The sequence below is a fragment of the Canis lupus genome, chromosome 14 (assembly GCF_048164855.1).
Source record: "Canis lupus baileyi chromosome 14, mCanLup2.hap1, whole genome shotgun sequence".
Classification (NCBI taxonomy): domain Eukaryota; kingdom Metazoa; phylum Chordata; class Mammalia; order Carnivora; family Canidae; genus Canis; species Canis lupus.
The window spans coordinates 51,123,951-51,412,308 of NC_132851.1; the positions used below are offsets into that span (position 1 = coordinate 51,123,951).

Here is a 288,358-nt window from a genome sequence, read left to right on the forward strand (position 1 = left end):
TCTACAACCAATGTGGGACTCGAACTCACAGCCTCAAGATTAAGGGTCATATGTTCTATCAACTGAACCAGCCAAGCAGCCCCTGATGGCTGTATACTATTGCATTGTATACATGTACTATTATTTATTCAACTAGCCCTCTTGACTTTTAGGTCGTTTCCATCCTTTAGTCTTTGTATAAACTATGGTGCAGAATAACCATATACATACACTAGTACATATGCAAGTGTATCTATAATATAAATTCCTGAATATGGTATATCTGAGTCAAAAATATGTAATTTTGTACTGCAATTTTGATAAATGTTGCCAATGTACACTTCATCAAGATTCCACAGAGATTGTACCAATTTACAGGGAATGGGTCTTAGCACAGTTGTTCCTTTATGCAATAGCTGTAAGAAAGGAAATTTGAAAATGGTATCAATCCAAGAAGATTGTAAAGGAGTGGCTTTTCCAAAAATGATACATACATTCCATTTTGCAAAATATAATTCTTAGGATTCAAAAAACTTACTTTATAGATAAGGCTGGAATTTAAGCTTAATTCATATACTTGTAAAAATTGTTGTTTCTCCCAATCCGAAGATTTGCTATTTAGCCTAATTTTTTACTTTAATGATGTATATATTTCCAAGTCTGCTTTAAACAATTGAGTACAAACTCAGGAAGGTAGCAAATAGTTCAGCTGTTTTACAGACATGAGCCTGGCAAAGGGGAAGAGGAAAAAGGGCTCTCAACTGAACCTCTCCTGCAGGCTTTTACTGTCCCTCAGGCATTTTCCTTGCCCAAATAAGAAGGAAAATTATTTTCCAGTCTTAAATTGAATGCCAAAATTATTCTTGGAATTGTTCCCTTAATCTGTCAGTTTCATTTTTCCCATGGAGGCGTGATCAGGGTGGCCAACCCTTCCCAGTCAGAATCAGGGTGGGAATTTGATTGCTCCCACAGACAGCTACTTTGGAAAAACTCCTTGCGAGGTGATTTTAAGAAGTGACTACAAACATCAGAGAGCTAGTCCTGGGATCTGAAGCACTAACTGTACAGGTGACTTATGTCTTTCTACAGTGTAGTGGCTAATAGAGACAAAAAGGAATTAATCATTTCCAGGAGAGGAAAGACTGAGAAATCAAATTCCAGGTGCTTCAGTGTTTATCTCTAGCTCATTTCTTAAATTCTTCATTTTCTTTTCTATTTTTTCTTTAAAGATTTTATTTATTTATGCATGAGAGACAGAGAGAGGCAGAGACAGAGGCAGAGGGAGAAGTAGGCTTCCTGCGGGAACCTGATGCAGAACTTGATCCCAGGATGCCGCAATCACCACCTGAGGAAGACACTCAACCACTGAGCCACCCAGATGCCCCAATTTCTTCATTTTCATTCTCTTTCCCAGTTTGGTTGAGTCAAGAATCTGGGCTTTGGAGCCAGACCCACCTCAGCTCACAACTCATATCCAAGCTTTGTCTTTTGTTGTCCATGGGACCACAGGTGAGTTAGTTAGCTTCCCAGAGACAAAGGGTCCTCAACAATAAATCTGGAGTCTTACTACCTTCCTTGCAAAGTCAACGTGAGGATTACTGGAAGTCAAGTGCATGGGCACAGTGCCTAGCACAGTCCTGACAAACAACTCTGCATAGATGTTTATTTCTTTCCTATTATCCCCTTTCTAACCTCTCTGACCAGTGACCTGAAACTCATTCTTTCAGAGCTTATAGTCTTGACCAGTACTAAATTAGAAGAGAAACATTATAGTAAGGCAATTGGTAGAAACACCAGGCTTCGCCTGGGCCAAAATAGAATTTGAAAAATAAAAAATAAAAAAATCCATTTCTTTCTAGATGATAAGATTTTGAATTCTTGGGAATGTATTTGGGACTGTTGACAGCCACGTTTTTAGAAAATCCATACCTTTCGGGGCAACCCTGGCAGGTTTTATAATCAAGTCAAAACTATAGCTTAGGGATTCCTGAGTGACTCAGTGGTTGGGAGTCTGCCTTCAGCTCAGGGCATGATCCCGGGGTCCAGGGATCAAGTCCCACATCGGGCTCCCTGCATGGAGCCTTCTTCTCCCTCTGCCTATGTCTCTGCCTCTCTCTCTCTCTCTCTGTGTGTCTCATGAATAAATAAATAAAACCTTTTAAAAAATTTTTCATCTCAAAGTCTTTAAAATGTCTTTATACCAGTTTCCTTCTCTCCCTCCCCTCCCTCCCTTCCTTCTTTTCTCTCTTACCTTCTCCTTCCTTCCTTCCTTCCTTCCTTCCTTCCTTCCTTCCTTCCTTCCTTCCTTCCCGCCTTCCTTCCCTCCTTCCTTCCCTCCTTCCATTTCTCCTTCCCCAGTGAGTATCCAGTATACTCTAGCTCTATTCTAGGCACTGGAGATGTTGGGTAAACAAGACAACAAATCTTTACCCTTGTGAAGCTCACATTATAATGGAGAAAACAAGCAATAAGCAAGTAAATAATATGGTTTCAAGTATTGATAATTGCTTAGAAGAAAACTAAATAATAATAAGAGGAGTGGGAGAGTGGGAAGCAGGATCTTTAGACAAGGCTAGGGAAGGCTTTCTGGGGAAGTGGAATTGAGCAGAGACCTGAATGATACAAAGAAGCTAATCATACAAAGATCCAAAGGGACAAAGATCTTAATTATTTCTCTAAAAGCAGTGATTTGTAGGAGGGGAAAAAAACACAGTGCAAAAAGAAAAACTCAAATGACTCAACTTAGTCAACCCCCAGATTCATGTGTTCCTAACCTGATCTTGCCCTTGACCAAGAATCTTTAACATCTTCAGGAAGCTCTTTCTTCCATTCTTGGCTGACTAGTTTCATACTTCACAGTTCTTCAATTTGAAGTCTGTCCATATATTCAGGCAACTCAGAAAATAAAGTAATATGTCAGGCTGTATCTTTCGACATTTCTTTTTCTTTCTTTCTTTCTTCTTTTTTTTAGAGTGGGGAGGGGCAGAGAGAGACTGAAGCAGGCTCCACGCCCAGCATGGAGCTGATGTGGGGCTTGATCTCAAGACCCTGAGATCATGACCTGAGCCAAAATTGAGTCAGTTGCTTAACTGCCTAAGCCACCCAGACACCCCAATCCTCAGACATTTCCAACCCAGCTAAGTGAGCTCAACTGTGGAAACCCCAGCAGGTTATGTAACTCTCCAGTTCTTAATTGCCTCATCTCTCAAAATGGAGAGAGTCCTAGTACTTAAGTTACTTCATAGATTTTTTCTGATAATAAATGAGACTGTACATGTAAAATGCTAGCACAGAGTAAGTGCTAAAGAAATATTTTTAAGGGGGCACCTGGTTGGCTCAGTCAGTAGAGCATATGACTCTTGATAACAGGGTCCTGAGTTCAAACCTCTGTTGGGCATAGAGCTTGCAAAAGAAAGGAAGAAAGAAAGGAAGAAAGGAAGAAAGGAAGGAAGAAAAGAAAGAAAGAAAGAAAGAAAATAAATTTTTAAGGTTAAATTAACCACTGCTTGTCATTCAAAGCCTATCAAATCCCCAAGTCCATGTTCTTAAAACACCAAGATATTTCTGTCTTTTTTAGGGTCATACCCCAAATTCAATCATAATCTGAAGGGAAAGAATAATATTCCCCACAGCCTTCATAGGCAGGAACAGCCTATGCAGTTGGCTCTGATATTCAGGAGGCTTTGTGTTGGCAACATTTAGTTATGAACCCAAGATACTCATCTGGCTGAGACAAGATCACCACCAGTCGCTGTCCCATATATCTCCATAGGCCACCATTTACATAGAACTGTGAGTTGTAATCTGTGGGTTGGGAAATGAATTTGTAGGTCATGGCCAGCATCTTTAAAATTTTTTATTGAAGTATAACCTATAAGCAGAAAAGTGAATACATCAAAAGAATAGAGCTCAACAAAATTTTTACAGAATGAACACACCCATGTAGCCAGCCTTACTTGAAGAAACAGAATATTGCTGGCATCACAGAAATGTTCTCAAATGCTTTCCTAGTCACTACCTCCCTCCAAAGCTAACCAGTAGCCTGATTTCTAGCACTAGAGATAAGTTTTGCCTTAAAAAAAAAAAAAAAGATTTTATTTTTAGGTAATCTCCACACCCAATATAGGGCTCAAACTCAAAACCCTAAGCTCAGGAGTCACTCTACTGACTAAGCCAGTCAAGCACTCCCAAGTTTTGTCTTTTTTGAAGTTTCATACAGATAAAATCATATGGTATGTATTATTTTGTATTTGACTTCTTTTGCTCAACATTATTATTTGTGAAATTCATCGATTTTGTTGTATGTATCAAAAGTTCTCATTGCCCTAGAATATTCTATTATAATGAATATACTGCAATTTATCCATTCTGCTCTTAATAGACATTTGGGTTGTTTTCAGGTTTTGGCCATTATGGATAGTGGTATAAAAGAATGGCTATTTATCATGCTCACAGATTCTGTGAGTCAAGAATTTGGAAAAGGTATGGGGGGGATGGCTTATCTCTGCTCCAGTGAGGTCTGAGGCTCTGGCTGAAAAGCTCAGTGGTTGGAGGTGAATTGACAGTGGGGTGGACCTATGTCTGGCACCTGGGTTGAGAGAACCCTTAAGACTAAGTAGGTCAGTTAGGTCATCTTAGTGGATTCTTCTAGTTGGTTGGCTTCCTTACAGGAAGGTGACCTCAAGGCAGTTGGACCTCTTACAAGATAGCTCAGAGTTCCAAGCATGAGTGTCCCTGGGAACAAGGTTTTTTCTGATAGAGCAGAGGAAAAACTCTTTTTCCTCCACCCATCTTAGTTGATTGGCTGGGTCCTATAAATTAGATTGACAAAAAACTATATTAACAAGAGAAAAACAGTTTACTAACATGTGCATTGCACATGTACACAAGGGACACTCTGTGATGAGTGACACAGAGGGCGGTTAGAACTTGGGCTTGTATAGCATCTTAACCAAACAATAACAAAGTTTTATAGAAATGATAAGGCAGATGAATAGGACTTCAAGTTTTTAGGATGGGAATTATATGTGGGAAGGGAACTATATGGCAGAACTAATGGGAGATAAGCCTCCGTTAGAAGGTTTGTTACAGGAATGCCTGGCTGGCTCAGTGCTTATGAGTCTGCCTTTGACTCAGGGTGTGATCCTGGAGACCCAGGATCAAGTCCCACATCAGACTCCCTGTATGGAGCCTGCTTCTCCCTCTGCCTATGTCTCTGCCTCTCTCTGTGTCTCTCTCTCATGAATAAAATAAAATCTTAAAAAAATAATAAAATTTTTTTAAAAAAAGGTTTGTTATGTAGATTCCTCTGGTGCCATCTCTAGGCTGATAAGATCTACAGTTGTGTCTGGCGATTAACTTCTGTCCTTCCTGGTAGAGAGGAGAGGGGGGACACCTTTACAAACTATACCCTGCATTTAGGCACACAGGGGGAGGCAGAGAGCTTTTCTTACATATGTTTTTTCTCAATTGCCTTCAGCTCAAAAGAATCCTAGTGCCCAAATGGCATATTTTTGGGTGGTGTTTTCTTCTACCCTCTGACTTAACTTTGCATGTGACTTAACACAGCATTACTTCTGCACCATTTTATTTGTTGCAAGTGAGTCACAAGCTTAGTTTCAAAGGATAGAAACACAGATCCTACTCTTCCTAGTGAAGAATCTCTAGGTTACATTGTAGGAAAGGATAGGAGATAGGAGATACTGTTTGCAGTCTTTTTGGAATATACAAATATGCCCTGGCTGGGCATAAGACCATTCTTGGACATTTTTCATGGCCATATGAACATTTCTGTGGGATAGGTACTTTGGAGTGCAATTGCTAAGTTGAAATCTGTAGAGATGCCTAACTTTATTAGACAATGCCAAATAGTTGTGGGGTTTTTTGCATGTGCCAATTTATAGTCCCATAAATGATTTATGAAAGTTCCAGTTACTCCATTAGCTTACTAACAATTGGCATTGTTTTTCTCAGTTTAGCCATTTGACTGGGTTTACAGTAGCATTGCATTGTGGTTTAAATTTGCATTTCTCTGATGACTAATGAAGTTAAGGACCTTTTCATAAGGCTATTTCTTTATGGGCTAGTTGAGTATCTTCTTTTGTGAAGTGCCTGTTCAGAGGGCCAGTATATTTTTTCAAATGGAACAGAATAGAAAATATCAGAGTAGATTGTACATAGCATAAGGAGGTATTTTTTCCTGAAACATTTGCTTAGTTTTATATATTGTAGTGGATGCTTTGGTATACTACCCCAATGACCTGCTACAGGAGTAAGACACATAATCCCCAGCTCCCAGGTATGTTGCTTACTGCTGACCAAGGACTCAAAATGAGTCTCTCCCCAGAAATTGCCCTTAGTTTGAGGGAACTGAATTACCCAGAGTTAAGATCCTTCCCCAGGGAAAGCCCACATCCAATGGCTGGTCAACTTGGAAGGTGAATACAAAGGTCTAGCCCTCCTAGCGATACCAATTTATCCTGGTTTGCCTAGAACTTTCCTAACTTTAGAACTGAAAGTCTTGTATTCTGGGAACCTGCTCAGACCTAGACAAAATGGGATGGTTGGCCACCATACTTTTGCCACAATTTGGAACACCACTGATGAGCCTACTTCAGAACCCTCCGTAGAATCAAATGAAGCTTCACCCAGGTGGCAAGGGCATCACAATTCAACTTCTCCCTCTGCCCAGTCCTGAATCCTTTGTTCTTTCACAGGTGCTGATTCCAGAGTACATAAACAAGTTTTCCAGAGTCCGATAAACAAGTTACTTGCAGTTCTCTATCCAGAATCTGCTTTCCTGGTAACCCAAAGTACTGTATACGTGTAGTAGGTCCTAATAATAAAATTCCTTTTCTTTCAGGTCATTGAGGTAAAAAAGATATGGAAGCCACTGTTAGAATAGACATCATTACCATTGTCTACTCAATACTCCTCTCTTCCATTAGTGATTGCATTCTGGTTCTTTTGGGGAAGTACAACTCCTCTGACTCAAGTCAGGAGTTCTTGTGGGCACCTCTAATTTAAATACCCCATCCTTTGCCAACGCTTAACCACCATCACAGGATTGGCCCTAGGCCTCAATCCAGAATCCTCTCCTAGAATCTCTCTTCAGCATTAGAGAAAAAGATTCCATTCCGGGGTCAGTCTCTTCCACTACAATACCAAACCAGAGGCCATCTAGCTCATTCACAGGCAGAGGAGTAGGGAAGATATGGAGAAAGGGATTCCTGTGACATTATAGTCTGGTTCAGGAGAGCCCTGAGACCCATTTGCGCCTCTACACCTCCCTGGTTCTCCTCCATCTGGGTTTCTGCCATTTGCAGCCAGAAAGATCCTGACTAGTCCATAGGCTTTTGAGAAGAGCAGATTATGATCACTCATCAGACAGATAATCAATAGCTGTACTGCTATCTAATTATTTTTCAATCTTCTATTTCTCTGTCTTCCCTTCTTTTGCCATGTCTTCTCTGCTTAATCAAGTCAAAACCATCCTTCAAGATGTTTGAAAGCCCCTTGCCCAGTGAAGTCAAACTTTCCTGCCACTCCCAGTTTACATGTAAGCAGAACCCATACATTATGGAGCTCTTGCAACTATTAAGCAGAAAGCTGTTGCTGTGCTAAATGAAAGTCCAAAGATGGAACAGGTGCTTGAGTACTGCAGTGGGAGAGGCTCACCCATGGACAGATAGTAACCAAATTGAGATGGCAAGTGCAATGATAGAGATATTAGCCTCTAGGAGGGGAAGTGTGTGGCAGCTGGCCTCCAGGATGGTCCCCAGGGATGCCAACCTCATGGTATACATAATCTGTGTAGTCCCCTTCTGCTCTAGATCAGGGTTTATCTCTGTAATCAATAGAATATATCAGAGTAATGGTGTGTGAAGTTGGCAATTTTTTTAAAGGCCAGATAGTAAATATTTTAAGTCTGCAGGCCATGTGGTTTCTATTTTAACTACTCAATACTGTCACGGAACCATTAAAGCAACCAGTAAGTAAATACATGAGTATAGCTGTAGTCCAATAAAACTTTATTTATAAAAACAGGTGGCAGCTGGCTTTATTGGCCACTTGTAGCTTGCCAACTCCTGGTCTAGGTCATAAAGGACATTGCAGCTTTTGACTTGCTGTTTTGGGTCACTTGCTTTGGGGGAAGTTGATTTGCATGTCTTAAGGACATTTGGGTCCAACAGAAAGCTCCACCTGATGAGGAATGAAGGCCTCTGCCAAAAGCTGGCACCAAGCAGGCCAGTCATATGAGTGGGCCATCTTCTAAGTGGATCCTTTAGCCCCATCAAGCCTTCAGATGAGTCTATAGCCCCAGCTACATCGCTACATCTTGACCACAACTTCATGAAAGACCTTAAGACAGAAGCAGCCAGCAAAGGTGCTCCAAATTTTCTGAAATTATCTGAGCTAATTAGTGTTTGCTATTGTTTTAAAACCACTAAGTTTTAGGGTGCCTGGGTGGCTCAGTAGTTGAACATCTGCCTTCCACTCAGGTGGTGATCCTAGGGTCCTGGGATCGAGTCCCGCATCAGGCTCCCTGCAGGGAGTCTGCTTCTTCCTCTGCCTGCGTCTCTGGCTCTGTGTCTCTCATGGATAAGTAAATAAAATCTTAAAAAAAAAAAAAACACTAAGTTTTGATTTAGTGCAGAAATAGAGAATACTGAGATTTGTCTCCCTCTGACTCCTGAAATAAGTATTAAGAAACAAGAAGCTAGGGCCACCTGGCTGGCTCGGTTGGTGGAGCATGCAATGCTTGATCTCAGTCTTGTCAACGTTGGGTGTGGAGATTACTTAATAATAAAACAATCTTAAAAAGAAAGAAAGAAACCATAAGCTATAGTATAGGTTCTTTGTTAAGTCATTTGCTGAAGTTACAAATACATAAATAAAAACTCATTGTAAAAGATTTCAGACAATGTAGCAGTACAGAGACTAAACAAGAAAACCGCCCTGTATTGGGGCAACTGGGTGACTCAGTCACTTAAGCTTCTGTCTTTGGCTCAGGTCATGATCTCAGAGTCCTGGGTCGAGCCCCACATCCAGTCCGGCTCCCTGCTCAGCAGGGGAGTCTGCTTCTCCCTCTCCCTCTGCCCCTCCCCCTTACTTGTTCTCTCTCTCACAAATGAAAGAATGAAATCTTTAAAAAAAAAAAAAAAAGAAAGAAAAAAAGAAAATCTCCCTGTATCAACTCCCTACCCTCCTCAGCCTCACATCCACTGCCCTTAGAGGAAGTATTGATGTTTTTTGTATAATCTTTTGGCCCCTTTCTTTTTTCCTTTCCCCACCCTCCTTTTAGCTCCTTTCTTATAGCAAGAATACCTAATGGCTTTTTCCTTTTTTATTTCCTCAGTGCCTTGTGTATCCTCTAGGGTTTGTTTCATTCTCCTTGGCCTTAATGGTTTGTTGTTTTCCACAAGGACTGCTTCATGGGTGTGTAATTTGTGCAGTGAATGGGACCCTGCAATTAGAAAGGCTCTGTGTTTGATTTAATGCTCTGTTGTCACTTTCTAAAAGTCCTAAAAAAATTTTTTTAAGAAGGGGCCCCCGCATTTTCATTTTATCCTGGGCCTGGTTTTTATTAATTAATTAATTAATTTATTTATTTATTTATTTAAAATTTTTTTTCTTAATTTTATTTATTCATGAGAGACACACACACACACAGAGGCAGAGACACAGGCAGAGGGAGAAGCAGGCTCCGTGCAGGGAGCCCGACGTGGGACTCGAACCGGGGTCTCCAGGATCAGGCCCTGGGCTGAAAGCAGGCGCTAAACTTCTGAGCCACCAGGGCTGCCCTGGGCCTGGTTTTTAGATTTATCTTCCCCAAGATTATGAAGACAGGGGCCGAGGGCTGCAATCCTGTTACGGACATCTTTGAATTTCCCATCATAGCACCTTGAGAATGCCTACAGTAAACATTTGTTAATATGAAGGAGAAATTTCTTATCTCTAAAGGGCTTTTTTTTTTCTTGTTTTTGTTTTGTTTGGAGAAACAAGTCATACACAGATATCTTTAATAATGATCAACAAACACAGAATAATCCAGAACTTTTATTATTATGGTTCAGTCTCATTTTCCCTCTGATTTTTGCATGTTACTCTGAGCTTCATTTGTCCCGTGCAAGGAACAAAGGAAGAATACTGTTCTCTGTTTCTCATTCAGAGAGATCTGTAAACACATTCTTAAGTGACAATTTTAGCCCCTTGTAGCTTGCAAGTTCTGTGTTTCAAAAATATCTGTTCTCAAAGAAGGACTGTGAAACCAGGCATAAAGGAATGCATATTTTCAAGCACGCTCAGTAGGAGCAAATGAATATATATAATGGAGCATATGACTCTGACATTTTACAATTTTCATCTGCCCATGCTTCAGTCAATTATTCTTCTGGTCATTTCAGGTGTTCAGTGTTCCTCAAATTTCAGTCTTGGAAAGATTTAGCATGACTTCTTCAAAAGGATGTATTAGATTTCTGGTTATTCTGGTTACCTTTTTCAAACAGGTTATTTTTTTTTAATATTTTATTTATTTATTTATTCATGAGAGACACAGGCAGAGGGAGAAGCAGGCTCCATGCAGGGAGCCTGACGTGGGACTCGATCCCAGGACTCCAGGATTGCGCCCTGGGCCAAAGGCAGGTGCCAAACCACTGAGCCACCAAGGGATCCCTCAAACAAGTTATTTAAAATCAAATTCCCTACTTTTACTGATTTATATTTGGAGGTAGTTCAGGCCTTTCTTTAAGCATGTTCCCCAAATATTAAGAGAAAATTTCCCTTGATTTTTATATTACTACTTAAAGTTTTTTATGCTTTTAAGAGTGTATGTTCCATGATTTTTTGAAGTTTTTATTTAAATTCCAGTTAGGGGGCAGCCCTGGTGGCACAGCGGTTTAGTGCCACCTGCAGCCTGGGGTGTGATCCTGGAGACCTGGGATCGAGTCCCACATCGGGCTCCCTGCATGGGACCTGCTTCTCCCTCTGCCTGTGTCTCTGCCTCTCTCTCTCTCGCTCTGTGTCTCTCATGAATAAATAAAAAATAAAATCTTAAAAAAAAAAAAACCTTAAAAAAATAAAATAAATTCCAGTTAGGTAACATGAAGTGTAACATTAGTTTCAGGTGTACAATTCAATGGTTTCCATGATTATTTTTAAGTGGAGTAAATAAGTTCAGAAAAGTAAAATAGTAAAAATTAATAAAATAATAGTTACATCTTAACGTTTAAAGTAAAATATTTTTTAATCATTCATTTATCAAATATCTATGAAGTTTCTACTATGTGCCTGGCATTCAGTTAGAGAATACAGCAGACAAGTTCTCTGCATTCTGAAGGTTGCATTATGGTGTGAGAACAAAACAATCAATAGAAATAAGTTGAGATAACTAATAACAGAATGTTTAATTTTAGCTACTAATGTGTAGTAAGAAGAAAAATACAAATCCGGGGAGGGGGGCACCTGGCTGGCTCAATCAGAGGAGCATGTGACTCTTGATCTCAGGGTCATAAGATCAAGCCCCACATTGGGTGTAGGGCTTACTAAAAAAAAAATTGTAATAAAAAAAAATTAAAAATTAAACTTAATTTTTAAAAAATTATTTTTTAAGCTTTAAAAAAATACAAATTTGGGTATTTATTGATATGTAAGGATCTTTAGAGTATATTGGTTTTTTTTGTTTTGTTTTGTTTTTTAATTTTTTTTTATTTATTTATGATAGTCACACAGAGAGAGAGAGAGAGGCAAACATAGGCAGAGGGAGAAGCAGGCTCCATGCACCGGGAGCCCAACGTGGGATTCGATCCCGGGTCCCCAGGACCGCGCCCTGGGCCAAAGGCAGGGGCTAAACCGCTGCGCCACCCAGGGTTCCCTAGAGTATATTGTTAAGTGAAAAATGGAAATTGCAAAATATTACAGTATAGGAATCTCAATTTTAGGGATATATAGGTATATTACCAAAAATAAATAATAATAATAACAAAATTGAGATGTATATACAGTAAAATATAAGTGTGTAAAATATTTTTTGAAATGGGAGAGGGCAGCCTGGGTGGCTCAGTGGTTTAGTGCCACCTTTGTCCAGGGGCATGATCCTGGAGACCCGGCTTCGAGTCCCACATTGGGCTCCCTGCAAGGAGCCTGCTTCTCCCTCTGCCTGTGTCTCTGCCTCTCTCTCTTTTCTCTCTGTTTCTCATGAATAAACAAATAAAATCTTTAAAAAATAAAAAATAATAATAATAAAAATGGGAGAGAGAGAGAGATCATTTGAATTTGGGATCTATTTCCCAATGTTAAGAACAAGAAAAATGCGGGAAGCTTAATTCTCTGGGACCTCAAAAACATTGGCTCTATCAGATTTTATGGCCAACTGGAGAGGAATTTTTCCTGATGGCCTGGAGCCAATACTGACAAATATAATTGACAGGGTGATAACTATTTTAAGATGGCTGGTTTGTGTTAATGTGCTCCCCTGCCCATCTCTATGAACAGATTTTCATACAACCCAAAGCAATGCTTTGCACGTAGTAGGTGCTGCAAGGCTATTTGCTGCAAGTGGGCAGGAAGGAATGTAGGACCATTACTGCACAATGGAAAACAGATGTGACTACTTCGGAAATGTAATTAAACAGCTTTTGAGGTACTGGGAAGGAGTATATTTGCAAACCAGGAAACACCCAACCCCAGGAAGCAGATGCTGGTATGGTTTTGGTCAAAACATCTTTTTCATAGAAAGCTTCTGTGTCTCATTTTAACTTTGGTGATGATCAGAATTTTTAATCTGCCTGGGGAGTTCAGTTCCAAAATGAGATTCTGAGTGACTGCCTCCATTCACAGCAAGCTGGATTTTGTGATAATTGCCTTTGATGTCTGTTCTTTGGCCTTTCTACCTCTCCTAACCCCTGTCGCTGTCAATTACCCGGGGAGGCTGCCCACAACAATGGAGACTATTGCCTCAGTGACAGTGGTATCAGCAGTGGTGGAGGCTGGAGGCAGTGCTGAAGGCTACATTGAGAGCCAAGGAAATTTCTAAGGGTTTGCTCACACTGAAATCCATGATTTTCCTTCCTTCAATGTATGTTCACCATCATAATTTGGGGTGGCAGCTCCAATCTCCACTAGATCCCCCAACTGCCTCTGCTGTCGTCACAGTGATTCTTAATACTGCAAGGCTGCAACTGAGGCTGAGGACAGGTAGGGAGAAGAGATCCTGCTCTAAGGAACTATCTTCCATAAACCATAAACCATTTTTGCCTTCTACACTCAGCAATCTTTTTTGAAGGATTAAGATATTTTAGGCATGCCAGAGTAAGGAACTAATATTTATTGAGTAGTGACTGTGGGCCACAGGCTCTACAGATTTGCCTTAATCTTACCACATTTAAGAGGTACTATCAGTGGGGTGCATGGTTGGGTTGGTTGGTTGAGTGTCCAACTCTTTTTTTTTTTTTTTTTTTTTTTTTTAAATTTTATTTATTTATGATAGTCACATAGAGAGAGAGAGAGAGAGAGAGAGGCAGAGACATAGGCAGAGGGAGAAGCAGGCTCCATGCACCGGGAGCCTGACGTGGGATTCGATCCGGGGTCTCCAGGATCGCGCCCTGGGCCAAAGGCAGGCGCCAAACCGCTGCGCCACCCAGGGATCCCGAGTGTCCAACTCTTGATTGCAGCTCAGCTCCTGATCTCAGGGTCATGAGATCAAGTCCTGCATCAAGCTCCATGCTCAGTGGGGAGTCTGCTGGAGATTTAATATAGATATATTAAAAAAAAAAGAGAGAGATACCGTCAGTCCTGCTTTACAGATGAGAAAAATGAGTTTCTCTTGGGGTTTAAACTTAGATCTGTTGAATCTAAAATTATGTTGTTCTAGGGCACCTGGCTGGCTCAGTTGGTAGAGCATGCAGCACTTGATTTTGGGGTCATGAGTTCAAGCCCCACACTGGATGTAGAGATTGCTTAAATAAACTTAAAATAAATAAACAAATTAAATAATGTTCTTTCTTCTATAAGGAACTTTGAGGGAATGGGAAAATGGGATTCAAGATAACTGGCTTGGGGCAGCCCGGGTGGCTCAGCAGTTTAGCACTGCCTTCCATCTAGGGTGTGATCCTGGAGACCCAGGATCAAGTCCCACGTCGGGCTCCCTGCATGGAGCCTGCTTCTCTCTCTGCCTGTGTCTCTGCCTCTCTCTCTCTCTCTCTCTCTGTGTCTCTCATGAATAAATAAATAAAATTTTAAAGAAAAAAAAAAGATAACTGGCTTGTTTGGAGCAGTATGCTCAGTAAATGGCACCAGGACAGTGCTTCACAGGGATTGGCATAAAAATACCTAATCCGACTTAGTAGTTTATTTTATTTTATTTGTATTTGTATTTGTATTTATTTATTATTATTATTCAGTAGGCTCCACAAACCTGATCAAGACTTGAGCTGAAAACCATTTAAAAAAAAAAAAAAAAAAAAGGGATCCCTGGGTGGCACAGCGGTTTGGCGCCTGCCTTTGGCCCAGGGCGCGATCCTGGAGACCCGGGATCGAATCCCACGTCGGGTTCCCGGTGCATGGAGCCTGCTTCTCCCTCTACCAGTGTCTCTGCCTCTCTCTCTCTCTCTGTGTGACTATCATAAATAAATAAAAATTAAAAAAAAAAAAAAAGACTTGAGCTGAGCTGAGAGTCAGATGTTTAACCAACTGAGCTATGCAGGTGCCCCCCAACATATTAGTTTAATTACATTAGAGGAAAATGCTCACCTTTAAAGGATCCTGATTTAGGGGATAGAACTGAAATTTTAAGACTATTGAAAGTATTTCATTATGAATCTTTTTAAAAAATTATTTTATTTTTAAGTAATCTCTCCACCCAATGTGGGGCTCAAACTTACAACCCCAAGACCAAGAATCCTATGTTCCACCCATTGAGTCAGTCAGGTGCCCCCATTATGAACTTTTAAAAGAGTTTAATAGCTGTCTTGATTCTCAGACCACCACACTTCGAGGATTAGTCAAGGACCAGAGGCTCCTTTTTCCATTCCTTTCTTTCCAGGTTTCCACTGTTGGCCATTTCCTTGTATGGTAAACTAAGGATGCCAGCCATACTGGATAAAGTTGTACTTTGGGCTCCCAAGATCTATCCTAAATAGAAAAGAAGAAGAATAAAAAAGAAGAATAGAAATAGCAAAAGAAGATTTTTTTTTAAGTGGCTACACTTGATTCTGGAAGGGAAAGAAAAAAGATATGGCAAAAGAAGCCATTTCATGTCTTCTATATGACCCATGTTCTTAAGATGACTTTGTCTCAGGACTGTGTCTAAAATAAGAAATTTGTCTTTTTTTATAGAGAAGTTCTACTTATCAATACAAAATTCCAGCTCTCTGAAAAAGTTGAGTACTTACGAAGAGGTTTAAACTCTGTAGCAATTCACTTGAATGGGTATACTAAATGTCACAACATTTATTTTGAACTTACAAATCTGATTTTGGAAAAAAAAATCTGATTTTAGAAAACATTTCTATGTTAGATTTAGTTTTAACTTGTCCTGCTTCTGTGCAAAAATCTCTTGGTTCCCTGAAATTTTCCTAAGTTCCTTTTACCTATTTTATAATAGTGCTTCTTAAATTTTAACGTGCATGGACAGCTTGTCAGAATGCAATTTCTGATTCAGTAGGTCTGGGATTCTGCATTTTTAACTAGCTCTCACGTGATGACATGTTATTGGTCCAGGGACTATACTCTGTGCAGCAAGATATTCGATCACAGAATTCTTAAACCCCAGTGCAAGCAGGTCTCAAAAGTAGGGAGTAAATGTATTAATAAAGGAAGAGTTTCCAATCTTAAACCAGGACTTGCTGAGAGCTTGACCATGGAGAAATATGGTTGGGTTTTAAACAAAAGGGACTTGGTCAGATTGATTTACTATCACTCCTTTCTTATTAATTAAGCACTAAATTTTAGTCCCAGAGTCAATAATGAAGGATAGTTGGAAGAAAGGCAGGCAGGAGCCAGGGAGCCTGCCCTAAGCAGAAACCACCCTTAAAACGATTTTACACTACCTGGAAGAAACCCACCCCCCTTTCCCAGTGATGGGTAGATGACAAAAATCTGATTCGATGACAAGTGCATGGAGGGTTAATCAGATTAAAACAGCCTGCCCACAAGCCCATAAAAACCCCTAGACTTAGTTAGAAACTGCGGTGGCAACCCTCTCAGATTCTCTCCCTCTCTGGGAGCTTTGTACTGTCACTCAATAAACTTTGCTTTACTATCATTTAATAAACTTTGCTTTGCTGCCCACCACTCTTCATCTGGTCTACCTCTTCATTCTTCAAAGCTTGTGACCAAGAACCGTGGGCACTAAAGGAAAAGAAATCCCATGACCTCAATATTAACACACAAGTCACCACTGGGGAAGGAAACCAAGTAATAGGACAACAAAGCCCTGGCCTAGTCTTTAGCTCTTCCTGTCTCCCACTCTCCCTCAAAGCAATTTAAATGCAAGTTGAGAAATGTCATAAAGCATAGGATGAGAGATACAGTCTTTGTTCAAGATATATATGGTCTCAAAGTTACAGACTCCCAGGCCTTTATAGTTTTGCAGAATACCTAAATCAATCAATCAATCTTTAAAGAAGCTTTCTAGATTCTTCATCAACTGTTCTCTGATACTTTCTAAGCTACAATTTCTTTGTAAAATTCAGTACATCCTCTTTATAGGGTCATCATGAGAAAAAAAGTGATATAGTCCAGGTGGTTTATACCTCAGCTCAATGAGACTCCTTCCTGGGCTCCTATTAGGCCAAGCAATGCCTCTGGGCTTCCACAACCCCAATGCATGCTTTGATCATGACACTTTATACCTTGGATTTGTAAGTCTCTTTATTTTCTAACTTAAACTAGCTCCTTGAAAAAGATAATGAAAGTAACTTTTATTGAGCACTTACTATATATGCCAGGCATATTCTAATCACTTTGCATCTCTACAACAGCCTTATCATATAGGTACTCTCCAGTGTACAGATGAAGAAACCGAGATTCATGTTATGGTAATTGCTGAAATTCATGAAGCTAGTTAGTGACAGGACTGGGATGTAAGCCTAGGCAATTGGGCTCTAGAACTCATATTCCACTCAAGTGGAAGCTTCCTGGGGTATTCCTCTCAATAATTCTATTTTATTTAAGTTTATTTATTTATTTGAGGGAGAGACAAAGAGCATGAGTGGGGGGGAGGGGCAGAGGGGAAGGGAGAAGCAGACTCCCTATTGAGCAGGGAGCCTGACATAGGGCTTGATCCCAGGACCCTGAGATCATGACCTAAGCTGAAGGCAGATACTTAACCAACTGAGCCACCCAGGCGCCCCTCCTCTCAATAATTCTAACATAACACAGTGTGGTGTGTAGTAGGCATCCAATCTTGTTGGATTTCATACTGATGAAATCATTAGGATCCTGTTAGAACTGTAATTGTCGGACACCTGCGTAGGTCAGTCAGTTAAGCATCTGGTTCTTGAGGGTTGTGGGATTGAGCCCCATGAATGGGCTTCGAGCTCAGGGGGAAGTCTGCTTGAAGACACTCACCCTCTGTTTCTCCCCAGAATCATGCTCACATATTCTCTCTCTCTCTCTCTCTCAAATCAATCGATCAATCAATCAATCAATCTTAAAAAGGGAAATGTAATAAATGGTTGTAGAGTCTGGATCTCTGCCAGAAGTCTCAGGTTGATCTGTATTACAAGTTTTCCATTTGTGCTGTCTCCACAGCTTCAACTTCAGTTCATGCTTCAATTCATTTGAATCTAGCTAGCTAGGCCTCTGTCTCATCCCTCCACACAGAGTGACCTTCTCAAGTCACTGCCATCTTCCATGTTACCATATCTAATATATGCACTCTAGTCCCTGCTAACATCACTACTTAGCATTTTACCCTGATCAGCCCTCTGGTTTCTCTGACCCTAAGCTGTTTTTTCTCTCATGTCCTCCTTTCCCTCTCCAGCGTCCTTTGCTACTTCTTCATCTTCCATGGGTCTCTAAATATCCCAGTTCCAAGCTGATATTGCCTCAGGTGAACTGTCTTCATTTCTTTTCTCACTCCTTCTCCTCCTTCCTCAGCCCTCCCCATTTAGCCTCATGACTTTAAATACCTTCCTGAGGATGTTAATGACTTCCAAACTTATATTGTCAGCCTAGGCTCTTCCCTCAACTCTGAGCTCAGAACTTCCTTGACATCTCTACTGGCATGTGTCATGGACATTTCAAACCTCATGTGTTCAAAACTAAACTTGGTAGTACGGTAGATGCAGAAAAAATAAACCCTACAAGCTATGGAGATGAGGTGAGTCTCTCACCGAAAGGTCTTGTCACCGTGACATTAACTACAAGGACGAAACTAAGTGGTAAGGAAAATATCTACTAGTAACTTGCCCCAAAATTAATATGGCTCCCAAACGTGTGTGTGTGTGTGTGTGTGTGTGTGTGTGTGTGTGATTTAACTTATCAGTGAGGGAAACTAGGGAACTGGCAATGGTGAAGCTAGCTCAAAAACCCTTTGAAGAATAGAGATTCAAAAAAAAACAACAAAAAAATTTTTTTAAATGCTTGGGGTGCCTGGGTGGCTCAGTCAGTTAAGCATCTGCCTTCAGCTCAGGTCATGATCTCAGGGTCTTGGGATGAGTCCCAATTGGGACAATAAAGTCTGCCAAGAAAGACATTCTGAAATAAGTTTGCAAGTTGAGAGATAAAACTAGTTCATTTCCTACAGGGCAATAAGATTGGAGGTATCTTTTCTCCTGGGGAGAAATTATTTGCTTCTCTATCAGAGAATCTGCAAGTTAATCATGTAACTTAATTTTAACTCTTCACCAAGTCTGGGCCTAATCAGTTGTAAATAGCATAGCAAAAGTGGTCATTTCCCTAGAGAATTAAATCATCCTTGGGCAGACTGGTTAAGATAGAACTCAAGTATGACACTAAAAGGATACACAGCCTTCTTTTTTGCCTATTTCCAAATTTCAGATCCTTTTTCTTAACAAATGTCAGAATCCTAACACACTTTTTTCCTTAAGCACACAGTTTATAATGGACAGAGCCGGGGTGTTGACTTTAGAATTCATATTCCTTCCACCATACTCCACTGACACATGATATATTTTATTTGGGAGGAGTGCTATAGAGATTTCCAGGCTCTAGGGCTTACAACTGAATATCCATTACCAGGACCAAGTGTTCTTATAACTTGGAAGGTGCAATCTTATTTCTAGATTTCCTCAAAGCCTAGTCTGTTAGTCCCAATGAGTTCTCTGTCCCGAGAGACCTAGAAAGTACTTCAGGGTGATATTATTCATTTGCCAATGTATCTAATGTTTTCTTTTTTTTTTATACCTAATGTTTTCTTAATGTTATTTATATTTATGTACATGTCCAGTCTCCTCAGGTAGATTATAAACCACTCAAAAGTAGGTATGTTTTCTAAAAAAAATTTTTTTTAAAAATGCTTGGAGTGCCTGGGTGGCTCAGTCAGTTAAGCATCTGCCTTCGGCTCAGGTCATGATCTTCAGGGTCTTGGGATGAGTCCCACATCGGGCTCCCTGCTCGGCAGCGAGTCTGCATCTTCCTCTCCCTCTCCCTCTCCCTCTCCCTCTCCCTCTGCCGTCCACCAACTGCCACTCCCCCCCCCCCCCCCCCCCCGCCCCCGTGCTCTCTCTCTTTAAAAAAAGAAGAAAAAGAAAGGAGACTTGTTTTCTTAATACATTGCTGTAGTAACAGCTCCTTTGATATGCTCTCTAATGCTCAGTAAGGGTTAGTGAGTAATAAAGCCATATGTAGGTGACAAAATGAATGCTAAAAAAAAAAAGTTAAGGAAAAAGAGAAATATTGTAAAGTAAAATAATTTGGAAAAACTTAATGAAAAAAAGGAATCTAGAATTCAACCAGAAGGAGGAATAGGATTTGTATTGATATACTAAGGCTATACTTAGCCCCAAGGAGAATTCCTACAAATGGGAATTTCCAGCGATGAGTACTGCACAAATTGTTGTTTCATGAGCAAATAATTTATTCATCCAGCAGTTTATATTGAGTGTCTGCTCTGTGTTAATCTGTGTTATCACTTTGCATAAATCAGACATGACCCTGACCTTCCTGGAGATTATAATATACTGAGAAAAATTAATACTAATTGCACCACAGAGAATTAAATTACTACTGGGATGTTATACTTAAATAGAAGGTTTACTTGAAAAAAATAACATCCAACAATGTACCTCACCAGAACTCCTCAAAACTCAAAGTTATCAAAAATAAGGAAAGTCTGAGAAACTGTCATAGCCTAAGGAGATATGATGACTAAATATAATGTGGTATTCTGCATAGGTTGCTAGAACAGAAAAGGATGTTAGGTAAAAACTAAAAAAAATCTAAATAAACTATGGACTTTATTTTTTTTTAAGATTTTATTTATTTATTCATGAGAGATACAGAGAGAGGGGCAGAGACAGGCAGAGGGAGAAGCAGGCTCCATGCAGGGAGCCCCCCCGATGTAGGACTCAATCCCGGGACTCCGGGATCACGACCTGGGCCAAAAGCAGATGCTCAACCGCTGAGCCACCCAGGCATCCCATAAACTATGGACTTTAATTAATAATAATGTATTGAGAGTAATGAACACATATTGGTTCATTAACTATAACAAATGTGTCATTTTATTTATTTTTTTAAGATTTTATTTTATTTTATTTGAGAGGAAGAAAGTAAGCATGAGAGAGAGAGCAGGAGCAGGTGGGAGAGGGAGAGGGAGAAGGAGGCTCCCCGGTGAGCAGGGAGTCCAATGTGGGATTCGATCCCAGGACCCTGGGATCATGACCTGAGCCAATGGCAGACACTTAACCAACTGAAGCAACCAGGTGCCCCAGAAATGCACCATTTTAATATAATATTGTCAAAAGCACACTATGATGGCACACATGAGTTGTGTCTTTCCATACTATCAGCTTTATTTAATTGTAAAGCAAGCTTAATATAGTTGTAAAGCAGGTTTAGGATTGTAAACTCAAATGACATTTCACTACGCGTTTAACTTGGCTTCAGTGGCGCCTGGCTGACTCAGCCATTAGAGCATGCGACTCTTGATCTTGGGGTTGTAAGTTCAAGCCCCATGTTGGGTATGGAGATTACTTAAAAATTTTTAAAATAATTTTTAAAAAAAATCTTAAACTTGCCTTCATACATGTCACACAAAGCAAAGCACAGTCCAAAGTTCCACAACAAAGATACAACAAGGAATAGGAAGTTAGCCAATGCAAAATCGGTCTGTGAGCACATAGTTAAGATGAAGACTCAGTCCGGTTCGGGTCAGCTCTGGGCACATGCTGATTATTATAGTCAAGTCATGTAGAATCTGTGATGTTCAGAGATCAGTTGGGTGGAGACTTTGGTGGCAGTTGCTTTTTTGATGTGGTCAAACCTGAGGGAGGTCAGTGCCTGAAGAGTCTGAAAGTTTGCTACAGAAGTCCTCCCACTGAAAGGAGTTTAATCAGTCTTGGGCCTTTGCAGGCCTCTTTCTGGTTCTGCTAGTTTATCAGTTCTGAATATCGTTGGCCTTTGCTGTTTCCAGCAATATCTGGTCTTAGCTGCATTGTCCTTGGCTGCTTACCTCACTACTTGATGTGTGTGACTCCATCTTTTCTCCACATAGATGTTAACAACAGGGAAAACTGTGTGTTGGGGATGTTAAAAAAAAGACAACAAAAAAACAAAAAACAATATTCAACCAAGTAAATTTGAAGATCTAATTGGCTTTATTAAGGGATTCACAAATTGGGCAGCATCCCATCTGGCAAGTAGAAAGGAGTTCTGAGGGGGGTTGTGCAAAATAGAAAGTTTTTATAGGAAGGAGGGTAGGGAAAGAAAACTATTAGTAAAAGAAAAGAAAGAATTGTTCCAGGCAAGATTACCTTCCCTTTCAGGGTGGTGGGGGAGATGGCAGGGGATCTTGGATTACCTCATTGTTCCTTTCGGGGGCAAAAATGGCCCCCATATGACAGATTACCTCACTGGTACTTATCAGAAAATTTCTGATTGACAGGTTAAGACTATATTTTTTCCAGAGGAAGTTGAAATTGCAATTAGGTTAGGATTAAGCCCCAGTTTGGCGATTTGGCCTGGCCCAAGTGATGCCATTTGGGCCTGTGGTTTTCTTTTTAGCAGGAGAGAAAGTCTATAGGAACTGTGTACTATCTGCTCAATTTTTTGGTAAATCTAAAACAGTTCTAAAAAGATAAGATCTAGAAGTTAAAAAAAAAAAAAAAAAGGTTTTCACCGTAAATAAAAACAAAAATTATTTGTGATAAACACCAAGAAGGCAAAGAACTGAGTATTTGTTGTTAGAGTTCCTAAAGGTCACAAGAAAATGTTTTTCTGAAGAAATCACATACAAGCTGAGACTTGAAGTTCGAAAAGGAGTCGGCTAAGAAAAGAGGAAGTCAGGATCCTTCTAGGCAGAGGCCACAGGGAATTCTAAGACTGTGAGAAAGTTAAAAGCGAGGTCAGTGTGGCTGCAGCAAAAGCCCTAGACATTAATGATAAGATGGGGCTGTGACTACCCTAAATAAACCTTGGATACTAAGTCAAGAATTTAAAAATTTATTCTAAAGCCAAAGGAGAACCATGCACTCGATAACCAACATTATCAGCACTAGTATGTGAAGCTCTGCTAAGCATTGGCCCTCTAGCAATGAAGAAAACAAAACCCCTGCCCTCATGAAGCCCCCAATAGTGGTGGTGGGGGTGTAGGGGGGTTGGCATGATATGCAAGGGAAGAAGATAGGGAAGGGGACAGAACACCAAAAGGCTTTTGGTTTTACTTTGGGATGAAGGGTTTTGAGCCAAGGAATGACTTGACCCTTGTGCATTATTTATAGGACCTCACTTAGGCTGCTACACATCCCTACAATCCATTCCTCCACCAGCCAAAGTGACCTTTTGTAAACATAATCAGATCTGCTCCTTCTCCTGCTTTAAATCCCCTATTGTGTCTGTTTGCACAGAGACAAAAATCCAAACTCCTAGAACACTTAAAGAAGCTAGATACTTAAACACCAAAGAAATTTCAGCAAAAAAAGGTATCAATCTGAAAAGAAAATACGATTTTTTTCTACAGTGATGGGGGCAGGGGAGGAATTCCCTCTCCAGATCCTAGAGGAACTTTAGACATCAGTCTGCAATGACCTGAATATGCAAACCAATGTTATCTATTCTACTGAAACCCTTATCTCTAAAGACTTCCCTTTTGTAAAAAATGAGGAAACAAATTTTTCATTATATCTTGAAACTGTGTATCACAAATGCACAAATACACAGGTTTGTGAAACACCCTCTTTATTTCTTCCATACTGACTTCTTCTACCCTTCTATCCACCCAGGCCCTGCTTTTGAGGAGATTTTCTCCAACAAATTCAATTTGACCTTTCAATTTGATTTGGTGGGTTTTATATCTGGAGCAAATTTTGCTGTGATCTTTCTAGGGTACACAATCCAGTGAAAATGATAGGTAAGTATATTTCATTGGTACAATCTAGTACAGACTTAATTTCAGTAGGCAAATATTTAATTTTGGTTTTGGAATGCTTTAAAATTTTTAAGTAATAGAATTCTGGGAAGTTATTAAAAAGAACTAGATAAGAGTGGCTGGGTGGCTCAGTCAGTTAAGTGTCCAACTCTTGACTTCAGCTCAGGTCATGATCTCAGGGACCTCAGATTGAGCCCCATGTTGGGCTCATGCTCAGTGCAGAGTCTGCTTGGGATTCTCTTTCTCCCTTTTCCTCTCTCTCTGCCCCTTCCTCCTCTCCCTCTCTCTGGCAAAAATAAATACATAAATAAAATCTCATTTAAAAAAAAAAGAACCAAGGGTGCCTAGGTGGCTCAGTCAATTAAACATCTGCTTTCAGCTCAGGTCATGATCCCAGGGTCCTGGGATCCAGCCCCATTCTCCCTCTGCTCTTTGCTTGTGCTCTTTCTTCCTATCTCTGTCATTATCCCTATTTCTTTCTCTCAAATAAATGAAATTTAAAAAAAGAGAACCAGATAGATCTGCATAAAATAACAAGTTCAAGATATATTATTAAAAGAAAAAAGTTAAAATAAAATTAAATTAAATTAAAAAGTTCAGGACAATACAAAATAATTTTAGTTAAAAATGTTTATTTTATATGTATATTTTCATATAGTTAGAAAAAAATCCTATGTAACTAAATGTGTAATTCTTGATACTTAGTTATTCTTGAGCAGGAGTGTTAAGTGTCTCCCAATATACACAATTCTAGTTTTCAGATGCACATTTCTGAAATGTTTGATATTTTCTACAATCCTGTTTCTTAAAAAAAAAAAAAAAGATTTTATTTATTTATTTGAGAAAGAGAGAGAGTGAGCACATACATGAGCAGGGGGAGGGACATAGGAGAAGGGAAAGGAAGAGAATCCTGAGGAGCCTGTCCTGAATGTAGAACCAGACATGGGACTTGGACATGGGGCTCAACCTCAAGACCCTAAGATTGTGATCTGAACAGAAATCAAGAGTCGGCCTCTTAACTGACTGAGCCACCAAGACACCCTTGGACTTTCAGTTCAAGATGACCTTATACTTGCTGATAAGTTATTGGTGATTATTATTAAAAAAAAAAAGTTATGTTTGCAGCTTAAATTAAGGAAAAGTCTACCTTCTTAACTGTAATTCCCACTCCCTTCTTTGGGAAAAAAAGGACTTACCCCATTATTACTCATTTACTAACCAAGCTCAACTGAGTACTGATGAATACTTATTCTGCTTCCAATCCTCTAAGTGAGAAAGGATAGATGGCACCTAACCATAGGCCAAATAAGTCTGGAGGACTATCACATGGGCATGTCAGCATCTGAACATTCTTTTTTTTTTTTTTTTTTTTTTTAGGATTTTATTTATTTATTCATGAGAGACACATACAGAGAGAGAGAGAGAGAGAGAGAGGTAGAGACACAGGCAGAGAGAGAAGCAGGCTCCATGCAGGGAGCCTGATGTGGGACTCGATCCCGAGACTCCAGGATCATGCCCCGGGCCGAAGGCAGGCACTAAACCACTGAGCCATCCAGGGATTCCCGCATCTGAACATTCTTTTTTTTTTTTTTTTTTTTAAGATTTTATTTATTTATGATAGACCAGAGAGAGACAGAGGCGGAGGCAGAGACACAGGCGGAGGGAGAAGCAGGCTCCATGCAGGGAGCCCGATGCGGGACTCGATCCCGGGACCGCGGGATCGCGCCCTGGGCCAAAGGCAGGCGCCAAACCGCTGAGCCACCCAGGGATCCCGCATCTGAACATTCTTAAAAGGTCACTGAGACTGTCTCCCTCCCTCACTGCACCCCTGCCCGCATAGAGACTGTATCCAGGCCTGTTGAATGGATTTCCTCCATGATGTCACTGACTCCCCTGCTAAGCCTATCCTGGCCAAGACTGTGTTAGGTGTCTCCCAAGACTGTTAGGTGCAAGCCACCTTGCATCTGTTCCTTCATCCTAGCACTTCTATGAATGCATTGTCTTTTTTCTATCACTTCTCAATCTGTCCTCCCCACTAAATTATGAGTTTCTTTTTAATCCCTAAGACCTAGCAGGGAACGAGTCATTTGTCCACAAATATGTATTTGAACACCCATTCTGTACCAGGCCCTGTGCTAGGTGCTGGAATTACAGTGATGGCCAAAGCAGTAAAGACAACATTGTGGAATTTATAGTCTGGTGAGGGAAATTAGTTGTTAAGTAAATACACAAATGATTCATTAAGTAAAATGGTGTTTAACGCCCCTACATCCCAGTGCTAACAGAGCATATACAGACTTATTAGGACCTGGTCCGGTTCAGGTGAAGGCATTCTGAAGGATGTTATACGTAAACAGATTTCTAAGAACGAGAACATGTAGCCCAAGCAGAATGTGTCTGTGTCGGGTTGGAGGTAGGTGGAGTGCCGAGGCCCAGAGGAACCCTCCAGGGAGTTGGAACAGCCCAGAGAGAGAGCCTGAGCTGGAAATGGCCAGTGAGGTAGAGTCAGTGAAAGGAGAGGTAGCAGCCCAGGAGTAGGCCAGATGTGGCACCTCATGGGTCTTGTTGAGTAGCTTGAACATCATCCTACAAGAAACGTGAAGGTGCTGGGGCACCTGGGTGGCTCAGTGGTTGAGTGTCTGCCTTTGGCTCAGGTCATGATCCTGGGGTACTGGGATGGAGTCCCGCATTAGGCTCCCAGCAGGGAACCTACTTCTCCCTCTGCCTGTGTCTCTACCTCTCTCTATATCTCTCATGAATAAACAAAATCTTAAAAGGGATGCCTGGGTGGCTCAGCAGTTAAGCATCTGCCTTTGGCTCAGGGCATGATCCTGGGGTCCCAGGTTCAAGAACCACATCAGGCTCCCCACATGGAGCCTGCTTCTCCCTCTGCCTGTGTCTCTGTCTCTCTCTCTGTGTGTGTGTCTCTCATGAATAAATAAATAAACTCTTTTAAAACAAATCTTTAAAAAATAAATAAAGAAATAAAGAAATGTGAAGGCACTAAGGGGATTTTAGCAGAGGAATGACCCAATCGGCTGATCAGATCTGCATTTTTAAAAGTTGACTTTTTTAGGCCAGCAGATAGAAAATGGAATGTAGAGGAGCAGGAACGGGCAAGGAGAGATTAGTCAAGGCAAAAGGTAATAGTGACTTAATGAGTGGACATTGAGTGAATGAACTTTAGGATCAAAGTATAGGATATAAGCCTGGAAAGTCCCCCAAATCCCATCCAAGTTTTATTATCTCAGTTAATGAGAAAACCGAGTCCCAGGGTGGCACCACGAAGAACTCAATGCTGTACAGTTTATCTATAGCAGAGCTAGGACTGCAAACTGGTTATGCATCTTGTCTCTTTCTATGGACCTCTTTATGTGACTCAACAAGTTTTTTAATGAAAAAAAAAAATTCAGTGCTTCCCTAAGTGATGGGTATGTGGAGTTCATTGCACTATTCTTTTTTTTTTTTTTTTTTTTTTTTTTTTTTTTTTTTTTTAGAGAGACAGTGCATGAGCAGGGGACAGGAGGGCAGAGGGAGAGGGAGACTTAAGCAGACTCCACACCCAGTGGGGAGCCCAACTCGGGGCTGGATCTCACAACCCTGAAATCATGACCTGAGCCAAAATCAAGAGTCAGATGTTCAACCAACTGAGCCACTCAGGCACCCTCATTGCACTATTCTTTTACTTCGATGTTTGAAAATGTTGATGATAAGCAGTTTTATAAGAAGTAATACTTTAAAATTGTTGGGGCATAGGTCAAATTCAAAGCCTTCGAAATAGTTTGGCAAAGGAAACCAGTCTAGGGCTTCCTGGTGCTATTGTACTTATATAGTACCCTCTGGTTCCCAGCCTGGTAAACTCAGCTGGATGATATTAGAACTGATTGTCATGTCACAGATAATGCCAGATTGCTGGACTTGCCTAGAGACACCCACCCTTTCCTTGGCTCCTCTGTAAAATTGGGAGTCCATGCTATCAAATGACTAAAATAATACAATCTCAGAACAAGTTTGATGTCCTTTGTTCAAGGTAAAACTATCCATGGATTGGGGAAATACAGTGCTAACAAGCAGTGAGTACTCTTACCAAGGGATTTTGGACAAGAGTAAGTCCTACAGAGTGTTAGAAGAGGGAACATAGAAATAGGGCGTGATTGGCTAGGAGGTTGGGGGTTTCCTTATAAGACTAGCAAGTCCTTAGGGTGGGGACCAAAAAAAAAAAAAAAAAAACCCAAATAAACAAAACTAGCAGGTCCTATTTTGTAGGGTAAACTAGCTTAGATGGAGGATTGTGATTGGTTTATGTTAGGTTTCCTTGACAGTGAGGCATTTCTTATAAATTCAGGCTCTCAACCTGAATAAGGAGGTAAACTGGAAAATTTTGAATTACCTGGAATTGAATTTATTTGGAAATCACAGAAGAATTGAAATTCGAGAGGCACATGCTGTAGCAAGCTAGGGTGTGTTGAGGGTTTGGGATTGGCTGTATTAACGCCTAGAGAGTGTAAGGAAGGGGAAGTCCAGCCAGAGTTCCAGGAGTAAGTTAGGGCTTGAAGATGAGAAGAAACTCTTGGCAGATGTCCCTCAGTCTTTCAGAAATCAGGCATTTAATGGAAATCAGTCTCTTATTCTTAGATTTCATTCTTCTGAAAGCCTATTCATGAGTTTCTCCATTTCATATCCTCTGGTTCCATTTTAGATTGAAATCCTTCCACAAAGATTTACTTAGGTTTGTGACCTGGGCTGGGCCACTGAGGCAGCCTCCATTTAGTGGGTCCCCATATACAAATTGACTTTATCAGTACCTCTTTTTTTCCTTTTTAAAGATTTTATTTATTTATTCACGACAGACACAAAAACGGAGTGGCAGAAACATAGGCAGAGTGAGAAGCAGGCTCCCCACGGGGAGCCCGATGCGGGACTTGATCCTGGGATTGTAGGATCACACCTTGAACCAAAGGCAGACGCTGAACTGCTAAGCCACCCAGACGTCCTTCGAACCTTTTTATAGAGTGGGTGTTGTGAAACTAAAGTGAGTCCATATATGTTCCATATTTCCTGATCAATGAATGCTATTTTTTTTCTTAACTTTTCCTTGAAACTGAGTAATCAGTATCACCACAACTGTTTGCATAAACCACTGAGAGTGACCAAATAGTTGTTTATTTATAATTTATATTGCATGTTAAAAATAAACTTGAAGGTCTATTTTTTTTCTTTTTCATTTAAGCTGGGGGATTGCTACTCATTTAATAGCTTCAGAATATAGAAAGTAAAGATAATGGTTTTTATTCACTAAGACAGTTTCATGGAAGATGGGTGAGTGGGTGGGCCAGGTAATCCTATTTGCTTTCAATCTGAAATGTCTGCGTTTTGGAGGATGGTGGCTGACACTTGAAGGGATTAGTTAGCTTTAGCATCAGTTTCCTTTCTAAAGCAACTGGTGGGGTGGGCCTTCCTTAGAAGATGTGATCAAGAACCCTTCAGATAGCACCCTCTATTTTATCTTCTTCCCAGTCTTTCTGTGCCTCATAGATTCTCCAGTATCCAAAAAAAAACAAACAAAAAAAACAAAACAGTTAATCACCTCCCTATTTTGTCTCCTTTTAAAATTATTTTTTTCAGGGACGCCTGGGTGGCTCAGTGGTTGAGCGTCTGCCTTTCACTCAGGGCATGATCCTGGGACCCTGAGATTGAGTCCCACATTGGGCTCCCTGCAGGGAGCCTGCTTCTCCCTCTGCCTGTGCCTCTGCCTTTCTCTCTGTGTCTCGCATGAATAAATAAATAAAATCTTTAAAAAGAAAAAAATAAAATAAAAATACAATTATTTTTTCATCCCAGTCTTATATTGGTGAAGGCAGATTCAGAGGGGGAAGCCTGGTGGCTTATTGTAAGTGCCAAATATTGTCCAGTGAATGAAGCAATTCATAAGCAAGAGTCCTAGAATTTAAATATAACATTAAAAGATGCATTTTATAGAAATGCATATTTTAGTAAGTGAAAGTCTGTTCCACAAAATAATCCTGGCTAATATTTTGACTTGTAACTTTCTAAAAACACTGGATTGAACATTCTTGTATATCTCTGTGCACTGTGGAAGGTTATGTTGGGTCAAAAGCTGTGTCTGTCTGTGTGTATGTGTATGTGTGTGTGTGTTTTGGCAATGCCATCTTATTCTCCAAAAGAGTTGCACAATTTATACTCCCCAAACATAGTGTTGTGAGATGGCCCATGATTGTTTTATTTTACTTTAAAAATCCTTGATTTCTGGGGATCCCTGGGTGGCGCAGCGGTTTGGCGCCTGCCTTTGGCCCAGGGCGCGATCCTGGAGACCCGGGATCGAATCCCACATCGGGCTCCCGGTGCATGGAGCCTGCTTCTCCCTCTGCCTGTGTCTCTGCCTCTCTCTCTCTCACTGTGTGCCTATCATAAATAAATAAATAAATAAAATTAAAATAAATAAATAAATAAATAAAAATAAAAATCCTTGATTTCTATATTATAAAAGTGATACATTCATTCAAAAAGAGTTGGAACAATTTGGGAGCATACAAAGTAAAAATTAAATTTTGCTACATCCAATTTTTGAGATTATTTTAGAATAAGACAACAATATAGTAAATATAGTCACTTCCCAAAATCAATTTTATTCTATCTTTTCTTCTTTTATCCCCCAGCATAAGTAAACAATGTATGTCTTTGCTAAAAAATTCTGGGAGAGACATGCCTCAAACTTCTAGGCTCTGAGTACCCTCACATTTCAGGGCTCTACTTTGCATCATACCAATCATCTTCAGATGTCCCCCATCAAATATTGTGTGTGTGTGTGTGTGTGTGTGTGTGTGTAAAATATGTAAAAGGACAATAAGTTGGGGTGCCTGGGCGGCTGGCTCAGCTGGTTGAGCATCTGCCTTTGGCTCAGGTCATGGACTCAGGGACCTGCAATTGATTGATAGAGCCTCATCAGACTCTGCTCAATGGGTAGCCTTCTTCTCCCTCTCCCTCTGCCCCCTCTATTCCCCTACCTCCCTCTCCCTCTGCCTGTGGCTCCCCCTGCTCATGCTCTGTCAAATAAATAATAAAATATTTTTTAAAAAGGGTAATAGGGATCCCTGGGTGGCGCAGCGGTTTGGCGCCTGCCTTTGGCCCAGGGCGCGATTCTGGAGACCCAGAATTGAATCCCACATCGGGCTCCCAGTGCATGGAGCCTGCTTCTCCCTCTGCCTATGTCTCTGCCTCTCTCTCTCTCTCTGTGACTATCATAAATAAATAAAAAAATTTTTTTAAAAATAAAGAAAATAAAGAGGGTAATAAGTTAACTTAAAAAAAAATACTTGGCCATAATAAACTAATTTATCAGCTATAATTTCTTGATAATTTTTCTACATACTCAGGATTTCTTAGGAAGTAAGAAAATCTAGCCTATAAGCTTTTTAAAAAATGACATTTTAATAAATGCTAAGTTTATTACGTTATGTCAACTGAATATATCCATAAATATTTCATTAAACCTTTATCGATGTCTGTCTTACAATTTATTTTCAAAGTTTTGAGTATAAACCTTTATAGGCATAGCTGATCTGGCTTAAATAGGATCGTACCAGGCACCTGGGTGGCTCAGTCAGTTAAGTGCCTGCCTTTGGCTCAGGTCATGGTCCCTGGGTCCCGTGATTGAGCCTCATGTCAGGCTCTCTGCTCAGTGGGAAGTCTGCTTCTTTCCCTCCCTCTCCCACTGCCTCCTCCCCTTCTTGTGTGCTCTCTCTCAAGTAAATAAATAATCTTAAAAAAAAAAAAAGGATCATACCAGAGCCAAACAGAAGGACATGATGTATATTTTCTACACAAAATTGTCTGGCCCAATAGATTCATTTAAAACATTGCAAGGGCTTAGTTCGGGTGAGAGAATTTTCTGGAAGATACTATTGATTGTTTGGTGGCAGATAGTACAAGAGAATAGAGCGGGAAAATAACTTGGTGCTTTACAGGTTTCCAATCAGCCTTCTGGCCATGTCTGTTTCATGGTGAATAAAGGGACAAACAGATTTTCCATGCAAAGATTGCTGCTCAGAAAAGCGATGAAGCAGCATAATACCCTGGCTAGTGGGTCTCAACCAGGGCTATTTGCTCCCAAGTTAGGATTGCCAGATTTAACAAATAAAAACATAGGATGCAACACAAATATTACATGGGACATACTTATAAAAAACTATTTGTTGGGGGATCCCTGGGTGGCACAGCGGTTTGGCGCCTGCCTTTGGCCCAGGGCGCGATCCTGGAGACCCAGGATCGAATCCCACGTCGGGCTCCCGGTGCGTGGAGCCTGCTTCTCCCTCTGCCTGTGTCTCTGCCTCTCTCTCTCTCTGTGTGTGACTATCATAAATAAATAAAAATTAAAAAAAAAAAAAAACTATTTGTTGGGATGCCTGGGTGGCTCAGTGGTTGAGTGTCTGCCTTTGGCTCGGGTCATGATCCCTGGGTCCTGGGATCCAGTTCTGCATCAGGCTTCCCCCAGGGAGCCTGCTTCTCCCTCTGTGTCTCTGCCTCTGTGTCTCTCATGAATAAATAAAATCTTTAAAAACAAAAACAGAATAAAACAAAAAAGCTATTTATCATTTATCCAAAATTCAAATTTAACTGGATCACTGTGTGGGAAGCAACCATATCCATAGGAGGTATTTGTCCATCTCTGCAGTTAAGATTCAGGGTAGGGGTGTGTGCTACTGGCATCTAGTGGGGAGAGGCCACGATGCTGCTAACACTCTACAGTACAAGGACAGTGCTTCCACAATGAGGAATTATCCAGCCCAAAATGTCAGTACTGAATTTGAGAAACTGATCAAGGCTAACTGATATGGAAGGTATTTGCTGGATTGAATGTGTTTCACGTTTTGTTTTTTTTTTAAGATTTTATTCATGAGAGACACAGAGAGAGACAGAGACAGAGACAGAGAGAGACACAGGCAGAGGGAGAAGCAGGCTCCATGCAGGGAGCCTGACGTGGGACTTGATCGGGTCTCCAGGATCACCCCCTGGGCGGAAGGCAGGTGCTCAACTGCTGAGCCACCCAGGCCTCCCATGTGTTTCATGTTATAAAATAACAAAATCCATTATGTTTAAAATCTCAAACAGCAAGAAAAGTATTATTTGAAAGCAGAAGTCTCCTGTAAGCCTACTTCTCAAATCACCACAAATAGTTTGAAATGCTATTCCAGATATTTTTTTCACATTAATTTTTAAAAAATTAAAAAGGGGGGCTCCCTGGGTGGCTCAGTCTCCCTCTCCCTCTGCCTGTTGCTCTGCCTACTTGTGCGCTCCCTCTGTCAAAAAAATAAATAACTTTAAAAAGTGGCTCATGCTCTATGTTCTGTTCTGAAACTTGTTTTTTAAAAATGGTACAATGCACCTAAGGTATCTTTTTATATCAATATACACTTCTATTTTGTCCCTTTTATTTTTATTTTTTTTAAGATTTTATTTATTCATGAGAGACACAGAGAGAGGGGTAGAGCCATAGGCAGAGGGAGAAGCACGCTCCTTGCAGGGAACCCAATGTGGGACTCGATCCCAGAACCCTGGGATCATGCCCTGAGCCAAAGGCAGATGCTCAACCACTGAGCCACCCAGGCATCCTTATTTTGTCCCTTTTAGATACTATTCCTATAACTATATCTAAAACCAACTTCTTAATGATGGACACTTCAGCATTTCTAGTTTTTTTGCAATTGCAAATAGTGCTACAATTACCATCCATATATATGTGTGTGTGTATATATATTGTGTGTATATCTATCATCTATCTATTTGCAGATATTTGCAAATATTTCTGTTGAGTAAAATCTTAGAGTTGGGGGATCTCTGGGTGGCTCAGCAGTTTAGCCCTGCCTTCTGCCCAGGGCATGATCCTGGAGTCCTGGGATCCAGTCCCACGTCGGTGTCCGTGCATGGAGCCTGCTTCTCCTTCTGCCTGTGTCTTTGCCTCGCTCTCGTTCTCTCTCTCTCTGTGTCTCTCATGAATAAATAAATAAAATCTTTAAAAAAAATCTTAGAGATGGAATTGCAGGGACAAAGGATAAGTACAATGAGATCTTTGAGCGCAGTAGCCAAGTTACCCTCCCAAGAAGTGATACCTATTTACACAGCAACTTACAGTGTAAGAGACTGCTTAGAATTTTCTTTCTGAGAATAATTAATATACTTTTTTTTTTTTTTTTTTTACATCTCCTCTCCCTCCTCCACTGGAATTGAAAAAGCAGTAAAACACCAGCAATTACATATATCTGAAAGCAAAGGAAAAACTCTAATTGTGGCCTCAGATCTATTTCTCCTGGCTCCTCTGTGTTCCTCTGCATCTGCAGGAGGCTGGCCTTTGCAGCTGCAGTTCCTAGGCTTCCCGTAAGCTGGTATCTGACCGGGTTTGGCTAATGAGAAGCACTGGCAAGGGACTGTAGCCGAGAGGAAGTGAGAAGTCTGGCAGTTTCTCTCTCTCTCTGTCCTGAGAAGTGTCTTTGCAGAGGCAGTGATCTCTCCCTTTGCTCCACCTCTGACTCCGCCTCCTGCTAAACAGGCCCACAGTGGAGGTTCTAGCACCTGTCGCATACCCCTAGCTCTTTGGCTGCCCTCTTTGGCTTCTGGGCTCTTCTAACGCTTCAGTAAACAAGCCCTTGCCTCAAATTGCCTCTATTTTAAATACTTAGAAATGGATTCTGTGTCCTGATGGGGCCCTGATCGATTCACTCATCACCTCACCACCTTTGCATCCTTTTCTTAGCACATTTTCTTCCAAATCCTGACATATTTTGACATTGTCATAACCATGTAACTTAAGATTTTGTCTTCTGTTTCCTTCATTTAACATTATATCATCAACATACAATATAAACACTTTTTCAAGTACTTTTAATCATTACATTTAATGGCTGCAGAGTACCTTTTCTTGTTGCCGTACCATGAACCATTAATCATTTTTTGTGTTTGTACTCTAAAATTGTTAGCCATGAGAGCTGAAACTAACTTACTTTCTTGTTCCTGGGCTAAACAATTCTGGGATTAGACAGAAATAACTTAGCTATTTACTCTATGACATTCTTGTTCTTGAAAGGTACTACTAGGAACCAACTAAAAGAAGTTACTAATCAAGATTAACAACTTGCTCATTAATACTTGTTTTAATACCCTCATCTTGCTATCCTCACTAATCCTAAACTATTATATTATAAATTCTGCTCATTCCCAACCGGTTTCCTGTCTTCCCAGACCTGCATAAGTCATATAACCATCTAAACCGTATAAATATCCTCCTCTGACTACCAAGATTCTGTTAAGGTGAGGTGCTGCTCCCCCTCCCTGTGTTCTGATAAACTTAGCTTTGCTTCCTCAGCAACTCTTTCTGATGGTCTTCTGGGACATTGATGATTGAGAGCAATAATCTCTATCTCAGGATTATCATGAGCAGTGAATGAAATCAAGGACCTGAAAGCAATAATGTACTTTCCCATGCATGATAGACAGCCTCTAAGATGGCCCTAATTATCACTTCCCTCTTCTTCCCTTTTCTGGAAACATCCAAGATCGAATGTGACGTGAGAAACTTGTAACAGAAAGGCAACAAACTGACATTTAATGAACACTCAATTTGTGTCAGGTACTTCCGTGATCTCATTTTGTCCTCACAGGAGTCCTGCTGAAAAAATGGCATTATTATTCTGATTGTCCAGGCTAAGAGAGGTAGGCCTGGGGGAGGTTAAAGAATTGGCTTGAAGTCTGACTCTAAATGGCAAAGCCAGGATTCCACCCAGGTCTGTCTGACTCAGCTTGTACTTTCCCTCCTCTTATGACTTTACTTCCCGGGCTTGTATTGTTTTTACTGCAATTATAGAAGGTGAGGCTGAGATTTCAGGGCAGGAGACTGTTCAGCTTTACAGAGCCCTACAGGGGAAAATAACATTCTAGAGCAGCCCTGATCAAATAGAAATATAATGCAAGCCACGAATGTCATTTAAAGTTTTCTAGTGGCTGCAACTGAAAATAGTAAGAAAGAAGTGAAATTACTTCTTTCAACTTTTTGTTTTAAAGTAATTACAGGGGCACCTGAGTGGCTCAGTTGTTTAACCAACTACCTTTGGCTCAGGTCATGATCCCAGGGTCCTGGGATCTAGTCCCAAATCAAGCTCCCTGCTCAGTGGGGAGCCTACGTCTCTCTTGCCCTCTGTCCCTTCTTCCACCCCACGCTCCCGTGTATGTGTGTGCAAGTACATGTGTTATCTCTCTCAAATAAAATCTTTAAAAATTAAATGAAAAAAATAATTACAGATTCACAGGAAGTTGCAAAAATAGTACAGAAGGGTCCTGTATTCTCTTCCTTCTCACTTTTCTCTAATGAGAAGATCTTATATAATTATAATATGAAATCGAAGCAAGGAGATTGACATTGGTATAATCCACAGAGAAGGAAATCCTTATTCGGATATCTGCAGATTTACATGCAGACAGAAGTTCCATCTCCACAAAGATCTCCTTTGTGGTGCTCCCCCCCCTTTTTAAAGATTTTATTTATTTATTCATGAGAGACACAGAGAGAGAGGCAGAGACCTAGGCAGAGGGAGAAACAGGCTCCATGCAGGGAACCCCAAGTGGGACCCCTGGGACCTCCAGGATCATGCCCTGAGCCAAAGGCAGATGCTCAACCGCCAAGCCACCCAGGCGTCCCTGTGGTACCCCTTTGTACTCAGCAAGCCACCACCCTTCATCCCATTCTTAACACTTGGCCACATCTAATCTATTCTCTGTGTCTATAATTTTGTCAGTTTGCTATGTTACATAGATGGAATGGTGCAGTGCAGTAGTTTCCCAGGGCTGCTGTAACAAACTGCTACAAACTGGGTGGTTTAAAACAATAGAAATTTATTTTCTCACAGTTCTGTAATCGAGAGGTCCAAAATCAAGCTGTCAGTAGGGCCAGGCTCCCTCTAAAAGACCTCTAGGGAAAGCTCCATTCCAGGTCTCTTAGCCTCTGGTGATTGCCAGCCTCTTTGGCTTGCGGCCATATCTCTCCAATCCCTGCCTCAGTCTTCACATTGCCTTCTCCTCTGTGTGTCTTTTATAAGGACACAAGTCAATGGATTTAGAACACACCCAGATAATCCAGGTTAATCTTCTCATTTCAAGATCCTTAATTTAATTACATCTACAAAGGCCTTGAGGCAGGAGTATGCCTGCCATGTGTGGGGAGCTCAGCGAATGCCAGCCAGTGAGAAAAAGAGATGTAGTAGATGTTAGGGGGGAATAATAGGAGAAAATTCAAAAATTAGAATACCAGTTAATAATTGTGTCTTGACAGAACATGAGAGACTCCTAACTCTGGGAAACGAACAAGGGGTGGTGGAAAGGGAGGTGTGTGTGTGTGTGTGTGTGTGTGTGTGTGTGTGTGTGAGACTGGGTGACGGGCACTGAGGGAGGCACTTGATGGGATGAGCACTGGGTGTTATGCTATATGTTGGCAAATTGAACTCCAATTAAAAAAAATAAAAAAATAAACATAAATAAAAAAATAATTGTGTCTTGAGAGGTTTCTGGGTGACTTAATAGGTTAAGTGTCAAACTTTGGCTCAAGTCATGATCCTAGGGTCCTAGGATCAAGTCCCACATCAGTCTCCCAGCTCCCCTCAGGGAGTCTGCTTCTCCCTCTGCCTCTGACACTCCCCCTGTTTATGCTCTTGCTCTCTCTCTCTGTCAAGTAAACAAATAAAATCTTAATTGAAAAAATGTGTCTTGAAGTCAAAGTGTGGAGCGAATATTATGACTATTATATTGTTTTGTGAGCCTGGACTCAATGTCAGGAAAGATTAAATAATTTTGACATCTATTCTAAGTCATGGAAAATCCAAGTGAATTTGTCCTTTGTCCTAAATCTAGAATATGGGTTTTTCTAACTGCCACATTCAGCCTTTCAATCCTCTCCTGAAAGTGTGAGGTAAAGTCAATTTTTTCCCCTTCATTTTCCTTCTTTCTAGATTACAGGCAGACTAAGCTTCTTAATAGAAACACATTCTTTCTTCTGAGCACCCTGCAGGAATTTACAGTTTATCTTCATCCAAATCAATATACTTACTTGGTTAGGCTTTGATTGTGTGACAATCACAAGTGTAATTAGATTGCAGTGCTGATTCTGTTTGAATTTTTATTTGTTTTTCTGAGAGAATTCATCACTACTTATTTAAGATATTGTTAGTAGAAAGCCAAGCCCCTACTTAAAAGGGTACCAGTCTTGGGACGCCTGGGTGGCTCAGTGGTTGACTGTCTGCCTTTGGCTCAGGTCGTGATCCCAGGGTCCTGGGATCGAGTTCCGCATCAGGCTCCCCCCAGGAAGCCTGTTTCTCCCTCTGCCTATGTCTCTCTCTGTTTCTGTCTCTCTCTCTCTCTCTGTCTCTCATGAATAAATAAATAAAATCTTAAAAAAAAAAGAGGGGTGCCAGGCTTAAAAAAAGGGGGTGGGGGGTATCTCTGGATGGCTCAGTGGTTTGGCACCTGCCTTCGGCCTAGGGTGTGATCCTGGAGACCCGGAATCAAGCTCCACATCAGGCTCCTGCATGGGGCCTGCTTCTCCCTCTGCCTGTGTCTCTGCCTCTCTCTCTCTCTCTCAGTGTCTCTCATGAATAAATAAATGAAATCTTAAAAAAAAAAAAAAAAAAGAGTGTCAGTCCTAGACTGGTGCCATATACTTCCCATTCAACCCTGTTTTGCTTCAGCTCCCAGCTGGTTTGCAATTCTGGTTTACCTGACTTTCTTTCCTGCATCTCTGCTCATGCTTCATGTTTCAGCAGAAAACCAGTCTCTCCTCCTCCTGAAATGACACATTAGGAATGACCTAAAGGTAACTAATCTCCAGACTTTGAACTCTTTCCTTATGAACCAAATCCATGAGCAGCTTCTTTTCCTGCAAGACATCCTGTTCTGCATTGTTGAAGCTTTGCCCTAGCTGGAAGCGATTTCTCTTCCAAACTCAAGAAGCTCTTACTGTCTGTTCTTCTACTGAGCTAAATTGTAAGCTCGTGAAGGTCAACACCTAGTTTATATTTCTTTACTGTCTCCTACCTTGCATCCCCATCCTTGTGTCCTAAACAAAGGAGGTGCTTAGTAAATATTGGTGGAATAAAATAACTTTAGGGATGGTAAGTGTCTTTTAAGTATAAATTGGTAGTAGAGACTCTATTAGAAAAATCATTATTCTCAGATGTAATGTTTTGTGAAAGGATTTCAAACATTTTCCAAAATAACTCAAATAAACACCTAGACAAAGAAAAACTCATTTCTATTCTTTACAGCTATATTTTTTAAAAGTCAGGCTTATTTTTTTTTAAAGATTTTATTTATTTATTCATGAGAGACACACAGAGAGAGGCAGAGACATAGAGCAAGAAGCAGATGCCCTGCGGGGAGCCCGATGCAGGACTCAATCCCAGGACCTCAGGATCATGACCTGAGCTAAAGGCATGTGCTCAACCACTGATCCATGCAGGGGCCCCTAAAAGTCAGGCTTATTAAGGTATACTTTGCATTCAGTAAAATTTGCCCTTTTAAGTTGTTCATTTTTATGGATTTTGAGTTTATACAGTTGTGTAGCCATCACCATAGCCAAGATATAATCATTGACATCACTCCCAAAATTCCCTTATGCCATCTTGTAGTCAATTCCCTTCCTTAACCACCAGCCCCTGGCAACCACAGATCTGATTTGTGTCTCTATTGGCTTGCCTTTCCTGGAATGTTATACAAATGGAATCATATGGTAAGTGGCCTTTTGTATCTGGCTTCTTTCACTTGGCATAAAACTCTCAAGATTCATCAATGCAGTTGCTTTATAGCCTAGTTCTTATTGCTATTGAAGGGTCCAGAATATGCCACTCACTGTGGCATAAATATTTTAGAAGGGGTCCCTAGTTGGCTCAGCAAGTGGAGCATATGACTCTTGGTCCCAAGGTCATGAGTTTGAGCCCCACATTGGGTGTACAGATTACTTAAAAATAAAATCTTTTTTTTTTAAAGAGAATTTATGTATTTATTCATGAGAGACACAGAGAGAGAGGCAGAGACATAGGCAGAAAGAGAAGCAGGCTCCCTGCAAGGAGCCTGATGCGGAACTTGATCCCAGGACCCCAGGATCACGACCTGAGCCAAAGGCAGAACTCAACCACGGAGCCACCCAGGTGCCTCCTTAAAAATGAAATCCTAGGGGCACCTGGGTGGCTCAGTCAGTTAAGTGTCTGACTCTTGGTTTCAGCTCAGGTCGTGATCTCATGGGCCTTGGGATCAACTCTGCATAGGCTCCACGCTCAGTGCAGAACCTGCTTGAAATTTCTTTCTCTCTCCCTCTCCCTTTGCCCTGTGCTTGCTCTTTCTCTAAAATAAAAAAAATTGGGATCCCTGGGTGGCGCAGCAGTTTGGCGCCTGCCTTTGGCCCAGGGCGTGATCCTGGAGACCCAGGATCGAGTCTCACATCAGGCTCCCGGTGCATGGAGCCTGCTTCTCCCTCTGCCTGTGTCTCTGCCTCTCTCTCTCTCTCTCTCTCTCTGTGACTATCATAAATAAATAAAAAATTAAAAAAATTCTAAAATTTATTTAAAAAAATAAAATAAAATAAATCTTTTTTAAAAATTAAAAAAAAATGAAATCTTAAAAAACATTTTGGAAGGGGCATTTATTTTGAGTTCCTGAAATCTCTCATCTTCCTAAAAGTAGAGCCTATCAAAAGAACTAAAAAACCAATTGTCATAAATCCTCTTCCTAGGATCAACAAGGACCAAAGACTCTTATCACTTATCCCAGAAGATGAGAGGTCTCCATATTATATCACACAGACATTGTCACAAAATTGTTACATCTCTCATCTCTTCTGAGGCCCATTTATCTTTCCAAAAGCTCATTTGTGTTCCCATAAGTGCTCTTTCTTCCCCACTTTTCCTTAATAAGAAGCCATTAGTTTTTCTGTAAGTGTCCTTCTCTTCCTCCCCTGCCTCTACTAGGATGGTGTATAAGCCCCAAATCTTAACAGCCCCTTTGTGTCACATTTTACTGTGTACCCTTCTATTTACCATAACAAAAACAATGATTAAATTTTATCTTTTGCTAATTTGTCTTTGTTAGTCAATTCTCAGGGCCCCAATCACTTAAACTAAGAGAGTACAGGGAAAGTTTTAGTTCCCTGACACAATTATTCCATTGTATGGGTGTATTAGAATTTATCCATTCACCAGTTGGACTTTTGGGTTGTTCCCATTTTTTGGACACTTTCCTATAGGGTCCTTGCGTGGATAGCATACATTTTCAGTTCTCTTGTATTAGTACTGTTAAACAAAATTCAACCAAGTGTATTTGAAAATCTAATTTGCTTTATTAATCAATTCATGAAGTGAGCAGCATCCCCTCTAGCAGGTAGAGGGGAGCTCTGAGGAGTTGTACAAAATGGAATGTTCTTATAGGAAGGAGGGTGGGGCAAGGAAGTTATTAACAAAAGGAAAGAAAAGATTGTTTCAGACAAGGTCACCTTCCCTTAGGGGGAAGAACAGGAATCTTATCATGCAGATTACCTCATCTTTTTTTGGAAGGGGGGGGAGATGAAGAGAGCCCATGTGACAGATTACCTCATTGATGTCGATCAGAAGATTCCTGACTGACCAGGTAAGACTATATTTAGGGGGGAGGTTGAAACTTGGCTTCAGTGACGCCATTTTGGGCCTGTGGTTTTCTTTTTAACAATAGGATCCCTAGATTATATGCTAAGTGTCTCTATAGAAAACTACATAGACCAAAAAAAAAAAAAAAAAAGAAAGAAAACTACATAGACCAATTCCAATGTGCATTATCAGTAATATATGAGAGTTTCAGTTGCTTAGCATTCTTATCAATACTTATATTGCCAGCTCTTTTACTTTTAGCCATTCTAGTATATTAAGTGATTATTTAAAAACAAATAAGGAAAAGGTATGGTTTTACTCCTCTAAGAAACATTTATTGATAAAACCAGTGATACACTTTGTCAGATGTTTGATTTTTTGACTTGCGGAAGGAATATTATATTGAGAACATACAAACATTTCCTTATCTCCAGGTTCTCATAGTCAGGTGAGAAAGACACAGGAAAGAAAACATGTACAAGTAAACTTTTTTTTATGGCACTTTGGGAGCACATACTGGGAGCTTTTTGCTTCTTTGTGGGAGGAAGGAAAAGGCTGCCAGATTCTGTCTTTTAAGTTAAGTCCTCTTTTTCCTAAATTGATGTACAGTTTTGTAGGTTCAAATGTCAGTGTTAGGTCTTGAGTATTTGTAGATTTATTTGTTTATTTTGAGAGGGAGAGAGAGAGTAGGAAGGGCAGAGGGAGAGGGAGAGAGAATCTTAAGTAGACTCTTCACTGAGCTCGAAGCCTGCCATGGGGCTTGATCTCAAGACCCTAAGAACTCTGAGATCATGACCTGAGCTGAAACCTGGAGTCAGATGCTTAACAGACTGAGCCACCCAGTCACCATGGGTCTTGAGGGTTTTTTGTTTTGTTTTGTTTTAAGATTTTATTTATTTATTCATGAGAGACACACAGAGAGACAGAGACAGAGACACAGGCAGAGGGAGAAGCAGGCCCCATGCAGGGAGCCCAACTCGGGATCCAGGTCATCCAGGATTAGGCCCTGGGCCAAAGGCGGCACTAAACCGCTGAGCCACCCAGGCTGCTCCAGGTCTTGAGTATTTTATTTTATTTTATTTATTTATTTTTTTTAAAGATTTTATTTATTTATTCATGATAGTCACAGAGAGAGAGAGAGGGGCAGAGACACAGGCAGAGAGAGAAGCAGGCTCCATGCATCGGAAGCCCGACGTGGGATTCGATCCCGGGTCTCCAGGATCGCGCCCTGGGCCAAAGGCAGGCGCCAAACCGCTGCGCCACCCAGGGATCCCGGTCTTGAGTATTTTAAATGCAATAGAATACAGTAAGGGCTTTCCTAGCCAGAGTAATTAATCTTAATATGAAAATAGGCTTAAAAATAAGGAAAATGAATCTGAAAAGACTTCTTACCTGAAATATACATTGTTTGTACAGCCATTGAATAAATTGTCAGGTCCAGAGAAGTAAAAGATGGTTTTGGGAAGGAGGCCACTGGGCCAGGGAAAAACCAAGGGAAGACTGGAGATTTTGAGAGAGGTGGAAGGAGGACCAGACTGGCTGGAAATCTGAGCCTCTGGATCCTAGTTCCAGCTGTACCCTAACTTGAGTGCAAACCTGCACAAGCCAAATACTTGCAGGCCTATCTTCTTTCATCTATAAAATAAGAGCTTGGACCCCTAAGAGCTCTTTCATTTGTGAGATTTTGTGGTCTGCATACCATCCAGAAGGATAATTCAACAATGACAAAGGCCAGAGTGAAGAGACAGAATGCAGGGGAGGGGAGGGCAGGGCAATACAGATGACAGTTCTGCAGGGAGGGGGATGTGGCTTATATTTAAACTACAGGCAAACAGAGGGACACTGGAGACTCAGCAGACTATTAGGGGCACCAAGGAAAATCCAACTAGAGGCTGGCATGTGAAAGTAGTGATGTGCTAGGAATACACTATGCAGAAGAGCAAGAAGGAAGATTTCCAATAAGAGGACAAACCACAGGGACCAGGGATCCAGGAGCATTTCTTTATTCCTTCCACAAATGATTATTAAAAAGGGGATATTGTAGGGGAGAGTCAAAGAGGCAGGCTAGCATTTAGCATGAGGGAGGTCTGTGATGGGTACTGAAATGGGGATGCCGATATGGGTAAGGGGTGTCCCCACTTTGAAAGACTGCCAAAACCAAGCTGAGATCCCCTAACCATTCATTTCACAAACTCTTGTTGAGTAACTACCATGTTATAGGCATTGGAGATAAAGAACAATTTCTCGGGGATCCCTGGGTGGTTCAGTGGTTTAGCGCCTGCCTTAGGCCCAGGGCGTGATCCTGGAGTCCCAGGATCAAGTCCCACATCGGGCTCCCTGCATGGAGCCTGCCTCTCTCTCTCTCTCTCTCTCTCTCTCTCTCTGTCTCTCATGAATAAATAAAATCTTTAAAAAATAAAAACAAAAACAATTTCTTTTCTGGAGCTTAAGTTCTCGTAAGGAAAGAAAGTAAAAATAAGGTAAATAAAACGCATAGCACGTGATAAATGCTATGCTATAACTATGTTATAGTTAGTGATAAAAGCTAATAAAAACAGTGAGGAAGGATGACAGGATCGGATGCAAAGGGGAAGAGGTAATTCTAACAGCTTGGTGAATGAGACGAGGACATCTTTTTTTTTTTTTTAATTTTTATTTATTTATGATAGTCACACAGAGAGAAAGAGAGAGAGAGAGAGAGAGGCAGAGGGAGAAGCAGGCTCCATGCACCGGGAGCCCGACGTGGGATTCGATCCTGGGTCTCCAGGATCGCACCCTGGGCCAAAGGCAGGCGCTAAACCGCTGCGCCACCCAGGGATCCTGAGACGAGGACATCTGAATCAGAAGGGGCAGGACCGAGCAGCATTGACAGAGGGTACTGGACAGTCTCTCCAAAGAGGAACAGCAAGCGGAACAAGGAACCACAATGGAGAGAGGAACCAGGCTTCAGGGAGGCCAGTGGTGCTGAAGGGAAGAGGAACAAGGGGAGAGTAGTTCAAAGTATATTCTAGGCTCTTGCAGAGGGCAGGAAGGAGCCCAGCTCATTCTGGAATTCCCTAATTCACCTCCCTCCCTCCTCTCAGCATTTAGGGAACATCTCCTGTGCCTACATAGCTGCAGATACGGATACTGTACTGGATAAGACTGCGTTGCAATTGTCAGAACCAGAACAAAGGGTCAGGGTTCAACTGGAAGCAAGGCTAGATTATCCCGCACTTAATAAAGCCAGACCAGGCCTTAGATCCCTGTCTTCAGAAGACACACAGATCTTTAAACCAGTATGGCTCAAGGCTACTGGTGGTTCTCCAAGGGGGCAGAAGAGAGCCATAGAGAAGACACTAGGGTCCCCAGTACACTGAACTTAAATATATATAATTATACCAGGAACAACTACACATGATTTGAAATTTCAAACAGAATAAAAAGCACCTTAGATTTCTAAGCTGCTGATAATTTTAGACATCACTAGCCCAACCTCTTCATTTTATAGGCAAAACACAAGAGAAGTGACTTCTTTCTTTCTTTGTTTCTCTTTCGTTGTTTCTTTGTTTTCTTTCTTCCTTTCTTTCTCTTTCTTTCTTTCTTTCTTTCTTTCTTTCTTTCTTTCTTTCTTTCTTTCTTTCTTTCTTTCTTTCTTTCTTTCTTTCTTTTTCTTTCTTTCCTTTCTAAGATTTTATTTGTGAGAGAGAGTGAGAGCATGAAGAGAGAGAAGCAGATTCCCTGTTGAGCCAGAAGCCTGCAGAGAGCTGGGGCTCCATCCCAGCATCCTGGGATCATGACCTGAGCCCAAGGAAGAGACTTAACCCCCTAACCAACTAAATTACCCAGGTGCTACGAGAAGTGATTTCTTAAAATGACAGAGGGAAGGAGAAACAGTTCTCTGGCCTATCTGGCCAGTGTTCACTCACTCTTTTCCTTCTTTTCTTTTCTTTCTTTTCTTTTCTTTCTTTTCTTTCTTTTCTTTTTTTCTTTTCTTTTCTTTTCTTTTCTTTTCTTTTCTTTTCTTTTCTTTTCTTTTCTTTTCTTTCCTTCCTTTCTCTCTTTTTTTTCTTTGTAAACTTTACTGAAACAAGGACCCAAAAAATCTACTTAAGACTCAAAGTTGTTCCTCTCCATGGAAATCTTTAGTAAAAGGCAAAACATTTATATGATCTGAAGAGAAACCAGAGTATCCAGTGCACTCTTTTTTTATTCTCAATGAAAGTTTCAGAATAAGAAAAGCTATCTATCTAATCTATTTATCTAAACAGAGTACCTGGAATCAAATGGCCTGGGTTTGAATCTTTCTTTTTTTTTTTTTAAGATTTTATTTATTTATTCATGAGAGACACAGTGAGAGGGAGAGACATAGAGGGAGAAGCAGGTTCCCTGCAAGGAACCTGATGCAGGACTTGATCCCAGGACCCTGGGATCACAACCTGAGTCAAAGGTAGAGGCTCAACCACTAAGCCACCCAGGTGCACCACAAAGAAGTATTTTTTAAGTTGTCTTTTAAAATCACTGTGATCTAAATGCAAAGTGAAACTGTGCTAACTCACAGAGCACAAAGTTTAGGGCCAGACCTCAGGCCCTGCAGGATCAATTGCTTTGCGGGGAAGATTCCTGGAGAGGAGAACAGTGGCAGATACTACTGAAAATGCAGAGAAAGTGGGAGAAACACCCAAAACAGTAGTCCTTGACGCACTGATGTCTTCCATTTGGCTGGTGACAGCAAGAGTGGAAGCAAAAGCTTTCGACATCAGAATGGAGATGTACCCCAGTTTTCATTCACAAACCTTGAGTTATGTAACATGTAAAGCAAGTAGTTGAACTTCAGTGAAACATTTAATGTGAGTTCAGTCAAACTAAACTCTTTTCCAGAGAAAACAAAATGAAACATGGTTAAGAATAAAAAGCACACGGAAGCACAAAAACATTCTACCAAACTTTTGAAATAAATCTCCAGAGGAAATGTTATTAAGAACATACGATAATTAAAATAAAAAAACTGATCAATTAAATATATAGGAAAGAATCCATATTCTCAAAATAAGAAAACCAGAACTCATTCACGTTTCAAAGTCCTATCTTGCAGATCTTAAATTTTGGATGCAGCAAATTATACAGTCTCTTGACAAACAATTAAGAATTCAAGTTCGTAGCACCAGCTTCCTCTGAAGGAAATTTTCTATTGATTTGTAACTTGGCCTTGAATTTGACCTGTGGCCTTCATGTCATGATAATTTGGGTCACTCTGAATATGCCATCTCTTGAACAAGAGCCTCTGCTAATTTTAAATGAATGCAGCTGCCAATTTGTCATTCTTCTTTTTGCATCACAGTATGTGGGAGTAAATTTGCAATTAATAAAACATTTCCAGCAGTCAGACTGAGGAAATGAAGGACATTTATCTAGTTAGTTTAAAAAGAGATGTTTCATTTTTGCCTTTTTGGACATAAAAAAGGGAAAACACTGTATGTCTTTGAGAGCTATGAAAGAGGCCAGAATTATTTTCTGGGCTACAACATCTAAAAAAGCCATGCAACTTGAATTAGGTTTAAGTTAAAAAGGAGAAAAAAGGAAAAAAAAATTAAAAAAGGAAAAGGTAGACAAGTTTATAGCAGACTAAAAGTTTTCTTTCTCCCTTTCCTTTCTTCTTCCCTTCTTTCCTCCTTTCCTTCCCTCTCTCCCTCTCTTCTGTCTCTCTCCTTTCCTCCTTTCTGCATATCTTTCTCTTTTGGGTTCAATGAAAATGAATACTTCTCAAATTTGATTCATGGGGGAGTGCTTGCATGTGGTATTAAGTAACTGAACTCTTAGGGCCTCTAGTCTATCCTGCATTAATTAATCATTTACTGTCCTAATATAGGGAAACAAGGGTCCTACTAGGGTGTAGACTAGGAAAGTGAGGAGTGTGGAAGCTGGGTCTTAAGAGAAACATGAAGGAACTTGACAGAAAAACTGGGAGAGCTGGAGGAGGAGTTAGGTCTCAGTTGATGGGTTTCTGAGTTTGCTGTTTTCACTGTGTAGATTGTTCCCTCCCTTACTTTCCACCTGTTGAAATTCTCTTAATTCTCTAAGGCCAGATTGGATAATCATGTACTGTGAGAAGTTTCTAGGTTCTCTTCACTAGGGACCATCTCCCTACTCTGAACCCCCATAGCACTTGCTGCTACCTCTTATTTTTTTTTTTTTTAAAGATTTTATTTATTTGTTCATGAGAGACACACACAGAGAGAGAGAGAGAGAGAGAGGCAGAGACACAGGCAGAGGGAGAAGCAGGCTCTCTCCAGGGACCCGGATGGGGGACTCATCCCAAGACCCTGGGATCAGGACCTGAGCTGAAGGCAGAGGCTTCACCACTGAGCCACCCAGGTGCCCCTGCTACCGGTATTTTAATATTAGTGACGGTCCAAGTTATCTAGGTGAGGTTGGTCCGGGCCTTGAATGCTAAACTAAGGAGTTTAAGGAAGCCATTAAATTTTGGAGGATGGGCATGATTTATCTATCAAAGGCAGACTAAGAAGGCATTTCTGGTGTAAACAGGAGGTAAGGGGCACATGAGACTACGGTCTCTGTCTCTTTTAAAAGCATATTGCTATGCACCAGCTATTGTGCATGGTTACCCCAGCTTAGAAACGGGGAAGCCGGGCTTACTCTCCCACACGATAACTGCGCCCCTGAAACCGTGTCTTGAACGCTCAGGAAGGACCTGCTACCTGCCACGTCTATGGACTTGTTCCCCTCAGTTGTGTTTTGAGGCCACGACCTTCCCGGGACAGTTTCTTCTCGCAACTCAAGAGCTGCCTGCATTTTCCCTGCTTATTGTTTCACATTTGGGATGCATTTTTTTTTTTTTTTACCGCGTGAGCTTAAGGAACCTTAATGAGCTAAAGGGTGGCCACGGGTGGAGATTTCAAGAGCTTCTAAAAGGGCATTTTTCGAGCGCTTTAGACTTGAAAGGCGGGTGACAATAGTTGTAAAGAGAACGGTCAGAGCCTGCAGATTTTTCCTTTTAACAGCTCTTTTCTCATCCTCGCGCGCCAGGGCTAGGGGGCAACTTTTCTGTTGTTTGTTTATGAAAGAAGTCGAGAAAGGGAGCGCGGCTCGCCTCCGCGCGACCCCGGGGCAAGAGCGAGGGGCGCGCGGATTAGGTGCGGCTCCCCCTCGGCGCGCCCACGGCCGGCCGGGCCCGGCGCAACCCCCTCGGCCGAGGGGCGGGGCGTGCTGGGCGGCCACGCGCGCGGGCGGCGGGGTGGGCGTGTCCCGCGGGCGCGCGCGGGCGGTGGAGGGGGCGTGTCCCGCGGGCGGCGGCGGCGGCGGCGGCGGCAGCGGCGGCGGCGGCGCGGGCTGGGTGCGCGGCGCAGCCTCCTGTGCTGGAATGTGCGGCTCCCGCGAGCTCGCGGCGCAGCAGCAGAGCGAGCGCCGCCGAGGCCCCGGGCCACAGACCCCGGCGGCGGCGGCGGCGGCGGCGGCCGGGACGGCGGGGCGGGAGCCGGCGGCCTGAGCGCTCTCTGCGAGCCCCAGTCCTGGGCCTTCGCGGGCCTCGACGTCCCCAGCGCCCAACTTTTCCATCCTCCCCCTCCCCTCCCCCCGAAACTCCGGCAACAAAGAAAAGTAGTCGGCGGAGGAGCGGCGACGGCGGGTCGCCCGCGCCTCCTCGCCGGGGAAGGCCGGTAAGCGCGGCGCAGGGCCGGGGGCTCGGCCGGGTGGGGGAGGGCCGGGCGGCGGCGGCGGCGGCGGCGGCGGCGGCAGGGGGAGGGCGCGGAAGGACGCGGAGCGAGGCGCTGTCCAGGGCTGATTTGCAGATACTGTGGCTCCGGCGGCGGCCGCGGCGCGGGGCGGGGGCGGGCGGCCGGGCGGGATCGGGTTACACCGGCGCGGCCCGGGGGCTGGGCCGGGGGCGTCCCCGGGGAGCGGCGTGGAGCCAGGACCCCCTCCCCAGTCGCGGGCCCGGGCGCCCTCGGAGCGGGGTCCCGAGGAGCCGCGCCGCCTGCGGCCCCGGCCCCGGCCCCGGCCCCGGCCCCGGAGCTGCCTCCCCGCGCCCCCGGCCCCCAGGTCCCGCCGCAGCCCCTCGCCGGCCCGCGGCCCTGTCGGCCCCGCCGGCCCCGCCGGCCCCCTCCCTCCGCGGCCTCTCCCTTGCGCCGGAAGGCGCCGTTGAGTGCGGCCGGGCGGGTTGAGTCAGCCCCGCGGCCCGGGCGGCTCCGCCAATGGGGCTGGACAGCGATTTCTGCTCCCGGGCCGCCCCGCCGCCGCGGCCCCCCGCGCCCGGCCGCCTCCGCGCGCGAGCTGGCGGGACCGGGGCGCGCGGCCCGCGGGGCGCCGTGGGGCAGTGAGTTCTCAGACTTCCGGGGCGCGCGTGGGGGCCCCTCCGGCGCTTGGGGCCCGACGCCTCCGGAGGGCGCCCGCGGAGCCTCCCGGGCCCGCCGCGGAGGGTGAGCCCGGGGCGCCGGCGACGCGGTAACTTTGCCTTCCCCTTCCCGGACTCGGGCCCGCGGGGCCGGGGAGGGGGCGGCGGCGGCGGCGGCGGCGACGAGCGGGGAGGCCCGGGTCTGGCCCAACGGCGCCCCGGGCTTGCCCCGCCGGCCCCGCTCGGCGTGGGGGGGGGGGGCACCCGGGGAAAGGGCTCCGGGACGAGGGTCGGGGCGAGTCGCGCGAGCCGGGGTGGGAGCGCGTGCAGTGAGCGCGCCCGGCCGGGAGGAAGCGAGAGCGCCCGAGTTTTGCAAAGAGCTGCTTTGTGTTTGGTATTTTGAGAAAATGGCCGAATGCCTATTGGAGTGAGGAATGCCGCGGCCGAGGCCGGCGCTGCTGGCGGCCGCACGGAGGAATCCGTGCAGCACGTTGGGCTTTGGGGCTCTGCTCAGACGGCCTCCCCCGACCAGCGTGAAAATTCCTTTAGGGACCGTAGTTAGGGCTGGGGCGGGGGGGGGGTTGCAATTAGAAAAGGCGACGATCGGGCCAACTGCGAGGAGCCCGGGCTGCTCAGCCCTGGGACCGCCGGGGCCCTGGGTTTGCGTCCTGTGATGGCATTCGGCCCCAGCTCCGGGGACCTCGCAGACCCCGCTCGGTTTGTGTTTATGCACCTGGGTGAAAACCGACTGCTTTTCGTCTTTGGGGTTTGATTGCATTCTTTTTTTTTTTTTTTTTTTTTTTTTTTGAGGGCTTGCAGCATAACTTTGCTTGCTTTTTTTTTTTTTTTTTTTTCCTTTTTCTAACTTGCAAGACAGCGCTCAGTTTGAGAATAGCACCCTGTAGATGGGAAAGTAACGTGGTTTAAGGCGACTTTAAAAGCCCAGCATGTTTTCAAGAAGGTGATCTTGTAATGGCTTCCCCCAAGCAAGTAGGCCAAGTCCAGCACAATGCAAGAAAGTTGCCGGTCGTCGGGTCGAGCTGTACGATTATTAGCGGGTTTGAAAGTTTCTTTATTTTCATTAGTGAAGTTTTGAATGCATGGAGCTTCCCTTTTTTTTTTTTTTTTTTAACAGGAAGAAAGGTTCGCTTTTTTTTCTTTTTTTTTTTTTTTGCCTCCCTTTAAAAAGGTCGAGTCATTAAGAAAATAAATAAATAAACCGAGGGGTACTTTTTCTCAGTTTATTCTTCTGGAGTTACTTGAGTTCATACGAAATTCAATTCACTTGACCAATTAATACAGGCTTCTACTTTCCAGACGTGTTTGTACTTAACAAATGCACAGTATGGTTTTTGGATTTCTCCGCTTTCTGACCAGTAAACTGCTGAAGGGGGCCAGTTGGGAGGACAGCAAGTTTACTCTTCACGTATTGAATTTAAAAATGATTTTAACTAACATTAAAAATGAAGTTCCTTAATTTTTTTTTTTTTACAAGAAAGATTTAAAACTGCTTGAGGGAAGGCATGCCAGGCGTAGGCCTAGTGGATGCATGAGTTACGTCCAACAATTGATAGAAATTTTCGTAGGGATAGTAGAAGTTTTTTTGGCGACTGCAATAAAGAAAATTTGGAAGTACAAAAATGTATCAAAGCCTTAATTTTAGCAGTTAACAGCATATATTGAATTTAAAGATTACATTGGAGAACTTTTTTTTAGATACGAGGAATTACAGCAACGTTTTGGATGTTGTATTTAAACCGGTACTTTTGTGTTTTTTTCTTTCTTTCTTTCTTTCATTCATTCATTCTTTCTTTCTTTCTTTCTTTTTTTTTTTTTTTTTTTTTTGTCTTATTTTGAATTCAGAATACAGTCATGGCCACCCAGGTAATGGGGCAGTCTTCTGGAGGAGGAGGGCTGTTCACAGGCAGTGGCAACATTGGCATGGCCTTGCCTAACGACATGTATGACTTGCATGACCTCTCCAAAGCTGAACTGGCGGCGCCCCAGCTTATCATGTTGGCAAATGTGGCCTTAACTGGGGAAGTAAATGGCAGCTGCTGTGATTACCTGGTTGGTGAAGAAAGACAGATGGCAGAATTGATGCCTGTTGGAGATAACAACTTTTCAGATAGTGACGGAGAAGGACTTGAGGAGTCTCCTGAAATAAAAGGTGAACCCAGTGGACTGGAAAACATGGAACTGGAAAGTTTGGAGCTCAGTGTTGTCGAACCACAGCCTGTGTTTGAGGTATCAGCTGCCCCAGAAATTTACAACTCAAATAAAGATCTTCCTCCTGAAACACCTGGAGCAGAGGACAAATGCAAGAACTTGAAGAGCAAACCTTTTCGCTGTAAGCCATGCCAGTATGAAGCGGAATCAGAAGAACAGTTTGTGCATCACATCAGAGTTCATAGTGCCAAGAAGTTTTTTGTGGAAGAAAGTGCAGAGAAGCAAGCAAAAGCCAGAGAATCTGGGTCTTCCACTGCAGAGGAGGGCGATTTCTCCAAGGGCCCCATTCGCTGTGACCGCTGCGGCTACAATACCAATCGATATGATCACTATACCGCTCACCTGAAACACCACACCAGAGCTGGGGATAATGAGCGAGTCTACAAGTGCATCATTTGCACATACACCACAATCAGCGAGTATCACTGGAGGAAACACTTGAGAAACCATTTTCCAAGGAAAGTATACACATGTGGAAAATGCAACTATTTTTCCGACAGAAAAAATAATTATGTTCAACATGTTCGAACTCATACAGGTAAGAGTACCTTGTAGTCCTTAAGTTCAGTTCTCTTCTGATCATTAATTCAGTAGGCAGTTTAAAGTAGTACTAAAGATGGGGGGATTCTGGTTCTTTTTGCTGTCTTTGTGACCTTGGATAAATGATTTAACCCCTTTTGTGCTTCAGTTTCTCTCCATGGTGGTAATAACAATAGGGATTGGAGAGTACATGAAGAAGACTTGCTTCAAAGAATGGCCAAGAGAAATATTATCAATGTTCTTGTTAAAATTCATATTCTGACAAGTTGGGATAGATCATTTAGCCAAATTAGACTTTTTTTTTTCTTCGAAGATATATTTAGTTGATAGTGAATACATCGAAGACGCAATGTAGTTTCCCAAAGAAATCGAGGATTTAGACAGGAAGGAAAACTCAGCGATTAACCCTTGCATAGAGCCATTTCACAGAAGCCTTAAACTTTTTAAAAAACTTGTCTGGGTATTGAGTTCCTAAGTGGAACAACTTGTCTCCAAAACATAGGAATGTGAGAAGTAGTTTTTAAAAGATTGGTGGGGGGCAGCCCGGTGGCGCAGCGGTTTAGCGCCGCCTGCAGCCCGCGGTGTGATCCTGGAGACCCGGGATGGAGTCCCACGGCCGGCTCCCTGCGTGGAGCCTGCTTCTCCCTCTGCCTGTGTCTCTACCTCTCTCTGTGTGTCTCTCCTGAATAAATAAATAAAGTCTTTAAAAAAAATTAAAAGATTGGTGGGATTGCCACACTTGCAGTCATTTTCCTGAGAAAGCAAACACACAGGTGGAAAATGAAGCTATTTTTCAGACCAAAACCAATGCCGTTCAGCATGTTTGAACTCATGCTTTCTCATTTGTAAGTGTACTCTATGAAAAAAATAGAACAATGTTAAAAATTTCAAACATCTCAAATACCAACATGTATGTCCATTACCTATATTTAATAGTTACTGATATTTTATCACATTTAGCAGTTTGGGTTTTTTTTGGGGGGGTGGGGTGGATAACTATTTGCTTTATTGAGATACAGTCCGCTACCACAGAATTCATCCATTTAAAGTTAAAATTCACTGGTTTTTGTATATTCACAAAAGTTGTGTAACTATGACCACAATCAGTTTCTAGGACATCTTCAACACACACGCACAAAATGCTATTAGTGTTTGCACCCCATTTCTCCTCAATACCCCTTAATAATTCATTTTAAAAAATAAGCTCTCGACCCATTGTGGGACTAGAACTCAAGACCCTGAGGTCAAGACTTGCATGCCCCACTGACTGAGCCAGCCAGGCACCCCAAGGAATCTCATTTTTTAAGGAAATGTTTGCAACTTAATGGTAGTTAATTTTCTTATATTTTTTTCTGCTAAGAATTGGTACCTTTGAGGACTGAGTAGTGGTCTGAACAAAATGGATAGGGTAATCTAGTACAGTACTCTGGATCAGAAGTGAAAAGGGGTTGTAGGGATGCTGTTTGCATCAAGTCACTTTTGCAAGAGTCATCACTTAGTAGGGCTGAACCCCACAGGTAAAGTAGGGTACAGTGGGGAGGGGATTCCATTGTGCTTACTGAAGTGATGGATTTAATAAAACTTGCAGATGAACTTATTACAAGAAAGAGGGCACCCGGGTGGCTTCAGTTGGTTGAGTACTTGACTCTTGATTTCAGCTCAGGTCACAATCTTTGGCAGTGGGATCAAGCCCCACTTGGGTGGAGTCTGCTTGTGGCACCTCCCCTCTCCCCTGTGTTTTCTCTCTCTCAAACTAAAAAAAAAAAAAAAAAAAGATGTCTGAAGCAAGATTTCTAAGCCTCTAAGAGATGGTTCCTGTATTTAAAACTTTAAAATCTAGTCAAGTAAAAAAAATGTGTAGATCCTTTGGAATTTGTTGTAACCTGTGATTTTCTCCATGCTTTGAAACCATTTTAATTTCAAAAGTCAAGAAGTTCAAACATTACAAAATTACATGGCATAGGAAATGAAAGTTATTTGGAAATTCTACCCCATTAATCACTTAATAGTTTGAATTAAACAGACTAACCTTATATACAATATCTTAAAATAAATCCCAGCTACTGTATATACTTCAGCCATAAGTACTTCTTATTTATTTAACAGGTTTTTGAAAACCTTGGGGCTTAATTTAGATTGGCTGTGATCTGTACGGCTTTCAAGGAATAGCCAGGGCATGACTTTGATCTGTACATTTTATGAATTGTTTTAATGGAAGTATAATCGATGACTTTTACAAATATATGTACTCATAACCACCATGCAAGTCAATATAGAGAATATTATCAGCACCCCAGTGCTTTTGTCTTAATACATTTTGATTTTTGACAGTTCGTATTTTGAGTAATTCATATTCCCCCAAAAAGCTAAAAATGTTTTCAACAGTAAATCTAAATTTGTCAATTTAAGAATATTTTTAGAACCAAAAAGAAAATGGAGAGTACTGGAAAAGCTTTTTAGTATTTTATGTGTATTTCTAATTTTTTTTCTTTTTTTTTTTATGTAAAGCTTTTTTTGTTGTTTGTTTGTTTGTTTGTTTTTTTAAAGAACTCTTGGGATGCCTGGCTGGCTCAGTCGTTAGTTAAACCTCTGACTCTTGCTTTAGGCTCAGGTCATGATCTCAGAGTTCTGGGATAAAATCCCAGAGTCGTCCTCCATGCTTGGAGAGTTAGCTTCTCTCCTTCCTCTGCCCCTACCTCTTTCTGTGGGTTCAAGTAGAATACTCTCTCTAAAATAAATAATACTTCAAGGAAAAAAACAACAACAGCAAAACAACAACAAACTCTTGGCATTTAAAAATTCTTTTGTACAGTGGTTTAATCTAATTGAAGTTTAGTTGACTGCTTTTTAATGGGTATATTTTATGTCCTTAACTATACCATCCATGAGTTTTTCTTGCCATTAATTTAAGGTTGGTATTTTCACAGTAAGCTAACAGTGGTTGTATGTATCTCATTTCACATTTATGTGTGCGTGTGTGTGTTTCCCCCCACATTTTAGTGTTAAACTTGAGTGATCTTAATACTTTTTTGAAAAGATTTTTTTTCTTCCTAATGTTAATCTTCTTTGTAATTTTGAAATTTTTGGTAGGCATTTTAAAACCATTTGGTAGTGTATACTACATCAGGAGGATAATATTTTGATTATCTGAATTCTGAGTATTTCTGATGTTAAATGCATGGTTCTGAAAATTGTGTTTATGGAAAAATGAATTTATTTAATGCTGAAGAGTAGAGATAAGAAATGATAGAATCACTTCTCATTTAAGTACCCTAGTTTCAGATTCACTTAATGGGTCTCTTCTGTTCTTTAGTGCCCAGTGTTGGGTACTTCTATGCAAATTTGCAGAACAATCTATTGAGGAACATAAGGTAAGTTACAATAGCCCATGTTTACTGAGAAGAAACCCTGAAGTGATGTGTCCAAGGTCATATATAACCAAGAGTCAAAGTTCAGTTCTCTTTTTATGGGTAATTATCATGGTGTGGGCTGAGTATTATTTTCATTTGAGTTTTGAGTCCAAAGATTTTTAATTTTGTGGGTTTGATATTTAACCAGTTCACAAGTTCTACTTGAAAGATGACATTTTTGCCTCTATGTGTGACTGAAAAATCACTTAAGTTTTCTGAAGTATCTATGCTCATTTTGTAGAATTGCAGATAGAAGCAATCTATTCTGTTATAAAGAATTTTTTTTATTTTTTCTGTTATAAAGAATTTAAATGTAAATTATCCTTAGTTGATCCTTTTTGTTAATCTATAATGGTATTTAGTTTATCTTCCATTTCTTTCTGTAACTGCTTAATTGAGATAGGTTTTACATACCATACAGTTCACTGTGGATTGGCTTGTTCTAGACAGTTCATATAAATAAAGTCATACAATAATATATGGTCCTTTGTGACTGCCTTCTTTCACTTAGCATAATGTCTTCAGGGTTTATCCATGTCCTGTATACAGTACTTGTTTTCCTTTTGTTGCCAAATAATCTTTTGTAGGGATAGACCACATTTTGTTTATTTAATAAATCACAGTATTTGGATTGGTTCCATTTTTGGCTATTGTGAATAATTATGCTATGAACATTCATATACAAGTTTTTGTGTGGACATACGTTTGTTTTTCTTGGGAATATACAGTTGACCCTTGAACAATGCAGAGATTAGGGGCAGTCGAAAATGAGCACATAACCTTTTGACTCCCCCAGAACTTAACCACTAGTAGCCTAGCCTACTGTTGACTGGAAGCCTTACCAATAACATAGTTGATTAACATACTTTGTATGTTGTATGTATTATATATTGTATTCTTAAGATAACATAAGCTAGAAAAAAGAAAATGTTATGAAGAAAATCCATGAGGGGGCTCCTGGGTGGCTCAGTCGGTGATGAAGCATCTGACTCTTGATTTGGGCTAAGATCCTGATTTCAGGGCCTTAGGCTCTGCTCAGTGGGGAGTCTGCTTGGCATTCTCTTCTGCTCCGCCCCTCACTCTATCTCTCTCAAATAAATAACTTTTAAAAATTATTTATTTGAGAGAGAATGAGGCAGAAGCAGGGTCCGCTGTGCAGGGAGCTAGATGCAGGGCTCAATCCCAGAACCCTTTGGCTCATGACCTGAGCCAAAGGCAGATGCTTATCTGACTCAGCCACCCAGGCGCCCCAATAGATAAATGTTTTTTTAAAAAGAAAAAAACTCAATGGAAAGAGAAATAAATGTACTGTATGTAGTGTATTTATTGGAAAAAAGCATCTATATGTGGAGGTCCATATAGTTCAAACAGTTCAAACTCCTGTTGTTCAAGGGTCAACTGTTTATCCCTAGTAGTGGAATTGCTAGACCATATGGTAACTATGTTTAGTCATTTGAGGAACTGCTAAACTGTTTTCCAAAGTGGCTGCACTATTTTACAGCCTCACATTGTATGACTTCCAATTTTTCCATATCCTAACCAATACTTGTTAACATCTGTCATTTTGATTATAGCCATCCTCATGGGTGTGAAGCCTTCATCTCATTATGGTTTTGTTTTGCATTTCCATCATGGGTAAAGATACTGTGAATCTTTTCATGTGCTTATCTGTCATTTATATATCCTTATAAGAACACATGCAACATTTTTAAAGCTAAATTCTTGGAGATTGAAGTTAAGAATTCTTTTGGTATGACCTATATCGCTAATCTGTAGCTACCAACTAGTAACAGCTGTACAGCTACTAGGAACACATTTCCTACTCCTTATCATATTCTTCCTCTTTTCACTTTTTTGTCTTTTCCTTGTCCATTTTATTAGACATATTTGTTACTGGAAGTTTTACCATATAGACAAAATAATAACTGGTATTTATTGAGGGCTTTATGTGCCAGGCACAATGTCAAATGCTCTGTATTACCTTAAATTTAAATTCTCACAATTCTAGGAAATAAAGGCGCTTTTACTTTTAGGGAGGAAACTTGCCCAAGGTCGTAATTATTATCTTGTGGCCAAAGACTGGATGAAAACAAATTACAAATTGTCGACCTTTTTTTTTTAATTGTCAAGGTTTTTAAAAAACCTGTTTTGTGGTTGACAACCCATATCCCAAAAATAAACGTTTCCTGCCATTAAGTCTTAAATTGCTTAGTACTGAAATCACGGTCTTCTCATCTGCAATTGCTATCAGTTCTATGGCTTTATGAGCATGATTTGCTTTAACACTGATCTAATTTATGAAAGGTTTATCTACCTTTCATAGTATTTTTAGCTTAATTACCCCCACTCAAGTGTTCTTGCTTTAAGCTAACAATTTCAAATGATAGGTTTATTTTTCACAAGAATAAAAAAAAAATACTCCAAGTCACAGCAGGAGAAAATTTGGGTAGATTTTTTTTTTTCTAAGGGTAATTCTAATTTAAAGAAAAAGATGCTCCTTGATATCTTATCAAGATAAGTATTCAGTTCTTAATATTTAATGTGATAGTATGTAGCATTCTGGGAAAATTAAGAGGGCTATGAGAATTCAGAAAGCCAGTGATCTTTTTTGTCAGCAAAGCTGAAATGTAGGTAATGTGAATTCTGAGTTAAATCATTGATGTGTCTAATACATGATAAAAAATTGACCATTTTGCCAGGAATAGGAAAAAAGAATCCTTATCAAAAAAAAAAAATGCTCAGTGTTGAACATTGTGTGTATTGTTAGAATTGTATTTCCCTTATTTTATCATGTTTAAACCCTAATCATTATATTCTTGCAGGGGAACGCCCATACAAATGTGAGCTTTGTCCTTACTCAAGTTCTCAGAAGACTCATCTAACTAGACATATGCGTACTCATTCAGGTTGGTAAGAAATGGAAACTCTTCTTTGATTTTTAGTATTCAATACCTCATTATAAGGAAGTTCTTCTAGACCTGGAACTGGGTCATTATTTATGATTTATTTATTTTAAAAATCAAATTATTTATTTTTAATATAATTTAGAAATTAAGAGTTAAAAAATCAGTGTTGTATTTAAATGTAGGTTCTTAACAAGGAATCCATACGTGGAACTCTTGAAACTGAATGTGAATGCATGCATGCACGGTTTCTGGCTGAAGGGTCCATAATTTTCACCAGATCTTCAAATTCCATGATTAATAAAACTGGAAGTGCTATTGTAGACCAATGCTGGTTCATACTTTTGAACAACCCCTACCTTTTCACCCTCTCCCCTACTCCCAACACAGTATAACACCAAGTTTCATAGTATGTGATTTCCAGTTATAGGGATTCCTTCTTAACTTTTCAGGTCCTAAAGTGTGAATTTGTCCTCTTTTTGAGAGCTGATAGGGCTTCTGTGGACTAATTTACAAAAGCCAGACTTTAAAGAATAATCGGTAATTCTAGGATCTCAATTTATTAACATATAATAGATAAAATGCAGGACTATAAATGCAGTGGAAGATTTGTCCATTCTGGTGACTGAAATAATGTGATCACCAACCAGAATTGGCCCCCATTATCAAGGTAGATAGATGGCAGAGTTAAAAAGTAAATATTAGCATAGGTGGTTTTTTTTTTTTTTTTTTTTTTTTTTTTTTGCCTAGGTGGTCTTTAAAGGATAATTCATTTTGGCTATAATTGACTCTTGGTGAACCACCACAACTGGTCAGAATACTTTCAAACTATGCCAAAATTTTGGTGATAACCGAAGTCTGTGTAGACTTAACCTCCTTTAAGTTAATAATTAATTGCCTGAAATTTGTGCAGTTTGCTTGGGTAGCCACTAGCCTCATGTGGTTATTGAACTTGTGAAATGTAGCTAGTTTGAATTGAAATGTATCAAATTCATAGTAGAACTCAAACAGTATAAATAAAAGCACATAAAATATCTACTTTGGGGCACCTGGCTGGCTCAGTTGGAGGAGCATGTGACTTGATCTCGGGGTTGTGAGTTTGAGCTCCACATTGGGTCTAGAGTTCTTAAATAAAACCTAAAAATTTTTTTTGAATATTGGTTACATATTGACATAACATTGGTTATATTGAGTTAAATGAGTAGTAAAATTTAATTTTACCTTTGTAAATGTGACTACTGAAAATTTAAAATTACATATTGTATTTTATTTCTATTGGATATTGCAATTTTAAGTCAATAAGTAACATTTGATTATAGTACAGGTTGTGATTTGAGCACTATAAAGGGGTCACATAATATGCTTACTAGCTTTTCTTCACCCTACATTCTTGTCATGTTAATATACTTTGAATGTTCTTTCTAAATCTCCTAAGCTATTGAATTGAGTCACTTAACCAGAAACCTGAATTTATTGCTTAGGGGTACTTCCTGGTTTCATTTTTCTGAGGGTAATTTGGATGTTGTCTCAAGTTTTGTTGAGGGTAGGCATCATGTTCTATTGATAATTGTGCTTTAGCCCTTAAATGAAACGTATAAAAGTTTTATGTGAGTTAACTAATTTTAGTCCTTATAACTATGCTATAATGTATAGGTTCTATTATTGTCCCCATTTTACCAATGCGGAAACTTAAGGCATTGAAGAAATGTGGCCATTTTTTCTGTAGAGTGTCCTCCTTTCTAGATTTGTCTTACTTGCTTTCTCATGGTGTCATTTGGTTTTTCCTCTTTACCTGTGACTTTGTATTACTTGTACACTGGAAATTAAATTGGAATGCTTGGATTCTACTTCATGTGTCTCATTTGAAAGTACTATCTGGTTGGCTCACTAGTACTCTTGCTGGGTTACTGGATTAGAATGATGACATTCTTGTATCTTTTTCATTGAATAGATAATATTTTTGTCACTGTATAAGTGTCGGTTTTACACCAGTCAGTAACTTCTGCCTGAATAATTTTGTGTTTGCTTAAAAAAAAAAAAATTGTGTTTGCTAACTGTTGTCTTTTGACTCTCTTTGCTGTATTAAAAAGATGATATTCAGTAGTTGGCTGTTACAGTACAGCAAGTATTTAAAAAATTTCTTAATGAGTAGTAGTTACTATTTTCTTTTTCTTTTTTTTGTTTTTTACTATTTTCTTTTTAAAGATTTTATTTTGGGTCCCTGGGTGGCTCAGTTGGTTAAATGTCTGCCTTCCGCTCGGGTCATGATCCCAGGGTCCAGGGATGGAAACCTACATCAGGCTTCCTGCCAAGCGGGGAGCCTGCTTCTTCCTTTCCCTCTGTCTGCTGCTTCTACTGCTTGTGCGTGCTCTCTGTCAAATAAAATATTTTTTAAAAAATAAAAAAATAAGGATTTTATTTTTCTAAGTAATCTCTATACCCAGTGTGGATCTCAAACTTAACCCCACGATCAAGAGTCACATGCTCTATCTACTGAGCCAGCCAGGCACCCTAATAGTAGCTACTATTTATTGTATGTATGTCAGGTACTGAGAAATTGGGATTTGTTATCTCTAATCTTAGTATTCCTTAAATGGTTTATCTTACTTTATGGATTAGATTTAGAGAGGCTAAATGTTTTACCTATGGTTAATTGTCATTCCTTTAGATCAGAAGAGCTAGGATTTGGCCTTAAACTCCTTACCCTCACATTTTCAGTTAAGCAGAGTTAAAAGAACATTATGGCTCAGAAAATGGCTTAAGAGACTATAGCATAATGACATTGGAACCACAGCGTACGGAGAGAGCGGGGATCTGTGTTTTATTGGATGCCAATAGTTTGAGTGGCAGACAGGAAACAAACATGGTTAGTTTGTTTTGTGTATGAGTGTGCAATTATAAAAAGTGAGGCTAAGTTAGGTCAAATTAGATAGGTAGTCTTTTTTTAAAGATTGCATGGAGTCTTGCATGGAATGAATCTCTTGGGTGCCTTCTCTGTGGTCTGGAGTCTTTTAAGGTCTCCATGGGTTGGTTGGTTCTTGTTCATGTGAGTGTGTTTTAGAGAAGAAAAAGTATGTGCTTATTATTAGTCTCTTATTTTTGGAAAAGATGAGGCTCTATGGAGTTGATACATTTTAGCTTAATTGACAGCTTATAACACTGGTTGTTTACTTGGAGCAGTTTCATCCATAAAATGAGTCTTTTAAATTAGGAAGGGATCAGAATGTTGATGAGGTGAAAAATTGACACACTAAACCAATCTGACATATCTGGTCTTATTCTCTGTTTTATTGGTGTTTCTACCTAATGGTATTAAAGTATCCTTCACTTGGCTAGTCCTAGAATCTACACTGACATCCACAGCTCTCCCTTTCTTATTCTCAATGGAGATGCTACCATTTGATGAAATACATCCAGTTGGTATTTGCTGTTAATGATATTTTTGTATATATCACACTGGCTAGTTCCCTATTCTGCTAGCATAGGAATTCATTTTGAGTATTTTTCCATAATGAGTGTAATGGATGCTTTTTTTTTTTAGTAACTTTTTTTTTTTTTTTTTTTTACTTTGATTTGCCTGGATGCTTTTGTGTTTTGGTGTTGTTTTGTTTTGTTGGATGCTTTTGTTAAAGGAGATCAACAACTTGCCAAGTTCTATCTCCATTTACTACTCTTTTTAAGATGGAAAAATATTTTATTCAACAATAAGTTTATTTTCCTTTAACCAAGGATTTCATAATTATTATGGCGGCACTATTTTAATAGCTGGGTTTATTTGAAAGGCGTTATGGTTTAAAAGTCTTCATGAATTCCAGAATATGTTTTTTTCCTGGGTCTTTGCTATTTTATTTTATTCCCATTTTAATATGCCATGTCAAATTCAACTTACTATGCAGTTTGGGCTTTTTGTCAGTAAACATTTTTTACTGAAGTATAGTTAATATGCAATGTTACATTAGTTGCAGGTATGTAGAATAAATTTTTAAACAGTATTCTGTTGAGGTTCATTAACACATGAAAATGCAGACATGCATCTGAAGTGTAGTTACTTCACAGGATTTCTCCTGTTTGACTGCCCCCTAGAGGAAGGAATCTTACACCCTCAGAAAAGTTCTGTCCTTGCCCTTGCCAATCAGTACTTCCCCGCAACTGATACTGATTTCTAGCAAGAAAGACTATTCCAACATTGTTCTATAAGATGTTTTTGACATTCATCCCATGCTGCTTTATCAGAACTTTGTTCTTATTGCTAAGTAGTAATCAATTGTATGCCCTGTTCTTTATAAAAAGTTCCCTTTTCTTTTTGGATTCTTGATAAGAACATATAAATTGTATAAAAAGCTTTGCCTTTTGAATTTGTAATGTACCTGTAAGTTACTTTGGGAAGAAGAAAATAGATATCTGACACATTTATAAAGATTAAAAATATAGATAAATATTACTAGAATTGGAAAAGAATTAAGTTAAAATCATTGATACAAGGCAAAAATATATATATATTCAACTAGGCGCTAATAACATACAGTTTTGATGACTAGATATCCTAATACAAGTAATATTTATTTATTTATTTATTTATTTTAATTTTTATTTATTTATGATAGTCACACACAGAGTGAGAGAGAGAGAGGCAGAGACATGGGCAGAGGGAGAAGCAGGCTCCATGCACCGGCAGCCCGATGTGGGATTCGATCCCAGGTCTCCAGGATCGTGCCCTGGGCCAAAGGCAGGTGCCAAACCGCTGTGCCACCCAGGGATCCCACAAGTAATATTTAATGGCAAGAAAATAAAATTGAGGGGGAGAATGAATGGAGCAAGTAAATTTTGCCATCAAAATTTAAATAGGTTTTTATGAACTCCCATTCTCTGAACATTTCATAGGTGGAGGCTTGCATTTTGTTTTTGTTTTTTTTTGGAGGCTTGCATTTTGATGCTTGCTATGTAAATATCCTCATTTGTTAGGGGTTATACAATGGTGATACTCCATTATAATTCTTTTATTAGCATAAATATTTTCCTAAAGAGAGAAAATTCATCAGCCATTTGTTTACTCAGAGGTAAGGTTTAAATGGACAGGCAGGATAAACCCATGAATCTTGCATTTTATTAACCTATTCTAAAAGTACCAGTCCCAAAAGTGATGATGTATAGGGAATGTATATGAATTGCTTGCCTCTCTGTTCATCCTAAATGCTTTATGTAGAATAAATTATAGCTCAGAACACTTAAGAGTATTTTACAGATGAAGAAATTGAGCCTTACAGTTTTCAGTACTTTGCTCAAGATTTCACAGTGAGTTGGAGAAGAAGAGCCCATATTTGATCCCCCAAATTGTCTCATTTTAGAAAAGGTTTTAAACATTATGCCACCTATTTTCCCCTATTCTATGTCTATATATGTTATGCAAACGATTGTCCCCACTGAGGTCATTCATTGGAGAGGACAAGATAGAGCCAAATATAGAGTAATGCAGCATGTTGTAGAAACCTCTATTTATGAATCTATTAGTAGTCTAACATGGGAAAGAGTTGTCCAGTTAGCTACATAACCAATCTGATATACCTGGTAAGTTTTTGTTTCTGTGATTATTTTATCATCAGACATTTTCAAATCATGTAAAGCTTACCATGGTTTTACCTAATGTCTGAGAAATTTACTTTGTGAAAAAAAATTAGATTTGATAATAAATTTGAGAATGTTTGAGAGATGAATTTTCATAAATGTCAATTTCCATTTTTCTACTATGCATTCCATTGGACCAGTGGGGTATGGATACCATTTGGTAATATTTACTAGAGTGTGATCTAGATGGGTATGTATTCAGGTAGAATGTTAATCTTATACCTTTAATTTGGGGGTGGGGGTGGTTTTGGTTTTGTATGTACCTGTGATCTGTGATCATGACTTTGTTCAATTATTTTACATACCATATCTATTTGTATGCTGTTTCTCATTGATATAATTTCTTTGCCCATATGTTAGAAGAAGGTAGGGAAAAATCAAAAGGTTTCTGGTTTGATTATATTTTTGCCTTAAAATAGCAATTCTGGCATCTGGAAGAGTTTGCTGAATGAAACTTTACTCTTGCTGGGATGAATAAAATGGTTAAATTTAAAGAAAAGGCCTTTTGCTCCTTGAGGCCAAAAACTTTGTTTTATAACTTCTACATCTAAGGTCTGAGAATATAGCCTGGAGTATAAGATACTCCTTTTGAAGTCTCAAGATTTATCTTAAAAATGTATGGGAATTATATATTCTATTCTATTCCATTATATATTTGTTTTGACTAAATGTAGAACATTTAAAATTAATCTTTTCTCAAAAGAAAAAAATTATCTTTCCTCTTTGAGTGCCCTTGCCCCAAAATTCACATCCACAGCCCAACCAACTTTGCCAATAATTGTTGTGTACTTCTTGATGAATCATTGTTCTCTTATACAGTGTTTGAGAGTTCTAGCTTGACAACTTTTTAGAAGATGATGGTTAAATGAGGTAATTGTTCCTCCATTTGGTATGAGAATCCATGTCAAGGGGTAGAGAAAAGATCTACAAATAAATATGGTAAATGTAAAGTGCATGATACAGTCTTTTCAATGAATAGTTTGTGTTGTGTGTATGTTTTAACATCCAATTCCTTATATTTTAATAGAAGCGTGAGTTCATTTCTTAACCTATGTTCTAACATCTCTTAATTTACCTTCAGGTGAGAAGCCATTTAAATGTGATCAGTGCAGTTATGTGGCCTCTAATCAACATGAAGTAACCCGCCACGCAAGACAGGTTCATAATGGGCCTAAACCTCTCAACTGTCCACATTGTGACTACAAAACAGCAGATAGAAGTAATTTCAAAAAACACGTAGAGCTACATGTTAATCCACGGCAGTTCAATTGCCCTGTATGCGACTATGCAGCTTCTAAGAAGTGTAATTTGCAGTATCATTTCAAGTCTAAGCATCCTACTTGTCCTAATAAAACAATGGATGTCTCAAAAGTGAAACTAAAGAAAACCAAAAAGCGAGAGGCTGACCTGCCTGATAACAATATTACCAATGAAAAAACAGAGACAGAACAGACAAAAGTAAAGGGGGATGTGGCTGGAAAGAAGAATGAGAGGTCTGTAAAAGTGGAGAAAAAAGATAATGTTTCAAAAGAGAAAAAGTCTTGTAGTAATGCTTCCACCCAAGTGACTACTAGAACTCGCAAATCAGCAATGGAAACTAAAGAAATGGATGTGCATACAGGAAATAATTCAGAAGCTACCGGTAAAACCAAGAAAAGCAAAAGGAGGATGGAAGCTGAAGCCCATTCCTTAAAAGACCCTGTAAATGATGAGGAACCTGTGACAAAAAAGAAAAAGAAGGCAGAAAGCAAATCCAAAAATAGTCAGGAAGTGCCAAAAGGTGATAGCAAAGTAGAGGAGAATAAAAAGCAAAATACCTGCGTGAAAAAAAGTACAAAGAAGAAAAGTCTGAAAAATAAGTCAAGTAAAAAAAGCAGCAAGCCTGCTCAGAAAGAGGTTGCTCAGAAGGAGCCTGCTCAGAAGGGGCTTGCTCTGATGGAGCCTTCTCCTCCCAAGGGGCCTGCTCAATTGGAGCCTTCTCCCAGGGGGCCTGCTCAGTTGGAGACTTCTCCTCCCAGGGGGCCTGCTCAGATGGAGCCGCCCCCGGCCCTAGAGTCTACTCAGATGGATGTTGGTCAAATGGAGCCGCCTCCCCCAGTGGAGTCTGCTCAGATAGGGTCTTCTCAGATGGAGCCACCTCCTCCCATGGGCCCTGTTCAGATGGAGGTTGTTCAGATGGAGCCTCCTCCCACAGAGCCTTCTCTTCACATGGAACCAAGTCCCAAAAAGTCTCCTCGAAAAGATAAAAAGGAAAAGTCCAACATACAGAGTGAAATGGCACGGAAGGAGCAAGTCCTTATTGAAGTGGGCTTAGTGCCTGTTAAAGATAGCCAGCTTCTAAAGGAAAGTGCAAGTGCACAGGATCACTTACCACCACCACCACCACCACCACCACTGCCGCCACCAAAGGAAAACTCAAAAGAAGAGGAGTCAAAAGACCAAAAATTATTCACTGAAAACGAAGGAAGTAAAGAAGCCCCTCTTCAAAAAGTAGAAGTAGAAGAGGCAGAGAAAGGTCTAGCTGGTCTTGCTGCTATTAAGGAATCTGCCAATATTTCATCCTCTGAACAAAACTTGACTATACCAGAGGGTGAAATTTTAGATGCTAAGTGTCAGGCTGACACTGTGCTTTGTGAAATGGAAATGGACACTGATGAGAACAAAACAGAGAATCCCCCTGGCAAAGGCCCAGCAGTTGAAGAACCTGTTTCACCAGTGCTGCATCCCCTACCAATAGAAAACCATGAAGCAGTGTCTAAAACTGCTGTGACATCACCTCCTGTCACCATGGCAGTAAATGAGTCTCAGGAAATGGATGAAGATGAAGGCATCCACAGTCATGATGGAAGTGATCTAAGTGACAACATGTCAGAGGGTAGTGATGACTCTGGATTGAATGGGGCCCGGCCAGTTCCACAAGAAACCAGCAGGAAAAATGCAAAGGAAGCCTTAGCAGTCAAAGTGGGAGAGGGAGATTTTGTTTGTATCTTCTGTGATCGCTCTTTTAGAAAGGAAAAAGATTACAGCAAGCACCTCAATCGTCATTTGGTTAACGTATACTTCCTTGAAAAAGCAGCTAAAGGGCAGGAGTAATTAATCTTAGGATAAGGCTTCAGTTCTTAGTTTATGCGATCTATTACATTTAATATTCATTTATAGCTGTAGACAACCTTTTGTTTTTTTAAATTGCTTTAATTAGTGTCCAATGTTGATTTTTAAGTGGCACTCTTTTCCTTAGGACTCTGTATATCTATTGATGGATAAATTTTAGCAAATCCAAGGAAGTTAGTGTACTAAACCAGCAGATACCTAAATCTGTTAGTTTATACATTTAATTGAAATGAGAAGGCCAAGGTGGTATTGTAGCATTCTGTTGCTTTGTCTGGCTGTAACTTGTCACTTTTCTTGCCATGTCTGTCTTCTTGTTTCGCTTTAGTTTTTTCTTAGTTCTTTGTTTAGTTCTATAAAAATTGGCATACTTAAATAGCAAATTACTTGAATTTGCCTGCTTTATATAAAGTTAGCACTTTAAAATTTTTTTAGAGATGAGAAGAGACATTTAAATTGAAGAAAAATTCTCCCAACAGTGGACATTGTATCAGTCCAGGTATTTACTTACTGAGTTTTGATCAATATTTCTTATTTGTGTATGTTAATCGTCATAAAAACAATGATTTTGGTGTGTTTTTTTTTTCTTTCAAGTTTTTTTTTTTTTTTTTTTTTTTGGTGCTTTAATGGCTTAAGATGTTGCACATTGTTTTGTTTTTTTTTTAACCTATGCAGTTCAATTTTTTTCTAGAAATAGTATTCGTGTTGAACAGTAACACTTTATACATATATATGCATGTTTATTTTGTCCTCTTTCGAGGGATGCTTTTAGTCTTGTTTGCAAAAGGGCAGTTTTCTTTTTCCTTTGCTGCAATTGTCTTTTTTGCAGAATATTAGTGTGTGCAAATTTGTGAGCAAATGAAACATGCAGGTTCAATCCATTGATTTTGAATTTCACATCTTATATCTATGCCAGAATCTGTATTTCACATAAGTTATTTATTTTAAATGGATGTAGTGAATTCACAGCTCTCATTTTGACCTTTACAATAAACCACTAGACTCTATATTAGACAGATTTTTATCTCAGATACCAACCATGAGTAAAAATTTTTGGCTTGTTTTAGTAGAACTACTTCCTTAAATGTGCAGTGTTAAGTCATATCTTTGAGGAAAACCTTTCTGCATAGATGGTTGGTGTCCATATGGCTACTCAGCTGAATAAAGAACTGTAAGTGATATTTGGAAACTGCAAACCTGGAATTAGGAGGCATAATTACTCCTTTAAGTTATACAGAATATCGGTTGTGAGATTCCAAAGCCATAGCAATTACACAGAAAACCTAGGTTGAGAGAGGTAGTAGTATGAGTGCTGGTAGACCAGCTGCTACTTCCTTCCTATGAATACAATGAAAAAGGCAGGTGAAACTCAAGTACAGTCCAGATTTTTAAAATCATACTTTCTCAGGGATCTCCACAAACTAGTGGGTGTCCTGGCTGTCCCTGTGACAGCCTCTTTCTACAGGTGAGGCCTCAGATGAATTGCAGCTATCCTGGTGTTCCTGTGGGGGCACTTTGTATTAAGAAAGAGTGTACTTCTAAACTTTCTTGGTAGGTTCTTTGGCCAGTTGCCAAAGACTGAAAGAATCCAACAGGATTTTTCTTGCTGATAGCAGTTAATTCATTGCAGTCAAAGTATGATCCCAGTAGGGAATCTTGAACAATTCTGATCCTCCCATGTTCTATTCTGAAATAACCACTTTATATTTCATTTATTTTCTTTTATCTGGTGATCTCTTTGAGGCAGGCTTCAGAGTTTGGCAATGCAACATGAAAAGAATAGGAAAAGCATTGATGAAGTGTGGTTGGAAACTTGTTAAATATCTGAGAGTGAAGTTTGAGTTAAAAGACATTTGAACTTGGGATTGACTGGGAGGCCAAAGATTTAAAGAAGAGAAGATTCTCTCAAGACACGAGGAGTAAGTTGTGTGTTAATGGTGTGTGTTTTGTGTGCATGAATGGGAATTATAAATGATGTTGAATTCTAGGTGAATTCACGGCTCCGACAATCATTGTCAACAGAAGATCAAGCTGCAAATATTTATGTTTTAAAACTTAAATTATAAAGCTAGTTAAATCTTTCTAACAACTAGTTTTAATGTTCATGGGTACATTTTATGTAAGTTACCTTTTACATTCTATATGAAAAGACTCATGTTAAGTACAGATTGGAGATTGGGAATCAGTTTGGGGAAGAGATTTTGTGGATTCTTTCATCCTACAAAAGAGAAAAATTAGATGTCTGGGGAATTGGACTAATTTTCTTATCTAGTTTTTAAGACTAGAATGCTAAAAAACAAAAATATGAAGGAAATTAAAACCCCTTATTATTAAATTGATCTGTGAAAACATTGTTACTGGAAATTGAGTGGGACTTGAGGCCTTTCTTCCAGAAAACAAGGACTTGATTGTCAGGCCTATATTAGGTTCTGAACCTTAATGCCATGTATTTGTACTTGTTAAAAATTGTTTCAATGAAAAATATATTAGTAATATGAACTTCTGGTTTAGTTGGGAGTTCTTCCATTTGAAAAATGTGATATTTGCATGGAACTGTTTGAATCTTTGTTTTCTCAGTTTCCCCTCCACTGGATAGAATTGAAACTAGAATTTTCCCTTTTGTTAAAGGAATAAAAAGTGAATATGTTATTTGTAAATTGATGTTTAGTAACTAGAGATAAACTTGAAATACTAGAATACACTATAAGCCTAATCCTAGGTAGTCTTATGAAAATGTATCTCTTTTTATCTTCTGAACCTATCTATATTCACATTGCTCTTCAAGATATCTTAAGTTATATTTTTTCCTCTTTTCAGAGCTGCTTCTTTGGGGGCTACTTTTTTTTTTATTGAGGTGTAATTCATAAGGGGCTACTTTTCTGATAAGGCTTCTTATAACTATGGCTGGATGTTTTGTTCTAGTCTTCCAAGAAGGGCCATTTTATTTTTTAGAGTCACTTCTAAAGTCATGTGGTCTTTAACTTTGGGGACTATTTTGCATATAAGTGCTAATGCAAATAAATTTAAACCCAAGTAGACCTCATCACATGTCACCCCATGAATGTTGACAATGGAAGGAATACCTTGCCTGTAGTATAATATCAGTTCTGGACTGAAAAGCTGGGGAAGAAAATTTTCTTTTTTGCATAAACCAGAAAAACCGCTAGTGTGCAGTTTCCTTGTTGACCTCAGCAGATGAACTGAGCTGATAGTGTTATTTCAGATTCGCGAAATTATCTGAATCTCGGTTTGTGTAGACTTGCAATCTACATGCAATTTTAACTAAATCAGATAGCTTTTACATTTTCACTTTGTACATAGGCTCTCCCCACCCTTTTCAACATCCATTAGTTAATTGATCTTTGTAAACTGGCATTGAAACATTACAACAATGTTTTGTTGCACCAATTTTATAAACTTTTACAGTGCAATACGTGTTATTTTTCCGAGACAAACCAAAGGTTAACTTCTCAAGGTTCTTGCTGCCTGCTTTAGCAGCATTTGATGGGAGGATCTTTTATATACATTTGTAATAGATGAAAAACCAGATTGCAAATCCTTTTTTTTTTTTTTTTTTTTTTTTTAAAGCTTAAACCATGTACCAAGTTTTTGGTCCAAATTGTGTAGGATAAGTTAAACTTAAATTGCATTCTATTAACCAATATGAGTGTATTTCTGTAAGCATAGTTATGTTGAAATAAAGTTTTAAAAAGCATTTATGCCTTTGTTTATTATTTGGTAGGTCAAATATCAAACCGAATTATTTTGCTAGAATTGCAAGTATATTAATTCCAAAATTATTACCTCTGATAAACCATGGTAGGTAGAAAGGTCATCACAATCCATTGTTTGGGGTAACAGTCTAGTGGGTAGTCGTCCAAAGTAGATCTTCCTCTACTTTTTAGGAGGTTGAGGTCAGGGAGAAACAACCTGAAGACAAATCACAGGATGCTTTACATAGTAATTACTTCCCAACCCCAGGTTCCCTTAACAGCTTTTTCTTTTTTTTTTCTTTTCTTTTTTTTGTTTTTTTTTAAATTTTTTTATTTATTTATGATAGTCACACAGAGAGAGAGAGAGAGAGAGAGAGGCAGAGACATAGGCAGAGGGAGAAGCAGGCTCCATGCACCGGGAGCCTGATGTGGGATTCGATCCCGGGTTTCCAGGATTGCGCCCTGGGCCAAAGGCAGGTGCCAAACCGCTGCGCCACCCAGGGATCCCCCTTAACAGCTTTTTAAAAAAATGTATTTTATTTATTCATGAAAGACACAGAGAGACAGACATAGGCAGAGGGGGAAGCAGGCTCCTCGCAGGGAGCCCAATGAGGGACTCGATCCCAGGACCCCAGGATCACACCCTGAGCCTAAAACAGATGCTCAACCACTGAGCCACCCAGACGTCCTTCCCTTAATAGCTTTAATATAAATATCCTTTCTCAATAGCAGGCCTGGTGTTAGTACATTTTGACTCATGATTGGAAAAAGATGCATTGAAGGGGAAATAAGTTATACTAAGTGTTGACTGCCAGGCTACTGTCTTAAGGATCTTACCGTAATGGACCTCTGAGAAGAAAATAAGAGTCTGCTTCTTTTGTTAATGGAGAAACATGTTTTTTAAAGTGTTTTTGTTGACAAAAAGAGAAGAAGGTGATGGAGAAACCTCTGGCTTTGCAAAGCATCAAAATAATTGGATTGCATTGTGGTCTGATAACAACAAGTGACCTGTAACCTCCTGAGTCATAAAGAATGGATATTTCATATTGATGAGAGTGATTCTTCGTTTGATGTCTTTTGTAAGACTTTATCAGCAAAAAGCAAAATGAATTTCCAAGCATTTACTTTATTGAGATAGTAGAATCAGTGACAAAGAGCATGAAAGTTTGACCGACCAAGGATATATGGGGAATTTATCTTGAATACATAAATGCTATTGATGTCTGATTTGGTTTGTTATCTTTAATGAATGAAGGAATGGTTACAAGTGTCTTCAGTTCCTTTCTACTTCTTTCCCAGGGGCTTACCCTTGTTAGGATGTTTACATATATCCTGCCTTTACACTTAAACCAGTTGGCCATCTTTTTTTTCTGCCCAGGTCTCAGTGAGGGCTTGATTCATTTGTAGGTAGAGTTGCTGTATAATCCTGTGACCTCCCACCTAGGGTACTCCACAGCACTCATCCTCAGCTCCATAAAGGCGGATTGGTGAAGGTGCTAAGAACAAGGCAGTAGTGTTTGGTAATAAGGGAAAGTTTCAGAGTTAAGAAATTGCCTTTTCAAAGAGCACTGCATCAAGTGTTCTGTGGGCCTTTGAGTTACAGCTGGGTTCACAATGGGCCTCTTTTCCTTACCAGTATAAAATGGGCAAACTATTTTAACTTTACTGAACCTATTCATCTATAAAAGGAGACATGGAATTTCTATCCATAGAGTGGCTTTGAGTGTTAAATGCTTATTAAGCATTTAGCCTACTGCTTGATATATACTTTTACTAGGACCTCTTTCACTACATGACAAACCAAGTAAGTATCCTTAAATACTTGAAGTTCTTCCTCTATTTGGGCATGATTAAGTTGTGTAATTGACTTGCTTGTCTTGGAAAACAGCTTTTAATGTTAAAGAAGTACATGGGCTTTTGTGTCAAACTACATTATAATATCGTAGGAGTCAGAATGCTTTCATGTTCACTACTTTATTAAGCAGCTAACATAGTATCTGGTCCTTAGTAGGGTAAATAGTTGCCCAGGCCAAGAATTGTGTGTGAGGTGTTTCTGTGTTTCTCCTTGATTTCAGCTAATTAATTTACAATGGTAGGTTTACTGTAATTTTTAAATTCTGATAATGCAGAAATCTCTTGTTTCACAGACCGAGGATATTGGGAGTCAACCCAAGTTACAGGAAATAGCAAATCTTGAGAAAGAGACTTTGTTAAATTTTATTTTGAAAAAGATTCAAACTTAGAGAAATTGCAGCAATGGTATCTTGAAATTTTGTGTACCCTCATTTGGATTCACTCATACTTGCTTTCTGTATAATATGTGTGCTTTGTAGAACCACCAGAAATTAAGTAGCGTACCTCTTTATCTCAATATTTCAGTTCTTGCCTCCTAAGGATAAGGGCATTCTTTTGCACAACCAGGCTCTAGTTAAAAAATGTAGGACTTTTAAATTGATAAAATGTATTACAATATATGTTCAAATTGTCTCAAATGTCTTAATAGTAACCTTTTAATAGTCCCCCTGTTCCTAACACCCATTGCATTCAATTGTCTCATCTCTTCAGTTTCCTCTAATTTGGAACAATTCCCTAGCTTGTTCTTCACAATAATGAGTTTTAAGAGTTCATCCCAGTGGTTTAAAGAGTGTTCCTTAATTTAGAATATTCTAAATACTGTTTATTCATGCCTCAGTTCAGGTTATACATTTTGGCAGGAATACTAAATATTGGTGTATTACTCCAGATGGCATACATCGTGTCAGTTTATCCCATTATTGGTGTTAACTCATTTGATTAAGGTGTGGTTCACCAGATTTCTCTATTAAGTTATTTTTTCCCTTTGTAATCTGTGGGAAGATATATTGAAACAATCTTTTTAAGAAACCCAATGATTTTAGCATGTAATTATTTTTGCTTGAATACATTATACCTTCTATGTTCTATGTATTCTCATCAGGAAGAGCTTTTCCTTCTGGTAGATCCCAGTTCTTGTTTCATGTATTACCTGGCAGTCATTCACTTCACCCCAATTTTGTTGGGGGTGGGGAGTGCGGAGTGCCCTTTCTTTCTGGCTCCTTTCATAAGAATTGACTTAGTCCTAATACACTGAAGATTCTTACTTATGACCGAATACTTTGAAACTCAGATATATCGAATATCCCTCTGCTTAAGTCATAACAGTGCTATAAAATTATGGAAGCTTGCTGGAATGTCTTTAAGGGATGAACTGCAGGTGGAAATTTACCAGTGGTCAAGATTCTACTACCAGAAGGGGCAATTTTAGAGATCAGTATCCTCATTCTTATATTGATTTTGAAATACCATACCTTTTATTTCTTTGTGTGTGTGCCCTGATTGCTTTGTAAAAATCACAATGTAGGGACCTGTGTCTGGCTCCCTACATGGAGCTTGCTTCTCCTTCTACCTATGTCTCTGCCTCTCTCTGTCTCTTATGAATAAATAAAAAATATTTTAATAAAAATCACAATGCATGTGTAACTAAATTCTCATTAAAAAAGTCTATCTTGACTAGCCCTCTTCTTGTTAACCCTGTTACTCTCATGTTCTTTAGATTTAACTACTTTTAATGGTTTACTGTTAACTCTTTATCTCTGTATCTGTATACATATTGTTTGGTTTCTATGCTTTTGATATAAATAGGATTATTGATATTTTGCAGCTTGCAGAATTTGGGGATTGATGTCAGTAGTTAGGAACTTCCTCATTCTTTGTAGCTATTGCATAATGTTCCAAAGGGTGGATGTGTCATGGTCTAATCACTTTAATGCCTATTTCTCTGATATCTTTATCACCAAAATTGGTTGACAATCTTGGAAGTATTCTCATGAAGTGAGGTTCAGAGGACCCATAATCTCTTATAATCTTAAAAATTATGTTTGTGCTTGTGTTCTTTTTTTTAATAGTTATATTTTTTTAAAGATTTTATTTATTCATGAGAGACAAAGACAGAGAGAGAGAGACAGGCTCCATGCAGGGAGCCCGACGTGGGACTCAATCCTGAGAATCCAGGATCACGCCCTGGGCTGAAAGCAGATGCTCAACCGCTGAGCCAGCCAGGTGTCCCTATGCTTGTGTTCTTAATAGAACTTCTTTCAGGTTTTCTAACAGTAATGAAGTCTTTTTTTTTTTTTTTTCAAAGATTTTTAAAAATTTATTCATAGAGAGAGAGGCAGAGACAGAAGCAGGCTCCATGCAGGGAGCCCGACGTGGGACTCGATCCCAGGTCTCCAGGATCACGCCCTGGGCTGAAGGCGGTGCTAAACCACTGAGCCACCCAGGCTGCCCAGTAATCAAGTCCTAAACTTTGTGTGTGAAAGCTTTTTTTTTTTTTTAAACACAGAAGATGTATATATTTGGAGTGTTTAATTTAGTGTTGCTTAAAATAGAATGATGAATAACATGTCCAGCATTTAATGTTCAGCATAGATGTGGGTAGGTAATAACACCTCACACTAAGCTACCATTACTGGGGTGAATGAATTACCCATATAATGATATATGAAAGAATTACAGTTTTTAAGCTCCCTATTTGAGCATAAGATACAACTAGCTAGGCCATGTCTATTTGACCCGTGTGGGGAGCCCAACGGGAGTCTTACTGGCATAAAAGAACAAAGATTTTTCTGATGAGATGTTCTGTGCCCTGTGCACAGAAGTATGAAATTCCATTAAAGGAAGCTGTTGTTGGAGAGAAATAAAATGGCTAATTTCATGTAAGAGTAGGTAGTATTTACTCGTGATCCATGTAAGACAACTCCTAAGTCTTTGGGAACAAAGGTGGCATGGGCTTGGTGATCCTGCATTAACATCTAGTAGTATAAGTACTTTTTATAAGTATCAAGCACATCCCCTTAACCGAATCCCCTTAACATAACCAAGAAGTAAGTTGTTATTCAAACATTGCAACCTACAGACAAGTAAATTGTGATATTAGAGTAGGAAGTGGCAGGTCTGTGTTAACACTGCCTTTTTGATTAAGTGAATATTTTTTTTAATTTTTATTTATTTATAATAGTCACAGAAGAAAGAGAGGCAGAGACATAGGCAGAGGGAGAAGCAGGCTCCATGCACCGGGAGCCCGATGTGGGATTCGATCCCAGGTCTCCAGGATCGCGCCTTGGACCAAAGGCAGGCGCCAAACCGCTGCGCCACCAAGGGATCCCCTGATTAAGTGAATATTATGTGGGAAATGGATGTTACAAAAATAAAAGGAGCAATTAGTGATCAAAGGGATATCAGCCTAATCTGAATGTTCTCAATTTACAGTGCCCTATTAACATGATAAAAAGGGCGCTCTTTAAATAGGCATCCCTCTATCAATTTCTAGTCAGTTTATATTTAGTAAAGATCACATCAGAAGCTTACCATCAGTAGATTAATTTCACCTTTTTTTTTTTTTAATTTATTTATGATAGTCACAGAGAGAGAGAGAGGCAGAGACATAGGCAGAGGGAGAAGCAGGCTCCATGCACCGGGAGCCCGACGTGGGATTCGATCCCGGGTCTCCAGGATCGCGCCCTGGGCCAAAGGCAGGCGCTAAACCGCTGCGCCACCCAAGGATCCCTAATATCACCTTTTTAAAACAAAAGTAGGATAAAAGAATTGTGCCCTAATCCTACTTAAGCCTAGTTCTGAGATGGTTTATGTTAATTTTTTTAAGCTGGCATTTTTAGATACTACTATAATGTGTTAGCTATATATTTAAAATTTTATTTAGAGAGTGAGCATGAGCTGGGAAAGAAGCAGAGGGGGAGGGGGAAAGAATTTTTTGGAGACTCGCATGCTGAGTGCAGTCTGACACAAGGCTTGACCCCACAACCTCGAGATCATGACCTGAGCCAAACTCAAAAGCCAGATACTTAACCCACTGAGCTACCCATGTACCCTTGTGGGGTAGCTATTTGAAAGCATAAGAATATGTCATAATTTAAAGTTGAGAGCTGGATTTTTTTTTCTTTTTTAAAGATCCTGTTAGAGCGAGAGAGATTACAGAGGGAGAGGGAAAGGGAGAAGCAGACTCACCACTGAGCGGAGAGGCCCATGCAGGGTTCAGTTCCAGGACCTCAAGATTATGACCTGATTGAGTCATGAAGGCAGACACCTAACTGAGCCACCCAGTCACCCTGAGAGCTGTATTTATTTGAAAATGCCCTTGGTTCTTGGGCCCTGTGAGCCTGCTGTATTACAGGCCTTGACATTTGTCCCATCTGACCCATTGATTAGAATATCACAAGTTGGGATCCCTGGGTGGCGCAGCGGTTTGGCGCCTGCCTTTGGCCCAGGGCGTGATCCTGGAGACCCGGGATCGAATCCCACGTCGGGCTCCCGGTGCATGGAGCCTGCTTCTCCCTCTGCCTATGTCTCTCTCTCTCTCTCTCTGTGACTATCATGAATAAATAAATAAAATCTTTAAAAAAAAAAAAAAAAGAATATCACAAGTTGTAGATAACTTGGCTGTGCGTGGGTGTCTCCCAGTCTCCCAGAATTGATTGGGAGTAGTGGAGACATAACAGTAATAGGCTGTCCATTCTACACAGCAGGAAGGAGGAAGAGCAGCAGAGTCCCTGACCAAGGTTTCTACCTATAGTCTTGAGGTCCTCTGGACACCAGGTGTTTTCAGTTAAAAACAACAACAACAACAATGTAAGCTTCTCTCTGTGCTGTCTTCCCATGTTTTATTTATTGTTGACCAGTCAGCAGTTATAACCCTGATAGCAGTAATAGTAGCAGGCATTTCTCTCTCCATCTTGTGCCTTTTTGGTGGTCTTCAGCATGAGCATGCACGTACAGGAATGCACACATTAACGCTGGCTGGAGTTCTGATCAGCAGATGGCTTGCCAGGAAGCAGGCCCAGGTCAGTCTACCCCATGCAGGTGAAGGTGGATGGTCCAGATTTATTTCAGGGCCTCAGTTTCAGGTCAGTGGGTTCCAGAGGTAAGGACCCTTGAGACTCTTTGGGCTACTCACATACATGGGAAATGTGCTTTCCAATAGGGCCTGAAAAATGGTAGATGATAATCCTGAGACCTTTGCAGATCTCTGGATCCCCAGTCTTGCTAGAACACTGATCACTTTGAGTAAATATCAATAAAGTGTCCTTTTCAAGCTTTGGGCAGTTCTGTAAATATACAATACAGCTTTAAAAGTCTTCAGTGTGGGATGCTTGGGGGGCTCAGTGGTTTAGCACTTGCCTTCAGCCTAGGGCATGATCCTGGAGACCTGGAATCAATACCCACATCGGGCTCCCTGCATGGAGCCTGCTTCTCCCTCTGTCTGTCTCTGCCTCTCTGTGTGTGTCTCTCATGAATAAATAAAATCTTAAAAAAAAAAAAAAAGTCTTCAATGTTACAACTTTTTGCCTATTTTTTTTCCACTTTCATTTTTTAAAAATTTTTATTTATTTATGATAGTCACAGAGAGAGAGAGAGAGAGGCAGAGACATAGGCAGAGGAAGAAGCAGGCTCCATGCAGGGAGCCCGATGTGGGACTCCATCCCGGGTCTCCAGGATCAGGCCCTGGGCCAAAAGCAGGCGCTAAACCGCTGCGCCACCCAGGGATCCCATCTTTCATAATTTTGACATCAACTGGTGGGGAAAGTTCACATGGTTTCTTTTGAGATGTTAACCATTTTTAGCCTGTGCTATTTGTTGAGTATAATCCCATTGTACTTCCACCACCCCCAAGGCTAAGATATGTAGTAGTGCGGTTATTTTCCCTTTGGAAAATATTGGTTATTTAAAAGTTGAAGTGTCTTTTTTTTTTTCTTTTGCACATCTCCTTAGAGTTTTCAGGTTGAGAGGTTTTACTGGTTGGGGGACTGAAGCCAGGGAGCTAGAAATGCCCAAATTTTGCCCTGGCAGTAACACTGCCATTTGGGTTCCTTTGTTGTTGGAGGGGGGCGGGCAGGGTGGAGCTCTAGTGGGATAGAAAATAAGCTAATCTGTTATCAAATTTCTAGATACCCCAGTGTACAGTTCTAAACATTGATTTGAAGACTGGAGCAAGTGGGACTGCCTATAGGATTCCTTCTGCTTCCCATCCCCCACTCCGTCTAAGCCAGGACCCAGTGTCCATCCACAGGACTAAAAGGGGAGGGGATTGCAGAGATCAAGAAGTGCTGGTAGAAAAAAGTGCTAGTAGGTGGTCAGGGTTAAAAGAGGGGTTCCAACCCCATGTCACTCCATCCTTCACCCTGGTTGTAGAGCCAGGAAAAGAAGAGTTTCTAGGGTCTGAGGATCCTCAGCTTGGATTCTGCCTCAAATCTCTTTATTCCTTCTTGAAGAGCAGTAGGATACTGTTTTGAGCGTCCTTAAATTCTGTGTTCTCATTACCTTACCCCCCCAGAGAGATTTCTGTAGATAGCTCACTTCCTGAGATAGTTTTCTGCTACTGTAAGTACTTCATGGGGGTGGAGGTAGGCTGTATTTGAATCTGAATGGATTGTTTTTTCTTTTTAAAAAGATTTTACTTATTTATTCCTGAGAGACACAGAGAGAGGCAGAGACACAGGCAGAGGGAGAAGCAGGCTCCCTGCAGGGAGCCTGATCCCAGCTTGATCCCAGAACCCCGGGACATGTCCCGAGACAAAGGCAGACGCTCAACGCTCAACCACCAACCACCGAGCCACCCAGCCATCCCTGAATGGATTTTTTTTCATTTTAAGTTATGAAAGTTATACATGCATGGGTAAAAACAATGTTCCTAAAAGATTTATGATGGCATCAACATTCCATAACATTTTCCTCTCTCCTCTCCTAAGTTGCATCACTGCTGTATGTACCTCACTCCTGAGATAAATTTAAACTAGCATCAAATTTCTTATTTTGCAGATTTACAGTGGATTCTCTTCATAAGGTTGTTAAAACGGATAGCATGTTACACTACATTTTCCTCAAGGTGGTCAACATGCCAGATATTTGGTGGATAAAATCTGGTGCACAGATTCTTTGTAGCCTTTCCAGTCAGCTTGAGTCCCTGTCTGTGCTGCTGCCATCATGACTTTCTCTGACCAGCAAAATGCAGCAGTGACATGTGTAGCTTCTGAGCTTCAGCCCCTGGAGGCCTTGCCCCTTGGTCTCATGCTCTTTCTAAACACTGTTCCCTTGTGAACAAGCTTGAGGGTGAGACCTTGGGTAGGAGTGACCGCTGGAAAAAGGCCTGGGTTTCCCAGTTATTAATGACCATCCCAGATGGAGCTCCTGATACAGAGTGAGCTCTGCAAGTGTATGTCTCTATAGAGCAGAAGAGCCACTTAGCTGAGCCTAGATTAAACTGCCAAACTAAGGAATGGGAGCAAATAAATGCTTGTGTAAAGTCACTTAGTTTGAGTTTGTCACTTAGTTTGTTACCCAGCAATAGACAAGGATACAAATCTAATAATGCCCCGAATCTAGTTAATGAAAAAGCATTTCCTTTTTTAAATATTTGAGAGAGTGTGCTCATGCACGTGCACACACACAGAAACGGGCAGAGGGAGAAGCAGGCTCCCTGCTTGGCAGGGAGCCTGAGGCTCAATCCCAGGAAGGTCACAACCTGAGCCAAAGGTAGATGCCCAACCAACTAAGCCACCCAACAGGCGCCCCAATAAAAAAGCATTTCCAATTAACAAATGAGCAACTTCCTAGAAGTGACTTAGCTTATGCCTAATGGGGGAATTAGTGGGTAAATGGGACCATTAGGCATAGTTTTCCTTTGTTGAACAGTCTCATCCAAGTTTCCATGCTGAAAATTTTCACATTTCTCAGAATTAGCTTTACACGATCACTTTATTTGTCCAGTGAAAAAGACATTTTCTTTAGCTAGTGTTTCACCAAAATATATCTTTTATCTGGCATTTTAGAGAAAAGTAGTTTCTATTTTTCCTTCCTATTGAGTAATTTAACCATGGAGTTTAAAAGAAAAAACCAACAAACAAAAAAAACACCAAAAACCCCCACAACTTTTTAAGCCTGATGTTAAATGTTGAGAAAAACTGGAGATAATAGAAAGTTTTTAGTTCGGCAACCAGGATTCCCTTTTAGTAAAACATGTAAAAATGAACAGGAAGAGGATGAGTGCCATACAAATAGAAAAGGCAATTCCATTTAAACAAGTTCAAGACCAAATCAGTTTGGCACTTGAGGCTATTTGGCTTTGTGAATAGAGTTCTTCTGGTCTAATACAGTTCTATGTCACTAGTAGAGTCAGAACTAAACATCAATTTCTTTTCTGTGATAGTTTAGTGGTATAATTCTTTGGATGTTTGCATTCCAGATTTCCTGTGTATTTAATTTACTATTTTCTTAATCAGAACTGTGGGTCAGGATCTCCACTCATGCTGTGATCTGTCCGTGGTACTTGGCAAAGCTCACTAGCAATGTGAAAAGATTCCCAGCCAGCCATGAAAGCACAGTTGATTTAAAGCTATCTGAGATGGTAAGAGAGCAAGGAAATCACACTGGGACACTTGACGTTGGTTCAGCACTGCTGAAGTAAGACAGCAAGAGTATAGCACATCACACACACACACACACACACACACACACACACACACACACTGCCCTAACCCTGAGAAATACCTTTGTCACAGTAGAATTGTTTATAGTGGCATTCAAGAAAGCTAGAAAGAATTATGTGGCATTTAGAGTTTCCATGGAAATTGTGTCATTTCCTTTGGAGGTCTTCAAAGTGGCCTTTCTGAGATAACATGTTTCCCCCCTGAGATTGAAAAGTTCCCTCTTTTAGACTTGTGATGGGTTCCCATATACAGAGGAAGTATTGTGTAGGGGTTAGAAACCTGGGTGCTGTCGAATGGGACTGTTGTGTATTGTGATTATGGAGGTCATTACACAAACATAGATATATTGAAATCCATGGAACCGTATGATGAAAGGGACTAAAGTTAGTTTTACTGTACAATTAAACCCACAGGGGTGCTGAACCTAGAGTGCTTGGGTTTTGTGTCAATCACAGCTCCATTGTTCATTGATTGTGTGACTCTGGGCAAGTTACTTGTGCTTTAGTTTTCCCATCTGTAAATGCAGGTAATAGTAATATCTCCTTCATGGTGTTTGCTGTAGAGATTCAGCTAATATATATACAACACTTAAAACTGTGTGTGGCTCATTGCATGTGCTTTATAAGAGATAGCTATTATTATTATAATGTAATATATGATCCTAGCAACCATTAGCAGTCTGAAATACAACTACCATGAGGTGGTGCCCTTATGCAGGAAAGAAAGAAACCCTAGGAGAATGCAAATGCTTCTAAGCAAATTGTTTTATTTTGTTTTGAAGAGGGAGCATGGGTGTGTGTGCATGGACACACGGTGGGAGGGCAGGGACAGAGAGAATCTTAAGCCCATTGTGGTGCTCCATCTCACAATCCTGAGATCATGACCTGAACTGATCTCATGACTCTGAGATCATGACCTGAGCCGAAATCAAGAGTCATATGCTTAACTGAGCCATGCTGGCGCCCCTCTACTATGCAAATTTAAGTCTGCTCTGTTGCTATTTTCCAGGGAATGGAAAGCCCAACCAAACAAGAAAATCCCCTCATTCTCCTAATTCATTCAAGTATGGATTGAATGCCTGCTATTTTCACAGACTTACTGAAAAGTTAGAAAGGACCTTGGCATTCTTCCCTTCTAAAATCACCTGATGATGTGTTCTCTAGCACATGTGTGTCTTTTTTGTTTGTTTGTTTGTTTTGGTGTGTCCTGTGTTTTTTCAGATTTGCCACAGCTACTGGCTAGAGGTACTGATAACGTCTGCCATTAAGCATCATATCTATTGCATCTACCAATGAGAACATTAAGACCAGAGAAATTCTTCTACTAGGTTGATTACCTACAAGGTAAATTCTGTGAATTATCCGGGAGAGAAAAGGAAGCTTTTGAAACACAAGAACCTGGCGGGTCCAAGCCACAGGTATCTTCAGGATGCTCTAGATAGACTTAGTAATATTCAGATCATGAAACTCTTGTACTAAATGAGAGAATAACAATGCTCTTTGACATGAAGGGAAAAAGTGAGGCATCATTCCTATATGGTGTTAAAATATTAACCTTGAACCGTTCCCCTCTCACTACTGGACATTAAGGGGGGGCAGACAACATGACACAGTGACTTTCAGAGCAGGCAAATGTGCTATCTATTCGATTCACATGAGTGTGAGGTCTTGTTTTTAATGTTTAAGCATTACTCTTTGACAGTTGAGAAAACAATCCCCCTGGGAGGAGGAAAGCAGCCAAGAGAAAATGGAACAGTCTGAGAAAGAATGGAAATGATTCTATTGCTCCGCAAGACAGAGCCAAGTGGGAGGGGAGCCAGGATAAATGATCAGAGGCTGTCTACGAAACAGCTCGCCTCAGCTTGAGCGCTGGGTGCCTACTCAGTGAAGCAATAACAACTCTGCCACGGCTGGCACAGCTGGAGCTCCACGTTAGTCATCTGCAGGGAACTGGCCTTCATCTCCATTTTGTAGGAAGTGTCTGATCAAGAAACACAAGCATCCAAGATTGCATCTGTGCTGCACTTCTCCCTGGTTGTCATGGGAAGTGAGTGTTGCAAGCAACATAAACAAATTTAGACTCTGGGGAACTACGTGGTAAAGTTCTAATCGCCATTTATGGTGATTAAAAATACAAGATGTGTTAAACTTTGTTTCAGTAACTTTGAAGAAAATGCTGCTGTTTCGAGGGGGAAAGGAGAGAGAAAGTATAACAACAACAACAACAACAACAAACCTTTGAGTTTAATGTTAAATAGAAGTCAAGAACCTTTGATGACACATATTTTACTTGTTTTAGACATGATACAAAAGAGGTGACATGCAGACCACCACAAAGCTGAACTTGTAAATGATCTAGTATAAACTTGCTTAATTGTTTTCTGGCCACTCAAAACAGTCTGTTCTTTTCTTTTCTTTTTTTTTTTTTTTAAATATTTTATTTATTTATTTATTCATAGAGAAAATGAGAGAGAGAGAGAGAGAGAGAGAGAGAGGCAGAGACATAGAGGCAGAGGGAGAAGCAGGCTCCATGCAGGGAGCCCGATGTGGGACTCGATCCTGGGACTCCAGGATCACACCCCGGGCTGCAGGCGGTGCCAAACTGCTGCGCCACTGGGGTTGCCCCAGTCTCTGTTCTGTGGAAAAGTGAGCGGGTTGTCCTGACACTTGGCCATTAATTTTACTTATTCCTGCATGCTGCCGTAGTGTAAATGATTACTGATTCAAGGGAGGTCTTCATACTTAGATTACTGGATTAAGAAGTATCAGTAAAGGGGTGCCTGGGTGGCTCAGTTGGTTAAGTGTCTGCCTTTGGCTCAGGTCATGATCTCAGGATCATGGGATCAAGCCCTGCATCAGGCTCCCTTACTCAGTGGGGAGCCTGCTTCTCTCTGCCTCTACTGTTGCTCATGCTCTAAATCTCTCAAATAAAATCTCAAATAAATAAAATCTCTAAAGAAAAATAAAAACTATCAATAAACTAAATAAAGCTCAGAAACCAATACAGTAACAACTTAAAGTAAAATCTACCATGGAATTGAATATACCAGTAGTGATCCTGGGCTGCATTTTTCTTTTTAATGATTTTTTATTTTATTTATTTATTCATGAGAGACACAGAAAGAGAGAGAGGCAGAGAGAGAAGCTTAGGCTCCATGCAGGGTTGCGGGACTCCATCCCGGGTCTCCAGGATCACGCCCTGGGCCGAAGGTGGCGCCAAACCGCTGAGCCACCCGGGGTTGCCCTGGGCTGTATTATGTTGACAGCGTATGGAGTAAACATAGATCCTAGCTGAAGGCCTCAACTGTCTGGGCATGGGGCATCTTTTTTGTCTGTGGTATAGGAAACACTCTTTCTTGGCTTTCCTGCCTGTTTTTCCTGAGAATTATACAAGGACCAAGAGAAATCCAACATCTTTCCCTCCTTTTGTAGGTGAGAAAATGAAGACTTGAAGACATTAACTAATATAACCAGGGAAACTAAATTTGCCTAGTAAACTGTACTGTTTGAAACTTCTAGCAAGATACCCTGAAACACCTGTTTCAGTCAAGCTTTATAAAACAAAACCATTGAATTTCAGAGGTAAAAATCTGAGAGTATAAATTATGAACACTTAAAAACTGGATCTTTATTAGTCAAGAGGTCTAAAAGAGACATTAAGGAGGAATGCTTTGCTTTCTAAAATAATTCAGAAGTTATTAGAGTGATAGCATTAGTTCTTAGGTTCTATATTTCTTTTAATTTTTAAGATTTTTTATTTATTCATGAGACATAGGCAGAGGAAGAAGCAGGCTCCTCCCAGGGAGCCTGATGTGGATTCGATCCCAGGACCCCAGGATCACATCCTGAGCCAAAGGCAGACACTCAACCACTGAGCCACCCTGGCATTCCTCTATATTTCTATGTAAATGCCAGGTTTTGACTTGTAAAATTAATGGCGTTTTATTTTCTCCAAAATAAAAACTGGAAATTAAATTTCTCAACTTGGGAAGCTACTGCCCTCTAGAGGAAAATATATAAAATATATAAATATAAGTACTTTTCATTTGTCACCAGGACTAATGGGGCAGGGGGAGCTGTTAGTGGCATTTAGTATCTGGGGAGGGATGCTGGCATCCTGAAATGCAGTTTTACACATAAGGGGCTCCCTTCCCCAAGATGCCAATAGTATTTACTTTGAAACATGATGAAAGCAAGATCTACAGTTCTTACAAGTTACATCTTAAAATGCTAGCCATTTATTCTAAGTTGTCTTAGTGAGATGGGGGGCTAGGGGATGGATGCCTGTTGACTGAAGACATAGGTATGTCTATTAATTCTATGGTAAATCTTAGTCTACAAGGAAGTTCATGGATCTGACTGCATTTCAGGCCAGCTAATCCCACTAGCATTTATCTAACATTGGGATCTGGGACTTGACTTGCCAGTTATTCACTGTACACAGCTACAGTGCTATTTACTCAGCTAGGAATAATAAAAGGTAGACTTCTGATTGATGTAGACCTACAGATGAAGCCATGGAGTGTTCCACCAGTTGGATACTTGATAACTATATGGAGCAGAGGCACTATTCACTTCTATTTTACTTAAGCCAATGTATTTTGGAGACTCATTTCTTACCATTTTTTTCATATGCCAGCTGCGATGTTCCTCTCCCAACTAGGCTGTAAATAAGAAATGACATCTGGTTTGTTTATTTATTTGTTTATTTATTTATTTATTATTTATTTATTTATTTATTTAAAGTTTTGTTTTGTAATCTCTATGCCCAATGTGGACTTGAACTCATGACCCTAAGACGAAGAGTTGCACGCTTCTCTGACTGAGCCAACTAGGGACCCCAGTATATGGTCTTAATAATGCAAGAAACTTGAATGTAGCTTAACTACTTTTTAAGTATATTAGGGTCACATACATACATATATACACCTTACAAAAAAAACCTTGTATATACAAATTCAATACATTACAAACAGGTACAGTCCTGGGTGGTTCAAGAAGAGTAGGAGCAAAGACAGCTTTATTATGGTTATATTTATGTATGTAGTTATGTTAATATTCAGTGAACAAGGTCAACTTCATCTGTTTTTTCTTCTGCAGATTGTACACAAGGGAAGGAGGCTTCTTGGTTTTATAGGCCACACTTCTCTTGAGGCGCTCTCCTTTGATGTTAACGATGTGTGGCAAGAGAGGGGGCCGGACGGTCAGAACTGTTCCTTGAGGTGTATAGCCTCGGAGATGCAGTCTGTCCTTAAACTGAGGTGTTACTGCAACCCAACCTATGCAGGCATGGGACAGAACACAAAATGGTGTTAGCAAATATCTTCTTAAAAACACCTACCCCAAGCTCAAAACGGAACACCAAAGGAGGCTGCTGCTCCTTCACTCGATTTTTAAAGAAGGCATGCATTTGTGAAAAGGTACAAATTTATTTTTAGAGTAGGTTTCATTTAATGAATAAACTAGTATGTATTTCCTAAAATCCTCAGTTTATGTCAATTAAATGCACATTTCTAAAAAAATCTACTGTAAGTCAGTAAAGGCTACTTTATTCACCTTTTAAAAAGTGCTTGGTGTAAAATTACCTGCAGATGAAAATTTGATGTCAGCCACTGCTTTAGATTCCCCAAGTCCTTCTTTTAATGTAATGTCTTCACCAACAAGAGGAGGAAATCCTGCCATTCGTTCTTCTCCACCCATTGGAATCTGCCATTGAGATAAATATTCTCAGCTACTGAAAATCCCAAATCACTTCTTGTTCCAATGAAAAGCATGGGAGCTCTGTGAAATGAAGCCTACCCCAGTGCCAAGAACTGCATGTGAACATGTTTCTAGTGGTAACCTCCTGATAGCAGAATCTTTATCAGTTTACACTATTTTTACAGCCCTCCATTAAGCTTTGCAGAGTAATGTTTGGCAATTAAGATAATATCCTTCAGGGATCCCTGGGTGGCGCAGCGGTTTGGTGCCTGCCTTTGGCCCAGGGCACGATCCTGGAGACCCGGGATCGAATCCCACGTTGGGCTCCCGGTGCATGGAGCCTGCTTCTCCCTCTGCCTGTGTCTCTGCCTCTCTCTCTCTCTCTCTCTCTCTCTGTGTGACTATCATAAATAATAAATAAAAATCAAAAAAAAAAAAAGATAATATCCTTCAAAATACCTTAGTTCTCATAGGCCTGGCTGGCCTCAAAGATTAATCCCTGCCTCACTGCAAGTGAAGGGTACATGTATGATGGATAAGGTTCAACTTCTGTTTACAGATGTGTCCATGAATGGGAAGTAGCTGGATAATAACTTATTAATAGATCTCTCTGGTTTAACATTAGGGACACAAAATAGATGTTACAATATGGTCCCTGCCCTCAAGGAGGTCAGAAGGTGGAAAGAACATGTAAACAAATTACAAGGTAAGGCATGTGATGGGAGGCATCTATTAAGTACTATGGTTGTGGAGGAAGAAGTTATGAACACATTTTGGTCAAGGAAAACATTAATGAAGAAGCAATATCTGAGTAGTACTGTGAGCAATAGGTTGAAATTACTTACTAGAAAGGTATTCAGGGTTAGCATCAAGTATAGACACAAAAACAGGAAAAAGGATGAGTTCGGGGAATTGTAGTTGAATTGTCTAAGGTATGTTCAGTCTGTGTATGTGTGTGTATTAGTGACGAGGCTATCAGTTTAGATTTCTTAGTAATGTGGAAATACAAGGAATTAGCAGGAAAAAGAACAGATAGGAATAAAAAAATACTGTGACCTGCTTTGTATTTTGGAAAGATCTCTATAGTGCAGGGTTTCTTAACTTCGACACTGTCGACATTTTAGGCTGAATAGTTTTTTGTTGTCGGGGTGGGGAGGCTGTCTTGTGCATTGTAGAATTTTTAGCAGCATCCACCAAGTTGTGAAACACAAAAATGACTCTAGTCATTGTCAAATGTCCCCTGATTGAGAACCACTACTTTAGTGGCTGGGGAGATATACTGGGGGAGGAGGAGGGCAATAAAAGCTGGAAGCTAAGAAAATAGGTTCTCAATAAACCTAATGAAACCAGATTACAGCTTGAATTGGGAGGCTGGATTCAGTGATAATCAGGAGGCAAGGCTGACTTTGATTTGGGAGGTAAGAAAAATGGGATGGAAGAGTGAGTCTCTGAGCAGCCCTCCCCACCAAAAAAAGTTTCCGTTACAGTAGGAGAGAAGACTAGGATTGTTACTTTGGAAAGTATCAGTGATGTCCGCTCTGAAAACTACACAAATACATTAGGATAGAGCACCACACAGGTCCTTTTTTATGAGCACCATGTTATATAGAGTAAGAAGTTTTCTTTCTTGTGAGTCCTTAACTGTATTTCACCTCATATATTATTGTTTGGCCTAAAAAGTGAGCAAATATAACAGGAGAACTAAAGGCCTTTTTTTTTTTTTAAAGATTTTATTTATTTATTCATGAGAGAAACAGAGAGAGAGAGAGAGAGAGAGGCAGAGACACAGGCAGAGGGAGAAGCAGTCTCCACGCGGGGAGCCCGATGTGGGACCCGATCCCAGGTCTCCAGGATCACACCCTGGGCTGAAGGCAGCGTCAAACTGCCGAGCCACCTGGGCTACCCCTAAAGGCTTTTAAGTGTAGAAAAATCAATAGGTTCTATATTGCTGATTGCCTTTATATGCTCACCCATTCTGCAAATCCTACAAGTCTCTGGAATATTAACCTTATGGCAGTTATTTCAATGGAGTTTAACTTTAGTCTGGCTCTCTTAGGAAATACAGAGAGAAAGAAGCATTTACTTCTCAAGTCAGGTTTATTTTTATCCTCCTTGAAGGGCAGGCAGGTATATATTTTGGATTTTGGCTTATATTCAGTTGCATTAACACTAATTAATGCTCAATCATTTCTGCTGGATGTACCTGGTGTTTTTGTAGATGTGTTCCTTCAACATCATTACCAACACTTACAATGTTGATTGTAAAAAGAAGGAACAAGCAGGACCCTGAGTTTTGTTTCGTTTTTTAAAGATGAGAGGGGCGTGTGGGTGGCTCAGTGGTTGAGTGTCTGCCTTTGGCTCAGGTTGTGATCCCGGGGTTCTGCGATGGGAGTCCTGCATCTGGCTCCTTACAGGGAGCCTGCTTCTCCCTCTGCCTGTGTCTCTGTCTCTCTGTGCCTCATGAATAAATAAATAAAATCTTAAAAAAAAAAAAAAATGAGAGAAACTGTAACATACCTACAAGGGGAAAGTAGAGCAGGAGTGAAAAACTAAGATAATCTGTAAGCGTCTGGGATTAAGAACCTAGGAGGAGGGCTTTTCTACTCAGGCCAGGACTTATCAACCTTGGCACTATGGACATTTTGGACCAGATAATTCTTTGTTGTGAGGGTCTGTCTTGTGCACTATAGGATTCCAGCATCATCTCTGGCTTCCATCTACCAGAAGCCAGTAGCAACCCCAATTGTGAGAAAATGTGTAACTTCTCTTCATTCAGCGCTATCTGATATAACTTTCCGCAATGATGTGACTGCTGGGCAGTCAAAAGTGGCTAGTGCAACTGAACAACTCAACTTTAAATTTTATTTACCTTAAATTTATTAAAAAACAATTTTTTAAAAAGATTTTATTTTTTTATTCATGAGAGACACGGAAAGAGAGAGGCATAGACACAGGCAGAGGGAGAAGCAGGCTCCATGCAAAGAGCCCCATGTGGAACTCGATCCTGGATCTGCAGGATCATGCCCCTGGGCTGAAGGCAGACTCCCTTAACTGGTGGGCCACCCAGGTGTCCCGAATTTATTTAAATTTAAATAGCCACTTGTGGCTACGGTATTGGCCAGTGTAGTTTAGAAAAAACACAAGTCCATACTATTCTAGGATGAGTCCAAATAACCTCCCTTTTCTCATAGAGCTCACTTTACTTTATAGCCAAAATCCTCAAGCAGAACAGGTGAGGAGAGAGTTAGCTGATCATATAACAAAAATGGTAAGTTCAACAAAGGCTTTCTTAGCAGGGCTGTGAGGCTGTCACAGTGTACGTTAACCTAATTGTGTAATCTTCAAAGTGTGTGGCTCACCTTGAGTAATGTATGACCTGCATGCTTCTGATACACAGTATCTGCCCTGTCCAAGGAAGTAATGTGCACAGGGAGGAGGTTGGAAGCCACAACTGTAAACCAAGCCGACTGATTTCCCTTAAGAAAGGAAGAAAATAATTATTTTACAGAATGAAAAACTTGCAAAAACCGCATATTACAAGTTACGATCAATGACCCCTTTGTCCCCCTAAATCAAGCTCCTTTTCTAAGTAAATGGAGTGTAATTAAATATAAGTAGAGGAAATACACAAGGAGGGGCACCTGGGTGGCTCAGTCAGTTAAAGTGGCTAACTCTTGATCTCAGCTCAGGTCTTGATCTCAAGGTGGTAAGTTCAAGTCCCATGTTGCACTCCATGCTGGGCATGAAGCCTATTTAAAACCCCTACACACAAAGAAATGTGAGTAAAAGGAAATGCTTTAATTGCGCATTGTAAAGTGTAAATTGTGCAGTGTAAAGTTAACGTTCTGTGGGCTTTAATGAAACATAAATGTGTAAGGCTAAATTGCTAACAATTTATGAAAAAACACAAAACCCAAGAAATATGCTATAGCACTGGCCTCCAAGTTGCATTTACTGTTGCTGGACACATCCATGTTTCATTTCCCTTTTTTCTCCTCTCTTTGGGAAAACGGAGCAATTCTGTAAATACTAAAAAATCCCCAGTATGATGCTATGTAAGTGAATATCAAACAGAAAAGCACATACATAAATGTATACATATCTTGGGGATATAAGGAGTGGGGGAAGGGAGGCTGGCTTGCTCAGGTAGGGGAGCATGTGACTCTTGATCAATTGTGAGTTCAAGCCCCATGTTGGGTGTAGAGTTTGCTTAAAAAAAAAAAGCTTAAAACAAAAAAGTGGGATTTATTTAATGCATATTAACCATGTACCTAAAGGTTGGACCTATTTTTTTCTTTTTAACCTATGATTTCCATGTGAAACAGTACCACAGGATAGGGACAGCATCTTTTCCTCATGCCAAGCTGTATGGGCATTCAATAACCTAATGAAGATCTAGTTTTTGAGACCCACTACTTGTTTTTCCTCCCATTTCTTTTCCCCAAGTTTTTATTATGGACATTTGCAAACAAAAAAGTATAATCAACTTCCTACACAGTCATGATCTAGTTATCAACATTTTGCCAATCTCGTTCATATACCTGCATCCTTAAAGTAATCCTACATCATTTTTTTTAACAGTACAGACTTTCCTTACCTGCAGAAAATCTATGCGGCCTATGGCACCCAAAAATAGAACCATTCCTGGTTTAAGCACAAAAGTTCTTGGAACAATGGAACATGTTGGCAAAACAATATTTACTTCTTTTTCTGTTAGAAGGTTTAAAATCTGTAAAGCAGAGGACAGATGTTTTAGAGAATTACCTTTATTGAAGATATATTGTGATATACCCTCTTAGGTAAAAAAGTGATAAAATAAACCAAAGTATGTCAGAATTTGTTGCACATAAAATTGCTATATTGTTTAAATCAATTTGCGGATGGCTCTACTCTTGTTTCACAATGTAATACTGAGTAACCCGCAAAACAACTTACATGGGAGTATGAGACTTTGTATGTCAGCAGTATCTCTCAAATGTCAAAACTGGTGTGAACCGAAAACACCTTTGAGTCATTCCCAAAACAGCACTATGTTCTCTCCATCAAGGCTTCTAGGGACCAGTAGTTATCAGCCAAAGGTAAGGCAATATACCACCTTCTATCCCAGTGGCAAGTATGCATGCATTAAATGAAAAAAACACTCATTCTAGGAGCAGTTAGAGAGCGCTGAAGAACGCTCTTCCACATTCTGGTCTTCAGTTTTTTTATTTCCCCTGAAGTGTCAGCAAAAAATGAGAAAGTGATGAATTCTCTGGCTTCTAAGAATGAAGAGTTCCAAGAAACTAGAGAAAATAGAAAGGAAACCCAGGAAGCACAAGATTCTGATAGAATTCAGGGAATCAAAATCTGATTTAAAAAGAAATATTATGGGGACATTTGGCTGGCTCAGTTGGTAAAGCATGTGACTCGATCTCAGGGTTCTGAGTCTGAGCTCCACACTGGGTGTAGAGATTACATAAAAAAAATTTTTTTTTTTTTAAAGAAATATTAGTCAGTAAAAAAGTGGATAAAAAAAAACTTCTGTGAACTGGATTAAGAAAAATAACAAGGAGGGGCGCCTGGGTGGCTCAGTTAGTTAAACATCTGACTCTTGGTTTCAGCTCAGGTCATGCATGATCTTAGGGTCCTCAGATCAATCCCCACATTGGGCCCTGTGATAGGCTCTGAGTCTGCCTGAGATTCTTCTTTTTTAAAAGATTTTATTTATTTATTCATGAGAGAGAGAGAGGCGCAGAGACACAGGCAGAGGGAGAAGCAGACTACATGCAGGGAGCCTGACATGGGATTCGATCCTGGGTCTCCAGGATCAGGCCCAGGGCTGAAGGTGGAGCTAAACTGCTGAGCCACCCCGGCTGCCCTCTGCTTGAGATTCTTTCTCTCTCCCTCCCCACTCTGCCCCCTACTCTCCTCACTTTCTCAAATAAATAAATAAAATCTTAAAAACAACAAAAAAGAAAGATAAGTAAATAAAGAACACACGAAACCTAGAGAGCCTCACAAGCAAATACATAACAAGGAGCCTGCAAGTACTTTCCCTCAGCATTTGTATTAAAAAAAAGCATATTAAAAGCCACCTACAGGGGCACCTGGGTGGCTCAGTTAGTTAAGCATCTGCCTTCCATTCAGGTCATGATCCCAGGGTCCTGGGATACAGCCCCACATCAGGCTCCCTGCTCTGGGGGGAGCCTGCTTCTCCCCTTCTTGTGTACTCTCCCTATCAAATAAATAAATACAATCTTAAAAAATAAAATAAATAAAAGCCACCTGCAGTAGAAGCCTTTTAGCCCTTTTTAGCAGAGACCTTAACACTTTTATTTCTCAGCAGAGTTCTTTGATTTAGTTTGGGAAAACACTGGTTTAAGGCATCCAATAAACTTATCAATAAACTGACAGAAACAAAATGCCAGAGACCTTTTAGATCTAATGACTTGAGGGTCTCATTTTGCTGGCTACAATATTTAGCAAATTCTTGCTTTTCTGACTATTTGACAAGAGGGTACATATGACTAAAATACCTGCTATCCTTGACTTGAGTCTAAAAGGGAAGAAATCAATGAATGGTGAAGTTCAAGTGCTGGAACATTATTAGAAAGCAGTCCAATTACTCTGAAGTTATGGATTGCTAAGGAAGAGAAAGTTGACACAAGCCATTATATTTTGGACCACAAAAAAGGTGAAACCTCCATATGATTCTATGATATGGGACACTGTAAGTAGAGCATAATTTTGAGAATGAAACTAAGTGATTCAGATAACACAAAGAAGGAAAAGAAGCTAAGACACCACTTTTCCTAGGCATAAACAGGCATAATTAGGCAAACCAGGAACTTGTATCAGTGACCAGATTCAAAGGAAACTGATTAATGGATCTGTTGTAAGGCTGTATCCTGGATGCATTCTTCAGTCAACCTATGACTTGGATGATAATCAAAATTGCAAATAAATAAAAAGTTGTGAGATTTAATGAGTGTATAGGACACGGGCTTAATTTAATGAAATAAAACAAAGTTGCCCAGGAGATCCTGCAATTAGAGTAAGATGTATAAGGGCAAGACAGGTGGAGTTAATCCTATTCTAAGTTGTGCTCATCTGAGGATACTTATACAAGACAGTTCTTAAGTGTCATATTTTAAGGACAAAAAAAAATTAGAAAATATTCTGAAAAGAAGCCTGAATTGATGAAAAGCCTATCTCTCAGAACAGCCACAAGAAACAAAGAGAAATAATCTGGATTATGTCAGCACAGTAAATGTTCAATGTTTGTAGGATGAACTAATGAAAGAAAAGAGTGAGAAAATATAGAACATTACCCTTTAAAGTAGTTCAAAGTCTAGCAGGAAAACAGGCATTCTGTTCATTCCATGCAGGACCATTTAAAGAACAATGGGTACAAGTTACAGGGAGACCGTTCAGCTCAACACAAAAGGCAGGTCAAAGGCCAAATGGGTTACCATGGGAGATGAGGTGACACTGCTTTAGCTGATGGTAAGTCACTCCTTATTTCAGTTCAGGACAAATGGCTATGTTTAGAGGGAATTCAAGCACAGAACACGTGGCGGGACTGCAGTGATATTTGTTTTCTTCCAACCTCAAAATCTAGGATTTCATAAATGTCTCCCTAACTAAGGTAACGACTACAATAATACAAAGAGGTTGTGAGCAGTAAAGCCTACAAAATGGAATACTAATCTTGATGGCACATAGATCACCCTGAACTGCTTCTATGAATGAATCAGAACTGAGCCTAAAGTGAAAGGATACTCCTTTCCTGTGTTCTGCAAATTAAGACAGTACTTGTGCAATTGAAAGTTAATATTTCTGGGGTGCCTGGGTGGCTCAGTCAGTCAAATGTCTGCCTTTGGTTCAGATCATGATCTCAGAGTCCTGGGACAGAGTCCCGCATCAGGCTTCCTGCTCAACGGGGAGTCTGCTTTTCCCTTTCCCTCTGCCCCTCCCTCTTGTGCTCTAATAAATAAATAATCTTGGAAAAAAAAAGTTATTATTTCCAAAAGACATCAAATACATACACAATTTTCTTTTGTAATTCCAGGGGTGTCATGAAACCAGTGGGCATCTTTTATATCTTGTGGAGTTAATTCTACTCGTTTGGTGGATTTATCTGCAACCATAGCAGGTTCATTTCCCATGTCAAAGGCAAGTGAATCAGCATCAAACTCAAAGGCAGCTTCTTCTTTCCGTTCTTCTGAATACAAGAACGTCCTTCCAACTCTTCCTAGAAAAAGTTATATTTAAGCTATCAGTCATTCTTTTGAAGCTTTTGACTCCAGACAGATAATTCTTATTCTCCTTACTTGCCTCAAAAACAAGTTACTTAGACTAACTATGGTGCTTGGAAGCAAGACTACGATACCTTTGCCTTTCTTTCAAAGGCAATGGGAGTCAGACTCTTGCAACGGTCAAATCTGTGGCTAGCTGTGTACATTGGGCAGGGGGTTGGGTGGGTGGGGGAAAGTTCTGGAAATCAAACTGTTTTCAGTGAAGGAAGGTTGAAAAAAGATACTAAGGAAAGAGGGACGAGGTAATTTAAAGCTGTGTTGTGGAGTCAGCAACCTGTGCTGGTTTGCACGGAGAGTGTGCTGTTTCTCAGTGAAAATGCTTCGATTGCTGGCAATTGGCTACGTGGGTAGTTGTTGCAGGTTTCCTCTCCTGGATTTCTCCAAGAATCTACTGTTTCAGTTTTCTCAGCACAATGAACTCTGGGATTTCAAACGGTAGCCTTGCCTCTAAAGGGCCTCTTTGTTCTAGAATAAGGGGGGTTGTCTCTCCCCACAAAAACTCGCTAGCCCCAGACAGCTGTATTTCAGGTTGCTCAACAAAAAAATGCTAGCATAGGCCCAACAAGAGTTTTCCTATAGAAGATACTTACCTACTACATAACCACGCCTTTTCAAGAGCTTAAGCTGATTTTGTTCTTGTGGACTAAGATTTTCTTCAGCTTCAGCTGCATCTTTCTTAAGCCTTTTTTGTCTTTCAAACATCCTGTAAGGTGTTGGGTTGCAAATAGGAAACTTCAGAAGGTTTAATGTAGTACCTGAAATACCAAAGAATAAAAATGTTCTTATAAACATTTTACAAGAGGAAATAAGGGGAGGAAAACTAACATTTTTGAGGGGCTACATTGTCTCAGGTACTGCTATTTACTTCACTTAACCTTCAAGACAACCCTCTACAAGATCATTCTCATTTTACAGATGAGGAAACAGGCTCAGAGACTGGATCAAAGGCTCAACTTGGATTTGAATCCCAAATCTGCAGACCTGCTTTCTTTCCATTTTCACTGTACTACCATCCAGTATAAAAGCACTTCTGTGTATAATTCAAACAAAGTCTGGACAGAGAATAACAGCTTATTAAAGTTAAGCACTGGTTTCAAAGGAACAAGAGTTTTGCCAACAGTTAAATACCAACAGGGTCACAGAAAGACCCATTTTGCGATTACCAAAGTTTCTTAAAACCGCACAGTTGACATTTTTTTCTCAAAGCCACACACCAAATGACAATTAGTGAATTATTCAAATATTAAATGCGTATAGTATTTGGATTTGATCTTACGAATAAACTTAAGAGAGGGTGGAAGTTTAGAAAGTTGAAAAGAAGAAAAGAAAAAGTTGAAAAAGAAGAAAAAGAAAAGAGAAACATACAAGGTAAAGCTACCAGGGAAACTTCCAAGAGAGGAACTGGAGCTCTGCTCTCTGGTTCATCTACAGTGCCTCAAGAACAGTGACTGGAACACAGAAGTGCTCCATAAATATTCCCATGAGAAAATGAGTCTAACATATACTAACTTTCCAAGCACTAGGCTGACACAAAAGACAGGCGTGACCATAGTAGGGAGAGAAGTTTTATTTTTTAAAAGATTTTATTTATTTATTCATGAGAGACAGAGACAGAGAGGCAGAGACACAGGCAGAGAGAGAAGCAGGCTCCATGCAGGAGCCAGATGTGGGACTCGATCCCAGGACTCCAGGATCAGGCCCTGGGCTGAAGGCAGGTGCTAAACCGCTGAGCCACCCGGACTGCCCATGAGGGAACTTTCATTTTATTATTTTTTAAAGATTTTATTTATTTATTCATGAGAGGCAGAGAGAGAGAGAGAGAGAGAGAGAGAGAGATAGAGAGAGACACAGGCATAGGGAAAAGCAGGCTCCATGCAGGAGCCCGACGTGGGACTCGATCCCGGGTCTCCAGGATCACATCCCGGGGTTAAAGGTGGCAGTAAACCGCTGAGCCACTGGGGATGCCCGGGAGGGAACTTTTAAATGGAAGGCTCCAGACTGCGCCCCACGTGGGCATTAAGGAAGGATGGACTAGAGGCCTGGGCCGCAACCAGACTTCCCAGCGTCTCAGAAAAGAGAGGAGGCAGGCCTCCCGAGGGCTCACCAGGCCAGGGGGAGATGGTGGCTCTGTCGATAGCCTCGGCGCCCTTGGCGATGCAGTAATCGGACCCTAGGAGCGTGTTGAAGAGAGTGGACTTGCCAGCGTTGGTGGCGCCAACGAGGTACACGTCGCCGCGGTAACGCCAGGAGCGCTGGAGCGCGGAGATCAATTCTTCCACTCCATAGCCAGTCTTGGCGCTGATGAGCCGCACGTCCCTGAGCACCGGGCGGGCCCTGGCGGCAGAATTCGAATTCTCCGCCCCGTCTCGCTGCCCGTCCTCGCCGGCGTGCCGTGGCCCCCGGCGGCCAGGGGGCCGCAGCAGCCCTGCGCGGGTACAGTCGTCCCACAGTCGCTCCCGGAGCCGCTGCAGGTGGCCGGGCGCGTCCTGGGGCAGCAGGTCCACCTTGTTCCCCAGCACGATCAGCTGCCTGGGGCCCACCAGCGCGGGCAGGTCGGGCAGCAGGGCGTCGGGCAGGTCGAGCAGGTCCACCATGTAGAGCACCAGGGCGGGCCCGGGCCGCCGCAGCGCGGCGCTCACCAGCTCCAGGTACTGCTCGCGGCTCATCTGCACGCGCAGGGCGCGCCGGTGGTGCACCAGCAGCCAGCAGCGCTGGCACACGGCTCGCGCCAGCCCGCCGTCGGTCTCCGCCGCCGCGCTGAGGAACTTCTCGCTGGGCAGGTAGCCGGGCACGCCGGGGTCCCGGCAGTGCAGCTCCGCTCCGCAGCCCGAGCAGCTCAGGCCGCTGGGCGGCACCGTCGGGTCCGGGTGTCCCACGACCGGGTGTCCCCGACTCCCGGGCGGTCCCTTCTGCGGCCGCCGCCGCTTCCGTCGCTCCTCCTCCTCCTCCTGCCGCTGCTGCAGTTCCCGCAGCTGCTCTTCGACGGTCGGTGCAGGCTCCGGCTCCGAGACGTACTCCGGGAACAGAAAATGCTCCTCCACGTCAGTCCCCCCTTCGTAACCCCCAGGCGCCGCTGAGCCACGGGAAAGCCCGCGTACCAGGCACGACGGCTGCTGGGAGGAGGGCGCGGCCGCACGTCGCTCGAGAAGCGGCCCCCGAGAGCCATGGCCGGCCGCCGCGGGAGCCGATCCCCGCAGGAAGGGCCGCAGCAGCCGGCGGGCGAGGCGTGCAGGTAGCATGGGGAACGCGACCCAGGGCGGGAGGCGGAGACGCGTGCGCGCAGGCGCACTAGGGTCCGAGACGTGCGTCAAACCCGAGACCGGAGCCCGGGACTACTGGTGGGCGGTCGTTTGTCCGACACCAAACTTCGAATCCTGTGAGTTCTCGCGAGAATGATCTGAGGCCCGAGAACCCTTTCTAAGCTACTGCAAAAGCGTCGGCGACCTGGGCCGAGTTGCGTGGGCTGGAGAGGCCAGTGAGGGGTTGCGTACTTTAGGGCTTCTGGAACGCGCCACTTGCTGGCCCGGCGGGCTTCTAGTGAATCACGTTTTTCAAAGCTTCGTGGTTTTGGTCTTCAGAACCCCTCCCCCCAAAACGCCGCGTCCTCATGGCTTCAATTAAAGCCTTTTATTAATAAATCTTTATTTTTTTTTTATCAGGTGTTATTTGTTCAACGATATCGAAAAACAAAAAAGCTGGCGGGATCCGACCCTCAAACTATAGGAACATTCCTCGCAGCCACCAGTCTGCAGTGTGCGCGTGCGCAGCTCTAACCCTCGCTAACCCAGCCGACGACTTGCGCAGGCGCAGATCTTACGTTGGCGGCTTTGTGGGTTGGCCTCGGCCCCGAGAAGCAGAGCATTCTGGGAACGCCGGAGACGGAAATTACTTCCCCTCGCGCTGCGGGCGCTGGTGGCTGCTGCGCGGTTTTCTCCGGTTTCAAGAGTTAGGAACTTGGGAACCGTCTGCCAATATGTACGACGCGGACGAAGGTAGGTGAAACTACTCGGAACGCTCCGCGGCGAACTAAGGGGGGAGAAGCGGGGACCTGAATTTGCGGCCTCTCCTCAGTCGCCGCTCGAGTGTTCCCGGTGGTGGCCCCGGCGTTCCTCAGGCCGGGATCGTGAGCGTGGAGGGTGCGGGGAACGTAGCGCTAATGCCCCCGGTCAGCTGATTCCGGTCTCTCCACTTTCGGCTCCTGGGTGAGTCTGACACCGCCTTCCCGGACAGAAATGGCGCGCCGAGCAGCAAGACAGAGTCCATTGTTTTTACTTTGAAGCAAAGGGCTCCTTTCTGGATTTCCCTCAAGGCCATAGTGGATTTATGGAGCCCCTGAATTGTGGAGTGTCAGCCTGTGCCACGCATACAGCCGGGCTAAAGAATAGCGTGTGTGTGTCGGGGCACATCCCTTCGTGATGTCACACGTCCAAGTCAATGGTCTTTAAAGATGACCTTTAAATTCCGTCTTCCCACAAGATGCCAGAGTGTTCAGGTGTTATGTATCCTATTGAATACGGCCACTATGTCTTTATTTTTTCCTTTCACATGTGGAAATCTTAGTCGTGGTCTAGTGTATTTTAATCATTTTTAATGCTCGGTCTCTCATTCTCCACAGCTACTATTTTCAGACTTCACTTTTTTCCTGACTCCCAATCCTGTGGCCACTTCTCATGTTTCTCTTTATTCCCAGGCCACTCTCGGGAGAAAAAGAAGCAGAAGCATAAACTCTACTGTTTTAGTCTTTTTTTTATTTTTATTTTTTTAAAGATTTTATTTATTCATGAGAGACGCAGAGAGAGAGAGGCAGAGACACAGGCAGAGGGAGAGAAGCAGGCTCCCTGCAGGGACGCCGTTGTGGGACTCGATCCCGGGACCCCAGGATCACACCCTGAGGCAAAGGCAGACGCTCAACTGCTGAGCCACCCAGGAGTCCTACAACCAGATTGTACAATAATCTAATTATACTTTATCCACTACATTAAAATAGCTCATGATAAGAATGTTAATGACTTCCCAATTGACAAATCAGAGGGACCTTTTTAAAAAAATTTTATTGGGGCACATGGGTGGCTCAGTGGTTGTGTCTGCCTTTGGCTCAGGTCAAGGTCGTGGGATCAAGTCCTGCATCGGGCTCTCTGCAGGTAACCTGCTTCTTCCTCTGTCTATGTCTCTACCTCTTTCTCTCTGTTTCTCATGAGTAAATAAATAAAATCTTTTAAAAAAAATCTTTAAAAGATATTTGTGTGTGTGATAGAATGAGGATAGCAGAGGAACATAGGGTGAGGGATAAGCAGACTCTGCTCTGAGCACAGAGCCCAACATGGTGCTCAGTCCTACAACTGTGCAATCATGACCTGAGCCACAATCAAGAGGAGAGTCAGATGCTTAACCAACTGAGCCACTCAGGCACCCCAGAAGGACATTTTTCAAACCGTATCCAGACCCTGTGGTATTCAGCATTGTTGATGACTTCCTCTTTGAAACTCAGTCCTTCTGCCACATAACTCTCATGTAATTCTTTTTACCTGTCTGGCATTCCTTCTTGTTCTCTTCTCTCATACTATTCAGGAGGATTCTATCTTTTCTCCATGGCTTCGGGTATGATTTATATGTGGATGACTTCGAATTTATATTTCTAGTCCAAGTGTCTTACATGTCTAACTGCCACTGGACGACTTCACTTGGATATGCCCCAGCCTCCTCAAACTTGTCACTGTCCAGACTGAGCTATTTGCTTTTACTCATCTGTCTTCCTAATCTGCTTTGTCCTATGTTCTCCATCTCAGTGAGTAGTATCTTCCTCTTGTGTTGTGGAAGCCAGAAGCCTGGGCATCATTCCTAATTCCTCTCTTCTGTTCCCATTATCTAATGAGCCACCAAGTTCTAAGGGTTCTGTCTCCCAAATATGTCAAATCTGGTGACTTGTCTGTCCCTTCTGCCACAATTTCTAGTTCAGGCCATCACTCGAACTCACTAATCTCTTGCCTAGATTAACTTCTCCAGATTCTCAACTGGTTTGTATGCTCTCCGGGATTCTTGGCTTCCCATTTCACTGCCCATACTGTGGCTATAGTGATTTTTCAGAAATGAAAATCTGATTTACCACACCCTTATTAAAATCTTAGAATGGTTCTTCACAGCTCTTATTTGGCAAAGACCAATCTCTTTTACTACTACATTATACTCTGTGCTTCAGCTACATTAGCCTTCTTTTGTTCCTTGAATAGCTTTCATTTTGGAGTCTTTTGCACAAATTGTTTTTTTTGAAAGACTACTTTCTCTGCCACTCCCACCCTCATCCTTTCCTTTTGCCTCGATTACTCCTGTTTATTCATACATGAGGTCTCTGCTCAGCTCCTCTTTTGGGAAGGCTACCCTAACCTCCTCAGGTCTTAGGATTGTCCATTTCACTTTGTTCTTCCTCTTTTTTTTTTAAAGATTATTTATTTATTTATTCATAGAGACAGAGAGAGAGAGAGAGAGAGAGAGAGAGAGGGGCAGAGACACAGGCAGAGGGAGAAGCAGGCTCCATGCAGGGAGCCTGACGTGGGACTCCATCCAGGGTCTCCAGGATCACGCCGTAGGCTGCAGGCGGCGCTAAACCGCTGCGCCACCGGGGCTGCCCTGTTCTTCATCTTGTTTGTATTCCTCCAGTAGGTAATAATCTCTCTGAGGATATAGCCATCTTTTATCTTGCTGAATGTTGTGTTTCCAGTGCCTGGGATATAGTACATACATGCAATAAATATTTAATGAATGGGAATGGATGAATGAATAAATGACTCTCCTTCGTGGATTTTTTTCACATGACTGTAATAGAGGTATTCCTCAATATCCTGCCTTCAGTCTTCCTTTCCTATGTAAGCTCTCCATATTCTACCAACCACTTGTAATGATTCTCAGCAATTTATAATTTATACCCCTTATTTGAGCTTCATATTTATATCCAGTTGTTTACTGCAAGTACTTAAGGGGACAAATGATCTACATGTATACCTAAAGCTAACCTCATTTCTCTCCTTTTCTCACCTTCTTGCTTCTCTGTGTGGCTGTGATATTAACCTCTAATCTGTCATCAAAGCTAGGTATCTCTGAGCTATTTTAGATATCTTTGTGTTTCTTACTCTTCCCCCACCTCCAGAATAGGGTCAGTAATTCCAATCCATTCAAGAAGCATTTATGAAATAATTTGTTTTGAATATGTATTGTTTCCTAAAAAAAATTTACCTAAAGTCTTAAGTTTTACAGGCTATATAAGTTAGAATATAAAAACAAAAATACAGCATGCTTCTCTTTTACAGATGATGAGACTAATATCAGAGGAACTGTGCAGTCTGATTTTTCAAACCTCCTGCTGTTCAAATTACTGTTGCTGCATAACTACCCTAAAATTTGGCTGCTTAAAAAATTAATGTGTTCATGGGTTAGGTGGGTCAGGAATTTGCACAGAGTATAATAGGAATGACTTATTTGCTCCATGAGACCAGTGGTTCAATGCAAAGACTCAAAGGCTAGGTATTGATGACTGGGACCTATGTGATCTAGAGTGTTTATTATACATGTCTGACACCTAGCCTAGTGGGACTCAAGGACCAGGATTGCTGACCATGGCTTCTACAAGCGTCCTCTCCATATGATTTGGGCTTCCTTGTACTATACAAGCCTTGAAGTAGTAGGACTTAACTAATGGCCACTCAGAGAGCTCTAGAAGTGTGTGTTTTAGCAAACACATTGCATTGCCTTTTCTTACCTAATATTACCTTTAAAGTCCTGTAGTATGTCTTCAGCTACATTCTTTTAGTTATGGCAGTGTCAAAAACCCACCCAGATTTAAGGGGAGGAAACCTAGACCTCTATATCTTGATGGTGGGCAAAGATGACCCTGTAAAAGAGCATGTGAAATGGAAGAATATAGTTGTGGCCATCCTCAGAAAATACAACCTGTCATTCTTTTACCTTTATGAAATGTTGCTATAATAGTCTACTGAACCTTAAGGTATTGCCCAGCTATTGGAACCCTTCTCTGGCTTTACCTCCTTACATAATCTTTCCAGTCTCTAAGGAGCTTATTGATTGGAGGATTATGTGCTTCATCTTAGTTACCATTACAGTTAGCTATTGATGAGAATTACATGGACTTTCTGGAGAAGATGGATTATTAACACATTCACACAACTTATACTGAACCTTTGTAACGAAGGCTCTTTGTATATTGGGAGAATACCTATGTGATGTAGACTTCGTACACATAGGTATATACCTATGTATGTTAGTAATAATTTAGTTAATTGAAAGTTTAGAGAAGCGGGGTAAAGGATTGCTTTTTACTTAGCAAAGAGTAAATATGTAAATATGTTTCTGCTACTTCAAATCATAGGAGCAAGATGTTAACTACTAGCATTTTATTGCGCACAAGTACAATAATTTTGGTTTTTGCAGATATGCAATATGATGAAGATGATGATGAAATCACGCCAGACTTGTGGCAAGAAGCATGCTGGATTGTAATCAGGTAACTTTTGAGACCAAACTGAATAAGCCTTAAAAGGCATAATAATCCATAAAGGGATTTCATGCTTATTCTGTTATTGAAAATTATATATTTTAGTGACCTATGGGTGGCTCAGTGGCTGAGCGTCTGCGTTTGGCCCAGGGCGTGATCCTGGAATCCCGGGATTGAGTCCCACATCGGTCTCCCTGCATGGAGCCTGCTTCTCTGCCTGTGTCTCTGCCTCTCTCTCTGTCTCTCATGAATAAATAAATAAAATCTTAAAAAAGTTATATTTTATATGAATATGTCACATGAAAGCTGGTTTCTTTATTTTATATATATATATATTTAACTTGAACTTTTAAAGTATTTCAGACTTTAAGTTACACAAAGAATTCATATATACATTTCACTCAGGTTCCCTAGATGTTAACCTTACATATTTTCTTTGCCTTTTTTTCCCTTTCTTTTTTTTTTTTCCGAGACATTTGAGAGTAAGTTGCAGACATAAGAACGTTCTTTTATATAATAAGTCATCAAAATCAGGAAGTTGATATTAATACAATAATTTATAGTTCTTACCCAAATTTTGTCAGTTGCCCCACTAATGTTTATAGAAAAGTAAATTTTTTTCTGATCCTGGATCCAGCCTAGGATTTCATATTGCTTTTAGTTTTCTTATTTTTTTGTCTCCTGTAATTCAGAACAGTCCCTCAGTCTTCCTTTTTTTTGATCTCGGCACTTTTGAGGAATACAGGCCAGTTGCTTTTTAGAATACCCCTCAGTTTGGGTTTGTCTGATGTTTTCTCATAATTAGATTCATATGATTGCTTTTGGCAGGAGTGATGTTCTCTGCAGTCCATTAGGTAGCATGTGATATAACCTGTTTTTATCCATTGCTGATGTTAATTTGATTCCTTGGTTTTCTTTTTCTTTTTTTTAAGATTTTGTTTGTTCATAAGAGACACAGAAAGACAGAGGCAGAGACTCCCTGCATGGAGCCTGATGTGGGACTCGATCCCTGTACTCCAGGATCACGCCCTGAGCTGAAGGCAGACACCCTTAACTGCTAAGCCACTCAGGTGTCCCAATTCCTTGGTTTTATTATTTTAAATGATAAAGTTACATTAGGTTGTATTTCAACCTAACTTCCCATCTAATTCTAAGTATAATTAAAACTCAGAAGCCTTTTTGTAGGTAAGAAAAGTAACTTTTAAGTAGTGAACTTATATCCTGCTGTATTAGAATATAAAATGCTATAACTCTGCTCTCTTATCAAACTGACACTTGCTGTGATGTCTCTTTGAGCCCCTTCATCTCCAAGGTGCACATCCTCTGGGTTCACAGTCTCTTCTTTTTCAAAGAACACATGCTTCCAATGTTGTACCAGTTGTATTTGGAATATAACTAAACGTTCTTGAACCTTTTTTTTGTTGTTAAAAAAATGTGTTGCAATTTTGAGATGTGTCTTTTTACTACTAATCATGGGCTATAAAAACTTTGTATTAAGACATTTGTATCCTCTATGATGTTTGAGTTTTAAACACTAAGAAGTGTCTTACTAGGAAAAAAAATAGGTAGATATTCTGTGAGTATTCCTATATTCTGCAATATCTAGGGAGAAGGAATATTTTGATCTTAAAAGAACTGTTTTCAACATATATGATTGTTCAGGGTAAACTATTTTTGAGCTGTCACCCCATTTAACATTTGTTACAAAATATTTGATTTTTACATTTTAATAGACTATAGGTTCTTTGGCTATTGTGAGATGATGCTTTATTTTCTCACTTTTTAACGTCAAGTGATTTTTCCCAAACAGTGTGAATGTGATGTTACTTAATGTCAGAGACTTCAGTAAGAGGGCTTGTGGTAAAATAAGATATATATATATATATAGGGGATCCCTGGGTGGCGCAGCGGTTTGGCGCCTGCTTTTGGCCCAGGGCGCGATCCTGGAGACCCGGGATCGAATCCCACATCGGGCTCCCGGTGCATGGAGCCTGCTTCTCCCTCTGCCTGTGTCTCGGCCTCTCTCTCTCTCTCTATCATAAATAAATAAAAATTAAAAAAAAGATATATATATATATACATATATGAAATATTTATATAGTTTAGGCATGTAAAGGACAACCTTTTTTTTTTTAATGTTTGTTTGATAGAGATAGGGTGCTTGTATAGGGGAAGGGCGGAGGGAGAAAGGAAAGAAGCGGACTCCTCGCTGAGCGTGGAACCCCACACCAGGCTTAGTACCCAGACTGAGGGGCAGCCTGGGTGGCTCAGCGGTTTAGCGCCGCCTTCAGCCCAGAGCCTGATCCTGGAGACCTGGGATCGAGTCCCATGTCAGGCTTCTTGCATGGAGCCTGCTTCTCCCTCTGCCTGTGTCTCTGCCCCTCCCTCCCTCTCTCTCTCTGTCTCTCTCTCTCTGTCTCTAATGAATAAATAAATAAAATCTTAAAAAAAAAAAAAAAAACCCAGATGGAGGGACGCCTGTGTGGCTTAGCCGTTGAGTGTCTGCCTTCGGCTCAGGGCGTGATCCTGGGATCCCGGATTGAGTCCTCCATCGGGCTCCTTGCGTAGAGTCTGCTTCTCTCTCTGCCTCTTTCTGTCGCTGTGTCTCTTGTGAATAAATAAATAAGTCTTTTAAAAAATAATATCAAGACAGATTATGACCTGAGCTGAAATTGAGAATCAGATGCTTAACCAGCTGAGCCACCCAGGCACCCCAAGGGTAACATTCTAACGTTTCTAATGATTTTGGGAAGTCTTCTGGGGGAAATGAAACTTATCCACAGTTTTGTAAAGATTTTTTCATTGTTAATTGTCCATAAAAACCACTGTTACTGGGCAGCCCAGGTGGTTCGGTGGTTTAGTGCCGCCTTCAGCCCAGGGTATGATCCTGGAGACCCTGGATCGAGTTCCACGTTGGGCTCCCTGCGTGGAGCCTGCTTCTCCCTCTGCCTGTGTATCTGCCTCTCTCTCTCTCTCTGTCTCTCATGAATAAATTAATCTTTTTTTCTTTAAAAAAAAAAAAAAACAACACATTGTTACTTAAATTATAGTGCCTTCTTTCATATGTTTCTTATATGTCAATGGCAGACTCAAATGGTTGTGAGAAATGTCTTTCCTGTTAGCTTGCAGTTATACAAGGAAATTACCCTAACCATTTTTAGGCTGTATCTCATACAAGAATGATTGTGGGGGGAATCCCTGGGTGGCTCAGCGGTTCAGTGCCTGCCTTTGGCCCGGGGCGTGATCCTGGAGTTCCGGGGTCGAGTCCCATATAGGGCTCCCTGCATGGAGCCTGCTTCTCCCTCTGCCTGTGTCTCTGCTTCTCTCTCTCTCTCTCTCTCATTCATAAATGAATAAATAAATAAATATCTTTAAAGAAAAAAGAATGTGTTTTCTTTTTCTTTTTTTTAAGATTTTATTTATTTATTCGTAGACACACAGAGAGAGACAGAGACACAGGCAGAGGGAGAAGCAGGCTCCATGCAGGGAGCCCGACGTGGGACTCGATCCCAGGTCTCCAGGATCACAACCCAGGCTGTAGGCGGCGCCAAACCGCTGCGCCACCGGGGCTGCCCGATTGTGTTTTCTATTCTCTGCCATAGGACCTAACTTCTAATATTAATGTCCATGATTGAATCAGGTTGAGATCTTGACCCAAAGCCATCCAATCTAGGTCTGCTAGTGACCTGTGAAATGACCTGGTGATGCCAAACTGACCATTAGTTGGGCTGTACATATTGCCTCAGAAAACTGATGTAAGGATAAGGGATTGGTAGTGGCCAGGGAGAGGTGAGTAGAAACTAAGAAATTGTCATAGGTACAAGATGCAGGGTCACAAGATGAAGGAATTGGGACATGGTGGTATGCTGGTGCGTTGTTTGCTCCTGCTGAGGGGTGATGAGATAATCCAGTCCATAAGAGTGTGGTAAATCTCAGAGCTCTCATAGTCTTCCTAAAACCTAGCTGTACACTTTCTGGGTGGTGAGGAGTGAAATTGCTCTTGCAATTTTAGCTTCTTGTTACTTTTAGTGTGTATATATATATTTTTTTCTTCTTTTTCCTTCCTTCATGTGAAGAAGTGTCTGTTCTTGTAAACTGAATATCTACTCTTGTAGGTTCTTCTTTAGGGCTTCATTATGTGATTTCTGTATCTGTTGGTAACTCCCATCTCTCCCATACTTCTTTTCTTTCTTTTCTTTTTTTTTTTTTAACTCCTATTTCATTTTTTAACATCAGTCATTTGCTGAATATTTTCACTTGAATGACTTCATCTCACCTTTATATTTTTTATTTCTTTAAGATTTTATTCACTTGACAGTAAGCACAGTTAAGGGGAGCAGCAGGCAGAGGGAGAGGGAGAAGCAGGCTCCCTGCTCAGCAGGGAGCCCAATGTGGGGTTCAGTCTCAGGATCCTGGGATCATGACCTGAGCTGAAGGCAGACGCTTAACTGACTGAGCCACCCAGGTGCCATCTCACCTTTAACATATTCCAAATAGAACTACTCTTAAACCTTAAATTATGTTTTTATACCTTCAGTATTTTAGTTATGGGTATCATCTTTCCTCTTTTTTTTTTTATCACCTTTCCTCTTATTCAAATTAGAATTATTTTATCTTTATACATTTTTTTTAGTTTAAGATTTTTTAATTTTAGAATGAGAGAGCATGGTGGGGAGGGGCAGAGGGAGAGAGAATTTTAAGCAGACTCTGCAATGAATGCAGAGTCTCATGTGGGGCTTGATCTCATCACCCTGCAATCGTGACCTGAGCCAAAACCCAGAGTCAGATGCTTGACTGTGCCACTCAGATGTCCCACATTTTCTTTAGTTTGAAAAACTATTTCAAAGAGGTTGAATGAGGGGTACGTGGCTGGCTCAGTCAGAGAAGTGTACAGCTCTTCATCTTGGGGTTGTGAGTTTGAGCCCCACGTGGGATGTAGAGATTACTTATATAAATCAATCAGTCCATTTTAAAGAGGTTGGATAAAATTTATAAGAGATCTTTATATTAGGGATTCCTTATAGTTTTTATGCTGTGCTTTAATTATTTTACCCATAAGCCTTGATTCCCAAAACTTAAGTCCTACAGAGAAACTGTTTCTAGTTTTACCCCTTTTTTGGATACATCATAGTATCTGCGTAATGATGGACTTATAATGGTTGGATTTAATTATAATGAGAATGGGGAAATACTCTAGAAAACATCACTGAGTTGTAACTAGTTATAAACTCAAATATTTTTTCCCAGTTCCTATTTTGACGAGAAAGGCTTGGTCAGACAACAGCTGGATTCTTTTGATGAGTTTATTCAGATGTCTGTTCAAAGAATTGTGGAAGATGCTCCACCTATAGACCTACAAGCTGAAGCTCAGCATGCTAGTGGAGAAGTTGAAGAACCGGTAAGAGGGTTATTCTAATAAAGTAACATATGTAAAAGAAGAGTATTAATTTGTAATTTCAGTTCTCTCACCTGGCTTAAGGGTTAAAAAAAAAGTGAATGTTTTTAGTAGGTTACTTACAGCATCTTTTATCAGCTCCTGTTTATTCTTACTAGTAGATATATTTTTGCAAGTAATCCAAATCCCTAATCCTTATTCAGATAGTAGGGATATAATAACTGGGGACGGGGAGCTTAGAAATATGATGAACTACTAGGAGAAGCAGGCCACAAATAGTCATGTTGCTTCAGAAGCCCCCCCTTTTTTCTTCCTTTCGTGATTTCTTTTCAACAATCATAAAAGAAAATATATTTGAAGGACTTTCCCCCTTATTTTTGTAAGAAATACGTTATAATAGATAATAAAGGAAAAAATCACCCAAACATACCAGCTGTTTTAGTTTTTCTAAGTTTCTAATAGTCTGTTTATACATACATATGTTCTTAGCATTATTAAAATCATAGCAAGGTTATAATTTTATTTTTTTTTAAATTTTTATTTATGATAGTCACAGAGAGAGAAAGAGAGAGAGGCAGAGACATAGGCAGAGGGAGAAGCAGGCTCCATGCACCGGGAGCCTGATGTGGGATTCGATCCCGGGTCTCCAGGATCGCGCCCTGGGCCAAAGGCAGGCGCCAAACCGCTGCACCACCCAGAGATCCCGCAAGGTTATAATTTTATAATCTGGTCTTATGTGAGTTATTGTAAAGAAGTATATGGTCCAAAATAATGCTGTCCCCAGTTTTTGAGAAGAGAGATGGGGAAACTGAAAAACCAAGTGAGTCAGGGAGAGCCCCAATTCAATCTTCCTTTTATTTTTGGCAAATTCAGTCCTCCTTTTCTGTAGCTAATCTCCTAAGGGCTGATCTTTTCTTCTAATCTAGTTGGAGATGCTGCATAGACTTTTAACAAAAATCGTATCTAGTTGGAGATGCTGCATAGACTTTTAACAAAAATCGTCGGTTCTTCTGGCACTGTGCTGGAAAAATGGGCATAATTTTTTTTTAACACAATATTTTCCTAGTATTTGCAAAACAGAGAGGTAACAATATAACAGGTTCAAAGTGTCACTACTATTAAGTACTATTGGAGGAATAGATCTGAAGCTGGGGTATCAGAATTTAGTGGAAAAGATGGGGGCAGACTTAAGCTGACTATGAAGGGCGGCGGGGTAGAACTTGTCTTAGTAGAGACAAGATACTTAGGGGGTTCAGCAAGGAAATACTTGGTGTTATTTGACTTGGGGATGGAATGACCACAACAGTCAGTAGATGATTTTTAGCTTGATCTGTTTTTGATATGTGTTAGCGGAAGGTAAGATAGAATGAGATTGTCATGGGCTTTGGGTGTTATTAGGAATTGTTCAATTTGGGGAACTTGGATGTTAATTACCATTAGTGGTCTGTTTTAGTCCCATTGTTTCTTTTTCTAAGATCTGGTTTAGAGAGAAACCACTTTCCGTTTACCTCTGGAAAGTGCTCATGGATCTTGTTTTATTGGGGAACAGATACTGATTGAAAACTTTTTTTGGTAGAGGGAGTACGTTGTGCTTTGATCAGGGTTGGAAGTTGTTCTCAGTCCTTGATATAGAGTAATTGGGATTTTTTTGTAAATTTAATTGAAGAGATAGGTTTATTTTTTCCAGTGTTCTGTTGAATAAATTAGAGGATGGTCCTAATTGAATTTATCTTTTCTTTGTTTTTCTGGTAACATTGTATGTACTTCTGACCTTAACTAAGGAGAGACCACACAGAAGTATATAGATTACTGATACAAATCTTTTAACTATTTGATATAAACATAGAGCATATGAGATATATGCATAATCTTTATTTACTTGGGATATTTTAAGTCTCTTGGTCTTTGCCTTAAGAAAGCAGGTACAAAACTTGACATCTTTGAAATAGGGATATTGGCCTTTGAGAGTCCCCAGTGTTAGTAAAGTGGGTGAATTTCAGCAGTTTCTAGAGCTGCTCCTAGTCAAATGTTAATGTTGATTAAAATGGAATCATTAAAACTTTCATGGAAAACTATCCTTTTCATGTTTTTTGGTTTCCTTTTAGCCAAGATACTTGCTGAAGTTTGAACAAATTTACCTCTCCAAGCCTACCCATTGGGAAAGAGATGGTGCTCCTTCGCCAATGATGCCAAATGAGGCCAGGTTAAGAAATCTCACGTAAGAATTTTTCCAATAATTGATACTGTAATACAGTTCAGAAAATGTGATTTTAACCAGTTGAGTTTTAGCAAACACCTTACTATTACTTAGTTGTGATTTTACTTTTGTTTCTAAAGGTATTCTGCTCCACTTTATGTTGATATAACAAAAACAGTCATTAAAGAAGGTGAAGAACAACTTCAAACTCAGCATCAGAAAACTTTTATAGGAAAAATTCCAATTATGTTGCGTTCAACTTACTGCCTGTTGAATGGCTTAACAGATCGTGATCTTTGTGAGTTAAATGAATGCCCTTTGGATCCTGGTGGATATTTCATTATTAATGGATCAGAAAAGGTATAATAAGTGTTATTTAAAGAAAATTACAAAATTGTAATTAAGATTTAGATTATGAAATTTCAAATTAAAAAGTAAACTTGTATACAGAAAAGCCTAGAAGTGGCGTTGAATTATTTAGGGAGTGACAGCCAAACTTATGTAAACCAAACCTTTATTTAGTTGTATATAATAAATACTAGAAATGTGATCAGTTGCTTGAGCTTATATGTTTCTGTGAAGCATTTATGTAAAATGGAGTTTGTAAAGTTTAAGAATTGATGTTTCAGTGAGCTCATCTGATCAGCTTAAATTAAGATGCAGATTTTACTCTTCTTTCTACTTCAAGGACTTGTGGGTTTTATGGCATAACTGTTTTATTGTCCCTAAAGGTTCTGATTGCTCAAGAGAAAATGGCGACAAACACCGTCTATGTGTTCGCCAAAAAGGATTCTAAATATGCCTACACAGGAGAGTGTAGATCATGTCTGGAGAATTCTTCCCGACCCACAAGTACTATTTGGGTTAGCATGCTGGCAAGAGGAGGACAGGTATGGTCTGGAATATGATGTTGTTTGAGTTTATTTCTTTCTGTCTAGTCTTATAATCTGTCAGACTCCATTCTTTTTTTTTTTTTTTTTAAAGATTTTATTTATTCATTCATGAGAGATACAGAGAGAGAGAGAGAGAGGCAGAGGCACAGACAGAGGGAGAAGCAGGCTTCCTGCAGGGAGCCCGCTGTGGGACTCGATCCCAGGACTCCAGGATCACGCCCTGAGCCAAAGGCAGGCGCTCAACCGCTGAGCCCCCGAGGTGTCCCGTCAGACTCCATTCTTAGTTAAAAAATGTTTTCTGGAGCTTATTGTCAGTGTTATATGGTAGATGTTGTATTATTATTGCTCTGTGGCAAATTACCCCAGTAACAACATAGATCATCTCACAGTTTCTGTGAATCCAGAATCTGGGGTGGCTTCACTAGGTCCTCTGGCTGAGCATCTCTCACAAGGCTGCAGTCAAGGTGTTTGCCTGAGCTGTGCTCGTCAAAGGCTCATTTCATGTGGTTGTCTGTGAAACCAGTGTGATTCAGTTCACTGTGGGCTGTTGAATTGAGAGACTCGGTTCTTTGCTGGCTGGTGGCAGGAACCTTCTCTCAGTTCTTTGCCACGTGGTTCTCCATGTAGCTGCTGACAACATGGAGCTTGCTTCATCAGAGAGAGTAATCGAGAAGACCATAGAGTGGACAAGCAAGATGGAAATCACAGTCTTCTATAACATAATCTTAGAAACAACATCCTATCATTTCTGCTGTATTCTCTTTGGTTAGATATAAGCCACTATGTTCAGCCCCTTTTCAAGGGAAGACAATTATACAAGGGAATAATAGTAGTAGGCAGGAGTCCATGAGCACCATCTTAGAAGCTGCCTACCATGTTACTTGTGGTTTTTTTTTTTTTTTTTTTTTTTAAAGATTTTGTTTATTTATTCAAGAGACACAGAGAGAGAGAAAGAGAGAGAGAGAGAGGCAGAGATATAGACAGAGGGAGAAGCAGGCTCCCTGCAAGGAGGCTGATGTGGAACATGATCATGGATTCTGGGATCAGGGCCTGAGCCGAAGGCAGATGCTCAACCGCTGAGCCACCCAGGCGTCCCCTATGTGATTTGTAATAATTAATACCTAGCCTTGGGCACCTGGGTGGCACAGTTGGTTGAGTGTCTGACTCTTGATTTCAGCTCAGGTCATCATCTCAGGGTCGTGAGATGGAGCCCAGCATTGGGCTCTGTGCTCAGTGTAGAATCTACTGGAGGTTTCCCCTCTCTTTCTCCTCCTGCCCCTCCCCACACTGGAGCAAGCTCCCTTGCCTTCCCCCCTCTCCCTTCCTCCCCCCACCTCCCTTCCCCCCTTCCCTGTCTCTAACATCCGTAAGTAAGTGAATAAAATCTTTATTTTAAAAAAATAATAGCTAGCTTTTCTTATTTGCTGTGTGTAGTTATGTTACTCTGATTGCTTGATATTATCTTTATAACGGTCTTCAAAAGTAGTTGCAATTGCTTCTATTTAATTTCAGGTACAGTTTTTATTATATTTTGTTTTGAATAAGTTATACATGCACATTAAAACAGTTCAAAAGTAGAAAAAAATTTAATATAAAAAGTAGTCATCCTTTGACCTTCTTTTCCACAGAGGCAGTCACTTTTAATAATTTCTCATGAATCAGTTCAGAAATAGTCTTAATGCAAAAAATATAAATGGTAGCATGAGATACAAAGTTTGAACTTTGCTGGTATCTTTTTTTTTTTTTTTTAAGATTTTATTTATTTATTCATGAAAGATAGAGAGAGGCAGAGACATAGGCAGAGGGAGAAGCAGGCTCCCAGTGGGGAGCCTGATATGGGACTCGATCCTAGGATCATGACCTGAGCCGAAGGCAGATGCTCAACCACTGAGCCACCTAGGCGTCCCTGCTGGTATCCTTTAAAAACATGTTTATTTATTTATTTATTTTTTAAATTTTTATTTATTTATGATAGTCACACAGAGAGAGAGAGAGGCAGAGACACAGGCAGAGGGAGAAGCAGGCTCCATGCACCGGGAGCCCGATGTGGGATTCGATCCCGGGTCTCCAGGATCGCGCCCTGGGCCAAAGGCAGGCGCCAAACCGCTGCGCCACCCAAGGATCCCTAAAAACATGTTTAGATCAGCACTTTATCATTATTTTGGAGCTGTTATATTCCATATGTAGATATAGCTTGCTTCCTTTTCCTTTTCCTTTTCCCTTTCCTTTCCTTCCTTTTCTTTTCTTTCTTTCATTATTTACTTATTTATTTATAGATGCAGGTTTATTTTATTATTTATTTATTTATTTTTGGTAGCATAATTTATTTTATTTTATTTTGGTAGCAAATTTATTTAACCATTTCCCTTTTGATGGGCATTTAGGTTTCTAGTCCTGTGCTCTTGCAAACAGTTCTGAACTTGAAGATTAGAGAATTTTAGCTACCTGAAGTTAAATAGACACATAGAATAGGTGTTTTAAATAATTAAAGTGGTTTTTATTTGTAAATAGAGGTAGAATGGGGCCCAAGTACAAATGTTTGGAAAAGATGTGTTCCTGATGTGTGCATTCTTTGTTGAGCAGCATTAGCCTAGATCATGGAGGGCAAAGAAATGAAAACATAAGTTAGAGAGATTACTATGGCAGTTAGGGGCAAAATGAATAAATTAGAGGCAGAGAAAAGAAAAATCATCTGGGGCACCTGACTGGCTCAGTCGGGAGAGCATACAACTCTTGATCTCAGGGTCGTAGGTTTGAGTCCCACATTGGGTGTAGAGATAATTTAAAAATCAAATCTTTAAAAAAAAAATCTGGGTTTAGTGATAGATTTGGTATAATATGAGTCACTGAAGATTCTGTGGTTTCTATCCTCAAGTTCTGGATGAAATAGAAAACTTCTAAGAATTGATTTTTAGAATGTAGTGAGTTCATTTCTTAGACAAAAGATTTTGTGGGGGTACATGATGTGTGCATTATTTTCTTATGTTTTGCTTATTCTGAAAAAGATCTGTGATGAAACAGATCATAGACTGAATGGCATAATTGATTTCTAAGTAGAAACAACCAACTAGCATTTGGCTCAGAGTACAGGAAAAAGAGCAAGATGAAAGTTTGGGTATCATTTTTCAAGAGCCATTAACTGAATACCCATAAAATTGGATAAGATTTCTAAGGACCCAGGTCTGAATAGGAGGAGATGACAGAAATTGTTATTAGAGGGACCATGATAATATAGGGTTATGAGGCCAAGAGGAGATAGAGTTTAATATTAAAGATAATTAAAATGGAGAAGCCAGTTTTTATGAAAGTGTAGGCTAGTAACTTTTGTTTCATTTCTGTATGTGTATACAATTAAAGAGAAATTGGAAAAAAAATTATGTGAGAGAGGCTGTTTAATTTTGAAATACTATTCAAATGAGATACCTTACCAGCTCTGAGTTAATATTTTTCATTCATGCTTAGCTTTTTTCCTGTGTTTGCCTATATATATATATATATATATATTTTTTTTTTTTTTTTTTTTTTTTTTTTAAGATTTTATTTGTTTATTCATGAGAGACAGAGAGGCAGAGACACAGACAGAGAGAGAGCAGGCTCCATGCAGGGAGCCTGACGTGGGACTCAATCCCAGGTCTCCAGGATCTGGCCCTGGGCTGAAGGTGGCACTAAACTGCTGAGCCACCTGGGCTACCCTACATATTTTTTTTTTGACCCGTTATGTCTTTCTTCCAGAGAATTTTTTGTGTTTTGTTTTTTTTGTGTGTGTATTTTTAATAAGAGAGTCTTGGCAGGCATAGAATAGAGGATGGAAGTTCTCTTAGGTCTAAATGATCAGCCTGTTCATAGAATTAGTAAACCTGTTTCAGTGTCTTTGGCAAGCAGCCATAGGACATTCCTTAAAGTTTGAAAGGTATACTTCTTTTGAAATACATACTGTGGACATGTGTATGAAATGGTTCTTATGATATTTTTATGTGACCGTGATCTCTTTGTACTGATATTCTAATGTTTTATTTTTCTAGGGTGCAAAAAAGAGTGCTATTGGTCAACGCATTGTGGCAACTCTACCATATATCAAGCAGGAAGTTCCCATCATTATTGTGTTTAGAGCATTAGGTTTTGTGTCTGACAGAGATATTTTAGAGCATATTATTTATGATTTTGAAGATCCAGAGATGATGGAAATGGTAATGTAAAGCAAAATATATTCGCAGTGTTCTAATGAGAGGTTTAAAGTTACTGACTTGGTAATCTTAAAACATAGTAGAAAGATGCTTTGAAGAGTAATTTAGCGGCCACAGATCCATGCTATTTACTGTGTAGCAAAAGCCTTCAGCCTTGCTTCAGCTTCTTTCTTGACAATTCTGTGTAAAATAGACATAAAAACTAGAGGCAGCCAGAGTTCACCGATAGCAACAAGAAGAAACCATAGTAAGAAAATCATGAAAGCATACCATATGGTGCAATTTAGTAAAAAAAAGAAATGTATAGTAAAAAAAGAAAATGAATAGTTGATAACCTTTTTTAACTTTTTATTTTGAAATAATTTCAAACTTGTAGAAAAGTTGCAAAGAACTTTTATATACTCTCATCCAGATTCACTAGTTGGTACCTGTGCTACATTTGTTTTAGCATTCTCTTTATTTATACATGTTATTTTTTTCTACATTTGAGAGTAAGTTTCAGGCATTGTGCCCTTTATTCCTAAATACTTCAATGTGTATTTCCTATGAAAACCAGGACATTCTTTACATATTCATAATACTTAGCTTTAATACTACTAGGCCATAGATCTTATTTAGGTTATTGCCAGTTGTCCTGAATTGTCTAAAGTCTTTAGGACTACTAAGTAAGAAGGTTAAATGGAGGCCAAACATTGGTCACAAAGTGAGATAGCAGAATGAGTACATTAGTTATTAGAGCATTGATGCAGTTCCATGAGAAAAATGGATTCTGGTTAGATTTTACTTTTAGCTTTTACTAATGGTCGCGTTTTTGTGTTTTTTTTTTTTTGTTTGTTTTCTTTAAATACTTAAAGATAGTAATTATTTAAGTATTTAAGAAAATTTATTATCTTTTAATCCAAAAGGCATTGCAAATGATTCAAAATTGATTCAGATCATATTCAAACTGGAATTTTCTTAGGAAAGTGAAAGAGCTGATTTGCTTTATGTCTGTTACATACTTATTTTTAATTATTGCTTGTTCCTTTAGCTCTTACGAAGCTTAGGCCAATTTTTACAGTCCGAGTCAAGCCATTCACTTTGCAAGAGTACTTTAATTTTTTCTTTTGTTTTCCTTTTTTCCAAATCCATATTAACCTTAACAAAACAGTTTCATAACATTGATGATTTAAAAAGACCACTTCCATTTGCCATATTGTGGCCTCACTTTGACTGGTTTATGTTACCTTTTTCTGATCGTTGGTTCTATGATTGGAATATGGATATTTTTAGACTTTTGAGAATCAGTGATAAATAGACATAGGAAGTCAGAGGCAGGAAAGACATTTCAGAAAATGTGATAGAATTCAAGTGTATATACAGAGGCCAAAGTTAAGTGGTACCCATTCTTCATGCTCATTATGTAAAATGGAATTTTAGAATGTTAGAACTAGAGTGAGTAAAACTTGGGGATTATCATGTCTGACCACCTCAGACAAGGAAACTGATTACATGACTGCTTAGAGGCCACACCCACTTTGCTGCAGGTATAGAACGTGTAGGTCTCTATAACAGTCTGCCTTTGAAATATTGTGCTTTACAAAAAACAGAGTAGTTTTATTTATAGGTTTAAAAACCTCTTAAAACCAAGACTAAAACCAGCCTAGTGCATTTATTCATTTGTAGTTGAGTCAATTTTAATTTGACTATTAAACTTTTCTAAATTGGTGTAAGATATTTAGGAATTTTTGTTTTGCCATTGTTAACTAAAATGTAAAAACCAAAAACTGCTTTTTTTTTTTTTTTTTTAAATAATAGGGTTATTTGTATTATTTTAGGAAGTGTAATTGTGTAGATTCTGTCAGATCTCTAGATCTTAAGACTTATTCAAGTTTTAGGATTTTGTGGTTCCTTGTTTTTTAAAAAAAATATTTGCGTATTCTATTAAGTACATAGGGATATTTAACAAGTTATAAATGAAAGTTAACAGTTACTTATTTTAAGGTGAAAATATGAATTTGAAAATAACTTTCATTTGAATTTTCTGATAGGTGAAACCTTCTCTCGATGAAGCTTTTGTCATCCAGGAGCAGAATGTTGCACTAAATTTCATTGGCTCAAGAGGGGCAAAGCCTGGGGTCACTAAAGAGAAAAGAATTAAATATGCAAAAGAAGTCTTACAAAAAGAAATGCTCCCTCATGTTGGTGTCAGTGACTTTTGTGAGACCAAAAAAGCTTATTTTTTGGGGTATGTTAAGATTTTTGCCAAGATACTGTCGAGATAAAGTTTTCCTTAAAGTTAAAAATATCAGAAATGGTGTTTTTAATATACAAGTTTTTTAAAAAGCCAAAAGCCATATGTATTGTTTTTCATTTTCTTGTTTCTTTTCTTTTTTTTCAAGGTACATGGTTCATAGGTTGCTTCTAGCAGCCTTGGGTAGAAGAGAATTAGATGACAGGGATCACTATGGAAACAAAAGATTGGATCTTGCTGGGCCACTGCTTGCATTCTTATTTAGAGGGTAAGGAATGATATAAAACGATGTTGTTAAAAGTAGAGAGATTTCACCTTAGATTGGTCATTGCACTAATGGAAGTACTAAACTCTCTTGGCATCCATATTGGGTACATAGGAAGTTAGCTACATTCTTTGTGCCACTTGCCCAGATTTTGTTCTGGTTCCTGTCTGACAATTTCAGGTTTGTGAGGACAGTTTATTATTTACATTTTCTTTATTTCTCTGGTAGCTTTATAAGGCGTTTGTCTTGATTTTCTAAGTATAGATGATATTGGAATTTTTATTAGTCCTGCTTTTGCATTTTATAAAAACACAAAAGCTGGAGGGAAATCTATCAAAATATTAGCAATATTGGTTTAAAGTGAGTTTTATTTTTCATATGTTCTTATATTTTCCATATTTCCTATAATGAACATCTAACACTTTTATAATCAGAAGTTTTTAAAAACAAAGTATGTAGACAATATGAAAAAGATTATAGTAGTGTTTCTATGTATTCTGTTATTTTGTGTATTTTGGATTGATGTTCTTCAGTCTTGTTTTCACCCCATTAAGGAGTCTCTTCTGACATTTTTTTCCCTAGTTGTTCCTCTTATGTATGTTTATGTACTGTAAGTACATCAGTGCTTTTTACATAAAGAGAGTAATAACACTTCCCTTCCTCTATGCTAACTACTTTCCTCCCCCTTGTGGGCAGTATTGTCCGTATTGAGAATGTATGTTGACCTTTACATATTTGAAACGATACCATTTTATTTGGCAGTATGTTTAAGAATTTGCTTAAAGAAGTGCGGATCTATGCACAGAAGTTTATTGATCGAGGAAAGGATTTTAACTTGGAGTTGGCAATTAAAACAAGGATTATATCTGATGGCCTAAAATATTCCTTAGCTACTGGAAACTGGGGTGACCAAAAGAAAGCTCATCAAGCCAGAGCTGGAGTATCTCAGGTAGGACATGGACTATGATTACAGGTTTGATAGGAAAATGTCGTGGGACTAAGAAATCCTTTCATTCATTGAGTGTAAATTGTTTTGCCTTTTTTTTTTTTTTTTTTTTCCCCTGTCAGGTATAACAGCACTGGGGGATTTTGGATTATGAAAATGAAATTTGTCTTCAAATTAGCTGTTAGCATTACTTAAGAGAAATTAAGGTTTTGGCTTACAGCAAGATAGTTAATAAATTAGTGTAGCTGCTTGGGAGGTAAAGATGGTCCATGTTAGTGAAATTTTTATGTTTTTAGATCTCCATGTTAGACACCGACCCAGAGAATAAATGGGTATTCCCTTTCTTTGATGCAAAGTACAGTACACTTTTGACTTGTGAACGCGTGGGGGTTAGGGTCACCAACTCTTGGTGGAACTAACATCCTAGTGGTTGGAGGTGATTATAAATAAAGCATTTATGTGACATGTTAGAATTGTACCTCACATGTTTACCATCCCTGCTATAACAGGCACTTATGAGGTGAATGATCTTATTCAGGGAAAGGATGGAGAAAGGAGTGATAGGGAGAGTTTGATGTCAATTGATTATAAGTAAAAATGTGACTTTGCCTCTTTCTAGTATTTGCCAAAAATGTGATAGGACGAGTAACAGAAATGCCCAAACTTTTAAAGTTTTGCTATTTTCTAGGTATTAAACCGCCTGACTTTTGCATCTACTCTTTCTCACCTTCGTCGTTTGAATTCACCTATTGGTAGAGATGGCAAGCTAGCAAAACCAAGACAGTTGCATAATACATTGTGGGGAATGGTGTGTCCTGCTGAGACCCCAGAGGTAATACATTAGAGTTTACATTCAGTCAAAAGTCTATCAATAATTATGTAGGATATGTAATTACTTGTGGAAGTATTTAGTTATGCTGTGTGGTTCTAGAACTAATGTTTTATTTATGATTTTGTTCTTAGAGTAAATCCTGAAATCAAATTGAAGGAAAAACGTTTATGGAAAAGAATTTTGATAGGCATGCTAAATCAGTATGAGTAATACTTTGTTTATTTGTAGGGCCATGCTGTAGGACTTGTGAAGAATTTAGCCCTGATGGCTTATATTTCAGTTGGGTCTCAGCCTTCTCCAATTCTGGAATTTTTAGAAGAATGGAGTATGGAAAATTTAGAAGAAATTTCTCCTGCAGCTATTGCTGAGTATGTATAGATGTGATTTCTTTTGAAACTATTGTTAATCTTGGGTTGTTGCTTAGTATACAGATACTAACTGCAAAATGCTCTTGATTTCACATTTTAGTGCAACCAAGATTTTTGTTAATGGTTGCTGGGTTGGAATACATAAAGATCCTGAACAACTTATGAACACTCTAAGGAAATTGCGGCGTCAGATGGACATCATTGTGTCTGAAGTGAGTCTTTTGAGAGTGCATGATCATATGGGATATCTAAACAAGGCATAAGACTAGTGACAGTTTTATTTGCATTGGCATCTTTAACTGTTTCCCTTGTAGAGTACATTGTCAAAAGTCTAGGTGATGTTTTGAGTTAAATATAAGATATTGCTTGCTTTAATGCTTTAGGTATATACTTATAAAAATTTGACATGTAGGGATGCCTGGGTGGCTCAGCAGTTGATTATCTGCCTTTGGCCCAGGGCATCCTGGAGTCCCGGGATCGAATCCCACTTTGGGCTTCCTGCATGGAGCCTGCTTCTCTGTCTGCCTATATCTCTGCCTCTCTCTGGCCCTCATGAATAAATAAATAAAATCTTAAAAAAAAAATAAAAATTTGACATGTAATTTTAATTATATTTTTAGAACTCAAATTATATTTTAAAGTAAAAGGAATTCTTTTGAGGGTCTTTTTGTAAAGGTGACAATAATGCTTTTGATAAGAGAATAATGAGCTCTGATTTTTCCTTTGTCTGAATCCAGAGATATGTTCCTTTTTTTTTTTTTTTTGTTAAAGATTTTATTTCAGAGAGAGCACATGCAAATAGGGGGTGGGGAGTTGGAGAGGGACAAGAAGACTCCACGTTAAGTGCGGAGCCTGACTTGAAGCTGCATCCCACAACCCTGAGATCATGACCTGAGCTAAAATCAACAGTCAGGTATTCAACTGACTGAGCCACCCAGGCATCCCCAGAGATTCATTCTTAAAATGTGATACACCTTTATAAAGATTTTTATATTTAGGTGGATATTAAAATGCTTTGGGATTAGGAGAGCTTTTTTTTTTTAAGCATTAATATATATTATATGGGCTTTATTACTTTTATTACTACCCAAAACAGGGCTTTTGCTTTTAGTGTACTGTATTGAGAGATATGGCTCAGTCTTGATTTCCCCCAATCTATATTGTGGATTATGTCTAGGAGAAAGTGGGTTTGGAGAGAAACTAACACACTTAAGTCAGTAGCTGATCTCTCTTCTACTTAGCAGAGCAGAGCGATTGCTCTAGGCTTTTCTCTAGCAAGCAGACCCTGGGTTTTGAATCCGGAGTATTCATAGCTTGAAGGCAGCAACAGCATGCTTTACTTGAGAGCAGGCAGGACTAAGAGAAAGCCTAAGAACCAAAATTGGCTGTATTTTTTATGATTGAGAACTTTGGTAATTCCATGTTTTTCTAAGAGCCTTCTTTAGCTTTTCTATTTTCTAGAGTAAAATTAAATTCCTCCTGCTGTTTTAGTCCTCTTTACCTTTCCATGGGCCCATTCCTTTAATCTAGAATGTTTGTGTTCCTGTCCCCATTCCTCCCCAAAAATGAGCAGTAGGGAAAAGGGTGTTTATTACTTTTTTCAGATAAATCTCACTTATTCTGCAAAGCTTATATTAACTCTCATCTCCTTTGGCTCCTTCAGGGTACCTTACCTGACCACCTCCCCCTGCCCCGTTTGATTCGATCACAACTTGGCAAAGATTTCTGGAAAGGGCCAGATACTAAATATTTTAGGCTTTGTTTACCATGTACTCTGCTGTGTATTCACTTCAGCTGTTGTAGTGAAAAGCAGCCATAGGCAGTACATAAACCATCTGTTTATTTACAAAAACAGATGACAAGGGTAGATTTGGCCTGTGTGCTCTTCCCTGACCCCCTGATTTAGATCTCTGACTGTATACAGTGTATTTTACTTACATGTTTGTGACAGAATCCTTGTCCCAGATGGGAACTGTTGACTTACATGCCAGCCTCACTCGCTACACTCTTAATTCTCCAGAGGCGGGGAACATGTATTAATACGACTTTCTATTTTCAGCTATGAGCATAGTACCTGACATATAGTAGACACTAAGTGTTTATTGAACATTTAAATAATCCTGTGTCTTGGACTAGGTACCTTAATCTCCTGTTAGTGATTATGGGAGCCTCTAAGTAAGTGGGAGAATTGGGTATATTTTCCTGAAGGAATCTGGCACTTTTTCTTTTTGTTCATATGTTGTGACTACCAGAGGTAGTCATTTTACCGATTTCTGACTTAGGCTGTCCTGTCAGTAGTCCTCTTTAGACCTACTAAAGTACACCCATTTCCTTTGGGGCTTTGAGAAGATACAGTTCACAATTTATGTCGTCCTATTAAGACAATAGAACTGAAAAAAAAAAAGAATAGAACTGTATTTTACTAGGAATTCTCTAAGGATTCAAGGCAATGCATTTGAAAACAATATCTTTTCTAGGACTTGACAGTGTCACTGATCGTGTTTTGCTCAAAGACATAGTGTTTCTCCTCACATTGTTTTTCAAGGACAGGAAGTGGGCTAAGGATGTAGAACATTTTCTATTTTTTTTTTTTTTTTAAAGATCTTATTTACTTATTCATGAGAGACAGAGAGAGAGGCAGAGACACAGGCAGAGGGAGAAACAGGCTCCATTCAGGTAGCCTGACGCTGGACTCGATCCCAGGTCTCCAGGATCACACCCTGGGCTGAAGATGGCGCTAAACCGCTGAGCCACCCGGGCTGCCCGAACATTTTCTATTTAATGGCTTTTGACATTTTAGTTTTGGAGACCTTGGTGTTTTTGATCAAGCTTTTATGATTTACTCTTGGTTTTAAACCCAGTAATCCAAATTTTTCTTAAATAAACTCAGTCTTTAATAAAAGTATCCAGAGGTGATTTTACTTTCTTAAGGTACTTTTGTTGGAGAAATACGAATCTATTTTTCCATTTCCCAACTCTTTGTCAATTCATTTCTTTAGTTGGCTTCCAAGATTATATATTAGAATTATATAATTCAATGGAAATTCTTATTTTCTTTTTGACTTATTTCTTTGTAAATAGGTAGTTCAAGATCCACAGTGCTTTTAGTAATTACTATGTTTTTTATTGTAAGTTTACCCCCATTTTTTTTTTTTTTTTTGAAGTCAGCTCTGTGCCCAACGTGGGACTTGAAGTCATGACCCTGAGATCAAGAATTGCATGTTCTTCCAACTGAGCAAGCCAGGTGTCCCTGCCCCAGATATTTTTTTAGTATTTTCTGGGAGGGACTGCTGGGTGGTTCTGTGGTTGAGTGTTTACCTTTGGCTCAGGGGTTGATCCCAGAGACCGGCAATCGAGTCTCACATCAGGCTCCCTGCATGGAGCCTGCTTCTCTCTCTGCCTGGGTCTCTGCCTCTCTCTGTGTGTCTCTCATGAATAAATAAACATCTTTGAAAAAAAAATTATTTTCTGGGAATATATTTCCTAGTTCTGCCGAGTAGAAATAATCATATGAGCTACATACTTAAATTTTTCCAGTACTCGTGTTAGGAAAAGTTTTCAATTAGCAATAATTGCACCTCAGATAAACCTCATTGGCTACAATACTGCCACTGCGCAAAGCTTCCAGTACCCGTGTTAAAAAAAATTAGAAACATGAAAGTAATTTTAATATTTTTATTTGATCTGATATATCCAAAATATTACAGTTTCAGTATCTAATCAGTATACGGATTATTTATGAGAAATTTTACATTCTTTATTTTTGTGTGGTACTTTTTTAAATTATTAATTTAGAGTTGGCACTTAGTATTTCATAAGTTTCAGGTGTACAACAGTGATTTGACAACTCTGTTATGCTGTGCTCACCACAAATGTAGCTACCGTTTATCACTATACATGCTATTATAATATCATTGACTATATTCTCTGAACTGTACCATTTATCCCTGTGACTTAATCATTCCATAACTGGAAATCTGTACCTCTTAATTTCTTTACCCTTTTCTGCCCATCCCCACCACTGCTCCCCGCCCCCCTTTTTAAAGATTTTATTTATTTATTCATTCATGAGAGAGACAGAGAGAGGCAGAGACATATGCAGAGGGAGAAGCAGGCTCCTCACAAGGAGCCTAATGCAGGACTCCATCCCAGGACCCCGGGATCATGCCCTGAATCAAAGGCAGATGCTCAACCACTGAGCCACCCAGGTGTTCCCCCCCCCCCCCCACCTCTTTTAACCACCAGTTTGTTCTCTGTATTTAGGGGTCTGTTTTTCTTTTTTTAATGTGGTACTTTTTTTATGTGATATTGTCCTTTGAAATCTACCTTGTAGTTTGTACATGTTATACACTGCAGTGTATCTCAGTTCAGAGATGGCCGATTTCAAGTGCTTAATAGTGACATGTAGCTAGTGACTGCTGTATTGGAAGGTAGACAGTAAGCCATTTGTTTGATAGGTAAGTGTCAGAAGTTGAGCTTATTACTGAGAAAGTATGATCAATGCAAAGTGATACAGGGTTGGTTACTGGAAAGTTGCAGAGTGAAGTCTGTGTAATTATTAAAGAGGCAAAATAAGTTGTAATATACTAGTGTTTGTGATGCCAAAAATATATTTTTTGTTTTACTTTATCTTGCATGACATTATTGCTGGGTATTTTTTTTTTTTTTTGAAGATTTTATTTATTCATGAGAGAGACACACAGAGAGAGAAGCAGGCTCCCTGTGGGGAGCCTGATGTGGGACTTGATCGCGGGACTCCCAAGATTACGCCTGGGCTGAAGGGAGGCACTAAACCGCTGAGCCACCCAGAGATCCCCATTGCTGGATATTATTCAGCTTTACAAGTATCAGGGTTAAATATTTGTTCCTTACAAAATTTCATTTTATTTTTAATTTCATTTTAAAAATTTATTTATGGAATCCTTGGGTGGCTCAGTGGTTTAGTGCCTGCCTTTGGCCTAGGGCACGATCCTGGAGTCCCGGGGTCGAGTCCCGCGTCAGGCTACTGGCATGGAGCCTGCTTCTCCCTCTGCCTGTGTCTCTGCCTCTCTCTGTCTATCATGAATAAATAAATAAATCTTTTAAAAAAGTATTTATTTATTCATGAGAGAGACCGAGAGAAGCAGAGACATAGACCAGGTGATAAGCAGGCTCCTGTGCAGGGAGCCTGATGTGGGCCTCCATCCTGGACCTGGGGTCACACCCTGAGCTAAAGGCAGACGCTCAATGCTGAGGCACCCAGGTGTCCCTTTTTATAAAATTTTAAATTATAGCTAGGTTTTTAGTATATTGAACAAACGAGAAACTTGAGATTTGTGCATGTTACTTAATAACGGTTTGCTCCAGAAATTTATTAAGAATTTTATTTTTCACTAAGGTTTAATGATAGAGAAAATTAAAGTTTATAACACTGTTTTTTGTCTTTTTACTGGAAGGTTTCTATGATCAGAGATATTCGAGAGAGGGAGATTCGGATTTATACAGATGCAGGCCGTATTTGTAGGCCACTTCTGATTGTAGAAAAACAAAAACTACTTTTGAAGAAGAGACACATTGATCAGTTGAAAGAGAGAGAATATAACAACTACAGGTAAGAACATTTGAGAAGAGAAAAAAATTGAGATTTAGTTCACATACCATAAAATTAACCATTTTAAAGTATACAGTTCAATGGTTTTTAGTATATTCATAAGATCGTGCATCTCTCACCACTACCTAATTCCAGAACACTTTCATTGCCCCAGAAAGAAACTCTGTATTAGCAGTCATATTTGTTTTTCTTAATTTTTGTCATCAAGTAAGGGACTTGTAGAGTTTGAAGAATAAAGTCTTTGTGACATGTTATCAAATAATAAATAGCATATAATATAAATTTATATATATGTTACGTGTAACAATCATTTAATAAGATGAACCTGCTTTAAAATTTATTTTTTATTGTAAAAATATTTCAAACAGTATATATAATAAAAATACATAAAAGCCCCCAATTTGTATTTTCCTCTTAAAAAGTAATTATGTGGGATGCCTGGGTGGCTCAGCAGTTGAGCATCTGCCTTCGGCTCAAGGCATGATCCTGGAGTCCTGGGATCAAGTCCTACATCAGGCCCCTGAATGGAGCCTGCTTCTCCTGCCTGTGTGTCTGCCTCTCTGTGTGTGTGTCTCATGAATAAATAAATAAAATCTTAAAATAAATAATTATGTAACCTATACGTATACATCCACAAATAATTCGATTTATTATTATTTTTTTAGAAAATGATTATTTGACAGAGAGAAAGAGAACACAAGCAGAGGGAGCAGCAGGCAGTGGGAGAGGGAGAAGCAGGCTCCCCATTGAACAAGGAGCCTGACACGGGACTCGATCTGGGACCCTGGGATCATGACCTGAACCGAAGGCAAACGCTTAACTGATTGAGCCACCCAGGCACTCCTATTTTTTTTTTTTTAATTTTTATTATTAGTATTTTTTTTGAGTAATCACTACAACAGTGTGGGGCTCAAACTCAACAATCCCAAGGTTAAGAGTCTCATGCTGCACTGACTGAGCTAGCCTTCCCCTAAATAGTTCCTTTTAGGACAAAGCATTACAAACTAATGGTAATATTGATAGAACTATACTTCATGTGTATTGTTTAGTAACTTGATTTTTTTCCCACTATTAACAATAATAGACCTATTTTGGAACTCTATCTGTATATGTAGATATAGGAATACTCTGTTTTTTTTTTTGGAATACTCTGTTAACTAGGAAGTTTATTTAAAATAATTCAGTAAGTAAGGAAATAAAGTGAGTTCTTCTTTTTTAGTTGGCAGGATCTTGTGGCCAGTGGGGTAGTAGAATATATTGATACTCTGGAAGAAGAAACAGTGATGCTTGCAATGACTCCAGATGATTTACAGGAAAAAGAAGTAGCTTATTGTTCCACATATACACACTGTGAGATTCATCCATCAATGATTCTTGGTGTCTGTGCATCTATTATTCCCTTTCCTGATCATAACCAGGTTGGTAGGAGTTTTTAACTTCTGGTTTGTGAGAAATTGGGGGAAGTAGAAAAATGATTAATCTAGTTTTTCCTAAAGAAAAGCATGTTGATGAAAGGACTGTGAACTCCTAGAGAATCTGCATTTAATATACTTATTTTCTTTTTTCGCTGAAGCCATAGTTGGATTAGAAGCCATAGTTGATTATTCCAAATGCTTATCACTTATCTTTGAGAAAAAAGCATAACTTTTATCAACCATATTACTGATTTACATAGCACCCTGTAAAGTTTGTTCCTTCAGAAGTAAATTAAAAAAAAAAAAAAAAGATTATTTATTTGAGAGAAAGAGAAAAGAGAGCACAAGCATGAGGAGCAGCAGGCAAAGGGAGAGGGAGAAGCAGGCCCCCCGAGGAGCAGGGAGCCTCATGCAAGTCTTCATCCCAGAACCCTGGGATCATGACCTGAGCCAAAGGCAGACACTTAACTAACTGACCCTTCCAGGTGCCCCAGAAGCAATTAAATTTTCATTGATTCTGCTTTTCATTTCTACCTTTAGTCCCCTAGAAACACATATCAGTCTGCTATGGGTAAGCAGGCTATGGGAGTTTATATCACCAACTTCCACGTTCGTATGGATACACTGGCCCATGTTCTGTATTATCCTCAAAAACCACTTGTGACTACACGGTCAATGGAATATCTACGATTTAGAGAGCTTCCAGCAGGTATGTTCAGTTTTGCTCTTTAGTTTTTAAGATCCTGTCATGCTTAAGGCACTTCTGGGTGCTTGGGAGGGTTAATAAAATACATATGACACAGCATCTCTTCTCTCAGAATTATAATGTGGGAAACAACACAAATAATAAAGAGATAGATATGTGGTAAGTGTTAGGGTGAGGTACAGGAAATGATTGAATCCTATTGGAAATCTAGAGCCAGTTTCACAAGAGTGGTGGCATTTTAGACTAATGTAAAGTTGATGAAAGAGTATTTGAATTTGAGAGATGGGTTGAGGAAGGGCTTAGATATACATGAATGTATGAGATATGGGAAAAGTTAGTAGTAGTCCTGGCACTCTAGTATGACTGGAGTATAAGTGCACAGGAATGAACCTTGGTCTCACAATGTGGAGAGAACAGAATGAATTTTGAGAAAGACACTCATCCGGCCTTTTGGAGCAAGGCGGTAATACAATTAGAAATTTATTTTAGGAATATCATTCTGATAGTTGATACAGATTACAGTCAGGAATGGTATTGGAGGAGATAATTTAGAGGCTTTTTCAGTGGTCTCAGAATGTGTAAGGTCTTTAAGAAATGAAGAGTAGGTGAGTGCCTATTGGAATACCCATGATGGACTTGATTAATTGGTTGTGGAGTGATGAAGGGGGAGAAGATAGGAATTGGAAATACGTTGCTACTTGTGGCTTGGGTGATCAAGAAGAGAGGGGTACTATTAATAAGACTGGGAATACAGAAGGAGGATGTTTTAGAGGTAAAATAATAATAAGTTCAGTTTTCAGCATGTTGGTTTTGAGTTGTTGCCATAACAGAAAAGAATTTTTTTTTTTAAAGATTTTATTTATTCATGAGAGACAGAGAGAAGCAGAGGCACAGACAGGGAGAAGCAGGCTCCTCTCAGGGAGCCCCTGTGGGACTTGATCCTGGGACTGGGATCACACCCCAAGCCAAAGGCAGAGATGCTCAACTGCTGAGCCACCCAGGTGTCCCGAGAAAAGATTTTCTAATAGTTGCAAATGTGATTTGGAAGAAGGTCAAATTTAGAGCTGTGAGGTTTTTGATATATTAGTGATAATTCTAGATTACCATGAAATTACTGAGGGGAATTTCAAAGTGTGAATAAAGCCAGAGACCGAACTTTAGTCACCAGGAGAAGAATTTAGGAGAACAGATTTGAGATGTAACTGATAGGAGAATCAGGAGTTTACAGATTTGTAAGAGGGAGACTGGACAACAGGTAAGATGGTGCAGAGACGTCTAAAGGGTAGGGGAGTGTTGAATATTAATCAAGGCAGCAAAGTTTCTTTGGCATAATTGTCTTCTTACCTTACTATTAATAGGATTTTGGCTTTAACTGTGGGTAATGTTATTTATTTGTAACATTATCTATATAACGTTATATAGAATTTTGCTTTGTAAATGGTGGCCTTAAATTAACTACACTAGAAAATCTAACATTTTGATAGTAAATTCTCACAGGTTAGAATGGTTTATTTTCAAAGTCCTCCACAAGGGGTTACTCTTGACTAGGAAAACACAATCTGTTAGGTTTTTCTACAGTGTGCTCCTATCTTTGGGGGATGCTTGCACTGTTGTGTTTTTCTTCAATATTTAGATAATAGTTTATGACTAGAGAAGAAAAGAAATACAGGTAAAAAGTTAGATTTGAAATAAAATGTTCTTTTGGTAACTGGTTTGAAGTGGTGAAGTCATGGCTGGTAGGGACTACACATACTTTTCAGTTCTGTTTTTGCTTCAAGCTTTAATCACATTGTTTATTCTAAAAACTGTTTTTGGAGATAATTTCAAACTGATAGAAAAGTTGTGAGACCAGTACAAAGAACTTCTGTATACTCTTCATCTAGTTTCCTAGTTCATATCTTACCACATTTGTCTTATTCTTTCCCTTTCTCTTCCTGAATCATTGGAGAGTAAGTTGTAGACATGAAGCCACATCACTTTTTAATTCTTCAGTGAATGTTTCCTAAAAACAAAGATCTTCTCAATAGTACCACAGTCAAAATCAGGAGTTTAACATGGATACCCATCTAGTGAGCAGTCAGTCCCTAGTTCATTTTGCCATTCTAGATACTGTCCTTCACGGGTCTAGGCTCTAATTCAGGATTGTGCATTGCATTTAGTTGCATGTTTCCTTAGTTTCCTCAGTGTGGAACAGTTCTTTAGTTTTTCCTTGTCTCATGACCTTGACGTTTTTGAAGCGTTCAGGCAAAGTTATACTTTGTCTTCTCAGTTTGGCTTTGGCTGTTGTTTCCCCATGATTGTATGCAGGTTAGGGTTAGTATGAATTTTTGGCAGGACCAGCAAAGAAGTAATACTGTATTCTTATTGCATCATATCAGGAGGCACATGCTGTCTATATGTACCAATAGTGACTTTTAACTATTCATGTGATTAAGATGATGTCTGCCAGATTTCTCCACTTTCTGTTAATTAAAAGTATTTTGTACTAAGTTGTGTTTTGGGAAGAGATACTTTGAGATGATGTAAATATTCTGTTCCTTGTCAAATTTTCAGCCATTAGTGTGTAGCATGATTGTTGTCAAATGGTGATTTTCTGATTCCATCATTCCTTCCATTTTGATGCTAAAATTGTTCCAGACTTTGCAGTGGGAACAACTTGAAGTTGACTCCTGATAGGTCCCTTATCTTTCTTTATGCACTTCATTGTATTTTGTGCTTTCTCTAAACCTGGACTCATCAGTTTCTTTCAGTGAAGGAATAATATGTGGAAACCAGAATGTGGGTGTTAAGTGTGCTTTTTGCTATTAGAATATCAGTTTCTGGGTTCCTCAGCTAATACGTAGAAAAATGCATATGCATATACTGCTCCCATAACTTTGTCTATTTTTATGATTCTGTATGTTAAGTAACACAGGTTCACACAAGCATCTTCCATCCCAGTCCAAAACGAGAGTGTTTATTTTAGAACTCCATTTTCTGATAAGGAGAAATCTGGCTCCTGCTGACTTCAGTGTATTTATTTATTTGCTCATTCTATTGATATAACCAATCTCTTGACCTCCTGGCTGAATTATTGGCCCTGGCTTTGTCTAACATGCCAGCTGCATTGGCCAAATTCTGAGCCCTGACTGACGGATTCGGGCTAATCAAGTTATCTTAAGGAATGTCTTCTTGATGAGTATCATTCTTGTAGGGGTATCATACACTATCAAGGTAATAGTATACTATTACCTTAGTTGACATCTTCTGGGAGCAAAGATGCTTGTGACAGAATTTCATCTTAGAGTGTGTGCAAGGATTGCACAGCTTTATTTAGAGAGAGAGAGAGCAAGTGAGTAGGGGGAGGGGCAGAGAGAGAGCAAGAAGGGGAGAGAGAGAGAGAATCCTGAAGCTGACTTCCCCTGAGTTTTGAGCCAGACTCAGGACTTGATCCCAGGACCCTGAGGTTATGACCTGAGTTGAAATCAAGAGTGGCTACTCAATGACTGAACCACCCAAGCACCCCATAGCTCACAGATATTTTTGTCAAAGTTACTAATATTTATTGAGCATTGAATTTGAAACACCGTTCAAAGGTTTTTTACATGTTATTTCTAAACATCATAAAAACATTTTGAAATTATTTTCACCTGCAAAATGAGATTAATAGTACCTGCCTCATAAAGCTTTTGTGATGATTAAATGGTTAAATCCATTTAAAACTGATGGCTTAGTGCCTGGCAGATAGTAAAGGAGGAATAAATGTCAAATGATTAGAGATAGTGGTAGTTATATTATCTCTGTTTTACAACTGTGGAGACAGGATCCAAAAGGTTAAGTTATTTGCCCAGAATTAAACAACTTAAGAACTATAAATCCAGAATTTAAACTGGCCTGTTTTTCCTTTTTGACCAAACGTAGACCTTTTCCTCCCATCTCTCTTTCTGGTGCCTTTTGCTCTTCACTACATTGCATCTTGATTTGGGGCTTTTAAGAAAAAAACTATTAGAAGCATACTTAAGTTCCATGTTTTTATTTTTTTATTATTATTATTTTTAAAAATATTTTATTTATTTATTCATGAGAGACACAGAGAGCGACAGAGACACAGGCAGAAGGAGAAGCAGGCTCCATGCAGGGAGCCCGATGTGGGATTCATTCCCAGGATCTGGGATTATGCCCTGAGCCGAAGGCAGACGCTCAACTGCTGAGCCACCCAGGCGTCCCAAGTTCATGTTTTTAGCTAAATTTAGCTGATCTCTCAGACTTGCCCAGATAGATTGGATAAAGGTAGGATGGAAGGGACTATCTTCTGGGCTCCAGTTGATGTAGTATATACAGGTGATCCAGGGATTGTCACATGAAAGCAAGAAAGCCTCACAAGGCCAAGACAGTTGAACACCTATAGGCTATATCATCTGGGAAAAGGTGCAGGACATAAGTATAGGTGGTTCTCCACCAAAATGTAAGGACATGCTGGAGAAGTCTTGCCTGTTTCATGTACCACAGATGTGATCTATGTCCTACTGCTGGCTTTTTATGTGTTTTCCTTGCATTATGCTGCTTAATCATTTGTGAAGTTTTTAAAAATTCTTCTAGTTCCCCCAAAGAGTCCACACAAAAGGTTGGTGACCAGTGTGAATGCTACTAGAGCAAATCATTTAGATTTCGGGAGGAGTTTTCATTGCATACCTGAGAAGTGACGGTTTATTGGACTTTTCTGATTCTCTGAAGGCCTTGCTACTACTGGGGTTTTTCCTTGGAGAATATCAGAGTCCTTTCCTCCTCAAGGAGAGCATTTTAGATCTAAATTCAAATATACAAACTCATCAAGGTGCTCAGAACAAATACCCTCTTGTTAGTATGATTGTTCCTTAGAGAGCAGTCAAGGTTATATTTAGCATAAAATGTTTAGTGTTATCTTTTAAACAGGGCTTGCAGCCTCTAATTCCTACAGGTTTAGGCAGGATTGGTGAGTTAGAGGTTTACCTTTCCACTTATCCGTATTCAGCTTCAGCTATGGTTGTGATGTGTATAAATGGGCCCAGTGATGCCAGATCTGATTTTTAAAGAAAAGTTTAAAATCTAAGTTTTTAGGTAAATTTACTTTTTAAAGTGTTAAAAATGAATTCAAATTAAAAACAAAACTCTGGGGCAGCCCTGGTGGTGCAGCGGTTTAGCGCCACCTGCAGCTCAGGGTGTGATCCTGGAGACCCTGGATCGAGTCCCACGTCGGGCTCTGCATGGTGCCTCCTTCTGTCTCTGCCTCTCTCTCTCTCTGTCTCTATGAATAAATAAAATCTTTAAAATAAAATTAAATAAAAAAAGAAAACTCTGGAGCAGCCCGGGTGGCTCAGTGGTTTAGCGCCACCTTCAGCCCAGGGCGTGATCCTGGAGACCTGGGATCAAGTCCCATGTCAGGCTCCCTGCACGGAGCCTGCTTCTCCCTCTGCCTGCCTGCCTGCTTGTCTGTCTGTCTGTCTGTCTCCCTCTCCCTTCCCCCTCCCTCTCCCTCTCTTTCTCTCTCTCTCATGAATAAATCAGTAAAATCTTTAAAAAAAATAAAAAACTCTAGGGGCACCTAGTTGGCTTAGTTGGAGGAGTGTATGACTCTTGATCTCAGGGTTGTGAGTTCCAGTCACATGTTAGGTATAGAGATTCCTTAAGTATTTTTTTTTTAAAGATTTTATTTATTTATTTATTCATGAGAGACAGAGAGAGAGGCAGAGACACAGACAGAGAGAGAAGCAGGCTCCTTGCAGGGAGCCCGACGTGGGACTCGATCCCAGGTCTCCAGGATCAGGCCCTGGGCTGAAGGCGGCGCTAAACTGCTAAGTCACCCAGGCTGTCCCTCCTTAAGTATTTTTTAAAAATATGGCAAGATTGAAACTCTAGAAGTTACGGAAGACAGGAAGAGATGGAAAAAAAAAAGGATTTGCTTTTGTAACTTTGAATGATCATTGATACAATTGACAAAATTACTGTTCAGAAATACCATACTATTAATGGGCATAATTGTGAAGTGAAAAAGGCCCTTTCTAAGCAAGAAATGCAGTCTGCTGGATCACAAAGAAGTTGTAGAGGTGGATCTGGCTACTTTATGGATCACAGAAGAAACTTAGGTGGAAGAGGAGGCTGTGGTGGTGGAGGTATTGGCAGCAGAGGTAGTTGTAGAGGGTGGTGGCAATGATAGTGGTGGTCTTGATTGTAACAGTAGAGGAAGCTATGGTGTGGTGGTGGAAGATAAAGGGGTTACAGTGAAGGAGGAAATTTTGGAGGATGTAACTATGCTGGTGGTGGGAACCTAGTGATTTTGGAAATTAGAGTGGACAACAGCAATTAAATTATGGACCTGTGAAGGGGTGCAGTTTTGGTGAAGAAACTTGGGTAGTCCCTATGGTGGTGGTTATGGATCTGGTGGTGGAAGTGGTGGATATGATAGCAGAAGATTCTAAAAGAACTCAGAAGAAAAGGGTTACAGTTCTTAGCAGGAGAGAGAGTGAGTTGGTCAGGAAAGCTGCAGGTTACTTTGAAATATTCGTCTGTAAAAGTCTGCCGTAGGAGAAATGATGATCCATAGTCAGTAAAGTTACCAGAGCTTAAATAGAAAACATTTCTTGTTCAGGATGGTTATAGCCACAGTTTTCAAAACATGCAGCTATTGCTTAATGCGATGTAGTGTCAATTAGACGAACATTCCTCTTTTTTTTATTTTTTTTTATTTTTTTAATTTTAAGTAATCTGCACCCATCATGGGGGCTCGACCCAGTAGAGTTGCTTGCTCTACTGACTGAGCTAGCCAGGCGCCCCTAGATGTATATTCCTGAGGTCTTTTAGCTGTTGTAGCTTTGTCTTTTTCATTACATCATGTATATTGTCCTGTCAATTGCAGTAGTGGTACCAGGAATAAAAAATTTAAGGAATTTTTAACTTTTTAAAAATAAATAAAAGAAAGTTTTTCTTTGTTTCCCGGATGAGGCTTTAATGTATGCTCTTACATGCACTACAGGTATCAACTCCATTGTGGCCATTGCATCATACACTGGATATAACCAAGAAGACTCTGTTATCATGAATCGTTCAGCTGTAGACAGAGGCTTTTTCAGGTCAGCTATTTACAACAGTTGTCAAAACACAGATACAGTGCAAAAATTAATACTTTAATCAAAAAAAGTTTTTAAAAAAATAGATTTGGCTTGTATGTATCCAAACTTTTTGGTGGTTTTGAAAGTCAGGCTAGAAGAAAAAATGATCTGACAGCAGAGAAGTTTTTCTGTTACGATATTTACTCTTTTGCCTCCATTCATGAAGCTATGTGTATATACTGGCCAGTACATACTGTTGTATAGATAGCTGTATAGAGTTCAGTGTGGCGAAATCAATGCCCTGCTCCAGAAAACAGGCCCAGTTGGTTCATGGTCATGAATGACTGAAGGAATGACACTATTTCCTGTGTCTCAGGATTTTCAAATGCTAATATTTTGAGGTCGCCACCCTCTACTCTTTTTTGGTAAGCAAATACATGTTTGCAATTATAATACAGAAATGTCTAAAGAAATAAACCTATTAATCTTAGGACCCACAAATAACTATTAAAATTATAGTATTTTTTCAGTCTTTATTATTCTTATGCTTTAGTTATTTTATTGACAATCCCAGATACTGGCATATGAAGATTGGTTAAAAACTAGAGATTGAGAAGATGGATTTTTTTTCTGCATAGTGTCAGGATAGAACTAGGACCAGAGAGTGGGCATGATACCTTAATATCATAAACTTCTCACCAGAGATATTGGAGCAGATCCTGAATGACCTTCTCTGGGGGTTATTAGGGAAGGGATTCTTCTTTTAGGTAGGAGGTTGCAGTTGTGACCTTAGGTCCTTCCTGTTCTCACATATAATCCAGCTGTGTTAAGATACAGATCAAATGCTACGTGTGTGGCGCATATAATACCATTTAAGACTTAACTTTGACTCTTGATACAGTTAACTCTTATTTTAGATTCATGGTTAAATTGTCTCCCAAATATCAAAGTAAAAATGATTGGTATATTCTAACCTCTATTATAAAAGGAAAATAGAAGTTACCTTTACAACCATGCATTTTTAGGTCTGTCTTCTATCGATCATATAAAGAACAGGAATCTAAGAAAGGATTTGATCAAGAAGAAGTTTTTGAGAAGCCAACTCGCGAAACATGCCAGGGTAAGTGATACTGACATTTAAAATAATGGAATTTAAAGTTAACTCACCATGTTTTTCCTAATTAGTACCTCCCCCTTGCCCCCCTCCACTATTTTTAGAGCTGATATATAAGAAAATATGTGTGTTTGCCAAAAGTCTTTACACATAGGAGTTGGCTTGTTAAGATCCTTCCATCCTGGTAGATCTGCATCGAAGAGGGTTTTAGAACATCACAGAGGTCATATAATTTCATGGGATACAGTACTCCTGTACTGTGAACTTTTCACTCAATTTATGTATTTGCATGGGAACTCCCTTCCCTCTCCACATTGTAGTGTGTCCATAATATTTGTCTAGCCACCATATTTGTATACATTTAACAGATAAAGGGATACCTGGCACTTTTTTTTGTTTAGAAAACTCAAACTTATTGTCTAGTTACTATTTTCATAGACACTTAAAAACTATGTATGCAGTGGGATGGATGGGCTGTCCCAGGGAAATGTATGTATCTGCTACAGTTTTGACCTCTAATGGTATTGTGTGAAGTAAAATGTGTCTTGTTTTTTAAGTCATCTTTCTGTTATCCTATAGAAATAGAGCCATTGTGGGTGGTTCTATGTAGTAGTGAATTGATGTCCAGTGGAGTTAAGATTATGTAAGATGAAATTCAAAATTTCTTTGAGAGGATGTGTGTAGAGAGCATATTCTTTTTCTTTTCTTTCTTTTTTTTAAGATTATTTCAATGAGAGAGTGTGAGTGTAGGAGGGAGGGGCAGAAGAAGGAGAGAGAAAGCCAAGCAGACTCCCAGTGGCAGAGCAGGATGCAGGGCTTGATCTCACTACTCTGAGATCAGAACTGAGCTGAAACCAAGAGTCAGATGCTTAACCGACTGCACAACCCAGGCCCTCTGAGATCAGAAGATGGCAACACCCTTATCCAAAGTCATAGACATTTTGATTTTCCAGTGTTAGTCCAGTACTTTTTTAGAATTCAGAATAGTTTGTAGGATTTGGAGTAAGAGCATTGTATTATTATTACACATAGCTCATGGTGTTAAAGATTCCTATGAACTTCTCTCTGACTTGGAACTGATTCAGGATTTGGTTTTAATCTTTTGGGGGGATTATGTGACTTTTTTTTTTTTTTAAGATTTTATTTATTTATTAGAATGAGAGACCACAAGTTTGGGGGGGGGAGGGCAGGGAGAGGAGGAGAAGCAGATTCCCTACCATGCAGGGAGTCCATCATAGGGCTCAATCCCAGGACCCTGATGTCATGACCTGAGCCAAAGGCACTTAACCAGACTGAACCACCCGGGTGCCCCGGGTTATGTGACATTTTAAATACTTTATATAGTAGTACCATTTCAGAAAATTCTGTGTCTGTTTCCTCATAGGTATGAGGCATGCCATTTATGACAAGCTGGATGATGATGGTTTGATAGCTCCTGGAGTCCGTGTATCAGGAGATGATGTTATTATAGGCAAAACAGTCACCTTGCCTGAAAATGAAGATGAATTAGAGGGCACTAATAGGCGCTATACCAAGAGAGACTGTAGCACATTTCTTAGAACTAGTGAGACTGGCATTGTGGATCAGGTTATGGTAACTCTCAACCAGGAAGGATATAAATTTTGTAAAATAAGGGTGAGTATAGCTTTTTCATACTGCTTTTTATAAAAAGTAAACCAGTTTGACTTAAGTTAATTAACCTATTTTTGTATGAATTCAGGTCCGCTCTGTTAGAATTCCACAGATTGGAGACAAATTTGCTAGTCGACATGGTCAAAAGGGTACTTGTGGTATTCAGTACAGACAAGAGGTAGGTATCTCTTATTTCCCTCACCTTAACCCACAGTTTAACATTTTACAGAATCAAAATTTGCTTTAACTTAAAAGTGCAAAGATGATAGAGGCTTGACTTTTTAATTTTGAGTAAGTAAATGAATAGAGCATGTTGAACAGAATTGAGGACATAGGAAACTTCAGAAAGGGGAGGATCCATTTCAGTTTCATAGTTAAGAGAGTTACGTTTGTCTCCTTTAAAAAATTTCTTCCTAGGACATGCCTTTTACCTGTGAGGGTATCACCCCTGATATCATCATAAATCCCCATGCCATTCCCTCTCGCATGACTATTGGTCACTTGATTGAATGTCTTCAAGGGAAGGTAAGAAATATTCTTTAAAAATATATGTTCCAAACTGATGTTTCTTCCAAAATGATGATAGGTGATTCTCTCATATTTGAGTCAGGGTTCTTTTTTGGAAAAAAGATTGTATGATACTTACTTTCCTGCTTTTATTTATTCATACATTTTGTAAAGATTTATTTATTTATTCATGAAAGACACAGAGAGAGAGGCAGAGACATAGGCAGAGGGAGAAAGAAACAGGCTCCCCACAGGGAGCCTGTTGCGGGACTCAGTCCAGGATCCCAGGATCGTGCCCTGAGCCTAAAGCGGGCACTCAACTGCTGAGCCACCCAGGCGTCCCACTTTCCTGCTTTTAATTTTTTTTCTTTTTCCTGCTTTTAATTTGTAAGTTGGTTATGATTGTGTGTTTCTTCCCCCAGCAAAAATTTGTGAGGTTTTGGCTAAGTCAGAATTTTTATTAAATTTACTACATCCAATCTCTACATACATCTATTATTATCTTTTGACTGGTTCTTTTCTGTAGATGAGGGGTTAATTCATTGGTGGTTAGTTCAGTGTGAACTTAATAATTGTATAGCTGTATTATTAGCTATATTCATGCATCTTTCAGTAGGTTTTCCATTTTTAAGTATCTTGTTCCGGTAGAATGGATATAGCCTAACACATAGGTGACTTGGTTTGAGGGCATTAAAATGTCACTTTCTTTGAGCCATAGGAAACAGTTGGGAGTCTCATTCTTTTTGTATCTGGTTTCATGGATAGCTTCCCTTTTTGAAGGCTTATAATTGAGTTAAAATTTTTTTTTAAAGATTTTTTTTTTATTAGAGACACACAGAGACGGAGGGGGAGAGAGAGAGAGAGAGAGAGAGAGAGAGAAAAAGAAACAGGCAGATGGAGAAGCAGGCTCCATGCAGGGAGCCTGACGTGGGACTCAATCCCGGGTCTCCAGGATCATGCCCTGGGCGGAAAGCAGGTCTAAACTGCTAAACCACCGAGGCTGCCCAAGTTTAATTTTTTACAGTAAATTAGTTTGTTATAAATATTTCATTTAAGATATTAATAAAATGAAACATAATATTACAGCTTTCCATAACATAGATTTTTAAATTCAAAATCTTCCCTGTATAGAAAGGATTTTTTAACTGAATATATTTTTATTGATAAAGACTTCTAAGGGAATACAGAAGGACCCAGCTTTTAAAGACTACTTTTTTTTAAAAAAAGGTATCAGCTAACAAGGGTGAAATTGGTGATGCCACTCCATTTAATGATGCTGTTAACGTGCAGAAGATTTCTAATCTGTTATCTGATTATGGCTACCATCTCAGAGGAAATGAGGTATGTTTGCTCTTATATTAGTAGTTATATCCTTTGTCGTATATGTCTAGTTTCATTTTTAAAAAATCAATTCTTACTGAAGTATGACAATGCTTTAAATATGTGCACAAATCATAAATGTATAGCTTGATGAACACATCTGTGTGACTGGCACCCAGATCTCAAAAATTAGAACTCTTTTAGGCCTGGATGCCCCCTCCTGTATCCTTCCATTTACTACTCCCATCCGAGCCCCAAGGTAAACATTCTCTCTGCTTTCAGTTTTCATATAAATGAAATCATATGGTCTATGCATGTATTTTTAATATTTTTAAGTCTGTACTTCAAAATCTCTTTCAGGTCCTGTACAATGGTTTCACTGGTCGAAAAATCACGTCACAGATTTTTATTGGTCCCACATATTACCAGCGTTTGAAGCATATGGTGGATGATAAGATTCATTCTCGTGCCAGGGGACCTATTCAGATCCTTAATAGACAGCCCATGGAGGGTAGATCTCGGTAAGAGAGCTGCATCACCATCATTGTTATTATTAATTAACCTTTTTTAATGAAGAATATCAAACATCTACCAAAATAGAGGTAATGGTATAATGAAACCCCCATGTGCCTCTCACTCCACATCAGGTAATTATCAGTGGCCAGACTGACTTAACTGCATTTATCTCCCTACTGCCACCAGCTCCTGATTACTTTTAAGCAAAGCCTAGACATCATTTTCATCTGTGAATATATTTCAGGATATATTTATGAAAGTGGTTCTCAAATTTCTTAGTTCCAGGACCCTAAAGAGTTTTTGAGTTGTTTCTATTGATGTTAATCATGGTAGAAGTTAAAATTAAGACTTAAAATGTTAATTTAGTAAAAAATAACACTAATAAGGGGGCCCTTGAGTGGCTTACTCAGTTGAGCATCTAACTCGATTTCAGCTCAGGACATCATCTCAGGGTCCTGGGATTGAGCCCTGCATTGGGTTCTGCACTTAGTGGAGAGTCTGCTTGGGGATTCTCTGCCCCTCCCCCTGCTTGCGTGCTCTTTTTTGCTAAAATAAATCACAGAAAACATTAATAAGCCCATTAGGCATTAACATAAATAACATTTTTAAAAAAAGATTTTATTTATTTACTCATGAGACACACACACACACACACAGAGGCACAGACACAGGCAGAAGCAGGCTCCATGCAGGGAGTCCGACATGGGACCCAATCCCGGGTCTCCAGGACTACACCCTGGGCCGAAGGCAGCGCCAAACTGCTGACCACCTGGGCTGCCCATAAATAACATTTTTAATGAAAAATTTATTTTCTAAGTAAACTTAGTGAGGAGTGACATTGGTTTACCTTTTTGCAAATCTTTAAAAATGTATTTATTTAAATTCAGTTAACCTATATATAGTACATTAGTTTCAGATGTAGAGTTCAGTAATTCATCAGTTGCTTATAACACCCAGTGCTCATCATATCACATGCCCTCCTTAATGTCCTTAAAAGGCAGGTTCCCTGCTGAGCCTGGAGCTTGACATTTGGGACTTGATCCCAGGACCCTGACCTGGGCCTCATGACCTGAGCCATAGGCAGATGCTTAACCTAGACTTGAGCCATCCAGGTACCCCTGCAAATCTTTTTAATGAGCTGGTTTACTAGAAGAGAGCAGGATTCTTGTGTCTGCTTCTGCATTCAATCCATTGCAGTATTTTTTATATTTAAGTATATGAGGAAAATCCTACCTCATATAGACATGTAGTTGGAAAAGGGAGAAATATTTTAATAACCTTTTTAGATGACTGTGGATATTCTTTGGCTATGCCAAAATAACAATTTGTAGTTTCTTAAAGGTTAGCTGTGATGTAGAATCTGAAACCATATTGTATTAAAATTCTGGCCTGTCTTGCACTTTGAATGTATCTTTTACACATGTATAATTTTGTAGCATTATAACTGGGGCTATTTGGAAAAAACTGGTTCATGTTGATGTGTTTCATTTATTTTAAAAATTCACATTTGTAGTGTCTTCACCAGTGTTATCAGAAATCTTTTATTGAGAAGCTCTCACGGCCAGTGTTAAATAGAGGTTTTCTAAAAATTTTTTTTGATTGAAAGCTCAAATTTTAATCATTTTCAACAAATACTTACAAGTTTTCCTCAAAGTAAAAGGATTATTGTGTTCATTTTCAAAAAAAAAAAAAAATGATGTCTGCCCAATACCCAGGTCTGAATTCAGATTCACATAGTTGGTGTTCTTCGTGTTGGTGAATTAACAAAATTGGTGTCAGCGATTTTTTCAAGATACTCCATGAGAAAAGGAAATTATTTCAGAATCATGCAAGTGTTTTTCTTTAAGACAAGCATCCTTAGTATAGAACAGAAGTGCTTTAGAACTGTTTTGTCATAGAATATTCAGAAAAACGTGTACTCAAGAATCAAGGTTTAATAAAACTATTTTTACAGTTTTATTAATGACATTCTTTTTAAGTAGGCTCCACACCCAGGGCAGAACCCAACACAGGGCTTGAACTCTTGATCACAAGATCAAGAGCCAGATGCTTATCGGACTGAGCCACCCAGGCTTTTATTATTAATGACATTCTTAAGTGAAACTGGCTTTCCCTCTTCCCTTCACAGTGGAGAATATGACTGCTAGTAAGTTTGGTTCCACTGCCTTGTTTTGTGTCTTGTAGTTTATTTTGCAACCATCTCAGTGCACATGTCAATACAGTGGAAGAAGTAAAAATGTGTTATATTATTATGAAAATAGTTTCCACCCTTACTGGGTCCACAGATTACACTCAGAAAACTTTAAAGTATTAGAACATTACAAAAATCCCACCAAAACACCTAATCACACTATAGTTGACTCTTGAGTAATACAGGTTTTAACTGTGCAGGTGTACTTGTACACGATTTTTTTTGATATGGTACTGTAAATGTATTTTCTCTTACAATTCTTAACACTTTTTTCCTCTAGCTTTAAGAATATACTATAGAAAAAAAAAAGAATATAGTATAGAATACATATGTGCAGTATGTGTTAACTGACTAGTATTGGTAAGGCTTCCAGTCAGCAGTAGGCTATTAGGATTTTTGGGGAATCAGATGTTTACACATATTTTTGACTGCAGGATGGGGTTAGGAATAAGAGCCCCTTACACTTTGTTCAGGGTGAGCTGTACCTTGATATTACTAAGTATCCAATGTTCAAATTTTCCTGATTGGAAATTTTTAATTTTTAAGGAGATTTGTTTTCAGTTAGGATATAGATACATCTGTGCTTTGCAGTTGGAGTTGTTTTTGTTTTTTAAGTCTATAGGTTGCCTTTCACCTTTCCTTTCCCTTGCAGTGTTTATGTGTTGAAGAAACTGGATTGTTAGCCCTGGAGGGTTTCTCACACTCTGGATTTTGCCGGTTGCATTCTGGGGCTATATATTCCTATTTTTCTTGTAAATAGCTAATTAGATCTTGAGCTTTGATGAAATGAAGAATTGCACTCTTTTGTTTTGCAGTAATGTCATAGGCAATATTGTGTATTTCCAGTGTCTGTGTCTTAACAGTTTCAGCAGCCATTAATGATCATTACTTGATGTCCCTGTTTATACTTCTGTATAGAGAGAAACTTTGTTTCCTCAACTGGTTAACCTTGTGACATAGTTCATTTAGGCAAGATAAATGCTTGATTCTTTCTTGGTTTATCATTCTCCAAAATTGATGATTTGGTTTTTGGTAATATCACTAAGAAATCATTGGTTTTATGAATTTTATGTATTGAGACTATTAAATAGAAGCTGTAACCATCCACTTTTTGGCTCTTTAAATAATGCATTTCATTTCACTTCCATACTGGGGAAACCTGTGATTATTCACTTGTTCTTTCCATTACTTTTACCAGTGTACATTTATCAGTGTAGGCTTGATTGCCTGGGAGACTCATTCATGGAGAAGCTGCTTTATTTATTAGTATAAAATAATCTGTTCTTTGTTCTTAACAGTGATGGTGGTCTACGTTTTGGAGAAATGGAACGAGATTGTCAGATTGCCCATGGAGCAGCCCAGTTTTTAAGGGAAAGATTGTTTGAGGCGTCAGATCCATATCAGGTTCATGTCTGCAATCTTTGTGGCATAATGGCGATTGCTAACACGAGGACCCATACATATGAATGCCGAGGCTGCCGCAATAAAACCCAGGTGTGTAGACCTTATTGGCAGTTGATACTTGTTTAGGATATAACTATGTTGGTTTAATCATGCAGGCAGGTTCAGTGTGGTGGAACCGATTGGCATTTTCACAATTTTGATTAACACCTGTATAAGATTCTTAGTTTTAAATGAGGAAAAAGATAATTTGATTTTTCTAAAAACCAGTTGTAGTGGGGTAATGTCTCATCTTTTGGAAATAAGGATGTGTACAAGAGATTTTAAACATTTTAAATTAAGGAGTTAAAAAAAAGGTGAATATAAATTATGTCTGGCTAGAAGACTGAAATACCAAAGCCTCGGGATCCCTGGGTGGCGCAGCGGTTTGGCGCCTGCCTTTGGCCCAGGGTGCGATCCTGGAGACCCGGGATCGAATCCCACATCGGGCTTCCGGTGCATGGAGCCTGCTTCTCCCTTTGCCTGTGTCTCTGCCTCTCTCTTTCTCTCTCTGTGACTATCATAAATAAATAAAAATTAAAAAAAAAAATTAAAAAAAAAAAAAAGAAATACCAAAGCCTCTCAGGAGAAAGAGCCGCCACAAAGTAGCAAATAAGGGATGAATGTTATCAGCCCTTATTTATCACCTACAGTACCAAGACCTCATACCTTTTTCTGGGGTAGGGGAGTGGGGTTATTTCAAATACAGTTTTGCTAATTACCTTTTTCTTCTCCCTCCAGATTTCTTTGGTGCGAATGCCTTATGCGTGCAAGCTGTTGTTTCAGGAACTTATGTCTATGAGTATTGCACCTCGAATGATGAGTGTTTAGTTCTTTTAAAAACCTCAAGATACTTGTAAATATTTTTGTTTCTTCAGTATGTTTTTTTTAAAAAAAAAAAAAAACCACAGTGTACTGCATTGTGAGAGAAAGCATTTTATTGATTTTAATTACATGCATGCTTTTCTTCTGTAAATAGACAATAAATTTTTGTAGATAGTCTTGATGTGTTATCTTTATTTTGGATTTCCTTTATGTAAAACCAGTGAATATATAACTAAGCGTTAGTGGACTGGATGAAAAGAAACTGGTTATTAGGCAAGAACAGAGGCTGTAGTTACCAGGACTACTTTTAGTGATGCAGATTAATACATTCTGCAGTTTATAGGTCAGCACCTTCACCTGTTTAAAAAAAGAAAAAGATGAAAATTAAAGAAATAATAAATGATAAAGGATATGTGAGTAACTGTACAAACGATAGGGGGACGCCTGGGCGGCTCAGTGGCTGAGCGCCTGCCTCCGGCTCAGGGCGTGATCCCGGGGTCCCAGGATGGAGTCTCACATCAGGCTCCCTGCAGACCAAGCCTGCTTCTCCCTCTGCCTATGTCTCTGCCTCTCATGAATAAATTAAAATCTCTAAAACAACACATGATAGGGTGAAACACTCTTTGGAATTTGACCTATGTGATTTTGTTGTTCTGGTCTACGAATGAGAGATGGAACTAATTATAGAAGTGGAAGAGTTCATTTCACAACCAAGTTGAGATCCAGAGACGCGAAGGAACTGTCCTCTGTCATCAAGCTTTCTCTCAGAATTCAAGTGGAGGATAATTAGTGGCAGAGCTGAGATCGAAACATGACTGTCAGCTACTGCTGTTTCATCACCTGGCTGTCCACATCTTGGCCAAGGAGAATCTGACCAAGCACATATTTACTTGATACTTCCTCCTCCCGAGCGATCTGCGCAGAGGGATGTTTTGACAGATGCTGATAATAAATTTTGTTATTTTTGGTTTAAGAGAAGCCAGTTCGGACATCAGTCTAAGACCACTACATAAATGTAAAGTAGCAGTGCTCTGATGCTGCCAGGATAGGTGCTTGAGAGGCAGCTTTTTGATGGCAAGGCAGAGTAGAGTTGGGTACTTGCCAGTATACTGTCCCTTCTGGCTTTCTCTTATAAAAGCTCAAAGTGAAGGACCAGAATTGCTCACAATCATTTACTTTAATTTTTTTTTATTTATTTATTTATGATAGGCACGCAGTGAGAGAGAGAGAGGCAGAGACACAGGCAGAGGGAGAGGCAGGCTCCATGCACCGGGAGCCAGATGTGGGATTCGATCCCGGGTCTCCAGGATCGCGCCCTGGGCCAAAGGCAGGCGCCAAACGGCTGTGCCACCCAGGGATCCCACAATCATTTACTTTAAAGTGGAAATTTAATGTAATGGTTGCAACACCAAGGAAGACTGCCATGTGGATAGAAAGTTGTGGGAAATATAAGCCATTCCATTGAAGTTTTGAGTTTTGACTTTTACATGTGAGATAAGATGAAAGCATCTAAGTCTTAACAGTAGCGTTCCATCAACTGTCCAGATGTTCTCGTAGAGCCATGTGCTCCACATGTTGATGGCATGTCTTTGTGGCTAACAACTTCAGTAAGAGCTACGTCTAAATTTCATCCTTGGTTCTGTTTCTCTATGAGACAAAACCACTAATCCTTAAATGGTTGTGAGATTCATTACCTACCTTTTTTCACTGGTATTTCATGTAAGGCATCAACCACTGTGATTTTTGCTGATGCTGAAGCCTGTCCTTGGGAATTGGATGCATGGCACTCGTATTCTCCAGCATCCTCCTTACTGAGAGGAGATACCTATGAAAGAAAAAGGATCGTTAGCTCCTCTATGGCAGTCCTCTCTTTCCCAGTGGCTCCAGTTAGGTCATTATTTCTTAGGCTGAATAGGGGATTCCTAGCAGAGGTACTGCCAGAAACAGTGCAGATACTGTGCTGGAAGAGTGAGGCAGCTGCCCTTCTGTTCTGCCAGGAGCACTGACGCTCTGAGGAAACACCACTGACAGCTTCTGAACACAATGTATAGGTGAAGAACTGGGGACATGTGCCATACCAGCTTGAGGAAGACTACTAGTGGATATAAGTACAATTTAGGAGCATCAGAGGTCAAATAAAAATAACCATTAAGAATTGATTAAAATAATGGTTGGGCCACTTAGTTCCCCGTGAGGATTTTGCTTTGAATTTTTTTTTTAAAGTAAGCTTCCAGGCTCAGCATGGGGCTTGACTGAGCTCACAACTCAGATCAAGAGTCACATGCTCTACTGACTGCCAGCCAGGCACCCGTGCTTTGAATTCTTAAGAGAAAATATTCTCATTTATTTGTTGGTTGTTTCCAAAACATTGAACCAATCTCAGCTCTTTAAGTTCCCTCTGAAAGAGGAGTAGCAGTTTCCTGGTAGGCTTGTTCCAAAGAGTGTGTGGTGTGGCAGGGCAAATACTTGCAGCCTGGCAGGACATCTGGCACTTTTGCCAGGCTTGCTGTGTCTAATCCTAGGAATGAAATCCTTGGCAGCTCTTGGTACTCACCAGCACCCAACCAGTGACTTCATGCTTTTCTGGGCCACCCCGGGTCTGAATAGCCAGGTTGTCCCGGTCACCAGGCAAGAGTTCTGTCCTTTGAACTCCATAGTTACCCCTTTTTACCTGCAAAAACAAAAGCAAATAGTCTTAAGTTTTCTTGTACTGAAAAACCAACTTGGAAGCAGCCACATTTTTAGAATTGTGTGGGGTATGCGTCAGACTTTCTAACTGGATTAAACCCAGCAATTTCCCTGTTACTCTTTCCTGAATACTTAACTATAGATCTTATTTCTTCCTGTCAGTTTCCCTCTAAGTTTATATATTTTAAACTAATTATTTTTCTGCATGCTTGGGGAAGGCACACCATCATACTTTGCTGCCACTGACTACCATCCTTCACTCATGCCCTCATAAATTGTTTTTTGCTGAGCTTTTTCTTGCTTGCCATGCCATGTTTGACAAACTGTCACCAAGTGCTAGATTTGATTCTTGGGACCTTGAGTAGGAGGCTATGCTCTGCAACCACTTCAGTAATAGAAAACAGTAGGTTGAGTCCAAAATCAGTACCATTCTTTTTGTTCGGAGGGCTAAGAGTTCATTCTAATGATTTACTAAAGAACTGAGAGCAAAAAAATGCCTGTCAAATACACACTGCTGGCTCTGTTCTCTTATGACAAAAGCTGCTTGCTGCCCACCCCTGTGCGTCATGATGGAAATAGGGATGGGTTAAGACATTCCATCTCCTTGGTTTGAGGGTAATAGTGAACTCTGTCCTAATTTCCCCCTCATGACCTGTGTTCATATTATAAACTGGAAAATACGCAAAAGTATATGGAAAAATAAAATGTACTTGTAACCCTTATGTACATACACATTTAGTATAAATTTCTAAAAGTGGAATTGTTGAGTCAGGGTACAAATATTTTAAGGCTTGTGATAAGGATGGGCTTTAAAAAAAAAGCGATACAGGAAGCAATGTTTTGTTTATTCCATCTCAGGCCACCTGTAAGAGGTTGATGTTTAACTGATAAGTAACTTCTAATTAGGAAAAAGGACTTGCAATCTCACAAGTAGTTTTCATTTTATTGAGCAGATTCTGAGTCACAAAAAAACAGGTGACATACTATATGGACACTCTACATTAGTGTTGCATCTCCCTGTGTGTCCCACTCCTACTACACATCAGTAAGCTTGTCTCAACTTCAAGTCTACTCATTTTCTGTGGCGTGACACCAGGGCTAGGGCTCTGAAAACCATGAGGGACCTAGGCCAACTCCTCTACTTTATAAAAAAATACCTAGCATTATTGATTTGGAATGCCTGGATTTTGCTTGCCTGCTTAGCGCCCCCCACCCCCCGGGGTTTCCCCCTATTGTGACCATTAGAGAAAGCCAGGTTAGTGTTTTTCACATGGAAGAGCTATCAAGACGAAACAGATAAACTCCGTAGGCATCTTTTTTCCTCCCATTTACCAAGTAGCTGGCAAAAACAGTTTATGCTAGTGCAGATTTTGAAATATTTGAAAATGGTTATAACCATGGTGTGAGAGTATTGATTCAATGGCCAAAGTAACGTATCTCTGGTCTTTAGTGAATTTCAGAATTCTTCTAGAGCTCTGTGTGTGACCAGAGCAGAAAAACTCTACTCCATGGAAAATAATCTCAGCAACTGCTGGTCCTCAGGTTACGTCACTCTTAGGAGCATTCTGCGCCAGTAAACCTGGTCTACTGTATAAACTGCTCTCAAGTTGGATTGGAAAGCAAATCTTTATATGTAACAGAACTCACATTCTAATACATTGTAAAAAGCTACTCACCACATAGAAAACATGTAGAAATGTCAAGAATTATTACATGGTACATTTTTATATGGCACATTTCCTTGCTCCCTCATGTGAGGGGAGTTTGTCGATCAATGTGTTTTATAGTTTGAAAAAAAAAAAGAAAAGAAAAGGATGCTGGCTGAGAAAAGTGGATTCTAAGACAATTTGACAGATGTGCAATGGGCTGGACGTGCTTCAGAGTTTGAACCTTAGAAATTTAGGCAAAAAAAAACTGCCTAGCAGTCACTGCTCACCATAAGGGGTCAACTAGGTGAATTAGAGGGAGACCCAGGAAGTCATTTCAGCTCTGCTTGTATTTTAGCTGCAACAACATCTTCCTGAATCCTGCTATTGCAAATAAGCAATTAATGAAAAGTGCCCGTGGTTACAAAGCAGGATGAGTTAGTCTGACTCTTACAGGTTAATACATTTCAAGGGTTCACTGAATTTCAGGAACCATTAGAGGATTTTTATGCAGTATAGAACATACTTGCTGTGCCTTTTTGATGAAGTTTCAGAAGAGGTTTATGATGAAATAAATACATGTCTGTTGAAACTTGCATATCCCCGGCCACTGTAACCCACTAAAAACAAAATAATTGTCTAGGAAAGATATTTTTAATACGTGAGAAAGGGTCAATAAATATCTCCTGTACAAAAAGCCACAGACTAGTAATTAGAAACAACCCAAAAAAGAAATGGGTAAAGAATATTTGAACACAATTCACATAACACACAATATGAAAAATACTCTTTTCAAAATATATAAAGAACTTATACAACTCAACCCCCCCCCAAAACAATCCAATTAAAAATGAGAAGACAGACATTGCTATAAAAATGAAATGTGGATGGCCGACACATGAAAAATGCTCAACATCACTCACCATCAGGGAAATACCAATCAAAACTACAATGAGATATCACCTCATACCTGTCAGAATGGCTAAAATCAACAACACAAGAAACAGGTGTTGGCACGGATGTGGAGAAAATGGAACTCTCATGCACTGCTGGAAGGAATGCAGACTGGTGCAGCCACCGTGGAAAGAAAGCAGTATGGAGGCTAATCAAAAAGTTAAAAATAGAACTACCCTATGATCCAGGAATTGCACTATTATTTACCCCAAAGATACAGAAACACTAACTCAAGGGGATACACGCATCCCTATGTTTATAGCATTATTTACAATAGCCAAATTATAGAAGCAACTCAAGTGTCCACTGAAACGTATATATATGTATACATACACACATACACAATGGAATATTATTCAGTCATAAAAAGTGAAATCTTGCCATTTACAATGACATGGATGGAGCTAGAGGGTATTATGCTAAGTGAAATCAGTCAGAGAAAGACAAATACTAAATGATTTCACTTGTATGTGGAATTTAAGAAACCAAAGAAGCAAAGGGGAAAAAAAATCAAGAAATAGACTTTTTTTTAAAAAGTAGGCTCCAGGGATCCCTGGGTGGCGCAGCGGTTTGGCGCCTGCCTTTGGCCCAGGGCGCGATCCTGGAGACCCGGGATCGAATCCCACGTCGGGCTCCCGGTGCATGGAGCCTGCTTCTCCCTCTCCCTATGTCTCTGCCTCTCTCTCTCTCTCTCTCTGTGACTATGATAAACAAATAAAAATTAAAAAAAAAAAAAAAAAAGTAGGCTCCATGCTGGGCATGGAATCCAATACATGGCTTGAACTCATGACCTTGAGATCAAAACCTGAGCTGCAATCAAGCGTCGGATGCTTAACCCACTGAGCCACCCAGGTGCCCTTACAGACAGACCCCTACCTCTAGAGAACAAACTGCTGGTTGCCAGAGGGGAGGTGGAGGGGGGAACAGGTGAAATTGGTGAGGGGGCTTAAGGAGTGCGCTTGTAAGGAGCACCGGGTGATGTATGGAATTGATAAAAATCACTATATCGCACACTGGAAACTAATATAACACTATGTTAACTATACTGGAATTAAAATAAAATTAGGGGCCCATGGGTGGCTCATTCGCTTACGCATCTGACTTCAGCTCAGCTCATGATCTCAGGGTCTTAGGATTGAGCCCAGCTTGCGCTTTCTGCACAAGGGAGAAGAGTCTGCTTGTCCTCCTGCACCCACCCCCACACTCGTGTGCTCTATCTCTCTCAAATAAAGAAAATCTTAAAAAATTTAAAATAAAAGACTGCTGAACCCCAAAGAAAATTTACAATGTGATAAAATGTATCCTCAATGTAGTCAAAGAAATTAAAGCAATAACAAAAGGATATTTTTAGCCATCATTAACAAAAATTAAAAAGTTGGGCAATATTCAGTGCTGGTGAGGATGCAGGGAAATGGCACCCCTACACTACTGGGGAGGGTGTGAACCGCTACAATCTATTTAGAAAGTAATCTGACAATGTCTATTAAAATTAGCATTAAAACAAATCTTTTGACCTACCTAGTCATGGATCTTTTGGGGGGAGTCCATCTTCTAGGGGAAAAAAATAAAAGCACTTGCATATAGAATATGTATATACTCATATTATTTAAGGTGGTCAAAAATTAGAAACAATACAGGAATTGTTTAATAATTATGGTACACTCTCATACTAGGAATATCATGTAGTTACCGAGAGCAGACCTGGAGGGATGCCCAAGAAATTAATTGAGAAAAGCCAGTATCACAGTAACATGCTCCCCCCTAGGCCTGCCACATACTGGGAATATGTGCCGGTGTCTGGACACAAATAAGGGTCTAGAAAGAAAAACCAGGGCAGTTCACTTGGTTATTTCAGGGAGTGGAAGACGGTGGGAGATTTTGAACTCTTTTTTTTTACGTCTTTGGAGAGTCTCTCCTAATATTACTATCATCACTTTTTAAAATTTATTTAAAAAAAAATTAAAAAAAAAATTTTTTTTAACTACTTATTTGAGACCGAGTGAGCGAGAGCACAGAAGTAGAGGGAGAAGCAGACTCCCCACTGCACGGGGAGCCTGACACGGGGCTCGATCCCAGAACCCTGAGATCATGACCTGAGCCAAAGGCAGATGCTTAACCAACTGGGCACCACCCAGGTGCCCCATCACTATTTTTTTTCCTATCACTATTTTTAATTAAAGAACTATTTCTGGGGGTCATGAAAGCCCAAATCTGCAGAAATGTTCAGGCAGGAAAAGAACAAAGAGCTTTGGTCTCAGAAACTACAAGCGTTTGGAAGGAATTCTAGGTGTTTTATCTTCTCCATAAGCATCATCTCTGACCTGCTGGGTTAAGGCTCTCTCAGCCTAAAATATGGCTATTTCAGTTCATTTCTCCATCTCAAAATACTGCTCCTGGAATCTTTCTAGGCTGGGGGTTTGCTGGAGAAGTATGGGCCTCGTCAACATCACACAGTAACTAGAGGCCACAGAGTACAGACCACAAGAGGCGCCACCGTAGCCTTCAGTGTCTGAGGGAGAAGGCTCGTTCCGCACGCTCTGCGGCTGCTGGGAGTTAGTTTTTTTTTTTTTTTTTAAGATTTTATTTATTTATTCATGAGAGACACAGAGAGAGAGAAATGCAGAGACACAGGCAGAGGGAGAAGCAGGCTCCATGCAGGGAGCCCGACGTGGGACTCGATCCCGGGTCTCCAGGATCAGGCCCTGGGCCGAAGGCGGCGCTAAACCGTTGAGCCACCTGGGCTGCCCACTGGGAGTTAGTTCTTGAGCAAGGAAGACAAGCTGCCTTCTTGAACTTCAAGCTTGACACTTGAGACTCTAACATCCATTTATAATCCGAAAGCAATTCTGGGCTTAAATTGAATTTGAACGTGACCTTTTTCTGGTTTGTATTCTTAACAGTTTGGTTACAGGGAAAGTGGGGAGAAACAAATGGCTTGTTTAATTATTTAGGTCGGTGACATGGCCTGTAGTGACAAATACATTTTGCGTTGGAAATTTGCGTTTTTGGGATCCCCGGGTGGCTCAGCGGTTTAGCGCCTGCCTTTGGCCCAGGGCGGCATCCTGGGGTCCTGGGATAGTGTCCCACGTCAGGCTCCCTGCATGGAGCCTGTTTCTCCCTCTGCCTGTGTCTCTGCCTCTCTCTATGTCTATTATAAATAAATAAATAAAATCTTTTAAAAAAAAAGAAATTTGCGTTTTTGAAATATGCAAAATTTACTGTGAAATTTCACTGTCCTTTTTTTTTTTTTAAGATTTTATTTATTTATTTATTCATGAGAGGCACAGAGAGAGGCAGAGACACAGGCAGAGGGAGAAGCAGGCCCCACGCAGGGAGCCCAATGCAGGCCTTGGGCCTCAATCCCGGGACCCCAGGATCGCACCCTGGGCCAATGTCAGGCGCTAAACCGCTGAGCCACCAGGGATCCCCTTCACTGTCCTCTTTAACAGAAGTTACAGCTGTAAAGGTTGGTCGCAACATTGCTGGTGGTGTCTCTGCCCCCCTACCCCCATTTTTGGAATCCCCCTGACCTCACTCCCACCAGATGGCCCCATGAGGATGATGCAGCCCGCTGGCCAGAGGGTGGCAGGTGGCCCCACCCGAGTCAGCGTCCTTCTAGGGGACAATGCAGCAGGGACAGGGGAAGCCCTTTCTTTCCTCTAGAGTCTTCAAGGGGTGATCATAACATGCGTCCGGAGCTGCCAATGACAATGCTGCCGACCGTGTGGGGCTTTTTGAAGTAGAAGGAAAAAATGAGACGCACACGCGGAGATCAAAGTCCAGACCCGAGTCCTGACCACACTGCGCACCTGGATCTAGGCACCCCAGAGGCAGGAGTCGCCACTCCCCACTCTCCCTTTTTCTTGCTCAGGGTAGTTTGAAGGGAGGTTCTTACAACCTGCCACATCAAGATTCTGACCATGGGAGCCAAGATCCCCCTGGAATTCCAGAAGTGGATCCTCTGGTCAGATACCTGCAAACAAAATAATCGAGAGACCATCTCAGAGCTCGCTGGAGAAGTGAACCAGCCCAGAAAGGGGTACCTGGTTACGCCTTTCTCCTTAAACTCTATTTCCTTGTTGTTAGCACAAGTTTGATGGTATTTACTCCATCGCATTGTTGGGAGGCTTCACCCTGTCAACATGCAGAAAAAAAGGGGGTGCCTGGGTGGCTCAGTGGTTGAGTGTCTGCCTTTGGCTCAGGTCGTGATCCCAGGGTTCTGGAATCGAGTCCCCACAACAGGCTCCCTGCAGGGAGCCTGCTTCTCCCTCAGCCTGTGTCTCTGCCTCGCTCTGTCTCTCATGAATAAATAAATACAATCTTTAATAAACAAATAAATAAAACCTTGAAAATGCACAAAAAGGGAAATAATGTAAAATCATAGAGTATAACCGTGAAGTACTATTTGATCTGGGAAATGAGTGTTTTCCCTTCTACAGACATGCTGGGAATACGTTATCCTTCAAATGTGATGACAATTACACAAGATAATACCACTTGAGGAGAAATATTTCCAGGAACAGTAGGTGACACCAACAGCGTTAACTCTGCTGATAACAAGCCTGCGTTCCTTTATGGACTCTTTACAAAAACTATATGCCACCTTCATCATACAGAGGAGGAGATGGAGGTTTAGAGCACTGCTTCTTACTTTAGGCGATTTTTTCCCCCAGGAGACATTTGGCAATGTCCTGATACACTTCTGACTGTCCCCAGCTGGAGGGGGCAGGTGCTACTGGCATCCAGCTGGTGGAGGCCAGGGATGATGCTAAGCATCTTAACAATGCACAGCGCAGCCCCCACATCAAAGAATTATCTGCTTCAAAATATATCTTTTTAAGATTTTATTTATTTATTCATGAGAGACACACACACACACACACACACACACACACACACACACACAGAGGCAGAGACACAGGCAGAGGGAGAAGCAGGCTCCATGCAGGGAGCCCGACGTGGGACTCGATCCCAGGTCTCCAGGATCACACCCTGGAGACCAAAGGCAGGCGTTAAACCGCTGAGCCCCGCAGGGATCCCTGCTTCAAAATGTTAATAGTGCTCAGGGGAAGAAACCTGGGGGCAGGGGGGCCTTAGAACTCTCGTGACCTGGTTACTCACATCTTTAACCATGATGCTGCTATGCTGTACCGTCTCTGGGGAGGACACACACATGCTCACACTCACATGCGCACACACTCACATGCTGGGTTTGGGTGTTCAGCATTATAGTTTTCCAGTTCCTAAGGCTCCAGCCTCAGGCCCTGATAACAAAAGCAGAGCGGAGACCATTCTGGAGGTCAGTAAAATTGGTCTGTGGATCCAGGGGAAGTGTCTGGAAGGTCACCACAAGGCTTCACCTCTGAGGAGCGGCAGGGAGTAGGAGAGGCCGGCAGCCTTGGAGGCCTTCCTGAAATCTGGGCCACTGACCTTGTTCCAGATGAGGACAGGGGTTGGGATTCCGATGACCTCACAGCTCAAGTACACCTGGGCGCCAGTGACATTCCAGATGTCCTTGGGGGGTGTCACAATGGAAGGACCTACAAGAGAGAACACAAAGCCAAACACATCTTTTTAAACCATCTTTTTCTCACGTTAGCATTCTAGGAAGTAAATACTTGACTCTGTTTAGGAGGCTGTGCCCCCTGTGCATTACCTAAAATAAATTTCAAAGACCAGAGCCTGGCATCCCCCTGCCACCAGCATGATTTGAAGCTCTGCTTTGGAAATGCACACATCTAAACAAACAGATATCATTAGGAAGAAAAATTCACTGTTGACAAAATTTTCCACTCCCTTAATTCATGTTTAATGGCTTATTATTTTTTTTAAAGATTTTATTTATTCATTCATGAGAGACACACACAGAGAGAGGCAGAGACACAGGCAGAGGGAGAAGCAGGTTCCATGCAGGGAGCCCGACGTGGGACTCGATCCCGGGACTCCAGGATCACGCCCTGGGCGGACAGCGGCGCTAAACCGCTGAGCCACCCGGACTGCCCATGTTTAATGGTTTATTTTTTTATTTTTTATTTTTTATATTTATTTTTTTTTGTTTAATGGTTTAAATGCACCGGCTGTTTTGCATTATCTGGGATGTCCCAATTAATATAATAAAATTTAGTTCCAAAATGTTGAGCTTTATTTCCTTCTCGTTTACCAGGATTTTTTTTTTTTTCTTGTTTTAAGAAAACAGGGCTCAAACTCACAAACCTGAGATCAAGACCTGAGCCGAGATCAAGAGTCGGTGCTTGATCATCTGAGCCATCCAGGCGCCCCAGTCTTTGTGTTTTTAAATGGTTGGTGTGTGTGTGTGTGTGTGTGTGTGTGTGTGTGTGTGTGTGTATTTCATGATGCAAAAATTGTAAGTCACATTTCAGTGTCCATAAATTAAGTTTTTTACTGGAACACAGTCATGCGAGTCTGGCAATTGTGGCCCGGGGCTGTATGGCATGAAACAACCAATTTACAAATTGGCCCCTTAAGGAAGAAGCGCTGATACCTTCTCTCATCAGCCTACCAATGCCTAAAGATGTCACAGGAAAGCCGCAGGGCTCCACACGACCTTCCTCTACACGTTACCTGAAGCTGGTGTGTAGGTAAACCCACCTGCTGGTCCAGCTCTGAACTGTAACACTTCTGAAACCAATAGGTACTGAGAGGGCTATGCTCACTGCTTCTTGGGTGTGGGGGGGTGGGGGGTGCAGCTCCCCAGCATCTGCTGTAGAAGAGGCCCACACACCTGCTTCTTAGTGGGTTGTATTTAATATTTCACTTCTGCTAATTCTGAATGGCAGGTCTCAAGCACAGGGGCCTTCGGGGAGATTAGGGACAGTCCCCAGAACAGGGAGGGAGGTGGAGCTGGAGCCTACCTCCCCGCCCCCCCACGCCCCTCTTCCTGGTAGGACAGCCCACCACTCCAGAACCAAACCTGGCCCATCCTCAATGCTCAATGCCGTTTCTTGAACGAATGAGTTAATCATTCCCTCTGAATTTCAGCTCTCCACTGCCTCGAGTCTTCTGCCAAATAAAATGTCTAACTGTAAGGGTCATCTTGCGTCAGTGTCCTGGGAAAGGGACAACTTCCCCTTTAGGCCTGGAAAATTTTCTGGCATAATCAGCATTCAAAGGACACAAAATCTCCCCTTTTGCAACAGGCTATTTCCAGCACACTAGTAATTTTTTGAAATAGAAAGGAAATAACTCCAGCATATAAGATTTTTTCCCACTCATCTAAAGTATTGGTTGCTGATTTTTTTTTTCTAATCCCTCAGGGTATTTTTATTTTTTCCCCTTTGTAAGAATGTGCAAAACAATCAAAGTTCTGAAAGTTCTAAATATATTTCGTGCTTCCTTCCCTCTAAACCATAGGTCTGAGGAGGAAACGTCTATCTTGGCCAGGGGTCTTGGCTTTTCAGTTGCAGATGTGGAGATGCGGTGAGCAAGGCCAGGCTGTGTTTGTGTGTCTTCTGGCTCTGTCTCCGGTGCTTCCTAGTCTGACTGAAGCAACAGGGGACCCCGCAAAGGCCTGGGCCGGGCCTGACCCCACCCCAGCCTTCCTCCAGGGTCCTGGGACCCAGGGGCTGAGCTGCCAGCGAACCGGATCTGGCTGGAATGTGAACTACTTTCCCTCACCTCTCTGAGGGCCTCCATGTGGCTCTGTCCTCCTTCCCACACAGACTCATCAGGATGACCTCAAAGCTCAGGGAATCTCAAGAGATTGTTCGGAGAAGAATACCCTAGTGTTCAGGGGTGGAGGGGCTCGGGAACAAAGCTGCCTCTCATGTAGTAAAACCACACAAGGAACGTAAGATGGTTTTTTGCTGTGAGGTCTCAGTGCCTGAGCCTTAGAACCAACCACTTATTTGAACCTGCGTCCATCCACCTCCCTAGAGTCAGGAGGGGCAGCCGAGGCCCCCCTCTGTCAGGGGTGCAGGGAACAAGCCCAGCCTGATTTTCTGTTACAGGCCTTGAAGACGCCTATGAATTCTTCCCGGGGCACACTTTTAAAGCTAAGATATTCTCAGTTTTCACACAGTCCTATTTATCACACTTTTCTTTTATGATTAGTGCTTTGGAGGTGCCCTGTTTAAAGAAATGTTTGGCCTACCCCAAGGTCATAAAGATTTCCTGTTTTCTTCTATAAACTTTATGGTTTCTCCTTTCCCATTTAGGTTTGTGGCCCTCTTGAATTGATCTTTGTGCATGCTCCACGGCAGAGGTCAAAGTTCACCACACCCCTTCCGGCCCAGGTCATCAATTGATTTAGCATCATTTGTTGAAAAGGCCATCCTTTTCCTGCAGAATCATAATGGTAAATCCACTGACCATATGTGTGGGAGTCTACTTCTGGATTCTTTATTTTGTTCCATCGGTCTATGTGCCTGTCCTTGTGCTAATAATGACTATGGTGTAATTTAGAAATGTATTAAAAGTATAGCACCGAATAGAGAGAAGATCTATTACACCCATCCCTCCCCAATCCTCTCCTTATTCCAAGAAGCATTACATTTCAGGAAGAGCAAGAATTCTTTCAAAACATCTGAAGCCAGGAATACTTTGAATGAGAGCCATCGCTAGGAAGTTCAAAATTAGGACAAATCAAGCTGTGGGTTCCTCTTTCTCTCTCCCAACCCTTGAAGTACATATTAAACCAGGGGTGAACGGGCTGAGCCACTATTTGGACCATTCTAAGAACATAAATTATCTCTACAATTCTGCTACCAGGCTTTCCCAAGAATTCTACAAGATTCCATACCATAAATTCTGTATTACCCTCTGAATCTTGAGTTGATGGGGTGGAGGAGCAGAGGGGCCGTTAGGACCCATTTGCCAGAAGAGCATTTACAAAAACCCTTGGCTATTTCATATGTCCTTGAACAAATGTCAGATTCAAGAACCCAAGGAAAACTTGAATACGCAATATCTACTCTCGATAGTTGCTGACCTACGGTATGACCTTTAGATTTAGATGTGGATATGCAGTCTCTTGCAAAGTCAGCTCAGATCAATGAATGATTAGACTAATATTCAAGAGATAACCAACCTCCTAGAGTAGGTGGGGGCAGGCTGGCTTCAATCTGATTTCCTGCATTGGAAGGATCCATGGTTTCAGATTCTTCCTGTTTACGCTGTTCAGTGCTGATACCCATTTGGTCACCTACTTACTAAACTCTTGCCTGGTACTTTGCCACTCACCAGTCAGGAAATTCCCTCAGGTATGAAGGGGGAGCGGACAAACTTGTGATGAGAGCAGGACACAGCAGCAGTACAGAAAGACGAGTGAGGATACACAGTGAGAAAGAGTAAGAAAGGGACTTAATGGTGACCCACAGGGACACCAAGTGGACAGGTTTTGTCTGGACGTGAAGGGATAGTGAAAACATTTTGGGCTAATACGGTGGCAGATCCCAAAACACTGTAATCCCCTCCCCCAACCTGAATCACCATCATCCCACATGCTCCATGGGTAAGCATTCACCACCATCATCTGGAATTGTGAGTCTATCACACAGTTCAATTCCTGAAGAGTCTGTTCGACCTCAGGAGAGAGCTCAGCAAAATGACTCTTGACCAAATAGCTTCTCCTTCCACTCTGCCTTGTTCCCAAGAAGTCCAAAGCAGATCCAGAATTTATTTGTTTTTTTAAGGGTAAAGGAAGTTTTGGTTCACTCTGACCTTGGTTTCAGGCAGAAAGCTCAGAATCTGGTTCTTGAGGTTGGGCCAATGGGACCGACATTACCATCTAAATCACGTTTGATGTTTGGATTCCATTTAAAGCAAGTGGAGATTCCATATAAAGCAAGCAATTTATATATTTAAATATATAAGGACAGACACCAGGATAGGTTCAGTTATTTATTTATCCTGGTCTTTGTTCCAGTAAGCACTTGAGGCTGCTCAAACATCTGTCTAGCAAACATCCTGTGCGGACGGAGGATAACTGACGGCCCACCACCTGTCTCCTCCCCATCCCCACCCTGGGCAACTCCATGTAGCAACCAAGCTGCCCACAGTGCTGCCTGGCGGCTGGCACAAGGAGTCTACCCCAATGCTTCCCCAAATCAGGCTCCTTCATTTTCCTTTCTTTCTTTTTTTATTTAAAGATTTTATTTATTTATTCATGAGAGACACACAGAGAGAAAGGCAGAGACATAGAGGGAGAAGCAGGCTCCCTATGGGGGATTCGATCCCAGGACCCCAGGATCATGACCTGAGCCAAAGGCAGAGGCTCAAACACTGAGCCACTATTTTTCCTTTCTTACATCTCGTAACTCCATTCTCATCCAATCTCTTAATGTTCTTGTCCCCCTCCTTTTTAGTAACTCTTGCCTTGTGACCCTTACATAGTCTCTTCTCTTTAATCATTCTTTGGAGGGAAGGAAGAAGAAGGAGGGAGGCAGAAGGTGGAGGAGAAGCAAGACAGCCAGATCCTAAATGAAGTTGTAGCAAGGAAGAAGGAAGTCCTAAGTTTGGAAGAAAACTAAAATTAACTTTATTGAATCAACGTCACCTTAATAGTACCTTGGAGGAGCTAGAAATCTCCCGCAGAATTTCCATCTAGATGTACCTCCTTCTCCTCGGCTCCTTTTAATTAAGTTCTAGACACATGACCAATTAATTTTAGGAATATTCAATCACAACCTAGAAAGAGCTATGTTCCAAGAAATCATGAAAAACGTAGACAAGATGGATTTAAATTTGGAATATTTCAACTTTTTAAAAAAGATTTTATCTATTTATTCATGAGAGAGAGAAAGAGGCAGAGACACAGGCAGAGGGAGAAGCAGGCTCCTCACAGGGAGCTGACACAGGACTCGATCATGGAACCCCGGGACCACGCCCTGAGCCAAAGGCAGATGCCCAACCTCCTGAGCCACCCAGGTGCCCCGAATATTTCAATTTGATTCTGAAGAGGCTAAGGAGAGCAGTTCTCACAAAACACACAAATACCAGAAGATCCTGAAGCAGAATTTTTAAGTTGACCAACATTTCATGCAAACTAATTTACATGAACTTGTAGAACAGGGTTAAGATTTGTTATCCTATAAAACGCATGAAGATCATGTATAAGAAACGTGTGAACAATTTCCTAGTCTCCTACAGAGCACAAAACACTCCCCTGACATGACCTGAGATGGCCTCACCATGTCACCATTAAAAAAAAAAACAAAAATCAAAGCACTCTTGGGGACAGGACACCTGGCTCTGGATCCTCGTCTGCTGCTTCTGGCCAAGAGACCCTGGAAAAGTCACTAACCCATCGTTACAGAAGAAACCAGAACGGGCCTGAGAATCTTCTCTTTGGACTTAGAAGTGAATGTGTCCTTGAGAGCACAGGACTACAACTCAAATGGCATCTTTGACATCCATGAAGTTTTGCAGTTGTGCTGCCTGCTTCTAGAGCTCTCACGGCCCACAACAGTCCAGTGACCTTCTCCCCTACCTAAATGCAACATATGTGACTCATAACAAAGTTTGTTCTCTCTGCAATGAATAAAATAGAGCTTATTAAAGTATCAAATGTTACCTAGTAAGCCAAGTTTTTAGTCTGAAAGAGCTGCATAGAAGATGTTAGGAGAGGTCTTCTGAAGCTGAATACAGCCCACTGGAAAACAGTCAAAAGCCAAATTTTCCCCAATAGTCAATTTTTGTCCTATTTTATTGATATTTAATCACACGTATATGCATATATATATATTTTTTTTCTTCATTGCTTTCATTTCCCTTATCATCTCTTTCGTTCTCACACTAAAAATTCGCTCTTCTTACTTCTACCCAAACTCATTCCTGGGCTCACCCACCATTACATGCTCATTACTGCTTTGAAGCTTTACTTATGATGATGCGCTGGCCCACCTGGGATGTCCTTCCTCTCATCTATTATCTATGCCCCATCCTTTATTTGAATCTCTAGGACTGAAGTGTCACTCCCTCTGGCACTTCTGTATAGCTAAGATTCCCACTTATTTCATCTGGGAAATTCTGTTGTGTTCACTTAGTGCCATATGGCTTAGCACATCATTGTTCTCTAATGCTTTCCCCAGCAGAGCTAATTGAAGATACCAGTGCCCCGATGGAGTCAGAACTGAGCCAGAAACTCTGGAATCAGATGTTCTTTGCATTCACTGGAAGGAGGGACAGCCCAGATTACATGCAGTGGGTAAAGGGCAGCAGTAAACTCAGAACAGAACGTGATTAGCCACGTGGGACTGAGTAGTTAGCCACAGTCTTGAAAATGCACCAGTGCGCACACTGCCAAGACACATAACCAAAGTGATGCTAGAACCACTGCTTATTTACCAGCTGGAAGATAATTTATCACAATTTTCTTTAATCCTCCACTTGACTTTCTCTTGCCGTAAGCATGTATCATGGCTACTGCCCACTCACTAGCCTGTTTGTATATGATCAGGGGATGCAAATTAATTTGTATATAGTAGTTAAGAAATCCCAACAAGGAGGGTAGGTCTGCTGGGGGTAAAACATCATCAATCATCCTCACGTGAAAAACAGGGTTTCTGCACCATGTTGGGTTATACAATGGACATTACAGCTCCCGCTGAGTACTTATCAACATGGCTAAGACAGCGATGTATACAGTCTTCTCTACATTATGGTGGGTCTGCAAACCACACTCATCTGGACTCTCAGAGATGCCAAATCTTGGAATAGTTCATACAGCACATGTGTATTCATACCAAAAAAGGAGGACTTAAGAAAGAACTGTGATACCACATATGGAGATGAAGAGTTCAGACACCTTGGCAAAAATCCCCAGATTGCATTCTGATAACACATCGAAGGGAAAAACACTAAACAAAAGTACAAACTAGGAAAAGAATAGTAGGAAGGCACTATGGCCAAGAGGGGGAAGGGGATGAAACATGCAAAAACTTCCTGATATTAAATAAGGGGAAGCAGTAGCTCCATGGCTAATTAAAGAGCAGAGCTATCTGCCAAGGCAAGTCATTTTGGGAACTTCCAGAGGTGGGGTGAGGTGGCAGCTAACCTGGATATGGGACTCTATCACACAGTCTCAAGGGTGTCAGTGGATGACAGCAAAGGCAGGAGGAAAAAGTACTAAATCTCAAGCAACAGAGCCTCGGTTTAATTTCATTTAGTTTAAGGCAAAGTCATCTGGTTATGGTAGCTACTGTTAGTCATTTACACTTTAGTGTGAATGAAGACATAACAGTTTTTAATGATGGGGCCCTGTCAAACACTGCCGGATGCAAAAGTGTGTAAGAATTGCTTCCTCTCCTCCATATATAATCTAGTGGGATAGGATGGGGGATGCTTAACAGTTTAAACTACAAACAGAATTCTGGGGAGTTAAGAGACTATCTCGTGAGTTTGGAGTATGGACCCTGGAATCAGGAATCCTGTTCTATCACTTCCAAGTAGTGTGACAGTGCCCAAATTATTTAACTTCTCTCAGTCTGTTCATCTTGAAATGAGACAACAATATCCAAATCATTAGATTATTAGAAAGATCAAACAAGATACAGCAATTGGTCTGGAACCTGCAGCATGAGGTAAACAGTTCTTGCTTCTGTTTCAAAGCAAATTCCTTATGACTGGAGCTGATGAAAATTGTTTTTTCCCCAATGGAGACCACACATCACTTGGACTTGGGATGGCCAGGGAAGGGAGATGGCATCTGAGTAGGCCCTGAAGTTCGGAAATAGGACTTCTGTTAAGGAGGTTTCCACCTTCAGGGACTTGCCTGAGCAGAGGTGTGGAGGCAGGAAAACGCCTGCCTGCCAGCAGAAGGGCGAGCACACCAGGCCGGCTCTGGGAGAGCACGTTGCACAGAAGAGGAGGAGCAGAGATCTGGTGTGTGTGTGGGGGGGTGGGGAGCTGGGGCTTTATAGTCAAGTGTGTCCCCGAATGTTGGAGAGGCATGAGGCCTTTGCAGCAGGATTAGGACACGGTGGGGATTGGGGGGGTAAGTCAAGGTTGCAGCAAGGGGAACAGACAGGAGAGCAGAGAGTATTCAGGAGGAACTCATGCCATCCAGTAACTGCTTGGATGGGGGAAGTGGGGGCTGAGTCAAAAGGTGCGAGGCTGGGTAAGAGAAGGCTCCTACACATGCGCACGAGCAGGATGCCAGTCTGGGGAGGGGGGAAAGGATGCATCTGGGTCTTAGTTTGCTGAATTGGAGATACCATCTGGGGACTGAGGTCTGAACCCAATGGAAAGAGAGGAAAGGATACAGGCTGCAGGGACCAGGTGTGCCAAGGTCAATGTCGTCTAGTTTACCTTCTAGCCCTGGGAAGGCTAGGTAGCTTCCTTCGTGTGGAAGCCAGGCAGCTTTGGTTCTCCATCCCATGGGCAGCTTCTCTGCAAAAATTCAGACAGCAGGTTGCATCCCCAGCCGGCCCAAGGCAGAGAAGGAGATGAGCCACGTGGCCATGAGCCACGGTGAAAGCACAGTGCCCAGTGATGGAACCCTGGTGGCGGCGTACACAGGTCCTGTCTGCTACATCTCCTGACTCCTACTTAACCTTTGGGATTATTATTATTATTATTATTATTATTATTATTATTATTATTATTTAACCTCTGGGTTTTAATGAGACACCCCACTATGGCTCCAATCCTCAATGCCGAAAATCTTCCCAGAATGTATTAGCCCACTCCAGCAACACCCCCCCCTTTTTTTTTAACTCTAGTAGATATCATAGTGTTCATAAGTCATTCTATGATGATTGCGAATCTTGCAGTGTCTCAAAATTTTTACCGTTAACTCTGACCATGGAACAGGAATAGAAAGTTGCTTCTTACAATCTGTTGCTTACAAACAGATCTCTTATTGTGACCATGTTTTCTTACTCTTTTCCCCTAACTTGGGTCTAGCACAAGGAGGAGACAGGTACTGACCAAGGGTCTGACCCCCGGGGGTGACTGCCACCCACCGGTGATTCTGGTACACATGGCCTGGGGTCACCTTGGGAGGAACCCTGCATTACGTAGAGCAAATCCATGAAGGGTTCAGATGGGTCAGGTAGAGCGGTCCCGGGGGTAGCCAAGTAGCGGATGAGCTAACCTGGCTGTGTCGGCCACCATGCCAAGGGATGGGCTCACTTATGAGCTCACGCAGCAGTTGCCTACTGCCATCACACCACCCGACTGACTGACTGATGTCCATACAAGTTAAGCGAGTGGGCTAGATTTTTATCTGGTGGGGGCATGTGCAAGAACTGACCTCATATGGAGTACCATTACGAAGGGCAACTCCCCAGTTATGTGGGTGTATCTCGTTAACGCGGCCTCGGAGATATTTTCTCTACATCTCGTGGGCTTGTCCTGTCTGGACCTATGACTCACTTCCCTTAAATCCAACCTATGAAAAATGCAGGTTACTTGTTCCTATGCCATAAGCACTGAAACGGGTGGGGAAGTTTCCACAGAAGGGCACTTTTTTTTTTGCCACCTGGTTCTGGGATTGTTAGAAACCTGGACAGTGAGTTGCCCCAGGATGCTTCACCTTTGAGTTCCTGCCCGCTCCCCTTCCCCTCCATACACACCCGGTGCCTGGCACCGTCAGGCATCGGAAGTGCTTTCTGGACCAGAGTATAAGAAAAGTCTCTTGGAGCCTGGAGGTCACCCAGCCTCAAAGCTTCACCTTTGCCCACGGGCCCTGTGCCGCTAACAAGGGCCACAGTGTGCGCCATCCCCAAGACACAGGTGTTCCCGAACCCTGCCATGAGCTCCGATTTGTCCAAGAAGAGGTTTACACCAGAGGGGTCCCAGCAAATCGCCTCCAGCCAGGCTGACAACTCTGGAAGAAGCTGCGGGAATGGACCGTCCAGCACAGTCACTCTTTCAGACTAGGAGTGGCCAAAAGGAGAAGAGGTGTCCAGTCTCCAGAGGTGACATGGGTCAGGAAAGATCTCACAGAGAGGCGCCTGCAGAAATAAGCAGCAGCCAGGCACACAGAGCTGGGGGGGCAGGGGTGGGGTGGGGGGCTCCTGCCACCTGGAACTGGGCCTGCAGGATGGGGTCCTGCAGCATCTTACCTGGCGGGGGGGTAGGCTGCCAATCCTGGCTGCGCCCTGGACTCCCCTGGGAAGGGTCAGGGCCCAGGCCTGGGCCGCACTCCCGGAGTTTCTCACTGGTCTGGCCCAGTATTAAAACAACAACAACAACAACGATAACAAGCACCCTCTCCAGGCAGGACCAATGAGCACACAGCTCCAGAGACGCTCAGAGGAGGAGGCAGACAGACAGACAGACAGACAGGAAGGCACAAAGTAAGACAAGAGGCGGGGAGGACAGATTTGAAGACAGAAGGCTTCCAGTCTCCTCGGGGAGAGGCCGAGGGGCCCTGGGAGGTGCAGAGGGTTGGGGAAGACAGCAAGCTCCGGGAGCCGCTCCAGGGAAGGGGGCGAAGCCCGATGGCAGTGACCCGGTGTTGCGTGCTTACTACTGTTCTGGCCACTTGGGCCTGGTGGGGGAAGGGGGGCCCCTGTGGGCCGCATCTGGAGCTTTGTCGGAAGCTCTCAGTCGCCTTGGCTCATTTTCCTGAAATAAAGCAGTTGGTTCTCAGCCCTGCCCCTGCCCCCCTCGGCTGCCTCGCAACTCCTACCCCCTGAAAATCTGGCCAAGTTGGGGCCCCTGCCCCTCCGCTCAGCTCCCTGAAGACACATGGGCCCTGGCATGGGGAGGGCCAGGGGCAGGGTACCAGGGACCCGGGTGCCAGAAAACAGCACCCCCCAGGCTGCCGAGAAGCAGAGCGCAGGCCCCGGCTGGCATTTCTATTTGATGAGGTTTTCGGCCTCCAGGCTCCAGCTCCCCTAGAGCTCATTTACACTTGCCTCCTTGGCCGCCAACCCCAGACGTGAATCAGCCGCCCACAAAAGAGCTCCCCCTGTTCTTTCTCTGTGTTCTCATTCCCTCTCGTGCCCTCTGGTGATTTCTTCTTTCTTTCTTTCTTTCTTTCTTTCTTTCTTTCTTTCTTTCTTTCTTTCTTTCTTTCTTTCTTTCTTTCTTTTCTTTCTTTCTTTCTTTCTTTCTTTCTTTCTTTCTTTCTTTCCTTTCTTTCTTTTCTTTCTTTCTTTCTTTCTTTCTTTCTTTCTTTCTTTCTTTCTTTCTTCATTCTTTTTTTTTTAATATATATTTTTTTATTGGAGTTCGATTTGCCAACATACAGTATAACACCCAGTGCTCATCCCATCCAGTGCCCCCCATCAGTGCCTGTCACTCAGTCACCCCGTCCCCCCGCCCACATCAGGGAAATACAAATCAAAACCCTCTGGTGATTTTCTGTTCTCCTCTGTGATGTCGGCCACAGGCTTGAAAGCTCTCAGCTATTTACCCCAAGACTCAGCCTTTGTTTATCTCCCCTTTGCTGAGTGTCCTCAGATTTCCCTCCCCCTCCCTGGTAGGATTTAGGGTTTCTTCTCCCATGTTCTGCATTTTCTAGGGCTGCTCGCCAGGCTCAGGCTAGAGCATAACACTCCTCCTACCTTGTGGGCTAATTCTCGTGTGTGTGTCTCGGAGGCTTGCTAGCTTTATAAATCACTGTGAAGGTGCTGTGTGTTCTGGCACATGGGCAAGACATTCCTCCTGGGTGCTGAGAGGAAGTTCACATCACAGAAGGTGCTAGACCGTCTGGATTTGGGTGAGCTAGACTGTTCAGGGGGGCTCAGAAGTGCCAAACACCACCACTCTGACAGTCAGAAAAATGGGTATGTCTTGCTGACCTCAGGGTAGGAAGGAGGAGCTATCTGGTAGGAGCCGGAGAACTTTGAATAAGGATCTTGTATTTTTCATTAGTGAGGCAAATCATGCTTGCTCTCATCTGCTGGAGGACAACCTGGAGCTCATCTGGGTGGGTGTGAGGTATAGGACATTCGGGAAGCAGGTAAAGCAAAGCTATGTCAATGCACAGGGGAGTAATTTCTCCAGAAAAAGGGACCTTTGGGACATGGGAATGCTCTTGGCTGCTCTTCCCAGGAGTTACAGGACCAAACATCTTGACTTTGGCACTTTATTTTTAGGCAGTGATTATTTTTCTGTAATTAGTGATGCTATGGTTTTTTGTTTTGTTTTGTTTTAGTTTCTCTTGTTTTGTTTTCCTTAAGTTGCTCATTCTTTTTACAACAGGGGAAGAAACAAGGAGTTTCTTGGGTTTTAAAATCTAGGCCGCTGTATCTTTGTGAGGCCTGGGAGCAACCACATGCCAAGTACCCTCCAGGTGAGGTGACACCGGGGGAAAGCCTCGTCCCTCAGAACCATTTTTTTCCTCCACAGGTATGCCTTCTAGAGCTACCATCAGTTCCAGGCATGGAGACCTTATTCTTTTGTTTATGAAAAATAATTTCCTCATCAAGCAGCTGGGATTTCAGATTTGGCACCTCTTCAGAGCAACCATACATAAAAGTAGGAAAACTCATTCTTTATAAACTTGGGGAAGAAAATGTCCTCAATCTTCCTGAAAGTGACGTAAAAGCTGCAGTTGACACCCCCTCAGGCCTTGCCTTTTGAACACATTCTCGGGAAATCTCCCCAGCGAAACGTGTGACCTCTTTAGGAAGCTGGAGTCTTCAAAGACGAAGCCTGTTCACAAGGGGGTTCATGCTTGTTCTGCTTATGAACAATGGGGAGGAGGAGGGAAAGTAGTCCAGGCTCATCTAGTCCATGGGAAAAGATTATGGTTTTTGAGTCTGTCAGTTAAACCAACACTTGAAGAGACGAAAATTCAAAGGAGACTCAAATAAGTTGGATGTTGGCCAATCATGCAACCTCTCTCCGTATTTCCACCCACATATCCATGTGAGTTTGGCCTGTGAAAACTGAGGGTCATGGCTTCTGGAGTGGAGAAAGGTCAATCCATCAATCCATTTCAGACAGGTTTTTGTTTGTTTTGTTTTGTTTTAATGAGCAAGCAGCATTTTAACCTACACAAAACTACTGAGGAATCACAATTCAACACATATTCTATAGTGTCAGCACTAGATAGCTTTCCCAATGTCATGTTAACACACTCAGAAGATGTTTAAAGGACAGATCTTTCCGAAATACACTGATCGGTCGATCATCAGATGTAAAATTGGGCTGGCCAAAGATTTAATTCTGTATAATTAGGTGATATCAAAGGAAAAATGTCATCTCATCATCATTAACTTTAACATCCATCCCTGTAATTAGAGCCCTAACTTCTACTATTGCCTACTTGAATTTATTCTGTGAGGGAATATCCCCATGGAAAATGGCATAAAAGGTGAGAATGATCCACAATGATATTAACCAAACCAAATTTCAGCATTGCATTGGCACAAAGCAGGTAACAACAAGGAGTGGATTAATTCATTCAGGCCCTCCACGAACTATGTGTTGTGCTGGTGACATGGGACGGAAAGATGGTTGGGTTGGACTCCTGCCTGACAGGGGTTTACAATACAGAAAGTGTAGACAAGTATACAAGTAGATAAGCAATTATAATATGGATGGAGTGTTGACTGGTCCTATGATATAAATATAAAAAATATTGACTGAATAGGTGAGAACTGAATTCGTGGAAGAGGAAAGGGCCTTTCAAAAGTTAAAGGTGGTGGCGGCAAAGGCGAGGAGATTGCAGGCAATGGGATTAGCGTGCTCAAAGAAATGAGAGGTCACTTGCAGGAAAAATAATAATTTATATTGGTGTTGGGCTTTACACCAACCACACAGAGAGCTTTTATGTCTATTACTTCATTTTGAGTTTCCCAATAATCTTGTGAGATTAGCTAGTCATTTTACAGATACAAAAGTTGAGGTTCAAGGGCACCTGGGTGGCTCAGGTCCTATTTCCAGGGTCCTGGGATCAAGTCCTGCATCGGTTTCCCTGCAGGGAGCCTGCTTCTCCCTCTGCCTATGTCTCTGCCTCACTCTGTGTGTCTCTCATGAATAAATATATAAAATCTTAAAAAAAAATGGTTGAGGTTCAGTAAGGCTAAGTGGCTTGTAGAAAGTCACCCAGATTGAGAATAGTGCGGCCAGGACATGAATTTAGTTTTTCTTTCTTCTTTTTTATTTTTTTTAAAAGATTTTATTAAATAAATATTTAATGTGACAATCAGTGTGAGAAAATACATTTCATGTTTTGTCTTACAAATCATTAAGAAGATGCCAGATTCTTAGAAAGTATCTTATATATGCAGGAATCCTATGAGAACTTTAAAAGTCAACGTTAACACTTAGTAAACATTCCTGGGCAGAGCCAAGCAATCCTTATCTTAGTGAAAATGTCATTTCTTTGGGATTAGATATGTTCTAGATTTATATCTTCATGTTGAGAAAAACTTTTTAATTGCCAGAAAGAGAATCAGGGCCTTATGTGAAAACATTTACTAAACTATAAAATCCAGAATAAATAAGATTTGGCCTTGATGTTTTCCCAGCCTCATTTCTTGCCACATCTCTCTTGAACTCTGAGCTCCAGCCATAGAGAATTCTTGTGTTCCTCGAATGTCCTTGCTCTCTGCTAATCTTTGCAGGTATCATTCCTTTTTCTGGAACAATCCCTCTCTCCTCCATTTCTCACTCCTCCCCACTTTTGCTTGGTTAACTCCTAGGTATCTTTTGGGTCTCAGCTATCTTTTTGTTTAATGAATCTTCCTTGACCCTTCCTTCCTCATCTCCCTCCTCTCCTTTTCACCCCTTCCCTGCACCCAATTTAGAATGGGGGCATCTTTTCTGGTTTTTAACTGGCTCTCTGTATTGACTCTCATCCTAGCATTTTCACAAGGCAGTCTGATTGTGTCTATGTAGCCCGTCAGACTGTGGGCTCAGTGCTGGTAAGGATCTGTCGACCTGCTCTCTCTAGTTCTTTCCTGTGTCCCACTGCCTAGCACTGAGTAGATGACCAATAATACTCTGCTGAGTAGTTGATTGAAACAATGCCTCTAGTAGATTATTCACCAGGTTTAATATTTTTAGTATTTTCATGTGAAGGTTTCAATAGCATGAGTTTAGGAATCATTCCAAGAAACTAGCTTTCGTGTTGTTGATTATTAAAAACGCTCTGTGGGGGGGGGGGGGGAGAGGCTAGCCAGCTATAAACTACTTCTGTTCCAGAGTTTGTACAGGGCATGTCTTAGCATTTGGGAAAGGTGAAAGTGCAGAGATTTTGTTAACTGTGGCCTATTTAAAAGCCGGTCCTCAACCATTCATAGGTACAAACAGGTCAATGCTTCGGTCTGCCTTTCTTATGTTCCTGACTCAGCTACTCAACAGAGCAATCAAATGGCCAGAATTGCTGATTCTGTATTTTTACCCTTATACTAACATAGATCACATGTTCAAAAAAAGTCTATAAAAAAATAGCAATCTCATTTAAAAACGTAGATAAAACCCAGGAGACAAAAGATAAAGACTGAGTCTGTAGCAAATGCTGCCTGATTAGTCAATTTGTAAGATTTAAAAATCCAGGGTCACTGCTCAGACTTTTGTTGGGAGAACCAGAGTAAAGGTGGTGTAAATACTTCAAAGCGCCAAAGTTCAAATCCACGTTGACCAACGATATTGTTAGAAGAGATGGATTAAAAAAACAGGAAAGCATAAGCCCCAGTTACCCAAAGATGTTAAAAACAATTATATCAAGTTTTAAGTGAAAAGGTCTACTTAAAAATCTGTTTCCAAACAGGAAAAATCGCTGATTCCACATGGAGAGGAAATGTTCCAGTGGAGGGACAGGCCCTTTCTAGTGGGATAGGAATGAGTATGAGATTCACCTCTTTTAGTAAAGAAGTCCTTTCCTATTGATGCTTTCATTCTCTTAAAATATCATATAGGCCGTGACTTTTAGAAGTAGAAGGACCCTAATATACATCTTGTCCAGATCCTCATTTTACAGGTAAGGCTGGGGGTGGGGGTTGTGACCATTTGCCTTTGCTCATCACTGGATGCTGGTAGCAACAAAAACTAGAACTATGTGACTTCATCTCCTTGCACTTTATTATTAACTGAGAAAAAAACATTATCTGTCCTCGATCAGCTGGCCACCATTAGGTGGGGTGAAGCTGAGAGATCAGAAAGGTGCTGAGCAAAGCCATTAAGCATCCACAGCTCCATTTCTCGGCAGATGGGCAGCACACAGTTTAGTTGTGGGAATATGTCTAATTCGCGTGAGTAGAACATGGATAAATAAGATAAGGCTGGCTCCAGGAAAGTAATTCCCCCAATTCCCCTGAGCCTTGAATTTGGAAAACCACCGCCTACTCTGGAATTTGGGAACATCACAAATGGTCCTCCTGGGTAGAACTCCCCATGTGACCCCAGCCCACACATGGAGGCTTGTCAAGGTCCCAGGTGCTTGCTCACCCATGGGCTATGGCTGGGACAAAAAAAATAAATAAATAAAAAATTAAAAAAAGATCCTCCCCAAGCACACACACAAGCAAAAACTCTCTCCCTGTGTCCTCTGCCAAGAGAGCTGGAGCCAAAGAGATGAGTTCGAAACTCTGATTCTTCCCTCAAGACAAATAAACTCAGTCTACGGAGGTTAGGAAGGCAATTCAGGCAACTTTCTTCTAAGTAAACACAAGTTAAGCTTTGGAAAGGGCCTTTGGAGAAACATCGAGGCCCACCCCAGAATCTGACTTCACGGGGAAAACAGAAAAGGGTTCACTGCTAAGCTCTGGAAATGCCAACAGACGGCCATGTACAAAGGGGCAAGTCCAGGGACAAACGGCAGCAAGATGTTAGCCCTCCTCCGATTTCACAGAACCGTGGGGTCTGGGTTCTGAGCCAGCTTCTTGCTGAGTTGAAGAAACATCTTCAGTGCAGAGGAGAACCTGCGGGTACTGTTCAGTTTCAGCGACAGCAAACAAAAACCTGGTTGGTAAAAAGTACTTTTTCCCTCCAGGAGTGCCCAGCTCCTGGGCTGGCCCAGAGCACCTACCTTTGTTCCCAGGTCAAAGCCACTGCCTTTACCTGTATCACTTCTCTAGGGCACCCAGCCAGTTGTGTCCCTGGTTCTCTCCACCCCACATCAGCCCCATGACAACCACAGAAGTGAGTTTGTGTCCAAATCTGTCTGTTTTGCAGCATGACTACAGTATCCAGTCCAGGTCCTATTTATAAATCCTACTGCACAGGCCTCCCCGTCCTCTTATCAAATCCTCCCTCTCTAGGCAGGACCTAATTCTCCTCCCCTTGCCTGTGGGCTGGACTCCTCACAAATAGAATGTGGCTAAAGTGACAAGGTAGGACTTCTGACACTAGGCCATTAGCACAGCAGCTTCCGTCCTTTTTCTAGGGTCACTTGCTTTGGGAGAAGCTAGCTGATATGCTGTAAGGATGCTCCAGTAGTACAATGGAGAGGCCTGTGTGATGGAATACACACTTATAGTTACAGTCCTGTGAGTGAGCCAGTGTGGAAACACATCCTACCAACCCCAGTCAAACCTTCAGATGACTGCAGTGCCCACTCACATCTTGACCGTAACCTCATGAGAGATCCCAAAGCCAGAACTACCTGGATAAGCCAGTCCTAAATGTCTGACCCATACAAAATGTGTGGGTTAATAAATATTCTTTGTTGTTTTAGGCTGCTAAATTTTGGACTAATTTTTTTCTGTAGCGATAAATAACCGACACAACATCTTTGAACCTTCTCTACCATCAACTAGAGTTGTTCCTTAATTAATCATAATCCTCCCTGGAGAATGAGGTTTTTTTGTTTGTCATAAAGTCCTTTCTCCCAAGGATATATCCCAAGGATATACTCCCACATATTCAGAGTCCTCATGATGGATATTTACTGATTTCGGGCCATTATTGCTCAATCCCAACGAGATGACTATGGAGATGATAAGTATTTTCAAGGACTCTTCTTAATATGTTTTTTGTATCTGCTATCTTACAATCTTCTACGTTACTTCATCATTATATAATAAAGAATTGGAACTTCTATCACCCCAGGATCTTTAAAACAGAAGCCCTAAATGTGAGCATTTGTAACCTTAAACAGCCCATAGAAGATATAAGGGACTTTTTTTGCCCCTTAAGAGTCTCATATTTACACTTTAATGGTGAGTGAAATTAACCTGCCATAAACTACAACATGGATGAGCCTTGAGGACATTACGCTAAGTGAAATAAGCCCATCACAGGACAAATATTGCATGATTTTTATGTACATGAAGAGCCAAACTCACAGAAGCAGAAAGTAGAATGGTGGCTGCCAGAGGCTGGAGGGAAGGGGAAATGAGTGTAGAACTTCAGTCACGCAACATGAAATTTCTAAAGATCTGCTGTACAACAATGTGCACACCGTTAACAATACTGTACTGTATACTTAACACTTTGTTAAGAGGGTAGATTTCACGTGACATGTTTTCTTTTTTTTTTATTGTTTTTTCTTTTTTATTTTTTATTTATTTTTAAAGATTTTATTTATTTATTCATAGAGATGCAGAGAGAGAGAGAGAGAGAGGCAGAGACACAGGCAGAAGGAGAAGCAGGCTCCATGCAGAGAGCCTGACGTGGGACTCGATCCCAGGACTCCAGGATCATGCCCTGGGCTGCAGGCGGCGCTAAACTGCTGCGCCACCGGGGCTGCCCCGTGACATGTTTTCTACCAAAATGAAAACTGAAAAAAAAAAAAAAAAAAAAAGGAATCATGAGATTAAAATGACCTTATTCCAAGATTTATAGCAGTGATTTCTTTTCTGCAACACTCCAGAATTTCTCCAGTATACGTGTCATGCTGTCTCAAAATTCCTCAAAATTAAACAAATTTTTATTTGTTTTTATATTAATAGATACAAACGTTGCACTCTTCTTCTCGGAGGATTGGCAGGATGGGAGAGGAGGAGGAAGAAAGTCATATAAACCAAAGGTAAGGTAGGAAAACAAGGATAGTAATAAGCCCAACAAGTTTGGGAATTGCTAATCTGGAGATGTGTTGAGGTTTCACGACAAGTGGGCTTAAAAACATACCCAGGCATTTGAAGAGCAAGACTCCAATCAAAGGCCTGATGTCACCAGGTCACTAGCTCATTCCCCCAACACCAAAGACCTGTAGACACAATACCCAAGAGAACAGGGAAAAACAGAAGCCAGTGAAGGCTCAGATAAGCAAGAAGCTAAGGCAGAGATAAGAGGAGCCTGGTAATATGTCAGTAATGGCAGAGAAAAATAAGGACGGAAATACTTCCCATTCATTAATATATGGTTGGGATAAAAAATGATTCTTTTTTTTTTTATTGATTCTTTTACCTCATTTTCCACAGGAAGAAGGAAAAAAGATATTAAAAGAGAGTAAATGGCACATTAAGGTTTGGATTTTCACAGTGCAAACACAAAATTATCCCTGCCGGGCCTTAAACCAGGAATGGGGTTAGCGGAAGGCCTTGAGGGAAGTGAAAGGAGACTTCATGTCTTCTAAGGACAAGGAGAAAGGGACAAGTAATGTTTACACTGAGGACATCCTGTCATGCCCATGCTCTCCAAGTGGACCGGCAGCCGGGGTAGGCTTCCTCTTCAGTCACTTGCTCAGCTTGCTACTTCTTTTTACATTAAAAGCAAATTCCCTGAAGCTTTTCAATTGCCAGTCTTAGGTGTGGAACCCTTTTCAATGACAGGAGAGGAAAAAAACCATGGAAGGAAGACCCTCTGGTTGAGACCACAGAAACGTTCTGAGCCCCTTGCCCAGACATTGGGGGGGGGGGGGCCTGAATGCCTGGCTTGGATCCCCCATGAGGCCTTCCTCCAGCTGTGCTCCCAGAGGTGGGGATGAAGGAGACTCCCACACCCTCCCACTGCACTGTTTAAGGACACAACGCTACCATCAAGACACACGGACTTGCCTTGGGAAGGAAATTCAAACTGGTGTGAAAACCCAAATGGCCATTTGTGTCTCTTGGGCCATTTTGGGCTGGAGGGAGCCAAAGAGAAAAATAAAGAAACCAAATGAGCAGAGAGAAGTTGGGCAGGGACCACAGGTCGGGCTATAGGAGGAACTTCCGAATGCTGAGATTGGTCTCTCAAGGTTGTCCACGGCCCCTCCACCAAAACACAAATGGAAGTTCCTCCATCAGGAGACCTTCAGCATCAGAGTTGTCCTTAGGTTTCCCACAGGAATCTTAGGTGAGTCTCTTTCTCCCAGAAGTCCACCCAGAGCGAGACATTTTCCCCTCAAAATGTTGATCAGACTCACTGTACGATGTCTTAACAAGAAATTAACTTTATAAAGAGGCTGGTTTAAATAAAAATGAAAACCAAAGACATACTCCTTCCACGTTTGACAGAGGTCTTCCTAGCTTTGTTTCCTCTCTCCTGCCTTCCTCTCCACCCCCTACCCCCCAAATGCCTGATTGTCTTATTATATTAACCGAGATTCTGTTTATCTACACATTTCCATTATGGCTAACATCAAAAAAAGCCAATTTCCTGCTGAAAATCACATTTCACAAATCCCTTTGGGGACAGCAAAAAGTGCAAGCCATTTAAAAAGATTAGTTTGTGGGAAGAAAGAGTCAGTCCCAAATCACTCCTCTGCATTATGCTCTAGTTAAATGAGGTGGGCGCCCCAGGACACGTTTATAATGATGGAAAGTCCTCAATCTCCTCCTGCGGCCTAAACCTCCCTGAGTCTTTAACTGTTCTCCAATCAAATCAAAACATGTGAATGTAAAACCAAAAGCTTAAATAAGAACACCTTTGTTTTCTCTTATGGATGTCTGAGACAACCTAGCTGACAATTTGGGGGGGGGGGTTAATAAGCAATGAACACTGGGGTGGGGGGAGCCCTCGGTGCATTTTTCTACTGGAGCGAGATTGATAAATCTTGAAAAACAAACGTGATCAATCTTGTGGATCAGAGTCGAATGGTACCACACAGACATCTCAGCTTATTTAATAACTTACTGAAATAAAACTGCTAATTACAAAGGCTACTTTATCTGCAGATGGGCTCTCCCAGCGTGTGTTCACCTTACAGTACCTCCTATTTCCCCTGTTCTGAACACACTGGATCCCCAGGTTAACAAAGTCCCTGGGGCCCATGGGCATATGGTGGTGACAAAGTCGGGCTGAAGGAAGTATGCGAGTCAGTTCAGGCTGCAGCATGAGTAATTATGGCCAGAAGTGCTGCCCATCAACGCACAACTCTACGTCCTACTGAAGGCATGTATTTTTGATACATCTGGAGTGTGAAACACCAGCTGGAACTCACTAAGAATACTCCTCCTGTTACGGCCTTTGGAAAGCCTCTTCTAGTCAGACACTACATTCCATGCTGTCACTGAGTGCACACATGTCTCATCACATCAGGAGAGTTCTGCATGCGTAGGGAGAGGAGAGTCAGTCGGCAGGAGGCCTCCTTGGGACTCTCACATCTAGCATCTCCTTCTTCCATCTGTGCTGACAAATGTTTGCTTCTGTACATTGTAAACGTCTGGTGCTGATCACTCGGGCTTAGATGAAGCAACCCCAGCTCTCCAACACTGGGGAGAGTTCCAACACACAGGCTCAGCAAGCCAGCCTGGTTTTCCTGGTTGGTCACTGAGTGGGTGGGGGTCCCTCTGGGGGAGGAACCTGGGGGCCCCCAGCCCTCAGATGCAATACTCAGCCCAACAGAGGGGGGCTGGCCTCGGTTAGTATCCTAACAGGTCAGACACAAGGGAGCCACATGGCTTGTGGCTCGTGGCATACGTGGCATGGCGGATACCAGGGTAATCAGGAGGGCAGATCCACAAGGGCTTTCAAAACATTGGGTTTGCTTAGGAGGGCTTGTCTTGAATAGTTGTTCTGGGTAGACTGAGGAACACCAGATGTGGGGAGGGAGGTGGTTCTAAGAATGTCCCAGAATTGCTTGAGATCACTAGGGTCTCTGGATCATGAGGATTAGACTAGAACGGGCATGGGTTTTGGGTGGCCCCATAAACTTCCACACCTGCACAGTAACTGGCCAGGTTGTAAGTCAGCCCAGATACAACCCCACAGTCATCACCACCACCTCCAACTTTGCTCACCACCACTGCCCATTTGTGGAGAACCTTCTCAAGTGGGTTACCTTAGCTGACCCTCAGCGCAGTCCTGTGGCGCTGACTGGGAACCGCAGTGACTGCTGGTACAGAGGTGAGGAACCCGCCTGAGGCCAGAGCTCACACGGCCCTATCCTGGTGTGAGGACACAGACAGGGCCTCCCAACTGCCTGACATGGTCTCCTCTTTGGAAACCGCGTCTCTAACCCAGAACAAACACATTTTATTGCTCGGCTCTCCCTTTCTTCCTTCTACTTGCCTCTGAAGGCCTCACAAGGTAAAAGTGAGCATCTGGCATCTGGGTTCTGCTCCCCATTCAGGCAAGTGTGAAAACACCACAGGCTCCACGCACTTACCCTCCCACTACGTGGGATGCTCGAGCTTATTCTCCAGCTTTACCTCAGGGGCTTCCCGCACTCTTGCCAAAACTCTCTTCTCTCATCTCTAAGTTCTTTCATAATACCCCATTTGCTTTTTGGCTTATTCTTAACATTCTAATAAAGGAGTCTTCTTTTTTTTAAAAAAAAAAAAAAAAACACCTTTCCAGACAGCTTGCTTCTTTCAAGCCTTTCAATTAAAAGAAAAAAGATCCAGCTCCCAAATAAAAAAAGTTACCAGCACCCAAGTACCGTCATGCCTCAGGAACTTAAATTGCACTTCATTTGGTATAATCTGTGTTAAAACAATATAGCATTACCTACTTTGAATGCACTAGAAGCCCTCGGGGCCGAGTTGTGTTTTGTGTGAGAGATACTAAATCTGGTTGGAACTCAACAAGAAACAGCGCCATGTGGGGCAATCCGTGCCTATTGGACCCTTGACTGATCACATTTCAAAGCCTAGTGCTTTGCTAAAGGGCATCTGACTTTAAGAATAAGCAATCCTATTACTCAGAGCCTTCTCTGCACACCATAGCTTTGAAGGAATTTGATAGTTTGCAAATTCAAAGTTGAAAATTAAAAACCCACGAATAAGACTTGAATCCATTTATTCATGGTAAAATGAATATAGCTTTGAAAAGTCTATCCTCATTAGGATCAGTTCAGTGTAATCTGTGATCTGGCGTGAGGCTGCTTAACTAGCTTCTTGTTCACGACAGGAGGACCATTTTCCTAAAACAAGCTCTGCCTTCAATAGACTCAGGAGATACCACAGGATAATATTAACTTAAATTTATTTCTTTTTCAATAATGTTTCATTGTTTTTCTTAATTGGTTATTTTTATTTTGCCAGATTTACAGCCCCTCTTCCCCTACTCCCAAAATGCATTAAAATAAATCCTGGCCCCTGCAGGAGTGATCAAAGCTTCCCTGTTCACTGAGGAATGTCCATTCCTACAAGGTTGGGGAGGTTTCCTAACTAATGAACTAGAACACTGTCAGATGTCTGGTTGCCAAGTAATATATTAAAGTGCTTTTCTAATGAGATTTCTGCAAGGTAACTATAAAACCATAAAAAGCACACTAAGCTTCAGTGAAGCAAAAACGTTAAAAAAAAAAAAGAAAGAAAGAAACCCAAACAAACCCAACAACCTAACAACAAATGCCTTTAAGGGAAAGGATTCAGTGCAGCAACTAAAAAGCTACAGAGAATGTGACACATAGAAAAATAAAGTCCAATAATTTCCAATCTGAGAGAAGGGGTGGGCAGGAAGCAGCGTAGTAGTTAGATCACAAAGGAGTCACCTGAGTATCTCGACATCTAGATCTTTAAATCTCTCCCTTTCCATGGGTCCTGGTCTATTTGTCATACAGATCTCTGATCAACATAGCTACAGATGTCCCCTATCATAAAAAGGAGGAACATTTTTTCATTGTTTGAACTCGTGCTTGAGAATTTATGAATAGTCTATAAAAATCTTGAATGCTGGGGCGCCTGGGTGGTTCAGTTAGTTGAGTGTCTGACTCATGGTTTCAGCTCAGGTCCTGATCTCAGGGCTCAGTGGGGAGTCTGCTTGTCCCTCTCCCTCTGCCCTTCACTCCACCTCCATGCTCTCTCTCTAAAATAAATAAATAAATCTTAAAAAAAAAAAACAAAACTTGAATGCTAAGGATCTCTTTGTTACAAGTAATTTATTTATTTATTTATTTTTATTTTATTTTTTTTTTAATTTTTATTTATTTATGATAGTCACAGAGAGAGAGAGAGGCAGAGACACAGGCAGAGGGAGAAGCAGGCTCCATGCACCGGGAGCCTGACGTGGGATTCGATCCCGGGTCTCCAGGATCGCGCCCTGGGCCAAAGGCAGGCGCTAAACCGCTGCGCCACCCAGGGATCCCTGTTACAAGTAATTTAATGAGGAATTCTTACTTGAAATACAAACAGCAGCAACAATACCAAGACTACTATGGATCACCCTGAAACAGTTCGGGAAAGCTCCTTCCTTGCTCCTGCTTGCCTCTCTGCCTTATTTAACCAAGGAGCCCACCACCTTATTTAACCAAGAGGCTAGAGGTCAGCCCCCTTGGTCTGCATGCATGTGAGCCTATGGTTCTAGTGTGTTCTGCACTAATCCTCTCAGTCCTGCAGACCTGGGTCCCGTCCAAGAGGTTAAGAGTGGAAGAGACCCATCAAACAATGGTGTAGGGTCAGAAAACCAACGTAGAAGGTGATGTGGGGTGCTTGAAGAAGAGAAGCCTGGAGAGGGGAAGTACCTGTTAAATATCTTCTAACGTCTGAAGGAATGCCACATCGGGAAATGAGAAGTCTTGATTTTAGTTACCCCAGAAACACTAAGATCAAAGTTACATTGCATGTTTAAAGTCAAGGTAGCAAAGCACCAGCAGTTAAGGGTGTCCAACAATAAACAGACTTTCCTAAAATGTAGTCCTGTGGATATGAGTGAAGGCTGAGAGTTATTAGTGGGTGGATTCTTCATTTTATTCACAATTTCAACCAAACTGAATGATGGAGTCAATCAAATGATGGATTGACTCTATAATTTCCTATGAGATTTTCCAAAGGAAATATTTAATTACTTATCATTTTATTTATTATTTATTTTAAAGGCTTCTTTATTTCTTTTTTTTTTTTTTATGATAGTCACACACACACACACAGAGAGGCGCAGAGACATAGGCAGAGGGAGAAGCAGGCTCCATGCACCGGGAGCCTGACGTGGGATTCGATCCCGGGTCTCCAGGATCGCGCCCTGGGCCAAAGGCAGGTGCCAAACTGCTGCGCCACCCAGGGATCCCAGCTTCTTTATTTCAAAAAGAGTGTGCGTGCGCATGTGCACACATGTGTATCAGCTCAGGTCATGATCTCAGCGTGGTGGGATTCAGCCTCATGTGGGCTCCACGCTCAGCCTACAGTTTGCTTGAGATTTTCCGCCTCCCTTGCCTTCCCCCTCTGCTCCTCCTCCTGCTGGCAGATGCGCTTTTGGTTGGTCTCTCTTATAAATCCTCTAAAATGGAGCAGGATTTGTTTTCCTGGTTAAGGAGGAGGCTGGACTAAATGACCTTTCTCATTCCTTGCATCCACCCTACTCTGTTATTCTATTCCACATGGCTTTCCCTGCCCTTCCACTCACTCCTGCCCCCAGCTCCCCACCAATGGCTTGACACGGACAGATAGATACGTAACTAATTTAACCCTGTCAACAACCCTGTGAGGTTGGGGCTGTCTCCCATTTCACAGAAGAGAAAGCTGAGGCCAAGAAAGGTTGAGAGTTTGCCCGAAGTCCCCAGGCTCATAAGTAGTTATGCTGGGATTCAAAACTAAGTAATTTGGTTCTAGAACCCAGGCTCCCAGCCAAGATCCCATATTACCATATAGGTGACCTAAGAGCCTGCCTGGGCAAGTCAACGAACAGATATACAGGCAAACCACTGGTTGTGGTGGATGGAAAAGTTGGTTAGAGGTCCAGTATTTGCTTTCAATCTCCTTTGCTCAATCTTCCATAATTCCTCTAGCTCTAAGTTCCAGAGCTTCATTCGTGATAATTTCTTTCTCTCTCTTCCTGCAAAACACCTTTGCCCTTGATGGGTCGGTGATATAAATATGTACCTTCCATTTACCTGTGGGTTTGGGGCTTAAAAACAACAACAACAACAACAACAACAAAAACAATTGGCTCAGCCACGTTCCCCTGATCCCTGCTTGTAATACACACTGGGTACGTGGAAGGCAGGCTAATCCTGAGCTTACCAAGCCCTGAGCACAGTCAGGCATTTCAGAAATGCACTTGGATGATGACTAGGAGGTTTCTCTAACAATGGAAAGTTCCCAACAGAACTATTAGGGCTCAGGAGCACCAGCTCCCACACCCACTCCTGCCAGCCTGGGAGGGGACACTTGGGCAGGCCCGACTCCCACCCGCAGGGTCGCCAAGCCTCCCGGCCCAGCTCTGTGTCTCCTGCTGCAGCCGCTCATTTCTTCTTGTCTCACATGTTGTTCTCCAGCCCCGATGATTAATGCCTTCTTTTTAGGGTGAGAAAAATGACCTTGCTGCCAATGCAAGTGAGAATCATTCATTCATTCATCCCATCTACAAGGGAGCACACTGCTCCTTGGCTGAACTCAGATGATTCCTATTTGCTGTCTTCTTGCTAAACACCAGCCACTTCTTCAAGCAAGGGATTACGTTGTTTTGTAATTTTCTTTTTTTCTTAAAACAGAAAACAAATCACAGGTGACTCCTTGCATTCAGTGTTGCTAAAATTTACACCCCAGGGTAGTTCATTAGCAAAAGCCCCTTTTCTGCCTCCACCTTTCAACATGCTCGATGAGATGCAAATAGAACCATTTCAGTTTTCCACTTGAATGGTCATGAAAAAAAGAGAGAGAGAAGAGAGAGAGAGAGAAAGCAGCTCCTTGCTTATCTCTGTGTTACACATTAACATGGTTCTCCTTTGTGGAGGTTCTTCAAGGTAAGCACACTCTAAAAAGTCAAATAATTGACAAAATAATTACGCTGGCACTCCAAGGTCAATGCAAATACCGGGATGTGGCCTTCAGCTGAATACTGTATTAAAGCTTCAGTCTTCAGGAATGTAATAGAAAGCGAAATGCAAAGGGAAAGGAATTTCCCAATTTCTCCATGAAGATGTGATTGAAAAAAATAAGAGAGCTCAAGGGAGAGCAAGTTAGCAAGTCAAGTTCTACAGGGAATCTTTGCAGGCACTCCGGTCCAGCGCTCTCTCCCCGACCTTGACATCTAACAGTGCTTTGCCCTATCACTCATGAATAATAATAATAAAAATCGCCACCAGCCTTAAAGCTACCATGAATCTTGACTATACCACCATTTACTGAGCTTATATGCCGGGCAGAGTGTAGGCTCTTCTTCTTCTTTTGAGTAATTCTCATAAGAATCCAATGAGGGGTGGGCAGCCTGGGTGGCTCAGCGGTTTAGCGCCACCTTCAGCCCAGGGTGTGATCCTGGAGTCTCTGGATCCAGTCCCACGTAAGGCTCCCTACAGGGAGCCTGCTTCACCCTCTGCCTGTCTCTCTGCGGCTCTCGTGAATCAATAAATAAAATCTTAAAAAAAAAAAAAAAAAAAAGAATCCAATGAGGGGCTTATGCTTTTTAGCTCCATTTTACAGATGAGAAATCAGAGGCTCTGAGAGGTTAAATGATGTGCAAAGTCACACAGGTTATCAGTAGCAGAGCCAAGATTTCAGGGTAGGTTTAACTCCACGACTTTCATCCTAACCATGACTCCCAGTTTTCTGAGTCATGACCTACTGGGATGATGGCCCTTTCCATCCTAACAGAGCCTATCATAGGTTTTGGTGGACACTTGAATGAATGAACGAATGAATGACTACATAAATGAACAAACCAAGATGAATGTGCTTTCTGAACAATAGCCTTTTTAGAGAAATTGCTCTCAGAAAAGCAAGAAATGTCAGAAATGGAGTATGGGAATACTTAGGATTTCAAAATAAAAAATAATTTCTCTACCCACTTAAAATTCAAAGGAAAGGAACTAACACAACCACACTGGTCCTGAGTGCTCCTGGCTGTAGGGGTAATGGCTAAAATAATGGAAGCAGACATATTCAAAGGAATCAACTTCAGATACACGAAGGGTTTTCCTAAAGTTAACACCCATGCCTTTCCTTCCAATACTGAACTCCCTCCCCTCCCCATTTAGAGAGAGTTTGCTGAATGACATTATTTTTCTTACTTTTTATTTAGAATTCAGCAGAGAAAGTGCCATGCTATCCACACCCCCTTCCCCCAACACACACTATCCAGGAAATGTGAGGAGATAAATCAAAGAGCCCACGAGGAGAAAGTGCTCAAAGATATTCGTTGGGTCAGCACTACCAATGAAAGTGCTTTGCGTCACCAGAACTATGCTGCTTTCCTTTCCCCTGCCAGCCGGGTAAACGTGTTGGCTGTCTCCTCCCTGTCCTGGACCAGTGTTCCCAGAATTCCTTGGGTGGGTTGAGGATGCTGAAAGGTGCCATCTGGTCCACCTCACCTTTCCTCCCCCTGAAGTCAACACCCATTTCCTCTACAGAGCTTCCCCCTTTTGTCAGCATAGGAAGTGAGGATCCCAACCAGGAGACTCAAAGTGTGCCTTGAGTGGACACCTTCTGGAGCATTCCCCGGACTTAGGGTGGGAACCAGGGAAATTGGCCTCAATGTCCAGCTTATGTTTAAACTTGCTTGGTAATCACTTTGGAATTGCCTGGTCTTCAGAGATTCCATCCCCCTTCTCTTTTGGCTGGCATCCAGCTCTGGGTTCTAAGTACGAAAGCCTGTCAGGGTATTAAAAACGGCTGCTGCTAAAACGCTTAAGAATTATGAAAAGAGGAAGCTGATGTTTAGATTTATTCCCCTCTACTCCCTCCCACTCACACCACAGACCACATAGTTTCCCTTCAGAAACGAAAACATTCTTAACCTCTGTTTAAATGTTTATCAGAAGTTGTCTGGACTCGCAGAGTCTCTGAAGTCACATTCTTTATTAGTCACATCCTTCTGGTGTGACCCTCATATCAGGCCAGGAGGAATGCTTGGACCTTTGTGGAAACCATGCGGTGCTGGAAGCATTCACTCCCACCCAGGGGTCTTCACTTTGCCCAAACATAAGCAGAAGCTGAGCAAAGAATCTGAGCTGCCTAATGGCAGTAGGGCTTCAGTTTTGAGTAGATATGAAAAAAAATATACCCTCAATTCCTAATCCTGTGAAGTTTTGACTTTAAATTAAAGTCTCAGCATGGAGCCTAAACCAGGGAAGGGAAAGTGGAGCTTCTAGGTTCTCAGTCCAAAATGAGTGGTGATTTGGAGTTTTATCCTTGCTCTGAAACACTCTTACTTTGGTATAGGATGGCAAATCCCAACATTAATAGATTAGTTTTTTTTTAAAGATTTTATTTATTTATTCATGATAGACATAGAGAGAGAGGCAGAGACACAGGCAGAGGGAGATGCAGGTTCCATGCTGGGAGCCCGATGTGGGACTCGATCCCGGGACTCCAGGATCACGCCCTGGGCCAAAGGCAGACGGTCAACCACTGAGCCACCCAGGTGTTCCAATAGATTAGTTTTTACTTCAAAAGTTATGACAGTAGTCTGTACCTCACTGACCTTGTATCAGTAGGTAAAAGGCACTGAATGTAGAACCAATTAGGTGATGCTAGTGTCTCTCTGAGAGAAAGGTAGGACAAGGGCAGCAGGAAGTGCACTTGGCTGGCATGGAGTATAAATGGGTTTTGGTATCAGTTCTCACCACAGGCAGGTTCCACACTCTACTTGGTCCTCAGTTTTTTCACTTCTAAGATGGGAAGGTTGAAGCAACCTCCAGGAAGTCCTTTAGAGGCCTAGAATAATTTCTGGTTCTTTCTCTCTGATAATTGAAGTGGAGAAAACAGGTGTAAGCATCAGTCCAAAGGATATCACTCACAGTAAGAAAGACCTCCATACGGTAAATCTCAGTTTGCAAAGGATACTGTGAAATTTTCCATTCTAGACCAATATGGGTAGCAAACTGTGATTGGAGAGAACTCTATTACTGGTGTCTTTGGAGCAGTCAGGTTTGAAATCTCTTAGACGGGAATAATATAGGGAAGAAAGTAGGGGATGGCTACTGGCTTAATCCTTAATCCACGCTCAGTAGGGAGCCTGCTTGAGATTTTCTCTCACCCTCTCCCTCTGCTCCTCCTCACCCCCTCAAAAGGAACAAGAGACAAGAAATAAGTGTTAGTGCAGATATGAAGAAAAGGGAGCTCTTGTGCACTACTGGTGGGAATTTAAATTGGTGCAGCCGTATGGAAAACAGTATGGACTTTCCTCAAAGAACTAAAAATAGGATTATCATATGATCCTACAACTTCGCTTCTGGGTATTTATCTGAACAAAGCTAAAACACTAACTCAAAAAGAGTTAATTAATTAAAAATTTCATTCTATTACCCAACAAATTGCCTTTTGTCATTGAACAATCAGCATTTCATATATGTTCTTGTTGGGTCAATATAATTCACATGTATCAAATTCATTCTTTTCAATTGCTACAAATTGTTCCATAACGCGAGTCAACCTCTTTCAATTCTCTTCTACATACAAAATAAACTATGATACAGTAAATACTCTTACACATATCTTTATGCATTAGTGTTTTTATGTCTGTAGGAGAAGTTCCAGAAAATGTGCTTTCTGGGTCAAAGGGTATGAGAATGTTTCATTTTAACAGACACTCCTAGATTACTTTCAAAAAGGCTAGAAATTCTTAGACTTGTGTTCATTTCCTCACACATTTCCCAACAGTGGGAGTTAGGAATTTTCAGAAATTAGGCCAAGCTGAAGGGGGAAACACTGTATGCTGTAGTTGTTCCAACTGCATTTTTAGAACTACTTTCGAACTGAGCAACTCTTCACATGTTTATTGGCCATTTCCAGTTGTTTCTCCTTTTAATTCACTATAACTTTTGCTTATTTGTCTATTGGGTTACTTGTTTACTAATTTATTACGAGCCCTTGTTTATTACAGATATTTATTATATATCTTGCAAAGAATCTCTCTAGGTCATGTCTTTTTTTTTCCCCCATAGCCATTTATTTATGGTATTGGTTGCCATATAGCATGTAATATAAGCTCTTTGTGAGATGTGACACTGGCTATTTAGGCCGTATCTTCAGCACCAAGAACAGTGCCTGGTAACTAGTATGATCTCAATAAAAATAATAAATGCATAAATAAATATATAAGCCTAGAATTTTTATGTAGCCAAGTCAGTTGATCTTTTCCTTTATGGTTTCTGGGCTATCAGAATAGCTTTATTCGTTTAACTTTTTTTGCTATTAACCATCCTGAATTTGTTTTTAATACGGTATGAAGCAGTGTGAATTGTTTGACTCTGAACTTTGGCCACTACTTTGTATTAAAAGCATTACACAAAATGCAAATTCAGAGCACTTGGCTGGCTAAGTTGGTAGAGCATCCAACTGTTGATCTTGGGATTGTGAGTTTGAGCCCCAGGTTTGGTGTGGAGATTACTTAAAAAATAAAATATATTTTTTTAAAAACGAAAAACTCCCTTTAGATTTTAAGGTATTCTATACAATAAAATATAAATATACTCTACCATCCATTCTATGTGCTATAAAAAGAAATTAACCAAAAAATAAAGATGGAGAGTACTTGGACAGTTAATTTTGCTCAGAATTCTGTTTAATTATATGTAATTACTTTTGTCTCAATAATCAACCAACTCAAAAGCTGGATTATCCAGGTTTCCACTGACAAAAAATTTATGTTTATCACATCTACTGAAAAAAAAATCACTGAATTGTATGTAATTTTTAAAATAGCAACATATTCTGGATTCACAGAATTACTCAAATTCCAGTATTTAAAAAAAAAAAAACTTTTAGCCAGGAATTTTATATTTTTTATAAAAGTAAGTAAGAGAAATACGGACCAGGGTGGTATGCAATGAATCCAATATTATACATAGTTGAGCACTCAGAATAAATCACATTCATGTATTATAATTCTGAAATATATTAGTTTAAAATTTTTCCAAGATTTCTTTTCCACCTCTTTCATGAAGCTTTTCTAGTTGAGAGCGATGGCTTTTTTTCTTTTTTTCCTGGACTCTTCTAGGGATTCCTGTTTATACCACTCACAGGCACTGCTCACAAAATAGATTGCAAGTAAACTTAAATTGTCTCTATTAACTCAGTGGTTACACTATTTTCCCTTGGCACAAAGAGCTGCTGTTAAAAGTCTGATGATTTACTTTTTCCCCCTTATAAGTCCCTTTTTACTCAGATGTTTAAGGGACTTCTTCTTCTTCTTCTTTTTTAAGTCTGGTAATGTTACTAGAATGACTTCTTGTCTGCCATTCTACATCAATACTCTTAAGTAGGCTGTTTGCTCTTCCACAATGTAGTTTTAAATTTTTTGTTGTTGTTGTTGTATTTTAGGGAAGTTTTCTAGAATATAACCTTAAGTATTTATTCTGTTCTCCTGCTTCAGTTTTCTTCTTCAGTTACCTCTATCATTTATTTGTATGCTAGATCTGCTTTGCATATTTTCTTTTTAAAAATTTATTCATGAGAGACACAGAGAGGCAGACACATAGGCAGAGGGAGAAGCAGGCTCCCTGCAGGTTGCCTGATGTGGGACTCGATCCCAGGATCTTGGGATCATAGAGCCAAAGGCAGATGCTCAACCACTGAGCCACCCAGGTACCCCTGCTTTGCAGATTTTCAATAGTTACTTTTATCTCTTCATTTCTTTTTTCAAAAATTTCCTCCTTCTGGGGTGCCTCAGTGGCTCAGTGGGTTAAGCGTCCTGCTCTTGATTTCAGCTCAGGTCATGATCCCAGGGTTGTGACATTGAGCCCCATACTGGGGAAACCTGCTTAAGATTTTCTCTTTCCTCCCTCTCCCTTTCAAAATAATAAATAATAATGAAAATGATAATAATGATAATAATAATAATGTCTTTTGCCTTTCTGTTTCTTTAATCTTTCTATTTCTTTCAAGGAATTATTTATTGCTTTTGCTTGCTATTGGGTTTGATTTTGACTCTTAATCTGAAATAATTGTTTTTTATTTGTAATTAGAGCTATTTGCCTCATTTTTGAGTGTTTCTAAGTCTGATCTCTATTGTTATTTCATACCTTGTATTTTTAAAAACAGGTCTCTACGCTCATTTTGAATAGTAGGCTATAGTTTTATCTGTTTTGAGCACATGTCTTTTGTGGATGGTTTCATTATCTGCAGGTATGTTATTCTCTTTTCTGTCCTTATAGATTTCTTTCTAATATGGCATCAACCTTAATCCTTTTCTGTGCTTATTTTCATGTAAAATTGGTTTTCTCCTGAACTTTCAGAAGGAGGTATTCCAAAATACCTTTTTCTAATTTCTCAAGAACTCCATTTTGTGCTATTTTCACTTAGTATTAAAAATATGATGACTTGGGATGCCTGGGTGGCTCAGCGGTTAAGCCTCTGCCTTTGGCTCAGGGCGTGATCCTGGGGTTCCAGGTCCCTCTGCCTGTGTCTGCCTTTCTCTTTCTGTGTCTCTCATGAATAAATAAATAAAATCTTAAAAAAAATATATGGTGACTTGCTTTCTGTGAATTCCTTGCTATAGCCCTCCCCAGCAATTTCTTTTCCTTTTTTTTTTTTTTTTAAACTGGAAGAATTTTAACTTTCTGTAATTGGTGCTGAGTTACTCCATAGGTGAACTGCTTGATAAGAGATCCAGGTACTTCTTGAGACTCATTTGACTTAGACAATAAAATTATATCATAGGCTTAAATGATGATTATCTTTATACTAATTATAGTCTAAGAGCCTTAAAGACAGAAATCATACCTTATTCATTTATATTCCACCACAATTTACAGATTATTTTGATATATTAGTCAGTAATACTTAAATTAATACTATAGCAGTAGAGAATGTACCTAATTTACTCAAGAGAATTACGGATATTTTGAAAAGAGGCTCACACACAACTGCATAGGTCACCCTTGAAGACTCATTTTGCATGTATGATAACATGTCTACCAAATGTTAACAGGAGAATTCCCACAGACTTAGTGTGATCACAATATTTGAGGACTAGGAGCCACAACATAATTGAGCACGATAGCAAACTATTGCAAATACTGTTGATCATATACCCAACGGGCAGGCCCCATCTTCCTTAATGGCAAACCAGACTGCGTTTGGGTCTTCAGGCTCTCATGTGTCAAGAGAAGGTTAATTCTCAAGGGTGGATTATGACTGGGTGTCAGCCAATCACAGTATCTCATTCCCCTTGACAGTCAAAGTCACTGGTTCAGGCAGGGGGGTGTGATCCAATTCTGGCTGATGAGACCTACGGGTAAATCTACCGGAGCACTTCTTAGAAAAATTCTGAGAATAATAATAATAATGTGGAATGCAGGAGAAGACACAACCTTCTTCTTTGTCTGTGGTTGCTGCTGAGCTGTCTTGCAATCACAAGGAGCTAAATTCCTCCCCACTTTTACCTGGCCTCCTCTTTCCTTCATCTCTGTTGTCTCTTTCCCACTGAATTTTGATCCTACTTCTAGAAGTTCTCCCTAGTGAGGGACCCTATCTTGGGGGTCCAGGCTGCTCCAGCTCCTCGGATCCTTCTGTGAGTTCCTTGCACTCACCACTAATGGACTTGGTACACATCACACTTTCCAGTGAGTACTAGCTGATTGCGTTGGGATTTGCCTATAATCGGGTCTGTCCATCATCTCATGACTTTCCTCTGCTTCCTTGCACAAAGCTATCAACATCATGCAGACCTTGTGACGTAGGTGGTTTAACACACTCCTATTCTGGGATTCTAAGGGACAGCTTGTCACCTCTGTGTGGTAAACATCATCCATGGGGTTTTGGTTTGGGATCTAGTGGCTTTATTTTAATATTAAAAATTTAAAATTTACCATAAAGGTTAGCACCTCCTTCACTATTTTTAAATGTATAGTTCAATAGTGTTAAGTAACAACCAAGCTGTGGTCCAATTAAACAACTCCCATTCCTTTCTTCCCCAACCCCTGGCAACCACCCTTGTATGGCTCTGTTTTTATGAGGAAGTTGAATTCAGGGGACCAACGAAGTCTGCTGCCACAGCCCCATTACCAAACTATAAGTCCTGGAGACGGGAGTTGGTGTTATGCCCACGGCACCAACACAGCACCCAACCCAGAGAAGACACTCACATATTTCACCCGTGAACAAGTTACTCTTAATGCCTGCATCTTCTGGAAGGCTGATAGGAGGCATTCTTATACTCATTAAAGTGATTGATGGTTAACATAAAAGTTGCCGTCATTACCCAGGTCAATATGCAGCATGAGCTTCTGCAAAGAACACTGCCAACTCTTGATTACCCGACTAATGAAGAGCAGGAGAGGAACAGATGATCTCAGATTGATGCTGACCTTAAAGTACTTTGTATTTTCTTGTGTATGAATTTGTTGTGACAGATTTCTTTACTAATTATGCTTGGTTCAGGCACACGCTATAACGTGAGCAGTCCCTGGGCATCACTTGCTGGTGGTGATTTGAAGGGAAGGAGGTGGCCCAGTCATACATGGGGCAACCCATTAGAAAGTAAACATTTGACACAGATGTATATGAGATAGTTAACCTGGTGGGCATATTTGAGAGCTGTTGCTGTGACAATTGGTGAAACCAAAAGGAATAAAATCTTTCGTTTGTACCATGCTTTACCATTACAAAGGGCTTTCAAACATGTTACCTCGCTTATTTCTTCTCACAATCCTACCTCTTTATTTTTATTTGTTTAAAGATTTATTTATCTGAGAGAGAGAGAGAGAGAGAGAGAGAGAACACAACTGGGGAGGGGAGAGGGAGAGAACTTCAAGCAAACTCCACACTCAGCGTGCAGCCCCAGGTGGGCTCGATCTCACAACACTGAGATCACGAGCTGAGCAGAAACTAAGAACTGGACGCTTGACCAACTGTGCCACCCACGAGCTCCAACCCTATCCTTTTAATACAAGCCCTGCTAGCTCCACTTTACAGGTGAAGGGATGGAGCGGTCCAGGAGACTAAGCAACCTGTCCATACAACACATCCACTCAATGTATAGTCTGGACTCTCTTCTAAGCTTAATGTGTTTTACAACACCATTGTTACACCTGAAGAGCGTGGGGACACAAACTATTCACACCCAATGTCAGAAGAAGGCAGGGTATATATTATACATATATAAAAACAGAGAGGTTCTGGACTAGTTTGGGCAAGAATAATCCTAATTTGCTCCCTGCAATCCCTAAAACCACTCCTACCACTTAGTTTCTGCCTCTACCTTCAATCACCACAACTCTAGAAAAAGAAAAAGAAAAAAAAAAAAAAAAGAAAAAGAGGGAAGAACAAGTATAAAAGTACCAAAGTATGACATTTTGGGGCTGTTCCAGAAGAATCACAGTACCACTAATGCTGAGGGCAGCAACCAGACTTTGAGTCCTACTGTGAGCCAGGCACCTCCTCTCACCAGCCCTGCTAGGCAGGCAGTACTGTTCCCACTTTACAGACAGCTTCTCTGAACCTCAGTTTCGTCAAGAAACTTGGCCAAATCATGCACTTATTTTTAAAAATCTTTTTATTTATTTACTTTTAAGATTTTTATTTATTTGAGAGAGAGGGAACATGAGCAAAGAGAGAGGTGGTGGGTGAAGAACAGAGGAAGAGGGAGAAGCAGACTCCCTGCTGAGCAGGGAGCCTAATGTAGGGCTCGATCCCAGCACCCTGGGATCATGACCCGAGCTGAAGGCAGATGCTTAACCAACTGAGCCACCCAGGTGCCCCCAAATCATGCATATAGTAACTACAGGAGTAGTAATTTGAACCCCACGCTCTCCTAAACAAACCCCTCTGCAATACGTATGGTTTAAATAAGCATAAAAACATAACAATTAGGAATTCATCATACCAAGACACCTGAGGATGAACTGAAGCTTGATTTTTCATAAACTGCATAAAGTTTGTTTTCTAAGCTTTTTCATAGCACATATCTGCATAAAAGCAATTTTAAAAACCTTGTTGTTTACCTTCAAAGTATCCCTTTCCACATCATAAAAGCAAATTAGGCAGGAATCCTCAAACCTGTTACCTATCCCTTCTATAAAGGAAACCATTAAGGAGTAAAATGTCATTTCTTTCATAATGGTCTCCGTCAAGATCTTTGGTACATTTTCCATAGAACCTCTTCACACTGAATTTTGCGAATGACATATTTTGCTATAAAGCTGGTCTCATTTTTTCCCCAGACATAATCTATTTTATCATCTGGCTTTCTTTTCTTTTTTTTTTTTTAAGATTTTATTTACTTGTTCATGAGAGACCCACAGAGAGAGGCAGAGACACAGGCAGAGTGAGAAGCAGGCATCCAGAGGGGAGCCTGATGCGGGACTCAATCCCAGGACCCCAGGATCACGACCTGAGCCAAAGGCAGATGCTTAACCACTGAGCCACCCAGGCGCCCTATCATCTGGTTTTCAAAAGTAACTGGTTGCTGTTTACTGAAGTCTGATGGCATCTGTGGACTCCAAACCACTGAACTTGCAGTCATCCTCTGAATTTGCCTTAATAATTCTGCAAAGACAAACTGCTGCCCAGCTCTGGCAGAGAGGGTAGGCCTGACTCTGCCCCGATCTCTACCTCCCTCTTCTCAGTTTCTCTTGCTGTAGTGTAGCCAACTGACCCATTTTTGGCCAATGACATTAGGCAGACATTTGCTGAGAGAAGAGCTTCTGGAAATCTTTTGCTCACCTGATAAAACGGGATATACAACTGCACTGTCCCTGTTCCTACTAACTACTGCCCCCCGCCCCTCCCCGAGTAAGACTCAATGACCAGAGGCACAGAAGCCCCCTTGAAACGATTAGCATGAAGATAGAAGCCAACACAAGGCAAAGGATGAAAGAGCAGAAAGGACCTGGGTCCTCAGTGGCATTGCTGAGCAGTTAAATCCATACCAGCAGCTGTCTACACCTGGACTCCTTGCTGTGCAGACCCCGAGCTGGGTGAGCCACTGTAGCCAGGTTTTCTGTTATTTGCAGCTGAACACGTTCCTTACTGATAGACTAGCTGCTGCCTTCTTTTGGGGATGGTTCTTCTCTTTCCCTTCCCCAAATCCAACCACCCCGTACAGGTTGAAGGAACCGGCACAGAATGGCACCTTCTCATCAGGCACAGACTTACATAACCCAACAGTATTTACAAACTAAAGAATAATACAAGCTGCATACAAACTACATTACACGGCTAATTCAGAATACTGCTGGGAAATATCCCTTCACTTCTCTGCCGAAGAACTTCTTGGGTCTGCGATGTCATATTTCCATGAGGAATCTATTTCCTGCTTTCTTTGGCAGTGTTCAAAGTTAGGCCTTTCAGTTGTTAGGATACAGCCTGTTGGTTTCAAGGGCTTCAGGTCACATTCTCATTCCGTAGAGATCACAGACATACAGACCCATGATAAATCTCCCAGGACTCAATTTTATTCGAATTGACTGAAAACTTACCTGTTCTTCAAAAGTTCTTCTGCTTTTTATTTATTAAAATTAAAAATTTTTTTATGTAGGGGTGCCTGGGTGGTTCAGTTAGGCACCTGCCTCCTGCTCAGGTCCCAATCCTGGAGCCCTAGCATCGAGCCCCACATGGAGCTTGCTTCTCTCTCGCCCTCTTCCCCTCTCCCGGCTTTTGGTCTCTCTCTCTCTCTCTCAAATAAATGAAATCTTTTTAAAAAATAAAAACAATTAAAAAATTCATTTGAGAGAGAAAATGAGTGTGTACACATGGGGTAGAGGGGATGAGGGGCAGAGGGAGAGAAGCAGACTCCCCACTGAGCGCAGAGCCCAATGCGGAGCTTGATCCCGTGACCTTGAGATCACCACCTGAGCCGAAATCAAGAGTCAGACACTTAACGGACTGAGCCACCCAAGCACCCCAAGTTCTACTTTTTAGTGATGAGTTTTAGAAAATATGTGTGAAAGCAGTGATTTACCTGATTACCTTTTTAAACTTATTTGGCATTTTCCCCAGGATATTGAATGACATACTGCTTATTGAGCAAAACCAACAATCCAGGCAGTGTGCACAACTGGGAGTTGGGCTACTTGTAATTAACCAAGTTAATCATGGGCACTTAGGGGATAATTTTATCATGCTAAACTAGGCAACTGCCACTGCCAACACCTCGACTTTACGTTATTTGAACTTACTAAAACAACAGCTTTAGACTTTCTGGATATCTTTCTTCAACAAGACATACATGGCTTAACAAAATAAGCACAGCACAAACACATGCATTTCCACACACTGGTAATAATCAGAGTAACTGGAAGTTGTGGAAATATAGCATAAAAATACAGGAAATAGAAACTGGAATCCACAGATTAGGGACTAGAATGAAGCATCTCTTAGGTTTAACTGGTTCTGAGACTCGATTTTAGTTTCCTGTGGCTTCAAAGGTGTGTGCCCAGGTACACATCTGCTTGCGGAAAACCCTCGCTCCAGCTTCAAGGGATTCCTGTTCATCAGAGCTCTGCTAGGGCACTCACATATGCTGAACCTTGGTTGTCTAATTTATAATGCAGGGATAACACTTAACACCACAAGGATCCTGTGAGGATTAAAAGGTGACATACATATGTGCATATGTAAAAATTCTTATAACTTGTACTATCCTGTTGACTTAGGGTATTGTTACTATTCCTAACTCCTGGTAAAATAATGGGGAAAATTCTGCTGGAATAATCACGTGCAGCTTCTCCATTTTATAAATCTATCCTCTCAGCATTCTTTGGTTACTACTGTATTCGCAGGAACAACCGCCTCACAGAGGACTATTGTCGCTGAATTGCTAGAGATTAAGGATTTGAGGAAAAGGAAATGAGGCTTTGCCAATCTCTAAGGACCCAAGGAGAGCTGCAAGGACACGTGCAGTAAAACGTTGTAAACACATTCTTTTCCAGTTTTAGTAAGTGGAACAGGCCATCGGTTGACCCTGAGAGCTGGAGAGTAGCAGTACATCTCACAAAAGCAAGATGAAACAGGTGGTCAAGCCCTGGGCTCATGATCATGCATGGAACTCGTATTTAACGAGATGCTGAGAATCAATAGCGTGTTTGACCATGGCCAAATAGAGTTGTAAAGGCTATTATTTTTCTTCTGTGAAAGGACACTAAAGACAAAACCGCCAAAGTTCACAAAGTGTTGACCATTGAGATCTCATAGAGGTGGCTGCTGTTACAATAGACATTTTCAAGCTACTTTCACAGAGATACACATGCTTTTAATGAATCCCAATTCAATGATGAACAAAGGCATATTCTCTCCAGCTCCCTATTATTTTGAAAGGTATGACTGACCAAACTGGACTCTAACAAATGAAAGGCATTACAGCAAACTCCTGATGGAGGAGTTTTAACTGATCTCTAACTCTCTACTCCCAATGCCTGGTAAGCCTGGAAGCAAACTGGATCTGGATGTTGGTCAGTCACTACACATTTCATAGACAGGGACAGGGGTGAAGGTACTACTCTCATTGGTTTCTACGCCTTTGGAGAGGGACAGTCACAGTATAATTCAAGTCTGAAGATAATTCCAAAGTAATTTTTTTCTTTTTCTAAAATGTATTTATTCATGAGAGACATAGAAAGAGAGAGGCAGAGACACAGGCTAAGGGAGAAGCAGGCTCCCTGTGGGACCCCAGGATCACAACCTGCACCAAAGGCAGACAGACGCTCAACCACTGAGCCATCCAGGCACTCCCCCAAAGTAATTTCGACTGCATAACAGAATGCTTTGCTTTTGGCCTTTTGTTCTTTGGGGAAAATATGTCTAATTTAGAAGAGGCTAATTTTTAAAATGGAATTACCAATGTCAACATATATTAAAATTTTTTTGGTAAATGTTCAAACCTTTGAATCAGTCACTCCAAGGTGGAGTCTATTCTAAAAATATAATGCAGAAGAAGGCCTTTATGTCCAAAGATGTGAATTTCAAGGTTATTCATGACAGGAAAACTGGGGTGAAGTAGGATTCATTCAAATAATCATGTAGCATTATAAATAATATTTATAAGACATTTTGAGTCCACAGAGAGTAGTTATAAATGAAAATAATAAAAATATATGAAGAACACTATTTAATTATATGATACATGCCTAGAAAACTGCTAGAATGAAATACAATAAAATATGAAATGGGTACTATAAAAAAACTAACAATGACAGTCTCCGATTTCAATGAATTCTACAAGCCTCCATAATGTTTGGGTTTTTCTTCAGTAACAAAAATGATCTTAATTGAAAACAAAATTAAATGAGCTCACATTCCCAGAACACACATAAACTGCATGCCAGCTGAAATTAATTAACAAGGATAAGAAACGTCTAGAATTTAAAACCCACTGTAGTTTGTCCAAAAAGCTAACCACCTGACAATGCATCACTAAGTGCAAAATAGTATCCTCATGATTTCAGTAGGTCATTCGTACCTATTTATAATTTTGCTTTTTGTCAGGGAACTAGGTGGAACAAAAGTGAACTTATTGTATTTTTTTTCTTCTCAGTGTTTACCAGGGTAAACACAATCTTTGAGATTCTTTTGGATCAACAGTCTATCCTTAGCTCAATCCTGAGCAAAAAAAAGAAATAAAATCCATTTGTCTCCACTCCAGAATGTCACTTTGGGCAAAGTAATAACTATGTCATTTATATACTACACATTGAGCCATAGTTACATTATTTATCAGCTCACGAAGTCAATAATTAAATTATAATGTATTCATAGGCTACAAACGTGAAGGTACCTTTGTTCGTTTTTTCCCTTTCAGTGGAAACTGCATGGAAAATATATGCTTCTAATTATTCAAAGTAAAGAGCTGAGGGCTCGGTCATGTGGATGTTCTTTGTTCCTACGCATTTTTATTGACCTGACTTACACGGGCCTCTTTCATATTAGTCTGCCTTCCTGTACTTCACAAACCATCAGACAGACCACAGGTTTGTAGGCTCCTTAGGGAAGGGGCGTTAACTTTCTCATCACTGCAGATGTCCTTATTATGGCACCCAGCACAGCATTTACAAAAAGGTACTTGACATGATTCCTAGGGAATCATCATAATTCTCTACTTCTAATGACAGTGATGATCCAGGTAACCTTCGTTTCCTGAGCTCAGGGATGGGGTGAACTCAGAGAAGCCAGGATAGAGCCTAATTGCTGAGTGTAAATCCAGACAGAGAGGAGAGAGCTGGTTTTGAGCAAGGTGAAGAAGGGTGCCTGCAAGCCTGGCCCTGTGTGAAGGAAGAGCCACGCAGGAGATTCCGGCTGCTGGGAAAGCTGGAGAAGAAATGGGAGGTGCCTCCTGCTGTCCCTATAAAAACACGATAAAACCTACACTTCTAACACCTGTGGAGTGGGAGTCCTGCTTGCAGACGAGTTGCAGGGAGAATACAGAGGCTTGTCACGGGGACAGTCTAGCACAACCCATAACGTGTACTGTCCTCAGAAATCCTGACAGTTCCTAATGCTTGTCACTGATCTATTTCTGACAGTTGATCCTTATTATTCATGGATTCCGTATTGCGGAGCCACCGACTCATTAACATTTATAACCCTCAAATCAAATGATTCTTGTACAGGGTACAAAAAAAATTTCTTGTGCAGAGTGGAAAAAAAAATTGAGGTCCCAGCTGAGGTCAAACAAGGCCAAACTGCTCGTTTCAGCTCTCACACTGTAAACAAGAATCCCCTTCACAGTCTATTATTGCCACTTTTTTTTTTTTTTGCATTTTTTTGTTTCCTGTTGGTGATTTCACTGTTTAAAATGGTCCCCAAGCGTAGTGCTGAAGTGCTGTCTAGTGTTCCAGCAAGAAAAGGCTACCTGTCTTACAGAGAAAGTGTGTGTTAGAAATGCTTCACTCCGGCAGGAGTTACAGGTTGTTGGCCTGAGTTCAGTGCAAATAAATCAACAATACGTATTAAATAAAGTGTCTGTAAGCAGAAATACACATAAAACAAATACACATGTACCGATTAATGAAAATGTGATCAGGAACTTAAGTCTGTTGCCCCTAAGAGCAATGGTTCAGTACTCACTAATTCAGTGTCTGCATTACCACAAATAATGGGAACGAACTGAATTTGTGTCTTCCTCTGTTGCCGTTTCACCGAAGGGGAAAACAGACTAGAAGTAACCTTTATTAAGGGCCAATTGTGGGTCAAACACTGTGCTAGACAGTTAAAATACATTCACTCATGTAACTCTCACAACCAGCTTGTGAGGTAGGTAGTATCTTCATTTTACAGATGAGAAAACTGATGCTCAGAGAGGTTAAGTAACTTTCCTTAGGTCACAGAGCCACTGCCTGGGAGGTGACTGAGGGAGATGATATAATCAAACTGAACATTTACTCTCAGTCTCAGGGTTTTTGTGACGGCAGGATGTAAGTATAAAGGGCAATGTGAGAAGATGACAACTGGGACACTCGGCCAAGGGACAAAAGATTCCCCTCTAGGCTGGACCATCACCTCTCCCCATTGGAGATCCTGAATAGGGAGGGACGGGGAGAGAGGTGGGCATCCACCTGTGTGAAGGTTCCCCTTTCCCATAGGACACATTCTAATCCACTCTTATTCATTAATTTACTCAACAAGTGTGTATTGAATACCTACTATCTTATCCATAGGACTATTTAGACACTGGGGATTAAAAACTGAACAAAACAGATAAGAAGCACTAGGCTCATGGAACTTATATTCTAGGGACAGGACTGAACGATTGAGTCGTATGGCTTCAGGTTAGTACTTAAAGTACTGTGGCACTCCAACTTTTATTAATACCAACAAATACCAGTAAATGTAGGAATATTTCCATTCTGACTCATAAAACTGCACTGAAATAGCCAAGGAGATAAGCAGCAGCCAAACTACCATGCCGCTTGCACTGTACTGAGTGCTCGTGTTTTCGAGGGCTTCCGCTTCCCAAGGTAAAATAGATATTCTGAAAAATTGTCCTGCTGCGAAACATTATGTGCAGATAAATGGAGCAAAAATTGGTCCATCAATATCGTGATTAATCGAAGGAAACGATGTACCTCCAAAGTCACCTGAAGTCCTTTTAGAACAATGGTTCTGAACCTGGCCTGGACATTAAATCACCTAGGAGTTTTTAAAAATCCTGATGCCCAATTAAGCCAATTACATCAGAATTTTGCAGTAGAACTCAGGCATCAGAATTTTATAAAACTCCCCAGGTGATTGTGACATCCAGCCAAGGTCAAGAACCATCGCTTTAGAATGTGTCGGAGCACACAGTGTGTGCCAAGAGTTGGTGGGTCCAGTGTTCTATTTCACTCAAAACTGCTGAAGCTGGTGGATCTGAAAAGTTACCTAGCTTCCTAAATTTCCTCTCCATACCCTCCTCTCTTCTGCTCTCCACCCTCTGCTGGGAGGTTGACGGCATCATTTTTTGAGTAGTCGCAAAGAACCCACCTACGTGGATACCTTCTTGAGTCTAAACTTGTCTGTTTATAGCTAAATGTTTAAAAATAAATAAAAAGATTTTTATTTATAATGAAAGAGCCAGAGAGAGAGAGAGAGGCAGAGGGAGAGGGAGAAGTAGGCTTCCTGCGGGGAGCCTGATGCAGGACTTGATCCCAGGACCCTGGGAACATCACCTGAGCCAGAGGCAGGAGCTCAACCACTGAGCCACCTAGGGGTCCCAAGTGTTTTGATTTTTAAAAGGAGTTCTTACTAAGCTGAGGCTACAGGTGAAAGCCAAAAAGGACATACATGAATTGCAAGCAAAGGGTTTTATTATTTCCACCAATAAGTCTTCAGCGGTCAAGCCTAATACCCAACATGTACCCAATACTAATCATACTCTTGGCCAATCTCTGATTTGGGTTTATGTTTCTCTTTGGAGCCAGTCTCTCTGATTTGTTTTTAATGAACCAACCAACATAACCCCAAAACATTTCCTATATATACAAGGAAGAAACAGACCAATAATTACTTAATTTGAGTGTCCTTTGGGTGCCTGGGTGGCTCAGTCTGTTAAGTGGATGACTTCCACTCAGGTCATGATCTCGGGGTCCTGGGATCATGCTCTGCATCAGGCTCCCTGCTCAATAAGGAGTCTGCTTCTCCCTCTCTCCATCCATGCTCTCTCTCAAATTAATAAAATCTTAAAAAAAAAAAAACTAATTTGAGTGTCCTTTGATTCTAAAATATCCTCTATACCTGAAAGGTGCTATTAGAAAAAAAAAAAGTGTGTGACACAGAAGATGGAAATATTCCATGCTGTAAAGCAAAGTGAACCCTCTGGCCAGCATCCTGGGTGGCTCCCATGTGACTGTTTGCATTTGGCTCTGGGATCTCCTGGAGATGGAGCAGAACTCCCTGTCCTAAAATACTTGAAGAGCAAGAACAAGAGGTAGATGAGTTTTCAGGGATTTGTTTATCACAAAGTCATCCTGCCATTTTGTTTGCATAGACCTAAATACAGGTTTCAGATCTAACTTGGGAGATACATAAGGCAGTATTACATTTGGATTGTTCAAAGTAAGACATCGACCTGTCAGGGGCACTTGGGTAGTAGCTCAGTTGGCTGTGTCCAATTCTTGATCTCAGCTCAGATCATGAACTCAGGGTTGTGAGATTGAGCCCCGTATTGGGCTCTGAGCTGGATGTGGAGCCTGCTTAAGATTCTCTCTCTCTCTGCCCCTCCTCCTCTCCCTCTTAGAAAGAAAAAAAAAAAGACATCAACATGCCACAGTCTAGTCACTTACAAACTAAATTGTATAAGGGTTTATAATGCTAGTAACAATAAAAGCGGAAATGAAACAGCATTTAATGAGACTTTTCTATGTGCCGGATACCAATGCTTTTCATGTATTAGCTCACTCATGTTCCCTAAGTGGCAGACATTAATATTATACCTGCTTTGCAATAAAAAAAAAAAAACTACGAATCAAGGAGGTTAGGGTCCCACAAGTAGTTAAGTGGCAAAGGGGGATTTGGCTCACGGGGTCTGACTCCAAAGTTCACATCCTTAACCATTCCACTGTATTTTGTCACGTGTATCATTTTGGCTGCTGGGTGACCCAGAAGTCTTAAGAACTGAAGACAATTGGTAGGGTCCAGCCGGGGGTGAGCCTTGGAGACCTATCAAGCCCACGGTCACCAGGGGGTTATGGCTGTATCCCCTACCCCCTAGGCTAGACCTGGAGGAGGCCACTGGGTTTGGGCTGATACATAGGATAAATTGGGATCCTAAAGCATCTGAATAAACTTCATCCCAAGAAAACTTCATCAAGAAAAGGACAACCATCTCCTGGTTAACACGGGCCTTGAGACGTGGCATTATTCTTGCTTCTTGCTTATTCGCGCTCTACGGGGGAATGCCAGGTGCAGCTCATGCGTCTGGGGGTGCAGTTGGGGGAGTGGACTGAGCAGAGTTCATCATTTATAAAGTTGCTGGCCGAGCTCTGGAACTCACGAAGGGTGAGGGCTGGGGAGAGAAAACCATCCTTCTTCGTGCTGGGGCAGGAGAAAAGGGCAGCAGGCAAGGCCAGGCCAGGCAGAGAGAGCAAAAAGCAAGAGGCCTCCGAGGAGGCAGGAGTGAGGGAGGCTCGCTGCCCCACATCACAGCTGGGTCCCAACGGGCCTGCCCCAGCCCTGGCAGCTCTCTCCTGGTGAACCAAAGGCTTGGTGGTGCAGAAAGGGCCAAGCTGCATCCGCTTCTCCCTCCTGCTCTCAAGGGCCTCCGGCTCTGAAGCTCTGGCCTGTCCAAACTCGAGCAGCGTCTTGCTCTGGGCCGGCCTGCACTCCCCAGCAGGGCTGGGCGTCTCTAACTAGCAGCCCGTCCCCTCGCCTCCTCTAACTGGGAGCGGCCTGCCGCCTCAGCATTTCATTCTGGGTCACAGGCGGCACAGCCTCCCCAAGGGGGGGTCCTTCGGAAGCCGGGGCTGCAGGGGAATTGCTGCAGCTGCTACTGAAGTTCACTTTCGGGTTCCTGTTCCCGGAGCATGAAGTTCTGAAAGCTCCCAGGGAGAAGGAGCGGGCTTTGCATCCTGCAGGCTCGGGCTTCCCAGACAAATTCCTAAAGCCTCGCTTCTGTGTGGTCTCTTTCAAAACCTTCTGAATGTTCCAGTAGATCTATTCCTTGATAAAATTTTCTCCCTCGCTTGGGGTCAGGCCAGAAGAGAGCAGAACAGATGTTAGATCTAAAGCTTTCCTGATTCAACCACTTGACCGCTGGCCGGCTCATCTGTCGTGATGTAAATGAAATGTCTTTGAGCCTTTCTCACTCAGGGAAAAGACAAGCCTCCGAGAAGGCAGGAGACGTCCCTCCTTCAAGAAAAACAGCATGAAAGAAGGGAGTGATTGAAGTCAGCTGCATTTCTGCCTGTCAGAATATTAAAGTATGCTCTTTTTTCCTCTCAGAAAGTCAAAATGGATTATTCTGGAGTCCTCAAGCCCCTACAAGGGCTTGCCTTCTTTGGCAAGTCATCACCTGACTGACAAAACGATGCTTCGATCCCTAAAGAGTAGGCCTAGGATGAATCACAGCTTAGATGTGGAGTAAATATTATCCCAGGCGGGAAAACGGAGGCCAGAGTGGTGCTGGGGGCAGGGCCCAGGCAGGGCTCAGAGCTAAGACTTCAGGTGAAAGCGAACACTCGAGCGTGTTGACAGTTAGCTTAGTGATTTTCCTCCTCCTTCAGTCCACTCGGAGTTACCCAGAGGCCTGGCAAGTGATCAAACACCACGCACAACCGTTATGCTCCAAGAGGTCCTGTTCGGGAAAAGATTCAGGCCAGCTGCTCCCAGCACCCTGGCCCTCCAAAGCCTCTGGGCTGCAACTGAGGAGACTCCCCAGTTTGGACCTGGAAGGAGACGCAAGACTGAGCTCAGGTATCCATGAGGGGGCCCCTCGGATGCACTCCTGTAAGAAATACCATCTTCCATTGAATGTAATAGGACATTTATTATAAGGTACATCACCTTACCACAAAGAGCCAATAAACTAAGACGTCAACTTTGTTATCATAAAGAGTTTCTATTTTATGCTCATTGAAAGAACTCTTTTAGAGCTATTGACACAGGAATCTATCATATACCCCCCTCAATTCATCAAAGAGAAAAATATAAGCAAGATAAACTCATTAAAGTCTTTTTTTAAAAGATTTATGAGACAGTAAGAGAGAGAGCGAGAAGAGAGACAGTGAGAGAGAGGTAGAGTCAGAGACAGAAGGAGAGAGACAGTGAGAACACAAACGGGGTGAGGGGTAGAGGGAGAAACAGTCTCCCCTCCCCAAGCAGGGAGCCCAATGTGGGGCTCGAACCCAGGACCCTGGCATCATGACCTGAGCTGAAGCCAGACACCCAACCGACTGAGCCACCCAGGTGCCCCTTGACTCTTGTTTTAAACTGTTCATTTTGAAATAACTCTCTAGGTTTACAGAAGAGAAAGTGCAGAGAGCAGATGCTATAGGTCTACGTGCCACACTCTGAACAGCAAGCCTATAAGATACCTAGATTTACACACCAGAAATGCGGTTTCCTGGCTGTGTGATGGCTGACCTTCAGGGCCTTATCTGGAAACTGGAGGACTCCCCTTACCTTCCAAGGCTGCTGTGAGTGGCAAAGGAGCAGACATCCACAGAAGCCCCCAGTTAACTCTGAGTTACCGACAAACATCAGTGACTCACCACCTACAAGGCCCCAAGGAGAGCTCTTGCCCCAAAGGAGTTTAGTCTAGTCAATGACTCTTGACATTTGTTTGGTGCTACACACTTCACAGCTATTTCGTATCTGTTCTTTAATTTGACCTTCGCAATTAATTAAATGTGTCATTTCGAAGTTTTGAGGGTGCTGCTTTTTCACAGGAAACTCTACTTGGAACGTGCCGGCTTGTCCTTGGCCCTCCTACTGTAAGTGAGTAAAGCCACAACCGTATGAACGTGGCTCTGTCAACACTGGGTTACTAGGTCTGTCTCACCAGGTCTGAACCATTCTTCCTTTTCAGACACAGAACTTCTATGCCACCTCAGCCTGCTTCTGGGTGCGGCCCGGTCCACAGCTGGCTCCTCTCTCTGGTGACCTCTCTGGGTAGAGGCACTAAGTGGGGCGACCCCCTGCTCCAGCTGTTCCTTGTCAACCGCACCAGCCCTCCTTTGTAGAAGGGTAATGTCAATTCAATAAATAAGCTTGTTCAAAGGCTCCAGATCATTCTGCCATTAATCCAACTTGAGATAGAATCCAACTTTTTCAGGGGCACCTAGATGGCTCAGTTGGCTCAGGTCATGATCCCAGGGTCCAGGGATCGAGTCTCGCTTCTCCCTCTGCCTGTGTCTCTGCCCCTCTCTGTGTGTCTCATGAATAAATAAAATCTTAAAAAAAAAAAAGAGTTCAACTATTTGAACTCAATACACCATGAACTATTTATATCAATTTGAAGTAAAAAAGAGAAAAATCCTTCCCTGCTCCCCCACCCAAGATCAACCCTGGCTTTCTCCAGAGCTCTTCACTCTCTTTTGTACGCTTTGTGGGCTAGTGGGGTGGTGGGTCTTATCCACCTGAAAAACTCACCCAGAAGAGCCTTGGGAAAGCTTTCCTTAGACCTTTCTAGTCCCTCCCACCCACCTTCCTGAAGAGTAAAAGGTCTCACCGGGAAATCTTCAGAATTGCCTAAAAATAAACTGACAATTGTTTATACAGTCACAAGCCTTCTCCCATCTCAAATCTTTCTAACAGTGCCACTCCTGGATCTAAATTACAAAAAAAAAAAAAGGTTACATTCATATGTTCCCTGGCTTAAAAGTTCTTTTGACAATTCAGGTTCCTTTTTAATAGCTGCTAAAAACAAGAGGTTGTCTTACAATTAAAAACACAGACGAGGTGAGATCATTTGTGGGGTAGCTCGAGGTAAAGGAAGCTCCATAATCTTATCCACTGTGGGGAGGAATTTAGAATGAAGGCAGGCTGGCTGGCCTTGGGCTCCGTCCAAGAGAGTTTTGTCACTAAACTACTGAAAGAGAGCCTTATAAGGCAGCTTCTCGTAGAAGGCAAGTGTGCAGTAAACCCAGGGGGCAGGCTCTAGGGGAAGGATGGAAATCATATTTAGTGGTGTCAATAGATGCCTGCTTAGCTCAATCATTCTATCTCATAGCTCTAGAATATCAAAGATTTTAATTTTTTAAAAGGACTTTATTTATTTGAGAGAGAGAAAGAGATAGAAATAGAGATAGAGAGAGAGAGAGATCATGAGTAGGATAAGAGGCAGAGGGAGAAGTAGACTCCCCGCTGAGCAAGGAGCCTGATGCGGAGCTCGATCTTGATCCCAGGACCCCAGGATCATGTACCTGAGCCGAAGGCGGGTGCTTAACTCACTGAGCCACCCAGGCACACCAAGGATCAAAGATTTTAAAACTTGTAACAGCCTCTTCCACATGCTTCCCTTCCTCACTTGAGTTCTCTCTCAGCTCTCCATGAGAGAATCTTTCAAACAGAATGCTCTGGCCTCCCAACAGGAGCAGTGTTGTTTTTTTTTTTTTTTTTTTTTTTTTTTACGAGCAAGTTCTTCCTACTGGGTAATCTAAATGTGCCTCATGGCTACTTAATTCCAGGCCGTTTAATTCCATCTCCTGAGGAATTGTAGAACGGGTCTGGCACCTTCCATTTAATAACTCATTCCCCAACCATGAAGAAACATTAACTTGTTCTTTGGATTCCTTTCCTAGAAAAAAAATCTTAAGTCCTTTAGACCTTTTTCCAAGGCTGCCTATTAGCTTTTCTAAAGCTTCTTCGGGTTTTCAAATCTTTCCTGAAATGTAGTGATTAAAACTAGATAAAATAAGAAGGAACCAAGGCCCTCAGGTTTCTGTGCTCAAGGAGGACAAAGGAGGCCAGAAAAAATATTTAAAGTATTTCTATTGGGCTGGGGTAGACTTTTTTGGGGGGATGTGACTTTTTTGGTTTCTGATTTGAAAGGAGAGAGAGGAATGGGGATTGTGGAGAGAAAGGAAGAGCTTCCAGAAATGAGCAAGGGGCTGTAATTCGGGAGCAGGGCTGGCTAATGAGCTAGTGACGTGAGGGCACTTTGTAAAGTGAGGCACAATGGGCTCCTCTATCCCAAGGAACACACAGCTTGTCATGGTAGGTTAGGAACCCAGATCTGACAATGCTTCTAAGATCTGAGAAACTTAAGGTCTTGTGAAGAAGTCTAGGCATCTCCTGTTGGGATTACTTTAATAGCTTCCTAATGGGAGTCTGACTGCAAGTCTTGCCCCTTTCCAATCCATTCTAATGGTTGTCAACACAGATTTTTTTAAAAAAGATTTTTATATATTTATTTGAGAGAGAGAGAAAGAGCAAGCAAGTGGGGTGAGGGGCAGAGGGGGAAGCAGACTCCCCACTGAGCAGGGAGCCCAATGCAGGGCTTGATCCCGAACCTAGGACTCTGGGATCATGATCTGAGCTAAAGGTCGACACTTAACCGACTGAGCCACCCAGGCGCCCCTACCAATACAGATTTTTAAAAAACATAAATCCAACAGCAGCACTCAATAGGTTCCACTACTCTTGGGATCACCTCTAAACTTTGATGCATCTAAATTTCTCCATCACTGGACTCTGCCAACGGTCCAGCTGCCAGCGAACTGGATAGTTCGCTCTCTCTCCGCAAGGCAGCCCCATGGAACCACGTGCTAGTCCTTCCACAGCTGATACCCTTCTCATCTCCCTTCTAAGTCCATTCCAACTCCCATGCCAGCTCTTCTGCAGCCAGTTCCTGTACATTCTTGTCTCAGGACCTTATTTTCCCAGGAATTCTTTCCTGGCTCTTTTCCTACAAATCTGGGTTAAGGATCCCTCTCCTCTGGGCTCTGGGACCATCTTATTGTAGAACTGTGTCAGTTTAACAAAGTATTGCACGGACTTCCATTCCCCCCATCCCTGCAGATAAACCAGACCATTAATAATTTTGGAATCCCTGTTTCAACTTTTGATAAAGTTCTACAATTCTGACACCAGTGCCAATTCTTTGACACCAGCAGGGTGACCTAAAATCCTTTTCTGACACTATCTACCTGGAGATAGCATAAGATCCCACAGCTCAGTCCCACAGGACTTCAGATGCCTATTGCAAGTCCAGTTTGCCACCTGCCCTTCTGGTTGCTTACCGATTGGTGGTTCCAACCACTCCCTCCTTGGGTTCAATTAATTTGCAAGTGTGGCTCACAGAACTCAGAGAAACATTTTGCTTAAAAAACTATTGGTTTATTATACAACAATACAACTCAGGAAGAGCCAGACAGAAGAGATGTGTAGGGCAAGGTATGGGGGAAGGGGTATAGAGCTTCCATGCCCTGTCCAGGAGGGCCACTCTCCCAGCATCTCCACATGTCCACCAATCCAGAAGCTCTCTGAACCCGACCCTTCTGGGTATTTGTGGAGGCTTCATCACTATGTATTATTGATTCAATGACAATCATTGGTGATTGAACTCAATCTCCGGCCCCTCTGTCCTCCCAGGAGATAGGGGTGGGTGGGTGGGTCTGAAAGTTCCCACCCAATAATCAAGTGGTTGGTTCCACTGGCAGGCAGCCAGCACCCTCCTTGGTCCCAAAGTCACTCATTAACATAACAAAAACTACCCTGATAACTCTCCACACTTTATTTATTTATTTATTTATTTATTTATTTATATTAAAGATTTTATTTATTTATTCGAGAGAGAGAGAGAGAGAGAGAGAGAGGCAGAGACACAGGCAGAGGGAGAAGCAGGCAGGAGCCCAATGTGGGATTTGATCCTGGGTCTCCAAGATCACACCCTGGGCTGAAGGCAGGTGCATAACCGCTGAGCCACCCAGGGATCCCTATTTATTTATTTTTTTGTTTCACTCTCCACACTTGAGAGATTCCAAGGACTTTAGGAGCTTCGCTGCAGAAACAGGGAGGATGATCACACATACATTCATTATAAATCACGATATCGCAAGTTCATAACTCATTGGCGGCTGGTAATAGGACATGGACATTTAAATGATGGCCTATCAACATTAAAATGAGCTTCTCAAAGACTGAATGTTTAAAATCCATCAAACAGGGATCCCTGGGTGGCGCAGCGGTTTGGCGCCTGCCTTTGGCCCAGGGCGCGATCCTGGAGACCCGGGATCGAATCCCACGTCGGGCTCCCGGTGCATGGAGCCTGCTTCTCCCTCTGCCTGTGTCTCTGCCTCTCTCTCTTTCTCTGTGTGACTATCGTAAATAAATAAATAAAATTAAAAAAATAAAATAAAATCCATCAAACAAAAGGAGTTTCTGAAAACCACAATCTTTTACTGAAGCTTTTTCTATTTGCAGAACAGTTTCTGCAGCTCTGAACCTAATCCTTACCACAGTGGGGACGGAGAAATGTTGGGATTTGGGGGGTGGGGAATGTGATTACCTAATGTTAGAGTTCAGGATAGCCGGGGAAGGGAAGAGGAGTCAACAGTCAGATGTATTCACTGGCCTGGACTTGAGGAAGGCACAATATACAAGGAGAAAAGAGAACAGGCAGGCAGGAGAGTCCATACCCTGCATTTCCAAATGGGAAGGCTCTTTCTTACATGGATTCTTTTGTTTAATCACAAATATTTACAAAGTGTCCAATTATCCACCAGCCACTGTATTTTTTTTTTTAATTTTTATTTATTTATGATAGTCATCAGAGACAGAGAGAGAGAGAGAGAGAGAGAGAGAGGCAGAGGGAGAAGCAGGCTCCATGCACCGGGAGCCCGACATGGGATTCGATCCCGGGTCTCCAGGATCGCGCCCTGGGCCAAAGGCAGGCGCCAAACCGCTGCGCCACCCAGGGATCCCGCCACTGTATTTATAAATACTTATTATAAGGTGGAGTCCGTCTTCTTTTAGGATGCTCCTAGTGGGGGTGGAGGGGGGAGACAGACATTCAAAGAGCCCTTTGGAGACCATGGGGAATGCTATACTAACTAGCAGAGCTTGTGTTTCCCTCAGGAATTCTGGTCCCTTTGCTGAAATCCCCACATGGATCCTCTGCATGGCGTGGCCCACCCCACTTAACACTGCTCATCCACCCCTAGCCTCCATCCCATTTTCCTGTGGTGCATTCTTCACAGGACATGCTATCAAATGAAAAGGTTTGTTTCTGTCTAAAGCTTAGAGTAAAAGCCGTGAGAGAGGGATCTTGTTTATTTTATTTCAGGCTGCTTGCCCTGAGACTAGAAGAATGCCTGGCAAATTCATACACTCATTCAACGTATGTTTAAAACACACTTGATGTAGGCATAGATCAGGAGCAAAAATGCCCTTTCCTCATGGAGCTTACTTTCAAGTTCCATAATGACAATGAACATTTATTGAGTGCTTGCTATGGATAACCTCCACAACACTGAATCTTTAAAAAAAAAATTTTTAAGTCTAAATTCAATTTGCTAACATACAGTATAATGCCCAGTGTTCATCCCATCAAGTGTCCTCCTTAGTGCCCATCACCCAGTTACCCCATTCCCCCCCCTTCTGCAACCCTTTGTTTCCCAGACTTAGGAGTCTCTCATGGTTTGTCTCCCTAATTTTTCCCCACCCAGTTCCCCTCCTTTCCCTTATAATGAGTCTTAACAGCAACTCTGAGATAGGTCTGGTTAGAATCGTTTTATTACAGGCGAGAAAACCCGGTCCTAAGAGGTCAAGCGACTCGCCTAAGGATAAGTGACAGGGTTGAGATTCACACCCAGGAGTCTGGCTCTAGAGCTCAGTGTCTTACTATTTCTGCTAGAACGCCTCTTGCTTACATATACACAGTATGTCTGCAATAAATACTGTTGAAAAATGGCTGGATGCCTACAGAGAACCAAAGGAGGAGAAGGACATCATTATGGGGATAGAGGGTGGGTGGAGAAGGACAGGGGTGTTAAGGAGCTTCATGGAGAAAGGGATATGGGCCAGTTCTGGAAGGCCTGGCGTTCAAAGGGTGGAGAGATAGTGAGGGTGAGGGTGTGATTGCAAATAATAGCAAACAGCAGCGCTTACAGTGGCTGGACCATAAGGGGGTTGGAGAGGAGAAGCCAAAATAATACAGTTATGGTAAAGAGCCTCGTATGCCCAGCCAGGTAGTTTGAACTTGGTCCTAAAAGCACTAAACAGAAACGTAAGACCACTGGAAATGGAATTGCCAAGAAGCTCAGATTTAAAAGACCACAAACAAAAGGTGTTAACCAAGAAACGGAATAAAGGAGCACCATATTCTCTTCCAACTGTGTGATTTTATTATAGATCTCAGCACGTCTATAATAAGTCCTTATTAAACTGAACTGTCAAATCCCCTCTTCCAGTTACTCATGACATCAGGGACCTCAGTAAGATCTAACGGCACTAAATTTGTGATGGCAGTTCCAAGGTTTGAGATTATTAGCTCATTACCTCTGGACATATCTTCAAGAAGATGGCTTTGCCTCTTATCACAGGTACAGAAAACAAGCAGAGGAAGTTCTTTTCCTATATGGTTAAGTGGTGATCTCAGAAAGGAAGGGGACGATTGGGAGTGTCTCCAGGGCTCTAAGGAAACCACTCAGGGAGGAGCGGTTGCAACCTGTATGGATCCTTTTATTTTATTTATTTTATTTATTGTAATTAATTAATTAGGATACTTTTAATTAGCACGACCAGATCTGTTGGTGCATCCTTGGCTGTAGAGACACCGTGCTGATGTGTGCTAGATGCTCAATAAACGTTGGCTAACGAGATGAACAGCAATGCCCCCTTCCTCTAAATACTCAAGGAAGCATAACTCAAGTTTCTTCTTGGGGTGGAAATGGCTGGAGAAAGCTAGCAAACGCATTTCCTATTCTTTGCAGAGCCCCAGTACCAAATGGCACAGAAATAAACGGCACTCTGTCCGGCTTGCCTCTGTAATTGTCAAAACACATCCACGTCAGGAAAAATGTATTAACATGTATGGCTTTAGCCCCATTTGTCTCTGTTGTAGAAAAGTACACTGGTAGGCTTCACATTCTTTTCTGCTTTCTCTGGCATTCCTCCCATAAATGGTCCCAGGCCCTAGACCCCATATCTCTAAATTTAGATTGGGAAGAAAAGGCTAATTTATGTCAGGGTTTTCCGTTTTAGATGCTAGTTCTCTTAACATTCCGTGCCACCCCCCCCCCCCCAACAAAAAGAAAAACAAGGTCCGCATCTTCATGGGGTTTGCAGTCTGGAAAGATGCTAAGGAACAGGGTGTACATGGAGGTGATAGGAACAGTTCTACAGGACTATCAGTCTCAAGATCTTATAATCCCACTGTGCGTTTAGGGATGCACATAGCAGGAGAGAAAAAGGGATAAAACCAGCTACCGGCCAGAACCGGCAACAATGCTTAAACAATCACCAAGCTAACCTTCTGCTCTGATAACCAGGAATTTGAAGGACTATGGGGAAAAAGTCCCCTTGGAATGTTTCTAAGAAAATCTCAGTATGTGGAATGAGTTTTTAAACCCCACACACTTCTTTCAGGGTAGGACTGATAAATGAGATCCAAAAGAAGACATGACCATTCCTGTTGGAAAAGTACTGTGAATTAGTCTGGGTGGTGATTTTCTAAGCTTAAGGTGACCATAATATAAAGAGTCAACCGTAAGTTACACAATTCAAGGCTTTCGGGGGTGAACTCTGAAATTAGTGACATAGGACTCATCAGAGCACGGAGTTCTGGGAAGAACTCTAAAAAAAGAATTATTTGGAAAGTGTGGAGAAAGCCTGAGCTGTGCTCTAAAGAAGCAACTGCTCCTGTCATTTCAGGAGAACCGCCTCCCTTCCTTTTTTCTACACTGGCAGGGGCCAGGAGAGGGGCTGCCAAGGTTGGCTCTAACTCTCCCTTGAAGTTACTGCCTATGGAAAATGTTATTTCAGACAGAGTTAAAACCTGAGGTTGTTTTTTTTTTTTTTTTTTTCCCCTTCTCCTCCTTACAAGTCCAGACTCTTATTTATTTTCCCCTTTCTTTTATGGCAAGTTTGGACCTGCCCGGAAATAAAACAGCCTCAAAGGCATTCCTGCTGAACAGCGCATCCTGGGGGATGAAGGCCCCAAAAAAGGGGACACGAAAGAACAAAACCGGCCAGAAGGTTCAGGATACAAGCGACACCATTAAAACATTCCTGCAGCAGTTTGTGCTTCTGGCCCACAGATAAGGGGCCAGATTATTCTTTGAGGATCTTTCGTTCGCAGTAAGTGAACGAAACCCAACGTTTACAGGGCACTCGAGCCCATCGGACGCGCGCGGCGAGCGACTCCGCGGGACGCCCTGGCTCGGGCGCTCGTCGCCCCCCGGTCCCGTCCGGCCGCCCCGCCCCGGCCCCGCCGTCGCCCCGAGCCCGGGCGGGAGGACCCCGGAGGCGGCGGCCCCGGCGTTTCCCGGCAGCGGGGGCCGCGCCAGCTGTTTAGCGCGGGCGGGGGGGGGGGGCACCGGGGTCCGCGCACGCTCGCCCCGCCGCATCCTCGCCTCTGGCGCGCGCAACCGGCTTCCAAAATAAAACCAGCAAAAGAAAAGAAAGAGAAGAAAGAGAGAGGCAGGGAAGAGGGGGCGCCGCGCCCCGCAGCCCGTCCGCCGCGCCTGCAGCCGTCGGGGCTCGGCGGGCGCGCTCCGCCAGGGGGAGCCAAGGCCGGGGGCGGGGCGGGGCGGGGGCGGGGGCGGGGCGGGGCCGGGGGCGGGGCCGGCGCGCGTGCCCACCTTGCTCGCAGGTGCCCTTGCTGACCTGGGTGACGGCCTTCTCCCCGCGGCTCTCGGCCCGCAGGCTGGCGGCGCGCAGCTGGCAGCCGCTGGGGTAGGTGACGCCGTCGCTGCCGCACACCGGGTAGCGGCTCTTGCACACGCACACGCCGCTCGCCGCCGAGCCGCCGGCTGCTGCCCCGGCTTTACCCTTCCGCCTCTTGCGGCTCTTCACGCACTCCATGCCCGGCGCGCAGTGCCCCCTGCCGGCGCCGCCGCCCCCGCACGGCTCGCCCTCGCCGCGCGCGCACACCGGGCAGCAGCCGCACGCGTCGCGGGTCTCGCCCAGCGGGCAGCCCCGCGGGGGCAGGGGCGGGCAGGCGGCCGGCGCGCAGGGGCCGCAGGCGTCCGAAGAGGAGGAAGAGGAGAGGGGCAGGAGCAGGAGCAGCACCCCGGCGGCGCCGAGCAGCAGGGCGCGCAGCGGCGGCCGCTCCATGGCTGGGCGCGGCGGCGGGCGGGAGCGCGACTGAGGGGGCCCCGCGGGCCCGAGCCTTAAACCCGGCGCCCCGCCCGGCCCGGCCGCGGGAACCCCTCCCCGGGGCGGTCCCCCTCCCGGGACCGCCCGGCTGCCGCGCGCTGCTGCTGGCGGGGGGGGCGGGGCGTCCGCGGCCCGGGGCAGGGGCCCGCGTGCGGTTCCCGGCGCCGCGCCTCCCCTCCCCGCGCCCCCGCCGCCCACCCCCGCTGCCCCGCACTGCCCCGCGCTGCCCCCCGCTGCCCTCGCCGCCCCTCCGCTGCCCCCTACTGCCCGCGCTGCCCTCGCCGCCCCTCCGCTGCCCCCCGCTGCCCCCTGCTGCCCTTGCCGCCGCTCCGCTGCCCCCTGCTGCCCTCGCCGCCCCTCCTCTGCCCCCCGCTGCCCCCTGCTGCCCTCGCCGCCCCCCCGCTGCCCCCCGCTGCCCGCGCTGCCCTCGCTGCTCTTGCCGCCCCTCCGCTGCCCCCCGCCCCGCCCCGCCCGAGGCCCCCCAAGCTGATGACCTAGTAAAGTCTCCGGGGGCCCCGGACACCCCGCTACTGAAGACGCTGCGGTTGGGAAGCTCTTAACAATCGGTGCTTAAGGCCCCGCATGGGGTTTGGTGTCCCCATTGGCCACAGGCTCGGTGTGGCCTTAGGTGCCAGGCTAAGAGGACAAATCATTGCCAACCCTGTGCTTTCTTATGCCAAGTCAAGTTTTATTTTTATTTATTAATTTTTAAAGATTTTATTTATTTATTCATGAGAGACACAGGGGGAGAAGCAGGCTCCACGCAGGGAGCTCATCGCGGGACTCGATCCTGTGACCCCAGGATCACACCCCAGGCCGAAGGCGGCGCTAAACCGCTGAGCCCCCCGGGCTGCCCCCAAATCAAGTTTTAAGCGTGAGTACAAACACGAGAGCCGTTTCACTGCCTTAGGTTCATTCTGGATTGCGTTGGCTCTCCAGAGAACGGGGCACAGCTGCATGTGCCCACTGGAGGCACCTGCAGCAATTGTCACCATTAATCCCATGAGATTTTTAATCTAAACCACTGGCGTTTCTTCCTCCGTCTTTCTGTAAAGTGCGCTGCCAACTTACCCGTAAAGCCTCTTTTCCTGAGAGCCTGCCCTTCACGTCCTTCCTATGCAGTCATTTAAATTCTTTCCATTTTTATCCAGCGTACAACACTGCCATGTGCATCGTTCTGCATGTCACCTTTTAGTTCTTTAGAGTTCTTTCTTCTTAGCATAAATCCAAGGATTTCTAGGATTGCTAACTCAAAGTGTGCGGTTCACGATGCCACCGGCAGTATATGGATGTCACTCTCATCGTCCTTACTAGGATTCCTGTAAACTTTTTCCTGGGAATTATGCAATCGCAAAATGTAATCAGGGAGTAAAAAACCAAGCATCCTCCTAACCAGAAAACCTAGCAGCACTGCTTTTTTGGCCTCCGATATTCTGAAAAAGTGGCACTTTCGTTTGAAAGGTTACATGTTGACATGACGATTGTAAAACGATGAAAAGTCTTTGGAGAGAGTTTCCTTAAATATTCTTGCCTTTGTCCCACTGTGAGATAGAGTTTCGTGACCCGGTATACAGTCCCAAATCGAAACGAATGCAGATTGCACTCTGATATTTCCTCTTCTGTTGCAACATTATGAATTCATTGGTCAAGGTCCACTAGGTTCATGATGACCCACTCTGACTATCTGCTGTAGTTTTAGGGTCCCCAGAAGCTGATCCTGAGAACAAGGATCCCAGTTCAAGGAGTTTAGTTGAGAGGCCACATAAGGCCACACCAGTTGCACCGGGTTTTGGGGGAGAGGTTTGGGAGCGGGTTAGAAAGGCAGGCGGCGGTACAGGTGCTTATCAAGTTAGCTCCCAGGTGGGTGTGCAGCCAGATGAAGCCCTCAGGCTCTACACGTTTGGGGTGGGGGGCACCGACCACAGCTGTGTGGTGTTTTGAAACCCGGCATCCAAGCCAGCAGTTAGAAAGCAGGCACATGGGACAGTAGAGTTCCTTTGGGGGCCCTCACTGCCCAGTGAGCAGGAGAGAAAGCGGGGTTCTCATCATTGAAGGGGGCACCTGGGCTGTGGTGACAGCGCCAATGCGGAGCACCTGAAAATAGGAACAGACCTGGCTACTCAGAGGAAGAAGAAACGGCAGGAAGATGGAGCCTTTACAAAGAAATTTGGCAACTCCTTGCTTCCAAAAAAGAAGATGTTGCCACCTATTCAGCTTCAGTTCTAGTGAGATGAAACACCTGGGTGTTGGAGAAGGGATTATGTCATTTGCAAATAGAATTTTATGCTTCCTCCTGTTTAATCTTGATACCCTCTATTATTATTATTATAATTATTATTATTTGCCTAATTGTTCTGGTTAGAACCTCCAGTATAATGTGGAATAGAAGTGGTGAGAGTGAGTGACACCTGGGTGGCTCAGTGGTTGAGCGTCTGCCTTGGGCTCACGTCGTGATCCCGGGGTCCTGGAATCAAGTCCTGGCATCGGGCTCCTTCTGCATACCACAGATGAGGCAGCTTAAATAAGCAGAAATTAATTTTCTTCCAATTCTGGAGTCTCGAAGTCCAAGATCAAGATGCTGGGAGGGTTGGTTTCCTCCAAGGGCGTAAAGGCAAGGTCCTCTTCCTACTGTAGACAAGGTGCCAGCCACAAAATACTGAACACCCCCTCCCTCACTAAACAAGACTGCTACTTTATCTAAATAAAAAATTGGGGGAAAAAAGTCTTTTACTTTATCATTTATTATTTTTTTTACTTGGATCTGCCTTCCCTACAGATAAGAGTTATTGAGATAATCAGAGAATTGTTCCATTCAGAGTAAACTCCTGCTTCCTTAGACCTTTCCCAAAATTACTCAACCAAAGTCCAAATTCTGTAATAGGTTCTTTCTAACACCCTCTTAACTGCGGGAACCCCTCAGTTCCATATGGAGCTCATTCTCTCTCCTACAATGAGTAAGAAAGCCAATTATTTGACTATAGGTGTGCTCCTGGTGGCCTTTGGATGAAGGGCAGTGGCACATGAGAGATTTGCCCTCCAGCTCCTTCTTTTCTGTCTTATTTGAGCTCAACATTTTCCCACCCCAACCCATAGCACACCCCCAAACCCTCTGCCAATGGATCCATGTACCTGACAAGCACCCATCTTGGTGGGGCATCTCCAAGACTCCCCGGCCAGCACACTTCAGTGGCATCTATGGGAAGCTCATGGAGCCATGCGGCCTCCTCTGCTGTGTCCCTCTGTGCCCTGCCTCTCCAGCAGATATCTAACTGGAAAATGGAACATCTGTCTCCCTTTTTCTGGAAACACCACAGATACATTGGCTGCTCCCCCCACCTTGGCTTCTTTGGGTAGCCGGGGGTAGGCATGGAAGCGGAGGAGAACCCGCCTGTGTCCTCCACTAGGCTCTCACTCAACCTGCTTTTATAGAGTAGGGGTTAGTGTGCTGGGTGGGGTTGATTGTTGTAGGCCATTTAGCACTGAGGAGCACTCTGCTCCAGTTCTTGCTGGCTCTTTTCTAGAATGTGGGGAGACACATAGCATCTGTGTTTTGGGGGTGTGGATCCTGCTCCATTTCCAGGCACAGGAAAAGTTGTTCTAACTGTCTGTTGTGATAATTATTCATCATCTCTATCATCATTTCATTTTCTCCTCCTCTCCCTCCCCTTCTTTCATCATCGTCAGGAAGTAGATTGTCAGGTGGTGGGAACGGGTGTGGATGATGATTCCAGCCCAGATAAACAGCACATGAAAAGGATGAAGCCAGTGGAAATGATTTTGGCACATCCCAACAACTGGATAAAGTCCAGGATAGCTGAAGCAAGGTGTGTGGGAGGAGAAATGACTCTGGAGAGAAGGCAGAGAGGAGGTGACCAAGGGTTTTGCACACCACGCCCATGACTTTGGATTGGAGCTTTATAGATGACAGTGAGCTGCTGAAGGATGCAGGGGAGACGCAAGATCAGGTTTGCAGTGTAGAAAGGTTGGTCCAGAAAACAGGGATGGATTCACATAGGATAGACTTGAAGAAGGAGTGTAATTTTTACAAAATAGGAGCTACCTTTAGTCTTTGTAGTGTCTTTATGTAAATTAGAAAAAAGCTCCCCCCGCCCCCGCGCCTGCCACCCAGGCAGATGCAGTATAGAGAGAGCAAGACTTGGCATGTAGATGGTGCCTTTGTGCCAAGAAGTCGCCTCTTCCTCCTGGGAGGGGAACCAAGCCTGCCCCAAAATATAGGGCCTAGCAGGTGATGGGAGGGCTGAATTTCAGCCTCACTCGCTTCCTGTGTGCACACTGCACAGACGTACAGGGAGGCCCAGCCCGGTGCCAACATTGTGTGTGATACAGAACTGGCACTGACTTAGAATTTTTTTTTTTTTTTCTGACTTAGAATTTTTAAAAAGTCAGTGGGCGAGAGAGAAGACAGCAGGGTAACTATTAGTGCCCACTACAACTACCATCCAGGCAGGAATCAATGAGGGCTTGAAGTGAATTGTGATGGGAAGGGATGAGGTCCATCCTGGACACTTTCATGAGCAAAAGGGAGTACTGTTCGCAATTATGCTGGGACAAACAGGCATAGATCAAGATTGCCTGGGACAAGAGGGACATGCAGTGACCCTATATAGAGGATGAGAGGTTTTTTTAAGACGTTAATACACAGGCCTCTGAAAGTAACTGTGAGAGGAAGGCAAGAGAAACCTTGACATTTCTGGCCTGGAAGACCTGGTGAAAGCTGCTGTTGGCACACTGTTGTGTTAGGAGACGATGATGAGCTTGATTTTGGACATGCTGATTCTTTATAAAACCAGGTCTATCCTCTTTGGATAGTTCTAGAAAGGTAAAGGGGGGCCTCCCTAGTGATCATATCACATTGTTGCGGAGACACTGCCGGAAATTTGACTTAGAGTCAGCCCTTGACGTCGGTTCTCTCTCTGTTATATGAAGACCCTCGATGATAAAATCTCATTGTTTAATAAAGGACAGAAACCGATTTCTTATCAGCATTCCACATCTGATCTCTTAAAAGAGCTACAGCTATGCAGGGAAATAGCTAATGATATAATTGAAAAGGCATTAAAAGCCTATAAAATTCAATATTAGAGACACAGAACTTGAAGGACTCTCTAGAGGTCATTGAAAGCGAGGTGAAGCTGGAGCATGCCATTAGCCCGGATCATGAGTCATCAGGGGCACAGAGACCCCTAAAGGACTTTTAGAGATCATCAAAGAAGATGATCTCTCTCAGATTCTGCTCTATTATTTGACAACCTTTCAAGATTTTGGAAGGTCACTGAAAAATAAACTAACTTCCAAATACACACAAGTGCAAAGAAAATTTAGGTTTACGCTCTAATCCTCACTATACCAGATATATCACACGAGGCTGTTAAATCTCTGGGAGCTTCATTTCCTGGCTTCAGATTCATTATTTTACACTTTAACTTTGAATTAGCACGGACTTTTACATTTGCATCCCCCTATAAAATAAATTAGAGAAGCATTGCTTCTTGTGACAACAAGTAGAAAGAAATCTCCTTGGGTTATTCCATAATTAGGCTCCATCCTTTTTTGTTATGGGGGAAATGATATGATCATTTGGTGGTAAATGATGCAGTGCCCCCATATTCATCTTCCAGTTGCCCGATTCCATAACTCACCTTGGCAAAGCAGAAAAATAAAAAATAAAGAATGTCTCCTCATCGTTGTCAGAGGCCCGAGACTATCAAACAAGGATGAATAAAATATTTTCAGAGAATAAGTGGTTCAGTCACAAACTTAACTGTGAGGAAAACTTTATGCTTCTGAGGGGGTTATCTGGGTGTCTGAAAGTCTGTGAGGATTTTTATCCCGAGAGCTTTGATCTTTTCCCTTCTGAACAGATCATCAGCTAGGAGGTTAAGATGTTGAGTAGCAAATTTTCCTTCACTGATACTGCTTTTTTCTTTTTCTTTTCCTTTTCTTTTCTTTTTTTTTTTTTTTAAACTTGTTAAGGGAGTAGAATAACAACATTCCTTTCACTGGTGCTAAAGATTCACTTTTTAAAAAGCTGATAACCGAATGACATGACTGTTACTTTATCTACTACAGCAGTGTACCTGGCTGGTGTGTCAGCCTCTTGGGTGAGTAGCAAGCTAATTCCAGTGTTGTCACCATCTAGAGCTATCAAGTTTCAGATCCAAATCCCCAATGCCAGGGCACCTCCCTCATTACTGCCTTCTCATAGCATTAATGTTTTATTAAAATGCTTGTTTTTTAAGAGAAATGTTGATATGCCAGATTAAAGGGAATACTGGAAAAAGTCCCTCTTCTTTTGATTCTTGTTGAGTGGAATTCTCTTGGGTCACTTGAGTATATTCCTATGCCTTGTTGAGAAGTAACATTTTTAGGTTTTCTCCAAGGTTCAGAGGTGAAATTTTTGTCCTCGTGTTACTTGGCCTCGGGTTCTGGAAGCCCATGAGATGTACTTACTGGTGATTGGCTTGATGGGGGGTCGGGGAGGTTCCCCAGTGATTTTCTTATTGCAGAAAAAGTGATCTGGGGATCAGATATTCAAGAGAGGGAAGAGAGGATACAACTCTAGGAGAAAGGAACTCGTGTCTCCTTGACCTTTGGTGAAATCGCTCATGTTCTATGTGTGATCCCAGGTCTCTGGAGTTTGTACGACAGGCTAGCCCACAGCTGGGGAGTCTACCGGAGGCTTGAGCAGCCCCCAGGGAGGGAAGTAGACCCAACTGAGGTGTCCTGTTAGTACACAGTGGGAATATTAGGAGGGGCTTTGACAATGTGGCAACGGTGACTGTGGGAAGCCTTCCACCTTTTTGGCCATGAGACCCCACGGCATGGACATTGGGGAGTCCAGGAAATTGGCTTAAGGTGGGAAAGCAACACTGGCCAGCTTCATGTGCCTCTCAGAAGATGGCTCGATAAATCTGTTTCGGTTACATTCTTAATGTAATTCTATACCACAAGCATTTGCAAGAAGAGGCTCACTGGGGACCCAGTTAAAGCTCTTCTCTGGTATAACTGCATCAAACCGATTAGAACATAGGAAATTTTTAATCTGGGCCCCTCGAGGCAGCCCTGGTCAATCGAAGGTTTAGACCTAAATAAATCCTGTTGATTAACCACCTTCAGTGGATAAGAAACACGCCAGACTGCTTAAAAAATTTTGGGAGTATTTTAAATTTCCCAAAGGGCATCCCTAGACTTGCCCTTTGACCTCGCTGATACCAAACTCAAAGACTCCAATGTCCTGAGCGTGCCATCCTCTCTAGACGTCTCACACCTTGTTTCTGCCTTCTGGAATTCCCTAGAGAAGCTGAGCATTTATCTCATTCCCCAGAACCTCTTCTCTCTCTCTCTCTCTCTCTCTCTCTCTGGGACTGAACCCCTCCTCCTTTGTCCGGTTCCCTTCTGAGAATTGCAGTTGGGAACCGCAGCCAAGCCCCCACTCGACTGCGCGGTCTGACGCCCACCTGCGGGTGTAGACCTCGGGGTCCTGAGCTGCAGGAGTCTCAGTTCTTGTCCCGGGCTGGCTGCTTGCGGGGTCTACTTTCACTCTTCTCCACGCACGTGTGCATACCGCAGGTGTGCTTCTATCTGCTTCCAATCTCTAGCTGGATTTGGCCTCCAGAGCTTCCTTCCCTTGGGTGAGGACATCGCATCCCAGCCTCCAGCCTTTCCGGGTCAGTCCACCCTGTCCTGCTCTGCCTTTGCCCAGCCCTTTCTCTCTCCCGGGACTTTCAGGGTGGGAGGAAATGACTGGGCTCCTTTGGAATTTGGCCGCCACAGTCTCTTTCTCTCTTCTTTTTGGGTCTATTTTTAAAACAGTTAGTGCTGGAGGGTGTTGGGGGGGGGGGACAAAAGTCCTTCTCAAAGGGCAGTGGCAATCTGGTCTGAGTCCCAGAGCATCCTCATACTTTGGGTCTCTGCTCACACATCAGGGTCTGTGGGAAGAGCCCTCTCTACCCCTCAGGTCTCGCAGTGGGCTCCCCCCTGGGCCCATCTCCTGTCTCAGCTTTGCTGCCCTGGATCTAACCACCAGACTCTGCAATCTCAAGGAATGGGTGGCTTTAAAAACTGATTTACTATTGCTGTATTTCTAGCACTCAGCCCAACAGGTGGATACATGCATGAATGAACGCATGCATGCATGAATGCGTGCATGAACGAATGAGTGAATTCATTGGTTACCTGTTTTCTAAGACATCTCAGCACCACACATTATATGTGTATGTCGATTTAAATATAAATATATATAATTTTTTGGCTCCCTTTCTTCTTTTATTCCAGTTTCTAGCACTTTCTAGGCCTACAAGCTTGAGTAAGTAGCTTAACCTCTCTATGCCTCAGTCTTCTCATCTGTAATATGAGGATAAGAATAGAACAGTTCCTTCCTCACAAGGTAGTAGGGACATTAAATGAGCTAATACACTTAGAGTACTTAAAACAGTGCTTAGAACTAATGAACCTTAAGTAAATGCTATTATTCAATTATTTCCTGTGCATTCCTCGGTGTTTTCACAGGATTGCTAAACCAATGATTTTGTCAAAATTGATTAGTAGACTAAGATCACTGTTGGACCTTCCTGTCTCACTAGGTGTGGGGGGAATTATGTAAACATGGATTAATTTTTCTTTTTCTTTACTCCTTCATTTGATTCCTCTCTTATTTTTCGGAGGTACCTAGGGTTGGGGCGGGGGTGGGGTTGGTGGGTACCTCTGTTGGTGTCCCGTAGGGCTAAATGGCTTTGTGGGTCACACTTAGAATATTAGAGATACCTAATATTTGCCTTAAGTTTGAAAATATTTCAGTAATGGGATGCCTGGGATGGCTCAGTGGTTGAGCATCTGCCTTCGGCCCAGGGCATGATCCTGGGGTCCTGGGATCGAGTCCCACATCAGGCTCCCTGCATGGAGCCTGCTTCTCCCTCTGCCTGTGTCTCTGCCTCTCTGTGTCTCTCATGAATAAATAAATAAAATCATTTAAAAAAGAAAATCTTTCAGCGGTTTTATAAGTTCCCCACCTCCCCACCCCCCTGCTTTTGAACAACCCTATTGTGAGCACTGATGAAGTTAAAATGGTGAGTGGGACAAAATGGAAACTGGTTTATGGAGCGCTGGTCTTTCTTACCAAACTGGCACAGCCTACCAGCTGGATCTCTGAGCCATCTGCTGAGCAGAAGGTCTCTGGGAGAAGAGGACTTAGTCTTGAAAAGCATAGTATCCTCTACACCCAGGAGTTCTCCGGCTTCCTGCTTGCTGCCTTAGGATCTCCCCAGGTTTGGGGATTCTCATTCCTCGTTCTTTTCAAATAAGCGATAAGGCAGAGAGGTTTGAAGGCATCAGACGGGCTTCCTACTGCTTTTTAATTCTCTATCTCAGAGAATAGTAAATGACATTTGAATATTCCCCACGCTGGTTTCAGCCCCCTGCTGGTGAGATACATTTTTCCCAAAGGCTAAGCAGTTCTAGTCCTTTCACTTTTAAGGGGAAAATGCACACAGAGGGTTCTGCGCACCAATGGGCTGATGTGGAGCGCTTGGGGAGGGACCTTTTTATTACCTCCCACATAGCAGAGGTGGTAATGTCTGCCCTGAATTTAATCATCCCATTTGAAGCAGGTTCATAGTTAAGTTGGCTTCTGCCTGAAAGTAGCAATATTGAACTGCAAAGTAGCACAACTTTTCTTGAGAGAGGTATCTCCTGGGAATCTCAGAAACGTTACATGCTGCCTCTGGTACAGTATTTGTCTTTTTGGAAAAGGTGCTTGCCAATCTCAGTGTAACTTGCTTAATATTTATAGATTCTCAGTTTCATCTTTTCTTCCAGGGAGAGGAATTTTTATTAAGTTCATAGTGAGTGTCAAGGGGATCTTAGGAATTTGATCAAGCAAGAGTCTGAATAAGAAAAGCCAATAGATGCTTTGGAAATGCCTGGTCATTCTGGCCTTGATAACGGAGGGGATGGTGGTATTAACTTTCTATTGCTGCTTAAAAAATTAACACAAGTTTGGTAGCTTGCAGATTGGGTTCTTAGGCTAAAATGAGTGTAGGCTGGATTGGGTTCTTATATGGAGATTCTGGGACAAGACTCTACTTCCATGACCATTTTGATTATTGGCAAAATTTAGTTCCTGTGGTTGTAGGACTAAAGACCCTGTTTTCTTGCTGGCTGTTGGCTGGACAGCTCTCTGATCCTTGTGTGTGGCCCCCTCCATCTTCGGAGCAGCCATAGCAGTGTTGAATCTTTCTAGAGCCTCGTGTCTCTCCAACTTCCTCTTCTGCCACCAAAGAGAACTCTGCCTTTAGCAGGTCACGTCATTAGACTAGGCTTACCCGGATAATCTTCCTCCTGCTTAACTGCAGGTCAATTGATCAGTAATAATGTAATTCTATTGCAAAATCTCTTTTACCTTGTAATGTCACATAATCATGGGCATGATCTATCATCATATTTATAGTCCTGGTGATTAGAGTGGGAAATCTTGGGTAGTCAGTTGAGATTTCTGCCTACCAAAATTGTCAAATGCTGTTTTCTGAAGATAACTCTTCCCTGAAGCCAAGCTCTGTGATTTCTCTTCCTGGCTTTTGTGTGCCTGGGAACCTTGCAGTTTGTTACCTATGCCCTATATCTTATCAATGGTATTTTTTCCTGGGGTTCAAAGAAGGGGCTAATCTCCCAGGGCACTGATACTTGGGGCTCATCTGTTGGCTTGGACTTTGAGGTTTGGTGTTGTAAGCAGGCATCTTTGCTTGGACCACACAAGGAGAGATACGAGACGTGAACAGCAGTTAACAGAACCTCGGCTAGCCTCCAAACTTGTGTGTTTTAGTGTTACAAATAAATAAGAAATTGCTGCTGTATTCACAGACCAACAATTATCTCATTAAATAACTTCTTAGACCTTGATTTAGCCATTATGAAAGATGTTTTGATAAAGAACATCTGGTGGTGTTTTCAATTAAATATTATACTACTAAACTTTGATTAAAAACTGATTTAAAATTTTAATAGCCCCTTCTTTAGACGATGGCTAAATGTAAAAAAGAAAAATGTCACTTATTTAAATTGTTTTTTTCTTCCTTTGTTGCTCTATTTTAACCGGATTCCCATTAATGACTGTTTAAAACCCACACAATTTTGGATGCAGTAAATCTAGATGCATAAATAAGATTACCATACCAATACTGCTGTTCTCACTCTTTTACTATTGATACCTCATTTTATTTTTATGCTTTAATTAAATTGAGTATATTTTATGTTTCAGTTTGCTTTAAAACAACTGCAGTGCATATAATTGACACTATTTCATCCTTGTTAGAAAGTGCTGAGTTGAATTAAACACACCAGCTCCATTTCCTTTTACATTTAATCTGTGGAAAAACTAAGACAGAAATAATATGAACTGTATTTCTTTTCCAAGTTGCCCTGATAGGTGAAAATAACTAACCATCTAGTAATTACTAATAAAGACTGAAATGAAATCTTTACTGTTAGCATAACTCTTATCTATATAAAAATGGATATTTAGTGGTATAAGGTAATTTTACTTAGTGATTTTCCCCAAATGGTATGTAACAAATAATAAACACATTATTGCTATACTGAGTACTTCATACAAAGCGTAAATCTTCAAGCATATATTTTAATATATTTTTACTGACGCTATCATGGTTAGCCTAAGTATTTTTGGTGGGGAGATGATTGTAGGCCCTGTTTTAACAGAGTAAGGCTCGGCAAACTTCACTGGCAAAGAGTCACATAGGAAATATTTTAAAATTTTCAGGTTATACAATGGCAACACTCTACAACTCTATTGTTGTAGCGTGAAAACAGGCATAGATGACTTGTAAACAAGTGAGTGTGGCTGTGTACCAATAAAACTTTATTTACAAAAACAGGTGGTGGGCTGGGTCTGACTCATGGGCCGTAGTTTGTTGACCCTCTAGGGAAGAGAACAACCAAGTGCTGACTAATATACACAGCTGAGAAAAATCAATAGGTTAATTCATAAATTAGGGTCTCCATCAGGATACTTTTGTTGTCATAGATATTTTCCGTTTGCCTTGTAATCGTCCGTATCAATTTAATCTGTAAATTTCCATGTTGGAATTTCCTCCCATATCTTATATTTTGCAGTAGGGTCCTATGCTTCTCAATATCTCCACAGTCTAAATTAAGTCAGCAAATAATTATCCTGATTACAATGTGCCATTTTCTCTTCCCTAGTGGTTCAGACTGTAAATGACAGCATGTTTATCTTCCCCACGAACTTGGTTGAAATCAAGCCAGATTTTGCCACCTCTCAGCTTCATACTGTTGCATTATAGACTTAGTTCTAGTGTTGGGTGGGAAGAGGGTCCAGTACAGTGAAAAAGCCAGGAAGTATGTCTCTAAGGGATTTTGGGAATGGGATACTATTATTTTGCTAATGAAGAACAGGAAATGTATTTCTCCTTGTCTTTTGTGCCTGGCAGATGGTTTCCCCTCATATACAAATGTGCCTGAAAAATGTGAGAGATGCCTGGCTCACATTCATGTGATGGTCCCCTCGTGCCTTTGCCACCCGTAGCTTTCTGTAGGCACAGCATTCTCATTCAAGGGCGGTTATGGACTTCCCTGTCATTTGCTTTGTGACAGGATAGCTGCCTTCTGGTCTGGAGTTGCTGACACAAATGTTACTTCTTAAGGGCATATTGCCTCCATGAAAAGCCAGAGTCTGGACGATGTCACTTTTCAGAGAAAGCCAACCAACTTTCTTCGGTGATGGGGCTGAGGTGGCCTATATACAAACAAAGCAAGCCTCTTCCTTACAGCACTAATATTTTGTTTTGTAGGCAACACTCTCTTAGGTGTTTAAACCACAGCGTGTTAAATAGCACTCTGCAGCCAGTTGTCCGGAGAGGCTTTAATAGTGCTTATACCCAGCATCTCATTGAGGGTCTATTATGTTGTAGGAATTTTATTTTATTATTTTATTTTTTTAAAAGATTTTATTTATTTATTCATGAGAAACAGAGAGAGAGGCAGAGACACAGGCAGAGGGAGAAGCAGGCTCCATGCAGGGAGCCCGATGTGGGACTTGATCCCGGAACTCCAGGATCACGCCCTGGGCCGAAGGCAGGTGCTAAACCACTGAGCCACTCAGGGGTCCCATTCTAGGAATTTTAAATATGTTTTCTCTAATCCTTACACTAATCACATGAGATAAGAATTACTAGCATCGCTCTATTTGGGTGTATGAAAAGGGAGGCTCAGACGTTTTAAGTGACTTGCAGAGATGGTGAAGCTGGGAAAGAATGGAGTTGGGGTTTATGCTCTGTCCACTTTGGAATCAGAGCCCTTGTTTGTCTCTTATGTGTTTGACACAGTTTAAGCGGTTCTCAGTGGCCGTGCCCCACCTCAGAGCAATTAAATCCCATTCTCTTACAGTGGGGTCTGGACACGGAGAGTTTTCATAAGCATCCCAGGTAACTTTAATATGCAGCCAAAGTTGATGACCATTGGTCTCAGGGGTAAAATCTAGTGACAGCCTGCATTTGGGTAAAGACTCAGCTTGTCTTTGTTAGTAGGCAAAATGTAACCTTATGGCCCTTGAAGCCTCTTTCTGATGGCCTTCTTCAAGAAGCTGTGTCCTCTGCGTGAACACACCCATAGTGGCCTCTTGTACCTGGCATGGATGTCACACTTTACTTCTGTCTTAATGTAAGTCTTCGGGTTTTCACTGCTAGGGGTCTTTGTGTGACATTTTGTTATCTGATTCTTACCTTTCTCTTGGCAAGAAGCGTGGAATAAGCTGCTAATAGAGGTTGCCACAAGGCGGTTCCTGAGTTTGGGGAAAGGAGTGGCTACTTCAGAAAGGCAGACTCTGGGCAAGGGATGAAATCTGAGTTGATTTCTGAAATAAGGTTATAACATCTGTAGGCCGATAGTGGAGGTTGGACTGGTTGGAGTGAGCCTTTCTGGCAGAGAGGGAATAGCGTGGGCAAGATCTGAAAGCAGGAATACATCAGTTTGAATGTCTAATCTGAGCTATGCGTCATCTTGGTGGGTGACCCACATGCATGGCGGGGGGAAGTGGGTTGCACACACACTTGTGTACATTCGTGTGTAGTGGGAGGTAACTCTGGAAAGGTGGCAAGACCCCCCTGAGACCCCACTCTTCTTCACCCACAGATCCCTTAGAGACCTAGCAAAGGGTGGTCTATGACCCCTGGCACTTGCCCTGGCTGAATGAACGAGGGACAGATGCCAGAACTATAGGCATAAGTCCATTTGCTGGCTAGAGAACCAATGAGATGTTTTCTCTTGGGAGTTTGAACCCATTATCACAGAAATTCTGGAGCAGAGGGCCCCGGGTGCGAAAGATCATGCATTTCCTGAGTGACCTGCTTCATGCTATTTAGGATCTAAGGCAGCTGTGGTGATGTATAAGACAAAGTCCTGCTCTTACCTAGTGTATGTTAAAGTGGGGAAAAGAATAGCAAATAAATTTTTTAAAAATTCAGGTGTTAATCATCCTAGTTCAAGCTTCTATAACAAAGTACCACAAACTGGGTGCTCAGTCAATAAACAACAGAAATTGATTCCTCATTGTTCTAGAGGCTGGAAGTCCAAGATCAGAGCACCCGCATGGTCACCTTCTGGTGACGTCCTGCTTCCTGGTTTGCAGACAGCCAGCTTTTTGTTATATTCTTGCATGATGGAAAGCAGGCTGGGTGGCTCTTTGGCCTCTATTTAGAGGGTGCTAATTGCATTCACGAAGGTTCCATTTAACGGTGGACCTACTCATGACCTAATTACCTCCCAAAGGCCTCACCTCCAAAAAATATCACTTTGGGGATCAGATTTCAACATTTGAATTTGGGGAACAACGACGTTCAATCCATTGCAATGGTAAAGGCAATGGAATGATAAAACAGGGTTATCTGATAGAGAATGGGGAGAGACAGCAGCAAGGACTTGGGTCAGGGAAGGCCTTTCCAGGAAGGTGACAAAGACTAGGGGACTTGGGGGCCTTGGCCAACAGGAAAGGAGTCCGTGAGGGAACTAGAGATGGGAGGGTGTACATAGTCCCTGAGAGATTGGATTGCTAGCTCCTTTGAGCCCCAGAGCTATTTCTTCCCTTGCGTTCCTTCAAAGCCACCTCCACACCCACACATAGCCTCTTGAGCTAGCTTGAGTGCATTGCTCATTTTCCAAGCCAAAATGCTCCAGCTAAAATCAGGGATAAAGCGAGGATGATTCTGAACGGCAGTCTGCAGTTTTGGACTTTGTTGGGTCTCCGAAAGGGCTTTTGAGCAGCGTAGAGTGTGTCTTCCTGTTCTGGTGTCAGGGAAAACATTCCTTTTTCGAGGATGGAAAGCTACCGATTGTACCGAAGCATGCATTCCTCTGCCAACTTCTGGAACAAGGAAAACACCCGCCAGCACCCTGACTGCCAGCAATCTGGCCAGCCACCACCTGTTCTCAAAGGCTGAGCATTGTGTTTAGCTTAGCTCGGCAGCTCCGACAGCACCTGGGATGCAAAAACATCCTGGATCTCTCCAAACACCACAGCAGGGCTGTTTAAACAGCACGATATTCAGGAAATAGTCATTATCTCCATACCTCCTGCTTCCAGTGGGGGGATTATTGGATGAGCTTCAGAGGGCAGCTCCGGCAGGTGCCAAGTCCTCCCGGCCCTGATCTCCCATCCGTGAGGCTGGGCTGCCAGGGGGCAGTGGAGCCGGGCTGCTCCCCAGGATGCTGGAGGGGAATCTGGGCTTGATTCTCTCACTCTGGCGGGGGGTCCTCTCTGCACATTCCTCTCTGCACATCGAATGAACCGTCCACGTCGGCACAAAAAAATAGGTGCAGATTTGCAAGGGGAAGGGGAAGAGGTGGCTGCTGTTGAACATATTTTCCACAGGGGACAATATATAGGCCAATTACAGGGCAGGGGAGAGGGACATAGATGGGACAGACTCAACTCTCTTCACTTGCATGGGATAGCGAGAGGACATGCTGTCAGCCATCACCTGGGTGTCCCCTTCATGTCCCCCATCCCCCTTCCCACATCTGGGAGCAGTCAAAGCTAATTACTTCAAAGGTAAAGCAATTGTTACCAGTTTGGGCTGGACGAGATGCTCATTGGGGAAACAGGTCGGCGATCAATAACTAGGTGAGACTTTAAAAATACTCTTCATCTTGCAACTACATGTGGTAAATCTCTGGTGTACCTGGATGCATGCGCTTATTCTTTTGTGGTTTTTCAACTGTACGTAAAAGTCAAATCCATTATTCAAGTGACTTTTCTAGAGTCTGGATTAAGAACCAGGTCAGCTGAGCTACTTCCTAGGGAAGTAATTAGAAGGGATGCTGTAAATCAGAAAATATGTTTTTGCTTTGGTTGAGAGAGAGAGAGATTGGGTTCCAGTGTGCACGTGCAAGTGTTGGGGGTCGGGGAGGGGAAGGAGGAGCAGGGGGAGAGGGAGAGAATCTTAAACAGGTTCCATGCTCAGCCAGATGTGGGGCTTGATCTCAAGACCCAGAGATCGTGACCTGAGCCAAAACCAGGAGTCAGATGTTTAACCCACTGAGCCACCCACGCGCCCCAGAAATATGGTTCTTTTTAACTCAGGTTTTCAGGTGCCATAATTTTCAAAAGCATTAAAAAGTGTATTGTTCCTAATCCTAATGAAGTCTTAGAGGCCCTCGTGTGGATGCAAAAACAAAAACAAAAGCAAACACAAAGCACTCTCTGATGGTGGTGGCCAATTTTGTCTGAATAGTTTTATGATTCCAGCATGCACCAAGTTCAGTCAGCCCCAACCAAGCCTAGCCAGCCGGCCGCCAGTGGCCTGAGGTTGGCAGCTGCAATCAGCTGAAATTCTGAAACCCAGCATGCATTCCTTGGTCCCGCTTACTGAGAACAAGTGATTTATTTTATCACATGCATTTTAAGCCCTTTAAGGTCTCCTAAAATGTATCTGGTTTGGATACATCCAGATTCACGTCCTAAAGAAGGACACACATATCAGAAAAGGGAGTGTTTTGTTAACAAAGACTAAGCAAAACAGTATAAAAGCCCATTGAAAAAGCTACGTAAGCGGCTTCCATGCCTGGTGAGTCTGAGGGGCTGGGGATGAGTGCACAGTGCTTTGTAGTTAGGAATAATGGAAAATCAGTGAAATGAAAAACAATTGCAAATAAGTTCAAATATTATGTTAATGATAAGCATATGTAATTGTCTCTTGTTCTGAACATAAAAGGGTATCTTCTAACAGAAGTCAATTTCTTTCTACTCTCATTAAATACTCTCACCCATTACTTAAAGAATGGGTCCAAACCATTAGCCAGTCAGGAGAATCCGTGCCTCTCTCCACTGTTAAGGTTGTTAAAATGCTCTTTCTTTGATAAAACGATGAGGGTAGCAGATTTTAAAAATAATCCTTTTTTGGGTCAAGCTATAAAATTATTAGCCCTGTGTTATTCCCTAGGATTTTTCTGAAAGTTGTACTCGATTATAACATTCTAAAATCTGGGCACCACTGTTTTTAGGATACTCTATTTTAAAGACACTCTGTTTTTTACTGAAAAAAGGAAACATGGCTTTTTTTCCCCCTGATCACAAAATTATACATGTTCGTTAAAAATTTTAAGAAAGTGTAGGTATGATAGCATCCCTGATATTAAAAAGTACTAGTGTATAAACAATCATAGCTTTCCCCGGTGCCCCTCTTTTTCTAAGGAGGCTAGGATCTACTGTTGTGCTAATTATGGAAATGTGAGGCTGGAAGAGCTGGAAGGAGCAAGGAGACAGGATTGACCCATAGTGGGATGAGCCTGGAGCTATTAGAAGAACAAAACAGATCTCTGAGCAAGGGGTTGGGGTGGGAGGGAAAGGAAGAAAGATGGAGTTTTTTTTGGGGGGTGGGGGTGGGGAAGCTGATCTTTTTCTTTTTCTTTTTTTACATTTGTTTTTATTTAAGTTTGATTTGCCAACATATAGTATAACACCCAGTGCTCACCCCATCAAGTGCCCCCCTCAGTACTGAAAGATGGAATTTTGCTGAAGAGAAATATATATATATATATAGATAGATAGAGAGAGAGAGAGAGAGAGAGAGAGAGGGAGAGAAAGACTTAAAGGAGCTTTCCCTAGTGTCATGCCCTCAATACCCTTTCCTTTGTCTTCAAGGGAATTCTATAAAAATTTAAATTGCTTTTCAATATCTTCTTTTGGTTTCTTTTGCAGGTAGAACTGTGTTGAGACTGACCATGAAATATCCCGTTTTGTCTGGGTCACAAAGAGGGGAAACAAAGAAGAGGGTGTTAAAAATTCATATTCCTATCTTCAGAATCTATTGTTTTTCTCCCCCCCCCCCCGCAGAATACCATTAAAATATGGTAACCACTAGTATTTCACATTTATTATCTTTTGTTCCTCCAAGGAGAGCAAGCACATCAGAAAATATCATGTTCTTTTCAAGCAGATGGAAACTTGCTAGCCCCTGGCTTCTCTTGATAATGGCACTCTGGTGTCATCATTAGCTTTGTGTCTGCGACGATGACCATTCTTTCTGATCAAGGCCTTCTGGCTGTTGGAACTTGTGACCGATGCTTTGGTTGCAGTCTCAGAGGCCTTGAGACTTCCTTCCTTCTGTGACAGAGAATTCTCTTCTATGTGGAGAGTGTTGCTCAGCCATCTTTTGCTTAATAATCATAGGGAGCTTCTAGTTTCTCATTATATATGGACTCTCTTCTGTAACCCTCTCTACACTCTTTTAGCAGAACAAATAAGTGGCTAAAATTATGGAGTATAAAATGCTACATGATTTTGAAATGTCCAAGGCAGGGGGGCAGAGTGTTGTCAAGGATGCCTTTTCAAAAGGGTTGGAAGGAACCTTCCCTAGGGAAACTTGCATCCTTCTTCAACCTGAACTTAAGATGAGATAGATGCCTTTTCATTTCTGGAATTCCATGCCTGAATATGTTTCCTAGATGTTCTTTCAGATAATTAACCCTCCTCCAGTTTCTTCCATCTCTTCTCCCTGTAGCTAGCCAAGTAAGTTTAAAATTCTTGCTCATTTTTGACAAAAGGGGGGATTGACACACAAAAAAACCATTTTATGACTAAGAATGCCCATATCAATATTGTAGTGGAGTCATTCAAAAAGTTTTTTAAAATAGAAATCTCCTTTTAAAAGAAGGACTAGGGAACCACGTGTCAGAGTCCGTTGTTCTGGCAATCTTTAGTTTCTTACATTTTGTTCTGTGGTGAATCATGGCATTCCCTGCCTCACCCTTTTCCCTCTCTTCCATTTCTGGACAGTGGCTCTTGACTTCCAGGGATTTCTTGGTGCTTCTGAAAACCTTGTGTTTGTTCCCTCCCGTGTCTATAGGGTCTAATATCTGTTATGTTTGTTATCTTTGTTGCATGTTAGTTCAACAAATATGTAGTAAGTGGCTTCTGTATGCCAGGTGTGTCTCTTGTGCCTGGAGATAGATGCAATGATCATTGAAATCATGGTCCCCACTTGATGATGGGAGAGGGGAAAGCCCCACATTGATTCTTTATGCACGATCCCACCAAACTGTCAATGCCCCACACCATTATTTAGATACAATTGGTAAGTGGGAGAGCCGGGAGGTACACCTAGATCTGCCTGACTCTGAAGATCTGCCTTTGCCCTTCCTACTATGCTGTACCATCCAGCTTGGCTGGAAGGCTGAGGAGCAAATCCATCACAGCTGGTAGAAAGAATAACCACATTTGAGTATCCATTCTATGACTGGCACTTTAGAAATATGGTTTAAGGGATGGAAAATTTAGTCATTGTGTTAGTCTTTCACTTTCTACATGGAGAGAGAATTGAAATGTTCTTTTAATTTGGGGAGCCAGGTGCAGATTTAGAGTATAAGAGTAAGTAGGTGGAGGAAGGTGAGTCCTGCGATGAGGGTGGGGGTAGAAAGTTAATATTTCAAGATACAGTAGGAGGCGAAATGGACAAGACCGAGAGAAGGTTGAGGTGGTTTTCTCAGAAGGGATGTAGTATAGCATTTATCCTGAGATGATCTGAAGGAGGATGATGGATATGAGGAAAGCACATGCAAAGATTGAGAGGAGAGAGTTTGGAGGATTTATCCGTAGGCAGGTTTCCTCAGAGGCCAGTGAGCACTGTGATAGTTACAGTGGATAATCTTGGATGCATTTGGCTGTCCTAACATGCAAGAAGTAAATTGTTTTAATTAGTGTTATAAACCAGAGTAAAATAGATACACATGAAGTAGGTGGGATGGGGGCACATGTATGTTTGGTACACCTCTGTCTATAATGGTTACATAGAACAAACCATAAAAGGAGTTAGTGCATGTGGCATCTCTGGGCAAATTACAGGATCCATAAAGAGTAGAATTTCAGTCAGTAGAGACTTTCCTGGAAAGACATGATAAAGGAGCCATGAGGGATCCCTGGGTGGCACAGCGGTTTGGCGCCTGCCTTTGGCCCAGGGCGCGATCCTGGAGACCCGGGATCGAATCCCACGTCGGGCTCCCGGTGCATGGAGCCTGCTTCTCCCTCTGCCTGTGTCTCTGCCTCTCTCTCTCTCTCTGTGACTATCATAAAAAAAAAAAAAAAAAAAAGAGCCATGACTACATGTGTAGCCTAAGCCTCAATTGAGTAGGGGGTAACTGAGTCCATTCCAACTTGGGGGAAGGAGAAAGATGATTAAGTCATTAGTTAGACAAAGCAAGAACTGACAACAATGATAAAGCATTGGTATATCTAAGGGGATTTTTTTGTGTGTGTGCGCTGCTCTAACTGTAATATTTTATACTTTAAAAAAAAGAAGGTGAAGTCAACTAATTTGTCTTGCTGACTATATAAAGCATTAAACCCTTTTTAATGACAGTCAATTATATTAAAATGTATGTTTCTCCTCTCAAATCCTCCATGTGTCTATCCACTGGTCCTGTTTCCCCTATTAGGTACCTAGGAGAAAGTAATGAAGTGAATTACAGGACTGGAAAGGCATCAAAAACCTCTTCTGGGATTTACTGAGGCTCCAGGAATGTCCTCTGGAATTTTACTACTGCTGTCTTCAGAACATTTCACTGGGACTGATTTCTCTTATAAACTGGATTGGTGTGTTCCTCCAGCTGATCCTGGGCTAAATTGGAAATCTGTGGTATCTTTCAGCATTTCCATTCCATGACTGTCTCACTACCACCTATGTGTCTCCGCAATCTGGATGTTTCATATCCTCATAAAGCCTTTTGTTCAGTGCTAAGAGCTTAGAAGACATCTCTGCTAAAATGAAGATAATATTTAGTCCTCTTAGTGGTTCTGGAATTTTTATGAAGGGCATTCAGAAACCCTAATTTGATAGAACTCTCATGAAACAGATTTGTAATGGTGAGATTTTAGATATTGTAATAGGCTGCTGGGGAAGCATTTTGGGTTAGGGGAAAATTTTAGGAGCCCTTGAATTCTATAGCATAAGAAACTTCCTACTTAGAATCTCTGAGCTCACTGGACTCTGATGTCTTAGAGTTGTGAGTAGCATGAAACTGATGCTGAGGCAGACTGTTCTCTTCCTCTGTTGACTAACACTGACTGGCCAACTACCTTCTGCAGGAATTTTGGTAGCCAAATCAGTCAGTAAAGCCTAATGCTTTTTAAGCATCAGGAAGTGATACAAAGAGCTATTGCTGCATTGGAGCAGGAAGGATGAAGTTTGGTCTGGCTTAGGGAGAGAAGATTGACACCTGGTATTGGTGCTGGTTTCTATTTGGTCCCATTCACAGGTCAGCAGAAAGTAGGCTAGGTGAGGCCACTAGAGATTTAAGTTGTTAAATGGTGGCTTGGCCTGGGAATATGGGGTGATTTTTAAAGAATTCAGTTCTGCAGAAGATTTTCAAGAATGCCAGGGCCCCTCCATCTTAGTCAAATGCAGGCAATCAATCTGCCCTTCGAATGCAATAAACTGGGGCCTTAGAAGTGAAGATCAAATAATCCAGGATGGAAAATTGGCTGGAGAATGTCCAGCCTGACCTGGATGTAGACATTTCTCCTGCTTTGTCTTGTCTCTTGCTACAAATCATCCTGCAAGGAATGGGCAACAGCAACTTCAATTCACACACATTTGAAGGATGGTGACTTCCACATTAAACATGGTGAAATTCACAGCCAACAATCAATACGTATTTTCAGGCAAAGAACCATCATTCATTTCTGTTATCGGACAATCTCAGGCAGAAATCATATCTTTTGTGACTTGAATGAACAGCATTTTCAACTGCTTTATTACTGTGGCTGAGAATAGAGCTTTACTCTGACTGGCATTTAGCTGCTGAAGCTTTCTGAATTGCCGCTTGCATTGGTGTATCCAGGACAAGTGTGAGTTTGGTGGACGGAAGAGAAGGAGAAGAGAGGGAAAGAAAAAAGTTGTATGCAGAGAAAAAGCTATTTTTGTCAAGCTTAAAGCAGCTTAATTTGTTATCCTTGACACTGAGCATAATGTTGATTTAACTTTTGCATTGGGGTATTGATTTTACAGTGAAAAGCCAGATGCCAGCCATTGTCTGACAATGACCAGCACAGTCAGAATTTCAGACCCAGCATGATGTAGAGGAGGAATGGCAACCAGAAGATAAAGGATTTTCTCCTGGCTCTGTGAAGAATTAGCTGAGTGACACCAGCCAAGTCACTTTACCTCTGTGGATTTAGATTTTGCATCTGTCAGGTGATAGATGTACAATACTTGACCTAGGTCCTTTCTAGCTCTAAAAGTCTTTGACTGGGGATACCTGGGTAGCTCAGCGGTTCAGCACCTGCCTTTGGCCCAGGGCCTGATCCTGGAGTCCCAGGATCGAGTCCCATGTCAGGCTCCCTGCATGGAGCCTGCTTCTGCCTCTGCCTGTGTCTCTGCCTCTCTCTCTCTCTCTATCAGGAATAAATAAATTTAAAAAATCTTAAAAAAAAAAAAGTCTTTGACTCTATGATTGGGGTTGTGCTTTACTCATCATTAACATCATAAATGCACAAATGAGGCAGGATTCTAAAAAATACACAAACAAAAACATACTTTAGCCTGTGCATTGAAGTGTTAACTGCTCCACAATTTATTTTCAAATCAGCTATTAAGTTGGAAATATGATAGAGCCATTACTTAGAAGTTAACCAATTTCCTGAGCACCACTTACCAAGATTTGTATAGGAGACTGAAGTTTGCAGAAGGTTCCATATACGCCATCTCATGTGCTTCTTAATTTATAATTCTTAGTCTTCTTGTAGTACAGCTCAGAGCAGGGAAGTGAAGATACTGTACTTCACATTAAAAACCTTTAAAAATGGTTTGACTAAAGAATAGGTTATTAATTCAACAATGTCTATTGAGCCCCTGCTATGTGTCAGACCTCATGCTATAGATGGAGATATGAGGCTAGACATGGTCCTAATCTAATGGAGTTAACTGTGCAGTGGCAAGAGCATGAGTAAACACATGATCAGATAAATCATTAATAGAGTGTGAATAGTTCATTGCTTCATGGAGATTGGGTTGCCCAGGGGTGAGGATACAACAGGGATGCTAAAACCTTTCCATTGCTAGAATGAATCCAGTGCTCTCTCAAAACCACTGCACACTCTCCCTCCTCAGACAGTGTTTGGTGGCCTCTGGGACATTAATTGATGGTCTTGGATCAGTTTTTAGGAGGTGCATGAGCCCAGCACATGGGAAGCCCTGTTGACCTTGGTTTTTGAGATGTTCTTTTTTTTCTTATAAATTTATTTTTTATTGGTGTGCCTCACCCAGTCACCCCCACCCCCTACCCACCTCCCTTCCACCACCCCTAGTTCGTTTCCCAGAGTTAGGAGTCTCTCATGTTCTGTCTCCCTTTCTGATATTTTCCATTTATTTTTTCTCCTTTCCCCTTTATTCCCTTCCACTATTTTTTATATTCCCCAAATTAATGAGACCATATAATGTTTGTCCTTCTCCGATTGACTTATTTCACTCAGCATAATACCCTCCAGTTCCATCCATGTCGAAGCAAATGGTGGGTATGTCATTTCTAATGGCTGAGTAATATTCCATTGTATACATAAACCACATCTTCTTTATCCATTCATTGAGATGTTCTTTTAATCAAAGCCTCATTTGCCTGTTTCACAGAGTAAAAGCAAGTATTGTTTATGGAGCCACCAGGGTTCAAATCTATACCAACTATTGGCTTTCCCACTAGTCGCACAACCAACCATGAGCTCTGGGTTTTTTGGGAGCCCTTGAAAGACTAGTCGGTTGTAAAAATGCAACAAAAAATTTCCTGATAGCACTGAATGGTAACTTAGTGGTAATAACTTTACCCTACACACACTAAAACCCATGGCTTTACTTGTAAGAGATGGATTTAGTCTATGACTCATTATGGCCAAACCTTCAAAACAGTACGTGGGGCACAGTTACCTTATGGCACAGGTATACTTCTTAGTGTTATCTTCACAATGAGGCTCATCTTTGGATGTACAGGGCCCGGCATAGAGCCTAGCATACAGTAGGCATTGATTAAGTGTTTGCTGAAACAAAGTACAACTCAATGTATTGCTTTTTAGTGTTTTTCTTTTATCCTTTTTTGGGTTTTATTATTTACCAAAGTAGTTTATATTTGAGGTAAAAAGTTAACAATATAAAATGCTTTAAATGTCCCCTCACCCTACTCCATAGAATTGACCATTTGATCTTTCCAGACCTTTTCAATTCATATATTCATGTCTCCTACTTCCAATATAGTATAAAAATATCCTTTGAAACTGATTATTGTTACTTATCAATAGAAATCTGAATTTTCTTTCACATCACTATATTGATCTGCCTCGTTTATATTAGTGGCATCACAGTGTCCCATGGTACAGATGCAACATGATTTATTGGTCCATTCCTCTATCAAATGACACTAGGCTGCTTCCAACTCTTTTCTCTGAAAACAATACTTCAGTGAATTTAATGAATGTGTGTGTGTATGTGTGTGTGTGTACATATTTCCAAAATTGTGAGAGCATTTCTGAAGAGTATATTCTGGAAATAGAATTTCTAGGACAAGAGTTATGCACATGGGATTTTTTTTTATAGACACTGACAAGTTGCTTACCAAAAGATGTATTAATTTATACTCTGTACCCATTAAAATGTTTTTGGTGCCAGGTGGTAGGAAAGTCAACCCAAAGTGAATAAAGGAAATTTAATGGATCTTGTACCAAAAGGTCTGGAAAGGGGAACTGGTTTCAGGCATTATTGGATACAGGCTCAGAAATGATATATGGCCCCATGTTCACTCACCTGGCCTCATAGTTCCACCTGTTCAGTGGCTCCATCTTGGATAAATCTTCTGTCATGAGATTAAAACAACTGTGAAGTTTTAGATGTCATCATTCCTGGCTATAGTCCAGTGAGAAATATCACATGTGTATATTCCAAAAGTTTCAGTCAACATCTCATTGGCTTCGATGGGTCATATTGCTACTTCTGAATGACATGGGTCATGCGTCCAGGGCTAGGAGGCTTTTATGGGCCAAACCTGGATCTGGGTGTAGAATCAGCGGCACCAGAAATTCACGGTCTGGGGTGGGGTGGGGGTGGGTGGCTCATCAGTCAGAGTTGGCAGCTATTTCTAGAAGTAGGGTCAGTGGATAGAATGTGAAATCAATAACGGTATATGGAATACTATTATGGAAACAGATTCTTTCCTGGAGATCTGGGATCTTAGATTATGTCTCATCTTGAGAGGTGGCCTTTATAAGAGAGTTGACATATAGGGTCAATTAGGTGGTATGATTTAAATGATAATCTTTGTACTGCTGGCTGGGACTCTGGTTGTACTACTGAGATGTTTTTAAGAGATCTCCTTACATAAGATTGGATTTATAACTGGAAAAGGAACACAGTTCCTTTAAAAGAAGTAGCAGGTACATTAAAGAACAAAAACATCTTAGTGGTTTTGTTAAGGTTGCTATGGAAATAACTGAATGCAAATTTTATTTTAAGTCCCTTAAAGTTAGTAGTCTATAGAGAGAGACATTTGTAGCAGATTTTTTGTTTTGTTCTTAAGATAAAGAAAGAAAGAAAGAAGGAGAGAGAGAGAGATCTTAAGGTTGGGGTCAAAAGAGTTTAAGGGTTGCTAATCTGGAAGAGACTTGTGATATCATTTCTGCCAGTGGTTCATAAATTTGAGTGAGAATCACCTAAAAAGTTTACTAAAACAGAATTTCTGGACTGCATCCCAGAAATTCTGATTTAGTAGATCTCTGCAAGCACATACATTTGCATTTCTAATAAATTCTCCAATGCTGCTGCTGCTGGGCTGGTTGGTGGTCATGGGGGGGAGGTTGTGGAGGTGGAAGAGGACCACACCTTGAGAAGTGCTGATCTAGTAACTTCCCTAGCCCCCAGTTTATAGAGGGGGAAATTGAAACTTAGAGAGATGAGAGGGTCTCAACTCATGAGAGTGAGCAGAGGAGCTGGAGTTAGAGTCAACTCTTCTACTTCCTTTCCTTTCCCTTCCCTTCCCTCTGTAAGGAAACTGGGCCCCAGATTGGTTATTGCAGAGGTCATAGAACAGAGTTAGAAAAGGACCCAGACCTCTTAACTTCCAGGCTGGCACTTACTCCTTATGTCTCAAGGGTTTCCACTCCTAGAGAAAGCCCAAGAGATGATGGCCTTTCTGTTTCAGGAGACAGATGATTCAGAAAGTATTTTCCTTTGACGTAGGGAACAAAGAGAGCCCACATTGTTAGGTAGAATAAATCTTGAGTCCAGACAGAGGGAAACTCAATAGTAACCAAAAGGGCTCTCTGGCTTGAGTAAAAGATGCCTATAGCTGATGTTGGGGAGGAAAAATGATCCCCTACTCTTAATTTCAGTAACTGGGGATCTACGAATTAAACTAACAAAAGACAGGGATGCCTGGGTGGCTCAGTTGTTAAGCATCTGACTCTTGGTTTTGGCTCAGGTCATGATCTTAGGGTCGTGGGATCAAGCCCTGTGTCAGGGCCCCACGCTCAGCGGGGAGTCTGCTTGGGATTCTCTCTCTCTCTCTCTCTCTCCCTCTGCCCCTCCCTTACCTCTTTCTCTCTAAAATAAATAAATCTTAAAAAAACCAAAGTAACAAAAGACAGATTGACAAGAGAAGATAGCATAAAAACTTACCAAATTTTATTAGCACAGAAGTTCACAGAAAAGAAATGAAACTCAAAGAAGTGGTTAGACAACCCTATTGGGAGCTTCTCTGGTGTAATCTGAAACTGGCCCCCATAGGGATGAAAGAAAGAGACAGGTTACTCCAGGTTGGTAGGTGACAGGTTTTAATAAGCTTGTCTTGTGCAGCAACAAGATGGATGGATCCCTGTACCCACCCACCAAATCTTTAAAGTTATAAAGAAGCCTTAAGGGGTTTAGTCATGTACACTATGCGGGTGTTCTCAACACCACATCACTATCTCAAGGCTGTGTCCTTGGAGCCGCCTCTGAGAATGGGAAAGGCAATCAGAACCACCTTCCAAGGACAGGGGAGGGGATGAGGAGCCTCTAAGTCATGGGTCATCTGGCAGTCACATCTTTTTGATGACCTTCCCCAACAGGCTTCAAGGCATAATTGTGAGGGAGTGACTAGGAAATATATGGGAGAACTAATGGAACATAAAGATTATTATAGTAAGATATGTTTATGAAAACTCGTTTCAGCATGATAAGAATGCTTTTCTCAGCTCTTCTCAGAAATCATATGTCAATGATACTTTAAAAAAAAAGAATTATATTCCTGGTGGGGGTGGTGATTGGGGGGGTGGATACGCCCAAAGGGAAATTTAAGCAGGTAAGGGGAGGGCAGTTCTTACAAAAAAGTTCTTACAACTTTTGACTCTCCATTGCCTTTAGCTCAAAGTAATCCTGTGCCAAAGTGGCACATTTGGGGGTGGCACATTTTGGACCCTTTCACTGCATAGAGGGTTCTGAGTCTTGCCAACAACAGAGCTGGAGAAACTCAGATGTGTGCTTGAGCAGTGTCGGAGGGTGAAAGAGTCAGACGATAGTCATCCAGCCTGAGGGAAGCTACGCTTAGATTAAGCACTTATTGGAAGAACTAGTAAAATTGGACTTCAAGTGATTTTATTTATTTTTATTTAAAAAACTTCCCTTAATTGTTGTTATATTTAGAGACTGGTGTTTAATGATGTTGCTAATGAAGAATTCTACTTCGGCTTTTAGAAAATATCTATGTTAACTGTGTCCATGGAAAGAATAGCTATTTTTACCACTAGACAATTTCTAAAGGACCATTGTCAACCTTATCTCAATTATGGGTAACATAACAGGAAGAGATAAACAGCTTTGGGAGTACTGGCCTTCCAAACACAAATCTGCAAAGTGACAGCAAATGTCACGATCCTCCTGCCTCAAAATAGCTTTCCAATCTGGAACCCCAGTGCTCAGGTTACACATTAGCTGCGTCCTGAATTATCTCGCAAAATGTACACACGCTGTCATTTGCATGTCCCTCTGAAGGAGTTAGTTTATCAGATCACTTCTCTCATGATAGCAGGGATCTAGGGCAACAGAGGAGCAGGGAAGCAAAGCAGAGGATGAGAGAAGCAGAGAGTGCGGGTGCCGGGGGCTTGCTGACTTAACCATGTGGGTGCAATTCTGTTTTCAGGATTTGTATGTTAATTTTTCTCTCCAATTTTGGAAAGAAAGGGATTGTAGTCAGCAGTTGGCCAGGGAGGAGGAGGAGGAGTATTTTGGGTATAGAGTATGTTTCCAAAAGTCACCAAAAGGGGACTGCATTTTTTTTTCTCCCATCTCTTCCCCTCTCATTTTTTTTTTTTTCTTCTTCCCCTCCCTTGAAAGGGCTTGCTCTTCCCTGACTTTCTGGTACACGTTAGGTCATCAGTAATTCACTCAGGGGGTCTTCTGAACCCCACTTCTGCTATTGTGCAAGCCAAGGGCAAGTTACTAAACCTCTCAGAGCTTTGGCTTCCTCAGTTATAAAAGGGGACTGATTACATACACACACACACACACACACACACACACTGTATACAATATTATACCATATACAATATTTTATATACAGTATGCTCTATGTATACTATATATTATATACATACTATATACAATATAGTATTTACACACACACCTACTACATACAACAGTGTACGTTAAGTGGGGTAACATGTAAAATATCTGGTATAATCAAATCCAGGCCATTGCAGTTTGGGTTTTCAGAAGCAGATGCTGAAATGGAGTTCGATGTATGGGCATTTGCTAGGGACCCGCTCCTGTGCGCAGCAAGAGGAGGAAGCAGGGCCGGACAGAAGGAGAAGCTGAGACACAGTGTGAACCCCGCAAGGCCTCAGCCAACCCAGGAGCCCTGCAATGAGTTGTCCTACTAGGGGCCATGGTGATGGGCCCTGCTTCCCTCAACTGCCAGACGTGCCTGCCCTGGAAAGGGCACCCCCTTGTGTGAGGCAGCTCTTGCAGCGGAGACAGACCCTGCGCTGGCACCTGGAGGCTGTCTGCTGGCCACATTCCTGCGGAGGAACAGCAAGCACTTTCTTGAAGGCTGGGTGGCTTAGCTGTGGGGCTCCCACATACGCATTCAGCAGACACATCTCCTTCCTGCCACCAGAACCATCCTTTCTCCACCTTCTTTCCATCCTCCATCTGTCTGCTTCTCTTGTACCTGCTTCCTCGGATCCCGCCCTCCCCAGCAGTCCCCGCCTCCCCTGGTAGGGGGCTTCTTAGGTACCCTTAGAAAGGGTACCTGCTTCAGCAGCCCTCCTGTAGGGGTCTATTTAAACAAGGAGTATCTTAAACATTTTTTAAAAATCTCAGAGAATTTACCAGTTGCCTATGACTCTAACTCTCTTACTTTGGTAGAGAGAAGGAAACAGCCGGGCTTTATTCCACAGTATGGAATAGCACAGACGCTGGCAAGTGTGTTGTCAGCCCGTGGCCTGCCAGCTGGTACTAACAATAGGGGAGAAGGCATTGGATGCCTCGCGTACCGACTTCCAAGAATACTGTGGGCAGCCAAAAAAGCCATTTGGGCTTGTTTCTTTTCCCTCTGTTACCTTTCTAAGAGATAAAGAGGCTGACAGATCATGAACGGGGATTTGAATTTGGTAACATTTGGGAGGTTAATGTCAAGGGCTCTAGGAAGCCGATGTATAAATTAGAGACTAGGAGAACATTTAGATTTCTAAATGGCTATGACTTTCAGAAGCTTATCTTATAGACACTTGAAGGTGTGCCGGTGATGGGAAACCAGACCATGGGCAGAGGGTTGGAAGCAGCTGTGAGGACCCCAGAGGAGTTTGGGATTGTCTTCCTAATATGACCGACCTTGGCGTCATTCCCTGGAGATGCCAACATCTATAGTGTTCCATCCACATCTCTCTGAGTTTCTGGGATGGTGCAAAAATGGCAGAGAGAGTGGGAGCGTGTGCATCGCTTGGCTGCATTATCGAGAGTGCCACGGATTCTGTGTTCTGGCCCTCGATGGGCTCTTTGTGAAATCTCCCATGTCTGGGCTAGAAGCCCAAGTCAGGGGCTGGAAAAGACCACCAGCTCCCTCCATGGACTGCAAGCTTGAAATCCACTCTGGAGTGGCCTCTCACGGGCTAGCCTCCTTCAGGGGTCTCAGGAAATTCTAGGGAAGTGGGAGATTTCCTTCAAGCCTCGGCCATTAAAAAAAAAAATCTTATTTTTGTAAAAAGTTAAACTTATTAACTGAAATGTTATGCCTATTGATCAATAATGATCCATTTCCCTCTCTCTATAGCTCCTGGGAACCACTATTCTAGTCTTGGGTTTTATGAATCTGACAATTTTAGATACCTCATAAAAGTGGAAGCACATACTACTTGTCTTTCTGTGTCTGGCTTGTGCCACTTAGCACGATGTCCTCAAGATCCATCTATATTGTCACATTTTGTTTTAAAAGGTTTTATTTATTTATTTGTGAGAGACACAGAGACAGAGGCTGAGACAAAGGCGGAGGGAGAAGCAGGCTCCATGCAGGGAGCCTGACATGGGACTCGATCCCCGGGACCACGGCCCGAGCCAAAGGCAGGCGCTCAGCCACTGAGCCACCCAGGTGCCCCATGTTGTCACATATTGTAGAATTTCCTTCTTTTTTTAAAAAAGATTTTAGTTATTTTTATTTTTAGAGAGCGAGAGCACATGAGAGAGCAAGCAGGGGAGAGGGCAAGGGGAGAGGGAGAGAGAGAATTTCCAGCAGACTCTGCGCTGAGTGCGGAGCCCAGTGTGGGGCTCAACCTCATGACCCTGAGATCATGACCTGAGCTGAAATCAAGAGTCAGTCATTTAACTGACTGAGCCACCCAGGCGCCCCAGTTTCTTTCTTTTTTTAAAGTGAAGCCTCAGCCATTCTCAGAAGCAGCCAGTAGTAGGAGTTCAAAGTAGTTCCATGTTCAGGGGGTTCAGGCTGGCATCTCGAAGTTCCTGTGCAGGGTTTAAGGTGCTCAAACTGAACTCTCTCAGCAATTCTACATTTCATTTGTGAGGATACCGACACCCGGAGAGTGCCCCAAGTCTGACCAGTTGTGAATAGCAGGTCTTGAGTCTTGGCCTCATTTGTCTCCATGGACTCCAGGTACATGGTGACCCTGGTTCTGACTTTTCTCAAATCAGGGAAGACACGGGGACATGGACATCGAATCCCATGGAGAGTCAAGTCAGCCTCACTGAGCAAGCAGGGCTTCAGAGGATGCCACTCATCCTGACTTGCAAGTGGTCAGACATCATGCTGCTGCCTCTAGACAGCACCGGAGTGAGCCGCCTGTGGCCACCGAGGACTGGAAACGAGCCAGTTCACATGAAGATGAGCGGTAAGCATGAATTTCAGAATCTTAGTATGAAAGAAGGCAAACTACCTTACCGATAGTTTTTTTTATTTATTTATTTATTTATTTATTTATTTATTTATTTATTTATTCATTTTCACTGATGATTTTTTATGGATTATATGCTGAAATGATATTTTGGATATGGGTAAAATAATTATATTTAAAAATCATAATTTATAAAGTGTGTTATTGAAATTAAATTGACCTGCTGTTTCTTAATTTGTAAGATTGTTGCTACTAGAACACTAAACATACCCCACGTGGTTCACGTTGCATTTCTGTTGGATTACTCCAGGTTCACCGGCATCCCTAAATGCCTTTACTCTATTCTTAGCTTCTACTTCTTCATTCGACATCACTGTTACTGGTGGTGACTGGGCAGGTCATCTGCTTTGGACCTTGACATCTCTTTTTTCTTTTTTCTTTCTTTTTTAAAGTTTTCTTTATTTAAGTCACCTCTACCTCCAACGTGGGGCTCGAACTCATGACCCCGAGATCAAGACTCCAATGCCCTTCCAGCTGAGTCAGCCGGCTGCCTTTAGACCTTGACATTTAAATAGCACCCTTGACATTCAACGTGGGTGCTATTTCATACTCAGGTAAGCGCGGTCATAATCAAGTGTTTGTGGGGGACTTGGCAGCTTAATGTCAATGAAGAAGTCTCCTAGGGTTATGCTTCATTCATTCAACAAATATTTATGTAATGTTTTTTCTTTTTTATTTATTTATTTTATGAGAGAGTCTGCATGCAAGTGTGGGGCGGTGGGGTAGGGTAGAAGGTTTTATATACATAAAGCCTGGCGGTTCTCTGGAGATCCCTGTCTAATGTTAAACAAACAATTTACATACTTGAATAATGGTACAACTGCTTGAGCGTGTGGCATGTGGTATGTTGACACGGAAATATCTAGTGGCTAAGTCTATTCTTTTGATTGATTGATTGATTGATTGGCTAAGTCTATTCTAACATCCTCAGGGTGACTGTAGATTCTGGCTTTTTTCCTAGGCCACTGGAATCGTCTCCCACAATTTGGACACCACTTTGTGTCCACAGGGTAAGAAATGACCCCGTCAGGTGTGGAGATATTAAGTCTGGCCCAAAGTGAGAAAAGGCTCTCCCTATGCCTTTACCAGTCTTGACTCCAGGTAGGGGAGGCCGGAAAAATGAAATATGTTTTTCAGCTCCCCTCAGTTCCTTCTTATTATTTAATAATTTTTTGATAAGATGAATTATTAAAACAAACACCTTGACCGCCTCTGCCTCTTGATGTTCTGCGTGTTTCGTGTAGTTTTGGCAGGGGAATAAAAAAAGTCACTATTCGTTATGTATCTCAACTCCTTGCTTGCAGTTTCAGAACAGTTTTGCATTCCTGGTGGACGGCTGCGATGGTGGGGTGGGTGGGTGCCACGCTGCGGGGGGCAACATATAGGTTTTGCACGCGGCGGAAACTACATCAGTGTGGACGTCAATCGTGGCTGTCTAGCATCTGTGTGACCCTGGGCAAGTCATTCAAATGTGCCTGATACAGCTTCCTCATCTGTACAATGGGGCTTATAGAACCCCTGGGTTAGTTGCTGGGAAGAGCAGAGATAAGTCTGGAAAGCATCCAGCACCACTCTAGCATATAGCAGAGGCCAATTAACCATCTCTATTGATACAGTGGGTAATTTTCATCGGAAAACCCTACATTCTTCTCTTGTGTCTTGGTCCTATGTTGTGCAGGCTCACAGAGGAACAGGCGTCTGAGCACTCAAGTTAAACCATGTTCTGGTCATCTGTGAGAGCATAACACGCTACCCCAAACCGAGGAGGATAAAACAACAGCCGTTTTGTGTATGTGGGTCACATGGGTCAGAGATCTGGACAGTGCACACAGGGTTGACTTGTCTGTTCCCTCAGTGGGAACATGTGAATGCCCCGGGGCTGGAATCATCTAGAGGCTTCTTCACAGGCATCTGGCTAGGTATGGAGTGGTAGGTATCTTATTGTGTTTTTGATTTAGCATTTTCCTGAGGGCTAATGACGCTGAGGATCTTTTGATGTTCTTATGAGCCATTTGTATTATCTTCTTTGGAGAAGCATCTAGTTAAAATCTCTGCGCATTCAACTTGGGTTGTCTTTTTTGTCATTGACTTCTACTCTGCCTTTCTACTCTGCTTCTACTCTGTTCTTTATATATTCCAGACACAATTTCCTTATTAGAATATTTGATTTGCAAATATTTTTTTCCTATTCTGTAGGATGTCCTTTCACTTTTTAGGAATGTCCTTTGAAGTACAAGTTTTTGTTTTTTTTTTAAAAGATTTATTTATTTATTTTAGAGAACGAGAGAGTGAGTGTGCGAATGGGGAGAGGGGGAGAGGGAGAGGAGAAAGAAAATCTCAAGCAGACTCCCCACTGAGCATGGAGCCCAATGCTGGGTGATCCCATGACCCATGAGATCATGACCTGAGCTGAAATCAAGAGTCAGACACCTAACTGACTGAGCCACCCAGGTGTCCCTGAAGTACAAGTTTTAAAATTTAAGTCCAACTTCTCTATTTTTACTTTTGTTGCTTGTGCTTTTGATGTCATAGTTAAGAGGTCTTTGTCCAACCTGAGTTCATGGAGATTTACTCCTATATTTTCTTCTAAGAGTTTTATAGTTTTGGGTGTGATGTTTAAATCTATAATCCATATGGAGTTAATTTTGGCATATAATGTGACTAAAAGGTCCAACTTCATTCTTTTACGTGTGGATACCCAGTTTTCTCAGCACCATTTATTGAAAAGACTATTTTGCCTCCATTGAATTGTCTTGGCATCCTGGTCAAAAATCAATTGACCGTAGATGTTAAGGTTTATTTCTGACTTTCAATTTTATACTATTTATCTCTATGTCAATCCTTGTGACAGTAGGATACTTACACCATGATTACTGTAGCTTTCCAGTGTTGACATGAGGAAATGTCAGTCCTCTAACTTTGTTGTCTTCAGTATATGATGTTTTGGCATCAAAAACACATCCTATCATCACAGCCAAAATTCTAGGTAAAATAGTGAAATAGGCAATTTGGGGCAACCTGCCTCCCTTTTTGTGTTCCTTTTCTTTTTATTTCCTGTGAGTATTCAGACTCTCCATGTGCTTTTCATCCATTTCTTCATCAAGCTTCTCTCTGGGGAAGAATACAATAAACTTTTTCTTCTGTAGGTATAAATGACTAAAAAAAGCTTAAAGTTATTATCATTCTCAGGAGAATTTGCTTTTCAAAAAGGGGAACAAAAATGTCTTAAACCTGAAGAATCATTCTCTAATGATTTTTATAAGTCTAATTTTCTTTATAAGTAGGCAGAGTAAGTGCTTTTTATCAGGCAGGAAAGTCCTCATACTGGATCTGAATTGACATTATGGCAGGGCTGGTGTATTGCCTAGGCTCAAGGCTGGCTTTATCCAAAGTTTATTGATTTTTCTCTCCAATTGTGAGTTTTATACCCACTGCTTACTTGCTTGGTGGTCTTGGAAAATTAACCTCTGTGAACTTCAGTATTCTCTTAAGAATCATGGAAAAATCATGCTCACTGCAAAAATGTCTAACATTTAGTCTGCTTAGCTGCCAAAAATAAGACTGACATACGTTTTGACTTGACAAATACAACTCCAAAAAGCAAACACCCTTGTCAGTCTCTCTTCAGGGAGAGGTAAGCTTTTTATATAAGTGATTTAATTTCTTCCTTACAGCATCCCAGTGATGGTATTGGGAAGACCATTTAGGAAAGACAGGTTTTATTAAAACCAGGATCTGGGGAAACGAAATGGAGAATCTTAGCTTCTCCCCTCCACACCAACAACTCCTGGATGGGCAGCATTTTGCTCAGTCACCTCTGATAGGGAACAAGAGTTTGCACTTGATCGCATCTGTGACGACATGCAGCTTACACTTGCCACACTCCTTCCAAGGATCAACATTTCTGATCCTCAGGGCATTCCTTTGAGGCCATCATTACCGCCACGTTAGAAAGGAAGGAACCAAGCTCAAAAGCAAATGAGAAACAACAGGCTTGAGCCCCAAACCTTCTTTCCATGTACTCTACAGATCTGTAAGGCTGAGAATGACCTTTGACCCCGAGACTGCCACCCACACCATTCCAGACCCCAGTCACTGATCTACTCTTTGTTGTGTACATTTCTTTTCTCTCCTTCCTTCCTTCCTTCCTTCCTTCCTTCCTTCCTTCCTTCCTTCCTTCCTTCCTTCCTTCCTTCCTTCCTTCCTTCCTTCCTTCCTTCCTTCCTTCCTTCCTTCCCCTTCTTTCCTTTTGTTCATTCATTCATTTATTCATGAGAGAGGCAGAGACACAGGCAGAGGGAGAAGCAGGCTCCCTGCAAGGGGCCGATCAGGACTCCATCCTGGGTCTCCAGGATCACGCTCAACCTCTGAGCCACCCAGGGGTCCCTGCTGTGTACATTTCATTGGAGAATTTATTTGGTCAGGGGAGTGGTTCTGTTTCTAGTAGCTTCTTCATTGTCATTGTTATTTTCAAAAAATTTAATTCCTGACTCTTAACGAACGTTGTTATATTGGTTCCAGGTAGAGGATTTTTCTTTGTTCTTTGAAGATGGAAAATACCAAGCACCTGCATGCTTCCCCCGAGCTGTTCCAGCTGTTCCGCGAGCCAGGTGAGTCTCACTGTTGCTAAAGCCTGAAAGCCGCCCACAAGGCCCGCGCGCTCCGGCCGTGCCCGGCAGGTGGCAGCATCGCGCAGCCGACGCGTCCTGTCCCCGCGGAGCCCCTCCCTCCGCCTCCGCCTCCCGCCTCCCGCCTCCGCGGACGCCGCACGCTCTGCTCTGCAGGTGGCCTCCGCGGCCCGGGCGTCCTGGGGCTTCGGCCTCGGGGTCCGGGCGTGACCGATGCTGTGGCTAATTGGCCCAGATCTCCCCCCCCGGAGAAACTGATGACTGTCCCCATCTAGATGGTTTCCTCCCCCGCCCATTTCGTGCCGGGAGCCGTATCCTGAGACCCGCGCGTCCTCCCGCCCCTCCCCGCCGGCGGTGCCGAGCGCCCCCGCGATGCCGACTCGAGCCACTAGAGGGCACCAGCGTCACGCGCTGCGCGGAGCCCCGCGGCGGAGGCGGCGGGCAGGTCCTAGGCCTGACCTTGGGCCCGGGACGGCGCGTGGGAGCCTCCCCTCGCCCTCAGGCCTCACCGACCCTTCTCAGGCGGCTTCGGAGCTCAAGACTCAGGAGTCCCGTTCCACCGGCCTCCGCCTCGCTCCTTTCGCGGCCTCTCTGGCTTTTAAACCTCTTCACCTAAACTTCATCTTGGGGAAAAAAATTCCCTGTGACACTAAGTTCCTCTCTGTTCACCTGTCTCAGCCCCCCCCCCCCCCCCCCCCCCGTGGTTTGCTAACTCAATCCCCTCCCACCTCCTCGTCTCCTCTTTTCATTTATAAATTTATTTTTTATTGGAGTTCGATTTGCCAACATACAGCATAACACCCGGTGCTCATCCCATCAAGTGCCCCCCTCAGCGCCCATCACCCAGTCACCCCCACCCCCCGCCCCCCTCCCCGTCCACCACCCCTGGTCTGTTTCCCAGAGTTAGGAGTTCGTCTCCTCTTGAGAAGCCCATCCTGGTCTTACTTGATCTCCTTAGGTTTGACACCCTCTCCCTTCCTCCAAACTCCATCCCACCTTGGCCAGATCTTGGCTCTAAGACCTCCATTGCTCTTGGCTGTTCTTTTCTGTCCTTCAGAAATTTTCTTCCTTTGCCAACTTCCCATGTCCTTGGTCCCTGCAACTTCAGCCTCCTCCTCACTTTGCTCAACCTCCCCAAGGACCTGTTTACATGTACAGACCCGAGACCCACCACCACCTTCTCCACTACCACCATTTATTGCTCATTAATCCTGATGATGACTACATTTTCATCTCCGGTCAAAATCTCTCTGTTGAGCTACAGACCCATTTATTCATTTTGCCAGACTAATGGGGGCTGCTTGGAACAATGTTGAGAAAGCAGTCTCTGGGCTATTACACTGAGGATGGGGGGCAGTGTTGGTCTCCTATATAGCAACACTTGACCTCCAAACAGCTGGTACTTCTGTTTCAAGGCTTGTCTGAGATTGAAAAATGCCCTAGTCTAGTGCCTAACTAAAGATACAGTCGCTGAATCTAACCATCCCTTCTCTTTCCACCCTCTGTGGAGGGAAGCTGGCCACATGATCTGAACCTTTGTGCTAGCCCTGGCTGGTTGGACTGGGACAGGACACCGGATCCAAAGCTACAAAACTGGGGTGGCAATGGGATGATCAGAGCCTTCTTTTAAGATTTTTGGGACTGGAACACTGAAAGGAACGGTCTTGTTTAATATGGAGAGCTGAGCTGAAAAGTCATGTAAATTTGGCAGGGGGTGGGGTGCGTGAAAGATGGGCAAACTGAGGCAGCTAGCTGAGCAGAAAGAGGAAGAAAGAGGTGAGGGTTAGAACCCCAGAATGTCTCCATTTCAATTTTTTAAAAACCCAGCAGTCTTCTCTGCCCTTGATTTCTGAATATCAGTTTTTCTATATTCTCTCAGTAGCTTCTTCACCTTGAGCCAGTCCGGAATTGTCACTAATTCATGAAGAAGTAGAGAGCAGGAAAGCAAAGAAAGAAAAGATGGGCCGCAGAGAGGACTAGCAGGATCAAGCAGGTACCCCCACTGGACTGACAGGCGCTGGGTAGGTTAGTGGCTGGTGTGATGGTGGAGGAAGCAGAGACTCAAGGCCCTCAGGTCGCACTTACCACTTCTGTGGCTGAGAACCTCCACATCCCATCTACCAGTGGCTCTTAGGCGAGTTGGTCAGCAATGGCTCTAAAAGTTGAATGTGTTTTGAAAGTACCACAAGACTTGTGGAATGGGATAGTACCCCAAGACGTAGCAGCATGAACATTCACTGAGTGCCTGTTTTGTGTTGGGAACAGAGGTGGTTTCTGCGGGGAGAGAGTGGTGGATGAGATATGGTCCCTGCCCTCAAGGAACTCAAAATCCTTCAGAGGACACAAACATCTAAATGTAACATAGATTGAAAATACTAAAGTAGACAAAATGCAACAAGAATTTAAGAAGGAATCATTAGTTCTGCCTTTGATGAGGGTGGGAAGGAGACAGGGAGACCTTAAGAGGGGAAGTGACTTTTGACCTAAAAGATGAGTAGGGGTTTGTCAGAGTAGAGAGGTTTGCATTCTGGGGACAGAGGGCAAAGGCTCAGAGATATGCAAGCACGTGGTGTGTGGGAAGACTTGTGGTATTGCACTATGTGGGGAGTGGGTGGCAGTGTGAGGGGCAGCAGACAATAGGGACAAGGCAGGTGATCCTTTGCCAAAATGTGAAGGACCTTGAATGTCATGATTAGGAGCTTGGACGTCATCCAGAGGACATTGTGAACCCAAAAGAGAGAGAGGCAGAGACATAGGCAGAGAGGCAGAGACATAGGTAGAGAGAGAAGCAGGCTCCCCACAAGGAGCCCAATGTGGGACTCAATCCTGGGATTCCAGGATCACGCCCTGAGCCAAAGGCCATTGCTCAACCACTGAGCCACCCAGGCGTCCCCCAAAAAGGTTCTTAATCAGGAAGTTGTGTATTCAGAGCTGCCTTAGGAAGGACAACTGGAGGCTGTATAGAGGTTGTCTGGAGGGAGGAGAGAGTAGGGGTGGTCAATCACAGTATGGCTTGATGTCAGCTGTATCTGACACTCTCTAGCAATATCCTGGGGCTAAGATGAGAATGTGGGTAGGTCATAAATTATAACTAATTACAGTACCATACTCGAAGAAAGCTGATGAATCCAGGCATGCTATTATGAACACAGAAGGTCAGTTGTTCTATTGCTTTGCCACAGGATGCTGTATTCATTCATTCAGCAAATATTCATTGACTATCACTCCAGACTAAGTATAGCGCTGGGTACCAGGATGTGAAAGCAGGTGTGTAGCCCTTGCTGTCATGGAATCTTTCATTGAATAAAGGAGACAGCTATCAATCAGATAATTTCATGAATGAGTGCATGAATTTCCCACTTGGAAGGAAAAGAATATGATTCTGTGACTATATAACAAAAAACTCACTCTGGCCTCAGCTTGAGTTGAGATGTGAAGGACTGTTGGGAGTTCACCAGGGAAGGCAGGGGGTGTCAGGAAGGGGAGCAGAATGCAAGGCCACAGAAACATGGTATGGTTGACAAAGTGGAAGCCTGAATGTGAGATGAACTGGTGGGAGAGACAGGAACCAAGCCATGGGAACTTGTCTTGTCCAGGTCAAGTTTAAGATGAAGTATCTGTCAGTGCCTGGGCTGGCTCAGTCTGTAGAGCATGCAATTTTTGATTGCAGGATTGTTTGAGTCCCATGTTGGGAGTAAGGGCTACTTAAAAAAAAGATTTAAGAAAGAAAGAAAGAAAGAAAGAAAGAAAGAAAGAAAGAAAGAAAGAAAGAAAGAAAGGAAGAAAGGAGGGAGGGAGGGAGGGAGGGAGGGAGGAAGGAAAGAAAGAAAGAAAGAAAGAAAGAAAGAAAGAAAGAAAGAAAGAAAGAAAGAAAAAGAAAGAAAGAGTGAATTTGAGGAGAACAGGTCAGTTAACTCAGAATGACACAAAAGTTGAGGGGGGAGGGGAGAGTGGAAAATCTGAATTGCAGAATTAAGATTCCAGAAAAATCTCACAGGTCTAAATTAAAAGTGCTGGAATTCAAAGAAATAACTAGTGAAATAACAAGGATGTGAAGAAAAAAAAAGGACCCTCATGTACTATTGGTGGGACTATAAATGGATGCAGTCACTGAGGAAGACAGTATGGAGGTTCCTCAAAAAATTGAAAAACTGTATGATCCAATAATTCTACTACTGGGATTTACTCAAAGAAAACAAAAACCCTAATTTGAAAAGATCTGTGCACCCCTATGTTTATTGCAGCATTGTTTACAATAGGATATGGAAGCAACCCACAGATGATGAGCAAAGATGTGGTGTATATAACACACACACACACACACACACACACACACACACACACACACACAGAGGAATACTACACAGTCATAAAAAGGATGAGGGCTTGTTTTTGTTTTTGCCATTTGTGACACTGATGAACCTAGAGGTATTATGCCAAGTGAAATAAGTTAGACTGAGAAAGACAAATACTATATGATTTCACTTATATTGGAATGTAAAAAACAAATGAATAAACAAATAAACAAAAAGCAGAATTAGACCTATAAACACAGAGAACAAACTGTTGGGTGGCAGAGGGAAGGGGTGGGGAGATGGGCAAAATGGCTGAAGGGGAATGGGAAACATAGGCTTCCAGCTCTGGAATGAATAAGTTAGGGGAATAAGAGGCACAGCGGAAGGAATATAGTCCATGACATTGTAGCACCAACACGGTGGCAGGTAGACAACTTGTGGGTTTTTTTTTTTTTTTTAAGTGGTGGAGTTCAACAAATGTGAAGTTCTACATTTAGATTAAAATTTTTAATTGACTTTTAAAGATTTATGTATAAGGATGTTTATCACTATATATTTATAATAGGGAAAATGAACTATTTATAGGAAAAGTGATTATATATACTATGTATACAAAATTGGGTTCAAATGCTTGTTTTTCCATGTACTAGCCATGTCATTAACAAGTTATACAACCTCATTGTGCCTTAGTTTCCTTATCTAGAGATAAGGCTACTAATACTACCTCACACAGTAAGTGCTACACAAGTGCTACATAAGTAAGTCTTAAGTCTTAGTTATTATTATTACCTATTAATAGTGCATTTCCAAATAAGTGTAATGTCAGAAAATGCTCAGTATATGGTTGGCTCTTGAACTACATGGGGGTTCCCTGTGCAGCTGAAAATCCACATAACATTTGGTTACCCCAACACTTAACTATTTGTAGAGCCTATAGTTGACCAGAAGCCCTGCTAATAACATAAACTGTTAACACATATTTTGTATCTGTATTATATACTGTATATGAAAAGTAAGCTAAAGAAAAGAAAATATTATTACAAAAATTATAAGCAAGATAAAACACATCTACAGTGCTGGACTATATTTATTGAAAAAAACCACACAGTTCAAACCTGTGTTATTCAAGGCTCAAAGGAGAGAATGCCAGAATATGTAGAGGAGTGGTTAAGGGGCTTAGAACACCGAGGTAGAGCCCAACGCAAAGGCCAGTTCTAAACCTCCCTCTTTGTTGCCATATGCAACTCTTATGGCATAAGAGTTGGAGAAAAAAAAATGTTAAGTGGAGAAAAAAAAAAAAACTACATTATGAGGTTTAATCCCCTTTTTGTTACACATCATGTAGGTTTATATTTTTGTTTGGTGTATATCTTCTGCTTTGTCAGCTTGGGGTATAAAATATGGTCACATGTCTCCAGTGCACAGGGTAGAGGCCCTATTTCACTCAGCATGAAAGTTTTCTTCTCTTTCTCAGTGATACCCTTCTTGTGATGTACTTAAGGCTCCTCTGTGCCACTTTATTCAGACTAAAGAACAAGTGCCTGTGGAGAGAACCCTGGAGAATCTTATTGGCCTATTGTGTGTTGGGTTGTCTACCGACTTGGCTACCACTCCCTGGAGCCATCCCTGGCTGTGCTATCACAGCTGGTCAGGGGATAGTTCTCAGTGTGCTGGGAAGAGATTTCTTCTTACCATTGTGTACCAGTAATGGCCTGGGATCTCTTTGTTTCAGTTTCTTAGTGTGCCCTCGTACATAATATCCTCAAACGCATGGTGCCTGGGTGGCCACTGCAGTAGAGGGTTCCTGTCTGGGTCCATGTGTTATGCCTAAACTAAAACACCAACAGTTCAGTAATCTGGGCTCCTGCATAAGACTAAGTGAACTCATCAGAAATGCTGAAAACTAGTGAAGCCAAGAAGTAGTTGGGGTCTTGATTTCTTTTTTTTTTAGGAAGCTTCTAGGCTCCCTCTCAGATCGGCTCACTTACTTTCCAGTGACATTTGGCTTTAGTACCAGCAGGGTGAGATGGGCAGCCTTTGACAAGAAACATGTTCCATGACAAAAAAAACCCATCGTTGCCTTATGATGGGTGCCTCTGCCTTACATCTGCAAGACTAAAAGAAACTGCCCATGTGATTGTTTCCAGAACAAAAATGTGTCCCAAGATGACTTGTTAGACATGGAAGTGGCTGGCAACTTTTAACTTGCAGATTTTCTTGCTAACAAAAAATTTTAAATTCTGTCTCATCAGGGACACTGCTGCATATTCATGAAAAAGAAATTGACTGGAAAGAGCTATATCACAGTATTAACCGCGCTTACCTCTGGGTGGTGGGATTCCAATGGGCTGTTTTCTTTTTAATGTATTTTGTTATGTTTTCCAGATTTTTGACAATGAATATGTATTACTTTCACAATTAGAGTCATAGATTTTGCCAATACATTAAAAAAAAAAAAAAAACAACTCAAAACATACTCATTTGAACGGATACCAGATGGGGACATCTGTGTGAATTTTTACCCCTGTCCTAGATCCATCCCAGTTATCTCAAATGACAACCCCATTTTCTGCAGGCTGATCTGGCTCTCTCCTAGTCCCACTGAGAGGTCAGTGGGTCTGTTAATAAGAGTTGCATATGGCAACAAAGAGGGAGGTTTAGAACTGGCCTTTGTGTTGGGCTCTACCTCGGTGTTCTAAGCCCCTTAACCACTCCTCTACATATTCTGGCATTGGGAGATATGTATGAGATCCCCAAGGCTACTCTCAGCTTTGATGATTTGCTTGAAGGACTCACAAAACTTAGAAAAACTGTTAGAGGTATAGATTACTAGAGTGAAGGGATACAGATGAAAGCCAGTGAAGGAAAAACATGTATAGGGTGGAGTTCGGGAGAAACCAGGTATGAGCTTCCAGTTGTCCTCATCCAGTGGAGTTGCATGGATACCACTCAATCCCCCCAGCAATAATGCAGGACAACACACATGAAGTATTGCCAACTTTTAGGGGTCAGTCGTATAGACATGGAGTGTTCGGAGAGGCAGAAGCTAATAATCACAATAAGCTGTCAGAATTTGGAACTGGAAATGGGAGCCTGCTTCAAGCCGATGACTTTCTTCAAAACTACACTTTATTGATCAACATCCTTCATAGTAAGGCCCTAGGGAAGGATGTTGAACTTGATGTTGTTGGTGATTCCCCAGAAAAAGGGAGGCCCCAAACTAACTGAAGATGATGCCAAAAGCATAAGTAGCAATGGCAGTGACGATGGAGCTCAGCCTTCCACGTCCACTTCACGGGAGCAAGATAATGCTCATAGTTGATTCAGATGAAGAAGGTCCTTCAGATAATGCCAACATCAACAAAGAGAGAAGTCACAAGAGGAAATTGGATAAGAGAGAATATCAGCGCAAAGAGGTCATGTGCACAACAGACAGAAGAGCTTGATAATGTTATGGCTTTAGATTGAACAGAAAGATCTCTAAACAGAACCTTCTGACTGCAGTAGGTCATCTGGGCAGAACCAGCTTCTTTGTTATGTCTCTTGTTCCAAAGGGGGGAAAAAATGACACCAGTGACTTGAAAAAAATGATTCTGCTCCTTTGAAAGCACTCATTTGGCTAGAATAATTAGAAACATGCAGTATGCTATATTCATAGTAGGAATATAGTTTTAAAATCCTTCAAAGTGTGTGCATAACTATTTGTGAGATTAAAGAACACAATGCATGTTGCCTTTCTAATGTAAATAACCTTAGGTATCATTTAACAGTTTTAAAATATCATAGTTTAGGGCACCTGGGCAGCTCAGTGATTGAGCGTCTGCCTTTGGCTCAGGTCGTGATCCTGGGGTCCTGGATCAAGTCCCACATCGGGCTTCCTGCAGGGAGCCTACTTCTCTCTCTGCCTAGGTCTCTGCCTCCCTCATGTGTCTCTCATGAATAAATAAATAAAATCTCAAAAAAAAAATAGAATATCATAGTTTAGTCAAGTTGATACCTGGTTATAAATATTATGCTTTTATTTTTTGTTAGAATTATTTTTAGCCTAGATCTAACCATTTTCATACTCTTAACTGACTGAAACAGATTCAAAGAAGTATCAAATGCCATGCACTGAAGCCTGTTTTTAAATGTTAACTGGCACTACGTACACTAATGTAAAACAGTGTTCATTTACTCAAGTTTTCAGCCTGTTACTGCCTGGTATGTCTGTGTAAGGAGCCAATTTTTGTGTATTGTTATAGTTTCAGGTTATTTATATATGATGTTTCATTAAAACATCAAATTACAACTATATGGTACTCATGGACCAAATAAATGGTATCTGCATACTTGTTTTAAAAAAAACTTTTTATCAACTCCACACATCTTGCACTTTCATATATGTTAAAGATTTGTACTCCACAGGGAGTAAATTACATTGCAAGGCAGTGGCATTCATCACAGGGAATTCTAGGAGAAAAGAGCTGGACCCAGGTTGGGAGGGACACAGGGTTTTGTGGGCAGAGCTGTGGCACCAGTATAAGCCATCAATTGTCCAAACCCTAATCCAAGCAGACATACAGCCAATGCAGCCCATTTGCAGGGGTCTCAGGGAGATCTGTGGGAAGACAAGACAGCCTCAGAGATTTAAAATACTGACCATGAGAATGTCAAGCTAACCAGAGATCCTACACAAATTCTGCCTCCACCAGGGCCTGAGAGAACAGTATATAAAGTCATGAGGACAATAAAATAGGGCTTTGCCCCCATGATCTAGAAAGGGGTGCAAAATATGAACACTCTACGTATCCAGGAGACCCAGACAAAGGAGAACTAGACCCAAGCTTGTAAAACCTGATCTCCTGTGCAGTAAACGGTTAACTCAGCAGGCCTGGGGTGCCCAAACTCTGCATATTTCAAAGAAAGGACTTGCTCTTCCTGGGATCAGGAAGATCCCTATTCCTATCAGGAAGATCCCTACTCCTATTCAGCAGTAAGTCTGTTCTTCCCCCTCCCTCTGCCCCTCCCCCTGCTCATTCTCTCTCTCTCTCTCTCTCTCTCTCTCTCTCTCTCAAATAAAATTTAAAAAAAAAAAAAAAAAAAACTCGCCCTTAACCAGGGCCCATGGCCATGACAGTTTATGTTAACAATGTGATATATGGTAAATGCCTATTTTTGTTTGCCTGGAATCATGAGCCATACCCTGGGGAGGCTGGAGACTGAGTAGCTAAGGTCAGTTACATCTTCTGAAGATACTAGGATTGTTCCTTTCCATCTCCAATTTAGACATCTGGAGTCACCATAGCAAATTTTTCTTTCACTATCTTATCCTGTAATGGGAGAACAGTCATTTTGTGGATGTTCAGCCAGTCACTCTGGCTTGTTGGCACATGTCTAACAATTGGGATTGTGAGGATCCAGTGCCAAGGTACAGGAAGTTTCTTTCTTGCATTTGGCTATTTATTAAAAAATAAATTGTTCTACTGGTCTGCTTTTCTAATAAAGTCTTCAATCCTTCTAGTACTATTAACCCAGCAATCACTCCATTAGTTGTAGCAATAGCAGGAATAATGTTCTCTGCCATTAATTTTCTACCAAATCTGCTCTTCATATTCATACTGAAAATAAGCAGCATGAGGTCTGCAGCAGAGGTGACCCATTGTAGACAGGTCATCCTTGCCCCACACGAGCTCAGTTCCATCTTCCTTTTCTGTTAAATGAACTCTCAAAGTCTCAATGCTCTTTGAAAAAAAAAAAAAAAGAGGTGTATAGCTCTTTACTCTAGAACCTGCTGGTCTTGCAGACCTAACTGGAGTTCATTTTGTTGATCTGATTCATTGGTTTCTTCTCCTTGATTCTGTACTTCAGCCCAGTCCAACAGAACTGGTGGTTTCCTTTTCCACCATAGCTTGTCCATTGTTAACAGATACTGGATATCATCTTTAAAAAGCTTGGTAAAACGTTTAACCAGATCATTCATATGTGGAATATAAGAAATCGTGGAAGGGATCATAAGGGAAAGGAGGGGAACTGAGTGGGAAAAATTAGAGAGGAAGACAAACCATGAGAGACTCCTAACTCTGGGAACCGAACAAACAGTTGCAGAAGGGGAGGTGGGTGGGGGGATGGGTAACTGGGGGACGGACAGTGAGGAGGGCACTTGATGGGATGAGCACTAGGTATTATACTATATGTTGACAAATTGAATTTAAATTTTAAAAGGTGTAAAACAGTTTAACCAATCATAGCCCATTCCTTAGTGGAAATATGTTTAATGTCACCATATTCATTAGATGCTCTGCTACAGCTTCCATTGGTTTCTAGGAAGCTTTAGGTCAGCTCTATCAGGGGATACTTCTTAATCAGCATGTTTTTCTTCAATTTTCCTAGTCCTATGAAGGTGAGCAAGTTATTTGCTTTCTGAGTTTTAATTTTTTTATCTATAAAATAGGAATATTAAAATTGGCTGTGGTTGTGATTAGAAATAACCTATGCAAAGTGGCTAGCCCAGTACCTGGCATATGGTAGACTGTAATAAATAGTAGCTACTACTACTATTATTTGTCTGTGTAAACAGAGTAGGCATCTCTAGATCAAAGAAGGTAGCTGGTACAATGCCCGGTTTCATCTGGGGACACATGTTCAATTTGGAGGACTCCACTCTAAGATATGTATGTGTGTGTATGTTCATATGAGTGTGCATGATTGAACATTAACAGTCTTTGCAAAGATGGTGGTCAGGAGGGCAAAGAATCTGGAAAATATGCCATATGAAGGAAATGGGGATATATAGCTTGAAAAAGAGAAAACTTAGCTTGTGTTACCTTTAAATATTTGCTAGTTACTATTTAGAAGCAGAAGTAGACACATGTGGTGTAGATACAAAGGATCTGCCTATTGGGTAGACACTAGGAAGACCAGACCCTGCAAGAAACAATTTTGGCTGTCTAACAATTACAGCTGCCCAGTAGCAGAGTAGGCTGCCTCGGCATTGTCCTGGCCCTGGAATTATGCATTGGCAGATGCATGATTTGTGTGTACACAGAGATTTCAACTTTGGATGGGAGCCTGGCTGAGAATGAACTCCAAGTCTCCATGTCTCTAGTGGTTGTCTTGCTCATTTTTCTTGTTAAGATCCTGTAGGAGCCAGCATTCATAAAAGGCCCCTTGATATTATATACCATTATAACTTTGAAGGAACTACAAATACTCAGGGAATGTGAAAAGTGAAGTCTTCTTACCATATACCTAGTTATCCCTAGAATGAAATTTCAACTTGGTTGAGGAGAGAGTGTCCCAGCAAGTGTTACTTTTCAGAATGATTAAAGTCTCTGGGCCTATCTGGACTCATTCATTTTAACTATTCCATTTCCCAAGAATATCATCTCATTACTTTTTCAATGACCCAATATTTTCTGTACAAGTGAATGAGTCCAGAAAGTCATTTCAGCCATTGATTATTTTTGGTGACCTTCTGATCTGTTCTGAATCCCTTTTCTTTTAATTTCCATTTATGTCCTCCTGTCTTATCATCTGTTCTGAGCTGAAAATAGTAACTTAGCTTGACCTTATTATCTACCATTTAAGATTTTATAGTCTTTGGTTAAATCTCATCCTAATAAGTGTTGCTAGGGTAGACTGTAGCTTTTTTTTTTTTTTTTTGGCAGCTCTTTGCAGCTCAAATCTGTTATCACAGGATCAACTATACCGCCCTTTTATAAGTATGCCAAAATTTCACTTCATCTTTTTGATAAGAGCTGGCTTCAAAGTCAGCCATACGAAGATAGACCTATTTGCTTAGAAACAAAAAACACTCCTACTTAGCCTTGAACTATCTCCCAAGTCTGTTTGTGAAAAAATTCAATTTACATGGGACTTAAAATGTCACTGGGCAGGGAACATACTAAGTGGTGTTAGTTAGATCTTAATGTGGCTGAAGTGATCAGCTCCTTTGCTAGGAGTACATTTTGATGTACGAGAAGAGACAGGACCATAGAATAACTCTGGGCACTTATTTGGCCAAACAGATTCTTTTAGAAAATGTTTATGGAATACCTGCGTATGATTTGGCAGTAGGTTACGGAAATACACACCAAAAAGACACAATAGTTGACTTCAAGGACCCCCTGTGGAGGGGTGTGGGCCTGTCATTAGGAAACATAAGAAAACAGGGACACCTGGGTGGCTCAGTGGTTGAGCATCTGTCTTCAGCTCAAGGCATGATCCTGGGGTCTGGGATTAAATCCCACATTGGATTGAGGATTGGGTCCCATCCCTGCAGGGAGCCTGCTTCTCCCTCTGCCCATGTCTCTGCCTCTCTCTGTATCTCTCATGAATAAATAAGTAAAATCTTAAAAAAAAAAAAAGAAAAAAAGAAAAAGAAAACATAGGCAAGTTTCAGAGCCTAGAAAACAAACTTCAGATTTCAAGAATAGGATCTGGGTAGTCCAAAGTCATTTTTATACTCAGAAGTGGGGAGAATGAAGACAAAGTAGTAGAAAAGAATAATTTCCTCCAGCGATTTCAGATGATTTTTTTCATTGAGGAATAACAGTTTATTTAGGGTGTTTTTTTTTATTTTTTTATTTTTTTATTTTAAGATTTACTTATTCTAAGGATGCCTGGGTAGCTCAGTCAGTTAAGCAACTGCCTTTGGCTTGGGTCATGATCCCCAATCAGGCTCTCTGCTCAGCAGGGGGCCTGCTTCTCCCTCTTCTGTCTGCCACTCCTACTGTTTATGCTATCTCTCTGTCAAGTAAATAGATAAAATCTTAAAAAAAAAAAAAGAGATAAGATTTATTAGAGAGAGAGAGAGAACAAGAGCAAACATGGGCTGGGGGGAGGGGCAGGGGAAGAAGGTGAGGGATTCTCTGACTCCCCACTGAGCATGGAGCTGACATGGGGTTCCATCTCACGACCCTGACATCATGATCTGAGCCAAAACTCAAGAGTTGGAGGCTTAGGGCAGCCTCAGTAGCCCAGCGGGTTAGCGTCGCCTTCAGCCCAGGGTGTGATCCTGGAGATCTGGGATCAAGTCACAAGTCAGGCTCCCTGCATGGAGCCTGCTTCTCCCTCTGCCTGTGTTTCTGCCTCTCACTCTCTCTGTGTCTGTCATGAATAAATAAATAAAATCTTAAAAAAAAAAAAAAGAGTTGGAGGCTTAAATGACTGTGCTACCCCGGTGCCCCCAGATTTTTAATTATCTTTCTATTATGTCCTTTCTGATTGGGCATTACTCAAAACCCATGCAGTCTTTTGAGGTTTGGCCAGGACTTCTGATATCCTCAAGGCCTGTCTTTGTTGGCAAATCCAGTTTAAGAGGCAGCAAATCAGCAGGAAAGGAAAAGACTCCCCTTTCTTCATTGCTAAAGCTCTCCTCCTTCTTCTCTGTGTCACCAAGTCCTCTTCATGTTGCCAGGCCCAGTTTACATTCCACCTTCCCTGTGATACGTTCTCTGAATGCCCAGCTGGACGTGAGCTCTGCTTAGCTAGAGTGCATTCAAGCATCATTCTCCAGAACTCTCCTGTTGTGCATGGCACTCACTGGCTGGCAGGGAGAGCTATCCTTTCCTATTTAGGGTGGAGTTTGGCCACAATCAGATCACCATCATTATTCTCAGAGGAAGAGAGTACCAGGCGAAGATGCTGAGGATCTCATAAAGGACAACATTCAGACCAGCCCTCCCTTAAGGGCTTATAATCTGGTACAGTTTCCCTTTAAATGAGATTGGCTGATATTAACTGAGATCTATGAATTCAATGAGAACTTTAAAAAATTGTGTTTTTCTTTCAATACTAATAAAGTATTTTTATCAACTATAAGGATTGAAATTCTATTTTGCAATGATAATTTGCTACTGGTAGATATTTCAAAGAATAAGAATGAAGTTTAAATTGAGGTTTTATAGATAACCTCTGGGGTCAAGAAACTTATTTCTCTGAAGGAATTTGAGGGACATTTGTTTCATTCATTCATCATTCATTTACTCAATAAGCATTTATTGTATGCCCAAGTGTTATATGCCAGACACTGTGTCAGACACATGAGCAAGTGGTCAGGACATGTTCTAGGCTCCAGAATCCTAAGTGCCACTACTAACTTATCAAGTAGCACCTTCCACATGGGGAAAGCCATTCTCTAAGCTTTGCTTTCTCCATCAATAAAACAAAGATAAGAGTATTTTATCTATTTCTGTCCCTACAGAGGTGTAGAAAAAGACCCTGGGATTAAAAAAACTCTACAAAGGGATCCCTGGGTGGCTCAGCGGTTTGGCGCCTGCCTTTGGTCCAGGGTGCGATCCTGGAGACCCAGGATCGAATCCCACATCGGGCTCCCGGTGCATGGAGCCTGCTTCTCCCTCTGCCTATGTCTCTGCCTCTCTCTCTCTCTCTCTCTGTGACTATCATAAATAAATAAAAATTAAAAAAAAAAACTCTACAAAGATTTAGTTGTATCCAAACTTGGCCTTTCCAAGTCAGCTACAAGTGCTAAATCCACATTTCTTCCTACCTCCCACTAGTCTCAGTGGGAGGGATCTGGGACCCATGGAAGGTCTCAACCAGCTCTAGCAGAAGTGGGTTCTATATTGCAGAGCAGATTTTTCACAAGAGCTATTTTCAGATTTGTTTACGCTGTCACTGACCTCCCATTTCACATTTCACAAACTCCCATGGGGCCGAGGAGTTACTCCCTAGGAATCTTCTCTGGTTAGCAGGAACTCAAGGGCAGCGTGCTGATGGGTCTGGTGTTTAAAGGACAATCTGTCACAAAGCTAAGGGTCTTATTACTCATTCTAACACTGAACACTAAATAAACACCAGACTAGATGGAGACATAACCTGGGACCTTTTTACACAGAGCTAATAGGAATAGCCATTAAAGTAGCACATTTGCCAATTCACACCCACTGAATCATTTCTTCTTGTTAAAAAATGCCCTGGTGGCTCAGCGGTTTAGTGCCGCCTTCACCCAGGGCATGATCCTGGAGACAGGGGATCAAGTCCCACATCAGGCTCCCTGCATGAGCCTGCTTCTCCCTCTGCCTGTGTATCTGACTCTCTCTCTCTCTCTCTCTCTCTCTCTGTCTCTCATGAATAAATAAATCAAATCTTTAAAAAAATGCCTATTCAGCATTGAGTTGCAATGCAGTCAGCAAGGACTACAGCATGACACTTAAACATGTCTAAGTAAATCTCTAACAGGGCCACTACCCTGCTAGCCCACTACTACTGGAGTTGTAGGTGGGATGAACTTTGCATTAAAGGGATAAATTCCCTTTTAAATATTTTAACAGACAGATGTAGATATAGGATCATTCACTCTAGTTTTTTAAGTTTATCTGATCCCAAGCATCATAACCAGCAGCTTCCAAAGCTTCCATGCCTGGAGCCAGACTCCATGAGTAACTAAAATACAGCATTTGTGGACACTGTAGGATATACTGTGTGGTCCTATCAGTGGCTGCTGTGTGTGGAGCAAGAACTGCTAGGGACTTTGGGTGGGGGTGGGGGCATGATACCTTTATTCATTAACCAACATTTACTGAGTATCTACTTTGTGCCAGACATCACACCACATGCCAGAGAAACAAAGGTAGATAAGACACAGTCCCTACCTTGTAGATGCTTATAGTCCAGGTGGAGATACTGACAAGTGAAAGAGGCAATTCTAATAAAGAGCAGTCAGAGTGATACAAGCTGTTTGACCCCGTCTTGGAGGTCAGAAAAGGCTTGTTGGAGCACAGGTGTTCAAACTGAGACCCTGAGGATGTATTAGAGTTAATAGGTCAATTTGAAGGAATGGTAAAGTGTGCAAGTTCCAAGGTGTGGACAGCATGTCAGTTTGGAAACTTATTTTATCTTTATTGTTTGAAAGATTTATTTACTTTGAGAGAGAGAGAGAGAGAGAGAGAAAGAGAGAGTGTCAAGCAGACTCCCTGCTGGATGAGGAGTCTGATGTGGAGCTTGATCCCACAACCCTGAGATCATGACCTGAGGCAAAGCCAAGAGTCAGATGCTTAACCAACTGAGCCACCCAGGGGCCTCTGGAAACTTATTTTAAATTGGCCGGTCAGAGAGTACAAGATGGTAGGATAAGAAATAAGACAGGAGAGATGAAATCCTTGATTATATTGCCTCCTAGTTATTGTTCCCTGCACTCCTTCCTCAAAAAAGACATAGCAGGTATATTTGTGTGTGTGCACAGCAATAAAAAAAAAAACACAAAACCTCAAGTAAACTTTTTAATTGAAATGTTTGCTTGATTGGAGGCTATTTAGAAGTGAAGTGATGATCTCTTTGCTTGCTCCAAGTCAGGTTCGGGAAAACATCACCTGTGAGGCTAGTTATCACAGGGGCTGTGACCTGGTATTTGCCAAGCTTCCAAATTTTCAACCGAAAATTCAGTTTTTTAAGAAAGAAAATTATCCGGGACTTTCTATATAGAAACAGAAGGAACTATGCTGGAGAGAAGCTAAGAGCAAGTCTCATATGTGAATGGCAAGAACATTGGGAGGGATGATGATGATGCAGATGGGCCTGAATTCCAACCTGAGGCCAAGGGTGGGTGCGAATGTGAGTGTGAGGCCTCTTGGCAAAGAAATGATTAGCAAGGAGGCTTTACTGTACAAATATTATAAACAAAAAATTACATTCTATTTTCTTTTTCTCTGATTAGAAAAGATACATGTTCAGTACAGATGATTTAGGAAAATATAGAGAAAAGGAAAGATTACCTAGAACTTTCATCCAGAGGCAACCTTATTGATAACAGTAAGTGCATTTATGTTTGCTCACATTTATGTGTAGACATGTTTTAAGAATAAAATTGGGAACCATATACCTTATATACTGTTTTCTGACTTGCTTTTTCACCTAAAGTGTTAATATTAGGAACATTGCATATACCTTTGTGTATACTTCGATGGCATGATATGTAGTGGATGTATGGTATTAGGTTATAAATATATACTATTTGGTCAATTAATGCATTTTTGGGCTTTCAGGCTATTTCCAAATTTTGAGTCTTATTTATTATCTTGTGATGAATATCCTTTTTATTAATCTTTCTATGCATTCCTCACCTGTAAGACAGTACTGGAAGCAGAGTTACTGGATCAAAGAATGTGGCTTTTAAAAACTTTTATTACTAAATGATTATCCAGAAAGTTCATGCCACATGGCATGTTCAGCCAGGTGCAAGAGAATCCTCAGCAGCGCTGCATGTTATTAAAGTTTGTTTCACCGGTTTATTTCTTTTTTTTTTTTTTTTTAAATTTTTTATTTATTTATGATAGGCACACAGTGAGAGAGAGAGAGAGAGAGGCAGAGACACAGGCAGAGGGAGAAGCAGGCTCCATGCACCGGGAGCCTGACGTGGGATTCGATCCGGGGTCTCCAGGATCGCGCCCTGGGCCAAAGGCAGGCGCCAAACTGCTGCGCCACCCAGGGATCCCTGTTTCACCGGTTTATTTCTGTTAGAAATAATATGCCGTGATGGGTCTCTGCACTGGGTATTAGGATCTAGGATTTGAGGTCTAAAGATTCCAGACCTTACTTTTTTATAACACCCTAAGTGCTAGATGTGAAAGTGCTTTGTTAACTCTATGAGACACATATACACAAGGATATTACTGTGGTTGTCATGTCCAGCTGAGTTGGGTTGAGTGAAGCTGCTGCTGAGATGCAGTCTGGTGTAGTAGAAAGAGTACTGACTTTGTACCAAGTCCTTGCTCCAGTATTTACTGGGTGTGTAACTGCAATCAGCTTAAAATGCTATTAAAGACTAGGTAGCTTAAATGATACATTGATTTCTTGCAGTTCTAGAGGCTGGGAGATTCAAGGTCAAGGTGTTGGGCTGATCAGTTCCTTGTGAGAGCTCTCTTCTTGTTTCGTGCTGTGTCCTTATGTGGCTGTCCCCTAGCTCTTCTTGTGAGGGTACCAATCCCATTCGTGAGGGCTCCACCCTCATGCCTCATTCCCTTATAAAGGTCTCACCTCCCACTATCATCACATTGGGGGTTAAGTGCTTCAACATATGAATTTTGGGGGGACACACAAGCATTTATTTTATTTTATTTTTTTCATGCAAGCATTTAATCCATACTAGTAAACTTGGGCAATTTATTTAACACCCAGAGACTAAGTTCCTTCTTTTGTAAACTGGGAGAATAATGCACAGTTTTTATAAAAACTACATTATATAATGTTTGTATATGTAATAAGTACTCAATCAAGGAGAGTTATCTGCCCTAATTACCAAGAGATAATCACTTTTTTTTAGATAATCACTTTTTTATGTTTCTGGATATTACTTAGAGGGATCATCTATTTATTTAAAGATTTTATTTATTCATTGATGACACACACACACAGAGAGAGAGAGAGAGAGAGAGAGAGAGAGAGAGAGGCAGAGACACAGGCAGAGATAGAAGCAGGCTTCACACAGGGAGCCTGATGTGGGACTCAATCCTGAGACTCCAGGATCACGCCCTGGGCTGAAGGCGGCGCTAAACCATTGAGCCACCCAGGGATCCCAGGGATCATCTATTTAGAAACTAAAGTGGAGTTCACCCCTGCACAAAGCCCTTAAAAATTATTGAAAAGTGTACACACACACACACACACACACACACACTTAGCTGATATAAGAACAATAATGGGGAAAAGGATTTCAGCCTATGTTGACAGCCTATATTGTTTTAGGTTCCTGGACCCAATCCCTGTGTGTGTGTATGTGTGTGTGTGGGGTGGGGTGAGGGGGCAAGAGACCTCCCACAGAACACCAAGAAATTGCTAAACCTCAGGAGGGTGTCCAATACTTCAGCTTAATTCCAACACTGTCTAGCTGGAGATAGTATCAGATTCCACAAGTTAAGGAGTCTGTCCTGTAAGTCTGTCAGCCCCGCTGTCCTCCCAGGTGGGGGAGATGGTCAGATGACAGACACACATGCAGGTTATTACCTGTACTTCTGACTGGCTATATAAATTGGAGGTTCCTATGACCTCCTCTTTGTGTTTGATTAATTTGGTAGAGTGGCTCACAGAACTCAGAGAAATATTTTACTTCCTAGATGACTGTTTTATTATAAAAGGAACTGCCAGATGGAAGAGATCCATAGGGCAGCATGTGGGGAAGAGGTGTGGAGCTTCCATTCTTCCTGAATCTCCACCTCTTCACCAACCTGGAAGCTCTCCAAACCCTATCCTTTTGGGGGTTTATGCAGGCTTCATTACACAGGCATAATTGATTAACTCATTGGCCACTGGGGATTGAGCCAAGCTCCGGTACTTCTCTCCCAGACTAAAGATTCCAACCCTCTCATCACCAGGTGGGTTCCTCTGCCAGCCAGGCCTCATCCTCAGGTGGCCTAGGGGCATCTAAAAGCCACCACATTGGCATGAAAAAAGAAGCCTTGATCACTCTTATTACTTACGGAATTCCTAGGGTTTTAGAAGCTCTGTGCCAGAAACGGAAGGAAGACCAAGTATGTATTTCTTATAAGTCACTATATTATCAATGTCATTTCTCCAACAACTCCTGTTTTTTGCTCTATTATTTTTTTTAAAGACACAGAAGAAATCTAGAAGAAGAAATCTAGAACTCAGGGTTCACCATCCTTGGTGAACACTGGTCACAGGCACACAAAACAACATGATTTCAGTTTCTGCTTCATTTTCATACTCGTTTTCAATGACTCTTGTTGAAAAGTTCCTTCCTAGAACTTCCTTTGGGGCTTACCTCTGACCTGATTCAAAGCTCTATGTCCAGATTCTCTCCCTTCCCCCTTTCCCTGTCCACTCACCTGCTGCCACTTCTCCTTCCTTTCCAGACTCAGCCTCAGCGCAGCTGATTCCAGAAACATTTTTCCTCTTTATGTCTCTGCTCCACAGGCTGCCCTCTTCCCCTCATCATTTCTCATTTCTCACCGTGAAAATCTCTCCTTTCTCTCTTTATGGCTTCCTGAGACCTGAAAATAGAAGTAATTTAAATTTGGCAATTATGACGACAATGAAACACCTTTTGTGAAAAGTAGAGTTTAAAATGCAGGAGTTTGCTGCTCTGGAAACCTAGCTCTCTCTCTGCCTTTATTCTGCGGATACCCCTGCAGTGGTGTTCTAAGGTCACCCCGATCCACTTGCTGAAACCTGAAAGGCTAAGAAATGACTACCACATGCAGGCAGGTGACCTCCACTTGCAGGGGTGAGGGCGGGGTTGACCAGAGGTACCAGGTTCAGCCTAGCCTCTTCTACCTCAAATGAGCTTCCCGACCCTCCTGTGGAATCTTTGCCCTCCCACACTCCACACCCTGCACCTGGACTGTTCCGTGTTCCAGTCATATGTTGGCATCAGGTAGCTGGAATCATGGAGTGGGGGGTTGGGGGTATAATTTCTTCTCTGCCAATGACTAGATGAGTCACCTCCTGTGGGCTGTTCGTGGCAACCTTTTCCTCCATCCTTGAAGTTGGCCCTCCTGAAGACTTCACCTCCTCTGTTATGAAGTGCCTTGAGCTCTCCAAAAATCAGCAGCAAATGTATTAGTGCATATTAACATCCCACTTTCCTGGCACATGACTAGGCTAACACTTAAACCAGCTCCAAATCTGCTAAAATCTGGTTTCAGGAGGAGGACATGGGAAGCATGTAATGTGGAGGCCATCTCCCGACAGGTGCCATCTGTTCTCATTAGAGTGATCTAGCAGCTTCAGCTTGGGAGGGAGGGGCCTCCAGGTGCTCAGAAGGAAGTCTGCTCGTGCGTTATCCTTTCAGAGACTTTGCTTTTATGTTTGGTTTAGTTTTTGTTTTTGTCTGGCAGGCTGAGAGCCTGTCCTACATTCCAAGAGAATAATTGCTCCAACATTGTAGGAAATTAAGTCCCCTGGAAAAAAAAATCTTGTTTGAGTGGGCTTGTAATGGCTCCTTGACCACATGCTGCGCTATTCAATTTATAACATAGAAATATTACAGAAGTTGGGATCCAAAGTTGGTGTGTGAGCCATTGCTTGAAAAGGGATGGATGCTTCTTGGGGATGGTGATCCTTCCCCCGAGCCTCCCCCTCCCCCCGCCAGCATTTATTCAGTCTGGAGAGATTCGGTCTGCCAGGCTCCCACTCCTACATTCCAGGGAGAGCTAGGCCCATTCATTGTCCTCTACATGCAGAAAGTGATAATAATTCCTCGGAGACCTAACTGGGCTCAGGGGAATGTGATTGAAGCCCTGCTGGTGACTGGAACTGCCTTTTATGCGTCTGTGTGGGGTTATCCATTTCGCAGGTGTTTTCTATTGCCAGCCTGTGGGGATGCCCACTGAGTCAAAAATATATTTCCATGAGGATAGGCCTTTTGGAGGTGTCTTATATCACATTTTGGGAAAAGCATGGGAAATAACAAGAGCATTTGGCCTTAAATTTGAAATGATTCTTTCCCAGATTTTATATTAAAGACTTTGCCTGCAAGATTGATCTGAGGACTAAAGCACGACTCCAGGTTTCCAGCATATCTTCCCCCTCTCTTGGGGTCTCCTTCCTGCCTGTTCCCTACATCTTTTCCTAAGCTGCTGTTCCGCCTCCCATCAAGTGCTTGGTTTGTGTATCATGTCAGCTCATTCCTGTTAAAATGTTAGCCAATGTTCAGATATCCTCATGGGGGGATATTTGCATTTTAATAGGTAGCTTGAATATGGAAGAGCTTCAGACTAAAGCAGTGAATCCTCACTGGGAAGAGAGGCAATTTTGGATGGGGTGAGGGTGTGTGAGATCTGAAACATTATCAAATCCTACTGTGTAAGTCCTAAGATGTGTTGATGTAGCCTCTAAGCAGAAGTCAAAGACTGAATGAAAGGTGTTTCTTTCTGTTCCCAACCCTGAGAGCAAATAGGGGCCTGCTGTGGGAGTACAGTCAGCAGTGACCATGCTACTGTGTGTTCAGATTTAGCAAATAAAAGTACAAGGTGCCCAGCTAAATTTGCATGTCCAATAAACAATGAATACTTTTTTAGCATGAATATATCTCATGTGATATTTGGGACATATTTATGCAAAAAAATCTTGTTTATCTGAATTCAGATTTAACTGAGTGTCCTGTATGTTATTTGGCAGCCTGCTACCACACTAGCCTGTTGTTAAAAACTAATTTCTAAAAGAGATAAAATTATAACTCATATATAAACATAAACAAATGTGTCAAAGAATTTTTTTTTTTTTTTAAGGAGGGGGTGTGAGGGACAGGGAGAGGGAGAGAGAGAGAGAATCTTAAGCAGGCTCCACGCCCAGTAGAGAGCCCAACACGGGGCTACATTGTACAACCCTGAGATGATGACCTGAACTGAAATCAAGAGTTGGATGCTTGGGGCACCTGATTGGTACAGTTGGTTAAGTCTCTGACTCTTGGTTCCAGCTCAGGTTTTGATCTTAGGGTCCTGAGATGGAGCCCCTCTTTGGTCTCCATGCTCAGTACTGCTTAGTGAGGAGTCTGCTTAAGACTTGCACTCCCTAAAATAAATAATCTTTAAAAAAAAAAAAGGGAGTTGGACGTTTAACTGAACTGAGCCACCTAGATGCCCCCATCAAAGTTTTAAAAAACTCACTGATTAATGAAAGAATCAGTAGGAGGTTACAATTGGTTCAAAAGAGAATTCAGCACACACATAGAAGACACGCACATATATACAATCAAGAGATGCTAAAATAGGGATGCTTGGGTGGCTCAGTGGTTTAGTGTAGGCTCAGGGTGTGATCCTAGGTCCAGGGATTGAGTCCCACATCGGGCTCCCTTCGAGGAGCCTGCTTCTTTCTCTCTCTCTCTCTGTCTCTGTCTCTCTCAGGAATAAATGAATAAAATCTAAAAAAATAAAAGAGAAATGCTGAAATGAATTGGTTAACAGAGGTGAAGCTAGCCATATTCATAGGGCAATAATCAATTACACGTTGGGCAACATTAATTTGCATTTCTCTGGTTAAGAGTCATGGCATTACTCTCAGTTTTCTACAATTTGCAATAGTGATAAAGTAGGTCAAAGATAATGAAGGCACAGGTAAGTAGGAAAGAGTATGTTAGACTATCCAGTCACTTTTGCCTATTTTAAAGTCAGGGAAATTAAAAAAAAAAAAAGGGAAATTATAATTTCTCCTGACCGTGTCATGATCTTTCCTGTCTCCGGGCCTTTGCACATGATGGCTCCTTAGTAATCTTGTATTTGTTGATTATCTCAAAAATCATTACCTTTGAGAATCCCTCACTGACCCTCAATCTGGGTTAGATTCATGCTTCATAACATAGGAACATGCTTCTTTCGTTAGAGCATTTATGTTAATTCTCAATTTATGCCTTTTACTGAGGTCTATAATTCCTTGCAGGATCTAGCCTCTGTTCTCAGCTTCCTCTTTAATAATTATGCTATAGTCATACTTTTCTCCTGTTACTTGATCATAACAAGTTTTCCCTGCCACAGGGACTTTGCACCTACTGTTCTCTGTCTCTGGAATTCTTTTTTCTCTTGGCTTTTGCATGGGATGTTTCTTTTTCATCTCTCAGGTCTCAGTCTGAATATCACAAAGGCCTATCCTGATCATCCTACCTAAAGATACTCCTCTCCCCACCCTTACTTTATATCCCAATGGAACCTTAGCACAGATCAGATTCCCCTCATAGGCTTGTTAAAACCCAGATTGCTGGGTTCTATGCCCAGAGTTTTTGATTCAGTAGGTCTAAGGATCTGTGCCTTAACAAGTTCTTGGGTGATGCTGATGCTGCTGGTTTGGCCACCACTCCTGGAGAAACAATGTTCTGATTATTTTTCTTTCAAAACATAACATTATTTCCCTCCTTTTACTGATTTGCTGTCCCTGCACAACTGAAAGCTCCACATGGGGAGGGCATATTGACAACTTTATTCTTTGCTTTATTCCCGGTACCAAAGGTAGTGCCAGGTTTACAAAAGATGTTCGATAAATATTTGTTGAGTGAACAAACCATTTCCTCTCTTCTTGTTCTGTATCATTATGAAGAGTTTGTTCATCAAAGCACTCCTGAATTCAGGTGCTGAGACTAAGCCAAAGGGATTGGCTTTTCTCTCAAAGGTAAGTTTGTGGAGGAGTGGTCTTGATAAACCACACCAATATCTGATCGGTAACTTGGATTAAAGACCAGTGTCTGTTGCAACCTGCACTGTCACATGAGCTTGCCCTCCTTTCTAGGGCCAATGTCACTAACCCACAGTTGGTTAGACATTGGGGCTTTGGGTACTGTTGGCAGGGTCCAGGCTGACCTGGGTTTTGCTAAGACCAGTGCTATGGTGAATATTCAGAAGACATGGACAGGTAAGGGTGGGGAAGGCCTTTTTGTGTTGGCCTCAGGTGTGCCTCCCCTGATGAGACAGTTTGGGAAAAATAAAAGAGCAGGGAGCAGGGGCTGTCCCTTCTTTAAGCTGGGCTATAGGTGGTGCTCTTACATCTTTAGCCTTGGTATCTTCTTAAATGTGTTAGGGTCCTTTGCCTTCGGGTTCTAACCCCTGGGCCTCCTGATGCCAATATTTTGTTCCAGAGCCCCCAGTCCAGGCCTTAGAGTCTAGCCTCAGGCCCTTCCTCCCCAGCAGCCCTGCAGGTTCTGGCTCATTTTTTTCTACTCTCTTCTGAATCATTCCTTTAGGCTTTCATCTCATCAGGTTATGTGGTACACTAATGGACCCTTGAAAGTGAGAGAGATAATACAGCATAGTGCTTGGTTCCTAAAAGTAGGTGCTTTGAGGTCAGCCCTAGATTCTAATCTTATTCTTATCTAATTCTTATTCTAATCTTAGATACTGTGTGTCCTTGAGAAAGTCACTTAACCATTCTGTACTTCAGATTATGGGGATGACAACAGCATTAAATCATAGGGTTGTTGTAGGTATAAGAGATGATACTTTGTAAAGAGTTTAGTCTGTGCCTTGTAGCTACCAGGTTAATGGCTTAATACTCCTTTATGAAAATAGCTTTCCATTTTAATAACGGACTTTGGTAGACACATGGTGTTGACTGCAAGAGGCTTTGCAGGTCAGATGTTTGGGGACCTTCAGATGACAGCATGTGAGCAGATGCTCATTCTGTGTATGGGTCAAAGGAACCCTCTGCAGATCTCTCTGGGGGACAGAGCACTAGGTGACTTGGCCATTGGCTCTAGTCCTAAGAAAAAAGCCCTGGCAACTGAGAATAAGACAATAATAACAATGTTGTATTCAGGAGCATTGCTTTAAATAATCCTTCTCCTTAATAGCTTTGCCCCTGGCGTGTGACAGGTGTTTACATTATTAAGTAAAAGCATTTAAACAGTGACCTCCTTGGTATAAGGGTGAAGGAGATTAAAATCCAAGCAGTTCTCCAGCCATTTAAATCAATGAGACTTGTCAGATCTGTAACACATGAGCTACTTAGAGGGCGCAGGCACCTATTGTTTTTGAGGTTCAGCTAATATCTCTATATGCTAGTTCCTTCAAAACCTGGCCAGGCCCTGGGTTGCTCATTAAAGGCTGGTCTGACCACAGCTTCTCTGCCTCTAGAACCGGCATTATTTTATAGTTGCCCAAATGTGTACCAAGTAGTTATGTTATTAGGGAAAATCAGAACTTAGGTTATTTCTGTTTAGAGAAATGACCTTTCAAGGAATCCCAATGCTCAAGTCCCTTAGCTAATCAGAAGCAAAGACCATGCATGCTATCTCCTCCTCTAGCAGGGGTTGCTAAACCAGGCTGCTTGGCCTCACCCAGTCTCCCTTTCTTGAGCTGTGTTCTCATCTTTAGCCACAGCACTGGCAACGTCATGTCCACCAGCATTATTGGGGAACCAAGTTTCTGAGACTTAAATTTTGTTTTTAAACTTCAGGCTATCACCATGCCCTGGAAATTTTTTTCCTAAAATTAGACTTTCAGTTTCGAAGGAATGTGGACACACATCCATGTATGTGTGCAGATGTGATGGAAAGAACGTGGTCCAGCCTAGTTCACAGCCATGGGTTTTATCTGACTTTGGGAGACATTGAGTCAATAAGAACACAATCAAGTGTGGCCCCGGAGCCCCAGATGAACTGCACAGATGCTAGGTCATAAACACATGACCAGGAGTGACTGTGCACATGCGGGATGCCTGGGGCAGGAGCCCTGTGTGGTGCTAGCCCAACCTTGGGCCCGTCTGTACCACCCCACAGTGGGCACACAGATGGGTGGTACATGCTTGCTGGCACACGTGCAACCTGGTGGGCCCTGGCAGACACATGCACCTGTCCACTGAGGGTTGGGGCAAACCCACTGGATGACTTACAGCTGAGTCAGTATGGCCACAAAAGGAACTACAAGCAGGAAGGGTTACATGGTAGAGTTTATGGCCTCATGTGTGGCCTATCCTTGATCCCTGAAGGACTGCTCCAGCCTTGACTTTGGATGTGCAGTTCCAGCAGAGGGTGAGGAATTTCCTTTCTGGATGATCTGAAGGGCTTTTTCCCAGGTGAGTGACTTGAAGAATGTTCTCTGCTTCAGAAGAAAGCCTTCCTTCTACTCATAGCAGTGATGTAAGGCCACGGCTTCTGGTCTTTACAGAACTTCTTTGTCAAAATGCGACATCAAGGGCTTCACTGTGAAAACATATGTGCAGAGAAAACCTGGCTACTCAGCATCGGGACCAGCAGTGTGGGCACTGTGTTGGAGCTTCCTAGAAACGTAGCATCTCAGGACCCCAGAGCAGCTGAAACAGAGTATGTGTTTTAACAAGCTCCCCAGTGATTCGTGTGTATGCCAAAGCCTGAGAAGTGCTGATACTCACAAAAAAGGCCATCTCTTTTGTCCACACATTTCTCTCCACCACAGAAAAACACCTCCGTTGAAGCCTGGTCCAGGGAAGCTAGTCTTGTGACATCCCTGTCCCCTGGAGCTGAGGAGTCAATAGGGCGTCTGCAGGGTTTTTTTTCTGGGTTATGGGCTGGAACCTTCTGCTCAGAGCAAGGGGATAATGAGGCCATGTCATGGGTTGGAGACCACTGCACAGATTAATTTGCTTCTTTCCAGAATCATGGTCAATACTGCCGACATTTCCTACCAATGGTATGTAGGCCTCCAGGGGGCCTGGAGCAAGACCGCCACCGTGGCAGCAGCCTCCTAGGAAAAGGCTAGTGAAGTAGAGGGAAGTCTCCCAAAGTGACACCTACTCAGGTCAATTTTGTCAAAAGTGCAGTCACTGAAAACACACCTCATGGATGTTCGATTGTTTGGTCAGTCTAGTCTCCACAGCTGTTCGGAGGCCATCGGTGAATGCTATCTGTGGTGCTAAAGGAATTCAGGTGTTTATTCACAGAGGCAGTAGAGACCCCTCTATCCTCCACCTGCTAGCCCTGACTGGGGTAAGTGATTTAACTTTCCCAACCTTAGTTTCTTTATTTCCATTTTTTTTTTAAGATTTTATTTATTCATGAGACACAGAGAGAGGCAGAGACATAGGCAGATGGAGAAGCAAGCTCCCTGTGAGGAGCCCAATGTGGGACTTGATCCCAGGATCATGACCTAAGCCAAGGGCAGATGCTCAACCACTGAGCCACCCAGCCATGCATTCAGATAATTTTAAAATTGATTATCTGAATGGTACTGATTTAATGGGCATATTATAAATACTAAGCTCAGTATTCACTCTGTAATACTCAGATTTAGTCATATTCACAGGAGGTAAGAAATCTCAGTCACCTTACGGAAAGGGGATGAGAAAGGAAAAACCACAAAGAGAAAGCCTCTTCATTTTGCCAGAGCCCCAGATTCTAGCTCTAGATCTGTCACTGTGGTCCCGAACAAGTGTAACTTCCCAGGGCTTGTAAGGAACTCTGGACGAAATATGAGTGAGCAGCAGGTGTGTCACAGTGCAGGTCAGATGGAAGCCACAGAGTTAGCAGAGGAGAGACGTGTATATACTTGTGGCAAAATATCAGAAGATCCGGGGTATCAATAGCATTGGAAAATAATACAATGGCTGATTCTTGGTGATGCATATTGTTGGGAAGGAGAACCCCACAGCCAAATACCATGCTGTTTCATAAATACCATGTCGTGGTTTTGAAAAGTGGTGTGCTCAGATGTATGCATGTGCCCCCTGCACTGGCTCCTCTGCTGCTCAACCTTACCTTTACATACCGTGGCTGGTAGGGTGCCAGGGGCAGAAGAGGGCCCATTGCAGAGAGGATTCTCAAGAGCCACCAATAAGCTTGCCAAGTACATGTACTTCCTAAGGAATATTCATTCCTGCAGCTCAATTCCTGGGGCTTAAGTAGAGCAGTGTTTTCTACCCACAAATGATTTCAGAGGGGGAGATCTTATGACCTTGTAAATCTGGCATCATACATTTGAATATTTTATTCTGGAAGCTAACTGCTGAAAGCAAACGTTAAAACAAATGTTATCTTCCTCTCTTTTATCTCTGGGAGAAGCTAAAAATATGGAGAGGGGTTTTCATTTGGCAGAGCTGAGCTTCCACCTTCTCACTGCTGTCCCTTTGATCTTCCATTCTCTGTGTTCAGGTTCCCCTTTGTACCTACCTGAACCATGTGAAACAAATCATCTTAATTACTTCAGGCCTGGCTTCTTCCTCCAGTTCTCTCTCTCTTTCTTTTTTTTTTTTTTTTTTTTGAAATTCCTGCGATGGTTACCAAATAAATCTGCACAGGGCTCTAGCCCTTGGAAAAAGCACGGAGGCACCTGCAGCAGCGTGAGGAATTTCAAAGTGAGTTAAAAGGCACAGGAGGAGAGGGAATTGAATGAACCTCTCTGGTTTTCAGCCTGTAGATGTAGTGCTGACTGTACTCCAAGTCCGTGATCATCGCAGGGCACAGCTCTCACACCTTTGCTTGGAGAAGAGAGAATAATTAATGCTGGGTCCCCTTGGCATGGTACCCAGAGCTCTGCTTCCATCGGCTGTGCCCCCCATACTGGAGGAACGCAGACCCTATGAGAAAGCCCAGGCAGAGAAAGGGGGAGGAGATGGCAGTGTGCTCTCACCTGCTGGGGCTCCTGGGCTTAGCCAGTAGGAGGCCCCAAGCAAGGCCAGGGTAGCAGGAAGGCGGGCAACTCCAGGGACCTGTACCTGAGTTGGAGCTGGGTAGTGTGGGGCTGCATTTTAAGTGGGCCATTCTGAATGAAGAGCCTCCGGCAGAGAGGTGCTGAGGCAGGCCAAGCTGTTGATCCTGTATGTTGGGGGGGGGGGGGTGGTGGTGCCCAGGGGGAGGTAATTAGGAGCAATGAGCTGAAACTGCGGAAAAGAAAATATAAGCTGCGCAGCACAAAAGTCTTCCTGATAGTGATGTCTATTAGCCCATGGCATCCTCTCCTGAGGGAAGTTTCGAAAGACCCATTACTGGAGGCATCTGAGGGGGCGCAGGTAACCCCCCAGGGCAGAGGGGAGTGGGCTCCCAGGAATGGCATTGCTCCTTCACAGGGCTGGGGCCCTACCAGAGCTGGCCTGAGGCAGATTGCTTGGGCTACCACCTCTCCCCCCACAACCCCTTCAGTTCTGTTGGAAGAGCCACAAGCTCTTTCAGCAGGATCATTTCACCTTGGAGTGACTTTTTGCCTCTGCAAAAGGTAGGTACTGTGCATGCATATCTGCAAATACATGCAGAACACCCCACAGCACCTTGGGTATGGGATCCAATCAGGGAAATTTTGAAAACAAAATTTTCAGTGGTTAGATGATGGTTTGCAAAATGTGTTTGAGGTGGATAGATTTACTCATCTAGCACACTTAATTTTACTTAAGTAAAATATGGTGATGAAACAGCTTTGTGTCTACCAAGTAGAAGGTGTCACTCCTCTACCCCCTCTCCCCAATGGCCCAATGTCCTGCAGGACTTTGGAGGTCACCCAAGTAGCCGGGAAGTGGATTTTCCTGAGACAACCATCTCTTTACTTGGTTCTAGTCACAAAACACAACAGTGTTAAGCTCCCCAGGTAGATGAAATGGTTAGACCTGCCCCTCACCCCCAGGCCCATGCTTTATACTCTCTTCCTTTATACCCTTCCTTCTCCTCCTTTAAAAGAGCTTCTGGCAGCTCCAGGCCAGGCAGCTGTTTAGAATGCAAAACTGGATTAAGTCAAGAGCTGGCACCTGTAGTTGCTCTGGGCGCCAGCTCACCGTTGACTCTTCCAAGCCAATAGTCCTGAAGCCCTGTTGACAGCTTTACATGATAGTGCTCATGTTCACTGTCTCTATCTTATGTTGGATGATCAAGGGCTCATTCTGGGATAGCTATTGTGTCACCTCCCTGTCTTTCTACTTGTTCCTTCAAACTTATCCTTCCACCATAGCCAGGTCCATCTCTGGAAACTACCTTTTCATCATGACACTTTTGCAAAACTTTTCAATGGCTTCCCCATGGCCTTCAAGGCAGACTACTGGGCTGGAATAACCATCCTTCTCTGCCTATAAAAATAGTTGGTTCTGGTAATATTTTGAAAGATTGAGACTTACTCATTTCAGGAATCGACTAGGGTTGACATTAAGAAGTAGCTATTTCTTTTTCATGATTTAATTTCAAAATATATCTAAACACTGACATAATCAAATCACATTCTGAATCCTTTACCTTTTTAAGTGCAGCCTCTTCTAAAGGATGGAGTGGTTGTAGTAGAACAGTTCTCAGCCCAAGCTGTATGTCAGAATCATTTGGGAACTATTGCAAATTATAGACGCCTGGGTATTTAATTGTTTAAAGAGCTCCCCAAGTGTTTTAAATATGCAGTCATTGTTGGGAATTAATAAATTACCTGTAAGACTCCTTTTTTTTTTTTTTTTCTGGTCAGTGGGGGCACCGGGCCGGGTTTATTGCACTTGCAACAGAGTTTAAATAAGTCCCGGATGTCCGGAGCTGAGGTGAGGGGAAGTTGGGCAGGGAGAAAGGGGCAGCGTCAGTGCAGCTAGTGGGCAGGACCCAAATCCTGCAGGCCCAGGACAGTGGGCTTCCCTCTTTCTGGGGGACGGGGAGGGCCTGCATCTGGCCAGGCTGAGGTTCCAGATCTGTTACCATCGTGTTACCTATCATTTCAGATATTTTTGGTTCCTTAATTCTTGAACTCTTCCAGGTCAGCTGAATACATCCTAGATAGCATGAAATTAGGTCCTTTTAGTTAAGGTCGAAATACAGTTTAGTTCCAAATTGACACTACTTTTTTGGGGCCACTGTAACTCCAAACAAGATTTTAATTTTCTCTGATTCCTACCCCCTCCGCAATTTATCCAATCCACAAATGCTTATTGAGCATCTACTATATGTCAGAGGCCACATTCTAGACACTAGGGAAAGATAAAATGGTGAGCAGGGAAGACAAGGAGTCTGATCTCATAGAACTTATATTGTAGAATCAGGTCCAGATCAGTATGAATCTCCTCTTTGTCTTGTTTGTTTTCCCTAAGCTCTCAACCATATTCTTCTGGCAACTCATTTAATCCTAGGGCATTAACATAAAGTCCACTTTTTTTTAAATTTATTTTTAATTGGTGTTCAATTTACTAACATACAGAATAACCCCCCGTGCCCGTCACCCATTCACTCCCACCCCCCGCCCTTCTCCCCTTCTACCACCCCTAGTTCGTTTCCCAGAGTTAGCAGTCTTTATGTTCTGTCTCCCTTTCTGATATTTCCCACACATTTCTTCTCCCTTCCCTTATATTCCCTTTCACTATTATTTATATTCCCCAAATGAGTGAGAACATATAATGTTTGTCCTTCACCGACTGACTTACTTCACTCAGCTAAAGTCCACTTTTATACTTGGTTACTTTTCATAGACAGAAACACACTAAATTAGATAAAAGACAATAATTGTGAAGTACAGTATCTAAAGGGCATTATGGTGTTTTCATAACAGGTGGGTTCAATATTCTTTTATAACTAAAAAGCTTAAGGAATCTAACCATTTGGATGCATATATTTTGTTCTATGTATCTACGTATTTAAAACTAAGTCTTACTTTCTATTGGTAGTGGACATCTGTTGTTGCTATCAGCATTCATTTATTCTCTTGTTAAATGTTAGGAGACATGTATTTTCTATTCCTATATTGTGTGTATGAAATTTTTCAGTGTAACAATCCTAGCTCATCTACCCACTGGTTGTTCTCCCTTTGCCCCAAGCAGGGGAAGAGTGACTTACCTGATAGGGCTCAGCCACTGCACCAGAATTCCCATTTCCTCCTTTGACGTCACCTATCAGTATGCAGAGAACATTCTGTGCTTCTCTTTGTCATAAATCTGATAGGGACAAGCCCCTGTGGGAGACTGCATGTCTGTGATGGGGCAGATTCATTTGGTTCAGGAATTAGCAAGCTCTTGGTTAACAGACCTAAACTCATGTAATAAAGGTAACTTTTTGTGTCTACCTGGCTCATAGGTCCTTCAACTGGTTCCAAGGGTAGGGCATGGAGCCGCCTCAAACTCCAACAATAACCATACATTTCCCCTCTAAAGAACCACCTTAAAAAAAAAAAAAAAAAAAAAAGAACCACCTTCTCCAACTCAGTTTGGATTAAGTGAAACTTATTCCACACACAAAACCAAAATTAGTGTCCCTTGGCTACAATGGTTAGTTTAAGGATGAGCATAAGACTCTCTAGTCAATTCCAATAACCCACAGTGATGTTTTCTCTTTGAGGTACTCTTGATCTTATCTGTTGGACCTAAAGAGAGCATAGGAGTTAGAGTCCTTGTTGCCATTCTGTTCCACCATGAAGTTGAGAGATGAGAAAAACAGTCCTGATGACATTAGTTGAGTTCAGAATTCAGCCATTTCTGAAGCTAAGTATGCCTTTAGACTTTTCATCCTAAGTGAAACAATAGATTCTCTTTCTGCCTAGCTAGTTTGGGTTCAGTTTTATGCTACTTGCAATGGTAAATGAACCACATTTCATTTTATTATCATATTTTTAGTTTTGATTGATTTTAGAAGCCCACAGATCACCTCTATAACTCACTTTAGATCCCAGGAGCTAGAGAGGACTTTAGAAAGTATTAATTTACTACAGGGAGAGTAGTTAGGTTATAATGTCACAACATTAATTATTTTAGGCACTTTTCATTACTTATTTCCATTGTCTAGTTTTTGGAAACATAATTTGATGTGATACTTGACTCTAGGAAGTCTTTAAAACGTTCAAAATGCAAACAGCTTATATTTTCCTTCTGATTAGCTAGAGAAGAATGAATCTTGTTCTTAAGGTTATAATTATCAAAATAACCTCAAGGAAACAACAAACTCTTTGAGGGAAGTTACTTTAGCTACTTATCAAGATAAAAGACTAGAGATATTTTTTACTGGGAATTCTGGTGGAAGTTAAATATAACCAGAGGGTGATGAGATTTGGATGAGCAAGAATAAGGGAGAAGAGCCTTTTGGTAATGGGGAAAGAAGTTGGCAGAGGAAGAGTGAGCCACATTCATAGCTGCTGAGATGCAGATGTACACAAAAACAGGTGTTCTCCCTTCCATTTTGTAGAAGTAGCTGTCCTGCCAGAGACTGTTTCCCAGCATTCTCTGCATCTAGATACTATCATGTGGTTAGTTTTCACCAATGAAACATTGAATTGAAGTGATATGGGACACTTCTATGACAACGCTTTTAAAAAGTAGACTGATCAGCTGAACAAATCTTTTTCTAGATACATCTCCTTTGACAAGGGAAACAAAAAGCAAAAGCAACCTATCAGGACTATACCAAAAAAACAAAACAAAACAAAACTTTTTGTACAGCAAAGGAAACCATCAACAAAACAAAAAGACAACACACTGAATGGGAGAAGATATTTGCAAATGATATATCCAATAAACAGTTAATATCTGAAATATATGAATAAATTGTACAACTTAACATCAAAAGACATAATCTGATTAAAAATGGGTAGGAGACATGAATAGATATTTTTCCAAGGAAGTCATAAAGCTGGCCAACAGATATATGAAAAGATGCTCAACATCACTAATCATCAGGGAAATGCAAATCAAAACCAAAATGAGATATCACCTCATACCTATCAGAATGGCTAAAATCAAAACAGAAGAAACAGCAAGTGTTGGAGATGCTGTGGAGAAAAAGGGACACTTGTGCACTATTGGTGGGAATGCCAGTTGGTGGAAAACAGTATAGAGATTCTCAAAAAATTAAAAATAGAATTACCATATGATCCAGTAATTGCACTACTGGGTATTTAGCCAAAGAAAATGAAAACATGAACTTGAAAAGATAGAAGGACCTCTATGTTTACTGCAGCATTATTTATAATAGCAAAGATATGGAAGCAACCTAAATGTCCACCCATAGAGGAATGGACAAAAAATATTTACATATATAATATAATAGAATATTGCTGAGTCATAGAAAGAATGAAATCTTGCCACTTACAACAACATGGACAGATCTAGATGGTATAATGCTAAGTGAAATAAGTCAGTAAGAGAAAGATAAATGCCATAAAATTTCACTCATGTGGAGTTTAAGAAACAAACAAAAAGAACAAAGCAAAAAAGAGACAAACCAAAAAGCAGACAGACTCTTAAATATAGAGAACAAGCTGGTGGTTGCTAGAGGAGAAATGGATAGGGAGATGGGTGAAATAGATGGAAGGGGATTAAGAGGACATCTGTTATGATGAGCACTGAGTAATTTATATAATTATTGAATCATTATATTATATACCTGAAACTAATATAATACTGTATGTTAATTATGCTTGAATTAAAAAAAAAAGTGGTCTGCTTTCTGGATACCTTTCCTCTCTTCCAACTGTATATGCTCCTAATTGTTAGTAGAGATATAAGCTCAAAGGAGCTTGGGTTCCTCACTCAATGAATGAAAGAAAACTTGCTATGGATTGTTTTGTGAAAGAGAAATAAACTTCTATTGTGCTTGGCCACTATACATTTACAGATATATTTGGTACAGCAAGAAATTGGTGATGCTCAAAGTATGGTTGCCAGACCAGGAGCATCAGCATCACTGGGGTGTGTTAGAAATGCAAATATCCTAGACCTACTGAATCAGAAACTCAGATACAGAAATCTGGAGTTTTTTTTTTTTTTAAAGGATTGATTGATTTATAGAGGGCATGAGTAGGGGGAAGAGTAGAGGGAGGAGAGAATCTCAAGCAGACTCCCTGCTCAGCACAAAACCCAATGTGGGACTCTATCTTAAGACCCTGAGATGATGACCTAAGCCGAAATCAAGTGCTGGACACCTAACCAACTAAGCCATCCAGGTGCCCTCAGAAATCTGTGTTTTAACAAGCTCTCCTGGTGACTTTATTTATTTTTAAAGATTTTATTTATTTATTCATGATAGACCTAGAGAGAGAGGCAGAGACACAGGCAGAGGGAGATGCAGGCTCCATGCTGGGAGCCTGACGTGGGACTCGATCCCGGGACTCCAGGATCGCGCCCTGGGCCAAAGGCAGACACTAAATCACTGAGCTACCCAGGGATCCCCTCTCCTAATGATTTTAATGCATGTTTCAGTTTGAAGACCACTGACTTCTTTATCAACCTCACTGCCCTTCAAGACGATATTTGCAAATGACGTATCTGATAAAGGACTAGTATCCAAGATCTATAAAGAACTTCTTAAACTCAACACCAAAGAAACAAACAATCCAATCATGAAATGGGCAAAAGACATGAACAGAAGTCTCATAGAGGAAGACATAGATATGGCCAACAAGCACACGAGAAAATGCTCTGCATCACTTGCCATCAGGGAAATACAAATCAAAACCACAATGAGATACCACCTCACACCAGTGAGAATGGGGAAAATTAACAAGGCAGGAAACAACAAATTTTGGAGAGGATGTGGAGGAAAGGGAACCCTCCTGCACTGTTGGTGGGAATGTGAACTGGTGCAGCCACTCTGGAAAACTGTGTGGAGGTTCCTCAAAGAGTTAAAAATAGATCTGCCCTATGGCCCAGCAATTGCACTGCTGGGATTTACCCCAAAGATACAGATGCAGTGAAACACCGGGACACCTGCACCCCGATGTTTATAGTAGCAATGTCCACAATAGCCACACTGTGGAAGGAGCCTCGGTGTCCATCAAAAGATGAATGGATAGAGAAGATGTGGTCTATTTATACAATGACCACATTTATACAATGGCTGAATACTACTCAGCCATTAGAAACGACAAACACCCACCATTTGCTTTGACGAGGATGGGACTGCAGGGTATTATGCTGAGTGAAATAAGTCAATTGGAAAAGGACAAACATCATGTGGTCTCATTCATTTGGGGAATATAAAAAATAGTGAAAGGG

General features: G+C 41.8%; 4 protein-coding genes, 1 long non-coding RNA gene, 1 other non-coding gene and 1 pseudogene across 10 annotated transcripts; 3 read left to right on the plus strand and 4 right to left on the minus strand.

Annotated features, from left to right (window-relative positions):
* Positions 1 to 45,256: 45,256 nt before the first annotated feature.
* LOC140604385 (U5 spliceosomal RNA) lies at positions 45,257 to 45,371 on the minus strand. The gene has a single exon (XR_012007290.1). It is a non-coding gene; the product is annotated as a U5 spliceosomal RNA (small nuclear RNA).
* A 3,271-nt stretch (positions 45,372 to 48,642) lies between these two features.
* REST (RE1 silencing transcription factor) lies at positions 48,643 to 71,055 on the plus strand. Of its 3 annotated transcripts, none has more exons than XM_072775180.1 (4): positions 48,643 to 48,854; positions 51,392 to 52,295; positions 58,530 to 58,613; positions 65,314 to 71,055. In XM_072775180.1, the coding sequence occupies exons 2-4, from the start codon at positions 51,401 to 51,403 to the stop codon at positions 67,323 to 67,325; spliced, it is 2,991 nt and encodes a 996-aa protein (XP_072631281.1). In that variant the 5' UTR covers positions 48,643 to 48,854; positions 51,392 to 51,400; the 3' UTR covers positions 67,326 to 71,055. The 3 variants fall into 3 exon arrangements, with proteins under 3 accessions (XP_072631281.1, XP_072631280.1, XP_072631279.1); XM_072775179.1 differs by lacking the exon at positions 48,643 to 48,854 and adding an exon at positions 49,475 to 49,613; XM_072775178.1 differs by lacking the exon at positions 48,643 to 48,854 and adding an exon at positions 49,500 to 49,638.
* A 15,517-nt stretch (positions 71,056 to 86,572) lies between these two features.
* On the minus strand, positions 86,573 to 98,927 carry NOA1 (nitric oxide associated 1). Its single transcript, XM_072775184.1, has 7 exons — positions 97,671 to 98,927; positions 96,157 to 96,321; positions 95,297 to 95,502; positions 91,867 to 91,998; positions 90,629 to 90,745; positions 87,155 to 87,275; positions 86,573 to 86,848 (listed from the first exon to the last, which is right to left on the minus strand). The coding sequence occupies exons 1-7, from the start codon at positions 98,803 to 98,805 to the stop codon at positions 86,622 to 86,624; spliced, it is 2,103 nt and encodes a 700-aa protein (XP_072631285.1). The 5' UTR covers positions 98,806 to 98,927; the 3' UTR covers positions 86,573 to 86,621.
* POLR2B (RNA polymerase II subunit B) lies at positions 98,499 to 145,879 on the plus strand. Of its 3 annotated transcripts, none has more exons than XM_072775183.1 (26): positions 98,499 to 98,798; positions 99,226 to 99,558; positions 104,006 to 104,078; positions 109,317 to 109,467; positions 111,570 to 111,682; positions 111,802 to 112,021; positions 112,393 to 112,551; positions 116,577 to 116,741; positions 118,769 to 118,965; positions 119,120 to 119,239; positions 119,999 to 120,185; positions 120,871 to 121,014; positions 121,243 to 121,382; positions 121,483 to 121,594; positions 126,818 to 126,972; positions 128,192 to 128,390; positions 128,928 to 129,096; positions 136,082 to 136,178; positions 137,183 to 137,277; positions 138,656 to 138,906; positions 138,992 to 139,081; positions 139,321 to 139,428; positions 140,638 to 140,751; positions 141,091 to 141,251; positions 144,736 to 144,931; positions 145,619 to 145,879. In XM_072775183.1, the coding sequence occupies exons 2-26, from the start codon at positions 99,540 to 99,542 to the stop codon at positions 145,706 to 145,708; spliced, it is 3,525 nt and encodes a 1,174-aa protein (XP_072631284.1). In that variant the 5' UTR covers positions 98,499 to 98,798; positions 99,226 to 99,539; the 3' UTR covers positions 145,709 to 145,879. The 3 variants fall into 3 exon arrangements, with proteins under 3 accessions (XP_072631284.1, XP_072631283.1, XP_072631282.1); XM_072775182.1 differs by lacking the exon at positions 98,499 to 98,798 and adding an exon at positions 98,966 to 99,103; XM_072775181.1 differs by lacking the exon at positions 98,499 to 98,798 and having other exon boundaries at positions 98,966 to 99,558.
* LOC140604376 (U4 spliceosomal RNA) lies at positions 124,829 to 125,005 on the minus strand (annotated as a pseudogene).
* On the minus strand, positions 145,798 to 215,189 carry IGFBP7 (insulin like growth factor binding protein 7). The gene is made up of 5 exons (XM_072775186.1): positions 214,688 to 215,189; positions 156,421 to 156,530; positions 148,257 to 148,373; positions 147,401 to 147,527; positions 145,798 to 146,059 (listed from the first exon to the last, which is right to left on the minus strand). Exons 1-5 carry the CDS (start codon positions 215,160 to 215,162, stop codon positions 146,040 to 146,042), a joined length of 849 nt encoding a protein of 282 aa, XP_072631287.1. The 5' UTR covers positions 215,163 to 215,189; the 3' UTR covers positions 145,798 to 146,039.
* Positions 215,190 to 246,889: 31,700 nt separating this feature from the next.
* Positions 246,890 to 251,768, plus strand: LOC140603481 (uncharacterized). The gene is made up of 5 exons (XR_012006462.1): positions 246,890 to 247,095; positions 247,551 to 247,712; positions 248,120 to 248,168; positions 248,837 to 249,087; positions 251,680 to 251,768. It is a non-coding gene; the product is annotated as an uncharacterized lncRNA (long non-coding RNA).
* Positions 251,769 to 288,358: the final 36,590 nt, after the last annotated feature.

Excerpts from the sequence above, each read along its gene's own strand:
- REST (XM_072775180.1), top strand. The coding sequence starts at position 51,401 with ATGGCCACCCAGGTAATGGGGCAGTCTTCTGGAGGAGGAGGGCTGTTC. Across the intron at positions 52,296-58,529 it reads ACATGTTCGAACTCATACAG|GGGAACGCCCATACAAATGT; the intron begins GTAAGAGTACCT and ends ATATTCTTGCAG. Across the intron at positions 58,614-65,313 it reads ACATATGCGTACTCATTCAG|GTGAGAAGCCATTTAAATGT; the intron begins GTTGGTAAGAAA and ends ATTTACCTTCAG.
- NOA1 (XM_072775184.1), bottom strand. The coding sequence starts at position 98,805 with ATGCTACCTGCACGCCTCGCCCGCCGGCTGCTGCGGCCCTTCCTGCGG. Across the intron at positions 96,322-97,670 it reads CACCATCTCCCCCTGGCCTG|GTACTACATTAAACCTTCTG; the intron begins GTGAGCCCTCGG and ends TTGGTATTTCAG. Across the intron at positions 87,276-90,628 it reads CAGGTCATACATTACTCAAG|ATTCCAATGGGTGGAGAAGA; the intron begins GTGAGCCACACA and ends TCTCAATGGCAG.
- POLR2B (XM_072775183.1), top strand. Across the intron at positions 112,552-116,576 it reads TGCTGGCAAGAGGAGGACAG|GGTGCAAAAAAGAGTGCTAT; the intron begins GTATGGTCTGGA and ends TTATTTTTCTAG. Across the intron at positions 138,907-138,991 it reads ATAAATTTTGTAAAATAAGG|GTCCGCTCTGTTAGAATTCC; the intron begins GTGAGTATAGCT and ends GTATGAATTCAG.
- IGFBP7 (XM_072775186.1), bottom strand. The coding sequence starts at position 215,162 with ATGGAGCGGCCGCCGCTGCGCGCCCTGCTGCTCGGCGCCGCCGGGGTG. Across the intron at positions 148,374-156,420 it reads CTGTCCTCATCTGGAACAAG|GTAAAAAGGGGTAACTATGG; the intron begins GTCAGTGGCCCA and ends TTGTTTTTGCAG. Across the intron at positions 146,060-147,400 it reads TGAAATACCAGTGAAAAAAG|GTGAAGGTGCTGACCTATAA; the intron begins GTAGGTAATGAA and ends TTTTTTAAACAG.